Source organism: Simochromis diagramma, unplaced genomic scaffold, assembly GCF_900408965.1.
Source record: "Simochromis diagramma unplaced genomic scaffold, fSimDia1.1 OVJJ01000486.1, whole genome shotgun sequence".
NCBI lineage: Eukaryota > Metazoa > Chordata > Actinopteri > Cichliformes > Cichlidae > Simochromis > Simochromis diagramma.
In genome coordinates this window covers 1478690-1759320 of record NW_024387047.1, presented here as the reverse complement: position 1 = coordinate 1759320, position 280631 = coordinate 1478690, and the positions used below count along the sequence as shown (strand labels likewise).

The 280631-nt window shown below is 40.5% G+C and overlaps 5 protein-coding genes and 1 long non-coding RNA gene across 10 annotated transcripts in view; 4 read left to right on the top strand and 2 right to left on the bottom strand.

Annotated features, from left to right (window-relative positions):
- sertad2b (SERTA domain containing 2b) overlaps positions 1 to 9596 on the top strand; it is a 40872-nt gene extending 31276 nt beyond the window's left edge. For all 3 annotated transcript variants that reach the window (XM_040044702.1, XM_040044703.1, XM_040044701.1), the window contains exon 2: positions 5801 to 9596. In XM_040044702.1, coding sequence (XP_039900636.1) covers positions 5805 to 7064 — 1260 coding nt within the window. In that variant the 5' untranslated portion in view covers positions 5801 to 5804 and the 3' untranslated portion in view covers positions 7065 to 9596. The remainder of the gene's footprint in view (positions 1 to 5800) is intronic.
- Positions 9597 to 12857: 3261 nt separating this feature from the next.
- Positions 12858 to 30122, top strand: slc1a4 (solute carrier family 1 member 4). The gene is made up of 8 exons (XM_040044744.1): positions 12858 to 13542; positions 20177 to 20219; positions 21657 to 21722; positions 24770 to 24936; positions 25081 to 25314; positions 25896 to 26090; positions 26202 to 26336; positions 26662 to 30122. The coding sequence occupies exons 1-8, from the start codon at positions 13028 to 13030 to the stop codon at positions 26888 to 26890; spliced, it is 1584 nt and encodes a 527-aa protein (XP_039900678.1). The 5' UTR covers positions 12858 to 13027; the 3' UTR covers positions 26891 to 30122.
- Positions 16378 to 23419, bottom strand: LOC120741723. The gene is made up of 3 exons (XR_005697670.1): positions 23315 to 23419; positions 20155 to 20163; positions 16378 to 16388 (listed from the first exon to the last, which is right to left on the bottom strand). It is a non-coding gene; the product is annotated as an uncharacterized LOC120741723 (long non-coding RNA).
- An 8525-nt stretch (positions 30123 to 38647) lies between the features above and the next one.
- Positions 38648 to 178707, top strand: LOC120741646 (stromal membrane-associated protein 1-like). Of its 3 annotated transcripts, none has more exons than XM_040044619.1 (11): positions 38648 to 38996; positions 61336 to 61469; positions 63499 to 63584; positions 69727 to 69802; positions 85271 to 85339; positions 90989 to 91051; positions 127906 to 127966; positions 144770 to 144891; positions 166394 to 166586; positions 172822 to 173048; positions 177650 to 178707. In XM_040044619.1, exons 1-11 carry the CDS (start codon positions 38879 to 38881, stop codon positions 177794 to 177796), a joined length of 1296 nt encoding a protein of 431 aa, XP_039900553.1. In that variant the 5' UTR covers positions 38648 to 38878; the 3' UTR covers positions 177797 to 178707. The 3 variants fall into 3 exon arrangements, with proteins under 3 accessions (XP_039900553.1, XP_039900555.1, XP_039900554.1); XM_040044621.1 differs by lacking the exon at positions 177650 to 178707 and adding an exon at positions 177063 to 177623 and having other exon boundaries at positions 38650 to 38996; XM_040044620.1 differs by lacking the exon at positions 85271 to 85339 and having other exon boundaries at positions 38654 to 38996.
- Positions 178708 to 180806: 2099 nt separating this feature from the next.
- b3gat2 (beta-1,3-glucuronyltransferase 2 (glucuronosyltransferase S)) lies at positions 180807 to 242001 on the bottom strand. The gene is made up of 4 exons (XM_040044622.1): positions 240887 to 242001; positions 211403 to 211547; positions 195321 to 195469; positions 180807 to 183183 (listed from the first exon to the last, which is right to left on the bottom strand). Exons 1-4 carry the CDS (start codon positions 241418 to 241420, stop codon positions 183097 to 183099), a joined length of 915 nt encoding a protein of 304 aa, XP_039900556.1. The 5' UTR covers positions 241421 to 242001; the 3' UTR covers positions 180807 to 183096.
- Positions 242002 to 269215: 27214 nt separating this feature from the next.
- On the top strand, positions 269216 to 279261 carry LOC120741733 (opioid growth factor receptor-like protein 1). Its single transcript, XM_040044765.1, has 7 exons — positions 269216 to 269660; positions 271573 to 271659; positions 271779 to 271857; positions 272148 to 272226; positions 273520 to 273586; positions 274409 to 274554; positions 275823 to 279261. Exons 1-7 carry the CDS (start codon positions 269475 to 269477, stop codon positions 276367 to 276369), a joined length of 1191 nt encoding a protein of 396 aa, XP_039900699.1. The 5' UTR covers positions 269216 to 269474; the 3' UTR covers positions 276370 to 279261.
- The last annotated feature ends 1370 nt before the right edge of the window (positions 279262 to 280631 follow it).

Here is a 280631-nt window from a genome sequence, read left to right as displayed (position 1 = left end):
ATTGCACTTGAATTTGCTGGAGGTGAAATCACAAATGGAATGGCCTTCGCTTCTGTAATCAACCTTTTTTCACCTTCTCCACATCTTCTTTTTAAACCACATGTGCAAGGTGAACCTTGGCTTGCTTAATGAAAAGTCTTTTGGGGAATGACATACGTGTGTTTTCTTCTTTTATTAGAGGTCAATGAAAAAGAGAACATTTAAGGGAGAAGAAAAGGCAGCAAGGCGTTGATAAGGATTTTCAATGATTGTCGATGCTTATGAGTAATTGGGGCACGCCTCAGCGCATGTGTGCAAGCACTCAAATATGTCAGAAAACCGGTATTCTTACAGTAGTAGACAGAGCAGGAGCAGTATCAGCTGTAGTAGCTTGTATCGTCATAGTGTAATTGTATCTTAAGTTGTGTGTGGAAGTGTAGAAGCTGGTGAGTGTAGTCAGTCTGGTCAGGCCAGAACTACACCATCTCTTCCTCTGGGTTTTGTCTGGAATGTGTTTACTAGTTCTGCATTGTGTGTGTGTGTGTTTGTGTGTGAGTGTGAGTGAGAGAGGAAAAAAGAGGGAGACACAGAGGAGTGAGTTGGACAGCGTCGTCCTCATGTGCAGAGCTGGGTGCATTACAGTGAGGAAGAACGGGATGGCGCAGTCATGCCTGCAGACTGCTGTCGAACACGCGTCCAACTTTGACTGCTTTCTTGCTCGACCTGCAGCAGTGTAGTGGAGTGTTTGCACTTTGTGCATCTAGAGAACCTGAAATAGCCCGATGTGGAGGTGAGGGGGTGGGAGGGGTGGATGCGCAGCTGAGGCATGGAAACCAGCGTATCCGGTTACAGGATCATAATATCACTGCAGAGTCCATCCACTAGCACTGCACTACTGCACAACACACACTCACTACAGTCAGCTCTCGGAGTACCATGCACAGCCCGCATGTCTGTGCGTTTACAGGCTAACATGCACTTCCACACAGCAGAGCTCACCTCTGCATGTAAAAAAAGCTCTACATGGTCCTTTACTGTGATTTTGGGATTCGATTCACACCATGCTCTTTATTTGTTCATGCAAAGTCATCCCTTCTTATCGGTCATCTTTTGCTCTTCGCTTCATGTGATTGTTTTACTAGAAAGGCCACTTTTCTGAAAGCTTTGTCAGCTTTTAATGTAATCATATCTTTATCACACGCTTAGCTGCAAGCACCTATCAGATTGTAAATTTCACGTTAAGGTGCTATTTGATTGTAGCGTGGTTCTATCAGTTGCAGTAAATCCTTCCTTTATGAAGTAGACGAGCCCAAAGACATTCAGGGGGCCAGCCCAGTGTGTGGTTAGCTCTTGGTTTTGTATCAGGATATTTGGTGATATTTTACGCTGCAGGCAACACCAAAGAAATGCTTCTTTTGACAAATGTTTTTCTCATGAATCTGATGACTCTGATAGGAGTAATTGTTTATGTATTGATTTGGATTTGTTTGGTATATTTTGCAAAGGCAAGGAGAAAAGGATTAAACGCAATAAATAAACAGTTTTTGTTTGCCTTACTTAGATATTGGACTTTGAGTAAAGTTTTGTCTACTTTGTATCGTCTGCCTCTGATATGATGATGGTTGTAACCTTTCACAGAGTATTGTTACTTTTGTAACTACTGATTTTGTTTTGCAACTCTGTATCAAATGTAATGTAGTGAGTACAAGGGGAAAATTAGTTCTATTTTTGACCTTCAGAACTGCAGCTTGTTGTATTTCTACTCAAAGCTTCTTTGCTTTGAAGGTCGGAATATACCTTTTACTATGTTTACCTCATGGGAAAAAGGTAGTTTTAATACCTTACTTTGCAAGACAGCTAACAGTGATTCACGTCGTCACAATGACCTTGAATAAAGATCGCGGCTCCATTTTAGAGCGTAGCACTCCTCCACGGCTATGCTTTATCACTTCGACTCATTTATGACCTGTTTTTCTTCCCCTCGTGCGGTCATATCTAGACATGGCTCATAGAGAGTAGGATGGTGCTGGGCCCGTGAACTTTGACAGCCGTCGGAACGGGGAGGTGGAGGGTATGATGTAAATGCTGAAGGGCGGATGAAAAAGAACGACTGAGAAGAAGTAAAATTCCAGAAAGTGAGCGAAGAAGATGTGGAGTAGAAGGAAAGGGAAGAGGAGGATAATGAAGTGGAATGTAAGGGGTGGGGCACCTCTGGTATGTCAGCCCTGCACTCAGTGTGTGCGAATGTGTGTGTGTGTGAGCCTAAACACCCCACCATGACTCAGTGAGTCAGACATGCGCAGCTGCTTCAGCTCTCAATCACACACCCGCAAAATGCTTTGAAACTATCTCTGTTGCTCTCTCTTTGATTCTCTGTTTCTGTCTCTCTCTGACACTCTCTGATTCGCCATTTCCCTGGAAGATCCACAAGCAGCTGCAGTGGGTGGAGAGGCTGCTTTTTTAAATTAACACACACACACAAATGTTAAAAATCAGTCATTCATTTTTGAATGAACTCCCAACAATTTCTTTACTGCAGTAAAGAAACACATAGTTTAAAAAAATGTGTTGATTTTTCAAACTATTTCTTTGTGGATTAGTGTTGACACACAAAGGCTGTTTAGAAAAGATTCATGTAGCTTCTGGGACTGAAAGGTGAAGACAATGCTGTGGTGCATTAATCCTGCATTCTTTCTATTGGCCAGCAGGGGGCAACTCCTCTGGTTTCAAAGAGTTTTGTTGAATAAGTCTATGGAAAACTGGCCCAACTAACACTCAATCATCACGGTTTCAAAAAAATGGCAACACTGAAAATGCTCAAGTTGAGACACCACAAACTAGCGGATGAAATCTTAGAGGTCCTCTCTCTATCAGCACAGAGCAAGCAAGGCTTAGCCTAACATCTTGAGGATAATTATAATTTAACAAAAAACAGACAGAGTTTAAGAGACTACTTGAGAACACCTGATGCACATCATGAAGCTAATGAAGCATCTGCCCAAACTCAGACTGCTGAAAAGTGTGCCATGCAGATAGATAGAGCAAGCTTTTCCTCCAAGGCTGGCTATCTCTGGACTCTCTCTCACCTGGGGCTGAAGCAGTGGGGTGCTTAGTGGTCTCTCTTTCATCTGATGATGGCTGTCTAAACTATAGCAACCAGCCCAGCCTTTAATCCAGTGTGTCCTCCACAGCTCACAGGATTTTTAAATAGCAATGTTATTTTTCGTAACATGATCAAGAAAAGTCCTCATTTAATTTTTTTGTGAACAGCTTTTGTTTTTGTTTTATTATCAAGGTCACTATGACATATATAACAAAGAAGTCTAAAATTAAAACAAAAGTAAAAATGTAGTTTGTTTTCTTTGCTGTTTTTCAGATTTTTGTCCACATATATGATATACAAACTATAATTTAATAATAAAGACAATCCTACAGTTTTGAAACGTCTTGCTTTTGAGGGGAACAGCTTGATGAGAATAAGTGAATAAGCCAGGACTAGTTCATACAAAATAAAATGTTAATACTTCTGATTCTCCACACTTGAAGAGCTGGCTGTCACAAGAATGGAGGAGATGTGATATCGTTTATAGGTGGAGGAATTCATAGTTTTCATACATGCACTCAAAAAAAATTGAATGAACATGAAACAATTAGGGAAAGGATTTTTTAATGTGATTAAATTGCTGTATTTTCGTTTTATACAATTCTGTTATTCCAACTTAAAGTATTTGAGTTGGACCAACTTAGTTGATTAATGATGAATCAACTTATTTACTGCAGTTGAGTCCAATTTAACAAAGCTTTGTAATGTGCATCTTTTTTTCCCTCCAGTTGAATGGATTTATAACAAATTTCACACAGCAGTCACTCCATACTAAAAAAAGAAGTAGGGAAGTTATGATTTCAAGGCTTGATACAGAATTTTCTTTATGTTTTTGTCCTTGGTGGGTGCATAGCTGCAATTATTTAAAACCAGATATATATGAAAATGTTCGTCGTCAGACTAAGACTTTTAGCAGGTTAAACCACAATAAATAGCAATAGCATGTAGGCTAACATCCTGTAACAACAGCGAAATGTTACCAACAACCTGTGTATGTTCACCCAACAGTCTGAACCAACAGATCTGTAAGGTCTCAATAATGATGCAACTGGGGGTTCAGTGCCTGGCCCAAAAGCAACCGAGCAGCAGTGATTTGCTAGAGGGAGGAGAAAATGTTGCTCATTTCTCTCCCACCGTACCAGAGCAGTCTCACCTCCTCTTCTACTTCCTCTTCTCACTTTTTCCCCTCCTCCTCCTTGTCTTCCTCCTCTTCCTTCCTGCTCCGCCCCCATCCCCCTTCCCTCCCCTTCTCCACCAACACCACCACCTATCCCCCCCCACACCCCCCACCTTCCCTCCAGTTCTTTGTCATCTCTTTGGGTGAATTCCCAGCTGACTCTGTTTGTCATGGCAACCAACCAGTCGTGGTGACTGGGCCTGCAGCTCCTGCTTCCTGTGTGTGTGTGTGTGTGTGTGTGTGTGTGTGTGTGTGTGTGTGTGTGTGTGTGTGTGTGTGTGTGTGTGAGGAATGAAGAGACGCATGCGCAGTGTGTATGTGTGTAGACAGCGGCTGGCTGCATGAGCCTGTCAGCCTGGATTAAAGTCAAACATACTGCAGCAATGCCTTTCTTTCTTTCTTTCTTTCTTTCTTTCTTTCTTTCTTTCTTTTTTGCAGCACAGAAACAATTCAGTGGATACATGTATCTCTTAAAGCTAATATGTTTATTCGGGGAATTTCGTGCAATAATCTCTCTCAGCCGTTTTTCTCCTACTGTCCCCCCACCACCTCCTACTTAGTAACTCGGTGTGCTATTCTAATGTGGCACGAGGAGGGAGAGTGGAGGGGGTGGGCTTTAAATCTGGCCTCTGATCCTGTGGTACAGCAGGGAGCGCTGCTATTACATAACTTCTTGTGTGTGTGTGTGTGTGTGTGTGTGTGTGTGTGTGTGTGTGTGTGTGTGTGTGTGTGTGTGTGTGTGCTGGGCCTTAGTGTGCAGTGGTGAGGCTCCCACTGCAGCTGCTTATGGTTTCAATATATGTGTTTTTTTTAAATCCCCTGTCACAGTAAGCTCGTTGCGTTTAAGCAGCTTCTTGAATCACGCCAGTTAAGCTGCTATGCTTCAGTCTGAAAACTTCACTGTGGAGTATGTCAGTGTTTTAGTGAGATGAGGTTGGGTTTGATGATCATTTTATACTGTAATCCAGTTGGGATGCTGGATTTTGCTCACCATAAGAATATATTCCTCAATTGCAAGATGAGAATTTTCTTTTCTTTTCTTTTTTTTAGAATATCAGAGTTGTTTTGAGGTGTATTGTGGGGAACAAACCAGAACATGACTCTACTTACAGAGCAGGGAAACGTCCACTAGTGAGAGGAAGTAACTAGGACTGTGAAAAACTAGCTATTTATTAAGGAGTGATAGTTTATTAATGACTTTTTAAAAAAAAAAAAAAAGTTGAATAGTCACAAAAGTTCAATAACCTGAAAAGAGAATTGACACTTGTGTCTGGTCAGTGTAATCAGTGATTGTTGAGTAGGCCAAACCACAGTTGCTTATAAAGTGGACCTATTATGCTTTCCCTGTTTTTCGGTCATGTTTGCTGTCACAGTGCTGGATCATCACATTAAAATGGGCAAAGTCTAAACTCTAAACAGACATTTTTTTCTACTCTCAGTTTTGTGTGATGTCAGTAACATCCAGCGATAAGACAGCTAAACCCTAAAGCTATATGCGTCTTCAATAATCTCTCCTCTGTCTCTGCTTATTTGTTTTTCAGATATATGTTCGGTAAAGGTGCGAAGCGAAAGCTGGACGAGGATGAAGAGGGGCTGGAAGGCAAAACGCTGGAGGCGCCGGTGGCGGGAGGGGGGCTAGGCGTCACTCCAGAAGGTCTTTCGAAGGTGTCGTACACCTTGCAGCGGCAGACCATCTTTAACATCTCTCTGATGAAGCTGTACAGCCAACGGCCGCTGGGAGAACCCAGCCTGGAGCGCCGCGTCCTCATCAACAACATGCTCCGCCGCATCCAGGACGAACTCAAGCAAGAGGGCTCCCTGCGGCCACTTCTCCTTCCGCCCTCGCCGCCACCCGACGACCCCATGGACGAAGGCTTCCGTGAGGCGCCGCCGTCTTTCGGCGTTCTGTCAGCGGCAACGAGCACACAGGTATCCCAGCCTTCTGCACTGCTGATGCCAGCGATTGCTCCTCCGCCTTCACCCCACCCAATGGTGCCTCCCAACTGCCAGGTATCCCAGGCCTGCCCCAGCCGTCTGGAGGCCTGTCCTGCCCCTTTGGAGGCCTGCCTCACTCCTGCCTCTTTACTGGAGGAGGATGGTGGAGATTCAGCCTTTTGCGCGGTATCTCCACCCACCCCTCCGCTGTCACCACCCCCAGTGCAGCCTCCCATTTCAGCACCTCTGAGCCAGGCCCCCTCTGTCCCTGTGCCTGTCTTTTCCTCCTCTCTGAGTGACATGGAGTTGGGTCCTCCTACAGCCATAACAAGGACAGCAGCAGCTAATACTACGACCATGACTACCTCCCCAGCTCCCACACCAACCACCCAACCCCTCCCACCTACACCCACCGGCTCACCCAGAGACTGCAGGACTACGGGTGCTAAACCAGAGGCAGCTGCCGTTTTCCTAGTGGAAGGCCGCTGTGCTGAGCTCCGGCCAATGGACACTCTCCCTGCAGTGCCCCCAGGTGGCCTGGTAGACGTTTCCTCCTCTCCTTCTTGTCCCCCGTCCTCTTCCTCGCCCTCGCCCTTTCTCTCAGACTTGGCGTTGGATGATGTCCTGTTCGCCGACATTGACACATCCATGTATGACTTTGACCCTTGCACGACAGCAGGGGGAGCAGGGGGTGGGACAGCAAGCACCGGCGGCCTCGCCAAAGTGTCGCCAGTGGTGACGGCGGACGACCTACTCAAATCGTTGGGGGCACCGTACAGCGGCCCTGCCCCCCAGGTTTCAGCCAATCAGCCTTTCAAAATTGATCTGACAGAATTGGACCACATCATGGAGGTGTTGGTGGGCTCCTGACTCAAGGATGCCCCCCCCATGAGAAACAGTTTAATCAGACTGGAATGAAAACGTGGGATCGATTTTTTTCCTGGTTGTTGTTTTTACATTGTTTTTTTTTTTTAAAACTCTCTTCAAAAGTCGGTAATTGTAAACATCGATGGTGATGTCAGTTAGTACTACTATGACAACTACTACTACTACTACACAACACTGTGCATGCACTGTCCTCGCCTTTCCAAATATGGAAAAGAAGTAACCGGGAAACAAACACATATAACTGTATTTCTATACTTGTGAGGACCTCCTTTGACTTCCTTCATTCCCGAAACCTAATCCTCTTTGTAATCTTTAACTTTAATCTAAGCCTTAACCCTAAGGAGTAACTGTAAATAGAAGCAATGAAATTGTCCTTGTTGTGGACAACTCTATCTACCCTTGTGGGGACACTTACTCCTCACAGGTAAAGAAATACACGCATAAACATGAGACACACACACACACACTGTAATTATGGCTTTTAGCAGATGAGTGCCTTTCAAAATGACCACTTATTCAATTCCTGTTTTAACAGTATTTTTTTTTTCGTTTTAACAGCCTAGAGAGGTCACTCCTTAATGTTTTTTGTTTAATTTATTGTATTGAAACTATCGTTAAGTAAGGTAATTTCTCATGATCAAATAGTAATTATTTAATCTCTATCTTATTACAGATGCTATGTTTTATTTGTAAAGCAAGCATAAAAAGGAATATGTAGTTTTACCAGTGTGCTAGATGACATATTAGCTTGGCTATACGATTACAGTTTGGGAGTGGCTCTGCGATGCCTCGCCGATGTTTTGGTAAACTCTTTTTTTGTACTTCTCCTTATCAGCAAGCACATATAACTGTGCTGGATGCTGTTTTACATGAGTTCGGTCATATGAGCTGGTTATCATGATTCACTTGCAGCAGAATTCAAATGAGCTACACCCACAGGGGAAAGCTCGGCGTGTTTACATTGGAAGCAACAGCAGCAGCAGCAGCAGCACCGACTCATGGCTCCCAGTCGGATGTAGATGATGTGAAAAGTGCAGCCTAAGCAGAGGCTTAGGGATCACTACACGCATGTTAAATTTAGCTGCGCAGGCCTGAAAACAAAACAGCTGTTACCCCATTGCAGGGAAATTCACTGTGGTACCACTGCAACTCTTGGAATTACACAAGAAAAATGTGGGCGGTTAGTAGGACTATTATTTTTTGGGTGAGGTTTAGTTCCCTCTGATTTAGCAACACAGGTGACTGGCAAATTGTAGCAGGACATACAGTATTACACACCCCCTGAGTATGTTTACTTGTGCTTAGAATAGAAGCCCTAAAGTGCAAAATCTCATGGTTCTGCAGGACAATTTTGAGATTGCCTCAAAAAGCTCACGGGCCAGGAGGTCTAAATCTGACTCGTAAATAATAAGAATGCGGGTGAAGTAGGAAACCCAAACCACAGTGTTAACCTGATACTGCAACCATGCAAAGTGTCGTTTCAAAACACTTCCAACCCCCACCCAGCAGAGGTCACCAGTGAATATTTATGGCACTAAAACACAAAACTGGCAGTTAAGTGATTCTGAGTAACAGTTGTCTGTGGGTTTATCACTGCAAGGTACATATTACACAGAATCATCTAGTGAAAGTATAGAAGGGGCACCAGAGAGCACAGCTTTAATGTTAGTCACCATTGTAGCTGCTGTGTGCTGTATTTTCTGATCATACAGCATCTGTCAGAAGAAGCATTTCTGGACACTGCAATGATCCAGAGGGCCGGGGAATGCCACCGGTGGCTATTTTGATTATGGAAGCGTTTTCAGCAAGTCACCGTAAGAACCCCTGAACCCTCGTGTGTTTGCCAGCACAGCTTTGCGGTGGTCTCGCGGTATTGTTTGAGAACATTGTGTTCCAGTGGAAGATCATCAGCTTCCCAGGGTACATTTGACTTCAACTAGCTTGTAAAAGAATGGCATTTTAAACCGAAGCAGAGTGTGAGCCGAGCACATGGCAGCACCAACTAATACCATTTCTAGATGACCGTATCTTGTTGCTTTCACCATATTTAAATTTTGGAGTGCTTGTTTTTCTTTCCTTTTTTTAAATTGTCAATGAAGTTATTTATTCGTATGGATTTTTCCCCCTTTTTTTGTAAATATATTTATTTTTTATGTGAACATTTGGATTGTAAATGTGTGTACAGAATGTGTGGTAGGAATGTACTTCAAAAAGGAATGTATCCGAGTGTGGAACTATGGGGTGGAAGCCATTTTTTTTATATACATAGGTAATTATATTATCTTGTTTATGTTTGTTTTGTTGCATTGTTATTGTTTTTTGTTTTTTTGATTTCTGGGGTGGCGGCCACAACTTTTTACATCTTTTGTACTCTCTTGTTCATCACTTTCCAGTTGAAGGCGAAGAGTTCATGCAGCAATACTCAAAAAGCCCATCTCAAACCTTCAGATGTCAAGTCTCCAAAGCCTGTCAGATGCTCTGATGCCAAAAGTAATGTACATAGTATGAACAACATTCAAGGTTCTGAGTCTTTTTCGATCAGTGTTTGTCACCGAATCGGTTTAAGCGCTGTCCGAGCGTGCGGCAATTTCTAACCGCAGATAAGGACTGACCACAGTCGAGGCTGAGTCCCTCTGCAAAGGCTGTATTTTACACAGACCTCAGAGCTGTGCCTTTTTCTATGCAATAGAACACAAACACACAGAGAGAAACTATCAGCTGATCACTGTATTGGGATCCAAATGTGGACTGTAGATAATATATACATATATATGTATATGTATATTGATATATTGATATATATATATATGTATGTATATGTATATTGATATATTGATATATATATATACATATATATATATATATGTATATATATATATATGTGTGTGTATATATATGTATATATATACACACATATATATATATACATAGTAAATGAAATAAAAGTACAGCTGTCTATGAATTTGAAACAGTCTTACTTTTGTAGTTTTATATTTATATATATATGTATGTATGTATATATATATATATATATAAATATATATAAATATACATATACAATAAACTGTAAAAAGAGCAGGTGTCTGTTGTGTCTCCTTGTCTTTGTTTTTTTGACGTGTACATGATTGAACATGAGTCACTGTCAAAGGTGGAGTGATGACAAGCAGAAGTGGAATACAACTAATAAACTGGTTCTTGGGTTAGTTAAAAAAGACGAGGGAAATCTTACCACAAGTTCAACTTGTGTGTGTAATAAGACTCACATGATGAGAGGGTTATGCACAGTGCCTGTGAAGAAGATGGCCATGAGGTGTAACCGAAAGCTCTGGAAACAAACTTTAAAAAATTAATTAAATTGCAAATCAAATGTATTTATATGGCGCCAAATCACTGTCACCTCAAGGCACTTTATATTGTAAGGTAAATACCCTACAATAACACTGAGGAAAAATATCAACAATCAGATGACCCCTATGAGCAAGAACTTGACAACAGTGGGAAGGAGAAAACCCCGTTTAACAGGAAGAAACCTCAGGCAGAACCAGGCTCAGGGAGAGGCAGCTGTCTGCCATGACCGCTTGACCAGAAAGAGTTCCAGAATTGACGACTTCCACTCGTTTTCTTGAATTTCTTCAATAACCAGGTCTCTTGAGGCTGTTGAGTATCCTTGCTATTAAAATTGTTGACGATCTGAACAATCTGGGTACACTAAACACTACAAGAGGTAGTTGCCTCATCCAGAAGCACAACACCGCCTTACAATGACCATAAAGGTTATGGATAAGTATAATAATAATAATGACTAAAATAGTAAACCTTTACTGCTTTTGGTCAGGTTTGGGCCTCGGTGCCTCCCAAAAGAACCAGCTCTTTCTTGCTTGTCCTTGGGTGACAGCTCAGCAATCTCCAAGAGGAAGCTAAGTATGTGTCTTTCCCTGTTTTCTTCCCCCCCTGCAGTTTACAATGGCAGGGCGCCAATGTTAGCCACTGTTAAACAGCCATGACTCCAGATCCACAAGCCGGTGGTTATTTCCAGCATTCAGGCCACACAGCTGTGAGGGGAAGGGGGACAGTCTGTCTCTATTGGTGGAGACATGCAAAGTTTAACTCAACTTAGCAACAGCAGCACTGGGGTCAGTGAGGACAACCCAGAGGCAGCGAAACAGAGAACTGCCTCTGCGTGTGTCGTCTGAATATTGCCTCTCTCTCCTTTGAATGTATTAGCTGAAGGCTCCGCTGATTTTATTGTCATGCTTTCCTAAAACATTATATTTCACTTAGATTTTTTTCACAGTCATAGAAAATGTGTGAAAGCTGTTGCACCATCTGAAACAGCAACAGGCTGTCAGTTTAGTCATTATAAAGGAGTGAAAATAGCGCTATTCAACGTAAGCAATTCCCATTGAAACAAACTAATCAGACATTACAGTCATGCAAACATCATCGACTATAAAGGTCAAAAATTGAATGAGCGCCTAAAAATGTCTGACATTATCTGATTTTACATATATGATACAATCTTTCAAATGATTCATATGTGGATCCAAGATATTACAAACCATGTTTAAAAATATATTTTATAATAAAAAGAAGGTCAAATGAAATTTTAACACGTTTTTTATACTTACAATTGCTACTCAAACATCAAGAATAATAAAGATAAACATCTTTATTAGACACAAAAGCCAATAAACTGTTTAAGGAAAATGAATATGAAAACCTTTCCAGCAGCAAGGCCGCTCCCTTTATTCGTACTTTCATGGCTTACCTTTGGGCAGCTGCGTCTTTACTAAACCAACTGCTCTCCAATGGGATCACCTTGTGGTCAAACACCAGCAGTGCAACAGAGAGTCTCACTAGTAAACGTGAGCAAACCTAACAGTTCTTATCTTCCAACAGAAGAGACTGTTGAACCTTTAAAATGATGGAAATATTTTTCCCTGTCGCTGCTGTTCCGTCTAAATGTGACGCTTTAAGAAAAGAAAAGGTGAAAGGAGCTGGTGAATAGCGCCCTCTAGGAGCCGCATAGCGCTGACCATGGTGCTGACAGGCCTCTGCTCTCCATCCACTATTCTCATTTTTGCACCCTGATTGGTCGCTTGCTTCAAGAGCAGATCTTGTATTCCACTGACTATTAAAGGCTTGTAAATAAAAATAAAAATAATTATAATAAAAGATTAAAATAAAAATTTTAAATTGCATGCAGAAAGGATTTATGAGTAAAAACGATACTTTAACAGAAAAAAAGTTTAATAAAGCTCCTAAAATATCCATAATATTGCAAACAGTAACAGTTATTTTATTATCAGCATGCAGCAGCACGGGTTTGTGACAGATCACGATTAATCTCATTACCATGCCAAAAAGGCTGAGACAGACACGGCCCACTGCACTATTTCTGCCCGTTAGAGAAACAAATCCGTGTGAAAATGAAGAGAAGACAGCTATTTCACTAAAATACCTATGGGCGTAAATATTTATAGTGAATAACTAAAAGCAGACATGAAATAGGATGCTCTCGTCCTAAGCCCAAGATTCGGGCGGGCTTTCCAAAGAGTGCAGAAAATGAGTGATGTGAAAGGGTGCTTTCATGTGTTTGCATTATTAGGAAGAAGACAAGAAAAGCAGCAGAGCGCGCACTCCGGTGGAATGGCTTTTTGTCTGCTGTTTCAATCATAAAAACCTCAGTTATTTATTCAGTACTGGACCCTGGCAATATCCCACGCTCTTGCATCATTTGCTTTTGGTATAAAGTACCCCCTTTTGTGCGCATGTTCCACTTGGCTTTTTGTGTCGTCGCTCACTCTCCATTGGCTCGCCCTGCCGCTTCTGCGCTCAGAGTTGAACGCCGGACCAGCCTTCACAGAAACGTGTGTCCTACCCACGCTGTCTGAAACCGGACTGGGCTTTCCACGCCGCATCGGAGATAATAGAAAAAATTAAAAATGGAGAAAAAGAGCGAGATAAACGGACACGCCATGCCCGGCTCAGCATCCACAGACCAGATCCTGGAGAAGGGCTCGCAGAAGAGCCTCGGAGAAAAGCTGATGGAGTTTCTGAGAAAGAACCTGCTGGTGATCTTGACGGTGTCGGGCGTGCTGGTGGGCGTCGGGCTCGGGATGATGGTCCGCAGCATGAACCTGACCAAAGCGCAGATGACCTACTTCGCCTTCCCCGGTGAGATGCTCCTCCGGATGCTGAAGATGATCATTTTGCCCCTCGTCGTCTGCAGTCTCGTATCGGGGGCCGCCAGCCTGGACACTCGCTCCCTGGGCAAGCTGGGGGGCATCGCAGTCGCCTACTTTCTGGTGACCACGCTGATCGCCTCGGGGATCGGGGTAGCCCTGGCTTTCATCATCAAACCCGGAGTGGGCGCGGGAGCCCTGAACACCAACAACCTGGGACTGGAGAGCGTCAGCAACAACAAGGAGACCACCGACTCCTTCTTAGATCTGGCCAGGTAAAGAGCCCTCTTTAACCGCCTTAAACAGCGCACACGGTAGCATGTTAGAGGGTAGTGGGGCAAGAAGGGGATTTGTGTGCTGTACTCTAGTGAATCTGATGGGAACTGTGGCACAGCGTGCCTCGGGGCGGTTTGGGAATGCTGGTTAGTTACACACACGAATGGCTCCACGCTCGCAGTCATCCTAGGCATGCGTGCGCACACGCTCAGTAAGGCTACGGCTGCTGTAGTAAGCCTCACATGTGCGCCACTGAAACAACCAAGTCCTCTCTGCCACTGTAGCAGACTTTATCTGCGTACTATCTAAATGAGTGTGATTACAGTTATAGTAAGATTTCAACGGTGGTCCTGTTTGGAAGTGTTTAAGATCAATGTCACAATCCGAGTGACCCCGTGGAGCAGGTCAGTGTATCCTGCAGTGTATCTGTAAACAGTGCTTTATATGTTCAGGTCGAATCTTCCACTGACAGTTCAGTCTGCTGCTCTGATGTGGATGGAGAGCTTTGCCTAACAGTTAAAAGTGTTTTAATGTTCCCACTCAGATTGAGAGTGGGCACACTGCACTCGTCTTAAAGAACTTTACGTTTCAGTGTAGCCTAATAGTTAGTTTTACCTCCATCACCTGTAACCCTCTGCACTTCATTTTCAGAGCTGTATCAGAAAGCAGATGTCAGTTTTACTAAAAGTCTGCTCCACCTTCACTGCAATCCGATGACTGTATCAATGAGTACTTTTACTTAAAGTATTTAAAGCCCTTCTTGCTTTTAAATAGTTGATTGCCGCTTTACAATGCCATGCTGCTACAAATGCTTGTCTAACCTCTGATGTAATTAGAGGAGCTGTAAGTGCCACTTACAGCAGGGAAAGGAGGGTTGCACAGCAGACCTTTGCAGAGTCATGTCACATCTGATCGACACCATGCCATAACATAAGTACCTGTAATTATGGATTATTTTTAACCTAAGTTAGCTGCCACTGTTAAGAGTGTATCTTGACCCCACTGTTACACACAAATGTGCCCGATAGGGGATACTTTATAGAGCCCAGATTGCAGTCTGATGGCTTCCAGGGGACAAATAAGCACAAATAAAAAATCTACTGATGGCTTTTCGCTGATTATGAAGAGACACAGTGTCTTTGGGGCAAACTCTTGATTATACAGGTAGAGGTTCTGTGGTACAATTTTCAACTCAACTCCTTGTAAAGTTGGTTGATTTTTTTTCCAGCATGGCAGTTGTTCATGGAAGCTTTGCTGCTAGCCTATAAATATCAGTGTTCTTCAGCAGCCTTCAGTGGTTAATAATAAGTTCCCACAGTGTGAGGGAAAGCTGACAGCTGTTGAAATAGTAGGATGTATTTTGGGGAAGGCAAAGAGGTGCAGAGCCTGTAGCAGACTGTAGTGCAAACAGCTATCACATCTCCCTTATCATGATAGCAGGTGGACATGCTGCTGTTATTTCTCATACTTTATGCTTTTGCAGGTATTCAGATGGTGTAAATTTCACAGTGGGTTACATCAGAACAGGACAGAACGCAAAAGCTAAGTCCAGTGAAGAGAGTGTTGTTTTCTGCTACATATAGACTAAGGTTCATTTATTTGAGCAAAGCTATTGATTCAGAAAGTAAGAATATTTTGGGAATATTCATTTTAACAAGTTTCTGATTCAGGTACTATTGAAAAAGCTAACATTTAACTTTGCAGGTGGAGCAGGTTGAGGGGGGCTGGTCTTAGTACCAGATAAATCACTGTGCATTTTCTTGATATAGACCGTGTGAAAGATGGTGGCTGTTGTGACGTTGCCCCTGTTGCTTTCTGAAGTCTGTCAAGCCTCAAGATTAGTTTCTGCTGTCTCGACTTCATCTCGGCTTCAAATATGGGATGAGGTGGGGCAGGTCTGACTGTGAAACCACTCACACATTGCCTAACAACTTCTAAATCACAAGCCTTTAGCCAATGAGCATAGCGTAGATATTCCTTCTTTTCGAAACATAGTACAGCCACAATTTACACAACAGACTTCATTGGAAACATTTACTCACAATGCTATTTTCCCATAAACTTCCACAAGACTTTTTGAAACCACAGATACTGTATCAACACCTGGTGGACTGAATGCAGGTTTAAGACACTTCAGCAATGGTTTCATTTTTCCCACCCAAAAGCTTTGTCCATGCTTTCTGCTGTCTATGTTCCATAAACACGTGTCATATCACAGGGTATTACATTATTTCCCCCCCACTCCAGATGGTCTGTTTATTCAGTGCACTACCAGGCACGTGGTGTTTGACTAAAAACCTGAAGGTTCAGCCAGTCAGTTTTATTTGTGTCAAAGTATCAAAACGCTGGTGTTAGCTTTGTGGCTTGCTAGCCTGCCCCTTTTTTAAATAACCTCTCTATATTTTAGCTTTTCTTTGCTAGCTTTTAGGACTAAACGTACAGGGAGTGCAGAATTATTAGGAAAGTTGTATTTTTGAGGAATAATTTTATTATTGAACAACAACCATGTTCTCAATGAACCCAAAAAACTCATTAATATCAAAGCTGAATGTTTTTGGAAGTAGTTTTTAGTTTGTTTTTAGTTTTAGCTATTTTAGGGGGATATCTGTGTGTGCAGGTGACTATTACTGTGCATAATTATTAGGCAACTTAACAAAAAACAAATATATACCCATTTCAATTATTTATTTTTACCAGTGAAACCAATATAACATCTCCACATTCACAAATATACATTTCTGACATTCAAAAACAAAACAAAAACAAATCAGCGACCAATATAGCCACCTTTCTTTGCAAGGACACTCAAAAGCCTGCCATCCATGGATTCTGTCAGTGTTTTGATCTGTTCACCATCAACATTGCGTGCAGCAGCAACCACAGCCTCCCAGACACTGTTCAGAGAGGTGTACTGTTTTCCCTCCTTGTAAATCTCACATTTGATGATGGACCACAGGTTCTCAATGGGGTTCAGATCAGGTGAACAAGGTGGCCATGTCATTAGTTTTTCTTCTTTTATACCCTTTCTTGCCAGCCACGCTGTGGAGTACTTGGACGCGTGTGATGGAGCATTGTCCTGCATGAAAATCATGTTTTTCTTGAAGGATGCAGACTTCTTCCTGTACCACTGCTTGAAGAAGGTGTCTTCCAGAAACTGGCAGTAGGACTGGGAGTTGAGCTTGACTCCATCCTCAACCCGAAAAGGCCCCACAAGCTCATCTTTGATGATACCAGCCCAAACCAGTACTCCACCTCCACCTTGCTGGCGTCTGAGTCGGACTGGAGTTCTCTGCCCTTTACCAATCCAGCCACGGGCCCATCCATCTGGCCCATCAAGACTCACTCTCATTTCATCAGTCCATAAAACCTTAGAAAAACCAGTCTTGAGATATTTCTTGGCCCAGTCTTGACGTTTCAGCTTGTGTGTCTTGTTCAGTGGTGGTCGTCTTTCAGCCTTTCTTACCTTGGCCATGTCTCTGAGTATTGCACACCTTGTGCTTTTGGGCACTCCAGTGATGTTGCAGCTCTGAAATATGGCCAAACTGGTGGCAAGTGGCATCTTGGCAGCTGCACGCTTGACTTTTCTCAGTTCATGGGCAGTTATTTTGCGCCTTGGTTTTTCCACACGCTTCTTGCGACCCTGTTGACTATTTTGAATGAAACGCTTGATTGTTCGATGATCACGCTTCAGAAGCTTTGCAATTTTGAGACTGCTGCATCCCTCTGCAAGATATCTCACTATTTTTGACTTTTCTGAGCCTGTCAAGTCCTTCTTTTGACCCATTTTGCCAAAGGAAAGGACGTTGCCTAATAATTATGCACACCTGATATAGGGTGTTGATGTCATTAGACCACACCCCTTCTCATTACAGAGATGCACATCACCTAATATGCTTAGTTGGTAGTAGGCTTTCGAGCCTATACAGCTTGGAGTAAGACAACATGCATGAAGAGGATGATGTGGACAAAATACTCATTTGCCTAATAATTCTGCACTCCCTGTAGATTTTGGATTGTTTTAACTTGTTTCTGAAACATGCTTACCAATTCCGCTTGATAGCAGCTAACTATTTAAGGCATGGAAAGCTAATGCTCGCTAATTTAAGAAACTAATAAGCATTTTATTTTCATCTTCTTAATAAGGCTGAGGTTTCTGCACTTTGCATTTTGAAGATTTACTGTTAGCATTTTAGCATTTTAGCTAGGACTATATTGGCGTTTACTGCCAAAAGTGAACGTATCTTAACGAGAGGCTAAAGCTAGCAAGTTTGGGAAGTAACCTGCATTCATAAACTGTAGGAGGACAATTCACAGCCACACACATCAGCTATTTAATAGTGAGTTATACATTAATAAAAATTCAAAAATGTTCTCATCAAAGCTGAAGCACAAATTTATACCACTAAATCTACTGGCTGGATGTGTCCATCCAGTAGAAAAACCTGTAAACTGTTGCATTAAGTGCCATCTAAAAACCAGAAGAACCAGCAACAGACAGACGGGTCGTTTCAGATCACATCATTGGATTTGAATTAGGCCTTGAAATGATCATTCATGATACTTGGCTTCGATTAATTAGAAAGTCAAGCTATTATGTAACATCAGTCCACAGAGAGACAGTGGGCCTCTAGGGAGACTCTGGGAAAATCATGCCAGCTCACTTCTGGGTTCCCAGGCTTAATCCAGATTCTCGCTGTGGTCATGTGCTAGGATGAAACCTGACTGCCTTCATATAAAGGAAAAGAATTTAGGGAATCTTGGGTTGCAAAAACATATCACTTGTTTGCAACATCAGGAAAGGAAAGAAAAGACTAAGTGAAAATATTGTGGCTACCTGCCAGCGTGTCCTGGGGAGCTGAGATATTCAACAGCTGAAGCAGCATTTGTCCCTGAACTCAAGGCAGAGTTGACGGGGTCATGGTGCTATGAGCTGAATTGCTTGGCTCTGGTCTGGCCATGGGAATAGATGTGAGCAAAGCCTGTATTTCTTTGCACAATACAGTGTGACCCCAGAGGATAACGTTACAACAAACACACAGCAGTACGTAGAAAGGGCCTGCAGGCTTCTAGTAATCCCTGCATGATTATCTTACAGTAGTGAAAATAAACTCCTTGACACTCTGTCTGTGACAATCTGTCAAGAAAATGTTTGAATGAGGGATTTATAACGACAAAAGGGATAATGAACCAAAGTAGGCTGTTCACTTTGAGGATGAATAATAAACTCCCTGTAATTCTGGTTATTATCCTCTGCATTACTGAGGTTTCCATAAATATCAAAGACAAAAAAATCATCTCAGTGCCAAATTACTCCTATTGTTCCTCACTGTCTTTTAGTAACTGACTATTGTGATTATGTCACATTTCCCATGCTGTTATTACTGTCATGATTCAAATTATGGAAAAAACAAAACAGCAATACTGTGTGTCTATTGCTGATCCAAAATCCAGTATTATGGACTACATACAGGTGTACCTGATCGCTAACCAGCAACGTCACTTATACTCTGTGATATTCAGATTCTGGCAATCTGGTAAATTCAGGTGCAGGATGAATGCCGTGCACTCTTTGACAAGTTGCAAGATGTTGCCATCGGGGACTTTCTGGCATTCAGAAAGTGTGCTTGGCCTGCAGCAGCATTTAGGTGGATGTTACTTGACAAAGTAACTCCCAAAAAGTTGATTCTGTTCATCTGGACGTAGCATTTTCAGTGAGAGACAGTGACAAGTGACTTCTTCAGTCTCGACTGATGAACAGAAAACTTTTAGGGATTTCCTTACCTGGATCATTGAGAATGCATCGAGACATGTCAAAGTAACATCTAAGATAATCTCAGTTGCAATCAGTGTTCTCCTGTGAGTGCTTCTTGTGACCATGTTAGACACAAGATTGTACTGACACTCTTAGTAGTAGTGACACTGTTAGTAGTGCTTCATGTTGGCAAAATATCTCAGTCACTATTGGAACGTGTTGCCAAGAAATTTTGTAGCCTTTTGCTATGGTAATACAGACCTCAAGTAAAGTTTGTCGAGCAGTTGACAAAAGAACAGCAGCCAAATAATGATGAAGAAAGAATAGAAAGGAAATTAATTAAAAGAAAACTTAAGAAAATATGAATCTTCACTACACTGTGCATCAGTTTTGTACCAGAAACTGAGTAGTGTGTGAGACTTGCAGTGCTTGAGTTAGAGTTTGAAAAGTATAAAGCGATTAAATTTAGTCTAATTTTATTTTCCGCATCTGCCTGACTTTGCTTTACCTTTAGTTGACTGGAGAACAGTGAAAGCTCCAGGGAAAGATAACTAACCCTAGGTAAGACCTCGCTAATTTGCTTTACGAAAAGCTGAAACAGACAGCAGGTTCGTGTCCGAACATGTTTTATCAGGGAGTTTGGGCTGCAAACTTTAGGGAGGATCCTGGGAAAAAGGCCAAGATACGACGATGATAAACCAATCCTGTTGAGAATTTACTGTTCGGGTGGGATAGCCACATGATTCTGAAACACTTGTCCAATCTTGTTGTAGATGTTGGCCTTTTACCATTTGTTCAGATAAAGTGGCTCACACTGGAGAACAGGACTGAGATGACTGTAATTTTCTGTGGCGCTAACTTGTTTTTGCTTCCGTTCTCAGGAATTTGTTTCCAGCAAACTTGGTGGCTGCTGCCTTTCGTTCTGTGAGTGCCAGCTCCTTACTTCCTGCCCACCCCCACACATGCAGACACACACACCTTTTATCCTCCTCTTTCTGTCCTCTTTCCTGTATCACCTGTGTCTCGTGCAGATTGTTCATTCAAATTTATTTTCCCAACCACACGGATGCTCCTACAAATCCATTTAGAGTTGCCATAAATCCTGGTTAGAGCACCAAGAGCCTCTTAATGAGGAGACATCCAGAATAGGGTCCGCAGCGCTCCCCTGTTCACCCGAACACCTCTTTTTCTTGTCCCTCACCAGCCGTTACCATGGCGAAACCATTCCATTAAAGCTAGCCTAGCAACCCACCTCGCCTCGGTACTCCTCAACACGGGCCGCTCCATCGCACAACATCCTGGCTGTTACAGCTAAAACAAGGACCTGGAAAATTCAATATTTGGAGATGAAGTGATAGAAATGAACTATACACACATGCACACACAGGGAGAAAGGAAAGCATGTTCACACTCTTTTAATCACGCACAGACACACTTCATCAAACCTTAAACTTCTCCTAAACCACACCTGTAAATTACACACACACACACACAAACACACACACAAATAAGTCAGTTATTTCTCACCGAAAGAGTGAAAAAGTGTTTAAAGTGAAGCCAGGTTACAGAGTTCAGTGTACCCCCACACACTCAGTATATGCTGTGGTAGAGCCCCCCGTGGGAACGGCTCCAACAGTGGATTAGACCAAGAAAGCAGAGGAGAGGGGGGATTTACACAAAATGACAGGCAGCTCGATGTTTAAACAGACGTTTAAACAAATGATGTGTGAGATTTGGATTCTTGGATAGCTGGCTTTTTCATTTGAGACTATACCCATCTACTCTGTGTGCCTACATGCCCAAGATCGTTTAAGAACCAAGACTTTTTTAAGCTCATATAGATCTTTAGGAGATGTTGGAAACCTCTACCCTATAGGGGTGTCTAAAGAAATGCTTTGAGGGAAAGGGGGCATTGTTGCAGTTCTGTTTACTGAAAAGACTGAACATCAGTGGACCGTGTCCAATGGGGTCCCAAGTCTCCTACAAAAAGTACTGACACAGTGAACTACTCATAGCCTGAAAATGTCCAGGATTTTTTAAACCTGCGCAACCAAGAAGAGGCCCATGGGAAATCAGAAAATAAAACCCCCGAGGAAGACTGGTATAAGAAACATCTATCATATTTTAAAAAGGGGGTCAGTGGCAGCTTGTGGGTTCCCTTTTGTGACATCTCTGCTCAGATAGATGCCCTGTTCCTCAGCAATGTCTGTAAAATGTACTATTTAAAACAGTTGCACCTGATTATTCAAAAAGCAACTGTACAGATGTCATATTAGATTAGAATTCAATTTCTAAAAACATTAATTTATTTCAGCAATACAACAAAATAAACAAGCACATGTTTCTTTCTTTATGTTACAGTACGCAACAGACTACAAGATGGTTGCTGTGGGGAATGATACCAATGGGACGACCCTCTACCAAAAGGTAAAAGCTGGGAACGTCTGTTGCGTGAAGTTTTGCAAGTACCAGATTACGAAAGGAAAGTGCTCTCATCAAACAGTTACCTCTGTCAACAGGAGGTTGAGCCATCGTCCATCCTTGAGGTACATGTTTGCTCTGAGCACCTTGTTTGTATGTCAGTCACCCGTGGGTGCAAAACCACTGAATAAGCAGTATGTGCACGTCTAATGAAAGAGCTGGTTTTGGGAAAGAGGGTCAAGGCTGATGGTGAAATGCTGATAGCCATGTGAACAGTACAATCACTACAAATAAGGCTAAAGGCCAGTCGTTTTTATTTATGAGTTTTTAATCTGTCTTTAGCTCACTGGTGCCAAATAATCGTTAGATAAATATTACTTTACTCAATGAGTGCTTCTAGTACTAGTTTTAGTACTCTTAAATTCTAAGTATTGATATATTTCTTATAATTTCTTGATGTCATAATCTGATTTTATAGATAAAAGGTGTTCAAAAAGGGAAAAACAAGTCACTTAGTAACTTTAGAACACAACTGTGTAGACTGACACTATCACTATCTATATCTATCTATCTATCTATCTATCTATCTATCTATCTATCTATCTATCTATCTATCTATCTATCTATCTATCTATCTATGAATTTTTCTATATATTATTCAGCATGTGGATGAAAGTCAGCAGACGTTAGTGTTTCAGGGTTAATATGAAGGAAAAAAAAACAAGGCTTTATCTCTCTTCTCTTAAAAGTGTGGACAAGCGTAAACATGGGAATTGCAAATACCAGAAGAGATCTTATGTGATCTGCAGATTGCAGGGTTTTTTGCATTTACCATCCATCCATGCATTTTCTTCTGCTACTAAAAAGCATGCTGGACTCATATAGTGCAGTTATCTTTATCTAGTGCTCACATGTTTTCCACTTCTCCACACAAGTTATTATTCCATACTGTGACAACACTAGAAAAGAACCGCAGGCTAAATAAATCTAGTAAATACTGAATACTTTTTAATATAAGCTTATATGAAGCTTCAGCAGTCTGAGTTAGCTAAAGGCATCTTTGTCCTGAGCGCTTTTTTTTTTCTTTTTGATCGCCAGGCAACAAAACTATATTACTACAATGGCTTCATAAGCTACAGTGCCAAATCACAACAATAGCTGTCTCGAGGTGCTTTATATATTATATATACAATAAGAGGGAGAAAACCCCAATAATCAGATGACGCCCCCTATAAGCAAGCATTTCAGCAACAGTGGGAAGGGAAAACTCCCTTTTACAAGAAGAAACCTCCAGCAGAACCAGGCTCAGGGAGGGGTGGCCATCCGCAGCGTGAGGGGAGGCAGGACAAAAAGGTGAAAGACAAAAGTGGAGTTTCACACAGTAACTGTTGTAGCAACCAGGCCCTTACGATTACATGCAGGTGTCGGCCACCATGCAGGTCATCTTGACCCAGCAAGATGACCTGCATGCCTGATGTGAGGCAACATGATGTGCTGGTCTTTACTAGGAAGGAAAAACAAAATCCTGACAGAGGACCAGCACCAGATTTCTTGATTGCCACTTGCCTGCTACTCGTAGTGGATGTTGCATCATAGACAAGTGTATGATGGCTTTGCTTATTTGTCAGCAGGAGAGACAGACGATCGGAAGCCGGCTAACAGATGCATAATGGTACACAGACTGCTAAACAAAAGCATTTAGGGAATAGTACAAAAGCCTTTTTAGGCTTGTACCACAGCAGCATCCTGTTAGTTAATACAAGGAAGCACTTTTAAAGGCTTTTAGTAGCACTGCACTCAAGTAGCTTGTTTGTACTCGAGGATCGTTAAAGAGCAAAGAGAAGTTTTATAAGTTACTCTATTTGATTATATAACTTGTTAAATTTTGAGGATAATCTTTAAATCCTAATGCTTCACCCTAGAAGCTGTGGCTTGTCCCCATTGACCCAGTATGGGGGAACAGTGGGGGGAATCTGATTTTGGCATTGGTCCATGGTATTTGTGTGCCGTGGGTCTTGGTGGACTGTCGCCCCCTACACACCCACCCCAGTGCCAGGGGATGAAGCTGGTGTAGCTGTGGGAGAGCTCAGCACAATGGAAAGGGATTGAGCACAGGATTTGTCCTTGTCCCTATTTGTCATCCAGTTCACTGAATACTTCTACTGCCTCCAGACTTTTGCATTCGCACATACACACTCTGCAGCACGCAAAAGGTGTCGTATATACTACTGCAGTCTACACAAGCTCTATTATTTGACAAGTTTATCTTTCCACAATGAAAGGATACACATAAGGTTCCATCCAAGAGTTCAATGTGTGATTATCAGTGTGGAACTCCTATTGTGTGAAGCGTTTCAACTTGTTTTCTTAGCTAAGTTGGATCAAGTTGGATCAACAAGCAATTTTAGCCTTGCAGGCAGTTTGAATTATGGGTCAGTGGACCACCACTTTGGTCCAGTCTGATCAAACTTTTCTACAGAGAGTCATAGTTCTCAGAGGATTAATCTCAAGCATTCACAGTACAACCTCACAGTAGTGAGTGGCTAGTGTTAAGATATGAGCTGACGTAAATATGAGGCGAGCGAGAGCCAAAAAAACTTAATTCTGTGTCATGAAAATTTGTTAGTTGTTATTCTCTCAAACTGTAAATTCTTCTGAAGCAACTCAGGAGAAGAAGTGTATTGTTGCTATTTGTGGGCAGCTGAAACTGTGTGATTCAACTTTGCTTTTATATGGACAGAATGAAAAAAGAAAGGGATTTGGTAAAGTTGCACGGTCAACCACTGCCTAGGTAATGCTGTAGCTCTTCACTTTCCAAGAAAAGATTCTTCCACTCAAGCTCTTTAATGTACTTTCAGTGACACTAAGTCTTAGTAAAACAGATGCTCTTGCCAAGATACATTTGTCAAACCTTCTGCATGGCTGGAGACCCTTTCCTCTTCTGTGTTTTGCTCCCTTTTCACTTAAACCAACTAGGTTTTTGACAGCCCTTCTTAACACCGTCTTGTCAGTATGCTCAGGCTCTTACAGTGTGACTCTGCTTGGTGCCTTAGGTCCCTTATGGTACAGAAACAGATGGCATGAACATTCTGGGTCTGGTGCTGTTTGCCATGGTGTTTGGTGTGGCGCTGAGGAAACTGGGTGACGAGGGAGAGGAACTCATCCGTTTCTTCAATGCTTTCAACGAAGCCACCATGGTGCTGGTGTCCTGGATCATGTGGTAAGTGCTCTTGGATGAAATTTATTGAAATGTGGGGATATTTTATGACATTTATTAGTCAGTTAAAGAAGGATAGACATTGACTGTCTGTGCTGCACTATTTATTGTTGTATTTGACTCTTCCTTTCTCCTGTGTCTCTTTAGGTATATCCCCTTTGGCATCATGTTCCTAGTGGGCAGTAAAATTGTGGAGATGGAAGATGTGGTTCTTCTGGTCACCAGCCTGGGAAAATATATCTTTGCTTCGATTTTGGGCCACGTTATCCATGGAGGCATCGTCCTACCCCTCATCTACTTTGGTTTAACGCGCAAGAACCCCTTCAGTTTCCTGTCTGGCCTAATAACACCCTTCACCACTGCCTTCGCAACCTGCTCCAGGTATACTGGTACATTGCAGAATCACTGATGAGCTGTTACAGGGAACCTGAAAATCAATGAATATAAATGTATGTAAATAAAAAGTTGACATGTAATATTAGTGAAGTCTTACACTTATTCAGTATTTGGCCCTTCCTGATTTCTTATTTTTTGCATATTTGCATATTTATTATGAACATCATCACTGTGGAGGAATTTTCTTCCACTCTTCTTTGTAGAATTGTTTTTATTTAGCCAAATTGGAGAGTTTTTGAGCATGAACGGCCAAAGTATCAGAGTCAGATTTAAATCTAGACTTTTAATGGGCAACTCCAAAAACTTTCAGAGGTGGACTTGATGGTGTGATTTGGATTATTGTCCTTCTGCATAATTAATTTGAGCTTCAGGTAGACACGGAGTTAATGCTTCAGCCCCTAATCATCAAACCACCACGACCATGTTTGACTATTGGTATGGTGTTCTGCTGGTATGTTAGTTTTAGGCCAGATGTAATGGGACACAAACCTTCCAAAAATCAGTGTGACAGATACCAAAAATAAAAAGAAAGATTTTTTTCATTTGCATTTTTCTTCTCTCATTAGTTCAGCAACTCTACCCTCTATGATAAAGTGTGTGGAGGAGAATAATGGTGTGGACAAACGCATCAGCCGCTTCATTCTGCCCATTGGGGCCACGGTTAACATGGATGGCGCTGCCATCTTCCAGTGCATCGCTGCCGTCTTCATCGCTCAGCTCAACAATACCGAGCTGAACGCTGGGCAGATCTTCACAATCCTGTAAGTTAAGGGAATGAGAAAAACTTTTATTAAGCAATAATACCACCAACATTTCCTACTGGCATAAACAGGTGGAAATTTATTGTGTTTCATTGTGAATCACACTTCCAGGGTGACGGCCACAGCCTCCAGTGTTGGTGCAGCAGGCATCCCAGCCGGTGGCATCATCACCATTGCCATCATCCTGGAGGCCATCGGCCTGCCGACCAACGACCTGTCCCTCATGCTAGCTGTTGACTGGATTGTGTGAGTGTCATATTAGAAAACATAGAAGACTACAGATGATCACGTACACCTACACCTCACCTAGCGTATAGTAAGCCAACTAGATCAGCGTTTCCCAACTGTAGGACCAACAGAAACCCCTGCAGTATTTTCCTACAGCAAACACACACATAGGTTAAACAAACAAATGGAAATAGGTCATATTTAAAAAAAAGAGGTTCTTCTTTATGATACTAAGTTCAATTCTTCTTTTGAAAAGCAAAGGCCTTTTGTTAGTACAACCTTCCGTCTGCCTTGATGCCATCATCATCACAAAATTTGTCACAAATGTTCTCTTTGTGAACAGAGATCGTACCACCACTGTAGTGAACGTGGAGGGCGACGCTCTTGGCGCGGGAATCCTCCACCACATAAACCAGCTGGAGATGAAGAAGCATCAACAGGAGGGGGAGCTGTCGGAAGTCCGAGTGGAGGCGGTGGCCAACGTCCAGGCAGAGGAGGAGACATCTCCATTAGTCACGCATCAAGCCAAAGCCTTAGAAGCTATGCCGGAAGCCATTGAGTCAGTGCTGTGATCCCAGCAAGACTTTTTCCTTTCTTGATCTTTTACCTTTGACATCTCTGACATGCTGCTTTTGTGGAAGCATTCTGATTCAGTGTAAGGCCAAAAAAATGCCTGCTAGAGCATGGAAAGTCCACATAGTGTCACTGTTATTTTTAAAATTGGGTTTCCATTCTGGCATCTTAATGCTAAATTGAATATATATGAAATTTTAGAATAATTTACACTGAAATGATTTGCCCAGTCACTTAAGTCAATAGTTTTTGTATTTTACATTTTATTTATTAAAGCATTTTGACATGAACAGTGACAGAAACATACCAAGTCTAAAACATTCCCATAAATGTGACAGTTATGTTCATCTTACTCCAGTCACTGCTCATCGGCAGCTTTGTATAACAGGACATGATGAAGTGCATTTATTTCTTTTTATCTTCAGACTGCAAATACCATGACATGCTTAAACTATAGAGGATTAACAACTCAACAGATGCTGACAAGTAAGAGTGTTTAACCAATCTTGACGATGTCTGTCATTGTTTAAGTACTGGTCAAAGTCTGGGTATGCGCTTTACTTCAATTTGATGTCCCTTACTTGAATAGCTGGATGAAAACAACACATTTTGTAGTGTCAGGTTAGGTTGAAGTGGTAATTGTGGTAACTATTTGGGCCTCAGTTTGAAAGTAATATTTTTCATAATCCAGAGAAAAGTTTACAAGGCCTGTTAAGAGGTTTTAGAACTGAAGAAGCTTCACAGCTGTAAAACATCTTCAAGAAACCCAAAGGAGTCAAGTTGCTTTCTTTCCAAGCTCCTTAGAATATTGGTCTGCATGTATTGCCCTATGTTCTCATGGGGGAAAGGTCAATTGTATGGTCTACTCTCTAAATAAAACAAGACCCTATTTATCTCTGAGAAAACAACCATTCTTCACATCAATATTACTACAGGGAAAAAGCTGACATCAGCATTTTACAAGCAGATGCCAACAATTTTGTAATGAGAGCAGCTTAAAAGTCGTTTTTGCTCTTTAAAGTTCAATGTACATCAGCCTTTTTGAGTTAGGTTAAGGTTGTACATACTGGCATATTTCTTAGCTTTTTGTGACAACATACTTGTTTGATGTTTAGCTACACTGATTTTAGCTATTTTATTAAAAAGAAAATATAGCTAAGAGCATTATTGCTATGCTACCAAGGAGTCTGAAACATAGCTAGTTTGGTTTCTTTTTTGTTTGCTAACTAGCTAAAGCTGTGTTAACACTATGCTAACAGTAAGCTATGCTAGAATTTTTAAACTTATCACTTTACTTCTTTTCTTAGCTAAGTATCATGTCAGGTGTTTAGACTAAGTCCAGGGAAGCCCACTTGACACTAATAACAACTGTGGCTAACTAGACAAATATAATAATGATATAGATATAAAATTATTGAAGGATGTTTATTTTCTAGCTTGCTATTCTTATTCTGGGAGTCAAAAACAGGTTTGGATGATTTACTGTCCATAAATGTCTCATTTATGTTAGCCCTATGCTACCCCATTCTGCAGCACCTCAGTTTATACTTTGTCTGAAATAAGCCATTTTATTGTGTCTTTAAGAGCCCCATTCTTAAAGCCCCCTTTGTTCTGATTGGCTACATTCTGGAAGCCAGCAGAGGAGAAGCACCCTGTTCTTGTAAGCTATATGACCTTTACTTTATGAAAGTCGAAAACGTTTGGAGACTTGGTATTCTGGGCAGTCAGAAGCTGTTTGAGCTTTTGCCTCACAGTGATTATATTTACATATGCTAAATGTAAATGTGGCAAACTTTAACTATGTTTAATATGAACGTTCAACAGAAAATGGGGAAAAGATATTAAAAAATGGTTTAAAAAGTTGAATACTTCACACACAGCTGCCAGAGTGTGTGTATTTGAAGGACTAATATAAGCCGTTGATACTGTTAAAGCTAACAGTTAGCTTGTGAGTACTGTAACCACACTTCTTTGACACTCCAGGTCTGCTTTTATTGAAGATCACATGTGAAACTTGAAGTTGTCAGTAAGGTCAGTAGTTGACAGTGGTGTGTCTGAGAAATCACAGCAAATTCATAAGTCATTCATTCAAAAATCTAAATCCTCATCAAATGTTTACACTCAAATACTGGACCAAATTGCAGTTCATATCACGCTGCACGTTATTTTGTTGCAAATCCATCCTTTGATTATCGGGGTGATTTTTCTCAGTGATGTCCGACTCTTGCGCCATGACATTATGACACCAGAGTGGAAATTATAAGATGTTTATTAATATTTATATTTTATTGTTTTTAAGAGGTGCATCCTAAGCTGTGTCAGAGCATCTGAATCCTACTCTTCTCGCTTACTACATAATTTTATATTCACAAATGAGCTCACTGACTGATATGAGTCTAGATGGTGCCCCTCAATACTTTGTGGTAACCTGGGATGCGATTTTCATATCTGATGTCCTGCTGATTTATGGTTTTGCCTGACTACAAGACTGCCAAATCTCTGCAGGTTGAGCAGCAGGATGAGGCTTTGCTGCCCTCTGCTGGCAGTTATGTGAAAGTACTAAGCTGCTTGCATCTCTTTCTGCATCTGTCTGAAACTGCATGACAGTGGTGATATCTGCTATTTATTTGATCTGTCATTTAACAGCTGGTGATGAGACTGCTTTGCTCTTGTGACATGATTCTGTATTTTCAAATGAAGAATACTCAGAAGTGAGGGATTCTTTTTTGTTTTGTTTTTTCACGTGTGAAATGAAGTCATTCATGTCGCTGTCCCCTTACTTGTGAGACGCTCGTTATGATGTGGTGGTGCTACTTTAGTTGTCTCCTTTAAAGAGGATGTAAACTAGTTTGTTTCAGGACTTATTACTCAATGGTACAGATTTCACACCTGATTTTTATAAGCTAACAATTTCTCTCTTAACTTAAAGCTTAGTAAACTGTATCTTGTACAATCACATGTAATTACACATGATGTGGTACATGTGTGATATATATTTTAATTTATTGCAATTAGTTTGACTTTTTTGTATTATTTGTATGTTATCCTTTTAACAGTTTCAAATATATTTGTCCTTATTGTACATTTTTTAACTAAACTTCACCTGCCAGTGTTTCTGATGACCTCCTCCTCTTTTCTTTTAGGAATAGCTGCTACATTTCTGTGCCGTCTGTACAGCTGTCACTTTCCTGTTATTTTTGCTGTCTGTCAACATTAAAAGTTATTAAAGTTTTTTTGTTGTCATGCAACCCAAATGATCTGTTTTGATTCCTGGTTGTGTCAATCTAAGCCACCCAAAAGGGGCAGTTATTTCTGTGTTACACTCTCACAGCTCGAACAATGCCAATTTGCTTTCTTTGCTGTGCAAAGTTCTTTTTGTAGACATTTTTCTTGTTTTTTAAATTTGCTGTATAATATAGTGAAAGGTGAAATATTATAATCAAGCCATATTTTTTAAGTATATTGGAAACAGTCACCAGACAAGTAGATTTAATATCTGAAGCATCCAACTGCTGGAAAAAAAATTTTCTGGGAGTCAGTACATATCCAAAGAGTAAAGGGCTCATTTTTGCACCACTTCTAGATTTTAAGGGTGAATATTAGGAGCCAAGAAATTAGGTCAAAGAGCTAGATTCACTCAGAGATGGAGAAAGATGTAATAACTGCTCAGTGACACTTAATATACTGCAGATTTAAAGATTACATGAAATGTCTTCATTTTAATCACATATTGGATCTGTATATGATGTGTGAACATAAATGCAAACAAATGTTGCATGAACAGCAGGATAAACAGGTTAGCTTGCAGTAATGTGGTGAATTCACGCGTTGGACTGATACACACAGTGGCTGTAGTTTATTATTATTATAGATTATTTTACAGGTAATGATGCTTAGATCCACTGACTGAATTCAGTAATTAAACCAACTTTATACTGTCAGTGTAAAGACAATATACAGCCTACAGTTAGTGTAGGTAATGGGACACAGCCGAGATTGCTGTGAAACATCTGCTTACATCCTGTTGAATTCAGTTGGGCACTTCCACAACGAGCAGCAGGTCAGCTGATTACAACCTGTACAATATGAAAATCTACGGGAGCTTATATTAGAAGTTATTGTGAGCTTTTAGTATTTTCCCCATGCTGAGCCACTACAACAGATCTTAGTGTTCCTCCACCTGAATCTCCGTTTAGGTGTGGAGGCAAAGTCACCCTCTGTTTCTTTCTCTTTTATTGCTTATGTCCTAAACAGTAACAGTATCAAGCTGAGTACATTCATTAGAATTAGAATTTAGATTTAAATAACATTTGTATTCTCGTGTACTAATATTTTTGTATTACATTAATATAGGAGACGGTTTAGTTACCTGTGCACAAAAATAGATGGTAGAATTGTCCTACTTTATGCTTTCTGACTTTTTTTGACTGTACTTTTTCACTTTTATTTGATTCAAACCTGCCTTTGTTCTCTCCGTGTCTTGTAGTTGTATGTGAAAATGTAAGCTGGATAAAGCTCCACCAGAAAAATCCTTTCAGTCCATCTCCAAGTATTTGAATAATTAATTGGTGCTTTGTTGTAATGCACAAAAGGTCTGTATTACAGACACTAACAATTAAAAGACTTATCTTCAAGATACAAAAGTAAAACAGCAGTTCTTTTGTCACGACCCAACTAAACCCAGATACAAGACACAAGTTTACTTACCTGGATAGTAAGGTACAGCAGACAGTTTGGATGGATCTACCTTTAGCTGAGTATATTTGTAATGTGTTGCACAAGTTAGACCCAAGTGGAGACTTCTTAAACAAAAGACACACCTTTGGTAGAAAGTCCAGAAACCAATTAATCCAAAAGAAACAACAGAATCCAGGCAAGAACTCTCACAAGGAAGAGTAGAGAAATCTAAAGCTGCAAATTTACAGTCATGACTTAGAAAAGGTAAAACAACTGAAGTTTTTCGGTATACTATAAAAGACACATCTCCTGGATGCAATGGTACGCATCTTCAGTGATGTATCCTGGGGTCATCAGGTGTTTCGGGTCTCACAACATCATACACCCTCGCCCAGGCGACCCAGCCGGGGGTGATCAGGCCCCGACTTGCGTACCAGTAGCTACCCACGGATCAGCCCTCTTGATCCACAGCCACCTTGTGGCTTTCTCTGCCACTTCACTCACAGCCTGGATGGCCCTCTTCTTGGCTGCCCCAGCCACGCCCAGCCGGCCTAGGACTTTGCAGAGTGATCGTCCTGCAAAGCCCCTACAACCCACTTCTATGGGCTCATGCACTCCTGCACTAGCTCCTGGTACTTTCCTCGTTTCCTTTCATTGGCCTCCTCGATCCGCTCTTCCCAGGGCACTGTGAGTTCCAGCATGATCAGCTGTTTTGAGGCCTCAGAAATAATTATCATGTCTGGCCGGAGGGATGTTTTTGCAATGTTCTGAGGGAACTTTAGCTGTTTAACCAGGTCAGCCTGTAGCTGCCAATCAGAGGCTGTGTTGAGGAGGCCAGTTGTCAAATGTGGGCGCACCTGGGGTTTCTCTCCAGCCTTAATGAAAGAGATTGCCTTCCTCGGAGCATGATGATGCTTGCTGGTGCTTATTGCTGAGGCAGTCTTTTCAGCAACTACTCTGAGCACCTGGTCGTGCCGCCAACGATACCGACCATCGGCCAGAGCCCTTGGGCAGCTGCTAAGGAGGTGTTCTAGGGTCCCTCTTCCAGAGCACAGGGGACAGACAGGTGTCTCGCTCTTCCCCCACAGATGGAGGTTTGCTGGGCTTGGCAGAGTGTCGTATACTGCCTGCACTAGGAATCGGATCCGGTGGAAGTCTGCCTGCATGATGTTTGCCCAGGACAAACATACAGTTGGATGGAAAACGTGGAAAGTACGAAGTCAGGAAATAATAGATAAACGTAAAAGAGTTTAAAATGTTATGAGCTGTCTGGTTGGGAGTGAGTGGGGAGCTGAGCAGAAAGCACTAAAGTCAGTATACACAGGTTTAATAAGGTCAGTATTTGATTATGGCAGTATAGCATTTGGTTCAGCATCAGTTTCAATATTCAAAAAACTTCAGTAAATCCAGATTAACACTTGTGATCCAAATCAGGGGATCCTCAGAGATCTTAACTGAAAACTAGTACAAAAAGAAATGAATAGAAAGATAAAGTGGTGTCACTAAACAAACAGGACTCATGTGAAATAACCAAGACTCCATCTCAACAGGCGTGAATTTTAGGGTAAGGGTTAACAAAGGGCACAGAATTTTACATGCTAAATGTTTTACTGTTGTGCAGTGTTAGTTGTCCCAAGTTGTTAAAGAAACAAAAACAAAAGCGTACACACCAAAATACTGTTTGTAGATCTCACAAATGGGGAAAATAAACCCACTTTCCACCGTCCACAGCTGTATCCTTTCTCACGCCGTTTGCTTTTCTGTTGGAGCACACACAAAGGGACTCTCCTATACATGCAGTTGCCACATAAACATACACAAATCAATAAACTTCAACATAATGAATATCTTTCAAATTAAGAGACTCCTTTATATGAATGCATTCAGCAGTAATTTCACACCAGTGCTGAATAAAATCTTCTAATTACTAATACTCCTCCTTGAATCGCTACCTTATCGTGGTGGAGGGGTTTGTGTGTCCCAGGGAACCCAGGGGCTATGTGTCTGGGGGCTTTGCCCCTGGTAGTGTCTCCCAGAAAATGGTTGGTGAGGGACCAGACAAAGATCATTAGACAACCCCATAAGAGATTCGAGAGAACTCCTTTACCCTGCCGGTGTGGGTTCCGGGGCCCGCCCTGGAGCAGACCCGGGGAGGTGCCCGAGGGCGAGCGTCTGGTGGCCGGGCCTTAGTCCATGGGCCGGCCGGCCAACCGAAGAGGAGACATGGGCCCATCCTCCCGCAGGCCCACCACCCGCAGGAGGCGCCATAGGGGTCGGGTGCATTGTGAGCCGGGTGGCGGCCAGGAGCGGAGGCCCTGGCGGACCGACCCCCGGCTGCCAAGACTGGCAATAGGGACATGGAATGTCACCTCTCTGGTGGGGAAGGAGCCTGAGTTGGTGCGTGAGGTTGAGAGGTACCGGCTAGATATAGTTGGGCTCACCTCTACGCATTGTCTGGGCTCTGGAACCAGTCTCCTGGAGAGGGGCTGGACTCTGTCTCAGTCTGGAGTTGCCCCTGGTGAGAGGCGGCGGGCTGGGGTGGGTATTCTTATATCCCCTCGGCTTGCTGCCGGTACGTTGGGGTTTTTCCCGGTGGACGAGAGGGTTTGCTCCCTGCGCCTTAGGGTCGGGGAACGGGTCCTGACTGTCATCTGCGCTTATGCGCCGGGTGGCAGTTCGGAGTACCCAGCCTTCTTAGAGTCCCTGGGGGGGGTGCTGGAAGGTGCTCCACCTGGAGACTCTGTTGTCCTGCTGGGAGACTTCAATGCTCACGTGGGTAACGACAGCGAGACCTGGAGGGGCGTGATTGGGAGGAACGGCCTCCCTGATCTGAACCCGAGCGGTGCTTTGTTATTGGACTTCTGTGCTAATCACAGTTTGGCCATAACGAACACCCTGTTCGAACATAAGAGTGTTCATAAGTGCACGTGGCACCAGGATGCTCTAGGCCGTAGGTCGATGATCGATTTTGTAATCGTATCACCAGACCTGCGACCATATGTTCTGGACACTCGGGTAAAGAGAGGGGCTGAGCTGTCAACTGATCACCACCTGGTGGTGAGTTGGATCAGGTGGCGGGGGAGGACGCTGGACAGACCTGGTGCACCTAAACGCGTAGTGAGGGTGTGCTGGGAACGTCTAGCAGAGGCCCCAGTCCGCGAGATCTTCAACGCACACCTCCGGCAGAGCTTCAACAGCATTCCGAGGGAGACTGGGGACATTGAGTCCAAATGGACCATGTTCAGCGTCTCCATTGCCGAAGCTGCTGCATTGAGCTGCGGCCGCAAGGTGGTTGGTGCCTGCCGTGGTGGTAATCCCCGAACCAAATGGTGGACACCAGAGGTGAAGGGAGCCACCAGGCTGAAGAAGGAGGCCTATCGGGCTTGGTTAGCCTGTGGGACTCCGGAGGCAGCCGACAGGTATCGACAGGCCAAGCGGAATGCGGCTCGGGCAGTGGCTGAAGCAAAAACTCGGGTGTGGGAGGAGTTCGGAAAGGCCATGGAAAAAGACTTTCGGACTGCCTCGAAGAGATTCTGGCAAACCGTCAGGCGTCTCAGGAGGGGAAAGCGGTGCTCTACCTGCGCTGTGTATAGTGCTGGCGGAGCGCTGTTGACGTCGACTGAGAAAATTGTCGGGCGGTGGAAGGAATACTTCGAGGACCTCCTTAATCCCACTGACACGTCTTCCGAGGAGGAAGCAGAGTCTGGGGATGAGGGGTATGACCCGCCAATTTCCGGGGGCGAGGTCACTGAGGCAGTTAAACAACTCCTTGGTGGCAGAGCCCCTGGTGTTGATGAGGTCCGCCCCGAGTTCCTGAAGGCGCTGGACGTTGTAGGGCTGTCTTGGTTGACACGTCTCTGCAATGTTGCGTGGAGATCAGGGGCAGTGCCTGTGGACTGGCAGACCGGGGTGGTGGTCCCCATCTTTAAGAAGGGGGACCGGAGGGTGTGTTCCAACTACAGGGGGATCACACTCCTCAGCCTCCCTGGGAAAGTCTATGCCAGGGTGCTGGAGAGGAGAGTTCGTCCGCTAGTCGAACCTCGGATACAGGAGGAACAATGCGGTTTTCGTCCTGGTCGCGGAACACTGGACCAGCTCTTTATCCTCTCCAGGATACTTGAGGGTGCATGGGAGTTTGCCCAACCAGTCTACATGTGTTTTGTGGACCTGGAGAAGGCATTCGACCGTGTCCCTCGGGGTGTCCTGTGGGAGGTGTTGCGGGAGTATGGGGTGTCTGGCCCATTGCTACGGGCCATTCAATCCCTATACAACCGTTGCAAGAGCTTGGTTCGCATTGCCGGCAATAAGTCGGACTCGTTCCCGGTGGGTGATGGGCTCCGCCAGGGCTGCCCTTTGTCTCCGGTTCTGTTCATAATTTTTATGGACAGGATTTCTAGGCGCAGCCAAGTGGCGGAGGGCTTTCGCTTTGGTGGCCTCAGAATCTCATCTCTGATTTTTGCGGATGATGTGGTTCTGTTGGCTTCATCGGGTGAGGGCCTCCAGCTCGCACTGGAGCGGTTCGCAGCCGAGTGTGACGCAGCGGGAATGAGGATCAGCACCTCCAAATCTGAGGCCATGGTTCTCAGCCGGAAAAGGGTGGAGTGCCCACTCCGGGTCGGGGATGAGTTCCTGCCCCAAGTGGAGGAGTTCAAGTATCTCGGGGTCTTGTTCGCGAGTGATGGGAGAAGGGAGCCGGAGATCGACAGACGGATTGGGGCTGCGGCTGCAGTAATGCGGACGCTGCACCGGTCAGTCGTGGTGAAGAGGGAGCTGAGTGTAAAAGCGAAGCTCTCAATTTACCGGTCGATCTACGTCCCTACCCTCACCTATGGCCACGAGCTGTGGGTAGTGACCGAAAGAACGAGATCGCGGATACAAGCGGCGGAAATGAGCTTCCTCCGAAGGGTGGCTGGCCTCTCCCTTAGAGATAGGGTGAGAAGTTCGGCCATCCGGGAGGGGCTCAGAGTAGAGCAGCTGCTGCTCCACATCGAAAGGAGCCAGCTGAGGTGGTTCGGGCATCTGGCAAGGATGCCCCCCTGGGCGCCTCCTGGGCGAGGTGTTCCAGGCATGTCCCACCGGGAGGAGGCCCCGGGGCAGACCCAGGACACGCTGGAGAGATTATATCTCTCGGCTGGCCTGGGAACGCCTTGGTATTCCCCCGGACAAGCTGGAGGAGGTGGCTGGGGAGAGGGAGGTCTGGACCTCTTTGCTTAGGCTGCTACCCCCGCGACCCGACCTCGGATAAGCGGATGAAGATGGATGGATGGATGGATGGATAATTACTAATGTTCAAAACTTTGTTTTGTGGCAACTTCTTTTACCCAGAATTGAGTTACACTGATGGAAAAATGTCTGTCACAGCAGGCGATATATGATATTTGAGTGAAGATGAGGCTAAAATCTCTTAAAGACGCAACGCTAAAGGTTTGACAAGTTTATTGCAGGCTTGAAGGGCAACAGCGAGTTATGCAAGGTAGTTATTTCAGAGTTGAGGGGTAGAGGGGGCATGCAGGATTTCAGCAGGTTTGACTACACAAGGAGAAACTTTAGAGATTGTTACAGAATTGTCTCTCAGGACTGGAGGCGCATGCACAAACAATAACAGCATAAACCACAAACATCGGCACTACAGTGCAAAGTGCAACAACTGAGGGAGCTTAGTAGGAGGAAGGTCACGCGCTGCAGCACACAGGTGAGTTAATTTCCAACAGCTTCCAGGTGTGAAGTATAGAGAACCCCCACTTATGAAACAAATTAGCAGAACTAGTACACAGATACTCACACAGATATGAAACATTAAGCACTAAATGGAACACCTGTGCTAAGGTGTTTCATGTTTTTCACACGCAATATTTTTCTTTTTAAAACATTTTTACTTGTTTAATTTTAATTAAGCATTTTGTGGGTTATGGTGTATTGAAAAGCTGTGAAGTAAGGGCACAGGAAAAAAAGAAACTTGCCACAAGGGGTCGCCACAGCGGGTGGCTCTGCATGTTTGTTGGTGTTTTATGCAGGATGATCTGTTGATGCGACCCCAAAATGGGTTTGTGTTTTAAACGGAAATAATAATGATAATAAAAATATTATTATTATTATTATTTAAAGTACAAGCAGCAAAGATAAGGACCTGACTACTACTAATCAGAAGGTTTGTGGTGCCTGGTTGTTCCAGCCTACATATCAAATATTCTTGGGCAAGATACTAACCCCAAGTTGCTCTCTGATGCATCCATCCGAGTGTGAATATGTGTGAATGTATATTAGATAGAAGGTTCTGAGATGTAGAAAAAGTCCTTGTTATGGGCACGCCCTATGACATCAACGAGGTCTTTAGATTGAACTAACCAAATATCATGTTGGTCCGATTAAATCATCAAGGCTTGAAAATAGCTAAAAATGTCCAAACTTACTCCCCTTTTGTGTACAGTATTTGAATAACTTTAATGTTAAAACATTGAAATTCGCCTCAGGAACACCATCTGACAAAAACTCAGAGTTCTAAAAATAAAGTAACACCAACGAAGTCTTTCCTGAACAAATTTTAGATTACACCAGTCAACCAGTTGGAATTGGTGTCCCAAAGAGTAAAACACAATTTTCTGTTGCTGCTAGGTGGTGCTACGAATGATTAATACTGACTGATAATGATTAATACATATTGCCATCAAGATGCATTCAGGGACCTTATCAAACACGAACAGTTTCGAGCAGATGTCTTGAGACGTTAAACGCATGTACCAAATTTCATACAAGTAGCTCAAACTATGTTTTAACTTCATTAAAATACTAAAGCTGGTTTTTTCAAATTTTTTTAATTAGTTCTCCAGGATTCCTCTTCAAGGACATTTAAAGCTCTTCTTTCAGTGTCAGTTGTCTTTTGTTTTCTGTTGTTTCTCTCGCAAGATGATCCCACGCAGCTTTAATAATGTTGATGCCCGGGGTGTGGGGAAGGACAGTCGATGAATGATAGTGGGTATGTGTTTTCAATTTACTGCATTGCTGGTGTGTTCAGGATTACTGTCAAGCTGACAAATGAAGCCGTTACCAATAACGCGAAATTCCTTGTGTGTCCCATACCACTTGTGTGATTCTGATTCACGCGCCGCTGCAAAAATTCCCATAGTCGTGAAAGCAGCAGAGATGATGCTGCCACAGATCCGTATTACCTCGCTAGCAGGTTGTAAGCTAACTGAATAGAGGCAGCAAAGTGCGAGCAGAAGGTGATGTCCCACCCTTTTTAACACAGGCTGAGCACTCCGTGGTTTTCATCGACTCTTCACAGGCAGGTCTAACTTCCGAACTTTGGCGACATGACGACGCGGTCGGAGAGAGAAAAAGCCCAGAAACTGAATGAGCAGCATCAGGCCATTCTGTCCAAACTGCTGAGAGAAGAGGATAACAAGTACTGTGCTGACTGTGAAGCTAAAGGTAAGCCCGGCAGCCTCTGCGGCTAACCTTGGTGTCACAGGTGTGTGCATGACAAGATGTAACGAGGAGGGCACCTGTCCGTTAAAAGGCACAGCTAGCATCATATGTATCATACAGCTAGCATCATATTGTAAGGTTATTCTGATGGGAGTCACTTGTGTGCAGCAATGCTTGCATCCAGCAATGCTTGCATCCGACCTTTAGGTTTGATGCTTCATATGAACTGTGTAAACCTGACGTGTCATCCCCGTTCATATCCATGTTATGAACAATGAGTCATGCTACGCTACTGGTTTCTTAATTACATTTAAGCCAAGTATAAATATTATTGAGCGACAGTTAATTAAAAATAACTGAACAACACACAACTTCCGCTTTGTTTTTTTCTTTTAAAGTAAAGTCGTTATCCAGCGCTTTTATTATTTGTTTCTTTCCATAATAATAATAATAATCCTAAGATAAAATAAGAAAAGAAAATATATACAATATACAATAACACATACTCTAATACAAATACTTTAATGCAATTCAGTTGATTTGTAGTGAGAATATATATGTTAGTATTGAGATTCAGCTACAAGCCAAGTTGTGATTTTGCAGTTTCACAAAAGGGGCATCGCTAATAATTTTCTCTATTTTCCCTTTTCAATTTGTATTTCAGTTTTTGAAGTTTAGAAATCCACGTTTGGGCTTTTATTTTGAAGTCGAGTGGTTAATAGTTCCGGTCTTGTGTTGTGTAAGTGTGGCTACCTTGAGGCGGTTTTCGCCCGCAGGTATCGATGTCACGTCCTTGACTGGTTTATTTATGAGCGGAAAACGCGTGTCGCCCGTGTAGACTCCACTGACTTAGAGGTGTCGTTTGCTCGCTGAATGCCGAGGAGAAAAGCACGTGAGCTCGGATACTGCTGCAGCGCACACCTTGCTTCTGGCTAGTCATGCCTTCCTGCGAGGGAAGCCCCCTCTCCAAACTCCATTCAGAAAATTGAAAGCTTAAAATTCCCTGGAGTCGAGTGTAAAATAGAGTGTGATGGAAGAGGTTTCATTAAACCTTAAGAGTCGCTCTTTAATTCGGCATAAACAACAACTGTAATGTATGATGTCAAAATTGCATGCATTTAGTATATATTATTAACAAAAAACGTATAATTCTCACAGGACAGCATTTCCCATAGGCTTTCACTGTTACCTAAACACCCTAAGAGAAAGTCCAGCCCATATTTGCCAGTCAGTAAATGTCCAAGAATGGAAATTTCCAGCCTTTTCAGTGGTGATTGAACGGCTCTTGTTGGGGCTTCCTATGACTGAGATTAGATGCCTTTTGCGTCATCATGGTTCTTCTACCATCTGACATTTGTAATCCGTAGTAGCAGACCTCAGTGAGTCAGTCTCACTGATCCTATTGCTGCTCCTTTGTTTCGTCATATCCTCCTCATCCTTCATGTTGAGCTAAATCTATTTCATGATTCTTCAATGGTGATCTCAGTAGTTGCCATCAGTGCACTATGGAAGGGAAATGTACCTTAACCTTAATTACCTCTGTTTGTGTAAGTGGACTAGTATGCAGTATTATTATTTTCTGTGATCATCCTTCCTCTGTGGAATAAGTTTTGGAAAGGTTTTATTTTGGGAAACCTCTGACCGAGGCATCTCACATCAGACTGGAAACAAACTGTGTAAGTGCTGGCGTTTATTAAAGTGGGCCACAGGGATCTGGTCATGATGCTCTTTCGTAACTCTTGCCAAATTTGACCTTTATACTGGGCTAGAGGTTGGAAAGCAGCCATAATGTTTCTTGTAACGTGGGCCTATATATTATAGAATGTGAGGCCAGAAAACTTCAGTCAGTACTGGTCTCCCAGTTCATGAAGCAAACCAATGTACTGGAGTTTACAACAGAAGTGCTTATCTTACTTGTTTCTAATGCACTTATTCCCCTCCATTCCACCTGCTGAATCTCATTTTAACCCCTGCTTATGGAGGGACCAATATCCAAAATTAATAAACAATTGAAAATGTGACTCAAAAATATGTAAAATGTATTAAAGGGGAAAAAAAAAAAAAACTTCACACAGTATCTTACCGATTTATGTTTTTGCATCTTTGGTCACGTGGCGGACCTGATTTTACTGCACCTGGCAAAAACAAAATAATAATTAAATAAATAACTGACTAAGAACTAAGACAAAACAAATGAGTCTGTAAAAGGATTTTAAAAGTGTAAAAGTTTTGTGTCTTATTTATTTATGTATTTATTGATGATTTGAGCAGTTTCAGTCCTCCACAGATTCTGGTCTATTACAGATATGTTTATCGGCTGTATGCTGTTTGATATATGGCCACATGATTTTCTTTCTTTCTTTCTTTTTTTCTAAATTGCAGAACAAAATAAACCCTGTGAGTAATGGAGAAATGGTGCCAAAACAGGGTTTGTCCATTTATGGTTCTTCCAACTAAAATAAATAAATTTTTCCTCTTTGTGGGATATTTTTAGCAAGGGAAAGGGATGTGCCTGAATGCACCTGACAAGTAAATAGCAGGGTGTCGAAGTCAGCTGTGAGCTCTCCAGATGGATTACCATTTTTGCAGCTGCTTAGCCTGAGTTCTGCTGTGCAGCCTCTGTGAACCTGGTATAGCAGCATACGAAACAGTCCTCTAGCTGCTGCAGAACAAAATAAGGACTACCGTGACAGTGATTGGACAGTGAAAGCCAGTACAAATAAAGCTGCTGTGGTACCTGGAAGCAATGGAGAATGGCCTTGTTTGCAGTTCTGTGTTGTTTAATGTCAGCTAGTTTGTTTTGCACAGGATTTTTGGTGTTAATGTGTGTTTCCCATGTGAGTTGACTTATTTCGTTGTTCTTGTAAATCCAGCTTAAGCGTTTGTGTGTGTGTGTGTGTGAGAGAGAGAGAGAGAGAGAGAGAGGGAGACTGGGCTGCTGAATGCAGATTAATGAATTCAGCAGGCATTCATTATTTATAGTGTGGGTGTACTCTAACTTTTTTATTTTTGTCTGTGTCACTCCTACAAATCCCTATCCTTAGGTTTCTTAAATGCAAAGTGCTTATAAATCCAGGTCTTTGTTCTGAAATGCAGCGATTCTGTATACAGTGTGCTAAGAGGATGGGGTGAAGGCTTTGTTTTTATATTAAAGTACCTGTTTTATTTTTGCATGTTTAACTGGCAGAATTAATCAGAACATGACAAGTAGACCAGTGTTCCAGTGGGTCACTACTGAGTCCAAAAAAAAAAATCTGAAATTAAACCAGTTGAGGTGGTTGGGGCATCTGAGCAGGATGCCACGTTGGTGAGGTGTACTGGACGTGGTCTATCAGGAGGACACGCTGGATACAAATACACTGTATTGCCAAAAGTATTCACTCGCCCATCTAAATCATTGAATTCAGATGTTCCAAACACTTCCATGGACACAGGTGTATAAAATCAAGCGATTGTGACAGCAACTCAACCATGAAGTGCTAGAGCACCTTAAACCACAGAGTGGGTTAGCTGATGCTGAGGCACATGTTGCACAGAGGTCTCCAACTTTCTGCAGAGTCAATCGCTACAGACCTCCAGACTTCATGGGGCCTTCAGATTAGTGTGTAGTGAGCTTCATGGAATGGGTTTCCATGGCTGAGCAGCTGCATCCAAACCTTACGTCACCAAGCACAAAGGATCGGATGCAGTGGTGTAAAGCACGTTCCTAAAGTGACCAATTATACTTTACCAACCAGCAATCCGATGGACATGTCTGGGTTTGGTGGTGTCCAGGAGAGTGGTACTTATGGTTGTTGTGCTTAGTCTCTTAGTGTGAGGATCTCTTAATGTTTCAGCACACCAAGACATTTTGGACAACTTCATGCTACCAACTTTGTGGGAACAGTTTTGGGAAGGCTCCTTCCTGTTCCAGCATGGCTGTGCACCAGTGCACAAAGCCAGGTCCATAAAGACAAGGATGAGCCAGTTTGGTATAGAAGAATTTGACTGGCCTGCACAGAGTCCTCATCTCAACCTGACAGAACACCTTAGGGATGAATTTGAGTAGAGACTGCAAGCCAGGACTTTTCGTCCAATATCAGTGTCTGACCTCACGAATGTGCTTGTGGAATGGTAAAAAACTCCCATAAACACACCCCTAAAGCTTGTGGAAATTCTTCCAAGAGGCGTTGAAGCTATTATAGCTGCAAAGGGTGGGCTGACATCATATTAAACCCTATGGATTAAGAATGGGATGTCACTCAAATTCATATGTGTATGAAGACAGATGAGCAAATAATTTTGGCAATATAGTGTGTCGCCCAGCTGCCTTTCGACTTAGTCTACTTCCCCTGTGACCCAGACTTGGATAAGAATATAGATGGAAGGATTTATAAATGAGTGAATGGTAGTAGAAAGTTTCTCACGTCCCACATGAAGACACAGTAGGCAACACTACCTAGAAAACTGTCCACTTTCAACAGTAACTGATTCAGCCTGCAGTAACTACAGCACAGAACTGGCACCTGACTATAAAACTATATAAAGTCATAACATTTGACTGGTTCCTAGTGTGATAAGTCTTTCAGGTCACTATGTTTACTATATTGAGTGTTGAAACTTTAAATGGCACATAAACTATAAGTCAACACACATTCCTATTATAATGAACAAAACCCACACAGACTCATCATGTACAGGGAGTGCAGAATTATTAGGCAAATGAGTATTTTGTCCACATCATCCTCTTCATGCATGTTGTCTTACTCCAAGCTGTATAGGCTTGAAAGCCTACTACCAATTAAGCATATTAGATGTTGTGCATCTCTGTAATGAGAAGGGGTGTGGTCTAATGACATCAACACCCTATATCAGGTGTGCATAATTATTAGGCAACGTCCTTTTCTTTGGCAAAATGGGTCAAAAGAAGGACTTGACAGGCTCAGAAAAGTCAAAAATAGTGAGATATCTTGCAGAGGGATGCAGCAGTCTCAAAATAGCAAAGCTTCTGAAGCGTGATCATCGAACAATCAAGCGTTTCATTCAAAATAGTCAACAGGGTCGCAAGAAGCGTGTGGAAAAACCAAGGTGCAAAATAACTGCCCATGAACTGAGAAAAGTCAAGCGTGCAGCTGCCAAGATGCCACTTGCCACCAGTTTGGCCATATTTCAGAGCTGCAACATCACTGGAGTGCCCAAAAGCACAAGGTGTGCAATACTCAGAGACATGGCCAAGGTAAGAAAGGCTGAAAGACGACCACCACTGAACAAGACACACAAGCTGAAACGTCAAGACTGGGCCAAGAAATATCTCAAGACTGGTTTTTCTAAGGTTTTATGGACTGATGAAATGAGAGTGAGTCTTGATGGGCCCGTGGCTGGATTGGTAAAGGGCAGAGAGCTCCAGTCCGACTCAGACGCCAGCAAGGTGGAGGTGGAGTACTGGTTTGGACTGGTATCATCAAAGATGAGCTTGTGGGGCCGTTTCGGGTTGAGGATGGAGTCAAGCTCAACTCCCAGTCCTACTGCCAGTTTCTGGAAGACACCTTCTTCAAGCAGTGGTACAGGAAGAAGTCTGCATCCTTCAAGAAAAACATGATTTTCATGCAGGACAATGCTCCATCACACGCGTCCAAGTACTCCACAGCGTGGCTAGCAAGAAAGGGTATAAAAGAAGAAAAACTAATGACATGGCCTCCTTGTTCACCTGATCTGAACCCCATTGAGAACCTGTGGTCCATCATCAAATGTGAGATTTACAAGGAGGGAAAACAGTACACCTCTCTGAACAGTGTCTGGGAGGCTGTGGTTGCTGCTGCACGCAATGTTGATGATGAACAGATCAAAACACTGACAGAATCCATGGATGGCAGGCTTTTGAGTGTCCTTGCAAAGAAAGGTGGCTATATTGGTCGCTGATTTGTTTTTGTTTTGTTTTTGAATGTCAGAAATGTATATTTGTGAATGTGGAGATGTTATATTGGTTTCACTGGTAAAAATAAATAATTGAAATGGGTATATATTTGTTTTTTGTTAAGTTGCCTAATAATTATGCACAGTAATAGTCACCTGCACACACAGATATCCCCCTAAAATAGCTAAAACTAAAAACAAACTAAAAACTACTTCCAAAAACATTCAGCTTTGATATTAATGAGTTTTTGGGTTCATTGAGAACATGGTTGTTGTTCAATAATAAAATTATTCCTCAAAAATACAACTTGCCTAATAATTCTGCACTCCCTGTAGATAAAAACCAAATGTAGTTTATTTGTATGTTTCCCGCATACAAAATAAATGTGGTACACAAAAATCCTGGGGTCCGTCTCTGGTTGTTTCACTCTGCTTTTCTCATTAAGCCACTGACTGCCCTTAAGTGTTCATTAAGCTTCATTATGTATGAGCAGCGGCCCTGCAGGGACATGCATGCAGCTCAACATGTATTACAGAGAAAGGAAATGAGTCATCCTAACATAGAGTGGACCTTACAGCGATAAGCAGTGTTAGTTAGGTTCCTGTAGTCTGTTATTGAGATACATCATCGAGGTAATAGCAAAGTCCTGGATGTGGAGGGTCATGTGAGGCCACAGGTATAAACTCCTGGGCAGTAAATAATGTCTTTTGACTGGATGTCTTTAAAATACTCCTTTCGGTCAACCAACAGTCCAAAACCCCAATTTCTTTGCAATACTTCACATAGAGTCATGCTAGTAACTGAGGCGTTGTTGTTGCATTTTGAGCAAAGAGAGCTGTGGCTTGCTTTTGAATATAAAGCATCATTTCAATGTTGTTTGCTAGTAATTTGCAGTATTATGCAGTATAATGTAAAAATGTTTTTTCTTTTTAACGATTTATGCTATATGACATTATTTATCTTATTTATGTTACCAATTTTCTGCATTGGTGAGACTTTATAAAGGTTTAAACTGGCTCCTTCTCTCAGTAGTGTATATACAGTGGGGCAAAAAAGTATTTAGTCAGCCACCGATTGTGCAAGTTCCCCCACCTAAAATGATGACAGAGGTCAGTAATTTGCACCAGAGGTACACTTCAACTGTGAGAGACAGAATGTGAAAAAAAAATCCATGAATCCACATGGTAGGATTTGTAAAGAATTTATTCGTAAATTAAGGTGGAAAATAAGTATTTGGTCACCTCAAACAAGGAAAATCTCTGGCTCTCACAGACCTGTAACGTCTTCTGTAAGAAGCTTTTCTGTCCCCCACTCGTTACCTGTATGAATGGCACCTGTTTGAACTCATCATTCATGGATGGAATTCATGGATTTTTTTTTTTCACATTCTGTCTCTCACAGTTGAAGTGTACCTCTGGTGCAAATTACTGACCTCTGTGCAAGTTCCCCCACTTAAAATGATGACAATCAGTGGCTGACTAAATACTTTTTTGCCCCACTGTATTGTAGTTCTTGTTAAAAATTAAATGTCTGGTTCTCTCTCTCTCTCTCTCTCTCCCCCCCCCCCCCCCCCCTTTTTTTCTTTTTTTTTTTTTTTTTAACCCAAGTCAGCATATGGCTCATTAGTATTAAATCTGTGAAGTGTGACTTTGGGAGAGCTTCCATTTAGTCTTCCAAACTTTGTGGCACAGATGATTCTTTGATGAGTAAAAACACATTTGGGCTCAGCTGATGAGGAGCCAGGTGAGCTAACACACTATCCTCGTCCCACCTGGTTTCCTGTGGCTGAGTGTGGAGGAGCTGCCCGAGACTTGGCTGGAGATTTAAAACCGAAAAACTTCCGATCATTCAATAGGAAGGGTGTACCATTTATGCAGGCCTCATCTCAGTACGCTCCACGGTAAAATAATACTTTAAAATCTTTTGATAATCCACAGTGGGCTTTTTGTCCGTACAGGACTAATTGAGGTCTGAAAAGCACGGAAGTTGATTTTTAAAGCGACCTTGACTGATTCTATTCACAACAAGTAAGTATTATAGTTTTAGCTATTCTTGATAAGAAAACGTGCTAAACAAACAAAACTAGAGTAATGGCTTAAAGCTCTTATTTATTTCCAGCCTTACTGTGACTCAGTTCCACTACTGGTTCATATTCAGACTTGAAATGATCCCAGTGGCCCCAAAACCTGATCTATTGATTTGTTGTTTCCTCTGCAGCCTGTGGCATGTTTTATGTAGGTTATTTAGAAAGCGGCAGCATCCAGTCGGACCCTGTGAATCATACTGTCACAGCTATTTTTATCCAAACACACTGTGGATAAAAAGCTTTAGAAAGCTGAACATTTAGACACTTGAATGATTCTAGATTCCAAACTGTTTTTAAATTGTACTTAGATCTCACACTATCAGTTACCAAGTGCAAAATCAGCCAGCTGCCATTGCAGACTGTAGATGAAAGATGGATGTAGCCTAGGGCTGGGCCATAATTTTGGGCAACAATAGAAAAATGAAATATCGCGATAGAATATGGGTAAAACGCGCATGCGCAGTGCCTTTGTTTTCATACGCACACGTCGGAAAAAGCATGGCAGCGAAAGCAAATCGTTGAATGAAACGGATGAACCAGAAGTGGTTTGTAAAAATGCTGCAACTTCAGTGGTGTGGAACTGGTTTAGCTTTCGTCCGTCAGATACACAACAAAGCACTATTTTTGGTAGAGCATGCTAGCAGGCCGTCGTTATTACCGTGTTTTTTTTTAAAATTTTTTTAATTTTTTGGAAAATACGGCACGCTTAAAATCAATCCTTTGATTTTTCTGAAAATCGACAGAGCCGCTTATAATCCCGTGTGCCTTATGTATGAATTCTGGTTGTGTTTACTGACCTCGAAACAATTTTATGTACACGGCGCTCGAAAATCTGTCAAATGTTTTAGTACGACTTTGCTAAGCTACGAACCCGGACTGCTTGATGGATTGTCGGAGCATTACGGCTGTCGTAGTCAGGAGCCTGCTAACACATTTGGATGTGAGGCTGAAGTGCCTAGTTACACAGCTGATCTGTTACCCTGTGGCAACCTCTGGTCGCTAGGAAAAACGGATATTCTGAGCAGTAGTGAAACTTAAGTGTAATGCAGAAACGAAGGCCACCTTCAGAGTAAAAGTTGCACCTCTTATTAAGAAAGCACAGCTTTTACAATGAAGTAAATGTTCTCCATTTCCAGTTTGTGTCATGCTTTTGACAGTGTTGCTACCTCTTAGTAAGTAGTTGGAGAGGATGTGCAGACAAGTTAGCACCTTCCATGCAAACTATGGACGACCATGGCTATATGCTAACAACCAAAGACACTGCAAGGAGCTTTTCCTTGAACCGTAAACATGTTTACAACCAGCTTCCTCCAGCAACATTGCAACCACTCACAACAGTTTAGGAAACACACATTTTTCTGTAGCACTCAGTAGTTGTCAGGATTCTTGGACCAAGGCAAGCTCACTTGGTAAGCTGCATTCACAAACTGCATGCATCCACAGACTGAGTTACCAGTTAGCAGTAACAGGATAGTGAAATATCCAACTTGTATAAATACTCATCAGACTTCTTGGATATTTTTACGACACACCAAGCCACAATATTTGTCAGAAAACTCCTGTAAAAATGCCCCAAAATAGCTAAAAATATCACAAAGAGGTCCAGTGCCTCTGATTAGCAGAGAAGGGTCCTAACAGACAGGAGCTGTGTACACCTGTCAGTAAAAGCAGCCATGTTTCTAACTTTTCAACCTCAATAGAATCCAAACAGAGGAGTTATAAAAAACTCGCCTCTTATGCAGTTTTTACAGATGGGAAGAGTATAGATAAAAGTCAAAGTGTTTTTGAACCAGGCGGTAACCGTTCAAGTTGAAGGTAAATGAGTGTGGTGCATCAATACATTTTTTTCTTATGTGTTACGTTTACATGTTCTTCTTGTGCTCTGTTTTCTCACACCACCAGAAAACACACTAGGTTAATGCTCTCCTTCCTGGAACAGGGTTAACTTCCTGGTAATTGACTGGCAAAGTGTTCATAGCAGAAGAATAACCTTTACTTTGGGCCAAAGACAGTCCTCTGAATCAGATTTTAACACATTTGACTTAATAATCTTTTATTTATGGATCCCTCTGAATGAAAGCATGCTTTGGGAAGCACTTTTGTGCTGTGATTTTCTTTGAAAAACTGTTTTTCCCCTCTGTTTTTGTCGCGTTTGTGTTTCTTGATTAAGACCACTGGGATCTCCAGTAATGAGTGAAAATGAGCAGAACAAAAAGACTCGGATCCTAATCTTTCCTATCATTACCTTCACTTTCAGTTTATGTAACAACAGCAGGAACACAAGGAAGTGTCAGTTCAGCACATATGGGACCATGTGTTGTTCCCAACTGTGACAGCAAAGTGTTTTGATTTTGCTACCAATCTGATTTGTACGTGTTGCCAGCTCGTTTCTATAGCAACTATCTGTAGCAGCTGACTCATTATACCATGGGAAAATGACCAACCCAACTTGATGTTGAAAAATTAAAGATGAAATAATCAAAAGTGCTGCCCGTCACATGAACCTCTGTGGTCATTGTTATCCATGTATCCTGTGTCTCTATATTAAGTAGCACTGGGGAAAACCATTTCTAGTAGAAACTGACATGGGCGGGAATGAGAATTATTTATATTTAACCTTTAATTTGAACTTTGAGCTAGATCTAAAAAAAGAAAGGGAAAAAAAAAACCATTACATTTTTGTCTGTGGTCAGACAGAAATTCCTAATATTTCTTTGTTTGTGAGGAGTTTTTGCTCTTTGCCGGATATAAAAGTCGATTGATTTTTGGCTGCTAATTGTTGAATAGGAAACGTGACATCTGGAAATGCTGACATGTGATTATTTGATGGAAAAGGATTGCACTTTTCTGGCACCCTTGCTACTCCTGGCGGCACATTTGTGTTTGTGCAAATATGACTTGCATGTAGTTACTGTTTAGGGTTTGATTTCTTCTTCAGTGTAAAATATGAAAAATTGGTTTCACTGCATTATTGAAGGATGTAATCAATCATTTAGTGGTGGATCTGAAGATGAAATTGTAAAATGTTTTTTGAGCTTTAATGTTTAATAAGATAAGATGAGATAACTCTTTATTGTCATTGCACATTGTACAGTAGTACAATGAAATTGGAAAACTGTCCTACGTTGGCACTACATATAACACGACACGATATGACACATCACAACGCAACAAACAACACAACACAGTATATTAACTTAGTATAAAAAAGAAGAATAAGTGTATGTGTATTGCACACTGTTATTATTGCACATTAATTATAATGCAGTGCACTGCAACAGAGCTCCACCCATTTATCAGTGGGCAGATATTAGCAATTTGCTTATCTACTGGTATCAGTATTTGTAACAGTTGATAAATGAAAAACATAATAAGGACAAGGGAGAAACACCCTTCAACCATGTTATAAGTGTTGATGTTGCACAGTTTGTCCAGCAGATGGCACTTTGCAACTTTGCTGTTTGGAGTGCTACAAAAACGAGTGCAATAACTCCAAATAACAAATGTTAGGGAAATCTGTTTATGTTGTGTGTTTCTCAAAGGAAAAAAGATGGCGACTGACATTTTGGAATGTCAGATTTTTAATTCACCAAATATTGATATCTGTCCTAAAAATCTCACATTAGTCGGGCTCTGCTCCGCACCAAGAGCAGAGGCAGTGTATTAGAGTTTATTGATGTGGAAAACAAGCTTTCACTCTGTAGCTGATTGACCACTCGGAACGAAGAGCTCCGGTTTCATTCATCAGTTTGTTTTAAGGCTTTGGTGTGATCGGGTGCCATCCATCCTCCGTGCTGCCTGCTGCAGTCAGCGTATGTTGGGTGTGGCAGCCATTCTGTGACCACTGCAGAGCGGTGACTCACCTTAGCCTCTCAGCTGTAATTCCACCCTCAGACCTGCCTGCTGTCTACGCACGCTGCCCTACATCTGTGTGTGTGTGTGTTGAGACAGTGGTGCACACCTTATTGATTGTATTTCATTTGCCTGTTTGGCCTGGCATGTCAGTCTATCTACTGCTTAGTGGATTATAGACTATAATTTTAATTTTCTGTTTTAACACAATCCTTTCATCAGTGTAAGCAGAATCTACACACACCACGTGCACACACACACACACACACGCTGCCTGACTACGCGTCAGTATTATGATTTGTGGCAGGCGGTGCTCTGAGCTGGCACATGCTCTCTTGTGCTGGCGCAGCGGATCTTGGCAAGCGCCCGTGGGGTACTCAGCACTTTGACGACCTGTCCTTGGTACTGCTCCCCTGTCATGCACATCAAATACTATGACACATACACACACTCACTCAGCTGGGCTCAGAATCTGGTGCCCACACACCTGTACTTGTACACATTTTAAAGGTGTGAAGGGCAGACTAGTTTTGTAGTGTCCTGTCAAGGAGACAGCCTTTGGTAGGCTGCAGCGAGGTGGTACAGCATCACAAAGCAAATGTAAATTTAATCTTAGACACGTGAGGAAGAAAAGTGCAAGTTTGGTGTTATTTTTGTGTCTGTGTGAACAGCTTCAAAGTGAGAAAGGGGGACACAGTGTTACTGCTGTTTAGGAATCTGCAGATGCTGCTTATAAACCTGTTCCTAAAAACTAAATCGGGTTTGTCTAACTGCTCTTTCTTACAAGCCAGCAAAGTCTTTTGACTAAAACACTAATTTTATTTTGCAAAACCCAGAATTTGTCTGGTGCTTCTCTAGATTAGTTATGTGAGTTACTTTGTGGTGCATTGCGTTTTTGTGTATTTTAATAGATTAGTTCACACAACCAGCAACTCCAGGTATTTGCAGGCCAAAATCTGTGAGGTGGTTTTAAAGTGTGTAAAATCAACAAAGGTAATGCATACCGTCAACTTCCAATTAGAGTTGCTGAATCAGAGTCGTGCTTCACTTTCCCTGAAGCAGAACTTTGTCAGCTTAAACTGCAGACGGAGAGTCGGGGTGGCCCCGGCAAATCTTTCTATTTGTGAGGATTTGCAGCACTGATGGCATGAGCCAGTAGGTTGAAGATTCTCCTGTCAGTGTGATTTCTAAAGTTTGCTGTCTTGAAATGTAAATGTGTAAAAATGTGTGTGCCATTTTTGTACAGAGTCAGAGCTAGGGATCCAATTAACCTTCAGATAGCTGAGCTGTAACTAGATTTTTAGCCAAAAATGAGAATTTTGATGTAATGTAAGACAAATATAACACATGTAGCTAGCAGGGATTGACACTATTGCCTCACAGCAGGAGCGTCCTGGGCCTAACTGTGTGGAGTTTGCTTCCTTCCCCAGTCTAAACGCATGCATGTTGGGTTAATAGGTGGACCCACAGTGACCATAGGTTTGATTGTGAGTGTGAGTGGATGTCTGCCTCTGAATTTGAAAAATGGATTGCTATTTAGTTTTAAAGATATTAATGTGGTGACTTCCATAAATGAATGAGAAAAAGACATTTTTCCTGTGGGCCTCTGTGGGTCACCTGTGCTCCTGGGTGACTGAGGTACAGGAGCAGCAGTGGGAGGTGCGAACGTGTGGCTTTGCACATAATCCTGCATCTTCAGATTTGGTGCTCTGTATTGCACATTAACAGCAGATGTATGTGTGACTGTCCTTATAAAATACGTCCATGTTGCAAAGATTGTTGTCAGTAGTTTTTGATAACATGGAGCTCTGCTGTAACGTCGTACACAGGTCTGGCCTGTACTGTCTCTAATGAGAACAATAGGAAATGGGCTCTGCTGTAGTCTCCTACACTACCTTCTGTCACCAGCAGATGGAATACTGTCTTCACTTTATGCTTTTATTCATTAAGTGTATAAAATAAATAGTCATGTATTGCTCAGGACTGTCATTGCTCTCATTTATCCATTTCATGTTGAAAACATAATGAGACCGTCCACATGCCAGACTTGTGGACCTGTTATTGTGTTTGTGTCCCCTGTGTGTACGCCTCTGTCGGTCTCACTCTTTATAACCTGCGATGATGCTTTTTATGGTTTATCCATCTGTCCTGATTTATTGACTGTCTGCACTCTAATGTTCCACCATTAGTTTGAGGACAGGGAATAAGAGCAGATGATGGCTTTTTATTAGATTTTGCTCTTGTTGTTATGAAGAGGAAATACTGTTGGAGGGGAGCTCGGTTCTCCTTGAGGATGCACTCCTTCCTTCTTCCTCTTCACTGCTGACACAGAGTCGCACTAATGGGCCAGCAGGGAGCAGCACAGCGCTTCTTTATTTTCCCCCTCAGCCTCCAGTCTCTTATTCTCCACTCCAATACTGTACTGAAGATTCTGGAAGTCTTTCAATGATTTACTAAGAGGGCATTTTATTAATTAGAAAATGGGGGTTGTTAACCTTCTTTAAATGAGACTGCTGCTGAATTTCAGCACAAGGATGGTGCGTTTTCTCGCCTCGGGCGCCATTCAGCCTCTGTGCACTAACATTAGCATTTGTTTTTGGTTCCTAGAAAAGAAAAGAGAGCAACTAAAGTAGATCCATGCATCCATACATAATTAAAGGAGCCATGAATATTCTGTAACGATTTGAGCTTTCGAGGTGTTAATAGGGCATTAAGACAAAGGAAAGCAGAGTGAAAGATAAATGAAAAGGTAATTCAAATAAGAAGGAGATACAAGGGTGGTTGTGACTGTGACAGGCAGATTTCTGCAGGTCAGGTCCACAGAGGCTGCCTCTTTGCAGCCACTAAAGCGTTAAACTACAATTTCCAGTGCTTCCCTAAAGGAAAAGGAGCACTGGATTGATCTCCACGGAATACACCTGTGGCCACCCTGCCTGTCACACACAGCGTTTACGCACACTTGTCACTCGTCGTCCTGACTGTCCTCAGGTTGACAGTTGGGGCTTTAATTTCATGCTCGGCTGACTGCCCACCTCCCCTTGCAGTTGGGAAGTTCCTCTGTCACTCATCAGGGCTCCTCTGCGTTGTGTGCGCGTGTGTGTGTGTCACAGTGGAATATTTGCCTCTGCATCTTTCTGTCTACACATGCTGCTAATAATGTGTTAATCTGTACATATTAGTGTGCGTACTTGCTGGAGTGGCTGTCTGTGATTGCTTGTGTGTAGGTGTATCACTTAGCTTTTATGCATGTGCAGCTGTGTGTGTCTTTTGTGCAGGAGTGTTTTTGTGTCTATTCAGGTCAGCAGTCTACAAATTGTGTGCGCTTGTTTGGGGGAGGGGGTGCAGGAAACTCCTTTTAGCTGTCTATTTTTGTCCAAACTTCACTGCAAATATAAAGTTTGTCAAGATGAATCTACACGAGACAGGGGAACAGATACTAATGCTGTGGCTCATTCATGTACTGATCACTTCCCAGACATTATATCCATCAGCAGAGGTAAAGATTGGAATTAAAAATAGGACAGCACATTAGTGGTCAGTAGGTTAATGGACACTGACCAATGTAGAAGGTCGGAGCTCATATATCAGAGTGGCCTTTAGTCTGCAGGGCCAAAGCTCTACTTTTAGATTGCTAAACCAGCCGGTTTTACATTACACCAAAGCATTTTTCTTCTTCCTTCCCCCCCCTTTTTTGAAGCACAGTACCTGTGAGATTGAGCTTTCCCTCTTTTGCAGTTAAACGTGCATAATTGATGTTTTTGCCCACTAGGGGGCAGAGGAGGAGCTTTTGGAGATAAAACTGACACAGGATTTCCAACAGAAACCTTCTTAGCCACACTGGCTTCAACCAGCATAGGAGTGCAGCAAATTCATTTTGCACTCAAATATTACCAAGCTATCATACAGTTGCTGACAAGAGTGACGCACAGCAGGGAGCTTATTTTCTACTTCACCACCAACTTACTTGCTACCCACTGCCTCCTATAATTTAGTGGACTGGTATCATAAAAAATTGCTAAAGCAGTATAAAGTTATAACTTGCTTGTTTGTAAAACTTGTTTGCCATTATTGGACAACAGGATGATTATAGAAGCTTAATGAGATTCATTAGCTAAGTTAATAGTGGTAGCTTTTGAAGGGGTAAATGGGCAGATTCTGCGCTTTAAACATGAGGCGTGTCTTCTGTTAGCTTCAGATGTCAGAATGCCTCGTTGATGAATGACAGTTTCAGCTTAGAGGCTCATATTTTGCTACTGCTGGTCCAGATTTAATCAGTTTGTGGGCTGCATTTTCCCTTTTTGTGTTTAAGATCTGTTTGTAAAAATGCTGTAGCCAATTATAGTTCAGATTTAAACTGAGTTAACCTTGCTTTTCAGCTGGGTTGCACACCTGTTGTAGGACTCAGCAGTTTGTTTGACACCAACAACCTTGTATTGTACATTTTAACTAGGTTAAGACAGACTCCATGTGGGTCCTTTTTCAACTCGCACAAAAGACTGAATTTCTAGGATACATTTAGATAAAGCAGTAAACCTGATAAGATATGCACAAATAGGCAAAGCCCCAATTTAAATAAAGTTGGTCAGCAGTCAGATTTTGCTGCTGCTCTGGAGCATATTGTTAAAGAAAGACTGGCAAATTATAAAAGAGGAAAAAAACATGGTAACATCCCAAGTTTTGTGCATGAATCCTGAAAAAAGACCTGCTATACAGATGAGAAAGTCAACTTGGTGTTATACTTATTAAGCCAAACATTATAAACACTGATAATCTGTGAATTACCCCTTAGTCATATCTCCTGTCAAGGTTTAGGTTATATTTAGCGCTGTATACACTGAAAGAGACACGAGATCATGTAGTACTGGGAGGAAAAAAGTGTGGGTTGTCCAGAGTTAATTGAAGTTGCCACTAATAGGAGCAGAGGATACAGTTGATTGACAAATGACAAGGTGGTAAATGCAGAGTTACCTAGGTAACCGCAGCTGTCCACTAATAAACAGCTGTCGTCTACAAAGTGATGAATAATGAGTGAAACACTTCATATATGGACGTGACTTTAGACAAACAATCAGACAGTCAGTTGTGTGAAATGAAAGTCGAAGGGGTAAAGATGTGAAAGAGTGAGAAGTCTGAGACGCAGAGACTCCTGCTCACAAGTCGGAGCATCAAGAAACATCAGTGCAAGCCACTCGTCATTGCATGGATGAATGTTATTGGCTTCTAGAAGTAGTGCAACACAGTTAAGCATTCGGGGTATAATTTGTATGAGTTTTACTTTTTGACTAAGCACAACCAGAATCTAAAGCTCTGTGGATTTTCAATTTAGAAATACTCACTTTTCAATTTAGAAGTCCTTCCTCTTCACTCCGAATTCCTTCTGTGAAGAAAGCGTGAGTGTATCTGGATGCTTTGCACTGCACTGAAAATTCATTTCCAGCCTCTTCAAGCACTGTGTTTTCTGTTGTGTGTAATTAGACCTCAGGTGAGGCTGTCGCACATTTTGTACTGGAATATTTTTGAGAGAGGTTATCTGAGAGCAGACCAAAGTGAAGCCCAATAGATATTGATAGATATCCAGCAGATAGAGCCCAGCTTACAATAGCTGAGCTGCTTGATTTGGGCTTAACACTCAGTCATCCCTGCTTTAATGCTCTTTTAGGCCGTCTAGTGCATTAGTGCCACTGCATTAACACACTGATGCTCTTAGCCGAGACAGTCAATCCTACTGCACTGTGTGCTGCTGCCGCCATCCAACCAGCGCTGCCGCACCACCATAATGTAGCCTAGACCCAAAGAAGTTGCACCTTTGTGCGTGCTGTGTTCAATGCCATTTTCAGTCCTTGGATTGACAGATAGTAAGCTTCATGGTCTGGAGAAGGATGGAGCCAAAGATGACGCTGCGGGACTGTAGCCACTAGCCCATTAAAATGATTTGACTGTCATTTCCATGCCATCTCCGATTCATCTCCATGGAGATTTGGCTGAGCTTGGGTTGCTTTGTGCCATGATGGATGATGCATTTGCACAGATTTCTGTGGGAAGCTCTTACCCTGAGTTTACTCAAAAAAGATATTTTAGAGAACTGACTAGTATGCACAATTATATTAGTATTTGGGGTTTCAGAGGGCTTGATGTTCTACGGACTGCTGTATATGAACCTTTTGTCTGAATTTTCTTAATTTTCCTGAGAAGAAAATTGGTGTGAAAGTAAGGCAGAGCTTAAAAAAAACACTGCTGTAATTCTTTTCAGTGTTAACAGACTCTTCAAATTTGTGTGCCGAGCATCTTGGCTCCCAGACTACAAAGAAGCCTCTGTTCTTCCCCTTGAATGTGGTCGTTCTGGGCAAGTGCAAAATCTTTTATCTTAACACATTGTTGAACTGTGCATGCTGCATTGTTCGGAGCATGTGGAGGATGCCCTTAGTATTCTGCCTTAACTACATTGTTCAAATTGTGCCTATAGTACAATCAAGCAACGTTAGATGATACAACTATTCATCGTATTTTTTTATTTTATTTTTTAAACAATAGGTCGTTGATTTAAAACGGAGGTTCTTATTGTTATCTGACATTATGCTTAAAAGGGATATTGTACTTATTTCTCAACTCATATAAATAAAGAAACGTTATGCAAAAGTAATGCTCATTATTTGAAACTGAGGCTTCAGATTGTTCTGAAAAACAGGTTTCCAAATTTTTTTTAATCTGATTTTGAGCCGTCACAGACTGTGATTATAATTATGTGATGGGCAGAGATGGGCAGTAACGCGTTAAAATAAATGCGTTACTGTAGTCCGATTACTTTTAAAGTAAGGGGTTACCATTGCAAAAAAGTAATTGGATTACTGTTACTTTCCCGTAAGCATGCTGCCTTACTGCGTTATTACACCGACACTTTGTGAGAGTGTCTCATGACAATGACGTACGAGTTTTCGACGTTCGTGGCAGCAGCAGACGTGTGTAGATCAACAATGGAAAACAGGGAGTGTGGGCGAGAGTACGACGCAGCATTTAAAGCTCGGAGGTACTGACATTAGTTTTGAGTTTGATTCTGTAAAAAGATATTCGTTTAAAATTTTGATAGAACAGTAGCAGAATAATGTCCGCGTAAGTGGATATCAGGCCCTTGTAGAGCAAAATTAAGTATTTTGGTCTAAATAACCCAAAATGTGATGTCCACATATGTGGACGCCAGGTCCTAGGAGGTTAAAGAGCGACAAGACTTAGTGCCGCTTAAGCTTTGATTTTATTTATTATTTGCTGTGTTTTACTTGCATCTATTTGAAAGAGTGAGTGTAAACACAAAAAATTATTTTATATGCGGAATATGCAGAAAATAGGTTTAAATGTTAAACACATTTCTTCAAGTCAAAGACTGTTGTACATAATTTCATTTTCACTTGATGCAATGTGCATAAAGTTAAAAGATTAAAACTTATAAAACAAGTTTTAAAAAGACACTTTCTCATTTCATTCAATTTTATATGATGGATTATCCAGAAAAAATAGAATTGGGCTAAAAGGTATTCAGGTTGTGTATCATGTTTTTTAAAAGTAACTAAGTAATAAAGTAACTAATTACTTTTGAAAATACAAGAATAAATCTTGGATACAAGAATAAAGTTACGTTGAAACCAAGCACACCATTGTTTTTCTTGTGACATTACCAATAAGTTTGTTGTGTCACATGACCCTCTTCCTATTGAAAAAAACAAAAGTTGTATCCAAGATGGCCGACTTCTAAATGGCCACCATGGTCACCACCCATCTTGAGGAGTTTCCCCCCCTCACATATACTAATGTGCCACAAACAGGACTTTAATATCACCAACCATTCCCATGTTATTACGCTGTATCCATATAAATGGCCCACCCTGTAGTTCTATAGTTCTTATCGATAGTTGCTGCAAAATGGCTCCACAGTGGCCCCTAGAATATTTCACAAGAGCAGTCCCTGTGCTTTGTTTCATCTATGGGTCTGAAATCATGGAGCTATAACCTAAATCCAACAGGAAGTCAGCCACTTTGAGTTGAAAGTGTAATTATGGGGTCATTTTCAGGCCATATAATTTAACGAACTCCTCCTTGGGACTTTATCAGATCCACATGGCCTACGGTGAGTGGATTCTAAAGGCCTCAGTCATCTTGAGAAGCGTTTGAGGTTTCATGAAACACCGCCGTCATGGCTGCACGTCAAGTTTCAATCATTCGCCGTGAAGAAGGAAACTGCTATAATTTTGACCCTGGAAAGGTTTTCAAAACCACTTTTCTAAACTCCAAGCTGCTTCCATTGTGTTAAACACTGTTTTCATGATTTCCTTTCATACTTTCAAGTAGGTTCTAAATTTAATTTAATAAATTTAATTAAAACTTGAATCACTAAATTGAAGTGAGAATGCATGCAATAAAAATTCAAGACTTTTTTTTTTTTTGTCTTTAAAAGACAGACACTGACACAACCCTAAACGCCTAGGATTGTATCTTTCACTTTCAGATTAACTGCAGCCACTCTATTGACACATACATTCACATTTAATTGGCTTTTATATGTAATAAACTGCATGGGCTCTAATCAAACGATATCCATAAATGAAAACCACATGCCTTCATGCTTTTCCTTCAAGATTTAGGGATTCAGAATATTACTTCCTGCACCGTTTTGATAAGAATGTCTTTAGAATGTCTCAGAATATTATAAATGGCATTTAGCACATTCTGAAAGCAAAACAAGGCTTTGATTCTTGGTGCTTGGATTTCATGTTTTTATGTTTTTTTTATTTCTGCTGAAACCTGATGGTGTGTGTACTTTACACAACTACAACACTTTGTCAAAGACTTTGTTCAAATTGTTTCTTGTGAGTTTGAATTTGTGTTGATTTGACTTTGTTAAAGCTGTTCACAACCTGCTGTTCTTTGTTCACTAGCAAACTTCTTCCAAAGCACGTCAATAATCACATAAACTATAGTGGCAGAAATATTCACTCAACAATCCAAATCATTGAATTATGGTGTACCATTCACTTCCATGGCTACAGGTCTATAAAACCAAGAACCTAGATATGCAGAATGCTTCCGCAAACATTTGTGTTCAAGTGAAATGTTAATGCTTCAGCTTACCAAGATATTTTGGAAAATTTTATGCTCCCAACTTTGGGAAGATGTGTGTGTATATATAGATACAAACAGTGAGTTGATACCATATTAACTCCTATTGATCAGGGAAACAAAGTTCATATTCTTGTGAAAGTAGACAAATACTTTTGAAGTAGTGTAACTAACCACTACAAAAACCAGAATTTTAATTCAGTTGAATATTTTTTTTCATATAGCGTCAAATCACAACAACATTTTGAAGGCACTTTATATTGTAAAGTAAATACAGTAATTCAGAGAAAACCTCATCAAACAGACAACCCTACCAAGCATTTGGCAACAGAGGGGAGGAAAAACTCCTTTTTAACAGGAAGAAACCTCCAGCAGAACTGGGCTAAGGGAGGGCCAGTTATCTTGTATCCACGGCTTGAAGTTGCCTCCCACCCTATCTCTAGGGCTGAAGAGAGGTACCTCATTTATCCTCAAGGTTATTCTTCCAAAGAACAAACCTCATGGCTTTTGGTGTTTTTTAGAACGTTGATTGACTGGTAAATGAAAGCTTTACCTTTGGGCTCGACACTCTTGTCACTCCAATGGTGCGGTACAGCACCAAGCTCCTCCTTCCCATCCTTCCCATCTCTTGTTCTGTCGCATCTTGAAAGTGTTCAACTTGATCCAGATCTGGCGCTACTAGGGAGGATGCTAAAGTCCACTAAGTCCACTGAACCTGTGTTTATTAAAGCAATTGGGCAGACCTTATGCACACAGTTAGTAAATAGACTCGGAGGTGGTGCCAATTAAATCATCACTGATTCCTTTAAGTGGCTACCAAGACAATTCCTCACTTGATATAAGGCTGGTTAAGACCACTGGTCGATCCATTGTCCATTGTTGCTATATTCTGAGCCTAAAATTGGTAGCTTTATCTGACATTCATTTCAGAGTGATTATCCTTAACTGAAAATTCCAGGAGAGCAGTAGCTTAAAAACTGTTCAAACCAGTGGATAGCAGTGATTTAAGGGCAATACTGGAGCCTAGAAAATCTAAAAAATAAATAATTTCACAGTATGTAGCAGCAAGTGCCAGGTACAGGTACCTTTTCATACTTGAAAGCATAGTTTTGTAGGATGGTGGTGGGGTAAAGAGCTTCAAAGAGAAGAGTACTCCTGGCTTGCTTTTTCATTTCACAGTTGTATTTCATTGATTCTTTACTTCCTGCTGTTCTTTCACTTCCACAGTTTTGAGTTTATTTGGGTTTTTGAATTCCTTTGCAGTCTAAATTGTTGAAAATGATTGGGATCAACTCGCATGCAGCAGCAAGTCACTTAAACTAACAACACAGCAGGAGTTTTACAATAAAACTGCAACCGGAGTAATTCATAGTGGAAATATCCTCTTTTCTTCTTTTCCATTTCAGGGCCTCGGTGGGCGTCATGGAACCTCGGGGTGTTCATGTGTATCCGCTGTGCCGGCATCCACCGCAACCTGGGTGTCCACATCTCCAGAGTCAAATCTGTCAATTTGGATCAGTGGACACCTGAGCAGATCCAGGTATGCAAATGATGCTCCCCGTACTAGTACTGCTCTTAAGGCTTCTTAATGCATTGATATAACTTGTACCCCGTAATCTGTTATTGTTTAATTCTTTTAATGATCTCTGCCACTTGCAAACAAAAGCTCACTGTATTTCTTTATGTAGGTTTTAAATCTATGTAGTAAAGATCACAAATAATAGCAAAAACCATAAGACTCATTGTTTTCACTTGTTGCTCGTGTGCAGCGCCTGCATATGTATCTAGAATCACCTGTTCTGCTTTCAAGGATGATTTACATTTGAAATTAGAGCATTTGGAACAAGGCAAATGGTCAAAATAGTAAAAACAACAGGAGGAAAGATTTATTATTTAGGTTTTTGAGTCTTTTTTTTTTTTCTTTCTTCTCATTTTTCATTCAGGCAAAGGCAAGAAACCCACCTCCAAATTATACGAAACATGATCCTTATGATTTTTTTTAATTACAGTTATCAAACAGTGATCTGGTTCATTTATGTTTCAAACATAAACAGGAGCTGCTGGTGCTTAATAGGGGTGGGAATAGAGAACTAGTTGGCAATAATACACCCTCAGTCTTTTCCTTTTATATGTACTGGCATGTTTCTTTTTTTTTTATACTTAAGCATACTTAAGGTTGCTAAACACACCTGAGTTGCCTCCGAGCATTTCAGAGACAATATAACAGCTGTCTTTTAAAGTTTGTCAAAAATCAAGAACAGACGCAATAAAGTATGGGCTCTATCAGAAAAATTAATAATAACATTTAAAATGAATAATGTCTTGCCAACATGCATCACTAAGGCCTAATGCAGCGTTCTGTTTTCATAGTGGATTCTACAGTCCTCATATAGTGTCCTAGCTCACTGACATTCTCATTTCTTTCTGTACACACATTTGCTGTGTGTTTAAAAACCTTTAATTGTTTTGTTTTTTATATTTTATTGTGTATAATCCATTTTTCATAAACAACTATTATCCTTCTGGGCAAAGGACATTAAAGATGTCAGGAAAGGAGGAATGGAGACCGCAGAGAAGGTGGTGAAGGAGGAGGTTGGTGTGAGAGTGGAGGATGCTCGGAGGCAGATAATCTGCTGTGGCGACCCCTGAAGAGAGCAGCAAAAAGAAAAAGATGTATTATACTATTATATGTATTGTATTGTATGTATTGTATTTAGAGCTGGCTGAGCCAAAAAAAGAATAAATAAACGGCCCTAAGACATGTTGGCATGAGCAAATGCAAAAAACCCAGATGGTACCCCTCCCCAAAAAGTGCATTTTAAGGGTTACCTTGATAGGTGAAGTTATGCATATACTGCAAGGTCACTCTGTATGCACTGACACAGTCTCAGAAATCCACTGTTTAGAATGCATTCAGTGTTTTTACACACACACACACGCAGCCATGTGCAGTACATGCACAGCAGCATGTGTGCAAATGCACATGCAGAGGGAATACAGAGAGCCTAATGCTAATTTGTAAGTGCGGAGCTGTGTTTTGTGGATAACTAGCATGTCACATTGATTTTATTTCACACTCTGTGTTTGTGTGTGTCTGTGTACATCTGTGAAGCTCACACAGCAGTACTCGCTTGGTGTGTAGCAGGGGAAAGGTGTGCGCCTGTGCGTTTCTCCCGTGCTGTGCCGATCCATCAGCTGAGTGCGAGTGGAACGGGGCTCAGTCTGAATGTTAATCACTGTTTTCAATGACTAATTAATTCTGGATGGCTGATTATTCCGACTCCGTCTCCTCCACTTCTCCTATCATCACCCCATTCATCACCCTCCTCTTAATTTAGCCCTGACACATACGGCCAGTGTGTCTTTCACTTGGCATGTGCGTGTTTGTGTGCGAGTGGGAAGGAATCTGCAGCAAATTGAGTTGAATGCAAATGTGAAGTATGAAAGAACTCGCTGTGTGTGTTTGACAAGGTCTTAAATGTGTTTTACCGACTGCCTTTTCTGTATTAATGACACAGTTCTTCCGTCTTTTCTCTCTCGGCTCTTTTTCCTTCCTCCCCTCCTCGTAGAGTATGGTGGACATGGGCAACACCAGGGCCAGACAGCTGTATGAAGCCCACCTACCGGAGAACTTCAGGCGACCACAGACGGACCAGTATCCTCCTCCTGCTGTCTCCCTCACTCTTTATTTATTAGTCTCAGCCTCTATTGTCGTAAAAACAGATGCACTGAAATAAAGCATCGCTCTCACAGAACACTGTAATCACTGCTTTCATATTACAAATGCATTAAAACTGCCAACTTCAGTACACACAGATATAAAAGCCTCTGTTTCGCCACACATGTTGGGATATCTACATGCAAATATAAAAGCTCCTGTCATCATGTAGCTACATATAAACTCTAAATGTCACCATAAATAAGTAGTTTATGCATTATACCACCATACAGGTCAAAGGTTTGGACATATCGCATTATATTAAGCACAAAACTTTAAATATTTCAGTCTTTGGTTTCATAACTGCTTTGTAAACTCTCCATTCATCAGCCAGCTTCATGAAGTCATCACCTGGAGCTCTTCCAGCAGTCTCAAAGGAGTTCCCATATATGCCGAGCACTTGTTGGCTGCTTTTCCTTCACTCTGCGCTTCCACTCATCACAAACCGCATCACTTGGATTTGAGGTGATGGGGCAAGTGACCTGACGCAACACTCCATCACTCGGCTTCTTTATCAAATGGGCCTTTAAAGAACCTGTGGGGCTGTGTTCAGGCTGCACAGTGGAGACACTGGGCCATTAGGTCTCAAATCAACACAAGTCTTCTGCCCTCCAATATGCATAAAACTTTTATGGTATAAAGTTTGAATATATAATGGTTGCCGGGAAATTTTAGCTTCATATATCAAATCGTTTTAAAGAAATATTTTTTTGGAAGGTGGTCCATCAAACCACTTTGAGCCTTTTTTCTCCCGCACGTTAAAATCTATGACAGTGTTTACACATTAAATTTTTCCCTGGCCTTTATCGTCAGAATCTGTAATTTGGGACAAATGCAAAAAAAAAAAAATGTTTGAGTATTGGTTTGTTTAAAATTTGGAGCTGGACTCGGCTTTTTCATATTTTAACCAGCCGATACTCATTTTTTGATGTATGTGAGATGCAGAAAAAAATAACTGGATTTGAATTGAAAATGCAGAATTTACAGCACATTTTAATTTGCAGTTGTTGTTTTTTTTGTTTTTTTACTGTACAGTAAATTCCTTATGTCCCAATAAGGAAAAAATTTTAAAAAAAAAAGTGGTTTTTATAATTAGTAAGTAATTGACTGTGCCAGTTACCTGTTCAATTTATTTTTACTACAAATCCCTAAAATGTTTAAATATATTGTAAGTGATTTTATTTTTTGTGTTTCTGCAAATACTGATAAATAATCAAAAGTCAGAAAGCTTTACAGCAACAAGATAAAGATGCAGAGTGCTTTTTCATTATGACGTTACAATCTCAAATCGAACTCATTGTGGTTATCAGGCTTGAGCTTCAGCTGCACACACATCGCCACACATCATTTCCACACAGAGGCTTGCCACTTCTGCATCTTTCCGCACATTTAACCAGGACATATCGAGCAGTTTGTGTTTATACGCAGAGCTGTAACAGCGCTTTCCAGCTTGCCCTTTTCCAAGATACAAGACAAGACAGCTGTGTGGTTAACACACCAGCATATGTTCATATTTCCACCAGCAGACCAAAATAAATAATCTCCCTGTTTGAAATGTTCCTCTAATACCCTATCTTGTATCTGGCAGGCCCATTTGTGCGGGTGGTCATCATTCTTCACTCTTTTGAAGTCCATTAGTTGCTCTGACAGCATCGCCGCTGGCTGAAAGCAGCAGATAACAGACCCAGGATTAGAGGAGCTCGCGCCTGAATGTGGCTGTTTCTGTGTGTACTCCTCTGTTTATACTCACGCAGCTTCTCAGCCCTGCTGTTTACTGTGCTTATGTATGTAAATGACGAAATGGACTTTGAGTCCTGTCTCTGTATTTTGTGTGTGTGTGTGTGTGAGTTTGAATGCATTGATATTCATAGATGCAGGCGTGTTTTACACAAGTATGGACTAAAATGGGATTTGAGATTAATGTTGTCTTAGAAAATGTTTTAAATACTGTTTTAAATAAAAATACCAGTAATGCAGCAGTATTTTATCAAGTTAGTCACATTTGAACATGTGCTTTTACTTTAAATGTTTTAATCTTAGACCAGCTTTTTTTTGTTAGTTATCAATGTGGAAAAAAACTGAATTATATGAAACTAACAGGTGCATCAAATGTGCAATTTGTGGTGATTTTTGTAGTATTAAGTTTTGAAATTGAAAATAGAAATTGAAACAGCATGTGGGTAGCGCAGATGAGGTCTTTCTGTTGATACTTGGTAAAATAGTCCCCAGTATTACAGTGTTATAAATATGAAATGAGTTTAATTGTGACCCAGACTTTGATTTTATGTCAAAGAACAGCAGTCGCCCTTATGTCAGAATCCCTGCCCCCTTTGGTGTGTTTTATCGGTCTTTCATGAGATTTGTGGTCACGTGTGCCTAACCACCGTGTCACCAGGCCACACATTTATCCACTACAGCCGTGGGTGCCATGGTTGGTATCTCAGTGCAGCATCCTAGTTCTGCTCTGCAGTGTGTTTGAGATGCAACCACAGCAGGCCTCCTCTTCCAGCCTATCTAGCAGCTCCACTCGTGCGGGTGGTCATCATTTTTCAATCTTCTAAAGTCTTTTACTTGATCCGACAGAAGCGTCACTGCTGAAATAGGCAGATAAGAACGTCAGGATTTGCGGCACAGCAGCACGCAGTTGTGTTGGTTTGTGCGTTTAGGGAAAGAGAGTGAGAGAGTGGGGTTGATTGTTTGTGTATCCTCACTTATCTCACTGTCGTGTGCGTGTTTTTCCTTTGACATTGTTGGGGTTCTTAGTGTAAATGTGCTCTCCTGTTACCTCAGTTGTTCGTGTGCCCCCCTTTTTATCTGGGAAAAGTTTGCTGATCCATCAAATGGAGTGAACATTATAAGTCATGTCACTCGCAGCGCGTGGCAGAGAATCAAAATCCATGTCTAGACCGAGCGTCTTTTATTAAACTTCCTGGTGATCATGAAATGGAGAGACGAGCATCGCACACTTGGAAATCAGACATGTTAATAGTTTGTTTTTGTTTTCTTTTATATAATTTTTTTTGCCCTTTTTAAAAGAGAAACATTATAACTATGCCCAAAAGTGATACATTCTAGCAAATTGGAAAAGTGGAAGAAAATGGATGGATGGATAAATTGTATATACATTTAAATACTGTATGTGTTTCAAACGTAATATTCAGTACTGTGCAAAAGTCTCGAGTCAACCCTTAATTCTTTTTATAGTTTGCTTCTAATGAGCTGACCTTTTAAGGTGGTGTTGAGGCATCTTTTTCAGGCTGTTTTTTTTCCCCACTCATTTTCAGTCCAGTCTGTGTACCTGACAATGTTCAAATAAACGTTTTTTTGTTAGTTTGTTTGTTAAGCCACTTAAAAGTGACCTGTTAATCATTCGAGCATAAAACTGGACCCAGGATGAACCACTGTTGTATCTACACAGAACAGACAACCTGGCAGAGAAGCGATTTTACATGTCTGTCACCAAAATGCAAAATTTGTTCCCATTTCTTTGGCTGATTTTATGAAAACTGTTAAAGACAACATTTAGACAGAGGAAATCAGGAGAGAGACCAACAGCTGTCTGATTCATTCAGGTGTCCGACTCCAATTAACTGAAATCCTCTGCAGTATTACGCTGTCTATTATTCTCCTGACATACAGCCTTCTGTTCATGGCCCAAACGTTTAACTGCCGATTGTCAGCAAAGGGGACTTTTCAAATGTCTTAGCCCAAACCTTGTGTTCCTGCCCCAGAAGTGGTTAAAGACTTGTCATCTGAGGCCACTACTAGAAAGCCTTCTTGACGTAACTTTTACTGATTTGGAGTCTTGTGTTCTTTATTTAGAAAACACTTTTTTGATGAATTTGCTTCCCTTCAGCTCTCAGTCAACAAATGTTCAGGCATCGATCTTCTAATGGTGCGCTCACTTTAGATCTGCCTCATCGTGTTTACGATACAATTGATCCAGTTTCTGCCGGGCCCTTTTACAAACACTCAGTCTAATCAGGATTTAAAGCTGACAAAGCCCCTCTTCACTCTTTCTGACACTTTCACTTAGTTGTGATGCTGTAATTTCTCGTCAGGTTACTCGCTGAGCAAATTTCTGCTGCAGACTTTAGCGAACGCATCATTTCAAACAGGTGAGCAGTGCAGTAAATATGAAATCCTTTGATTTACATCAACAATCCTCTGATAGATTGATTAAATCAAGCAATTGCATAATTGTTTTTACCTTTACACAAAGTGTTCGACATAGTTACTGCTGCTAATCTCCCAATGTGATGTCAGATTTAGGGATAATGGTCAATATAAAAGAATAAGTGATCAGTATTATTATTCTGAGATGTGACGCTTCTGTTACCTGGCCTCTCATCTCACATATTTCTAAGGGGCAAAAGTGTACAAACCTTTGGTTTCAATGTAAGTTGTAGCAAAAACTGCAGCTAGTGTTTCTGCTAATAAAATCCTCTGTACAGAACACCTTGAACTCTTTTCTTGAGGTGATGATTTTGAGTGGAATCTTCCAGAACATTAACTTTAGTCTTCTTTTACCTTTTTTGCATGACTCACTTTCTCTTAAGATTCACCTCACAGATATGCGTCTCGCTGTTTTCCTTTAGAACTTGCTGATATAGTTAAAAAATTAACTGTTCCTTCCCCGATGACTAGCTGTCCCTGCACGAATACAGCTCACAGGTTGAATCTGTTATACTTCTGTCGCCTCTGAGTTTTATAACATAGATAAGGTTCTTATGCTGCAATGAAGTGTTTTCTGTAACTCTAACGATTGTCGAATGAATCAAAAAGTTGTGTTTTGGTCAAAAACCCTTCTAACAGCCTCCTTGTGATTTTCACTGTCTTGTTGTTTCGTGTTATCCCAATGGTGGTCCCATGAGCATTGTACAGCTTGACTTTTACTTGCTCTTGGAGGGAGCAAGTCTTGCTTGTAGCTTAGTTTTGTACACTTTAGAGATGATTCCTGAACCTATAAAGATGGTTCTGTGTCCCGGTATACCCAGTGTGCCCAGGTCAGTTGTTGCTTAACCTTCAGATTGTTGTAGAAATGTTTTTGTAGCATCATGAGCAACATCAGCTCTTTTTCTGAAGCCAATGTAGCCTCGTTTCTTCAGGCAAAGAGTCTTTCTGAAATATATGTTGTGAAGACCAGATTTAAGAGATTGCTGTTCAACAAGTAAAGTACAGCCGATCATCATCCCACTAATTGAAAACAGCAGACATAATTACATCTTATTATTATCGATTGCTCATCACTGAGGTTGACATTTTCCCAGTACATAAATTCTGCCAAATATTTCATTTTAATTTATCTAACAGGATTCTGTTTTTCTTTTAGCACATTGGGATGATCCGAATGTAGAAAATCTAAACGTTTCCTCCCTCACTGAAACGTTGAATCTTGTGCTTCTGACAAATATAGACACAATTGTCTGTAGCATGCATTGGCACTGGCATCAGTACTGATGCTAGTCTATGTTAAGAGTTTTTTTAATTGCTCACTCCTACAATCATCCACTTAACCTTGTTTCAAGGCTCTACATCAGCGTCTGCTTTTGATCCTGACACACATGCTGTAATTCTAGCAGCCTCTTGAGGTCATTGTCAATTAAAGATAAACATAAAGCTTTTGAACAGACAGGAACGTTCGTCACCACACATTATCTACATCTCTAATCTCAGTGTATTCAAGTTGACGACTATTCCACAGAATACATATCATAAAGCTTATGAGTGCACGTTGTGAAAGTTTTTCTAGAAGCAAGTTTAACCAACTATCTTGAAATATCCTTGGATCCTTATTTTGGGGGATTATTAAATATTATTTAACAAAATCTCAGTTTCAGTAGTTGCTGGAACATAAAACATGTATGCATACGATTTAAAAAAACAAAACAAAAACAAGGATTGAAAAGACTTTTTCTTCCCCTGCAAGTTTTACTACTACTCCCACCTTTGCTGCGCAGAATTCCCGTGTACACTCGGTGCGTGCTGTTTCTCTATGATGCGTCTCATGTGGCGTGTGTAAGTATTGTCCACTTGGATACCTTTGTGCACGGCTTCAGTCCTTAACCCCGACCTTCAGAGCAGTGGAAGTCTTTATCCGGGACAAGTATGAGAGGAAAAAGTACTACAACAAAGAGGCTTCGGCCACAGCTCAAGTGAGTATCAACAACACTGTTTGTGTTTTACAGTTTGTGAGTGTATGTTATTGTTGTGGTTCCATGCAGCGCTGCCACGGTTGGAGGCGATTTCATGTAACCTCAGTGTGAGTGGTTGCTTGGTGGCTCTTTGATTGATGTGCTTAAGACAGAAAGCAACATAAATGTAAAATGACGGCTTTTCTGTCCCTTGAGCTTTGCTTTTTTTTTTTGGGGAAACCTACCTTTTTTCCCTCTTTAATAAAAAAAAAAAAAAAAGAAGCTTTAACAGCAGCAAACACTGCATGCCAAAGTTTTCTTTAATCATGAAATAGGATTTTTTCCCCATCCCTTTCCTTTTCCTGAGAAACCAATGATTTCTGAAAGGCTAAAACCTGCAACAAATAGTGTTTGGCAGCTGCCGTGTTTAAAGTTAAAATGTGTTACTCATCATGTTTGGCATCTCTTCCTCGCACAAGACTTGTGAATGCCTTCCAGTAGGAACTTTTCATGCCAGAACCTCAGTTTCTTTCAGTGCACTTATCTTTCACTCAGCCTGAAAAATTAGTTGGGTTTTTTTTTTTTTTTTTTTTTATTAAACTGCCACTGACCTTTTGTGCACTTTAATCTGTTGTAAAAAGGATGTTTGCTAAGCAAAAAATCTTTTTCAACCCAAACAATAGTCTTGCTGGATCCAATACAAAGAGTTGCTGAACACAGTTGGAGAATAACCTTTCAAAAACACTGTTATCTTCTCATACAGGTCTTTATCAGTAAGTAGATAACTGTGTTTATGTGTATGTGTGTGTGTGTCAGTGTCACGACTGAAGCTCTGTGTGGGTGAAGGGAGAAAAAGGACATGATGGTGTAGGTGTGTTTGTGGGCGGATGAGTGCACATATCCTTGTCTTGTTTCCACAGAGATATCAGAGGTGCGTGCATCTCTGCATGTTTCAGTGAGTGGGCTGTTTCTGTACTGTGAGTTACTCCGTGAAGGGCGGTGTGAAACTCCACAGAAATTGGTGTGATGCAGTCAGACTGTGTGTCTGTGTTCACATATGTATCACCTTGTATACTCCCAAAAAAAGGACAAAAAAAGGAGCGAACTGGCAGTTGTTATTATCCATAAACAACAACAGCACAAAATGTCTACATGCTTTCTGCAAAGTTACATTCACTTCTACAAATAAAACTCCAGTATTGGACATACGAATTGTTAGGCTAACTTGTAACTAGCCATCTTTAGCAATTTAGCAACAGAAATAATCTCATAACTTTTGGACAGATTTGAATTAGCTAGTTAACGCTAGCTTACATGTCATGGTTTAGTGAAACACTAAAATTGGACTTTTCTTAACATCAATGCTTTTCATAGGCTCATGTTTTATGTTAGAATCTGACCAAAGTTGGATTTTAAGCAGAAATACCTGCCAAATTGTCAAAGTGTGCTAGAGTTTATTTTAAAGTTTCAAATGGTGGTGTCATAATGTATTACCTTTGATATACTGTATTTAACACACTGGGTAACTTTCATCGCTCTGCCTTTTCAAAGGCTATCCTCCTCCTGATGTATTTTGGTACTGAAGTAAGTATAATCTCAAATAACTTTAATTTCACTGGCTATTCAAAACAGCCCTAGAGGATGATGCTACCACTACCATGCTCAACAGTGGATATAGTGTTCTTAGGTTTGAAAACACACAATGAGTTGTATGTTTGTTTGAACTGATGATTTTGGAATCTGCAGTTGCTCAAAGAGACCCTCCCACCTTGTGTAAATCTACAATTCTCCTTCTTAGATTCTCACTGAGTTCCTTGGAGTTTGCCATTGTTCTGAGTATTGGTCAGTTAAATTAGTGCTGTCAAACAAATCCTGTCTATGTCGGCAAAGAGAAATGCCCGTTTGTTGTCAGTTACAATTACTAACAAGAAGCTAATAAATCTGTTTCCTTGTCAAGTTAAAGACATTGTAGAACCCTCAGCACCACTTATTCAAAGACTGTGCAAAAGTCAGTGTATGTTTTTATTTGACCTTTGTGGATTAGAGAAAATCCAGTTCAAACTGTACAATCAATCTGCACTGAAAAAGAAATCATCAACAGCTCCATGACAATTTGTGCTGGTAAGTGTATGCATGTAAACTTTGGACCACAACGGAATACTGTATATAATCTATATTCAATACTGATGCTCATTTGGGTAACGCAAAGACATTAGATACTTTTCAAACGTCAGCAACTTCCACCAGTGTGCTATGTATGAGGTGTTTGTGTCGATATTCTGTGTTTGGTTGTCTTCAGCGGTGTTGCTTTGCATTATGGCCAAATATCTACACTTTAGTCTCGTCTGTCCAAAGGATTATCGGGTTGTAAACAAACCAAATGAGTATATGTTGTTGTTTTTTTTAGGTTTGGCTTGGAGTTGTGCGGGAAGAGTGTTGAAAGAATTTGGTCCAAGTGTTGTATCACTTCTGAAGGTTTCCTGCACTATTCTCACACTGGCACAGACATTACGTGCACTTTGTAGTAGAGAGCTCAGAAGGTTAAACTACCTGATCCAATGAACGACTTTAAAACTTTAGATCAGATTAAATCTGACATTTGCTGGTTCACATGCAGCGCTGTCAGGGAATGTCTAGAAAAATTCAGGCGTGCTGAGCCTATGTGATGAAAGCTTTACAGCTGAGGCCGCTGAACTATTACTGCGTGAGCTTTTTTTGTTAAATTTTTAAGCCAATAGGTGAGAGGTGTAAAACAATGAAAGATGGAATATTAGACTAATAGATGCAGTCTGTCAAGGAAGTAAACTACCTAACTGAAGAACTACCACCTGGTTTTTGGATAAGCTCCATTTTTAAGGATCTGAATGATTTTTTGCAACAAAATAGTTTCTTTATTACATCAGCTAATTCATTTTTTTTGTTCTACAACTCCTTTAGAGTAGATTTACATGATTCACATTTTTGAGTAATCCTTTTTTAACTTATGCCGGACCTTGATACCTTCAGTTTAGAGTGCCCCCTTACTGATTTCCCATTTTTGTGTTTACATGTGTTATTTTTGTCTAATATTTACATTTGTTTGACAATCTGAAGCATTTAAGTCTGTCAAACATACAAAAATGGGAAATCAAGAAGGGGGCTTTTTCACACCACTGTATCTATTAAACGTGCTTTTTTAGCTCCTTTCCTGCCTCCTTTTAAGCCAACTTTCTTTTGATTGACTGCCTGTTTGAACAGCAGATGGGCGGGGCTTCTGAGCTCATAGTCAGAGCTGTGCGCCTGACATGACCATATTAGTTAAATCATTGACAGTAGACAAAGTCTGTGAAACTGTAAGATCGATTAGATCAGTCTGATCTAATCGATCTTAACTCTGAGCTTTGCCTCACACGCAGTACTTGCAGATATGCTCACCTCTTTATTTAAAATTGAGTCCTGTCTGAAACAAAATAGATAAAAACAGAGACTCTGATGCAACAATTGTGGTGGACTGTGTGGAATTCAGAAGGATGCAATCTTTGCTGCAACAGCATCACATCCATCACCTGCACCTCCAGCATGCTGTTTAAAATACATAGATAAATAAAAACAATAATAATAATACAGTGTGATGATGCAACTGCAGTGACAGAATGACACAAAATGTTTCTGGGTGCTGTGTGTCCAATCCATAAATCAAACCAGTGGATGCCTTAAAGTCATTCCAATGCACGAGCACACGTGTGCATACGCCAACTGTAGCTCAGGGTTACTGTAGCCCGCCCTCTCCTCTTCGTTCTCCATCTGCGCGAAACTGCTTAAAGTGATAATGAGTTGTTTTTAATAATTAATTTGCATATAAAAGCCAAGCCGTCTGCGTGGGTGGCAGAAACAGATCCTAGATCACAGTCTGGCTGCTGGCAATGCTTCAGAGAAAGCCAGAGACAACACAGAGTGTGTGAGAGAGGCAAGAGGCGAGTGGGACAAAGGGGGGAAAAATGCATAAACTGAGAAACAGAAGCGAATGAGGGAAACTTAGACATTGCAATGGAATAAATATGCACCAGAGGAAGCCTGCTGTGAACAAGCCAGTGTGAATTAAAGCACTGCTTGGTTTTTATATTTCAGAGTGTTTCCTTTGTGCTGAAACTTTTTGTTGTTCATTTTGTCTGCCTGCTGTCAGATTGTAGCCTCGCTAGTTTGAGTGAAGAGCGTTTTTGTAACGATTGAAATTGCTTTGTGTCATTTCTGTAATGTTATTATTACATCACAGTATTGACTCGAGGGCTTTGTATTTACAGATAAACACACTGTGAAGACGAAGGTTGCTTTTCTCTGACAAATGTAAGGCTCATGTTGGCAGACATGAGGGTGAGCAGCTGATGCTGTTCCACTTGTTTATGTGCCTTCTATCAGGCAAGGGACAAACTCAGGCTCAATACAGAACAAGCCAGCCATGATTTTTATTTATTTTTTTGTATATTAAAGGAGGTTGCTGTCCCGTTTCCAGATATGTAAGCATATAAGCTATGCTGCCGCAGAAGGAGGAGGCTTTCCCCAGGCAGCCCTTCCAAACAAGCCGTTCCTGATTGTACTGTCATGAACTTTTAACATTTAACATGCTGACTGAATCAGAGATGTGACTCTCGAGTTTTTTGCAATTTGTCTGAGAACGCATGATCTGACCTTGGGGTGAATTGTCTGGGAAGATTGTGGCATTGTGTTGACACATACCTGGATATTGCAGACCAGCAAAGTGCCAGATTTTCTGCTTTTATTGAGGTGGTCACACTTGTTCCTGATCATCTATTCATGTTAGCTGCAGTTCGCTTATACTTATATACTTATATTGGCTTATAGTGCACACACATACACTGTGTGCACAATTATTAAAGTTGTATTTTTGAGCATTAATTTCATTATGGATCAAGGACAGTCAGTCCAAAATGTTAATGAACCTAAACCCGAATGTTTAAGAATGTAAAAGTGAATTATGCAATTAATTTTAAAAATGAACATTTTCCCATCTCACTAGTTTGTTTGCAAATGTTAAAGTGAGAATAATAAAACAACTCTCAGCCTCCCAGACACTGTTCAGAGACGTGTACTGTTTCCCTACACTGTAAATCTCCCGTTTAAGCAAGGCCCACAGGTTCTCACGGGTTTAGGCCTCCTTCCTGACCTAGGCCATGTCATTATCTTTTCATCCTGAAGGCGTTTACCGGCTACCCATGTACTGGAGTACTTCGATGCATGCGATGGAGCATTGTACTGCATAAAAATCATGGTCTTCTTAAAAGATGCAGACTTTTTCCTGTACCACTGCTTGTAGAAAGTGTCTTCTAAAAACTGGCAGTAGGTTTTGGAGTTGATTTTCGAGCCATCTTCACCCCGAAAAGGTCCAACCAGCTCATCTTTAACAATACCAGCCCATACCGGTACCCCACCTCCACCTTGCTGGTGTCCGAGTCGAAGTGGAGCTCTGTGTCCATTATTGATGCAGCCACAGGCCCATCCATCTGGTCCATCAAGAGTCACTCTCATCTCATCAGTCTATAAAACCTTTGAAAAATCTGTCTTCAAATATTTCTTGGCCCAGTCTTCAGGTTTCAACTTGTGTGTTTTAACTGTTTACTCAGTGGAATCTGGTGGCTTTGAGACCAAGAAAGTGACTTCAGTAGTTGTGATAAAGGGCTGTCTGGTGTGTGTTTTTGCTGACCCTATCCACAGCTTTAGCTCCAACCTTCCTGTTAGCAGCGTGCTGTGGCTCTGTCCTTCACATTAAGTTGTGAGCAGTGCAATTGTAGCTTAATGCTTAATAGTTATTTATTTGTAACATCTCAAGTGGAGAAAATTCTGACTTGTGAACTTGGAAGGTGGTCTGTTCTTCCAGGAGGCTAAAGGAATAGTAAGTGATAGTAAGTGACTTGACTTTACAGAACTTTACAAACATGTTTGACATCAAAAGTACAAAAACCTTTGTCCTTGAGTTCAATATTAAAGTCTCCTGCTTGAACAACTGCGTTTCCATATTTGAAGCCAGATCTTCTGTTAGCAAGAGATGTGATACAACAGCTTCCTACCATTTCTGAAAGTCTGAGAGGGGGAAAAAGAGATTGTGTAATGTCAAACAGCCTTGTTGATGCTTGCAAATCCTACTGCTCGAAGTTCTGTTTTTTTTTTAACTTCTTTAGAAAGCCAGTAAAAAGAGAACTTGATAGAGTGCAGTGGTCTTTTGTCATCTCTGAATGCATGCATGCTTTTCCCCCTGCCTGTGTAGCATGCTCTCGTTGTTCTGCTGTGAGTAAATTAGTTGGATTGTGTTTGTGTATAAACCACAAATGATTTCAGTGTTACTGGAATCAACAATCCATCAAAGTGCATCTTGCAAACCCTCGGTGATGAGCCCAGTGATTGGCCTAAAAATGTCACAAGAGAGCAGCGCGGTCGCCTTGGAGGAAGGCTGCTGATTTTTAACCTTATTTGCCTGTGTTAGTCATGAGTGTCCTCCCTGCAGTGTCCACAGTACTTACCAATGTTGTACATGTTCTAGCAGCCAGCTGTGGCAACCTAGTTAACTTCTGCCATGCTCTGACATGTTATTTTCTGACGTCAGTGAGCAGATGAGCTACGGGGAAGGTTAGACAGAGGTCGCTTTAAGTTTGTTTGTTTTTTTTTGGTTCAGGAGAACAACACAGATTTCTCATTTTGTGAAAAGGATGGGTTGACAATTACATTTGATTGCGGCTTACATTGCAGCTACTTGTTGTGCAATTTAAATAAGTCACTTTTACCTTTTCATTTAGCCAGCATACAGTAGACATTAAATCCACCTGAGGCAGAGATTGACCCGCTATTAAGGGTTTGCTATAGATGTGGCTGTTAGTAACATCAGAAATATGTAGAAGGTGACATTCAAAGTAGTCCCAAGGGTCCCAGTGGTCATAGCAGCAGTAGGAACTGCAACCCCCAAACAGGAAGAGTGGCTCCAGCATGACATCTGGAGTCTGTGTCCGGTAGCGTAGAGCAGAACTAATATGGGAATTTTTTTAAAAGACAGTTTTTTTCCTATTTATGTTTTTCACACTTAATTGTTTCAGATGATCAAGGAGTTGTAAATATTAGACAAAGATAACACACGTAAACACAAAATGCAGTTTCTAAATGAATGTTTATTATTAAGGTGGACAAATCCAAACCTACATGGCCCTGTATTTTATTTCAGCATTAAACTATGGTTATGGTAGTGTGATGGTCTGGGGCTGTTTTGCTGCCTTAGCACCTGGGAGACCTGCTGTGGTGAATGGAGCCATAATTTCTGCTGTCTATCAAAACATCCTGAAGGGAGAATGTCCGAACATCTGTTTGAGCTCAAACACACTTGGATTCTGCAGCAGGACAATGATCCAAAACACACCAGCAAGTCACCTCTGATTGGATTAAGAAAAACAAAATGAAGACTTTGAAGTGGCCACATCAGAGTCGTGACCTGAATCCGATTAAGATCTTAAAAAGGTGGTTCATGCTCAAACCCTCCAATGTGGCTGAATTGTAACAATTCTGCAAAGATGAGGCGCCAAAATTCCTCCACAGCACTGCGAAAGATTCATTGCCATTTATCACAAATGCTTGGTTGCAGTTGTTGCTGCAAAGTGCGACCGAACCAGTTATTAGTTTTAGGGGGTAATCACTTTTTCACACAGGACCGTGTAGATTTCGATTTTTTTTTTTTTTCCCCCTTAGTGATAAACACTCCAATTTAGAAACTGCATTTTGTGTCTGAAGCATTTAATTGAAATCAGGAAGGGGACAAACACTTTTTCACAAAACTGTAGATACTTTTTATTTGGTGATTTAAAACCAAATCTGTCCGTCCATCCATCAATCCATGTATCTTCCACTTATCTGGGACCAGGTTGCAGGGGCAGCAGCCTGAGCAGTTGGGTCCTGTGTTGGGTCTGCCCTGGGGCCTCATCCCAGTAGGACATAACCAGAGCACCTCACCTAGGAAAGATCCTAGTCAGATACCTGCTCCACCTTAACTGGCTTCTTTAGCGTGGAGTGGCAGCAGTTCTTCTCTGAGCCCCTCTCGAAAGACTGAATTATTCACTCAGTCTCTAAGGGAGACGCCACAAACCTGGCTTTAGAATCTAATATTCCAGTATATTGGTCCAGTACACTTGGATCAGCTGGTTGTTGTGTTTTGTGACATTCCAAGCATGTGCGTTGCCCGCAGGGAAGTTGCAAAAGGACCTGGTGGACAGACTATGCAACATCAACACTCATAACATGGCTGAAGGATGTTTCTCATGTTTCTTCTTTACTTTTTACATTTTTATTTATCAGTATTTCTAAATGCAGACAGTTATATATTGAGAAATGGCTAATATCAGCCAACAATACTGGACTGCAGGTAGCTCTGTTGAGCTCCATATGATACTGCATAAACTCAGTTTCCTCAGATTTTGTTGTCACAACTCTTTTCTGTTTATTTCATGTTAACATGATTTAATTGAACAAAAATCGTGTGATTCTTGAATCTTGAAAAATTGCACCACACTCAGGATCTATTTTTGCTACTGGATTAATTGTCGACTGTCAGACTTTTAATTCTCACTCTGAAAATGCTACATACAGATGAATAAAATCAACTTTCTGTAATTTAGTTCTTTTAGTTCCAAAGTGGGAGTTTTCTCACTGTAAAGACTTGAGTTCATTTTTGACTGTGTGCTCTGTGTTCTTGAACTTCACCTGAATTGTTCAGTTTTTGGTAGTATTTCCACTATTTATTTTCTACAAAAAACAATTGGTTTATACGTCTACTGTATAGAATTTATGGGAGTGTCGTGGTCAAAATTGAGTATAATATTTTAATATTAGTGATTACATCCACTAATTAAATTACTTAAAAACAGGTCACTCCCTTACAGCTTTCTAGCCTTTTCTCCGTTGTCCGACCTCAGTAACCCCTACCAAAAATAGTTTTCTAGTTGGTATTCAGATCTTACTTCTAGGTGCTTGGTTCTTTAAATACTAATTAGCAAAATTAACAGGATGGCGAACCTGTGTAACTTTATTCAGTATTACATCAGGTTTCAATATGATATAGGGATGCAATGATGGTTGCATTCTCCAAGCCATGATCCAAAGAAATTACTGTCTATTTATTCAAATCATGGAAATTTAAAAAAAGAAAAAACCCACATCAGCTCTTATCATCAGCAGTACCAAGCTAGCAGTGTTAGCCTTGAAAGCTGGGTATCTGCTGCTTTATTTATTTATTAATTTATTTTTTCTTCATCTGTTTCGTCACATGATTTAATGAGCCTTCCTGCTCCAAGAACCTGCAACGTCTCTGCTCATGAAAGCATGATTCAGTTCATGGTTATAAATAATCATCCTGATATTTGCCTGCTTGATGTTAGCCAGGTTCAAGATCGTCTGTGAATCTATGAACCAGACTGTAGTTTCAAGACATTTATCATCTCAACCTTTTAAACCCACAGTCTGGTTCAAGACACCGTTCTCAGACCAGTTAAATACTGAAGCTTGTCACTTGCATTACTTCAGCTCTTTTTGCTGAGAGAAAACACAATTCAATGCAACACTTTAAAAACACTTGAGGACCCTAATGGTGAGTTGAGTCTCGTGTTATGCTTCTTGAATGTGTGTGACAGATAATTGCAGCACTTAAAAAAACAGCATGTACACTCAAGCCACTAAATGGCTCAGTATAAAAAAATGACACGTTAGGCGGCGCTCGAATATCGACCGTTGCAAAGATTTGCCAAGCACTTCAAAAGTGAACAGTTAGGTAACACTCTCGTTCATATGATTTGATGTCCACAACTTTTGTCTAGTCTGAAAGCTGTTATCTCTTTGAGCTAGAACACCTGTTTATTCTCAGTGCACTGGTTATTATAAGGCAAAGTCTCTAAAATGAGAGAAAGAAAATCCCAACTGAGTTCATGCTGAACTCTGAGCAAGTATTTGGTGACTGGGGGGAGGAAAAACTCCCTGCAGAGCCAAGCTCAGAACACTTTCTAGTTTCTTTCAGGTTAGTTTCAGAATATTGACTAAAATGCAGAAAAAACACATCCCTATACCTCATGTTTGAAGCTAGTGAAGAAGAGAGGTGACCATCAGTGAGCAGCAGTTTGGCTTCGTGCAGGGAAGATTACTACAGGTGATGTTTGCTTTGAGAGATGGAGAAGGTCAGAAGGAGTGTTACTGTTTTCCTCGTTCTTCTTTGATCCTTTGCTCATACTGAGGCTGCTGGTTATCCACTTTATCTTTGTTACTGTGTTTAAAATTTCCATATTCATCTGCGTGATTGTGGTGGTGATTTAAGTTTCCTATGTTTGTTGGTACTAACCCCCTATTAGTTTACTTTGATGAACCTGGTCTGCGGTGAGAGGTTTCTACGTTAGTGACACTTGTGAGTGTGCACGCAACTGTTTTCCTGAATAATTGTGTGTGTTGCTCATGCGTGAAACGGACCGGCTCATTACTGGACATATGTGAGACTCACTGCCCGTTCACTTGTCAGGGCCAAGAGGGGGCCTGGCCCATCAATCAGTGCATCTCTAACCACAACACATAGCTCAAGGTCACTTAACAGACTGCTTTGTGAGAACACTGTGGAAGTGGATTAGAGCTCAAACAGCTAACACTATCCCTCGGCCTCCATAATTCTTGTTTTATTAGTCTCTGTGTAACTGTTCCACTTCTCTGCGGTAAGTGTTCTCTGTAAGAGTACAAATGAAGCTGTTAAAGGTCTGGCCAGCAGACAAATTTCAGTAAAGATGTTAAGCATTTTTCTCTCTCACTATCAGCACTCACCACACTAGAGAGCCAGACACTTCCATCGCTAAGTCCTAATATTTATTCAACCTCTGTTCATCCTCTTTCACCCAGTGCGTACTAGTCTTGTTATCTATCCTTTTTATATCCCCCCTCGCCCTCCCCTCCCTCTGCATCCCTTTAGCCTCACCCTCTTACCCTCCAGCCTCCTTTCTCTTTATCTTCATCATCAGTCCACCTGTGCCTGTTTAGTATTGACATCTCCAGCAGCATCAAAGTCAGAAGATGAGGAAGTTTTGAGAGAAATGTATAAAAAACAGCCTTAAAAGACATCAACAGAATGAGTTAGGGGGGTAGAAAATGCTCTGAATTCACATCTCAGCTGCGCTGCTTTCACCACCACAGGCAACAAGAGCAGTAGAAGGGGGAGGGAGGAGAAGAGAAATGTAGAAAGATGAAAAATAGAGAAAACAGTTCTCTGTTCTGGCCTCAGAAAGACATACTGTAGTCAGCGTTACTTTCCACCCTGAGGTGGTTTAGGGAGCGGAGGAGGGGAGGATGGCACTGAGAAAGGAAGGAAGGTGGGTTGATGTTAGTGATGCAGTGTAACATCTTTTCTTGAAATGTATTTTTCCCAGGGAGTTAAATACTAAAGAGTGTTTTGGCGTGCATCACTTTAGCCTCATTTTAGCTTCCAACAAAACAAACAGTGTTGTGTGCAGGAGCTTAACAACAGTGTGCTGCTGGAACTTTGTAGCTTGGTTTGAGACAACAGGACTGACACCCACAGCTTTCTTTTCTTTCTTTCTGTTTTTTTAAAACTTGCTACTACGATTGAACCATGGAAGGTTTGTCTGATCATCAAGGTAGGATCACTTGAGCTCTGACCAAGAATTGGATTCAGGTCAGCTGTTCCTGGTAGCGTGAGTCAATTCACTCGCTTAATTAACAAAAATGGACAATTCTAAATATACATTCAGCCAACCATCATTTTATAGTTCCACCTGTGATCCAGTACACTCCCAGGCATTGTGAGACATATAATCCCACAAGTTCTGGATCTTATTCTGTGCCTTCTCCCTGCTGGATGCGCCTAGAAAATTTCCAAAGGAAGGCCTCGAGCTTGCATGCAATCACATGCCCAAACCACCTTAACGGTCTCCTTTTGATGCAAAGAAACAGCTGCTCTACTCTGAACTCCACTGACACATACAAACTCTTCTTTCTGTTTGAATTCAGGTACACACTTTGCTATTTTGGATTCTCCAAGACAAAAAGAATAAAATATAAAAAAAGAGTTGCGACATTATCTCTTTTTTTTTCTTCCTTCATATCTTTGGTGCTTCATCTCACAGTGAGACAAGTTTCAAGCTGTCCTCGTAACAACAGGAATAAAATTCTGACAGTATCTCGATGTCTGTCAATGTGACTGTGCTACAGTCCTAATCAATTAATAGGAATGCAAAAGATGGAAGCACTGTGTAAAACAAACTGAAGGTTGGTTGAAGTAACAGAAAGCTCAGTGTTTAGTTGGAAACATCACAAATTGTTTGGATGTGAATGCAAACTGTAAATTACAATCCAAACCTCCACCACAGCAGTCGGCCCACCTTTAATCCGCATGATCACAAGGTACTATTTTTACTTTGTAACAACAAATATGCACAGATGCCTGTGAAAATACAAAAATATGTAATAGTTGTAGTAGGATTCACATCTGAACCACCTGCAGCATCACATGGCATGCAGGATATTAAAAAAAGCAATGCAGTTATTTATACATGTGGAAAAGCAGCAGTATTTGGTTGAATAGTTTATTATTTACCCTGAAATGAGACGATGCATAATTATCCACAGACTCCCCAATGTAATGTTTATGAAAAAAAGCTCTATATTATTCTGGGGTCTCCAGAAATACATGTCCAAAATTTACTCTTTGTTTTTTTTTGCAATTTTGAAATGAAGTGGCCACATCCTTGTTTTTTGAATTCTGGTCATTTTCTATCAGTGCGTCTGAAAGGCCTGCTGATTTAAATGGGAAAGAAAGTTAGTCTTTCAGATATAGTAATGTGTGATAGGAAAATGAGACTTACAAACATCCACGTGTCTGTGAAGGTTCTCAGTCATCCAGGTCATCGGAGTCTTTCTTGGAAAGAAAAGAGTCTGGACTTCTTTAAGTTTCTTGAAGACATTTCACCTCTCACCTGAGAAGCTTCTTTAGTTCTAAGAGCAACTGGTGGAGAGTCCCCTGTTGATCCTCTACCTAATCACACGAGCCAAGGTGTGAAAACGGGTGTGGGTTTGGACAGAGAAGACAGATGGTTTGAAAGAGGAGTGAAAGAAGCCATCTATGTCCACTGTGAACAACCATCTTTGAACAGAGGCGGTGGCTTACGACACCCTCTGCCATCTATAATCCAGTTTTGAGATCCCTTCCCAGACACCTTAATACCCACTCACCTCCTGGGCCATTTGACCTTAGGAAATCACATGATAGGGTGAGGCTAGGTGATTAGGTAGAGGATCAATACAGGCCCATGACCCTCTTTGGGGACACTCCCTTAGGGCTTAAAATCTTTGACTCTCCACCAGTTGCTCTTAAAACTGAAGAAGCTTTTCGGGTGAGAAGTGAAACGTCTTCAAGAAACCTAAAGCAGTCCAGACGCTTTTTCCCCCCAAGCTCCTTAGACTACAAACATCCATGGAAGTTCAGTTTAGAAGTTCAGTTCTAACGATTTTGAAAGTCAATATTTTGTATGGCTTCCTTTTATTCTTCAGCACAGCCTGAACTCTGTGAGGCAACTTCAGGAATAGCTCTCCAGGCTTTATGAAGAGCATTCAAAGCTTTTTTTGGTTGCTGCTTTTTGTTCTGCATCAAGATGAGATTACAATGCTTCAGTAATGTTGAGGGGGTTGTATCTTGCTAACATTAAGGAGTTAAAATTTAGACCCAGGAGTTCTCTAATTTTCCTCCAGTATGTGTGAATTGTAGTTTTATCACGAGAGCATGATTAAAGTAATTTCAGACCCTAACATTTCTCGCTTTTTATGGTTTTCATTTATACTGGTCCTGGGCAAAATCTTGTTAAACATTTCCCTGTTGCTCCACGCAGCTCAGGCGGTGCACTGTGTCATTTTCACCCACGTAACAGACTGCAAAAGAAATGTATATATTTTTAGTGCTTTTATGACCTCATTACTTTTGCTGCTTTTAGGAATAATTACTCTGTTCAGCTGTTGTGTGGAGAGGCAGTAAGTGGAGACGATGTGCAAATCTTGAGGGAGGTAGCTGGAGCCGTGGCGCATGTAGAAAGGCAGCAAACAGACAGATGGCAAAAAATAAACAAGGAACAGATAAAGACAAAGGCAAGGTAGCATCACAACTGTTTACTTAAATCTGCTAACTGACATGTCTCATTACAGCCAGGAAGGTTTTAGACTGTTATGTGATGAAGTGGCTGATGGGATTGGATTGGTATGAATTTTGAAGACGGACTGAAAATGGCAGTAATTACTGTAGAAATTGTGTTTTCATTCCTTGGTGTTGGGCTGCCTTTCGCGATAGATTTTCTTTGCAGAATGCAAACGTGTAAAATCAACAAAATATAAGGTTTGAATTCTGTGCCAAAAACACGAAATCTGTAATATATTATGCATGCAGATGTTTGCAGCGATGGAAATGAACCTTTGTGGACCATATCCTTTTCAAATTTCCCTGCTAACAGCTATCTGTTATTTGATTGATCGTGCAGCCTTACAGCTCATATACTGTATGTCAGCAGAAGTCGGATCAACACAGTATTGGGCACATGGTCATCATGTTATGCCCGATCGCTGTAAATAAGAAGAAAACTTAATGCAGCTCAAACTCCCTCTAAATTTGTGCTTGTTAAATGTTATGTTAAATTACTAAACATGACTAAATAAGAATTAATCAGCTCTAAAGTCATTTATTTGGAAATGATTTAATCGATATTTTAAATCAGTGAGTAGAAAGCACTGATCTATGTCAGGTGAAATCACCAAATATTTCACTCATCTCTTTGAGGAAAAAGCATACAGAGAAAATAGTCTCATTCTTCAGCCCTTGGCACGAAGTAAAAACCTATTTCATGAATTTATTGCTCCTGAAAAAGTCTGGTATCTGTGGCAGTCCTTGGGGGATGTCTGCTACTAGACAATACAAACAACCTTTCAACTTCTCCACAATTGTAATGTCAGAGGAGGATGTGGCTACTGTCATGCGGCCTGATAGCTGATTCCTATTCTATGAAACGATGTGATGGACAGAAAAACAACTATTTACCGTAGCTGGTTGGCTGCAGAGTTCAATGCAAACCCAGCTGTCGGTCTGTCTCGAAGGTCAACGGCAGGTTAATAGAGGTCGTCCCTACACTCAGTAACTGTGGGTTTGTGTGTGATGTGAGTCTCTATTTAGAGACTATTCATCCTGTGCAGCTGCGGGGCTGAATATAACCTTGGTTTGCTGCATCTCCTGAAGCAAAGACTACTCTGCTGTAGTGGAGAAAATCCTTCGTTCCCTCTAATTAAGTCACTCCTGTCTCTGCTTCACTCTCCTCCCCCTCCGTCTCGCTCTCTCTCCATACTGTGCCCTCCTTGTTCTTCTCGTCGCTCTTGATTTTTTTTTCTTTTCCCCCTTCTCCTCGTCTTCATGTCTAACCCTCTGTCTGAAATTCTGTCTTTCAGCCGAAGTCGTCTGAAGCGACTCCTCCCACCACTTCGCCGTCCTCGCAGACTGACAAGAGCAGACAGGAGGTGCACATCTCCTCTTTCACCCTTTGGTGTGGTGGTGCCTTGCTGTGCTTGTGTTCTGGTGCCGTGTAGTCTTCTAGATTTATGTCTGAGTGCCGTGTTAGTGTCATGTTGAGACAAGTGAGACGAGCTTCTTTAATTCTCTTTCTGATAATTGGCCAACCAGCTGGGTCCAATCCTGGGTCTTTCCATCCTGCCCTCAGAAGATTCAGCCTTAGAAAGATTTCAGATGTGTTTTGTTTTTTTGCAGTATGGGAGAGTCCTCGATCACACTAGGTGCTTCTTCATCCAGTTGCCTCTGTGTGTACTGTGCATCTGGAAAGTATGTTGTTGATTATGTCATTTTACAGCCTTATCCTAAAATGGATTAAATTCCTTTCACAAAATTCTACACACAATACAAACCCAATGACAAATTGAAAACATTTGTTTGGAATATTTGCAAATTTATTAAAAATACCCCCCCCCCCCCCCCCCCCCCCCCACACACACACACACACACACACACACACACACACAAATATAACATGTACATATATAGTCACTGCCTTTGCTCAGCACTTAATTGAAGCATCTTTGGCAACATTTGGAGCCTTGGAGTCTTTTTGAGTACGATGCTGTAGGCTTGGCACACACATTTTTGGGCAGTTTCCCATTCTTCTGTGCAGAACCTCTAAGCAACATCCGATTGGATGGGGAGCATTGGTGCCTGGCCATTTTCAGATCTTTGCAGAGATGTTTACTCGGGTTCAGATCTGGGCTCTGGCTGGGCCACTCAAAGACATTCAGAGTGATCCTGAAGCCACTCCTTTGTTATCTTGTCTTGTGTGCTTAGGGTCATTGTCCTCCAATTTTAAGTGTCATGGAAAAAGTTGTGAATACTTACATACATGTTATAAACATTTTGAAACAAATTTGGTAATTCTAAGGAGCTCACTGAATTGGAGTGTGGTATCATAATAGGATGTCACTGCTGCATTGAGCCCTGAAACTTTTCCCCCCTTTTCACAATCCACTGTAAGTGGTATTACTGCAAAGTGGAGGGACCACAGCAGCTCAGCCATGCAGTGGGAGACCATGTAATGTTACAGAGTGGGTGTCAAAATCACCAGTGCTGTGCTGACTCAGTAACTGCAGAGTTCCAAACTTCCTGCATTTTCACTAATGAAAGAACTGTGTATTTGCTGGGATGATCATAAATTGTAGCTGAACTGATAAACTACACAAAGGATACTTCTTTGCTCAGAAGGCAGGAAGACGTTTCCTTATTTGGTCTGTACCGGTTTGAACTGGGAAAACTGACACACGAACCTTTTTCTCTCTATATAAACTGTTGTGTATCAAATAAACCTTTGAGTCGATTGGGAAGGCAATCTGAAGCAGTCTCTGTTTTCTTGTTCTCCCAAGCTGCTCCCGAGCTCGTACTAACACGCTGAATGGCATACCTGAGTGTTACTTTAAATAATTAGGAATCTTAGAAGGAAAGGACAGAACTCTGCTTATCGGTGCTCGTGCCTTGGAGGGAAAACCGGGATGGACATTTTTTCCTTCAATTTGGCATTAACATCAGCACAAAAACTGTGTGCCAGGAGCTTCGTGGTATGGTAGTAGGTTGCCTATTTGCAAAAGTTTGTTTGGTTATTTCTTACAACAAAAACGTTAATCTGAATATTCTGCCTGTTACACATTAATCCTAACACTGTTAGCCAGTGAGCAACATTTACTTCTGACATTACTTCATCTTTGCTTTGTGTTCATAACGTACGAAGAGAAAGATCTTATGTGTGTCCTCATTAGAATAGAGATTTGTGTTGGTGTGTGGGTCTGTAGCCTATAGGTAATATTGTTAAGTGGTAATTCTGAGACTGTGTGTTTCGGGTCTTTTTATGGGAAAATGCAAAGGTAATGTAACAAGTAGTCTAGTAAAGACAGCACTGATGGCTCCAACATGCACAAACATTTGACCACACAGCGTGCAAGTAATTTGCACAAATGTCTTTGATATGCTGCCTGGTGATGGTGGTGACTCTCAAAGCGGATCCAATGAGAACCCAGTGAGAATCTGTATTATTTTGGCTTACCCTGGTCAACCAGAGGGAAACTGGTTTAAAAAGCAAACAAAACAAAAAATCAAGTTAGGATCATAGCCAGCATAATAGCAGGCAAAGGATCCCAGCTGCAATTTATTGTGTTTTATTAGTGATGATCAGATGGGACTATAATACTCTGTTAATGCCTCTGAAGCAATGCTAGCCTCATTAGCTCATAGATGATAGAGTTAGAAGTTTGCCGCCTGCCAGAGCCTCATGATAATATACTCTAACTTGGTGATTGATATGAAAACAATAAGGGAAGATGCAGCCAATGTCTTGTAAATGAACAGCCAAGAAGCAGCTGAAGCAGAACTGAGACCAGTATCTGTTATGCTGCTCGTGTATAAACAGCAGCTATTGTCGCTTCCCCTGAGAGACACAAAGGATTCGGAATTAAAATTCAAGAGCAAATTTTTCCCCTGTGACAGTACTTGACATTGGACATTTCTTTTTATAATATATTTGCTTTTTAATATTTCATACCACTATTCTAAAGTTCAAAAACAAAACAATCAAACAAAGAAGAACCGCTGACTTCATATGCTCACAAAAGATACAATGTCCATAATAACAGCAGATGCCCTCAGTGCTCGTTCTGATTTTCACCATTGTAAATACTGATGATCATGAAGCTATTGTTTCTGATGTTCAAGTAATTGCAGCGAGAGGAGAGCCGGCGAGGGAGAGAATGAGGCGGTTATTGTTGTCATGATGGCTAGATTGTAGGCTTTACCTGCTAAACTAAAGCTTTCCTCTTTGGCGTCCTGACAGTCATTAGCTAAAGCCTGTTGGCATCGGTGCTGACTCATTTACATATAACAAAGCAAGACAGCAGCATTAACCTGAAAACATTACAGCGACTCTGCGCGCTAATAATGTCTGCACATTAAGTCTGCATTGTGGGCGCATTATAATCACATTAAGGAAAGGGATGTAATTGTTTCCGACGTGCTATGAGGTACAGCAAATTTTACCAGTCCAACTTATGCGTTCTCCTATAGAGCACTATCAGGTGAAGAAAAGTGGCTTGTTTCTCGATTCCTGAGCAGTGTTACGTGTTAATTATAGTATCACAGGACAGCAAAGTGTCAGTTCAGTGTATCAGGAAAATATTGTAATTATCAGTTTGATTTGCTCTGTTGCACCTGAATTGCTGAGTGTAGAATTGTAAATCTGTTAATAACTGCTACAAATTGTATGCATGTATGGCCAAGCCCACTGTGTGTAAACATGCATTATTATAGTTAATGTTACCTGGAGTTTTTAACTTCTGCTGATGTAAATATTGTCCTGAGCTAAGCAGAGAAAATTAAGGAGGTTTAATTGAATTATTTATTATTGCTATGTTAGTTATTGCTATCAGCAATATCCCAGTTAGCATAGAAACACGCAACTCTCCCAGATAATGTCACGATGGTTTATGGTTTTTACCAATTTCAAATTTTTTTTTAATGTAATTCTGTGCTGATGAGCTTCAGCCTGATGTCATGGAGGAGAACAGGGTTAGGGGTAGGAATGAACTTTGGTGCTCTAAAGCTGCTCAGTTCTGCCAAATTCATCTAATTAATTAATTAGTAACACTTAATAATCTCACCTGCAAATAGGGGCATAATTCCCCTGTAACTAAATTGAATTTCAAGGTATTTGAAATTACAGTGTAATTATATTTACCTCCAAATACTTAAAGGCAGGCACAATAGAATAAGGAAGTAACACATCAGGTTGTTACAGAAAACAAAGACATAATTAAATTAATTATTTAATACTTACTGTGTAAATTATTTTAAGTAGTGCATTTACAGGAAACAAGAATTTACATTATAAGTAAATGTAAGTAGTGCATAAGAAATTTAAGGTAGTGCCAAAATTCTGGGTATTTTACAGGAAAAGAGACACAAATTACACTGTAAATAATTTTATTTTATTTTTTTTGTGTAAATCAGCCTCATTATCTCCTTATGTGGTGAACTTTAAATATTATAGGTAAATGTAATTTCGCTTAAATTTCAAATAAAATACAGGGTGTATCTAAATCAGTGTTTCCTACGGAACCCCGCAAGGGACATGGGAGAAAAAAAATTACGATGAACTTTTGCGACATCTCGCAAAAGTTGAATTCCAACAATTCCAACAATTACTACTTAGTTGTAATATTACTCTTTCTGGGTCACAAAATAAACTTTTAAGATATTTTGAGGCGTGAATGTAGTTGTGTAAACGTCAGATATCTGCTCGGTTTACAAGACATCACATATTTGCAAAAGTGCTCCAACGTTTTCGGAGATCTGACACCCACCATCTTGAAGCTAACGGGAGGTCGAGACCTACTACGGCCGGGAGGAACACTGTTTTCCCGGCACATCGTGCCTCGACCTCCCGGTCGGCTTCGAGCTGGCGTAATAGCAATGGATAAATATTTGAAAAGAAAAAGCAGTCAATCTGATCGGTCCCAGATGAAAGCAAAAACTGTGTACTGGGGACAAACCGAGCCAATTCTGCTATACCTTCTGCATGGGGAAACATGATCAATATGCTTTTTGTGACATTTTTTTATGGTGGTGTGCCGTGTGATTTTTCTCATGTTAAATATGTGCCAAAAGTTGGGGAAACACTGGTCTAAATCATCTGATTGAAGTTTGAGGTGAATTTTAAAATACGTTACTGAATGTAGTTTCACAAACACAACTTACACTTGTTGCGAGCATGTCTGGGGTCGAGTCTAGCAGCACGTGTTTTGATGGTACCGGTGAACAGCTCTGTAATTAAAGCACTGTGATTCTTCTTGATACACACTGAAATTTATTCTATTACAGGGGACTTGCAAGCCTTAGTCATGGGCCGTAATATAAAGTTACCAATTCATTTTAAGAAATTGCAGTTTCCAAAATTAAGTTTTTCAGATTCCATTGGTAGCTTGTCATTTTGTACTGTGGCTTTCATCAGTTTCATGTCTATTTGAGCCAAAAAGAGCTCCAGTTGTCACCCTGCATGTAAATATCAATGTGAAGAAGAAGAAGAAGAAGAAGGGACTTGTATAACCAGAATTCCAGTCAAAAAACCACACTGACCCAGGCTTAGTATGGACTTATTATGCTTTTCCTTATTTTCTGTCATATTGTGGACATTACACTTGGCCAGAGTTTCATATAATGAGGTGACTGTGTAATCCCTGTGGGCCAAAACTCAGGCTGCTGATAGTTTTTCTAGTCTTTCGATAAATGCGCTCCACTCAGACACAGAACCCCACCCACCTGCAGTTTACCTTCTATTTGCATGTGACAGCCAATCAGAATTAAGTTGGCTTTAAAAGAGAGGAGCTATAACAACTGGTTTCACATAGAGGATGAACTGATGGGCTGCAGGGTCCAGCATGCTTGCATAAGAACAATTTCAACTAGGAATCAAAGCTAGTCTAGTAGAGTCAAAGAATAAAAATGTGGAGCTGAAAATGAGCACAACAGGTCCACATAAATGTGTGTACATGAGTTAAATGGATATGTGTGTTGGTGGCACCAACTATCCGCCACTGTCTCACACTATCTTTTCATTTTGTTCACAGAAGGAGCGGGAGAAGAAGAAAGAGAAGGATGGTGACAAAGTAGAGAGACACAACAACTCAAAGGTAGAAACACCGCTCATAAATCATGGATTACAGGTGTAATCTGAAAAACGAGAGATGTGATTTAGGTTCATATGGTTCTGGAATGGATTCAGTTATTGAGTTGAGCCTACGATAAAACACAAGTAAGCTTAGGTTTTAACCATGACTGCACTGTACTGTCAGCCAACTTAATGGAGTGCTGTGGTATATTTGCGGTTTTGATTTTCAAGCTTCAGAAAAGCCAGAAAATCAGAACCACAGCAAGCAGCAGTTTTAGTAAAAAAAACAATCTTTACAGCCTACTCGGCACTTAACAAACACTGTAAGTTGGCAGCTAAACGGTGAACAGGAGTGGAGCATTCTGGGGTGTTTTTACATGGAACCATCTGGAAAGTTATCCCTTGAAACTTTGTTGATTGGTGCAGGCACTTAAAAAAACACGTTGAATGAACATCTGTCTGTCTCTTCAACAAATTAGATCAATGAACCACCACCACCAGAATCAGTTACAGTTATTGAAACTCATCTTTCACTGATGAAGCGCACTCCAGTTTTTGAGAGACCTAAATATACGGCTCTAGTAACCCATAAATGATGCAGATTAATCTGACCAATTGGGAGTTGTCTTAAATCTGAGCTCAAGTAGCTCAAGAATCCAGCTACCTCGCTAGTTAACACCTGCAAGAAAATCTATAACCATATCTCCCAAAAAGTTGGGGTGCTGTGTAAAATGTATATAACAACATAATGCAATGGTTTACAAACCTGTTTTTATTCACAGTAGGATATTGGAGCAAATTGAATGTTTAAAGCAAGAAAATGTACAATTTAAAGAGTTAATAAAGTCATTTTCAATTTGATGGCAGTAAAATAGAATAGAATGCCTTTATTGACACTGTATAGATATGCAATGAGATACAGAGCATCTCCTACTCAGTGCAAACATGTGGGAAAAGAAAAGGGGGTGAGGTGCACAATTTCTGCAGCACTATTTTTCATATATATATATATATGAACAGTATTCAGAAAAAATATAAAATGTAAAAAATAAATAGTGTTATGTATTTACAGTGTGGGTTATTGCACGTAAAATTAAGTATTGCACAGTGGATGGAACTGTGTTGACAGTGCATGTGTGAGTTCAAAACATCGCAAAACATCTCAGGAAGCTGTTTACCACTTTTGGCATCCCCTCTTATTTTACAACAGTCAAGACATTTGTGAACTGATCAGATCAGCTGCTGGACATTTAGCAGAGGAATGTTCCATTTTTGTCTGATATAGGGTTCTAGCTGCTCAACAGTCTGGGGTTTTGTTTGGTGAAAGGTCTGGACTGTGGGCCAGTTCAGCACCTGACCTCTTCTACTACAAGCCATGCTGTTAAATGCATCCTGAGAGAGTGCTCATAAAAAGTTGGATGGTCCTGCTCCTTTTGAATGAAGAATGTGGTCTCCGTATTTTCCAATTCAGTTTATATTTCAGTTTGACTGAGCACAGAACAGCTTTCCACTTCGCACAGAACAATGTTCCTCAAGCTTTTTTGTTGGTTTTTTCACGCCTACTTCGTGTCAGCCTTTTTGAGACCTGTTGGATCCATTAAATTCAGTAAACTTAGTTTAAACATATGATATATTTTCTGTCTTGCAGTTTGAATAAAATATGGGTTTATGTGATTTGCTGATCCTGTTTTTATATACATTTTACACAGCATCCCAGCTTTTTCAGAATTGGGTTTGAATGGAAAAAGGGCAGAAATGGAAAAATAATCTTTTTTTTTTTCTCTTTTTTTTTAAAAGAAAAAGAGAAATAATGTAAGCAACCAATGACAGTTTAAAACTCATAATTTTTAATATGGGTACAGAATTCATAGAAGCTTTTCTGCTGCTATCTTTATGATGGCATCAGCTTAGGGGAAAAAACCTGCTGCTCTTGGGATGAATTTTTTGCTGTGGGGTTAATCCACTGTGCTGCCCTACTCAGCACTTGGCAAGCAGAATCCAGGATCTTGGCTGGAGTCTTGCAGTGCTCTAGCATGTATCTGCTGTCGGTGTGTAGCTCAGTCTTATTATTTACTGCTACTGTACATACACTTTATTCTGGCTCTGTCACCAGAACCTTCCTAATCCAGTCTCTCAGACACAGCCTATCACCACCCAGCGTGGTTCACCTTTAGCTTCTACAGTGCTCGTATAGCTCACATGATCGTGGATAGTATAGTTGGATATATTTGAAACAACAAGAAGTAAAAGAATTTGGCACACAGACCTGAGGCTCAAAGCTGTCAAACTACAGTTAATCGGGCTGAACTATAGCTAGTATAATTAGGAACTGGTCCAACTCAGGCTGGACATGAACCCCTAAAGACTTCTGTTGCATATGCAAATATAAAACTGCATTTTGATTAGAGCCTGCAGGGCTTTGTTTCTTGGCACATTCAAACTGGTTTAAGTAACCATGTGTAGTGTACAGTACTGTTTGCTGTTGTATGGTGTGCAGTGTTCGTCAGGCAGATCCAACCTCAGTAGGTCACATTTGTATTATTATTTTTCTTCTAATTGTTTAGGCAGTTTTTATATGTGTAAGTTACACTTAAACAAACAAAAAGGTAATTAATCTAGCTTAACAGTTGTAGCTTCTGTCAAAAAATAACTTTGAAATTGTGTGCGTGTGTGTGTAAATTTTGTCAGGATTAGTGACTAAATCTTTATTTTATATACAGTCTTTGCAACAACAGAGTCAAACCACTGACAGCCTAAATGTAAAACATTGATTATTGCGTTTCAATGCAGTGTTCTTCTGGGAATCATTGATTCCTGGCATGTGCTGTCATTATGGTTGGCAATAGCAACCACAGACATTAGTGCCCACCCCCAAACATCTCACTACAGTCCAAAGAAATGCTCTGGAACAGCTAAAGAAACATGACAAACATCCTAAGCCGGTAACTCAGCCTCCAAACTAAGCTACCCAATCCAATCAAGCATCTGTGCTGGAACAAGCCTGATCCAAGGAGGCCGTACCCCCAACCCTTAGGACAATCTGTTGTTTCAATCTTGGTGCCAGATACCAGAGCACGCCACCAGAGTTCCTGTGTGCCACAGCTGTTGCGGTGGAACTTGGAGGGCTAACATAACATGGTAGCTGTGGCTGATTAGTATGTAAGCAAGAATTTTAAAAGCTGATGTGCTGAAGAGAAATACAGGGAACATTAAAAGAAAACAACCCATAAAAACCCTCAAAGTGAACCTACAGTAACCAGAAGGAGAACTCAGGCCAGTAGCAGTGATCATGTTTTATGTACAAGGCTGTAGCAGCACTGTGAAAGCCTGAGTTATGACAAGGTGAAGTGCAGCTTTTCTTTGCGTGTGCCCGTGCGACTTATTGAATCCACAATGTGCGACAACAGTGAAAGCCTAGAGCCTGTGAAGCCCTCCACCTGAATCCTGAGCCCATCCTCTAGGGGAAACCCCTCATGAACATTCATGTTGTTCACATATGCTTTAATATTGCTGCGTCCATCGGTGTGGATTATTTCTTATTCACACACAGGGGCATATAGAGGGGAACTGTATCTGGAAGGACGATAATATCATCAGTGTGTGCAATGAATAATATATAAGTGGAACCTCAGCTGGAACAGGTTCCTAATATAATGGTGTAATATCTGTCCAGAAGAAGCCTTCTGTCATTCAGAGGAAGTAAAGAAAATGTGGCAAATGTAGCTTTTTAAAAAATGTCGATAGACTGTTAATGCACTAGAGTGCACCAGAAAAAAGATCCTCTCCCATCCCGAAAGACAACTTGCATAATGTTGCGTTTTTAAATTAAAATCTGGTAAGTTGCTGCTGTCAGTCGAGATAAGTGATTTTGACCGCAAAGAATGACGCGAGTCTGACTAGAATGTAATTCCAGATCAGGCCGGCCTCGCGATGAGCTGCAAATAACTGATGTGTGGAGGTGAGGGTCAGCGAACGTGTGTGTGATGCAGGCATAATGCGAGTTGGCCTTTGCTGTTACCCACGTGTATGTGCGCCAGAGCTGTGCTATGCTTTCATGCATATCTATAGTGTGTGCACGCACTTATGTTTGCTTGAGAGAGCACGAGAGAAGAGCGAAAGGGGTGAGTGCGTGTGTTTCTGGGTCATGGTTAGTAAATTCAGAGTTTCCATGGCCTGTGAAGCAGTGAGGGAATAATATAGCTCTCAGCTGTGTGTGTGTGTGTGTGTGTGTGTGTGTGTGTGTGTGTTCATTCTGCAGAGAACAAAAATGTAGGCTATGGGGAACTGTACCAACTAAGACTGAGCCCTGTACTCTCTGGTGTTTTCCTCTGATACATTCGCATATTCAAGATGAATCTACTTTTTTCTTTATTGTGTCCCATTTTATTTTCTATCAATATTTCTGCCCTGACATATTTACTCACTCATTTTATTTACATCCAAATAACTACTGAAAACTATTTCTTTTTCCATGAACATGACCATGCTTTACAACATGTGTGTGTAAGGCAACCCTGTGAAAGCACAGTGAATATACTGAAATGTGATGTAACAGGTCACACTGAATTTGCTTGTTTGTGTTTTAGTCTTCCAGAGATTTCTCAATTCATAACACAACTGATGCAATCCTGCAATCTCTCCTCTTGATTGCAAGGCTGTAGAATTTTATTTTTGCCATTATGCACATGTCCCAAATAAAATCCAGTGACTGCTGCATTGTTCTTGGTAATGATGGTAAACGCTGTTGATATCCCCGGTTTGAACTGGATTCTTGGAGCTGAGCATTCATTGCGATGCCCTTCTCGCGGTCTTGGAGGCTGTTCTCAGACTGCAGCTTGCAGAGACGGAGGCTTGTCGACAGCTCATCTGGGCCTCCCAGGCCATAAAAGCAGGTCTGGATGAACTGCTCTGCTCTTCATCTCCTGTCTTTGACGTTGACAAGAAATTTTTTCATCTCTAATACATTAATATCATGTTGGGAAACTACATCCACCTTAATAGAGGGTTTTCTCTATCCTGTCTGCTCTGACTAAATGCAGTTTATAGTTTCCACTCCAGTTAACCTCCATGTCTGCGGAAGAAAAATACCCAGGATGCCACTTTCACACACAGAGGCTATGTGAACTTAATGCTGGGAAGCTGTAAGGAGAGAAAACACCAGAGAAGCACAGAGAATAAAACAAAACTAATGACACGGCTGTTATGGTCATATGCTTGTAGTTTGTACATACAGTACTGACTGGGTGGGGGCTTACTGTGTGTGTGTGTGTGTGTGTGTGTGTGTGTGTGTGTGTGTGTGTGAAAGCATTTGACTGAACTGAGTCCCATTAAATGGGAAGAAATAAGCTAAATGAGTAAAACATGAATGAATAATTCTAATAAATAGGATCTCTGATGGACTGAAGGGAGTGTCCATTCAACGCCCGCATTAGTTTTTGGTTGGACTTCTGATGGTATATACAATATTGTGGTGGTTTTGCAGTTTGTACTGTAATTTAATCTTCTTTTAACCTTTCTTGTTGTGCCATTTTTCTCAGGTTATTCCTGTGTAAATGTATCCAAAGCTGGTCTAAGAGCGCAGCGTTGCTGTGAATGAAGAAGAAAAGCAGTGTTGAAAATAGAGCTTGTATTCTATTTTAATGGCATCAAAAACAATCGGCATATGATTAAGCCCTATCGACGAAGATTAAATTGACTCCAGGCTTTGTGTGTAGTTGCACTCTCTCCCCACTGCTTTCAGAGCTACTAGTAACTGTGCGGTGTGTGTGTGTGTGTGTGTGTGTGTGTGTGTGTGTGTGTGTGTGTGTGTGTACTTGTAAAATGTACACAACAGCATTTTAAGTCAGCTGGCCACAGAAGGTGTGCAGAGGGTTTCTGCAGAATTTGCACTATGATTTGTGTCTTATTAAGAATGTTGAAATAACTTTGCCCCCCCCCCCCCCCAAAAAAAATCCCCCAAAAACATACAAACAAACAAAACATAACATAAAAACATGCATGTTAGTTTAAGTGGTTTTAACTGATTCCGCTAACTATAGTAATAACTGTAATTTAGACACCAATTAGCTGATAAGTTGATGCTGAAGGAAACTAATCAGCAAAACTCAGTACTTTAGTCCATGCAGTGGCGTGCAGAGTGAATATTTCATGTTCACTCTGCAAATCATTTCATTTCTTACTTAGTAATAATTTTGAATTATTACTATTGTTATGTTCCCCTAAAATGGTCCAGAGGATGAGGGAAAGTAACAAAAGGTGTCCAGGTTGGAAAAAAAGGAGACAGGGAGGCAAAATAGTTAGTTTTATTGTTTGTTTATTGTTTCTATTTTGAACTAAACTAAAAGAGTTGTACACGCTGCTATCACCTTTTAAAGAAGTCAAAAACAAAAGCTAGGTGTTGGTAAATAAACTGAAAAGTAAGCTAAAAAGAGAGAGAGCTAAAAAGAGTCACCCAAACACACTCCTCTCCACAGAGCAGGAGCAATCAACCACCATATGCACACAGCTCACTAGCTGCAACCCAACAAGGCTCTCTGGTAGTAGAGATCAGCTTTCCCTGGCCTTAAGAATACTTAATTGCTGATGGGAGTCAGCTGTACAAAAAAGGTGGCACCTAAGGCAGGACACACCCACACAAGGTCAGATTCAAAGGAGGCCCTATTAGGGCCATAACAATTTTTATTATTTCTTATTTTAATTTTTTAACAAAGAATTATTAATTTGCCTTTTACATCTTTGGTGATGTAGCTATGATTTGGATTATGTAACCTGATGCTTCCTGAAATGCGCAGATTTTTTTTTTGCACCACACCCAACAGGTGGCGTCAGCCCTCCTTTGGCATGTTTTCACTGCAATTTTCTTCTGTCCAGTATCTGTGATTTATTGCCCATCTTCATTGGCAGTGTATGAAATGCTCTGTTTTTGACAGTTTCCCAAATCAAAGTTGTCTTTATTAGAAAAAGAATAATAATAGTTTTAGATGAAAGTTCTATTTTTTAGCATTTGCTGTAATGGCACAGTAAACAGTGGACAGGAAGGCTGGGGGAAAACGTGCAGTGACTATACCGGGGCAGACTCAGATCTAGGCCTCTTCTGTAAACTCACTGGGTCATCAGCTCAGCTCACTGAGCTGTTTATTGGTTTTTTGGTTTTTTTAGACACTCTTCTGGTTAAATTTTTTGCTAATTTCTTAACTCAAATTTTCAGCTGTGCTAGCAGAGCTGGCTGATTTGTTAAGATAATCAGTTGAAAATAATAATCAGATCACAGTTGATCATTAACTGGTAATGACATAAGTTCCAAGAAACGCGTGTGTGTTCTTCTTTTAAAAAAAAAATATTTTTTTGTAGTGCTACCTCCTGAGAGTGAGGTAGTAAATCACTTATCCTTGAGACCTAAAGAATGCTATAGAATCTGTGCTAAGAGCATCTTTCATAATTCATCTTATGGTCCATATACACTTTGCAGATATGAAATGGGCTCTAATAGGCTTAGGCTGCTTCCCATGATGCACTGAGTGTGTTTAAAAACCACTCTACATTTAATCATTAGTTCTTATTCATCTCTGGCACTCTTCCACAGTGTCTTTTGTCCTGTCTTCTTCCCATCACAGCAGATGGCTGCCCCTCTAAGGCCTGGTTCTGCTGGAAGTTTCTTCCTGTTAAAAGCAGTTTTTCCTTTCCGCTCTTGCCAGGTGCTTGCTCATAGGGGTTGTTTGGTTGTTGGGGTTTTGTCTTTGTTACCTTGTTTAAGAGTCTTTACCTTATAGTATGTTGTTGGGATTTGACACTATACAAATAAAATTGAGTTGAAATGAATGAACATGTTTACACAGATAAAAGTTCAAATTTCTTAAACGTGTGAGAATCTACTTTCATTGAGTTTAGAGCATTTAAACAAGATTGGATTATAATGTGAACAATAAGTAAATATAAGTTCTGGTAGTCACAGAACTTAGCCAACATGGACTTAGATATCAAAACTCATCCGTTTATATATGTGTGTGTGTGTGTGTGTGTGTTTGCATAAATTGTGCAACAGATGTTGTCTGTTTGCAAGAATGGCTGTCTTTGTGCACGTGTCTGTGTGTGTATACTTGCAGAGATATGTGATGTTGTACATCTCCTTTTTGTCCTTTTCCTCCGTCTCAGCTGTACTTCAGCTGTCTCTGAAGCCCAGTGTCAGGGAGATAGTTGAACGTGTGTGTGTGTGTGTGTGTGTGTGTGTGTGTGTGTGTGTGTGTGTGTGTAGGGACACAGAGCGAGAGACTTGTTAGTCCAAGTGTGTGTTGACACACTGAAAGCTGTTTAATCTTCAGTTTACCGGGAAACATGCTGACAGCCAGCCCCCCCCCCCACAACATCCCCGTCTTCCACACTTTGGCTTCTCTTGCACTCTCCCATTCTCTCTCTCTCTTCTTCACTGAACGCTCTCACCCTTTAGCCTGCTGTGCACCTTTTACCGTGGCACAGCATGTCTCTCTTTAGCATCTTTGCGTACAGATGATATGCTGTACACGTTTGTGGAGGACATTCATACATGTTGCAGGGTTGTTACACCATCATGATGACAAAAACTGTCAGACAGACACAGTGCCCGAGGACTTTGTGAGGTTTTTTTTTTTGCTACAGTTTGATCACATTTGGCCATAACACGCGCGCGCGCACACACACACACACACACACACACACACACACACACACACACACACGTACTAATTACATATGATTATATAAATACTAAAAGGTAAAATACTTTTTTTTTTTTTTTTTTTAAGAAAATACTTATACAGAATTTACCACTGCCTGATTGAGGTGGTAATGCACCAAGAAGCTGAAGAAAAAGAACATGATACTAACTAGCAGGTTAGTATCTAAACCGCTCGAGCATCCGTGGCAAAATGAGATTAGATTCTGCTTTACAAACAGAATAAATATGCAATGTCAAAAACTACAACAACTGTCAAGAAGATTTGTATGACACTCCTTCAAAAAAATGGAAATTGGGTCCAGTGCTTCAAGGCCTCAGTCACCCAGGCCTAGAAGGCAGTTGGCAACCTCCTTGCAATTTCCAGTGACTGGGGGAAAAAGTATTTTCCAGTGGGTTGCTGGTGGTTGTTGGCTTTATTATAGATGACACTGGTCATCCAGAGAAGAAGAAGGAGACTTAAAGGTTAGACTCTTTTCTTAAGGATTTATCAACTTTTCCCTTTATACAGGGAGTGCAGAATTATTAGGCAACTTCCTTTCCTTTGGCAAAATGGGTCAAAAGAAGGACTTGACAGGCTCAGAAAAGTCAAAAATAGTGAGATATCTTGCAGAGGGATGCAGCAGTCTCAAAATTGCAAAGCTTCTGAAGCGTGATCATCGAACAATCAAGCGTTTCATTCAAAATAGTCAACAGGGTCGCAAGAAGTGTGTGGAAAAACCAAGGCGCAAAATAACTGCCCATGAACTGAGAAAAGTCAAGCGTGCAGCTGCCAAGATGCCACTTGCCACCAGTTTGGCCATATTTCAGAGCTGCAACATCACTGGAGTGCCCAAAAGCACAAGGTGTGCAATACTCAGAGACATGGCCAAGGTAAGAAAGGCTGAAAGACGACCACCACTGAACAAGACACACAAGCTGAAACGTCAAGACTGGGCCAAGAAATATCTCAAGACTGGTTTTTCTAAGGTTTTATGGACTGATGAAATGAGAGTGAGTCTTGATGGGCCAGATGGATGGGCCCGTGGCTGGATTGGTAAAGGGCAGAGAGCTCCAGTCCGACTCAGACGCCAGCAAGGTGGAGGTGGAGTACTGGTTTGGGCTGGTATCATCAAAGATGAGCTTGTGGGGCCTTTTCGGGTTGAGGATGGAGTCAAGCTCAACTCCCAGTCCTACTGCCAGTTTCTGGAAGACACCTTCTTGAAGCAGTGGTACAGGAAGAAGTCTGCATCCTTCAAGAAAAACATGATTTTCATGCAGGACAATGCTCCATCACACGCGTCCAAGTACTCCACAGCGTGGCTGGCAAGAAAGGGTATAAAAGAAGAAAAACTAATGACATGGCCTCCTTGTTCACCTGATCTGAACCCCATTGAGAACCTGTGGTCCATCATCAAATGTGAGATTTACAAGGAGGGAAAACAGTACACCTCTCTGAACAGTGTCTGGGAGGCTGTGGTTGCTGCTGCACGCAATGTTGATGGTGAACAGATCAAAACACTGACAGAATCCATGGATGGCAGGCTTTTGAGTGTCCTTGCAAAGAAAGGTGGCTATATTGGTCGCTGATTTGTTTTTGTTTTGTTTTTGAATGTCAGAAATGTATATTTGTGAATGTGGAGATGTTATATTGGTTTCACTGGTAAAAATAAATAATTGAAATGGGTATATATTTGTTTTTTGTTAAGTTGCCTAATAATTATGCACAGTAATAGTCACCTGCACACACAGATATCCCCCTAAAATAGCTAAAACTAAAAACAAACTAAAAACTACTTCCAAAAACATTCAGCTTTGATATTAATGAGTTTTTTGGGTTCATTGAGAACATGGTTGTTGTTCAATAATAAAATTATTCCTCAAAAATACAACTTGCCTAATAATTCTGCACTCCCTGTAGTATCTCTCATTCAAAAGCAAGTGAAGAAAAATGAGATGCTGGTTTTAGATTTTGACCCTTTTGATGTCCCCAGTTGGATGTTGATATATATACATATTCTAACTGTATTCTTTATTCTGGAGAATAAAGCGTCATTTCAAAATATGAAAAATATCCCTTCTTGATTACAGAGAATGTGGGTGATTTATTTTGTTTCCTTAAACCTCTCACGTTACCTTCTAATATTTCCTTCCCATTCCTCATATTTATTTACCAAAAATATCTGAGCTACTGAGACTTTCCTTATTGGTACATGCTAATGGGCTCTAATTAACTTTAGCAAAAAGTGAGTTCAAAGATGTGTATGGTGGAGACGGGTCAAACGTACATGCTATATCTGCATATTTTTCAGCCAGTCGTCTCTAACTAATTAAATTCTGCTGATGGGTTGCTTGCAGTTTGAGCGAGGTCTGGTTAATTGTCTGAACAATCAGCGACCTCCACACGGGCTATCAGAGACATTTCCAGCATATTTTAAGCTGGGCGGACTATTTTACATGCTGTGGATAAAAATGTATTAATGCTTCTGTAAAGGGAACTTAACTTTGCTGCAGAGGAATTAAACTTCATTGCATACTTTACTCTGGGCTTTCTTTATGAGCTATTACCAGAATGGTGTTGCTATGGTTTTTGAACAGGGTCATATATTTTAATAGCTGTAATTTTGCTACCATAGCTATCAAACCTGCAGTCCAGAGCTTTTCTGTCTCTCAGAAAGCGCGTAAGCACTGAGCGTAATTAGGCAGTTCAGCACTTTTGATGTGTGCTTATCAAGAGGAAAAGCAACACCAATGAAGATCCAGGCTTTCCTCAGCATTGGTTGCTTTCTTAGTTTGTAATAAGGAAATTCTTCTCGGCCACTTATACTGTAGTCTACTCTGTCTCCATAGATAATGTAAAATATGGACTTCAAAAACCCACATGTTGAAGGTTCAATCATCGCCATCTTGGTTGCAAAAACATTATGTTACAAGAAGGGTGGGTCTTGTGATTGACAAGTCATTAGCCAAAGACGGAAGTTTCATACCACACATAATACTTCATTTTGAAAATAGGAAGACCAAGGTTTACAAAATAGATGCAGTATTTTTTCCAGTATTAACCAAAATGTGTGACTGAGCCCATAAACTCAGCCTGTTATACTGTCTTTGGTCTCCATCACTACAGTTATGCCCCTCTTAAGCTCTAGTAATTGCTTTGCTATTGTTAGAAGATTTAATGTAACTGAGTTTGACTGATAGACTTAATGTTTTCGACTTTGACTTGAATGTAACACACATTAATTTAACTGCTTTCAAAAACTTCAGTCGAACAACATAGGTTCTAGAGTTTTATCTGAACTGCGGGTGCCTTTGGTTTCGTTCTTTAATACTGGATTTATTTTTCTACGAAGGTTTGAACTTTGAGGGTGTTTAAACAAAAGAGAAAAGTGTGAAAATGTTCATGCCTGTCTGAGAAAAGTGTATAAAGTGTGTAGTGACGGGTTTTACAGCCTTAAAACATCTACAATAATTGTAAAAAAATAAAGTTGGCTACTTTGCGGATTTCACCTATCGTGGGTTATTTTTAGAACGTAACTCCTGCGATAAGCGAGGGACCACTGTATGCCCAAAATGCTTACTTTAAGTAATTTGATTACATGTTAATTTTCCATGTAACTTTGCTACAGAAGTGCATTTTAAAATGTTAAATTTAATAGAATCTGGTCAAATGAAATTTACTTGATTGGGATACAGTCAGATTATACCAGGCATGTTGTCCTTAACGATTAATCTTTTGAATAAATACATCTTTGATTTTATATATAACACCAGAATTTTACTCAAAATTATTGCTACAGGTTTAGGAGTTCATCAAATGGCTTCAAAATCAAACACAAATGGACCCACAGTACATGGTAGGAATTTCATAGCATTTTTGTGTGAAACTCTTGGCGACCTTGTTGATATCGCCTTTCAGTCAGGATCAGTAGCACTTAAACGTAAACATTAAAACCTTTTTCCTTCTTTTCCCCTCCTTTTTTTTTTTTTTTAAAAACCATGAAGGCATCATATATCAGGTAAAGTTACACAGTAGAGTGTAACATGGGTATAATTATCAATATGTTTGCCAGTTAGATTGCACATTACTCTGAAGAATATTTGCTGAAACATGTTGATTTTATAATTGATGCCATCTTCTTTACTACTTTAATCAAGCACACTAAAGTGTGGATTTCTCCCCTGGTGTGCCATAACACAGGTGTTCAGACAGATGTTTGCGCCTTCACTGCACGTCACTCCAATGTGACTGTCTCATGCTGTACCTTACCTCAGCAGCTCACTCCTGTAGCATTACATTAATGATAACAAAGCTCCTCTTACTCTCATGGTGTCGGCCATGTTGGATCTACCTTTCTAGACAGTAGTAGCTCACCAGTCGCACTGTAAGACAAACGTGAGGTCACATGATGTTGAGGCAGGGTATGACCTAAATGCCTAAATGTTTACATTTGGATGAGATCGTGTCTCACATGTGAAATCTAAACGTTTAAAAAAGGGCTTCTGTCTCAGGAGTTGCATATTCCATTTATGCACCTGCTGATTGATATTCACTGTCAGCATCCAGTGCAAATGCAGGAATACAGTAAATGCTTTACTCATTGTTCATGGAGGAGAGCTCCTGCATGTTATAGCTTTATTTTTATTTTCTATTCAACAGTCTAACATTTTCTTGTCCACTGAGCAGTAGGTCAAACGCTTTCTGGCCCTGTGTATGTTTTTGCCAAACTGCTGAAAAGATAAAAACTATTAATAGAAAAATTAATAATAAAATTTGTTTATGATTTATATTTTAAACCTTTAAACCTGAAATTTTCTTAAAGACTAAATCTTCAAAAATGCCACCAATAGTGGCCGAGCTTCAGACTTCTTTGGGAGTCATGTGACCAATAACCTACCAGAATTATATGATTTAAATAAAAAACAAACAAACAAACATAAAATAAACTGCAACTTTGAGGTAATATTCATTAAAACCTTTTTCATGTTTAAAGGACTGTTAGTAATCATTAGTCATATATAAACTCAGTCCTCATTGTTTTTTCTCATGACCTTGTTCTGGTTTGTTGTTTTTGCTCATCAGCTAAGCGTCTTGAACACTATCTTGACCTTCCAAACCCACTCAAATTTTCTCCTCAGACTAAATTAATTCTTCTGTGTTTGCAGCTGAAGGGCAGGTGGCTGATGTATCTTTTAATTGACAGGAGGAATTCTGGGATATGTTGAGCATTTTAAATGAAAAAATTAACTACACACGTTGACTTCTCTGCCCAGCCATTTTAAATTAAATGGTGATAACATAATCACCTGCTGCTTTTAGACAAGCGATGATCTGAATTCAGATTTCAGATTGAATGGCGGCATGTATTTCGGACAGTCTTGCAGATAACATGGAAGAAACCATACAGGGAGTGCAGAATTATTAGGCAAGTTGTATTCTTGAGGAATAATTTTATTATTGAACAACAACCATGTTCTCAATGAACCCAAAAAACTCATTAATATCAAAGCTGAATGTTTTTGGAAGTAGTTTTTAGTTTGTTTTTAGTTTTAGCTATTTTAGGGGGATATCTGTGTGTGCAGGTGACTATTACTGTGCATAATTATTAGGCAACTTAACAAAAAACAAATATATACCCATTTCAATTATTTATTTTTACCAGTGAAACCAATATAACATCTCCACATTCACAAATATACATTTCTGACATTCAAAAACAAAACAAAACCAAATCAGCGACCAATATAGCCACCTTTCTTTGCAAGGACACTCAAAAGCCTGCCATCCATGGATTCTGTCAGTGTTTTGATCTGTTCACCATCAACATTGCGTGCAGCAGCAACCACAGCCTCCCAGACACTGTTCAGAGAGGTGTACTGTTTTCCCTCCTTGTAAATCTCACATTTGATGATGGACCACAGGTTCTCAATGGGGTTCAGATCAGGTGAACAAGGTGGCCATGTCATTAGTTTTTCTTCTTTTATACCCTTTCTTGCCAGCCACGCTGTGGAGTACTTGGACGCGTGTGATGGAGCATTGTCCTGCATGAAAATCATGTTTTTCTTGAAGGATGCAGACTTCTTCCTGTACCACTGCTTGAAGAAGGTATCTTCCAGAAACTGGCAGTAGGACTGGGAGTTGAGCTTGACTCCATCCTCAACCCGAAACGGCCCCACAAGCTCATCTTTGATGATACCAGCCCAAACCAGTACTCCACCTCCACCTTGCTGGCGTCTGAGTGGGACTGGAGCTCTCTGCCCTTTACCAATCCAACCACGGGCCCATCCATCTGGCCCATCAAGACTCACTCTCATTTCATCAGTCCATAAAACCTTAGAAAAACCAGTCTTGAGATATTTCTTGGCCCAGTCTTGTACGTTTCAGCTTGTGTGTCTTGTTCAGTGGTGGTCGTCTTTCAGCCTTTCTTACCTTGGCCATGTCTCTAGAGTATTGCACACCTTGTGCTTTTGGGCACTCCAGTGATGTTGCAGCTCTGAAATATGGCCAAACTGGTGGCAAGTGGCATGTTGGCAGCTGCACGCTTGACTTTTCTCAGTTCATGGGCAGTTATTTTGCGCCTTGGTTTTTCCACACGCTTCTTGCGACCCTGTTGACTATTTTGAATGAAACGCTTGATTGTTCGATGATCACGCTTCAGAAGCTTTGCAATTTTGAGACTGCTGCATCCCTCTGCAAGATATCTCACTATTTTTGACTTTTCTGAGCCTGTCAAGTCCTTCTTTTGACCCATTTTACCAAAGGAAAGGACGTTGCCTAATAATTATGCACACCTGATATAGGGTGTTGATGTCATTAGACCACACCCCTTCTCATTACAGAGATGCACATCACCTAATATGCTTAATTGGTAGTAGGCTTTCGAGCCTATACAGCTTGGAGTAAGACAACATGCATGAAGAGGATGATGTGGACAAAATACTCATTTGCCTAATAATTCTGCACTCCCTGTAGTGTGTTAATGGAAATATAGACAGTCATGCATACATGCATTTTGTTTCACATACTAGAATTTTAAAGAGTCTTTTGTTAAAATATTGACTCTTTCTGTTTGTCTGAATTTATACGACCCATTTTTATACAGCTTGATTGGGGTTGTCAAAGCCCAACTCAGTCTGTACTTTCTATCCTGCCTGTAGGCGCTAATTAAACTTCAGCACTGATTGGAAGCTGGTCTCAGCATGTTATCCACTTGTCGTCACACAGATCGAAGGTTGAAGAAACACAGTAAAAATATGATTCTTGGCTGATGAGAATTAGAATAATGTATAGGTGGTGATAAGGGCAAAAGATGGTCTGAAGACTGGTTTCATGTTTTTTTTCCATGGTTCAATGGTTTATCAGTGGACTGTCACATTACTGATGTCTTTGAAACTAGGATTAGTTGATTGTTTCAGCTAATCACAGTCAAATAACTGACATTGTGTTCTGCAAAACCTCTCAGGGGGGCGGTTCGGACATTTATCTGTCTAATTGTAATTGAATGCAAACTATTAGTCACCTTTCACTTTACGCTTATGTACTCTTCTTTTTTTTTAATTAATAAAGTCCTGCTTATATAGTAGACTCATCCAGTTGGTGTTGCTTTCTAAAAAAGCAACCTTGGTTGGTAATATAAAATATGGTAAAATCAACCTACTTCATTTACAATGATACAGGGAGAAACGTTAGTGTCTGCTACCACTATGATGTTGAGATGAGCCAAGTGGTTTCAGCTGGGATGATACCTTAAAGCAGTGTTTCCCAACCACTGTGCCGTAGGACAAAGGTGTGCCATGAGAAATGATCAGGTGTGCCGTGGAAGATTATCTGGTTTCACCTGATTGGTACTCTAAGCCAGTGTTTCCCAACCATATTTCACATTAGGTAGTTGTACTGCCCTCTATTGGAAGAGAATGTAATTGTTCTGCCTGTTACTCATGCGGATCGCTTATAGTACTAGTCAGGTGGAACCAGATAATCTTCCACGACACACCTGATCATTTCTCATGGCACACCTATGTCCCGCGGTACAGTAGTTGGAAAACACTGCTCTAAGCGATGAGGGTGAGTAACGGGCAGAACAATTACAATTAAAGGTTGGGAAACACTGGCTTAAAGAATAACATTTAGGTTAATTTCAGAATTTTTGTTTACAGATTATTAAAAGCTCATCTGTTTGCTTTGGATGTGTCTATTTTCTGTGCCTTTTTCCTACATGTAACTGTGCTGCGTATATATCAGCCTAAAAATATCTTTGTAGCTTTCCACACATTGAAATAACAACACTTTAAATCAACATGCAATCAGAACATGCTTGGATAGAGAGTCTGTAAAGCTTTGCTTGAAACTTGCTGGCTTAAATCTTATTTGAAATTGGATTTATAAAGTAAAGTTTCTATCACGCTTACTGTGATGCTGTTGTTTGACACATTACGATTTATTCAAAAGCATGAAGTCTCACTATTTCAACTGTAAACCGCATCAGTGTCATGAATCCTTGGTACACATCCAGCAAAGATAAAAGCACTGCAAATACTCTTTTGTTAACCACAGCTGTTAAGTAACTCATTTAGGCCACAGCGCTGATTTCATGTTAGAAACAAGACACAATACAGAGCTCAACTCACCCAGTCTGACACCAAGAGGTCCTAACACGTTGCCTGAACAGTTTTGTTCATAAATAACCGGACGGTGGAGGAGGCAGTGTTATGGGCATGCGTGGCTGCTAATGAGCTGTTCTGTTGGCAGTAGCCACCATGTATGAGATGATGTGGTTTGCTTCTGATCATGAGCCATTTATTTCCATCAACCTGTTAGGAGTTATTCTGGGTTTCATCTGGAAAAATATATATTTTTTTTTCCCCCCAGAACTGGGCAGGTTCTTTAAGACGACTCTCTGGCCTCGTTGTTCTTGAGCATTACCAGTAGTTTGGATCTTGCTGTAAACTTTCTATATTTCAAATCATGACGGCTTCTATTGAATATTGCAAAAGCAACCCAAGAGCTTCTCAGGGCAAAGAAAAGGAGCATGTTCAATGGCGTAGTCAGTGACCTGATCTCAACCCACTAGAACGTGCTTTTCAGTTACTGAAGATAAAACTGAATACAAAGTAACACACAAACAAACAGCAACTCAAAGCAGCTGCAGTAAAGGCCTGGCAGAGCATCTCAAAGGAGCAAACGCAACATTTGGTTCTGAACTTTCAGACGGTCTTTGACTGAAAAGGATTTTCTTGAAAACAATGCTTCCATTTAACGTTATCTTAGTTTGTCCAATTAGTTGGACATCTGAAAATCAGAGACTATGTATAAAAATGACTGTAAAAAAAGAAAAAACTTCCTACACAGTTAATGCAATAGTTTTGTTAAACAACTTTAATTGAAGCTGAAAGTCGACACTTCAGTCACATCTTGATTGTTTGATCTAAAATCCACTGTGGTGGTGTTCAGAGTCAACATTATGGATCTAACTGGATGTGCAAGATGAGAGTGAGGCTGGTCTTTGGTGTCTTTTGGTGTTGTGTTAAGTCTTAAATGCCAAAGGACACCTTGTGTGCATCTCTGAGACAGCCAGCATCTTTGACAAAAACAATATTTGATGCCCTTGCAGGGAGGACAGGCTCTGTCAGGCACTAAAGAGAAAGGACGTAGTGTGTGCCGCTTGCACAGTCTCCTAAACACAAAGTGGTTTTTAAGCAAGGAGTGACTCCATTACCTCCTCAGTTGTTTTGACACACTCCTCCCCTCCATTCATCTCCATCTCTCCTTCATTTGTCCCCCTTTGTCTTTCCTCTCTTCTCTCTCTCTCTCTCTCTGTCTCTCTCTCTCTCTGTCTCTCTCTCTGTCTCTCTCTCTCTCTCTCTCTCTCTCTCTCTCTCTCTCTCTCTCTCTCTCTCTCTCTCTCTCTCTCTCTCTCTCTCTGTCTCTCTCTCTCTCTCTCTCTCTCTCTCTCTCTCTCTCTCTCTCTCTCTCTCTCTCTCTCTGTTTTTTGCTCTCTACAAACACTAAATCACTGTCGTCCCGTTGGACCGCTGGTGTATGTTGTCTCTTTCTTTCAGCCCATGAATAAATTATCAAGGAGAACAAGGGACTGCTTTCCTTCATGGAAAACACTGGCGCTTGCCTTTGCGTGTGTGTGTGTTGATGTATATGTGTGTATCTTTGTTCATTCAGTGGAGGGATTTGGGGAGTGTGTTATCGCTAGGTGCTCAGTACATCTGGACTGAGTTGGACTCTCAAAGGTTCCTGAGATTGAATGTGACACACACACACACACACACACACACACACACACACACACACACACACACACACACACACACACAGTCAGCAGCAATTGCAGCAGCTAAAGCATATCTGTGGTCGATTGGAGTTAGTTTGAGCGGATGGTGTGAAGGGCAGCCAAAGGAGCAGCCTTCTGTGACTAATAACATGACGCACACTCTCTCTCACTCACACACACACACACACACACACACACACACACACACACACACACACACACACAAACACAAACCGTGCACCACACACATAGAACGCATTCTCTCTGAAGTCAAAGGATCGATAGCGTAGCCGCAAGGAGGCTAATCAATAGGCCGGATTTGCGCTGCTGGAGGAAGAGAATCAAGTCTGTTTTCCCAAGAAAACTCACGCACATGGGACAGATGCAGTTATAAGCGCACATTCTCCCTCCTCCACGATAAATGCATAGATGCACCGATACACCAACGAGCTTCTCCTCCAATTCCTCACATGTACGGCCACACACGCTAACGCATCTCCCCTGGTGTGGTGCCGCACAGCTTATGCACCACTGAGACAGTTGTAACGCTGTCTACCTGTAAACAGAGAGAGCCATGTCCGCTGAGCTGGTTGGCATTTACAGATCCTACGGCTTTGTCAGATATATCATACACCAGATTTATTTTCAGCCAGAGATTTGTGTAAATGCCTTGTGGACGTGTGCGATGGAGATTGCACATAACCTCTTCATTTTTGACAAAAAAAGAAAAAAAAATTAGAGGAACAAGTGACTGAGAAGTTTGCATGTGGCTGCCTTTAAATATGAGTAGTATCATTTTTCTTGTTATTAGCAGCACAATAATCAAATTCAGTTAGGTTTTTTTTTAAAGTTAAATATCTTGAATTAAGAGTTGTTCCTCTAATAGTATTAGGAAAATAAAATAGTATTTTGTATTATGATGTTTATATTGCTCAGTCCTAAAGTTTATTCTTTGAGGTTGGAGTCTGTTTTGGCTGATGTACAGGCAGGTGATTACATATAAAGCCATGTGAAGCCTCTTACTATCTGCTGCTGGCAGAATATAGTCTAACATTTAGAAAGCTAGATCTGTCTAAATGCTCTGAAGCAGTGTCCTAATTGCTCTCCATATGTGGTACAGACATATAGGTGAAAATGTTGTAGTTACCTTCTATACTTTATTCTCTATGAATAGCTCTACCTGTAAATGTTCAGTTTTATTCATGTGCAGGAAGTATGACTTTTCCTGGATGATTGAAGTTCAACCACGGTTTTGCATTATTCAGGTATTTGAAAACGCTTCTGAATATTAAGGCGAATGTTTCTGCAAGTGTGCATCAGGGGGAAAATATGCACACACTTACAGAAGGCAGACATACTTCAAGGAATAGCGTACACAGATACATCAGGACTGTTTTTCAGGGGATCTGAGGATGCGCTCGGTAGCCTCAGACTTTATCGTACAAAGAGCACTTTACTCATATTTATGGAAACATGTTGGATGGTATTTAAGTGTTTCATCAGTGGAGAGATGCGATAGATTCAACAGACGAGCTTTTGAAAACTCGTAGTTGGGTGACGATTATAATTTTTTTCATTCAGTACAATATCAATAATAATCGCAAAACATAGAGACTCTGGGTTTATACGACATTCACACAAATAAACTTCATCAGTATTTCAACCGCGTCATTCATGCAGATGCACACAATGACAGTGCCGTTTATAATGAATTCACAAATCTGACAGTCGGAGACAAAGGCTGTTTAAAACGTCAGTTTTATCACAAAGAAATGTATCCTCTAACATAATAGTAGCAAATGCAGACAGTGTTTTTTTTTTTACTTAGTTTTTAGCTTTAATTTGTCAACCTGCTTCATTAAACAGACAAGAATTGTGTTTGTGTTCTTATTGATGAAGTCACCAACGACAGTGTTCGAAAAACACAGTACGGTAAAATATGTGTTGAACGTGTCACCAAAGTAAATATAATTCTAAAGATGCCGCTGACATGAAATTCTCACCATATGTCAATATCAACCCATCCAATCCACACGCGCAAAAAAAAAAAATAATCAAAGCATAGATGTCCATAAATGAATTAATAATGAGAAATGAAGTATTGAACACATGAAGAAAGGGAGGTGCAAAAAGTCATGGAAAGTAGTGACACCAGCTGAAATCTGCCAGTAATTAGAAAGCAGTCCTGCCACTTAGTGCACATTAATATCAGCTGTTTCAGTCCCAACAGATGGCCTATAAAAAAGATGTCTTGATACCAACGTATGACACAAGAAACATCTCATGATGGGTAAAACCAGTGAGCTCTCTTAAGAACATCACAAACTTATTGTTGCAAAAAATACTGATGGCATTGGTTACAGAACCATTTCTAAACCACTAAAGGTTCCGGCGAGCACTGTTGGGGAAGTGGAAAGAATTATTAGAAGAGTTCTGAGAGCCAAGGATCACTTGTTGAGAGCTACAGAAAGACCTGGAATCAGCAAGTACAGTTGTTTCAAAGAAAATACTAACCACCATGGCCTGTATGTACGCTCACCAGGCAAGACTCCAGTGCTGAAGAGAAAGCATGTTGAAGCTCCATGGTGTGGGAATGTTTTTCCAGCATATGACACTGACACACTTCATATAACCGAAGGAGAGATAAATGGAAAATCTGCTGCCATGGATAATGAAGACGAAATGAGGGTGGACCTTTGAATAAGATAATTACCCCAAACACACAGTCAGGAAAACTCTGAGATAGTTTCAGAGAAAGAGAATAAAGCTGCTAGAAAGGCCCAGCCAATCACATCACCAGAATCCAACTAAAAATCTATGGAAGAAACAAAAGATCGAAGTTCATAGAAGGGACCCATGTAACCTTAAGGACTTGCATTCAGTTCAATTCAATTTTATTTATATAGCACCAAATCACAACAACAGTCGCCTCAAGGCTCCTTATATTGTAATGTAGACCCTAATAATACACACAGAGAAAAACTCAACAATCATATAACCTTTGATGAGCAAGTATTTTGGCGACAGTGGGAAGGAAAAACTCCCTTTTAACAGGGAAGAAACCTCCTGCAGAACCAGGCTTGTGGGAATGGGGGGGGGTCCTGCCACTCGTTTTGTCTTCCCTTTCACAGGGGAGGAAGATGGGACCAAAAGCATGCCATGTGACTAGTTCTAGTCCTGTGACTGGAAGCATCTTGAAGCTGTCATCACCAACAAAGAAATACATTTCATTAAGAGTGTTCAAGACTTTTTCCCTGTGTCATTTCTCATTATGACACATAACTTATGGACATCTATGATTTGATGTCTTTGCATGTGTGGACTGGATGGGTTGCTACCGACATCTGGTGAGAATTGCATGTCAATAGCACCTTTAGAAATATATTTACTTTTACTCATGAAATCGGTGATGTGTTCAATAGTTATTTTACCTGCTGTAAATCCAATTATTTACTGCAAATGAGGCAAGTGCGGCCTTGTTTTTTCACTGTAGGAGTCAGATATTAGAGGGAAGAGGCAGGAGAATGACTGAAAAACCCTAACAGACAGACAGATACTTTCACTCATCCTTGATGTCTGTGGTTAAAAACACTGGACAAAAATGGGGGCAGTAGATGTCTGGAGCAGTGTTCCACATGAACGGCAGCTTGCTAATCCAAACCCTGCCTCTCCGTGCTTCCACAAATCCTTGTGTGTGAGAGTTTGTGTTTGTGTGTGCAAACAGAAATCCAACCCATCAAGTTTGTGCTTAAAAAAACAGCTGGGCACTGGGACTGTGTGCCCAGTTGTTGAATGTGTGTGTGTGTGTGTGTGTGTTCCCTAAATCTAACAGAATCTAACTTGATGCTGGCTGTCACTTTCTCAAAACCACAGCCTAACAAGATTCTCGATGCTCTGGAAGCTCTCCTGTTTAGTGACAAATCAGATTCACTTCTCCAAATACCTGAAGATACCTTGTTTAAATTGGACTTTCTCTGTGTGTGTGTGTGTGTGTGTGTGTGTGTGGGTGCGTGTGTGTGTGTTTGTTGCCAGGGTTGTGGTTTGATTAGGTATTCTTTCCCTGAACAGCGCCGTCATGCATCAACCGTCAGACCACACCGTGACCTTCCTCAAGCGCTCCAGTGTGTGTTGTTTTGTTTGTGTCTCTGTGGATGCATATATTTTGAGTGTGTGTGTGCCCTGGGCTTGGTTTGTGTGAGTTTTGCGTGCTTGCACATCAGTATGCATTACTTGAATTTGTTTGTTTTTGCCTTTATCTATAAGAGTGTGTGTTTGTGTGTTTAATCACGTGTGTGTGTTAAAATGCAATGGTATCTCCATGACTGTCAGATAAATGTAACTGGGTGGAAGAGGTGCGTGTGTGGCAGCTTAAGATCTTCACTCTGTGACAAAACCTTTTAGTGTGTGTGTGTGTGTGAGAGAGAGAGTGTGAGTGTGCGCCTTCGTGCGTGTGTGTGCCACCAGCTGAGTGACAGATCGTGTCGAATGGTGCGGAACTGCAGCAGCCGAGCACACTTCACAGCCACTGACTTACTGCGGTGCCACTCAGACACAGTCTCTCTCTCTCTCTCTCACACTCTCTCTCTCTCTCACACACACACACACACACACACACACACACACACACACACACACACACACACACACAAATGGACTTTGTTATGTGTCTCCGGGTAGAGATAGCAGACTGCTGACTTTATGATATGGATGCCTCCGTCTGTGTTGATAATGCATTTTCAACACACTTCTCCTCACTCCACTTCTAAGCACATAATTCACGCACACATCTGGCCCTCCTCCTCCACCTCACTACATCTCCTCTTCCTCTTCCTCCCCCAACTGTCCATCCTTTGTTTCTTCCATTACTTTACTCGTCATCAGTCTTCATGTCATCTTTCTCCTCCATCCCCATGCTTCCTTTGTCATCCTCTCTTCCTATCATTTATCTTCCCTTTATATCTTTTTCCCCCTCCAACTTCTCATCCTCTTCATCCTTCCCCACCCTTCACATCCAGTACTCACCTTTCTCCTACTAATTGGCCGTTGCTCCACTCTGCCTGCACGCCTCCCTGTTTTTTCCTGCTCCGCTCTAACCCAATTGACCTCTCTGTCCTCCCTTTCTTCCCTCCTCTGTCATCTCTGGATCTCCTTTCCCCCCCTTTCTTTCCTCCTCTCTTTAATGCAGCTGTCTGTCTTGGGCGTCACTTGTTCATCCCGTCATGGCAGCTTTATTATTCTCTTTCATAGCGTTAATAAGGCAGCTGTCAGCCACAAGAAGACAATCCACTCTCAGCAGCATAACTACAGCTACTAATGTTCTCTGCTGCTCCTGATGGTGACATGGCAGTTTCCACCACTAATACAATAAAAGCCACTGTTCAAATTAGTACTTTTCAACATTGTGATTAGAGCTGCCACAAACGATTATTTTGATAGTCGACTAGTCACCGATTATTTTTGCGATTAGTCGACTATCAGATCATCATCCATTAGACGTAAAACGTACAGCTTATTGCACCAGCAGCATCTGCTCTTATATAACTATCATTAGCTTACAGCTTTAAGTGTTTAAGGTATGTGCTAACTAAAAATACAAGATGATAGTTTATTTGCAGATTGTTTCGGTGAAGTTTAATAAACTCCTTGCTATCTAAGATATAACAGGACACCGGAGTATATTCTCGAGGATCTCACACTTCTGATAATCAGTTGTCTGCTTGACGTTTATTCAGCTGTGTAAAAACTATAACTTTAATCTCAGCCAAACCGATTTACTCAGGAACAAATAAAATACTAAAAAAAAGCCAAACAATAACATTTGTAAGTTATCTAAGTGACTTATATATGTTTAACCTGTGTAGCGAAAGACGGCGGTGGGTTTGAAAACGATTTCCCGGGAGTCCGGTGTTCTCACGGCTCTAGTGAGCCTTGCCCCCGGCTAGCTATCGAGCTAGTGGGTAACAGACGTCTCCGAAAACGTCGGAGTGCTTTTGAAAATATGTGGTGTCTTGATAAACTGAGCAGATATTTGAGGTTTACACAGCTACTTTCTCACCTGAAAATATGTTAAACGTTTATTTTGTGACCCAGAAAGAATAATAAGAGTAACATTAAAACTAACTAGCTGCCGCCATTGTTGGAAACTGAGCAGGGCCGCGCTATGAATTCTGGGACACAGCTTCTTCTTCTTCGGGGTTTAATGGCAGCTGGCATCCTTGTACATGCAGTGCTGCCATCTTCTGTTTCAGTCCGTTATTACACTCTTAAATCCTGCTACTTATTCCTGCGTCTTTTGTGATCTTACAAAGCTTCAAACGACGCGTCGACTATTAAATCAGTCGTCGACGATTTTGATAGTCGACGTAATCGTGACTAGTCGACTAATCGTGGCAGCCCTAATTATGATGCAGTACAATACTCACTACTCTGCCATCTTGGGTTTTCTTTTTCTTTTTTGTCCCCTTGAATCGTTCATTTGCACATAGAAAGTCGTTCTTGACCTTGCTGCTGGTGACTTCATACCAAGCACTATAGAATAGTGATTGGGTTAAATTTGTAAATAAAATTCTTTCAAAATTCAGGGCCTGCATCCTGTGTAGTTGCATCTTTGCTTTCACTGCTTCTTGCCGGCTATGCTGCATACTGCCGTGTCGTACGCCTCCCTTTGTCGTCCTCGTGTTTATTCTTCCTCGTTCTGTTATTCGTCCTCTGTTTCTCATCCCTTGGATTTGTCTTCTTTATTTCTCCTTCACTTGCTCGCTTCCACTCCCGCTTTCCCCACCAACCGATTTCCCGCCTTCATCTCGTCCCACTCGTCTCCTTCCACACTATTTGCTTTTCCTCTCGCTCTCTTTAGTGCTGTTTTGTTCTTTGTTTGCTCCATCACCTCACTCTGCCTCTTCTCTTAGGATAAGACATTTGTTTCATCTGCTTCTCCTACGTGTGAAAGAGGACAGTAGACTGTCTGCTGTAAAGTGGCTGAATGCACTCTCAGCGGGTCATTGGCCTGTGTGGAGTCTCAAATTCATGTTTATATACGATGAGTTTATTCGGAAGTTACAGCAACTGAATTAGTTTTTTTTACCCTTCAGCCTGAAATGTTGGTTCACTTTGTGAATATGAAAATTTGAGAAAGATGTCACCTAGGGGTTTCAAATTGATACCACATGTGCATCTTTTAAAAATCTCAGACATCTTTTAATATCATTTACTTTGACCTCAAGGTCAAGGTCAGGGGCCTAGTTTTGAACATGATAAGTCGAGAAAGATGACGTGTAGTGTGACAAATATGCAAAAGAAATCAGGCAAATACTTTTTCGTTGCACTGTATGTAAAGAATAGTTTGTGTTAGATATTTAGGACCACAATCCATGGGCAGACATATGGATGCACTGTTTCAAGGAGTGGCTGTTGCCCATGAGAGTAGCAGGTCATCTACCAACCTGAAGGTCGTCGGTTTGATCTCTGGCTGCTCCTGTCATGTTAAAGTGACCTCGGGCAAGATATTAGCCCCAAGTTGCTCTCGGATGTGTTCATCTGAGTATGAATATTTGATAGAAAACACTTTGATGTAGGAAAAGAAAGTGCTTGTATGAATGGGGGCTCAAGTAGAGTAGACGAGTGCTACACAAGAATGAGTCCACTCATTTTTTTTTTAAAGTAAAATAAATAAAATAAAGGAAGAAAAGATTTGCTCCCAAAAATCCACTGACAGCAAACATATGCTCACTTACATGCACACTAGTAAACATTTACAGCTGACCTGTGTTTGTGCTCTTACACAGATGGGTTCAGTAGGTTTAAAATGCTGCTTGGAGCCAAACACCCTCCACATGAGTAGTAGAGTTTTGAGCCGTGCTCCTCGAGCAGTTAAACCAGTGTAGGCAAAGGGTGTGTTTTGCATATTTAATTGTCTGCACTTATTTCCCAATATTCATTTAATCTGTTCCAAAATATGTAGTAGTTCTGATGAAACTTGATGATTTAACTTTCTGTTTAAGGCATTGTTCAGTGGGATAGTAATCTCTATAGCATTTTAATTTCAAACTAAACGAAACTATATCGTGTGCCCTTTTAATATAATTGCGAACACCACATTATTCGCACATTATTGCATTGTTATTCAGCGGCCCTGACAGCAGCGCCCTTTTTTCTGTATTGCACGTTGTTTGACCTGTTGTGCTGAAGATGGTAGACATCCATAAATACTAAAGGTCATGCCTCTGTGTGCATGTACAATCTGCTGTTTTCCCTTTGAGATGTCAGCCTGTGCTGTCCACTTAATATAAGCTCAGCGTAGAAGCGGAAATGCCAGGTATGCTTTCCAACTCCTGCTTATCGCCTCATCAAGCACTTTCTATAACAGCATTATTTCACGCTTTGATGTAATTTGAACGCGGCATGTACCTGGAGAATGTTAACTCCAGTTTCAGGCAACGAGTGAATGAATATTCATACACAGTCTCAGGCAGCTCATTCCCAGATCATGTCCAGGTCTTTGCCTTATACATCCCTTTTTGTCTCCTTTCACACTTGCTGTCATTGGTGTTTATATAATATATATATTATAAAAATATTATAAAGTATAATATATCTATATTTTATATTTGAAATTATATACATATGCACTATATTATATTAAATAAGATATATGTTACAGTGAAGTAGTGAGCCAACCTTCATTTCTTTATATTTTGTTAGATATGGTTCTGGAATGATTCTCCGACTCTTCTTGGGATGTTTCTGCCTTTTGTTCTGTTGTCGTCAAAATGAATCCACACTGCTTCAATAATGTTGACGTCAGGCTTTGAGGAGCATTAGCAGTGTGTTGTAGACATAACTGCTGGAAAAATCAAGCTTTTGCCAATCAGATGCTTTCCAAATCGTATTGCACGGTAGCTCAAAATCTGGTGGCACTGTTCTGCGTTCATAATTAATAATAGTTTTGAGCAGGTTCCCACACCACTGACTGTCTCCCCAAACCATGACAGAGCCTCCAGCATGCTTTCACAGACGGGTGTGTAGACTCTTACTGTTGTACCTCTCTCCTGACCACCTTCATACATATTTAAAGGTTTGTGTGAAAAATTTTACATTTTGGATTCATTCATAACCTGTTACCACTGAGCTTCAGTCCAGTTCTTGTGTAATTTGGCATACCTCAGCCTTTTTTGTAGCTTTAACTGAAGAAATGGGAAAAAATTATGTGTTTTTGGCAACAACTGCTAGTAACAGAGTGCCTAAAGATACAGTTCAAAGTGGGTTCTCGGCTACGTTTTCTGTTATGTGTAGACGCAACACTTCACTGGGTCAATGTTGAGTGGCTCACAGTAAATAAATTAATAATAATAATAATAATTCTTCTCAAATGGACTGGACTGAAAATTAAAAAAAAACGTTTTTGGTCTTTAATAATTGTTCAAAACCACTTGAAAAAATTACAAGAAATTCTGGTTGTTTGGATACTTAATACAGTCCCGATAAAAGTTTAAGACCATTTAAAAAAATGGCAAAAATATCATATTTTGCATGGTTGGATCTTAACAATGTTCCAAGTAGACCTTCAACATGCAACAAGAAGAAATGGGAGTGAGACAAAACATTTTTTGAGCGTGCAATTTATTGAAAACAACGCTTAAACTGAAACAGTACCTCATGCCTTTGAAAGGTCAAATCTGTGCAAAAATGTGGATTCATTGTCATTATCTGTCAGGTGGTCACACTGTCATGACAATCTGATGGCAAAGGCAAAAAAACATTTCCTTTTTTGAACGTGGTCAGGTTGTTGAACTGCATAAGCAGGGTCTCTCACAGCGCGACATCACTGCTGAGGTGGGACGCAGTAAGACAGTCATTTGGAATATTTTAAATGATTCTGAGGGTTATGGAACAAAAAGTCAAGTGGAAGACCCAAAAGAATTTCACCAATTGGCTGTCCATCAAGACACTGGACGATCCTCGACCCAAATTGAGGCCGTTACTGGTGCCGACTGCAGCCCCACAACCATCAGACGGCATCTGACACTCAAGGGCTTCAAAAACAAAAACATCTTCAAAGGCCTCGTCGCCTTGAACGCCACAGAACTGACCGTTTGGACTTTAAGCACCAAACATGGGGCATTGAAAGGTGGAAGAAAGTTTTCTTCTCTGATGAGAAAAAACTTAACCTTAATGGTCCTGATGGTTCCCAACGTTACTGGCATGACAAGCAGATCCCACCTGAGACGTTCTCTACGCGCCACAGTGGAGGGGGCGCCATAATGATTTGGGGTGCTTTTTCCTTCGGTGGAACAATGGAGCGTCGTTAAACAGCTGCAGGCTATGTCCAGATGTTGCAGAGAGTGTCCATTATGACTGAGGGTCCTCATCTGTGTGGCAACAACTGGGTTTTTCAACAGGACAGCGCTACAGTACACAATGCTCACAGGACAAAGGACCTCTTCCAGGAGAATAACAGCACTCTTTTGTTGTGTGGCTTCATTTTGGCTGTTTAACATCGCTCAGCTTGATCGAAAGTTGCAACAAAGCCGCTAAACTGGACCTTGCGCTGACATGTTGTGTCTGTTTTTACTCAGCAACTTCTTGTTAAAGGGAGGTAGATTAGACTGAGCAGGCAGTGCTTCACTGTCACTTGGCTTGTCTGTTGAGTACATCAGGGAGGAACTTACAGCAGGCTGCGCCCCAGCGCAGACGTTCCGTGTGACAGCCGTCAGATGGTGGCTTTGACTGGTGTGTATTTGACAGGTGATCTGATTTGACAGCAGCCATAAGAGAGTTTAGTTTGCTTGGTGCATTTCATTCAAACTGCCATCGCCATCAAGTAAAGACTCTATTCACCTGTTTGGGGGGCTGGTTATCGATTGGCGTCTCCCTTCCAATTCCACATTCTCTCTTCAAACGCAGCTGACCCTGACAGCCAGTCACAGTCTGTCGCTGGCCGTCTGTCAGCTGCATCACTTTGTGTCACCTCAGATAACTAATTACAAGGGATACTCGTTTCTCCATAACCAGATTGTGGGCAGGAATGCTCTGCGTGACTGTCAAGCGTTAGGCCACAAATTTTGGCAGCATGTCTTTCCAAATCCTTCCGAATATACAGAAGAAAATTTAAGCTTTTCACCCACAGTGATATTTAGGATTTCCTTATTTATTTCTTCTCTGTTTCACAGCTGCTGTGTGGGATGTAGCATTGAAAGGCTATGTAGTCTCAATTTTGTCACACTCTGCATGCTCTGAAATCAAATGGACAGGCATACAGTAACACGCTCACTTGTTGCTGTCTTCTTGCAAAGGCCCGTGATGGACTTAAGAGAATTTAAGACTAAAGTTTGATCTGTTTTTCTGTGTAAATTTGATAATATACAGCTTTGATGACAAATATTTTAGATCATATTAGATCTTGACTGAATCTACAACATACTGATGCTGTTAAGCCCGGGGTCAGCAACCTTTAAGACCCAAAGAGCCATTTGGACCCGGTTTGCACGGAAAAGAAAACACTGGGAGCCGCAAATACTTTTTGACATCTAAAATGAAGATAACACTACACACATTGTTTTTTACCTTTATGCTTTGTATAAACAACTATAGTGTGTTGCTTATGAAATCCATGAAAGGCTACAAAGTAAATGCAATTTTATTTATTTAATGAACACATTTTGAACTCTTAAAAAATTATAACAAAAAATAAAAACATCCAGTTGAAGGTCTCTCTTAAATGAATTAAAAAGCTGAACTTAAATTATCCATGTCGCAAACAAAAACGGATCCTTATATCGCCTTTGGGCTTTCGGAGCATGTAGAGCCTTGACCTGAATTTTAAAAATAATCGGAAAAAAGTGAATAATAAATATTTGCAAAATATCTGCATAAATATTTATTTTACCTGGTTAATGTGTATGGCGGGGCGTGGCCTGCAGTGCCGCTGCAGGAGAGGTGGTCGCACCTGAGCGTCATCCGCAATCAGGCTTCGCCGCCTTAAAGTCTGCGCTCTCTCTGCTGTTGTGTTATGTGTCGGGCTGTGTGCTGGAAAGCTAAAGCCAGCTGCATGTGTACAGCAACCGTGTGTGAAAAGTGGTTAATAAAGAGAAGCTGTAAAGCATGTTCATGCAAACGTTGTCGGGTCTGCCGTGGTATGTTTACAATGGGACTCCTGCTCCTAACCTCTGCACACAGCTTCTGCAGACCGGGGCTGTACGAAGTCACTTTCATCTTTACGCAGGACTGTAAGCTGCCGTCTGTGAGGTGTGAGCGGGTTTTTTTTATATTTGTATTTTATCATTATCTCTTTTATTGAGAAAGCAATTGAACATAACAGTGGTATGGCTTTTTACACTCTTTGCTTTCACATTTTTTAACTTATAATTGAAAAGAAAAAAGAGAAAAAAAGAGAAAAAAGATTAGAGAAAAGACAAAAGAAAAGGAAAAAAAGACTTGCGTTAGGAGGTAGCAGGGCAGGTAAGTTCGCATAATACTCAGGGCTTTAACGTAAAAAAAAAAAAAAAAAAGCATGGTTCATAAAAAAATCACACCTCACAGGCTTAACATGTCCATTTAGACCATATTCTGCAAAAGGTATCCCTCTGAAGTTTAAGAGAAAATGACAATTGTTCCATCGTATAGATCTCTTGTACAGAATGTATCCAATCTTCCATCGTTGGTGGTTCAGGCTTAAGCCCTCTCCTCGTAAGGGGCTTCTTACTTGCAGCCAGTAGGATATACAAGAGTCTTCTATCATTGGAATTCAGTTTATCCACTGGTACATTGCACAAAAATATGGTCTCAAAGGTTAAAGGAAAAACAAATGAAAAAACATTTTGTAGATGTTCATGGATTAGAGACCAATACTGGCGAATAACTTTGCAATCCCAAAAGATATGGAAACCATCTCCCCCACATCTCCAACATTTGTCACCAGTTCCCCGATATCTTTGTTGAGCAGGTGTGATGAAAAATTTCCTGATGCTTTCTTCAGCAAAATTCACGCCAAACATTAGACCCAGTGGTAGCCCACTGTATCTTGCATGCGTGGCCCCAACACTCCTCTGTAATTGACAAATTACCTTCTTTTTCCCCACATTGCTTTAATATACATAGTGCGGTTAATACGGAAAAATAATACTCTTTGACAACTAGAGGGTTCATCGTTAGCAATCCTAAAAGCACACAAAACAAGCATTTTATCAACACAAGAAAAATCCTGAGAACCTTCCAGTTGCATTTTCAAACTAAATTGAATAAGCTTTTAATCAAGTATGGTACACTTTGTTAAAAAATGCTGAATCCCAGTTGCCTCACCATTTGCTGTTGCAGAGCAAAATCTGACATAAGGGTCTTCTTTATATTAAGTTCTATGAATAAATAAATAAATAAATAAACCAATTAACAAATTTGCAAAAGTGATGAGAATTTAATTAATGGTGGCCTTGAGAGGTCAAACTGCAATTTAAGAAAATGCCACATGAGAAGAAAGAAAAGCTCTGCAAAAGCACACGAAACACAACAGAAGGTGAATAAAAAGTATTGGAAATTATAAAAATCTGCACCAAAAACACAATAGACTGAGTGTTTTGGGTCCAAAACAGCTGCGAAAGTGACAAGCTAGCAATAAACGGCTAATAGCAAACATGTAGCTACAGTACCGTGTGACTCATGCAATTAAAACATACATTACCTGCATCTTTTTCTGTCACAACACCAATGGCTCGTTTCAGTGAATCCTTCTCATGTTGTAGTTTCTGTCACATTACCGTTGCCCCAGAAACACTCCTGTTGTGCTTTATTTCTGTTTTGTTAGCTTTTGCAGGTGTTTTCTTAAGTTGCAGTGCCCTTGACCTCTCAGGGCCACCGTAGATTTTGGTTTGAATTGTTTTTTCTTTTTTCACTCCATTATTTACAGTGTTTTCTCTGTTTACTCTGTCACCATTTGCTGCCTCCCACCTCCCCAATCCCCTTTTTATTCTTTTATATTGATTTAAGATTTATCTCATAAGATAAACTGGGAGGATTTTTTAATAGAAATTTTTCAACATTTCTAACTGTACAGAAATTTATCATGCAGTTATTGGCCACTAACTTAAGTGAATTTTACTAATAAGTATTCCTCAACCTTAGTTTCATTATTGCTTTTCCTTAAAAATTCCCTAGAATGGTCCTTGACTGTTTCCCAATAAGAATGCATTGCACAGTCCAACCTCTGGCTGCTGTACAGAGATGCTCCTTCCTTCTGCAGTTCATGCGCTGCTGTTCACACTTTGCTGCAGTCCCAACACACATCAATTTACAGCCAATGCATTCCTGATTAGGCATGGACACGGTAATTGTTTTCATTGCCTTGGATTGGAACAACATAGAATCGAATGTGCTCCATCGATCTTTTGTTGGGGGGCCAATTGGGTTTGTTACCAGTGTTGTAGATCTCTCTTGGCCCACGTATTACCCTTTTAGACTCTCTCTCTCTCTCACCACTTCTTTTTCTCCGATGTTCCACTGTCTGTCTCCACACCCCTTCACTCTCGTGTCTTCCCTGAACATTAATCCCCATCTTTCTCTTCCTTGCTGTCGTTCTTTCATTAGCCGCTTTCCTTGTCTTCTTCTCCTACCTGCACTACTTTCCGATTCTGCTCAACTTATCAGGTTTAAAGCTAAATTAGCACGATTACAATATCAGTAACCAATATCACCAAGGTAGTATATCCCTGATAAACTTCTAAAATATGACAGTCTGATTGAATAGAGGCCATGAAAGAGCTTAAGGAATGATGATGCGAGAAACATTATGCCAAAAATGATGCTGTGCATCTTGTGGACATGGCCACCATCACGGCCAATAGAACTTGTGTTAAAATTCGTCTTCTCTGTTCTGGGGTTTTATATGTCAGGACATAACAAATATCTAGTTTTTTTTACAAGCTCTTAAAATAAAGCGAATAAAACCTGAAATGAACAACATATAACATGTTACACTGTTAGTATTGATTTAACAAAAACTAAGCCAGAATGCAGAAACGAGCATGAAAATCTAATAACAGCCCATAATTATATAGCTTAGATAGAACTTGACTGCATGCTGAGGTGGCAGTTCAGCCACCTCAGCCATTTGATTCATGTTACAGCAGCTCATGAGTGAATGAACATGGTGTAATAAAAGTACTTTAAGAAGTACATTTTTCCAAACACTTACATTTACTTAGATTTACTTGAGTAGGGTTAGGGGTTGCCACTTTAGCATGCAGTCAAGTTCTATACTCTTGCTAAGGACCTACTAATTTTATTCAGGTGTTGCAACAGGGACACATGGAAAGGTTTCAGGATACCGGGCCTCGAGGACTGGAGTTTGAGACCCCTGGCTTAGACTTTCCAACGCCTTGATTCTTTTTTTTCTTTTGTTGTAGAATTGCTGCTGTGGGAGATAATCGTAACTGGCCTGGTTCTTACACAGTGCTTTTCTATTCTACTCGACTACTCAAAGTGCTTTATACAGCATCCCTCATTCACCCATTGACGTCTATTCATACCAGCACTTTCTTCTACGTCCAATTGCTGTCTAACATTCACCCACTCATACTCTGATGTGCGCATCAGAGAGCAACTTGGGGTTCAGTATGTTGCCCAAGGGCACTTTGGCATACACACTGGAGCAGCCAGGGGATTGGACCAAGAGCCTTTCAGATAGTGTATAACCTGTATTTCCTGAGCCTTGGTGCCAAGAATCTTTCTTTGTATTCCAGAATGTTGATTCTTTAGTGGGAGAAACATTTTTGTCTCTCATTCAAGTCACTCCCTCAGTCTCCATATTGGAATTTCTTTACTTGGATGACCGACATACCATTGTACTGTATCACCCCAATCATGCCTGGGATCTTTGTCCTGTTTACAATGACCCAACTTTGGCCAGGCTTTAGAAGTCGGAAAGATGGCCTCGCATGACACTAGAATACTTACTTACGCTGCGTGCCATTCTACTTTTAAGTACCCCTACAAGTAAGCCAGCAGACTGAGAGCAAAGTGCTCTATTGGGGTGATACAGTACAATGGTATGTAAGATAAGATGGGGGCTAATTATTTAAGACCTTATATATATGAGGAGAATGATTTTAAATTTGATTCTGGATTTCACAGGGAGCCAATGAAGAGAAACCAATATCGGGGAAATATGTAATTTCTTTCTAGTATCTGTCAGTACACTCTAGAGCATTTTGGATGAATTGAAGGCTTTTAAAGGAAATATTTAGGACATTATTTGAAAGGTAACATCCTCTAGTTTCTGAATATTTAACATCTGTCTAAACCAAAACCCAACAGCTAACAAAACCTGACTCTGCTGCCACAGATACCAAGTAATTCTGTAGGAAAATGTGTTCTGACAGTTGTTTCTGTTACGGCCGAGAGGGCCAGGCTGTGGGTGTGGACTCAAATGCAGACACAGAGGGAGGCAAAACGGGCGTGAACACAGTGCTTTATTTACAGTACCTAGTTAAATTACAAAGCAGGAAACTATGAATGCTATGAACTGTGGAAGCTATGAACTGAGAACTGTGAGGCCAAACTATGAACATGAAACTCTGACTGAGTGCTATGACTAGGTGCAAGATTTCATAGACGGATCCTGGGAATGGAAAAAGGGGCAGTGGCTTGGGTGGAGGTACACAGTCACTATAATGAGAAGAGACAGGCAGTCAGTGGCGGTCTAGTGAATCGTAGCCGAAGGATTAGACTGTGGTGGTTTGGGCTTACGCGTTGCAGGTGAAAGTGTCATGTGAGGAGGGGGTGTCCAAGGGGGTCTGGGTGAGGAGTGTCCAGAGAGGGTCCAGAATATACTTGGAGCAAGGGACCTGGCAGGGAGGCAGGCAGGTGGAGTCTTATGATGATAAGGAAGCAACCAGATGACAGAGAACCAGCGTCCAGGCGGAGATGTGTGTAGTTCAGCTTGTGAAGCGTGACGGCCAGGTGGGTCCTATGACAAAGAAAACACGGTGAGGAGAAATGCAATTGTTAAGAGGCTCTCACAAGGGCTTGGCGGCGTAGCCGTAACGTGAGTTAGCAGTAGATCTGGCAGAGGTCTGTTGTGAGTGCTGGTCTTATATGCTGGTGACTTGATTGGAATCAGGTGTGAAAGCTGATTGGAGTCTCTGCCTGAAGGTGGAGCCCAGCAGAGTGGAAAAACCCCGCACTCACCCGGACCAGGACAGTTTCTCTCCAATTAAGTTCAGTGACTGTAGGATAAATTCCTAAAACATATCTCAATATAATACATATTGAGCTGCACCACAAACCTTATTCTCTTAAGTTGGGATTAATTCCTTTCTTTTGCTGATTCACTGCTTCACTTTGTGAAACACAACATTTAGCAACTGATCCTGCCAGCAGGAATGTACATTACATCACCCCGTGCATATATGCAGGCTAGTAAGTCATTAAAGCATCAAACACTTCATGTAGTGTCGTAGCAGTCAAAATTGCCTCAGGATCCATAGATGAAATCATACTCTCCACTGAAATCAAATGTAATAGAATTGTTGAGGTGAGTCAAAATGCCAACTTCTTGGTTCTGCTGTGGAAGTCACAGAATGTACTCGATGGCCCATATAATGAGGATATGATTAACTAAAAGTCATCCTGACAAACTTGCAGTAGAAAAGGTTTGCAGACTATAGCTGCATTAAAAGGAGATTACTCATCTTAGGGCCAGTTGCTCTCATTGATGATCCAATCTAGTATCTTTAATAAGGATCAATATTGGATTGTTATACAGAATCGTGAAAGGTCTAGTCTCTATGGATGTAATTACCATCTACAGTCTAGTAATGTTATAATTTTGATCAAATACCCTGCTTGAACAAATCAAATATTATATTTTATATCAATATTATATATATATTTCTCTTTTCTCTTTGTTCTCCTCAACAGGCAGAGTACAGAGGCAGTCCTAAGAAAGGCACAGAGTCAGCCGTGGACCTGCTGGGTCTGGGTAAGCCATAAACAGCCTTCTTACAGCTCACAGGATAATAAACCTTAGGCTATATGCTGACTTGCCAAACTGTATTTAAATGTCTGCCTAATGCCTCTGACATGTTTGTTAAACCACTTAAGTTGGAAGATGTTATAATATTTTTTGATTGATATAGCAATGACTGGAGGTTAAGTAATGTCTGACGTTATCAGAGGGAGGTTTCATGCCGTCAGGCTTTATTTGGATCATGCAGAGAGGGCTTTCATTACATTTTGATGACTTAGTATACCATCTGGCTGTTAATGCATCAGTGACTTCAGCCATGTAAGCCTACAGGTAAAACCATCGAACAGTCTACACACTGATGTACCCGATGCAGATATCAAGCATGTAAGACAAAGTAAAATGAAGCAGGTTTTACTGGATATTTTGTGATGTGAGTGGTAACCACAGGAAATAGATATCCTCGACTGAGTCATCAGCTGAATACAGGGGTTAAAATTCTCGAGCATTCTGGTGTTTTAGATCATTATAGGACAATATATGACTATGTATAATTATGCCTGTGGTAAATATTCTTGCTTGTCTTTTTTAACTCTCCCATAGAAAACATCTGCTCGTATATGTGTGAATGCAGCCTGGAACCACATTTCATTTGGAAAAAAAAAAAGATTTTTGAAAAAAGTGTATGTTGTGGTGTAAAAAAGTTTGCAGTAATTTGAAAAATGCACTGAAGCAGGGATCTTGTCTTTGTTTTCACATCATCATCATCGTGATCTAATGGGCTAGTTAGTCGATTGTTTCACATCAGTAGACTCATTACATTGCATATTGCTGTTAAGAAACCACACGCGTCAAAGACAAGCATCAAAGAGTAAAGCTTCTTTGAAGCTTTGAAAGTTGTGTTTGACTTGAAATCCGGCAGCCTAATTGTATCAGGCTGAGGAACCAGCGAGTGATGCATTTTCTGTGGACGGTCCTTTCATGTAATGTAAATGCGAGGATTTACATTTGGCAACGATCGCATTGTGTTTCTGAAATGGGTCATGATTTCTGGGATGGCCATGATTCATTGTGCTTGTGTTACCAGTTTAGCATCTTATACAGAAATAATAATAATAATAATAATAATAATAATAATAATAATAATGGATTGCATTTATATAGCGCTTTTCGGGACCCCTCAAAGCGCTTTACAATACCACTATTCATTCACTCTCACATTCATACACTGGTGAAGGCAGGCTACAGTTGTAGCCACAGCTGCCCTGGGGCAGACTGACAATACATCGAAGAAGTGGGGACATGTTGCCCTTAGTGGTGCAGCATCCCTTCCCCTTTTACATGCAGATTCATAACCATGGAAGAGAGAGATGGCAGAAGGATCAGCAGATACAACATTACAATATTTGATTTCTGAGTCCCACATAAGTTTTGTTGCTTGGTGTCTAACTAATCTTAAGGCCCTCGCATGTCCTTCAAGATTTCTCTCATTCTTAGTCACGCAATGAAGACTCTTCAAAATCACGCCAAACACAGAGACGTCTAAAGTTCTGGACATGAACAGAAATCTCGCTGAACTCCAGAAGTGGATAAATTATTGAAAAAAAATCAATTTACTATGACACAAAGGCCACACGCGCATGATTAAACTTGTTCAAATAAGCGACGTGTTGGCTCAGCTGGGATTATATCATGAGAAAATGTATCCTACAGAAAAATAAATATTTGTGTCATCCTTCCTGCATTCTGCTTCACTTTCTCTTTCTTTTATGTAAATAGAGACATTTCCACTATCTGTTGATGCAGAAAAGATACAAATTGAAGCATAAACATTTAGCAAGAGACAGAAAACTGATTCTGAAAATCCTCTACATGTCTCTTCCATTGGTGTTTTGTTTGTTGTCTAATCACAAGCAGTTTCAATTCATGTCCAAAATATATTTGGGGCACAGAATTTGTCCCTGCTTTAAGCCCTGATATTGGCAAAGAACAAACACGTATCGACTCTAAAGCGCTCGGGGTCTGACAAACAATCGGTCTGACTTTAATGCCTACTGTGGGCAGCAATCTACTAACACATGTGGTGTAGTATAAAACCAACAGAGAAAATGATAAATTCACAAATGATACAAGTGTTAACAAAAAAGCCAGTTATGATTTAACAAGTAAAACAAGTAAATGTTAAAAATAGTAGATACTATATAGCTACTATATTTACACATGTTTTAAAGACCAGGGAAGTTGTGATATTCCAGTAATGTTTAGCAACTGGGAAGGTTTTATATAAAGCACTCAACAACAACATGTAAAAGCCACAAAGCTATAGTTTGAATTTAGAAGGGGGGATAATCTAGACACATTTTTGGACTGTTACATTTTAGGCCATAACATTAAAAAATGTTCAAGGGCATTAAAGGCTTCACAGCCACAGAAGAATAAGGATGTGAAGTCCTGGCTGAAAAAAGTAAACTACAAGAAGAACACTCAGGAGCTCCTAATGGAAGCAAATAACCACTTTCCAGACTAGAAGTGAACATCAGAGATGCACTGAAATGTACAAGTGGACTCGCAGCGTATCCAAAAAGTATTCACAGCGCTCCAGTTGTTCCACAGACGTCTTCCAAAATGGATTAGATTTATTTTTCACAATACCCAATAGTGAAAAAGTTCAGAAGTGTTTGCATGAAATTCTTACAAATTTGTTAAAACAAAGGAAAAAAAAATGATGTAGTGTGTACATAAGTGTTCACGGCTTATAATATGCTGTTAGCCTGGTTAGTATAGTGGTATCAGTACCACAATACAGTGGGAGTAATTCATTGCAAGTAAAACTTCTGTGTTGTTGGTATTTTGTGATCAGTCTTTACAGATCCTTCGCTTTGAGATCTGTCTCAGAGAAATTGTGGTTGTGTCCCTGTTTTTAGTTCAGCAACTGTCTGCTTGTGTTTCTTTGCTTTGTGTCTCTGCTGGTGGTTTGGTGGTGACGTCCTTGGGCTCTAGACTTTAGGCAGTCATTGACTACAAAAGAGCTTCATCCGTATATTACAAAGAGTCCTTATATTTAAAATTATATTATTCGGTCCATTTATGGTTTAGCCTCTGAAAATGGGGAAGTATGTATAACAGTGGATGTAATTCCTAATGCTTTCATTAAAGCCCTTGAAAGTCAGCACTCATGTCAGACTTTCAAGGGCTGATATGACTCCGCTGTGGTGGTGAAAAGGCTGGAGTGCCCACTCTGGGTGAGGGATGAGTTGCTGCCCCAAGTGGAGGAGTTTGAGTGTCTCTGGGTCTTGTTCACAAGTGAGGGGAGAGTGGACCATGAGATCGAGTGATGGATTGGGTGGTCAGAAACTCTGGGTAGTGACAGACAGAATGAGGTCACAGAGACAAGCGGTTGAAATGAGTTTATAGATGGGGTGAGGAGTTCGGTCATTTGAGAGGGGCTCGGAGTAGAGCCGCAGGACCTCCACATCGAAAGGAGCCAGTTGAGGTGGTTCAGGCACTTGACTAGGATGCCTCCTTGATGTCTCCTAGGTATTCCTAGCATGTCCTACTGGGAGGATGCCCTAGGGCTGACCCAGGACTCAATAGAGAGATTATATCTGTCAGCTGGCTTGGGAACATTTCTGTGTCCTCCTGGATGAGCTGCAGGAGGTGACTGGGGTAAGGAAAGTCTGGGTTTCTTAGCTTGGACTGTTGTCTCCGTGACCCAAATCCCAAAGTGTCAAAAATGGGTGGATGGATGTGGGGATAACATTTCATAAACTGTGGTATTCTCAAAAAACTGAAGTATAGTTGTCAGGTTAAGTTCAGTAGTTCACTGCATTGGGTTTTTGGACCAGTTTCTGGAGGATTACAAGATAATTCTGGGAAGTCATGAAATGATTAAGAAAAGTGAGAGTGCATCCAGGCTAATTTCTTTCATTATTTTTTTTGTGACGTCAAAGAGTTGTAAAAATGTTGTGAAAAATGGGGAAAGTTTTTAAAGTAATTTAATATTTTAAAATATTTCTATAAAAGTAGCAGTTTGAGTAATAGGATAAGGATCAGTGAAATCAGCTGGTGACCAACAGTTGAACAGGAAAAGGAACAAAACCACCACATGATTGGGATCAGATCTTCAAAAAACTTTACAATATAAGGCGCCTTGAGGCTCATTGCTGTTGTATTTTGGTGCACTATAAATAAAATTACATTGAATATATAAACCTAAAATATTGTTCAAAGTCTACTTTTAAAGCAAGTATGAGCTATAGCTATTATAAAAAGTCCAATATTCCCTTCTCAAAAACTCACATTTTACTTATTTAATTGAGTCCGTTTACCCACCTTTACTGCTATCTGCTTTACTGTGTTGGGTCCTGCAGTTTTTTTGATTGATACTATTTCTTGACCCAAATGCTCTATGCCAAAGCCTGTGGGTAAAACTGCCAGGCAAAATCCAGACAACTGACTTGTTTCTGCCTTTACGGATTCCACATCTATTACGGCTATATATTAGAACATGGGATTTGGTGCCCTTTAATTCACTCCAGTTGCCCCGTCCAGCTTCCACTGGGCAAATCACCCAGGAACTAATATAAAACGCCTCCAAATCTCCTGACCTATATCAGAACTTCTTATATCTGATATAATTTGCCATCAGATCATGTGCTCAAATGCACCACATTCTCTCTGGAATTTTTTACTATCAGTCTTACAAATACTCAGACTTGCAGCTTCAAGGTGGTCGAGAGGTATTGTGTATATCCAGCATGAAAGCATTTTAATGACATGTGTGCTTTGCTGACAAACACAACAGCACAATGGCCAGAAAGATTGAATGCATCGAGGATATGACATTCAAAAAAGGTCACAAGCTGGATTCAAACCTGTGACATTTTGGGTAGACAGTGTGCGTCTTGGCCCATTAACCGCCAGACTTTTTGCTCCATGCTTGTTGACCTTAATCCTGAACAGCAACAAGGCAGAAGAGGCAGCCCGGGTCGCTTTAGGGTTTTCACCATAAATTTGTAATGTGCAATCACCCTGTGTTTCCCCGATCTCGGACCATATTATGTCGAACCGAGGTGAGGGTAAGCTGCACTGCCAGAAAGAGAGTCGGTGAAAATGGCATTGATCAGAAAATTTCCCGACGGCAGTGTGGAAACGTGAGAGTAGTCACCCTGCTATAAATAACTAATGCTGCACACCTTACAGCCATGTAGAGTGGATGAGATTTCACACATAATCAATAAGTCAAACATGTGGCTGTGTGCCTTCAGCATCCCCCCGCCTCTTGTGTTTATCTTTCCCTCTATGTCTCTGGTTACATTACTCTGCAACCTTCAAAGAACCTCCTTTGGTTTATGTGTCTGTTTTCGTCAGTTCAGTTTGATTCTGTTTGGTATATAAACTGTGTTAGAGATCAGATGAGTGTCCTTTTTCTTCTTTATTTTTATTTAGTATGTGTTGTATACATTAAGAAAATGTTACCTAATTCATTTTATCAACTACTGTCTGAAGACATTGTAAGGCAACTTAAAATGAGGCATTCCCTGACCTTCTCAAGTGTCTAACAGCTAGTGGAGTGAAAAAAGTCATGGCATATTTTCTGCAAAACTTCAAAGGACGTGATCCTCACGCTCAAGTGCGTCTCGCCTCAGTGCCTCTTTTCTACTTCCAGCATCAAAAATGAGCAGCACTGGCGAACACTGCCTTAGAAATGGAGTCCACTAATCATTAACATCAACAAAGGACAACAAAACTCCACGTAAAAACAACGAAACAAACAAATATGGCATGAGATAAAATTTGTTAGTGAATGGCTTTAGTGGTTTTTACATATTCAGTAATATTGGAGTGTACTCTGAACTCAGCTGAAGGAGGAATGGTGAGACAGTAGTTCAGACAGCAGTGCCATGTGGAGCTGATACGAAGCTTTCAGTGTTTGGATGCTTTTTGCCTTGCTGGGTAGTCTTTGGCAAAGTGCACAGCTTTTTGTTTTCGGTTGTGTGTGTGTGTATGTGCATCATACGGGCAAATTAAAGACTGCTAGCAGATTATTCACCTTTTTGCTGATTGAACCCACAGGTAGCAGGATTGTGCAACAGGTGTCAAGCAAGTTAGTAATAATTATTTTGTAATATCTAATAATATCTATAAGTTATACCTAAGTAAATCCATCTGGCCAAACAGGACCTTTGCCTGGAAATGGACAACAACACTTAATATCTAATGTTAGCTATTTTATCCAAACTCCTGAGGCTGGTAACTGAGCTGACCATTACTTTATCAGCTAACATGACAATTTGTCGCTGGTAGCTAAGCTACACCCAGCTGACTAACGTTGTCTTGTTTGCTAACGTTATCACTTAATCATCCAAGTGATCCTTGATATAAGTATAGTATGCATAATGCAAAATTACCAGTGCTGTCAGCGTTAATCTCGTTAAAATGACGTTAATGCCATAACCGCATTAACGCAGCAAATCTCCGTTAGCACTGTAAGGGCACTAAACAAAGAAGTATAACTAACCTTTGCATTGCATAGTGATAGCTAACATGTTGGCAATTACCCAGCTGTAACCATCTATATCTGACATACATATCTTGTTTTGTCTTATTGTTGAGCAGCTGAATAATGACTGCAATTTTTTGTTCATCGCTTTCATTTGTGGAAACACTTTGAAACCCATCAGCCAATTGTGTTACCACCAGATGTTTTTTATTTTTTTTTTTTTTATGGGGGGGGGGGATTCATGAAGATGCTGCTCTTCTGGCCTTTTTACTTTCACAGTACTAGGAGTTGATAGATCAGAGTGAAAGATCAGAGCACAATGTCCAGATTGGTTGGAGTTGACAGAAAGATTATTCTAACTTAGATATCTACCCTTTTCTACCGTGCTCAGCAGAAAAACCTTCTAACACTCAAAATTATATTCAGCCTTAAGGTGGATCGGTTGCACCAGCAGAAGACCACAATGGGTTCCACTCCTGTGAACCATGAAAATATATCTGAGGCTGTGATGGGCTTAGGGTAACTGGAAAAATATAGTCTGGTCTGATGAATTTCCATTTTCGCTGAGGTTGCAGATGGTAGACTCAGCGTGTGCAATCAGCAGCATGAATGCATCGACTAGCCTGCCGTGCATCAACGCTCTGGTCTGGAGGTGGCCATTTAGTGGTGTGAGGAATGTTTCTTCCATCTTCCCTTAATCCCAGTCATTGTGGTTTGGCGAGATGATTGCTCTGAGTATTGTATCTTTTTATGCCTACGGTATCTTGTCTTCCATTGGCAGCATAACATGATATTATACTGTGAATGGACCTGTGGGGTAGAGCATGACATTCAGAGCTTTGTGATCATGGAAGAGAATCTCAATGGAAAGCTTCCGACATTTAACGAAATTGATAAAACCAAGGGCCGAGGCTGTTTGACAGATTAGTATGTAGAATTACATTACACGCCATCAGCTCAAAAGTCTGACTGGGCTGCTGGGGCAACACCACAGGACCCTGCAAGAAGGAGGGGCCAGTGAAAATCACTGTCAAACCTCGTCATGTAATGGGTGCTCATGTTCACAGCATGAAGTGGACAAGGTGTAAAAGTTCCACTGTGTATTTAATTCGTGATTCTATATACATTTTCTTAGATGAAGTTTAGCTCAGAAGTTATTTTCTTTGTGATTTTAAATTTAACTGACTAAAAGAGCCTTCAACACTTTTGCCTTAAAAACTTTAGGTGCATTCTGGGAAATTTGCACTTCCTGACCTTGCTGACCTGACCTCCCTGTCATGTGTGCAAAGTGCCTGCATACTTGTTGATGCTAACAGTGCAGCAGTTAGTTTTTTGGTGAGTTTGAGAGTGCAGGCATTTTACATTATGTTTAGCAAGCAAAGCAAAAGAGTACTTAAAGGAGGGAGGATAACAGGATGAAGACTGGATTTGAGATGACGATCTGATGAGTGAGGGGTTTGTTTTTGTGAAGGATTGAAACATTGATGCCACTTTAATGTTGAAAATCTGCATTCATGCTGTATGTGTGAGTGCTAAATGTAGAAGCTGGTACTCTTGAAACAATTGCTGAGTGAGAATTTCTATAAATGAGTGTGGTTGTTATACAGTCACCCATCCAGTCAGTCTCTGAGGACCTGTGGTTAATGGGCTTCTCTCATTTGTTTGGTGCTTTGCAACATTACAAGTGTCTTTATGTTACTTTAGCGAAGCTAAATCTGTTTTATGCTTGGTGTAGCTTGGTTGAATAAGATAGTATGAGTAATATTATATAATACCATGATGGTGTTATAGCATATGCTTATGCTAGATAGATTTGTCCATTCCCCCAACCTCAGACTGCGGTTATTGTCCATGGTGCTATTTAAAACATTACTAATAATTCCAATATGCTATTGTTTTTTACCCTTACAGTGTGTGTGTGTGTGTGTGTGTGTGTGTGTGTGTGTGTGTGTGTGTGTGTGTGTGTGTGTGTGTGTGTGTGTGTTTGCTCTGGTTCGATGTGGCAGTAAGGGCCCAAAAGAATATCTGCCCCCAGGGCCTGTCACAGACTTGTTACACCTGGCCATCAGCTATGAGCTCAATAAGAAAGCAGCATGATCATCTTTTTGACAGTCGAAAAACAAAAGTAAAAATTTGTGGAACCAGGATTTATTGCAGTGGTGTGTAAGCCATGCAACCCCAAACCAACCAACTTGGGGTTTTTTTCTTTTCTTTTTTTCACACAATAGTGGAATTATTAAATTCATTTTCATTTAATCCAATTTTAATTTATTTATTTATTTTTTTACTATTCTCGGCTCTGTATGGAGTCAGTAAGATGGGAGCGCTCTAGGCTCATAGGTGTGGCTTGTTTATATTATAGTAGTAGCAGTCCAAGATGTTAAATATGTAGTTGGAAATGTGGGTCTATTTAATGACATCCCCTACTTTTGGCACAGTAGAAAATAAAATGAACGTTTAGAGCCGTCTGAGGTGCTTAAGCTCACATGGATTGCTTGTGCAAGCACTGCACTGAAAATGGGTGAAAACCTTAAACTTATACTATTGAATGCTTACTTCTCAAGAGCATTTCTAAAAAGGACAAGGATGAAAACATGGAAAAAAAATTGAGGTGTGGCTCAAGACTTTTGCACATTACATAAATGTGACTGGGGGAAAATAGGAACCCAGAGATAGTGGTGCACTGGTTACTCTGAGTCCTTTGACTGCAGCACATCCTCACTTTGCACATTGATAAATATTCTTTGGAGAAGTTGCTTCACAACACCAGCATCAGCAGGTAATAAATATTTTCTCTTCAGCCTTTGACATCAGTGGAGACATGGGAGGAGGTGGTTTCTCACTCTTCCTTTATCTTCTAACAAACACATTGCAACTGCAGTCGCTCCTTCCATGTCCGTTTTCCACTCTCGCCTCTCTGTAATGACTCTTCCTAACAGCAGCTAATGGCTGTGGTCACCAGCCGGGCTCGTGCTCTCTTTTCTGGACTCCCAGAGTCACTTAAAGGGGAAGTGGGGAAAACTTAATTTCATGCCCTAGTTGGGACTTGTGTTTTGAGGAAGAAAGTGGGTTGAATTTGCATATCTCTGCCTTCATGGCTGCATTAAGATGTTGGTGAATAACTAACAATTGCAAAGAAGTAAAGTCATCTGGTCTTTTGACCAATGGGGTAAAACCATCAGAGCGTTTTGTCATAAATATGTCTCATCAGGTTATTGCATTAAAAGTAAATTCGAAGCTTAATCAAGTCAGATATTTTACCACATGTGGTGCTGACCTTAATGTGACAGCTCTCCCGTGCTGAATGAGACTGTGTGTGAGAGAGAGTGAGAGCAAAGGGGTCCCGAGTGATTATGAAACACACCCCCTGCCTAAACTATTGGTCTGTTTCCATGGTGAAGTTGAGAGTGCTCTCAAGAAGCGGCTCCATCCCATAATAAGGGATGGCGGGCGCAGTGCCTGACATGGCAGTGATGATGAGCCCTATTCTCCCTGCAGCTCATTTCCATGGCAATGGCTGAATGAAATTTTGGTAATGGAGGGGTGGGCTCAGACTGGTAGGAGGGTCACATCTTTATTTTTCTCCCTTCTGCCTCAGTGTCTGACTTGTATCTGTCACTCTCATCAGACCATAAAGCAGTTATCATAATTATGATCGATGTTATTCTTTATGCAAATTCATCTTTCTTTTTTCTTTTTTTAAAGTAAGTTGGAAGTGATTTAACAGTGAAAGCCAAAGCCAAGCCAAGGCCAATGACACGCAAGGATCGTAAAATGCATAAAGGGCAAAATCGCTAGCTTAAATATTGGGACGTCACAAAGCATTAATTTGAAAATGAGGTTTAATAAGTGGCTTCAAAAGGATGTCGAACACATCTTTCTGGCCTTCTTGCAGTAAATGCTTTTCCTTGTACTGTGCTGTCTGGCTAAAAGAGCTCAGACTTGTTCACACTTTAAAAGGGCTAAATTATAGATGTCTCATCACTGTGGTTATATAAATGACCTCCGCTGCGAGCTCTCTCTCTTACACACACACACACACACACACACACACACACACACACACACACACACACACACACACACACACACACACACACACAGACTCCCTCTTTTCTATTTATCACGCTCTCTCTCTCTCTCTCTTTCTCTCTCCCTCCCTCTCCCTCTTGTCTGTTAAATGACAGCAGTACATAGTGTACTTTTTTTCTCCCTGCAGCACCATGGGAACTGCTCATTCTGGATGTTTTTTCTGCAATGATACTGTCTTCAACAAAACTCCAAGATAAACTTAGAATATAATCTAAATGCACCAAATGCTTGAAGTTCTGTGGCGGTTCAGCTTTGAAGGTGGATAATCGAGGATCTGTGTTTGCTTATTTTTGACAACTGTCCTGTAACAAGTGTGAATGCATTCGGGAAACCTGCATTTTGTATGAATGCAGCAGACCTATGACAAACGGAGGAACCAAAAATAAAAGTTTGTTTACTCTGTGCTCATCGTGATAGTTTGTTTTCAGATCCTGAATTTTTGATGAATTTGTCAAATGTTTGATACCAGGGTTCAGAACAGTCATACTCAATGTTCTTTATGTCTGGAAAGTTGTGTTTGACTTGAATCCAATTAGGCTACCGGTCTTCAGTCTCTGACTGAAGAAATGGTGAGTGATGTATTTTCAGTGGATCAACCTGTCACGATAATGGGAGGATTCATATTTAGTGGTGATTATATTCTTGGCTTTCCAAAACTTTCCGAAACCATAGCTGTCATCCATCTGGCTTGTGGCAGCTTTCTGGGCTCTGGGTTTTTTTGTTGTGTGTTTTTTTTTGTTTGTTTGTTTTTTTGGGGGGGGGGGGTTGCATCATATACCACCAAAGTTGGAGACAAGCAGAGACAAGACCTCCCGAATAATTAGAACACATGCTGCTACAGTACGTGCAGGAGCAGGTGGGCTGACAGTAGGGCTGCCACGATTAGTCGACTAGTCACGATTACGTCGACAATCAAAATCGTCGACGACTGATTTAAAAGACGCAGGAATAAGTAGTAGGATTTAAGAGTGTAATAACGGACAGAAACAGAAGATGGCAGCACTGCATGTACAAGGATGCCAGCTGCCGTTAAACCCCGAAGAAGAAGAAACTGTGTCCCAGAATTCATAGCGCAGCCCAGCTTAGTTTCCAACAATGGCGGCAGCTAGTTAGTTTTAATATTACTCTTATTATTCTTTCTGGGTCACAAAATAAACGTTTAGCATATTTTCAGGCGAGAAAGTAGCTGTGTAAACCTCAAATATCTGCTCAGTTTATCAAGACACCACATATTTTCAAAAGCACTCTGACGTTTTCGGAGACGTCTGTTACCCACTAGCTCAATAGCTAGCCGGGGTTCAAGGCTCCCTAGAGCCCGTGAGAACACCGGACACCTGACAAATCGTTTTCAAACCCACCGCCGTCTTTTGCTACTGTTCCTGAGTAAATCTGTTTGGCTGAGATTAAAGTTATAGTTTTTACACAGCTGAATAAACATCAAGCAGACAGCTGATTATCAGAAGTGTGAGACGCTCGAGAATATACTCCGGTGTCCCATTATATTTTAGATAGCAAGGAGTTTATTAAACTTCACCGAAACAATCTGCAAATTTCATTAAAATTTAATAAACTATCATCTTGTCTTTATTTTTAGTTAGCACATACCTTAAACACTTAAAGCTGTAAGCTAATGATAGTTATATAAGAGCAGATGCTGCTGGTGCAATAAGCTGTACGTTTTACGTCTAATGGATGATGATCTGATTAGTCGACTAATCGCAAAAATAATCGGTGACTAGTCGACTATCAAAATAATCGTTTGTGGCAGCTCTAGCTGACAGCAATGGAGCCATAAGGAAAGAGCCATTTTGACATCCAGTATCTGTACTCGAGTAAGCCAGTTGGTGTCTGTGTAGGTTCTCAGTCATCCTGGTCATGGTAGTTTAAGGAGCTTGGAAAGAAAGCGACTGGACTTCTTTAAGTCTCTTGAAGACGTTTCACCTCTCATCCAAGATGCTTCTTCAGTTCTAAAACTAAATGCTGTATAGTCCTGTATTTTAATCTTAGTGGGAGTTGTCCCTTAAGAAGGTCGTTCACCCACTATTGATCATATGCCTCATCACATGAGCCAAGGTGTGACGAAAGACGTGGGTCATTATCAGCAGAGCTTTAGGGTGAAACCATTGTGAGACCTTGCCTCACCCCATCTTGTGACCTATTGATATCACCTGATGCAAGACATGAGTGGGGGTTGAGGTGCTGGGACGGGATCTCAAAACTGGATTATAGATGGCAGGCAGTTGGTGTGTTATACCACCCCCTCTGTTCAAAGATGGCCGTTCACAGAGGACGTAGATGACCTTTTTCACTCTTCTCTCAAACCGCCTGCCCGAAATGTAGACCAAGCCAATGGGTGGGTTTTTGTTGTTGTTGTTGTTGTTGTTGTTGTTGTTGTTTTTTAAGTTTTCATGGTAGTTTTACAAATGTCTAAATCTGTATAAATCAGTTTTATTTACTTAGCTCCATCATTCCACAACAATAGTAGCTATAAGATGCTTTATACTCTAGGTTAGAGACTCTATAATATACCCCAACAAGTAAACAACCCCCTACAACAAGACCTTGGCATCAGTGGAAGGAAAAACTCCCTTTTAAGAGGAAGAAAGCTCTGGTAAAACCAGGCTAAAGCAGAGATGGCCATTAGCTGTGATTGGTTGAGGGTGAGGGGAAAGGATCGAGTAGAGGGAGATGGGATGAAAGAAATTTTCCAAGACATAAATACTCCGAACATAATTTGATTCAGAAAAAGTACAAATTGGTGTTAAAATTTCACCAGAATGCAGAAAATTTAGTGTCTGGAGCTCAAATTGTTCTGTTTTCCCCTCGACCTTACTAGAGTCATTCTTGATTTGTGTTTTGTTTGTACAGTAGGTGTCCTGTCACAGCTAGGGCTGCTACAAACAATTATTTTGATAGTCGACTAATCAGATCATGCGTCCATTGGACGTAAAATGTACAGCTTATTGCACCAGCAGCATCTGAACTTATATAACTATCATTAGCTTACTGCTTTAAGTGTTTAAGGTATGTGCTAACTAAAAATAAAGACAAGATGATAGTTTATTAAATTGTAATGAAATTTGCAGATTGTTTCGTTGGAGTTTATTAAACTCAGCTGTCTGCTCCTTGCTATTTAAAATATAACGGGACACTGGAGTATATTCTCGAGCGTCTCACACTTAGTTGTCTACTTGATGTTTATTCAGCTGTGTAAAAACTATAACTTTAATCTCAGCCAAACCGATTTACTCAGGAACAAATAAAATACTAAAAAAAGCCAAACAATAACATTTTTAAGTTATCTAAGTGACTTATATATCATGTTTAACCTGAGTAGCGAAAGACAGTGGTGGGTTTGAAAACGATTTGCGTGAGCCTTGCCCCCGGCTAGCTATCGAGCTAGTGGGTAACAGACGTCTCCGAAAACGTCGGAGCGCTTTTGAAAATACGTGGTGTCTTGATAAACTGAGTAGATATTTGAAGTTTACACAGCTACTTTCTCACCTGAAAATATGTTAAACATTTATTTTGTGACCCAGAAAGAATAATAAGAGTAATATTAAAACTAACTAGCTGCCGCCATTGTTGGAAACTAAGCAGGGCTGCGCTATGAATTCTGGGATAGGTTGGGCCACGAAGTATACACTCGACCCATCCTTCATATCTGAGGAAACAAAGGGCGCGTTTGCTGGCTGCATTTGTCGGAGTCTTCGAATGTGGACAGTCTTCGTCGTGTCGCTGTAACGTAATTGGCCTAAAAATGCGGGCACAGGAGGATGCGGTTCCTGAATTTGGACACAGCCACGATACCGGACACTGCTTCTTCTTCTTCGGGGTTTAACGGCAGCTGGCATCCTTGTACATGCAGTGCTGCCATCTTCTGTTTCAGTCCGTTATTACACTCTTAAATCCTACTACTTATTCCTGCGTCTTTTGGGATCTTACAAAGCTTCAAACGACGTGTTGACTATTAAATTAGTCGTCGATGATTTTGATAGTCGACGTAATCGTGACTAGTCGACTAATCGTAGCAGCCCTAGTCACAGCTAAGTCAGTCATTGTCATATACACACAATGCTGATAAACATTGTCAGAGTCTGGTTTTGATCATTAATTTGTACTCTTTACTTTTGTTAATCTAACTAAACATTAATAAAAACAGAAGGTCAAAAATATTTGCACTTACAGGAAATTGATTTTCTAGTAGTGCTCCAAGGGCAAAAGAAGAATTTTTGCCACAGAGCTAGCTACTGAAGAATTGTGTTTATCAAAGTTGTCTTGAGCATGTTCAAATGGAGATTTGGAAATGTGTGTGAGTGCGTGAGAGGTTTCTACACTGCTCAGAAAAATGAAAGGAACACTTAGAGAGCACATGGAAAACAAATTCATGCTAGATATCTATATGGACTGGATCGTTTGTTAGGAGCATAAGGATCGTTTGATGGGAATAAAAAGTATCAACCTACGGAGGGCTGATTTCAAGGACACCCTGAAAATCAGATTAAACAATTGAGGCATCAGGCTAGTCCATTCTGCCAGACTTTCATTGTAGTAATTCAGCAACTGAGGTACAACCTGGCAGCTGGACCGAAACATGATGACCCTGAGGTGTTCTTTTGGATTGAGATCAGGCAAGTGTGGGGCACAGTCAGTGGTATCAATTCCTTCAGCCTCTAGAAACTGTCGACATACTCTTGCCAAATTAGGCTGGCCATTGTCGTGCACCAGGAGGACAAGCATGCACCGCACAAGCATGGCGTCATGTTGGGTTTGAGGATTTCATCCCAATACCCAATGCCAGTCAGGGTGCTGATGCCTAGCCTCGAGAGATCTCTGCATCCCTCCGTGGATATGCCACCCCAGACCACCAAACAGCAATCATGCTGAACAATGTTACCTAACAGCATCATTTTCTCCACATCTTCTTCAGACCCTTTCAGGGCAAAAGAAGAATAATTTTGCGACATAGCTAGCTACTGAAGGAGCTAGCTCAGGAAGACCTTTTCACATCTGTCACTTGTGGTCAGGGTTAACCTGCTCTCATCCGTGAAAAGCACAAGCCATTAGTGGTGGACCTGCTTATTCTGATATTCTATGGCAAATGCCAATCAGGGTAGAGGATGTCGGGCCCTCAGACCACCCTCATGAAGTCTCTTTCTGATTGTTTGGTTAGAGACATTCACACCAGTGGCCTGCTGGAGGTCATTTTGTAGCTCTGGTAGTGCGTATCCTGTTCCTCCTTGCACAAAGGAGCAGATACCAGTTAAGAGCCTTCTATACCTCTTAATCCATCAACAGGGTTAAGAACCATAACAGGAGGGTGAGCTTGAACAATAGGCAAGCACCATTTGTTTGTGCAGAGAACAGAACCTGACCTACAGCCAGTAGGATATGTGACTATGAGCAAAAAGACCAGTTTTTGTTTCAGCCTGTAAACAACTTCATTCTGTTGTGAAGTTGTGAGAATTTAACAAGTTGTTAATGTTAAAAATCATGTTGCAGTTTTTAACTGTGTCTTATTAGCTTCATTTTCAGACCCAGAGATTACTGGTTAAGGTGAATTTGTATTTACTGATGGCATCAAAACCTGCAGAGTGTGAATGCAAGCAACTCCTAGTTCAAGCAGCAAGGTGGATGTCTCAGCCAGATAATGATGTCAACCATGTTAGCCAAAAGATGCTTTTACAGAAGGCAGTTAATTCAAAGCAAAGATGCTAAAGGACATGAGACTAAACAGTAAAACACAATCGTTTCAGACTGAAAACTGTCCTTGGATGCAGCTTTCTGTCCTACTAGAGACAAATATATATATCTTTGTGTATTTGTGTTAATTATGTGCCACATATCAAACTATTTAGTGAAATTTTTACTTGACAAGTGTGCTTGTGGTGTCCTCATTAAAAAAAAAAGATGCCATTTTGTTTTGGCATTTTGTTATTTAATACAGTTCATTTAATGTCAGCATACTCTAAAAATAGCCTGTGCATATGTAGATTGTTGCTCCACATTCTTTCTTTATAAATACCAATTTATGTGAGGATTTTTAAAGCAAAAAAACAAGCATATGCATGATTGTTGTGTATATACCTCACTTAGACATCCAGCCCGAAGTTTTATTAGTTTTTAGAAGTTGTTAGAGTTGCTTTTATTCTTGATCTGTTTGCTTCTGTCAAATATTTTTGGGAGATACTGTACATCTCTTTCTATCTCTGTTTCTCTCTTAGATGCTCCAGAGGGGGGTGGGAAGGGCTCAGGGGGTGCTGCACCAATTGGTGATGAACTGGATATCTTTGGACCAATGGTCTCCAACCCACTCCCCTCATCCAACAACACACAGCAGGCTCAGGTAATGCACTCTCTCTCTGTCTTTCATCAGCTGCTTATCACTGCAGGCAGGCTGCAACACACAGAGTCTGCAGAGAAAACACACACAGCAAACACACCATCCGCCTTGTACGTGGCGACACACACTCTCTGAGGATCATATCAAAGCAAACCCCGTAGACTCTCTTTTATTGAATTAATTTGACCAGTGTCCTTCAAAGGAGAGTGTGTGTTTGTCTGACAGGGAGCAATAACGGCGAGCTGCTACAGTGAAGACAACAGCTGGGAGTGATGGAACGCAAGCGAACGCCATCCCTGAATTTGTTGTCTTCTTCTTTAAGATGGTATCTAATTAATGGCGATGAAAGACACTAAATAATTCAAATGTAGAATGACTCAAAAATGTATAACACTACTTTTTACCTGTTGTTTGAATCTGTGACTGACCACAACCATATTGGTCAAAGATATGCCTGATAGGGAATAATAAAGATTGAAAGTACTTAGATTTAGTCCGGTCTCTCAAAAACTGGCATTTTAAAAGACCATTTTTCAGATTTTAATGATATCTGTCATAATTCAGAATACTAACAAATACTGTTTGAGGTTGAAAACGTCAGTTTCATAGCCTGGATCTGTCACCAGGTGCTACATGTTTATGTGAGCTACACAGTCTGAACTGTTCATGTGAGCTGTGTGTTCATCACTCTAGCCTTTTAATGTTTGGTAAACACATGTGATTGTTATGAGTGTTTGGAAAGTTGACTTCACATTCAGCTATTATAAATAGTACATTTAGCAAAAAATGAGCAGTACAGTTGTGAAAAAGAGTTTTTACAGCAATGTGAAAAACTAGTGAAAAAGTACACTTTTGGTGTGTCCGTAGGAATTGAGAAGGTAAGTACAGGGTTCGCAATATCCCTGGTAGCCCTTCGGGCAGGCACTCTTCATTTTTGGTAGCCCAGAATAAATTTAAGTAGCCTGAGTAAAAAAAGAGAACAATTTTTTGATTGATGTTTTGTTTCCTTTACAATATTATACATTAAAGTATAATATTCCCAGTAACAAAGGCGCTTGTCGACTCAGACATCGAGGGAAACTCACAATACAGCTCGTCATATTCCAGCCACAGAAATTCGTTTGTTTATGAAACCAAAAAAAGCTGCGCTTTCTTTTTGCCTCATAGTCTGATTTGTCATAACTTTTCCATTTTGTGGTAAGCTTTTCTTTGGCTGTCCCTTCTTCACCCTGACCTTTATTATTTCGCTCTGCAGAACTAAAATACCTGCGTAAATTCATCTGTCTTTCCACACGCACACATAACGGTCAGCGATTTTCTGCGCAATCAACCTCTATCACATGTTTAAGCTTGTTGCCAGAGATTTCACTTGTCACGTTTGAATAGTAAGCTAATGAGTGATAAGACGATGTCAGAGGAATTGGTGCGCAATTAATCTGTCACCCTCTGCCACTCCCTATACACAGTTTGCACGATCGCAAAGTGAAAGCAAAAAACAAGCGCAAATTCAAACGCGATCTCAATATGTCACATATTGACAGTGGCTCATCAATGCCAATGACATAATTACCCAGCTACATTTGCGAAAGAATGCAAAGCATTGACATATATTTTCCTTCCTATGACAGCAGGGCTGAGTTAGATTTTGGCAGCCCGACTGGAAGAATCGCTAGCCCGGGACGTCAGGCTAGCGATTTTGCGAGCCCTGAAGTAGAAGCCATGTGTTACTTATCAAATAGTCTTGGTTATTTGTAAGTGTGAAAACATCTATAAAAGAAGAGTTGTGACAGTTTGATGGTTTGTGGCATCATGTTAATGCACCTGGATGTGCCAAACTTCCCAGGACTGGACATCCCAGCAAATTCACCTCAAGGTCAAATCCTGTTATGCTCAAATTGCAAAAAACCCAAGAGCGACACCTCTGACTCTCCATGGCTCGGTTAGCATGTTAAATGTTAAAGTCTATGACAGTAAAATTAGAAAAAGACTTAATGAATATGGCTTGTTGGGAAGGGTTGCCAGGAGAAAGCCTCCTCACTCTAAAATGAGCACGACAGCACAGCTTAGGTCTGCTGAGTTGCATCTGAACAAACCACAAGCTTTCTAGAGCAATTTCTTTTAGACAGGCGAGATCAGAACGGAGTTGTTTGGTCATAATGCAGAGCCCCACCAAACACAGCATGTCTGCACAAACACCTCAGATCAACTGTCAACTCTGTGGTGCACGCTTGTTTTGCATCCTCAGCACCTTTGTACCTTGCAGGCTTTGGCTCAAACATCAAAGTATCACCTATTGCAGAAAGAGACGCATCACTGAATGGAAAGATTCATAGAGCCTCCGAAAAAAATCTCCCCTTCTGAATTCTTTTAACTCTATTTGGTTGTTTGCTGTTTTTCAAAATCTTTATAGGCTGTAGTAAACATACATTTAATTTAGTTAACCAAACTAATAACTAAAACTAGATATGAAAAAACATTTTAGGTAATAAAACAATCAAAACTAGACCTTTAAAAAAATTTACCTAGCCGAAAAGATTTTGTGAACTTGGAAAACAACCAAAAATTAAATTCAATTATAGAAGAAATGCTGTTTTCTTTTAGTTTGTATTAATTAGGTCAAATTTGTTATCACAAACTGAGGAGGATGGTGATGTTGGGTTAGGGTTATAAAACAAACCTGCACAAACTAACTGAAACTAAACTGAATTAAAAACAAAAAGTTCAAACAAAATAAAAATAAAAAACTAATAAAAAAACAAAACAGAATTATAATAACTCAAATAAGTTAATAGTCTCATTACATTTTCGTTACCAAGAAATCATGTGTGCCACCATGCACAGTCAACCCCAAAGATCTGAGCCTGTGAAAAGCCTGAAATATGCTCCATGAATACTCACCGGGGTTTAAAGAAAATAATTACCTTTTCAATCACGATGACAATATTGGTTAGAGATGTTGAAATGAAATATTTATGTGCTGTTTTTCTCAAATCATTAAGAGCATTTTTACATATTTCTGCAAAATAATTGAAACTTGGGAAGATGATTAAGGACAAGGAGAGAGCAAAAAAATAAAGTAAATGAAGGATGAAGAGCAGAGATGAAGCTGTTGTCCAGTGGGTGTCTGCAGCCATATTGGGATTTTTCATTTTCTGGGTAAACAAACAGGATGTTCATCAGAATGAGAACAAAAGAAAATTGGAAAAGAGGTTGATGCTTGACTTCATTTTTCCTCCTTTCCTCTGCTACTTTGTCAGCGACTGCTCTCATGAGGATGGGGAAGTTGTGTTGAATTAAACATTTTCAAGGAACTGTTCAGTTTAAAATGCAGTAGGCGTCTTTCAAGTGTGACCTTTGACCTTTGATTCACATGGAAATGAGAACTCACACTGTCAGGCAGAACCACATAATGTCTATTTATATAAATGGACAGTGTCTGCATACTTGCAGCAGCACAGTGCTACATGTCAAATATACGGTAAACACACAGGTATGTCATGAACTGTAACCTTGGAACACCCACATACATTGAACCATCATAGTCAATCACGGTCAGGGTGGATTTCACTCTCTGACCTGTTCTTAGGATTCAAATTGTACACCTCACTCTCTCACACACACGCACACCGCCGTGCCTCCTGGGGCAAGACCAGGCAGTGGCTCACAGGAAACCCAGGCATGAAGAACAATTATGGGCTTCTGTAACTGCAAGCTCTCCCTTTGCCACTACCAGCCTCCCACTTGCCCTATAATCTCCCCTCCATGCTCACCTCCTCTGTGACTCCATCTACTGCACTGGTGCTTCTGCCTCACACGTTGGCTTATTTCCATATATTCATGAATCACAGTTTGGTTTTTTGGGGTTTTTTTGCTCGGTCAGTGAAGCTCTGGTGTGGTTGCATGTAAAGCAGTGGATGCAGCTCTCCTTCAGGTCAAACAGGAAGAAAGGTGTCAGAGAGGACATGAAGACCATTAATGAGCTGATGTAAAGTAAACATAGCATTAGTGTTTGTGTAGGTCCTCAGGCATCCAGGTGGTGGTAGTCTCAGAAGCCTGAATAGAAGGCTACTCGACTTCTTTAAGGTTTTTTTCAGGATGATAAGAGGTGAAATGTCTGTTTAGAAAAAAAAAACAAAGAAGTCCTGTCTTATTCTTTTCTTTTGCATGTTTCTTTTGCATTTCCCAGTTTGGTATCAAGCTTCTGCAACTTTGTTAGAGGCAATTTCTGGCAGTGTTTCTCACTTGGGAGAACAGCTTCAGCTCAGTGGGCCTTTATACTTTATAGGCATCAAAGTTTCCATAAACAATATTGCCAAAGCTATAACAGTAGTTTATAGATTAATATCTAGTTTATATAAAGTATAATCTGTCCATATATGTAGGGGGCTCACAAAAATAATGATATTAGCAGTAATGTAGCAGTTAGAAAGCTATAGAAGTTTTTAAATTTCATCAAGTGTTTTAGGAAGAAATGAATTCCTGCCTTAACCCGGCTGTCAAACAGTCACCACATATTGTGTTTACTTTTGTTTGCCTTGCTTCTTTAAACAGAGGAGCAGGCGTTTCTTCCTTGGTTCCCATTTTGTCGTTGCTGAGCCTGAATCTGTCTCTGCTTTCTATTCCTGATGCAGAAAATATCTAGACTCTGGAAAGTGCTTGAGTTGGCAGATATTGCAAAATATTTTCTTTATTATTTTTTTTCACATAGTTTTTTTTCACGATTGTGTTTAGAAGACATCGAATGCTGCAGTAACAGCTGCAGATATCAACAGTTTCGTTTTTATCATTAACCCCTCTAGGACATTATCTGCTCTGACAACAGCTGTAACTAACTATCCAATCAGATCAGAGAACAGAATGATATTCGGTAACTTAAAGTGACGATAGGTGAGAGAAAGGTAGCACAAAGTCGGCCGTGCAAACATCATAATCCATGGAGACTTCTGCCTAACCTCGTCTGTCAGCCTGTCTGTTATTACTGCAAACATGAAGGGGCTCAGAGCCAGTCTCTGATGCAACCCCACCCCACCTTAAACCCATCTGTCACTCCTACCACACATTTCACCACTATCTCACTCTCATCATACACGTCACATACTTTTCTGCTGCTCCTGACTTCCTCATGCAGTACCACAGTTCCTCTCGTTGCTTTCTCTCGAATGTGTCTATAGAGACACGCCAGACCTTCTGTGCACTCCTCCATCAACACTCTCTCAGCAAACATCACATCTGTAGTGCTCTTTCTCAGCATGAAGCCATACTGCTGCTCACTGATCGTCACCTCTCTTCTTAACCTAGCGTCAACCTCTCTCCCATATCAACTTTACCTCTCTGCACATCACCCTTCATCACTACCAGTACACTTCTTCTCAATTCCTCAGGCGTCCTCTCGCTCTCCAGGGTTGTATTAACAAACTGGTTAAAAGGTCCACTGCTGTCTCTCCTATACATCTCCTAGCATCCTGGTACTCCTGTCTAATTTCTTCTTCTTCAGGACAATCGCACTTTTTCATTTTCCTTAAATTTTTTCTCTGTACTTCCTCATTCCTCCATTTAGTGTCCTTGTCTTCTTTCCTCTGTTCAGAGGATACACAACATACCTTCCCTGTATTCTCCCTCGTTTTAGTTGTACTTTCCCAGACAACTAGCAACTCTTCCCTATGACCTGAAGCTTGTCTCAACTTCTTCCTGAACTCTTTACAACCTTCTTCCTCATATCCTTATGTCTATTATTTGTTTTTGACTAGTTGGAGTTTGAATTAATAATAATTGACAACTTTACAGCCACTATTATAAAAATCAATTATCTAAAATTCAATTTCATCCTTGCTACTTCAAACGTACACTGTAGATATCTGTTCACACATTGCTTTGGAAATAGATTTCTGTCAAGTAATGTAATTATGATAAGTAATTATGATAAGAAAAATGTAATTATTGATAAGTCTTGCTTAAATAATAACAATTCAATTTTATCTATCTAAAACTGCATTTTAGATATGCTCACTGAGTATTCGCCGGATTCTGCTCTGCATGGATTCGTCGTGTCTTCTGTGTATGCATAAAATAGCATACACAGAAGACACAAATGCAGTCAAGATTGCTGGAGTTTAATGGTTAGATGCCATCTGTGTCTTTACTTCCCAGTCGTAGCTTAGCAAAACTAAGAAGGCAGGTGGTGGATGTGTAGTTGGTGCCTGTGTAGTTTGGAGGGATGTGTCTTTATTTAGTCTTTTACAGAATCAAACATGTAAGAGCAACAGTGATAAACAGTGTGTTTATCCAGTCTAATGTAAGCGAATGATGTTAGCTTTCTGCCTGTTAATCAGGCATTTACTCCACGGCCAAGAAATGGCTTTGAAATTACTTTTGAATATTGACTATTTTTTCAAGGCATACACATGTATTGTGAAAAACTGGATGTTTTATATGTTGCATGTAGTTTAGTGTGGTGTTAATAACGTTGCTTTGCGTTGGTATTTGGAGAAAATTACTTTGATGTTCTTTAGGATGACATTGGCAAAGTCAGTGCTGCTTTATCCTTTTCAGACTTTCTCTCATTTATAAGGGAACATGCAAACAGGGTGACCTCCATGTTATCTCTCTACCCAACCAGGATCGCAGACTTCATCTTGAACCTTGTGCTCTCACTCTGCCCCAACATATCTGATGTATTAGGAAGCCTCAAGGCCCCCTCCCAGGGCCAGTTGACCCAAATTACTTGAGCTGATTATTTCCTCAAAAGCCTCGAGTAGCTGTGCAGGTTATCCATACAGCTACACCCAACCCCACATCTGATTGCAACTCTTAATTTAAAGCTGACAGTCAGACAAAGTTAAAAGATGTCTGCCTTTGTTCATCAGCCAGGACCAACAGGATTGATGGTTTTCTAGTTTCCTTAATAGTCTCAGTTTTTTTTCTTGAATAGCATCTCTAATTAAACAGTTAATAGAGAAGACATGAACAACTTATTCATTATTCCAGAAAACAATGTCCCAGTGACATTCCTGGAGACTGGTGGCACTCTGTAATGCTACTCTGTAAATTTAAGAATTTATTTTCTGTACAAATGCAATTAATGAAAGCCATTAACAGAGCAGTGAAAGCTACATGAGTCAGTTATTTGACACACTGTAGCTGTCGTATTTATCTGTAACTGAAACAGTCATTGACTCAGTGTGTGAGATTTACATAAGATATAAGTCAATAAGTGTTATACAAGTGATGCAGTCGTATTTTAGTTTCTTCTCTACACTGTTTTCCCACTTCTGCCCTCTGTTTGCCTACACCTTAGACCTTTTTCCCCCAACTGATTTTATGCTCTCTCCGTATGTCTCCCATCACCCCTGTACTTCCATTTTCTTCTCTTTCCGCAGGTGCTCACCATTCATTCACTCACAAGAATATATTTTCCTTGAATCTGCACACACAGCACTGTTTCTATTTATCCTTCCTCTTCATCCTTCAAAGGTCTCTTTCCTGCTGTGGTTTACGCTCCTTTTCTTCCCGGTACATCACTATACTGCTTACAGTATATTTTGTTACCTTGATGCAACATATTGAAAGTAAACAGGACTCAGTTTTGTTTGGCATTTTTATCTCATGTTTTTAGTTTCTTTTTCGCTAAAATAATGCATACAGTGCTACGCTGAGTTGTATCTGTAGGTTTTTCTTTCAGTCTGCATACATACCATATATAACTGAACAGCCACTGAGTGCTACTCATATTGACTCGTATGGACTTTAGACTGTATAATTTAGTTTTAAAAATTGTCGATGTATAAGTATTAATGATCTAATTATCAAGCATTGTGGATCAATAAATCTTAACACCACATAGTGGGTAGGTCCATCTCTTGGACTGGTTCACTTCATTGCTTGCTGATAGAACACTTTTGGTCTCAGTGGTCAATCTTTGGTCAGATGTGGCTGCGTCGTGTTGCGTTCCAGGATCTGGTTGAAGTTTCTTGTTTTTTTTTTCATTTCATTAGTAGTTTTAAAACCATTTCTTATCATTTGTGCACTGACAACATTTAACTGTACCTCTCATTTAAACCTTACAAATTGGATAAATTATTAACAATGAATTGATTGATTTAATGCAGTCGATGGTTGGATTGCAAATAACCTTTTCCAGCTTAACACAGACAACACAAAATCTCTACTTATCACGTCACACACCATTATTCCCTAAATTAGACAATGTCTGGGGTCTTTCACATTTACTGTGAAAGCTAATGTATAGGATCTTTGGTTCAATTTGGATTTTTTTTTTTTTTTTGTACTTTTAACGCCCAAATCAAGTCTCTTCCTTTTTCCATTTAAGAATTGCTAAACTCAGGATTGTTGTCTCAAAACATGAACTGCAGGTGCTCAGTCTTGCCTTTATCTCATTCTGCTTGGATTTTTGTAATAGTCTATTTTCTTGTCTGTCTAAAATGTCTGTTAATCTCCTCTATTTGTCCAGAATGTTGCTTTAAGGCTTTTAAGTCTCATTCATAATAGGGGCGGCTGTAGCTCAGGAGGTCGAGCGGGGCATCTACTAATCGTCTGCACTGGCTTCCCAGGTCAGATTTAGGGTCAGTTTAAAACCTTGGTTTTTACCTTTATTCCCTATGAGGTGAAGCCCCCACTTATTTTGTTAATCTACTCCACCCCTATTCACCAAGTCGGATCCTTAGGTCGATAGATAAAGGTGTTCTGTTATCCCGTGTAACCATCTGATAACAAGGGGAATTGTGCAGTCCAAACTTCAGGGCTCTTTGCTCCCTTGACTCTGGACTCTGTTTCATCCTTTAAGAAACTACTTAAACCTGCAAAAATAATAATAATAATTATTATTATTATTTATGCCTCTAAAGCACATCGTAACTGCTGTCTTATCTTGAAAAGCACTATAGAAGTAAATTCTTACTTACTGGAAGTACTACTATTAATGTTGATGTTTTTGTTTTATCATTAGTGTTAATATTAGATTTATATGACACTTAATCGGTCTCGCTTGTTATACTTTGGCATCTCTGGGTTTAGCTGGCACATACACCCACATACGTCACGTCACGGATGTGTTGGACAAACTCATTTTGTCTCAAAAATGTCCTGATTTCAATAAGGTTGCTTTTTGTACTGTAGCATTGACTTTAGCTGTATTACTGTTGTACTTTTTAATGCTGTTTGGCAGATTAAATCAGCTGCAATATCTTTCAAGGGCTTTGAATACTTCATAGACTACAAGTGAGTGTTGGATACTGGCTGTTTGAACCAACAGGCTGCTGTCCCATGGCCCTCTGCCTACGGCACTAGACTCTCTTTTTTGACTATTATTTCAACACTTGTGTTTTGTTGCTGTAACAGTTTTCTGTTCAGAAGATGGATCTTTTATATATTAACATGTTTTTCATTGTTCTCTCTTCAGATTTAATTAAAACTTGGGGTTTTTTTTTCTACCAAGAAATGTTCTGTTTGTCTCAGACATGTTCACTGATGTTGCCTGCAACATTTAAAGAAAAATGCTGTTACCTCACAGTATGTGGGCAATAATTGAGTCTGCTTTTGGAGTGTGGAGTGGTTAGTCCTGAGATAGACTGGTGAATTGTCCGGGCTGTTCCCCTTCTCTTGTCCTTTGACAGCTTTGATTGGTTCCGGCCCAACCGTGACTTTAATGTAGCAGAAAGATGGACGGATGGAAGAAAGTAGGTCATCTGTGAGTGAAACAAGCAAATTCAAGAAGCAAAAATAAAATTGCTTAAGCTGGATGTGTCAACCTTCCGCCAGCACCACTCTATGTATCTGCAAATATTTAGGCAAATCAACAGAACAGTGAATAACACTGAGGTTATTGAATATTTTTCCCAATAAAATTTCCCCATAATATGCAAAGGCCTAAAAAGTAATTATATTCCTATTATAACCAATAGAAGACCAGCTGGTAATGTTTGAAATGGCAGTTAAAGTTGATGTGTATTTGCTGCTTTTATAGCTCAAGGCGCAGCTCATTTTGATGTTAATAGCTGAAACTAATGGTCTGCCTTAGTACAGTATCAAAACTGACACTGCTTTTGTTTTTCTCTGTTTGACCTTTGAGTTACTGTTGAAGTTTTACTAAAGGCACTGACTCACTGTAACACACGTCCAAAGATTCCCACTCCATTTGATATTATTTATATTGTGTTTCACTCTTTCCTTTGTTCACAGTTCAAGGTTACTTTATTTGTCACAGTACAACAGACGTGAAGCTTCTTGCACAACGCCTTAAAAAATGGTTCTCCTTGAAAAGTATAAAAGAGTAAAAGTAATAACAGAATAAATGAGAAAAGAAAAAATGGAACAAAACAAACTTTTCTCACAGTCAGTAATTTCAGTGTGCTAACATGTGCTGTGAACATAAAGTGAATGTAATTCTTAAGTCATTGTTTAGGTGAGCTCACAGCAGCCTTTAAAGTGGTGATGGTCTTTGTGTGAAAACTGTTCACAAGTCTAGCGGTGTGTTTTTTAATGTCCTGTATCGTCTGCCAGAGGACAGATATTCAAAGAGAGAGTGCGCAGGGTGTGATGACTTCTTTATGAAGTTTATTGCGTTGTGTTCCCAGTAAAGATGGTCCTGAAGCATCTAACAACTAAGACAGCGAGCAACTACCTGCCTGCACAGAGATTAGCTCTGCACAGACCCATTGAGTCAGGGTTTTGCATTTCTAGCTTGTGCTTGTGCTTCAAATTTGTGTATGTGTGTGTTTGTGTGTGTGCGTTTCATAGAAGTTCAACCTCTTAATGGGGACATTAGGGGGAAGCGTGATTCTTAGGACTCTCAAGCCTAAAATTAGCTAGCTAACATAATATTAGCTTGTAACCAGCTGTTATTGCTTCACTGTCTTGTTGTCAGCTGTCCAGAGACAGCAAGTTCATCTGTCTGCTGACGATATGTAATTGCAACAATATCAGGAATAAATAAGCTTGAACAGAAGCCCTGAACAGAAGTCAGGGCTGCAGATCAGGAGAATACAGTGGGGCAAAAAAGTATTTAGTCAGCCACCGATTGTGCAAGTTCCCCCACTTAAAATGATGACAGAGGTCAGTAATTTGCACCAGAGGTACACTTCAACTGTGAGAGACAGAATGTGAAAAAAAAAATCCATGAATCCACATGGTAGGATTTGTAAAGAATTTATTCGTAAATCAGGGTGGAAAATAAGTATTTGGTCACCTCAAACAAGGAAAATCTCTGGCTCTCACAGACCTGTAACGTCTTCTGTAAGAAGCTTTTCTGTCCCCCACTCGTTACCTGTATGAATGGCACCTGTTTGAACTCATCATCTGTATAAAAGACACCTGTCCACAGCCTCAAACAGTCAGACTCCAAACTCCGCCATGGCCAAGACCAAAGAGCTTTCGAAGGACACCAGGAAAAGTATTGTAGACCTGCACCAGACTGGGAAGAGTGAATCTACAATAGGCAAGCAGCTTGGTGTGAAAAATCAACTGTAGGAGCAATCATCAGAAAATGGAAGACATGCAAGACCACTGATAATCTCCCTCGATCTGGGGCTCCACGCAAGATCTCATCCCGTGGGGTCAAAATGATCATGAGAACGGTGAGCAAAGATCCCAGAACCACACGGGGGGACCTGGTGAATGACCTGCAGAGAGCTGGGACCAAAGTAACAAAGGTCACCATCAGTAACACACTACAACGGCAGGGAATCAAATCCCGCAGTGCCAGACGTGTTCCGCTGCTGAAGCCAGTGCATGTCCAGGCCCGTCTGAAGTTTGCCAGAGAGCACATGGATGATACAGCAGAGGACTGGGAGAATGTCATGTGGTCAGATGAAACCAAAGTAGAACTTTTTGGTATAAACTCAACTCGTCGTGTTTGGAGGAAGAAGAATACTGAGTTGCATCCCAAGAACACCATACCTACTGTGAAGCATGGGGGTGGAAACATCATGCTATGGGGCTGTTTTTCTGCCAAGGGGACAGGACGACTGATCCGTGTTAAGGACAGAATGAATGGGGCCATGTATCGTGAGATTTTGAGCCAAAACCTCCTTCCATCAGTGAGAACTTTGAAGATGAAACGAGGCTGGGTCTTCCAACATGACAATGATCCAAAACACACCGCCCGGGCAACAAAGGAGTGGCTCCGTAAGAAGCATTTGAAAGTCCTGGAGTGGCCTAGCCAGTCTCCAGACCTCAACCCCATAGAAAATCTGTGGCGGGAGTTGAAAGTCCGTGTTGCTCGGCGACAGCCCCAAAACATCACTGCTCTCGAGAAGATCTGCATGGAGGAATGGGCCAAAATACCAGCTACTGTGTGTGCAAACCTGGTAAAGACCTATAGTAAACGTTTGACCTCTGTTATTGCCAACAAAGGTTATGTTACAAAGTATTGAGTTGTATTTTTGTTATTGACCAAATACTTATTTTCCACCCTGATTTACTAATAAATTCTTTACAAATCCTACCATGTGGATTCATGGATTTTTTTTTCACATTCTGTCTCTCACAGTTGAAGTGTACCTCTGGTGCAAATTACTGACCTCTGTCATCATTTTAAGTGGGGGAACTTGCACAATCGGTGGCTGACTAAATACTTTTTTGCCCCACTGTATGTTTTGAGTTGAGGAGGAAGATGAGCTGCAAATAAGGAGGAGAGAGAGCAGTGGTGGTGTAGGTGAAAGACTTGATGAGAAAGAGATGATGAAATATGTTAAATGGTCAAATATAGTTGGAACTATTTGTGCTCTTTAAATTTAAACTAACCTATGAAGCATAGTGTATGTGGTGCCAGTCTGTAGCCACGTATATAAAATGATTAGGCAAAGAGTCTATTGTGTCTATTTTGATCACTGTGGCAGATTTGTGTTTTTAATAGATTAATTTTAAGTTTATGATAATGTATCGATTTGTTACCGTACCCATAAAATGCTTGTAAATAAAACACTCAAACTAACACTGACGCTTGAAAAATGGAAACATGGGTTATAGGGCTGGGCCATATCATACCTTTCACGGTAATACCGGTATAATGTTGGGCAACGATAAGAAAATGAAATATTGCGATAGAATATGAGTAAAACGCACAGGGCCTTTGTTTTCATACGCACATGGCAAAAAAAGCATGGCGGCGATGGAGAATGAGGAGGGCGAAAGCGGATCGTTGAATGAAACGGAACTGGTTTGTAAAAATGCTGCAACTTCAGTGTGGAACTGGTTTAGCTTTCGTCCGTCAGATACACAACAAAGCACTATTTTTGGTAGAGCATGCTAGCTGACCGTCGTTATTACCGTGTTTTTTGGAAAATACGGCGCACGCTTAAAATCAATCCTTTGATTTTTCTGAAAATCGAGCGTGCCCCTTATAATCCCGTGTGCCTTATGTATGAACTCTGGTTGTGTTTACTGACCTCGAAACGATTTTATGTACACAGCGCTCGAAAATCTGTCAAATGTTTTAGTACGACTTTGCTAAGCTACGAAGCCGCACCGCTTGATGGATTGTCGGAGCATTACGGCTATCGTAGGCAGGAGCCTCGCGGAGTGATACGTACTGTGCTTCAACATAATATTACCGTATTGTGTGTGTATAACCTCTTTTAAGTTTTGTGGATATTATACGTGGTTATGCTGAGGATATGTCGGCCAGTTTCCACTGGAAATGCCTTTTGATTAAACTGTCAGCAAGAAATTTGCACTGTTAAAATTTTATATAACTTTAATGCGGATAAAAAACAGCTGCTTGTTTAGGTGGAAATACATTGATGGGTTGGGTTTTTTTTGGCACTGATAAAGTTGTGGAGTTGTAAAGTATTTTGTCTCATGTCAATTATATCGTCAGTTATATCATTATCGCAAATTTTCAAATGTATATCGTGATAAATATTTTTGGTCATATCGCCCTGCTCTAATGGGTTGGTTGAAGGGCTTGGTGATGGTTGAGTAACGACGTTTGTTTCTTTGTCAGCGACAAATCTGCAAAACTAATGTCCTACGAATGTTCCAGCCTCAAACAGAAACACATGGGATTTAGATGACCTTGTGACATTACCTGTTATTGCACACTTCTAGATCTATAATGAGTATATATATTATCATATGCTTCCTCACTCACATCAGTCTTCTATAAACAGGTTCAGACTCCCGAGAGAAAACCCCACAAACCAACATGCAGCGCCACCTCTCACACGTCGGCTCATTTCCGTTCCTCTCCTATACATATGAGCCATACACACAATAACACAGTTTTCACAGTCAGTACACATCCCCTGATTTTTACACATGCACACAGACATACTGAGGAATGAATTTTGGATTCGGCAGGCGGATATTGCTTTACAGCTGTGATTAGTCGGGCCCATGAAGAAAGAGGAAGCCGGCAGCCTGCTGATTTGGGCAGCTATTAACCGGCATCGGGGCGCGCTGGCCTATCTGTGCATATGTCAATTATAAAAATGCGATTACAGCCTTGTAGGAGGGGGAGGATTTGTGTTATCCGCAGCTTCTTGCGCTCGCTCTCCCTTTCACACAAACACACTTTCTCTCCTCGTCCTGTCCTCTGTCTCTCATTCACCTCTGCCTGAGTCTGAAAAATGCAGTTATGAGATATTTTTTACTTGGAAAACTCAAAGTAATGTGGTGGGGAGTGAAAGGGGGATAGAGCAAGGAGAGAAAAAGATTTCTCTGAGTTATTTTTGTTTCCCATTAAAACTGTTTTCCCCACATAATAGTAATAACATGAAAGTGCCTAAAAGCTAAAATGTATTATAGCCTCTTGTAATTCTTGGAGTAAACAGTTTTCTCAGGCGAAATCAAACCACGTTTGCTTCGTTGGCTTTGATTTTCTGAGTATAGCATCTCATAGAAATTCCACCTCTGAACTATGGCAGCTGAGCTCTGGCGGTGTGATGCGTTAAGCTCGGTCCAGGATCTGACTGCATAATGAGCTGCTTTCTTAATAAAACAGATATGGAAGGCACCCAAGTTGAAGCTGAAAAGCAGTAAAAATGACAGCAAAACATTTGTTTATCAAATAGTTTTAGTAAATCTGATCTTCAGCCTTTAAAAGCACAGTTTAACTTTTATAGGGACAGTTATGTCCAGGTTTAAGAAAATCCACATATTTAGCCCTTTATTGTCATTGTGCATGTTCAACGAAAATTGTGGGTGCTGCACACCAACTGTGCAGGAATAAAATATAAAAAGTTGTCAGCAGGAATCAATAACAAACAGGAGAAAACAAGAGAAGAGCCTGTTAAATAAAGTTACTGATGTTGATGAAGCAGGCAGGTTGTTTTGATTCAATTTCAATTCAATTTTATTTATGTAGCGCCAAATAACAACAACATTTCTAGCAACAGGTCCGTTTACAGCATCCTGCCATGCAATTAGGAACCCAACGTTAACGCTTATCAAGTGGAAAAAGGTTAGCATTCACCCTCCAGCTTAGATAATTTTTAGCTTAGTGTTCAAAATAAAGCCAATCAGCTACTCCTGTAAAGCTTTGAATTGATGAGATTCTTGGCTAGTAACCTCTGCTGCCTTTAAACTGCAGAATTACTGCAGTGTAAGTCAGGAGGTCAAACATGGATGCGCTCTCCAGGAAAACATGGGCATTCAGTTAAGACCAAGGCTACTGAATTGGAACGAGGTGACAGAGCTTTATTATGAATATGTGTCGTTGCTCTTCAAAGGTAGCAATAAAAGGCATTTTCATGCATTAAATTCCCATAATTCACTGCAAAAACATCACGTTCTCCTCTGTTTTCTTTGTATGAGGAAATGATTGCCATGACTCACTTAAAGCTATTCATACAGCCCATTAATGTTAAATGTGCATCAAAGTATGCGTCGCCTGAATATTTTTGTGACACCTCAACCAGATATGGAACATTGTGGCTTTAATGGGAACTTTGTGGGTTTCATGATTACATCCAAGGAAGAAATGGAGGTCTGGGTCTGAAGTAAATAACAGAAGGCAATGTAGTTGATTGCTGAGGAAGGGATGAAGTGCGAGACAGGCAAACGGATGAACTGCATTTTGTTGAGAGTACAACAAAGAGGGTGAGAAGGCAGAGAGCAGTGAGGTAATGAAGCAGTGACCAGCGATCTCGATTTTTGCCTTTGTTTCGTTCTCTGCTTGTTTTTCTTTTCCTTTCTGGCACACTCGTAGGCTAATTCAGATTTACTCCAAGGCAAGCTTTGCTTTTGTTTTTAGTAAATTAACACACACACACACACACACACACACACACACACACACACACACACACACACAGCCTATTACGGTTTTAAAGCCACAGATGGTCTATCAGAGGGGAGTGTATGAGTATTTCAAGCAGTGATGGAAAACCGTAGTGAGCACGAGTGTGTGTGTGTGTTTGGCTGTAGAGGTCTATGAATAGTGACAGTGAGGAAAAGGCTGTCAGAGCAGTAATTCAGAGCTCTGGCTGCTCTCATCAACACCAACATTGCAAAAAAAAAAAAGAAAGAAAGAAAGAAAGAAAGGAGTCTTGTTGAAGAGGCTTTCTATTACACAATATGCTGCTAGGAGCCCTGCAGCACCTCACACACTATGAGCATGGTGTGTGTGTGTGTATTTGATGTATCTGCGTATGTAGAACTGCCACTGTGAACGACGATACACATGTGACATTTCCTGCATGAATTTCTTTTGCATTTAAAGAGAGCAAGAATGGTGCATCTCTTACATTGTGTGCCACCTGTCTAGCTCTGGCAAAAAAAAAACCTTCTGGACTGCTTTGCTGTTCTTTCAGTGCAAATAGAGCAAATTCTCCTGGAGTGTCTGGCAGTCACAGATGGTGGAACGAGTGAAAGGCCAGTGGAAGCTGTTTTGTTCTAAGCCAAAAGAGGCAGCAATTTAAAGAAACATCTTTGAGTTAAAGGATGCTCACTCTTATTTGCATCACCTCATCCCAAACACATCTCTTGACAGTAATATGATGTTTTGAAAGACTGCAACCTATCAGCCTGCCTGGGACTCTAATACATTTAAGGGAGTGGGTCTGTAAATATCAGCCATCTTTACTTCATCATTTAAGGCCATCTTCCCCTGCACGTCTGCATAGTGGCTGCTATTTTTGATCACTGCGTGGAATTCTGTACTCGTGCCTCTGTGGCACATGCCTGTTCTCCTCCACTGTTTCAAACTGTGTTAAACTGTGATCTGGCAAGTGTTCTAGGTGATAGGATTTTTTGAAAGTGCAGTGTTATTTGTACTGTACTGATTCATCACTGGCTTCTATTTGATGGTGTGTGCAGTTACACATGCAGACTGTGCAGCTTGGCATGTTTACCTGCCTGTTGGCCAGATATAATTGCTAGATCCCGATGCACACTCCCTTTCCTGATCCTCATTATGAGTTTTCATTTGTTTTGTTTTGTTGTTGTTTTTTTATTCTAAAAGATATGTAATATTGTATAACAGATTAACCCTCCAGTTGTGTGCACCCACCCCCTGACTTTAGTGTTCCGGTCACAAGTGACCATTCTCTTTTAACAACTCTTAAATTAACATTAGAAATATTTTTCACCACCAAATTCAGTTCAGTGGTCATTCAGTGGGCCATTCAGGGGGTCAGAGGTCAAAGTCGGGTGGGGTGGGGGGGTGGATTCCCATTCATTTTCTATGTCACTTTTGACCGAGAACACCACAGATGTAACAAAGTTGATTAAAACACTCAAAATTCAACGAAAGAGGTGCTCATCACTTTTATATGTTCAAGTGCAGAGTGTGGAGGACTCATAAGGCCTTGAGGTAAACCGGATGTAAAACACAATATTTGTGAGTTTTTAAATTTGTAAATCAGTCAGATTTGACCCGAACACGACAGGAACGTGGGACAGCAGCGCATATTCCAAACAGAGCTCTCAAACCAACCCAGACATTCTGTCCATTAACAAGCTGTTATTATTATTGCAATACAGCCATTAGTAATGTCATTTGTCTTTGTGGTTCTAGTACCCTCTGGAAGTGATGGTCACTGAAGGTATGAAGAGAGAAATCACTTCCAAATAAAATACTCTAAAGAGGACACATTTCCAGCTCCATGTGTTTATTCTTGGAAATCGGGCTACTAGAGTAACCCTGTTTGTCTTGGTGCAGCTCCTCACGTCGTCCTTTGTGTTAAGCAGGCAGTTTTAGCCCCTCTGCCTTCAGGCAACTTTCCTCTGATTGTCTGCTTCCCAAAAACAGGAGATTGGGAGGCTCGCAGCCAAAGAGATGTGATCATATTATTGTTCTGTTTTACTCACATAAGCGTGTGAAGCCTGAGCTCTTGGTTATGAGGGATTACTCATGCATACGCTAATCTCATCCTCTGAAACTGTGGCCATGTTTAATATGTGCATCCACAATTTGCACAGGACCCTGACCTTAAAAGTACATTAGAAAAGGACTCCTTATTTGTTATTGTCAATAGGAATGATTACAGGAAGCACACCCCGTTTCAGTATTTAAATTGCTTGTGAGTTTTAATTTTGACTTGATTATGCTAAAAACTTTTTTTTTTAAATTGATGCATTTGAAAACTTTATGGTGGTCAGTCTACTGTCGTTGTGACTCCTAAAACAAATAGACAAATCGTCAGAAGGCGTTATTATAGCTCTGCATCAACAAGTAGACATCAGAAGCTAGTTACCCAATGTTAGTGCCAGCTTGGTAAAGCTCACCCCACCTGCCAGCTGCTTTAATTGGCTCACATCCCACATGCTCCACATGTTATAGCTCCCTTCCCAAATCATCCCGGATGATGGTCTTATCTCAGCGGTTCAGAGCCTGCAGACTCTGTCTGAGTCATGCCGTCGCTTCCATAGCACTTTCCCGAAGAAGGAAGCTGAATGGCTGACGATTACTGCAGCCTGGAGATTTTGAAGTCTATTAAATGTATTCTTTTTAACTTTGCAAAGAAACCCCAAAAAAGCTTAGCAGGAAACAGACTTAGCTTCCGTGACTGAGTTATGTTATATAGCTCGCTGACATGAGGCAGATCAGGTGTTCTCACCTTCCTTCATGCTAATGTTCTATGACTATTAATAGGAAGCTCCTCCTGCCCCCTTCAATACCTGACTCACCTTAACTGGCTTCACTTGAAAGAAAATGGACTGTGTGTGTGTGTGTGTGTGTGTGTGTGTGTGTGTGTGTGTGTGTGTGTGTGTGTTTATGTCTCTCGGTATGACTAGCCATCCATCTTACCTCCTCTGCTCTTGTTATTCCTCCATCCTCACCTGCCGCTTTTCATTTCAGCTCACCCGTGTTCACTTTGTTTTTCTCTCCTCTTTCCACCCCTACCTTTACTTTCACCTACACTCTTTTTGCTTTTCCCCTTCCTTTTTCCTATCTTGCTCCCCCTGCCCCACATTTTCTTCTCCATTCCCCCCTCCACCTCATCTCCGCCTTCCCTCCTCCAGTTGGATGAAGTCTGCAGGGAGAGACGGAGGAGCGCAGTGCTGCCTGCTAAGCAGCAGAGGACAACACATGTGCTTGCATTTCTGTGTGTGTGTGTTTTATGTGTTGTGTGTGGGTGGTGTGCAACTTTGTGTAATATATGATGTGTGCTTGTGACACTGACTGCAGCGTGCTTATTCACTGCAGAGCGGCTTGCAGGAGCTGCTGTTTATCACACTGTCTCTCCTTATCTTCTTCATGCTGTCTGTCGCCTTCCCCCTTTCTATTTTCAGTCTTTGTCCCATCTCTTCACATGTGTGCACACACACACACACACACACATTCCCACAAACACCTGAGCAGAGCTTTTAAGCAGGTGTTGTTTTTTTGTCAGCTCCATCCATTAAACATAATGGGTGTGTGCATGAAAGCTGTTTTTGTTTTGTTTTTTTCTTTATAATGAAAAGGTGTATGTGAGCGGAACAGCGTGCGTGTGTCCTGTCTCCAACAGTTCACGTCTTCCTCTCTTTGCAGCGGCCTAATTAATGTCATCCGTCTCACTTACACTGACAATGCTCCTCTCTTCTCTCTCCTATGTTGTCTCCTCCGTTCTTTTCTCCCCTGTCTTGTCCTTTATTTAACTCTTGCTTTTCGGCCCTTTGTTTAGACCCTTTTTTTTTCTTCCATCTTCACATCAGTCTTTTTCCTGTCTTGGCCATCTTTTCTCTCTGTGGCACATTGAGTAGCCAAAGGTATGACTAAATATATTTCCAAGTCTGCTGTGTATTCAGTGACACAAACCTGTTGGATTTATTTTATAATTATGAGTACAAGCAAGAGAATATGTCCAAATCTGCCAAACACACAGTTTGACAGACAGAAAATGTTACATTCAGATTTTTTAAATTTGTTTTTTGTTTTGTTTATTCAGTAAAAGTTATTTTATGGCTGCTCATGTTTATTTGAGAACTTGCTCTCTTGTCTTCACTTCCTTCAGGTTCTGTCTTTCTAATCATTTCCTATTTTGTTGGCAATTAATTTGTGAAATGTGAGTAATTGGCATTTATGCAAAGCAGTTTAGCAACAGTGAAAAGAGCAGCAAAGCAGGCGACACTCGGACTTACTCAAGTACTTTGACATGATATAAAATCGTATTCCTCTTTGTTTTGGCCTTGGCCCTTTTCCCTTCCTTTAAGCCAAGTTTCTTCTGATTGGCTGCCCCTCATTAGCAGAGGATTTTACACAATAGTTGGGAAAGGCTTCTCTGCTCACGGCCAAGAGTAGAAAATATCGAATCCTGAGTTTTTGGCTCACAGGGATCACTTAGTGACTGAAAGTGGAAGTCACTGTGAAAAAGATAAAGCTCCACTCACACAAGGAATAAAGACTAGCTGGTAACTCCCAGAAAACTTAAAGTCACCAAAGAAAAATGCATATTCCCCGACTGGTTAGCAAATGGTTGCTGAAGGTTGCCAGCAATCACTGGGTAAAATCTGTCAGGTTTAAAAACTCGTGAGTGCTTTGGATGCTGGTAGATTGCCCAGCTGCCCGTAGTTTGCATGGAAGATGTCGACTTGTCTGCAAAGACTTGCCAACACACAAGCGGCAGTAACCGCGACGGAAAACTGAAAACGTTCTCCTTCAAATTAAAAGTTGTGCCTTCCTGCAGGTGCAGCTCTTAATATGAAGGCAAATATTCTCCCTTTGCTGTTTGTGTCACACTCGTAACACTTCCCCTACAGCTCAGAGAGTAAATGGCAAGTTGGCTGGTTGGTGTTGGTGGTGTTGTGTTTCTGCCAGTGTGACTGGGGTCTAACACAAACGTTGGCATTATCATCTGAAACTATGACCATGTTTATTCTCATGTACGTTAAAGATTAAAATAGGTAAGACAGAAACAGGTGAGAAAACAAATCTAAGCTCCTCTGCCTTGTTTCTCTGGTCTGGTTCTTTCTGCTGATTAGGTGAGATTTACATTACATGTATATTTTTAGGGTATGGTGACAATAGCAACTACATGATTGTAGTGTATGAGAAATAATCTGTCTGGATGAAAGTCTATATATTCATGACGTTTCTCTCCTTGCCCTGTGTCTTTCTGTCTGACAGTCTGGTTCCAGTATAACAACTCCACAGGTGGACCCCTCCACCTCCTCCTCTTCTTCCTCCTCTACCTCCACCACTACCACAGCGAAAGCAGAGGAGAAGAAGCTTTTATCTAAAGACTCGATCCTGTCCCTGTACGCAAGCAGCTCAGTGGGCAGTCAGCCACAAAGCCAGCAACAGCCTGCTCCAGGACAAGGTAACACACATGCTCTCATACAGCCAGCAGTTATTATTAACCCTTTGTTAATCAAATCAAAGCAGCTTGGTCAATTGACTCAAACTCACATTTTCAATTCAAGCAGAGTCACTCAAGTTTGTAGGTCTTTTTAAAGGATACAGTTTGCAGGAGGTGTTTCTAAGACTGGTAGAGGGGAAAAAATAAAGATTGACAGTTTGTTGCTAAGGAGTTGTGATTTCATGCCACTTTCTCTTTTGGGTCAGGCTCATTTGTTTACTGAGCTTGAGTGTCTTTTGTCAACTGAACTATACCGACACAAAAGCTTAAAAATTTGTTTTAAAAAATCACATTTATTATCGGTTTTATATTAGCCGTTCCACGAAAGATCGAGCATGGTGTTAGTTCAGACAGGAGACAAAGCTCAATCCTGGCAGAAAAGCTGATCTTCAATACTCAGCTGATATTCTCCCACTAGGGCTGCACATGTGCCAGCCACTTGGCAACCCACCTCAAATCAAGGCTCAATAAAGGTTCTGGCTTTCAGTTCTGTTCAGTGCTGGGGGGTCTTCCTGCTTCCAAATCTAAATTACAGCTGTAAAAACTTCAGTGGTCTTGGCTAAACTGTTTACAACTACACACCGCACTCAAACATGGGGTTGGACGTTACCCACAAAGATGGTGTAGCAGTGAGCTTGGCATTGATTCTCGACCTCTTAATCTTCTCAAGAGCCGCCGAACAAAACTAATCCTCACTTTATTTTCGCTATTTAACTTCATTTAATTGCATGCATTGCATTGCACCATTGTTTCTGTGGCCATGAGCTGAAACCTACTCCCCAAGAAGGCCGGGAGGATTGAACGAGGACCCTTCTTGTTATGAGGTGACAGTCTGCACCTCTTCACCACTGTGCCGCCTCAAAACTCGAAATAAATTACACTTTTGTTTTGTGTTTGACCTATAAAGTGTCAAATTATTGCTAACATCTTCATCATATCAACGTTTTAAGAGGACTAAAAGCCTGATGATCCGTTTATAGCTTGGAAAATGATCCGCAAGTGGCTGGAAATCTGCAAATGAAGGCAGCAGTGTGTCTGCTTGTGCGAAGAGAACATTTTAGCCTGGCCAAAAGGCTGTGTTTATTTTTGGTCTACATTTCAGAGATGGAAAAAAGGAGACTGGTGGAAAACAACATAAACAAGTGGAGTTGTGGCTGACTTTGGAGAGCAGTCAGAGGCTGAGAGCTCACTCACACCCTGCTGACATTGTGTATGTGTGTGTTTGTCTGGTAAAGCTGATCTATTAATCAAGAGAATTCTTACTTGCTCATAGCCTGACACCTTTACAGATGCACACAAAATGAAAACTTATGGCATTAAGAGCTTTTGGACCTTGAGAACCTTTTGATACATTCTATAACTCTTAATGGAACGGCAGCTTTTTTGTATCTTCACTCTGCAGAAACTAGAAAGTATCTTTTTTTTTTTTCTTCTTTTTTTTTTTAGCTCCTGACACTGACTTCATCAGTACAATAATTTAATAATTAAGATCATGATTTGATCAGGTTAAACAAAAGATGCAAGATTTCGTAATCCTGGATGTTTGAAGTATTTTTTTTGGAAGCTACAAAACAATTTATGGTACCCATACACGTTCCACAAAAATTTGCTGTACATTATGCTTTTCTTAGCTTTGTTCTTATCTCTGGACACTCACATGAACCTTGTGACCTCTTTGGAGAATCACCCCCAGAATGGGAGCCTACATTTTTAATGACTACGTGCTGCCACTGCAGAAAATAGTTACTGTTAAGGCAAGAGGTGTGGGAGCTGTTATCGTAGCAAAAGTACCGGCAAGTGCATTTGGAGAGTTGTGTAACTGTATCTTAATGTGTCTGTATGTAATCAGATCTGAAAATGTGTAAAGGAATCTTTAAATGCATTTTGAGCAATCTGATTACACACAGACACACTGAGATCCAGTTACACACTCAGCAGAAAATATTACTGCTACAGTAATAGCCCCACACAAAGAACCTCGGCAGTTACGATTTATATGCATTACTGGACTCGTGGATCAGAGGACTGAAATTCAATTTACATTCAATTCAATTATATTTATATAGTCCCATTTCACAACAGCAGTCATCTCAAAACACTATATGGTAAAGGCATCACAGTGTCAGAGAGAGAGCAATCAATGAAGTTCTCTCATTTGATTGCTAAAACAGAGACCTCCTGAATGAGGCTCGAACATCAGAACATATAGAAGACAAGAAGGAAACAGACGAACAAAGAGCTTAAAAAATAAACAAGATTAGACGCAGATTGCGGGAGAAAGTAGACAGAAGTTACTGACATGTACTAGTGGCATGTAAAACGCTCAGTGGATCATGGGATCAAGGGAAGTCCCACATCAGCCTTTGATTGAAGCAGAAAACTGGGGGTTGTTTTAATTAATCAAACTTAATCTTAAAGATTGATTAATAATTTTAAAAATGGATGGTGTTTGACTCTGAACCCAAACTGGGAGCTGTTCCAAGCCTGACAGCTGAAGACGCTGCCTCCCATTTTACTTTTAGAAACTTTAGGAAGTTGAAGTGCAGCTGCAGTCTGAGAGTGGCGTGCTGAAGTGGGACGATCTATGAGATCTTTAAAATATCAAGTGGTGCAATGATTCAGAACTTTGTATGTGAAGAGAACCCCATGCTTTTTTTCCAAGGCTAGAATTAGCTAGTGAAGCCAATGAACCTAATGTGGGAGTAATATGCACTTTTAAAGAAGCTTCTCGGATGAGAGGTGAAACATGTTCAAGGAAACATAAAGAACTCCAGAGCATGCAGCAGAAGGCCTGGGGCTGCTGCATTTAGCCTGGCTGAATACAGCTGCCTGCTCAATCTGTAACTTAAACCGGCACTCAAGGATGTTCTTAATGTAATTAATTTTTTTAATGTGCAAGCTGAAGGACATGTGTTCAAAAAGGACTTAAAGATTCCTCGCAGTAGAAATGTCTTGTGAATGTAGCGCGTAAACAAACATTACACATACACGGCGTCTCGTAAGCTGGCAAAGACGTGCAGGTTATAAATACAAGGCTGCAGACTCAGACCTAGGTGTTTACACACAAACAGATGCACACCTAGGCAATGTTGTACACACACATGCATGTTAGAGGGAAGATGCATCATAAAAACGTAGGAGAGTAAAGATGAAAGGTCAGCGTGCTGAAAAGCAGGAACGTCTAGTTCACACTGCATTTACTAGGGTCCCAGTGCAGCAGTAAAAATAGCGAAGTGTCTGCAGGTTCGCTTTCATCTCACAGTTATTATGTGTAAAGACTGAAGTGTCAGGAGAGTGTGCATGAGCGCCTGTACGAGGATGTATAGGTAGGCGGATGTTCACACATACATCATCCATCAGCCTGTGTGGGAAAGCATTAGTGCTGCATGTTTTCTGCTTGGTGGGAGAAAACAGGCAGCAGGTTTTTACAGCAGGCACATGCATTGATTATAGTGTTCCATGTTTACACTGATGTATCAAGGATTAGGAATGGAATGAAGGGCTTTCTGCGTATTGTCCTCTCTGAATCCAAATAAATGCAGATTGAGATCAAAGCCAAAAGAACCTTGCCAGGCTAATGCTCAAAAATCAGACTTTCATCCTGCATGCACTGTATGTGTGCGCGGGACTGTGTGCACTTATCCATGCTGCAATGGAAAGGCTCTAAGTGCAGCCAACAATGAGGTGATCAGAATGTCAGAATATACAGAAGGCCAAAAAACATTGCTTCGTCAGTGATCTGTGGATTAGCTATTTGTCCATGGATCTGTACTGATGTTTTTGGCTTTATAACAGCTAAAGACTAAAACCTGTGAGGCATTATGACTTGTGCTAAAGAGGATATATTATAATATGAGAGGAGAGTCTCTCATTTTGTACATTCACAGAGCAAAGCAGGGAGGCAGGAAAAAATAGTTTGTTTTTGCCTGCCTGATGGTATCAAGCTAACTCTGCAGATGTCCTTCTCCCCAACAACCTGTTCTGTTTCTTCTTGTGAGGTTATGAAGTGTTCCCATACCGGGTGAACTATGTAACTGGTAAGGGGTCAGGATCTCTTTTCCTGGAAAACATCCAGTGGAAGTCACACAGGAAACTTGAGCCTCATCACCTGGTTTAAATGAGCTAACTGTGGATGTCATATCTTGTATCCAAGGATTGTTTCAGCCAAAAGTCCATTTGATACACATGAAAATTCCAACACCAGCCAAATCTCCGGTGAGGCCTGGGGGTCTCCTCTTCGTAGGACATGCCCAAAACATCTCACCTAGGAGACATAATCACTGTGGATCACCAGCAGCTCTACTTTTGAATGACCAAGCTACTCACCCTATCATGCATCAGACATTGGTTCAATCTGTCTGTCAATCTCCCACTCCACTCTTCCCTGACCAACTACAAGATCTACTTGGTAGTGCAAGATCCTGAGATACTTAAACTACTCCAATTGGGGCAGCAACTCAAAACCTGTAGTGTGCACTTCCCTGTTTTCTGGCAGAGAATCAAGGTGATTCTCTTTCCAGTTTCTTCACACCTGGCTGCAAACCATTCCAGTGCGAGGAACGGAACACAACCTAATGAAGGCAACAAAATAGAACATCATCTTTAAAAAGCAAAGATGAAATGTTGAAGCCACCAAAGTGTAGACGCTCCAACACCTGGCTACACCTAGATATTCTGTTCATAAAAACTATGAACAGAATCGGTGATTAAAGGCAGCCTTGGCAGAATCAAACACCCACTGTAAATGAGCCACATTAAATGCTGGCAATTTAGACTAGGCTCTTGCTGTTGTTGCACAGGTACCAAATTGCCATGTACAATGGACCAAATACCCCATTTTCCCAAAGAACCCCCCAATTGAAGCCTTTGAAGTAAACAAAACACATGTAGACCAGTACCGCATTATTCCTCCTGGATCTGAAGTTCAAGTAATGGAAGGATTCTCCATTCCAGTACTCTGGCATAGACTTTCCCAGGGAGATTAAAGAATGTGATCAACCTATAGTTGGAACATAACTTTCGGTCCCCAGTTTTGAGAAAGAGAGAGTCCAGCCCTGAGAAAGAGTCCAGCCACAGTAGGGAGGAAACTCATCTGTCGAACATGGTAGAACCAAGGTTCTATTTATTAATGATGTAAACGACAGAAGTAGAAGGATGAACTCATGAGCTCAGATTGAGCCAAATGCTTCAAAACTGATTGGATACAGCTTCATAGCACAAATGGAAATTGTTTTTGTACTTGCACAGTAACCAGTTTGTGTGATTTCCCACCATACAGGCATACAGGACTTTATTCTATATACCGCAAGTACCTTGCAGTGAGGTGACAAAGCCAACCACTTCACTGAAAATGACCCAAAACATATTGCTATAGCAACTCTACAATTTTTCAAGGAAAGAAAGTGTATATTCGTTAATACAATGCAGTCATCTGATGTCAGTCCATAAGAGCATACTTTCAGTTACCGAAGGCAGAGAGACCCACAGAAAAACCACTGAAGGTGGCTGCAGTAAAAGCCTGGCAACTTAGTGCCAGCCTGCAGGAAGCAATTCAATGTTTTTAGGAAAGACACTGTATCTTTAGACTATGAAATGCTGACATTACAGCTATTTCAACCACTGCTGAAAACCTCCTTAGTACCAACTGAAGGTCATTGTCTCACAAAGCCAATTTAACAACATTGTCTTCAAAAAACAGACAAAATTCCAAGGTCCTCAAACTACACATCTCATCTGCCTCAAGTTGCACCAGAGCTTTTTATCACTTTTTCACAGTGACCCAGTGCATTGCTGATGGCATTTGGGCAATACAAGAGCAGCTAGTGGCTCTTTGGCTCTGAGAAGGTTCATCAGGTCATCATTTTTAATAAAAGTGTCAAGAATCTGCCTTTCCCTATTATCATCCGTCTTCTTGCCACACACTGAATGCAGCACTCTTTGGTGACCTGTAAGAGATGTCACTCTTCAATGAAATCCCAGTCAAAGGATATCACCTGCAGCTCTTCACCTCACTGTTCTTTGTGCATTCCCCGTTTGTTTTTATGATTTTACTGTTTCTCAACATCTTTACAGGATGAGTGCTAGTACGTTTGTTTGTTTTATTGATTGTAATTTGGGATGTTTGACTTCCTGAAGATTCTTATATTTGAATTTGAAGGCAAAGTTTGAAGGCATATTCTGTTGTCTTGTATTGCAGGCAGTGTGTACATGGGCCAGCCTCAGATGCAGTTCACTCCGCAGGGCTACGCCACAGCAGTGGCTGGAAGTATCCCACCCACCACCACCATGATGGGGTCTGGGGCCATGGTGTCTGGGATGGCACTGCCAAATGGGGGCTACATGAGCATGCAGCAGGGTGCGATGCCTGCCAACCAAGGACAGAACATGTACAGCATGCAGCAAGGACAGTGGAATATGGGCCAGGTAACAGGAAGAAATATAAATCTCTGTATTAAAGTGCAGTCAGAATGATGATTAACATTTAGCTTTTTGCCCACTCCAGTTGCTGTGAATATATAGATTCACACTTAGATCTGTTCCCCAATTCTGTGCAGAGCTCGGTGCAGTAATAACCTCACCAATGTAGTAAAAGCCCAAGAGGTGCAGCTTTAATCAGCTATTCAATCTTTTTTATAACCAGGGTTACTGTATAATAATATGAGGGGTTTTTTTCTTTTATTCTGTCACATGCCTTTATTCCTTTGTTCCTAATTCTGCCCAGAACAGTACATTACTTAGTATATAACCTTTGATTTAGGATCTTTTAATACCACTTAGAATGCAGAATGAAATTTGATGATTTGTGTGACTTGATCATTGGTTATAACTGTTTTCCAGCCAATTTGGAATGAAATTACATAATAATACCATAGACTGTATATAACAGATGGTCATAGCCACCATGATGCCATGCACTGGTTTCTTGGCTTCCCAATTTGAAGCCTCAATGATAGGTGTCTTTCTTGGAGCTGCAATCAACCTTATTTGGACAAGAAGGTGAAAAGTTAAGACTCACTATCTAACCTCCTGAGAACCAAGGAAAAAAGTATCTTTCAGATTTTCCCACGGCAGAGGACATAGTGAATGTGCTGGGTCTCAGGAGGGTGAGGCTAACAAAGCTTTGTTGCATAAACTGTATGGGTGCAACACATTGTTCTGTTGATGTTGTCCACAACTGTGATTATCTCATTTGGAACCATCATTTTATCATTTTCATCCTGTTTGTTTTGTAAGAATCTCATAACATGAATTCACATGCATCACGGGTTACAGCTCTTTAAGGTCCAGCCACAGCATTTTAATCAGGCGAGGGTCTGGACTTTGACTGGGCCACTGCAACACCTTCAGTCTATACTTTTTCAGTGATTCTGGTGTAGATTTGCTGCTGTTTGGGGATCTTTCACCTGATGCATGACCCAATTTGGGCCTCACATTTTGACTCTAGAATACTTTGGTATACAGAGGAGTTCGTGGTCAACTCAATCGCTGCGAGGTTCCCAAGTCCCGTGACTCAAATCATTACCCCTCCACCACCTTCCTTGGCAGTTGATGTGGTTTTGCCTAAAGTGTTTCAAAACTGTATTTTTCACATGCCTGTATATTGTAGAATCCTTCATTAATGTTGCAGTGGCCCACTTCATGGCCATTCATAGAGCTAATGTTACTGAAGGAGCATCTGCTGTAGGATTTCCTTTTGGTGACGTAAGTGCTTCCAAGATTAGTCCAACATTCAGAGAGTTTCGGTGACTTCTAATCACATCCCTGACAGAAATGCTCTTAGATTATTAAACTCGTACTTAACTGGTGCAGGTGATTGCAGTCTATAATGTGGAAGCATAGTAACAGTTCATCTGATAGAACAAAATTAAATTGGACGTGAAAAATTGTCTGTCCAGGGAAAGATGTGAAACAGACACCAGCAGCAATCCCCCTTTATGTGTTTAGATACACTTGTGCTTTTGCCGTAACTGCATTACTGTGTCTACATTAATCTTTTCTTCCCATGGTCTCTTAAATGCATCTTTCTTTCTTTATATTAGTTATTTATTAGAGCAATCTGGTTTTCTAAATCGAAAGAGGAAATATTCCGTTTTACACAGAAATCATACCCCCGTGAACCATTACCAGGAAAAGACGCGTCTTTACAGAGCCTGAAGTTCGTCTATTGAATACTTTCTGTGGTCACAACCTAAAAGGATGTATTTACTACAGTTGCATAATGTTTTACTTCACTGGTACTTCAGATTGTATCAGTGAAATCCCCAATGTATATTTCTGTCCAATGTTCAGAGCAGGCAGTCATGAAATACAGTGGACTGTCTAAAAAGAACAGCTCAGTCCACAAAGACATTCATTCTTTTGTCTCGTCCAGAAAGGATTCAAGAGAACTTGGAGCATTCACCAGCTTTCATGTGAATGAGTTTTCAGGGCCTGACAGATGAGTCATGAAGCGATTCAGGTTTATTCACATCTCAATGGCTAAATCTGAATGAATTTTTAAATATGACACAGAAGTTACAAAAATAGAATTTCAGATCAGCTCAGTTCACTGTTAATATTTTCTTCACTGTATCCTCATTGCATGATTTTTCAGTTTTTCTGCACAGCATTCCCATATGAAAAAGAAATAGTAAAAACTTATAAGACTTGCATAAGATGTGGCTTACTTCATATAGTGAATCATATCAGGCTTATATGATTTACTCATGAAAGTGGCCACTTTCTCATTACTTTCATATATTGTTTTAGTAAGTATCCAAAATATACAAGTTTCATTATATAATTTTTCAAGGTATCTTATATCTGTTTTCACTCTTGTATGCTTTTCATACAAGTTTCACACAAGACAGATACAAACTTTATAAGATTTATGTATATATCTTTTCCATATGGGTTGGCAGCATGTAGGGATTTACATTGACTTTTTTTTCGGGGGGTTTTTGGCACAGAAATGTTTCATGATGGTGCAACAACACCTGTTCTCCCTCTTAATGTCTTCAGGACTGCCACATCCCCCACAGCAATCCTCTCATCGCTTCGCTCTGTTTTTCTAAACATGTTTTTGAGCGTTTTATTGATGTCAAACTGTTCCCTTCTTGCCTTCTTCCCATGCCACTGTTGCTAGCTACTTATTGGTTAACAAAAATGGGAGAGCATTAATAATTACAAGTTCTCATTATCAGTCCTTATCATTTAATTCAAAATATATAAACTGTAATAATACAAAAGACAAAGTTCATGTGGTGCAACTGAAATTAAATAAAATGAAAAAATAAAATGTGCAATTACCAAAAACTACAGTTCATGTAATGGCCACTCGAGGCTCCAAATTGAGTCAGTTCCCATAGAGTCGCATGTTAAAATGCCTAAGCTGAGCCATGAAATGGAAATGTTTACAGCCTGTTTTTGGCCTCATGAATAGATTCACCCTTTTTTAAAAAGTGTCTTAGGGTTTAAAGCTGGGAGTGCAGGGCACCACAGTAGCTTATCTAGTAGAGTATATGCCCAGAAGAAGCCTGAAGGCCAAAAATAAATATGTAAAAATATGCAAAAATAATCCCAACAGATGTGCTTAAAAATGTTTTTAAAAAAAAATAGAAACAAAGAAAAAGGAATTCAATTAATCAAATTCTAAATCCAAAAATATGAAATGAAGTCCTTCTTACATTTGAATTTGAAAACAGTGGCCAGCAGTGTGTTGAATACGTGCAGAGGGTGGTCAGGATCCATTATTTAGCCATTTATCCAGCCACTGTGCGTTTGGATCACATCAGCTGATGGAGGAATCCAGACAGTTTGTTGATTGAAAAGCAATCATCCCGTCAGTAAGTTGTGGTCCTAAAGGGGTGGGCCAGCAACAATACTCAAGTAATCTGTGGTTGGTAGTAAACACAGATGTGTTCATGTTTTTACATCAAATTCTCACCCAAACATCTGATTGTTGCAGCAGAAGTCATAACTCATATATTTAGAAGTGTTTTTCTGAATATATACAGGGGTAAAATAAGTATTGAACACATCACTAATTTTCTAAGTAAATATATTATTGACATGAAATTCTCAGCAGATGTTTGTAACAACCCATCCAATCCACACATGCAAAGAAATCAAACCATAGATGTCCAAGTTATGTGTAAGGATGAAAAATAACTTAGAGAAAAGGTGTTGAACATATGGACAGTCATCACACCATCATATCATATGATATTATATAAAAAACGAAAAATAAAGCATGTCCATAGTGTCCAACTCCAGTGGTATTAAGAGGTGTTAAAGTGTTATATCTGAATCTTCTTATGCTCTCTGAACCCTGGTGTATGAGGTTACATTTTACAACTGAGATTATTCAGCGAACATAAATTGCCTCTGAGATGCTTTGGGTTTGTTGGTTTTATATAGTTGTCTTTTATTAACCTATTACATTCACTCCTTTCTTAGTACCCCTAACAAAGTCCAAACATGAAGCTGACTGAAAGTCTGAACCCTACCTTTGAAGTTCTGCCTAAAATGTGATGACCAAAGTGCCCTCACCCCAGTGTATGGAAGTCAGTAGTCCGCACTAACGCAGCTGTACAGTGCATGAAAGTGTGTGTGTGTGTGTGTGTGTGCACACGCGCATTTTGTGCAGAAGATGGAACGGTGAGCTGATGAGTGCTTGGTTAGCTGACACACATGCATTACTACGCACACAGTACCTACACACACGCTCTCAGCTCTCTGATGACCAGATAAGTGAGCAGCACTGCACCAAAGCACATTCATAATAGATAAGACCGAATGGAGGGAAGAAGGGGAGTGAGTTAGGGATGTGGAAGAGGGTGAGGGATTGTGAAAAGAGAGGAGAGAGGGCAGGGAGCATTTATGAACAGAGGGGATGTTAAAGAGGGTTGGAAATAAGCCAGGAAGTGGAGTTAAAGGATGGAGAAACCCCAACACTCACCTCCAGGCTCTGAAATGACAGAATAACTCTGTGTTTGCTCTGATGAACTCAAACAGTAACTTTTCTCCTCTGTTTTCTATCTCAGATGACCCAGCAGATGTCAGGCATGGCTCTGAGTGGTGGAGGGCCTGCGCCAGCTGCTTCCAGCCAATCAGGCACCCCTGGGGCCGGTTGGCCCGCAGCTCCATCGCCGGCTTCAGGCCAGACCCTCAGCACTCAGCTGTGGAAGTGACGAGTATGGGGTCCAGAGGATGTGGTGGTGGGGTGGGGAGTGGAGGGCAGCGACATGGCAAGAAAACACCCATATTTTCCAACCAATCCATGTCCCTACAGCTCTGATTATATACAGCAAGGACAGTCCGTGTGCCCCAACACACCTTCACCGCAGTTCCTTTAGAGGGCCAAGATGACATCACAATGGATTGGAGCAGTAAAAAACAAAACGAAAAAAACCCGGCAACCGCTATGTTGCGTCTATAGTTGACTTCCTTTTCTTTTCTGGTTTCCTTTTTGTTGTTGTCGGAAAAAGACAAAGAAAACAAAAGAGATGTAACAAAGCTGCTGGAGCAAAAACTCCAAGTGTCTGTAATACTAAGATGATATCATTACCAAACTGGATAGTTAGTCTCTCAGTATCTGCAGTAGATATGGCTGTCTTGTGGTTGGTCTATGCTACCTGTCCTCTCCCTTCTCTCTGCACTGTATATTGTGATGGTCCCTCTTCCTTCCCTTCCTGCTCCTTTAGGGCAAGCACAGCCTCGTAGCAGATAATCGTCCAAGCAGTACTGTATTTATGTGAAAAAAAAGTGAATCTCCTGGGTTTTTTCAGGGGAGGGAGGTCAATGCTTCAGCTCAGAAAAACTTTGGTCGAAGGTTTTTTAGCCTCTGCTAAAAAAAAATGAGGTCTCGCTGACCTGCTAATACAGTAGGTGTTACTTTTATTTTTGCACTAATGATCAAACAGTTCAACCATTTTCCCTTTGAAACGTGTGAAGTCAAGCTGTCTTGTTTCAGTCTCTGCGGGTTCAGCTTATTCCCACAGCAGACAGTGTACTGATGACTTACACCAGTGGTTTTCAGTTGTGGGGAAACCACTTGCCCAAGGTATATAATAAATCTCTGTGTTTATGGTAGACTTTTTTTTTTTAAATAAACAATTAAATAGCCTAAATTGTTCCATTTTCTTTTCTATTTTATGGTTTTTGTTTTGATAGTAATACTTTTTTTATAAAGTATTATATAATTATATAATAATATTTTAAAGTTAGAGAAATAAAATGTGTTATGCTTGGGCTTGCTGACATATAATCTAAAACTACTGTTTTCCCCACACATACACAGGTTTAAATATATAAGTACATATTTTCTTGAAAAAAGAAGAAGAAAAAACTTAATTTTTGCTGTAAAACTTGAAGCTAGCAGTTAGATGCAGTTAGCTTAATTTAGCAGACGATATGCGGATATGCTAATCTGGTACTGTTCAAAATGATCCAAAAACAACAACCAAAACAAACAAACTGAAGTCTCTCTAAAGTTAAGCAAAATCTCCAATGTATCGCAATTCAAACAATTCACACTGTAAATGTAAATATATTATCACAGGTTTCCTGATTTCTAGACTTTGCGTTATTGTATGTTGTTAGCTGCTCGGCAATTGATTCACAATTAAGGTGCCAGAGTTACTCGACCCTTAGCTTATCCTTATTACATATCCGCTTATATGTCAGACAAACATCAATGTGTGTAGTCAATGTGTAGTTTTCAGTTTTTATTTTTATTTTTGACTTTTTAAAACTGTTTCAAATCTTTCCGTTCAGCTAGTTGCTACATAGCGCTAGGGCAATGCTTAACCTACAGGTGCTAGCTAAAAGAATTTTCTGGAACTGGTCACCGACTCATCTGCTTAGTTATCTAGCGACATGACAGGGACAGACTGCAATAACTGCACTCTTTCATCTTGAGTACCATGAACATACATCTCTTTAACAAACAGAAGCCATTAGCACAGTTAGCGTAGTTATTTAAAAGAGCTAATGCTTAACAAAGCCGATGCTTTGTTTGACATGTCTTTTATCGTTATATGTATTTATACACACAAACACACATACGTGTGTAGAGACACATCTCATTATCCAGTATACTTTGTCAACCGAAAGTAAACTTGTCCATGTTACTCAAATTGATGGCTGCATTAAAAAAACAACACAAACCTTCAAATGTCAAATATTCCCTTTAAGTCTCAGTAATTGCTGGGCGGTCCCGCAGTCCCCTGGGTGCCTTTGGTGGCCTCGCTGTGATGTTTTGAAGTGTTTTAAAACCAAACGCGTTAGGTTTAGTGCAGACTGGGCTCCAACCCAGTTAAAATATTCCTTGTTGTTGAAGTGTGCACCCTCTCCCATGCTCCTTGAGGGAAATTAAATCACCACTGGAATCCTGGGATCACAACAGTATGTCTTAACTAAACTTTAAATAGCAGAGCAGGTACTGTATCAGTGGTTGATTGTGATTCTGCGTCTCAGATTTTTGTTGAGTGGTAAATATAGAAGAACTGGCAGTTTGGTCCCAACTACTGAGTTGGAAATCTGTCTTTTTATTTGAAATTCTGGACCAGTGTGACACCCAAAATGCTTGTCCTTCCATGTATGATGCTGTAACCGTATGTTCCGCCATTCGCTGTGTGATGTTTTGTTGTGTGTAGTACAAGAAAAGCACAGTTAGTCTGCAGCAAATAAACCTGGATGACCAATCAGAGGGCTAGATTGGCAGCGGGAATGGGACTGAACAGTGGAAGATTAAAGTGGACCTGTATGAAAATCCTTGATGGGTTCATCATTACATCATCATTACTCTTCAGTTCTTCAGATCACACTGCCGAGCGCCGATGCAGAGATTCATGTCTGTACAGGGTCCCTCTGCCATGCAATAACTGTAGCACTCTGTGGGAGAACGTTTATAACAACATATTCTTAATAACTTAATGTCATCCAGGTTTATTTCCAGTGTGTTTACATTTTCTGGTGCCTAGTACAGGGAAAAAGATGTGTTTTATGCATTAAAACTGTAAATATGCAGGAAATTTTCTGTGATCATCTTTGTTTAATGACTCTAAAAATATGGTTTTATCTTTTTGAGATCTTTTACTTTCTTTTCTCCTTTTTTTTTTCTGATACCTGTTTTACAAGTGAGTCATTTGAAATAAAAGCTGTTGAATCCTGGATAATAAGGCTTGTTTTTATTTCTTGTGTGTACATCAAACACAACTGTACATACAGTCCCCTCTAAACTCCAGTGCTCAGGACAATACTGCTGTCAGGAAAAGAGCTCTTTGCACGTTAGAACAGTGAAAGTGGCCGCCTGTGTTGTACCGCTTATATACCAGCTTCTCCATTTCTTTTTCCTTCTCTGCTGACAGATTGGTTTCCTTTGTTGTCAGCTCACAGATGCTACATTATTGATGGCTGCTTGTCAGGAGTGTTGTTACTTGATGTGGGCCACTTCCAAACTTCATTACATTCCTCATATACACGGAGGAGAAAACGCATGTTGTCACTTCATTAGGTTTATATGATCAGCTCATTCTAATAATTAAATAGTATTTAGGCATCAATCAACCTTAACAGCATTAACTTTGAGACATTCATGTGATTTAATTTAAACAAAGAAGACCAGGGGCGGGTGTTCCTGACAGAATCTGATTGGCATTTCACAGCCAGCAGTCGAACTGACATTACTGTGAAATCTGAGCTAAAACTTTGATGAAAAGGATTCAAACTGTTTTTTTGTTTTTTTTTAAAACACACCCAAATTTTTCGGGGGAATTATGGGAAGAATAGTAATGTCCCAGTAATTTAGGAAATGCACTTTCTTCAGTTTCCAAGAGTGAGGTTGGAAAAAATGTTTTATTAATTACAGAGTTGGAGCCTAGCTTAGCATAAAAACTACCAGAGAAGGAAAGCTAATTGCCTGCCCCTAATTAAAGTTCAAAGATGCCTCTACAAACACATTTGAAGCTAGTTACTACATTATCTCTAGAATTTTTTTAAAATTAAATTGTAGTGGGTTATGTTGCATTTTATAGCAAAGACTGTAATCTTGCTAGAACGCTAGCAAGATATTAGGCCAGATTCCTTAAAGGATCAGGATAGCCGTTTCTGCTCTGTTTAGCTAACAATGAGCAAAAATTCAACACAGGATGTGTGGAGGGGTTTAGAGTCATTACTGGGGTTATTTTTTTAAACAATTATATTTTACCTTCCAGTCTTCACGCTAAGCTAATTTTATGTTGAAAGCCTTCTGATGCCAGTTTTTGGCATGGGTGTGAAATTGGTACCAGTAAACAATCATGTTTCCAAAACTGTAGGGATCCAGAAATACCTTCTTTTTTCAATCAAACTTACATTAGGGTACTTGCCAATACTAAGAACAGAGATACTTAATTACAGAATTCAAATAAATATTTCCTGTAACATGAATGCTCAGTTGGCTCTGTATCATCAAACTGATGTTCCTTTAAGGCCATCTAATATCATTTGGATTTGCAGACTTTGGGCAGTGACTGGGTATGTTGTCTTGCTGCCTCTGTTGCTGTTTCTAATTGAGTCTTCAATAGACTACCAAGGGTGTCCTCTTCCTCTCGCCCTGTGGCAGCCTAGAAAGGCCTTAATCCACAGTAACAACGTTCCTGATGAGTTTATGATCTCAATCACACATTTTAAATCCTAATGAACACAACACAATTCTTATTTTGCAAATTTTAGTCCCAATAAGTGTCCACAAGAACAATAAAGTAGAATATACTTTAGGGTCGGCTTACTTGCGGACTGAAAAGCAGCTACCCTATAAACATGTAGTGTCCTTCAGTTTCACAGCTGTGCTTGTGATGTCTGGTTTCAAAAATGCTGATGACAGTCATAACACCGAACTCAAAGTTTTGGGAACAGGACTTCACAAACTAGTGGGAGAGCCAACTCCTAGAGGAGAGGTTAGCATTGTGTGACAGCTGTTATCAGAGTAGCTACATGAACACAGTATCAAATGGGTAAACAATACTGGTGTTGGTATCAGTGCATCCCTACAAAAATGTTAAACATTCCTTTCACACTAGGAAACCTTAGCAGTATGCCTCACATCCGGCACACAAGCCTTTTCTTCTTTTAGCAATTCTATCACAATTTCATGGTTTTAATTAGGACACAGAATTGTTAATTAAAAAAAACATATCAATGATTCGATGCGTCTCACATGGCACTTTTCAGTTCAGCAACACGATATGTTACATTTCTAGTAACATTTACTTTTTACATCAGCAGGCTGTGGATGCGAGGAAATGAACAGTCTAGGTCATTCCAGTTTGTAAAAGGTATTTGGTGCTATCCAGTTCTCACAGAGCATGTTTGAAAGACAGCAAGGAGTCTTGAATCATGCAGCTCCTCAGAGACTCTGTCCATCACCAGCAGATTGTATTAACCCGAAAGGCAGAGGAAAGCAGAGTGCTGCTGGAAGTCTCAGCCAAGAGATGACGGGCAGCCCCGATCACACCTCGATGGCGACGATGTCCTTTCGATGTTTGGGCTCGTTTGCGAGATGTGGTTTCTCTGTGCGAGTGTGCCAAACCAGCACCTGAAAAAGAGAAGAGGAAGAATCAGAAAATCTGCCGGCAAAGAAAGCGTAATGCACTAAAAAAAGAGTAGAAGAAAGGCAGTCGTGTGAAACACACTCCCGTTGATGGTTTCATGCAACAACAATAACAAAGAAAAGGAATACACCAGCAAACCATCAAACAGATATAAAAACATATGAGGGTGGGGGATTGGTTTTACAATAAATATCAGGGTACATTAAACTCATTTTATTGTTGAGATATAGAAATGCAACATCACCAGGAAAACAAGTCTATCAGAACAAACGTAATAACTATACATGTAATGTATCATATTACTTTCCATTACACATATAAAAAAATAAAGAACCAGCAGATGATACTGATACTGTTTCACTCTTTGTTTGATAACTGTCCGCTATTGTCAACTAATAATAGTAGGCTAAATCTGTCATGAGTATGGGAACGGCTCTACTCGGGGGGCTCTGTCCCTCCTCTCTCCTCCTGTATAACTGCACAATGGTGGTCTGATAATGTGCCTCACTGTTCATTTTCTTACAAGCTTTCTTATGTTTCCAGAAAAAGCCTTCACAGAACCTGACTTGGACTTGATTCGAAACATATATTTTAAACTTAATAGGCCGTCCAACTAAAAAAATTATACTGGTCATTTGTTCAGATCATCTGAAACATTCTGATGTGCAGGCGTGTTAAAGTCCAGTGTTAAGCGGCAAATGAGGTGACAGTGGCAGACGGTGTAGCATTTGCAGTTCCTCTAATGGCCACTTGGGACTGAAACGAAAAGTGAGTCAATCCCTGTGGGCTCCCATTTTAAAAAGCATGTTTACAGCCTTGCACACAAATCCGTTTGGTGTTTTGGATACTGATGAGACTTAAAGTTAGGGGTGGGGCTGCTTTGACTGACAGGTGTGTCCACACAGGGGGTTGTAGCTGTGTGCTAGCTTGGAGATGGCGGAGTGTTCGTTTCCTCTGTATTTGTGCAGTTGATGGTTTTTGAAATACATCTGATTGAATTATCCAGATTTAGTGACAGAAATTGTTATTAATCACTTATTTAGCACAAATTGAAAGCCTTGTGTGATACCCTGGAACTAAAAGGTTGTTAGGTGTTGGAAAAAACAGAGTTTAAGTTAACATGCATGCGGCATGGTGCTTTGATCTTTACTGAGATGGAAGGTGTGTCCTTTTAACTGCACAAATCACTGTCCTTTTATTCTTCTATGAAAGTATAAACTATTAGGATTTTAATACAAAAATTTGAGGTACAATATTTACTGACACAGATCAGTGGTGATTTCTACTCAGTGGCTTCTTGGTGTCAGTATGAAACCAATATACTGGTCTAAATCTAGTGTGCAGTTGTATTTCCACTCATTGCAGATGCATTTTGAACCTTCAGTCCTCAATGATCTGCATATGAAATGCCCCATGGAGTAAAAAACAAGTCTGTGTTCTCTGCAGCAGAGATAACATTGTATCCTCCTGCTGTTGGATTTGATGGTGCTGGTGTGCTGCGAGGGATTCCACTTGCAGGAAACAGTCTGACACCTCGAAATGGTTTGAATCAAAAGCAGCACGCACCTCACTGCAGCTGTTTGTCTTGTGTTTTCAGTCAATTTCACAGCAATATATTGGTGAGAAAACAGTACAATGGATGCAACGATTGATATTTTCCTGGAGAGGAGAACAAATTCCATTCCATGTAGTTTCAAATGAGTTTTTTGGGGGGGGGAGTTTATAACTAATGAGCCCATAATTCAAGTGTGTCTGAAACTGCACACACAGTGACTCACAAAGGCATGATTTATTGCTGGCTGTGGACACTGACGTTGTTTTTGCGCTTCTTCAGGTGGAACGTGTCACTTCCTGCACACTGAGCTGCTAATTGGCCCGCTTTGCATATCTAACGAGGCTAATGTAGCAGCCGCTCCAGAGCTGTGGGGGAAATGGTATCTGTGCGTGCGCGTGCCAATTATGCAGCCAGAGTGCGCTCCCTGTTCCCCGTACACTCTTCTCTTCCCCCCAGTTTGCTCTCTGTTTTCCACATTCATCAAGTCCACTTTCTCTCCCATGGCCTTACTGCTGGTTTTACCTCAGTCCTATTTCCTGCTCTAGCTTTCGTTTCCACCCTCAGGCAACTCGGAGACAAAAAAAGCTTTTTCAGGTTAGAGAGCTCTGTGCTTTTTTTCCCTTAATAGCATATGGTGGGGGAAGGCCTGTTTCTACCTATGAGCAAGAGGAACTTATATAGCAGAACTTTTACCTTAAAGGGGCCTATTATGTTTTTGGCTTTTTCCTTTCAGAGCTCTTCAGATCACAATTGGAGCAAAGCGGAGGCTGTGATGTCACCCATTGGTTTTGGATTTAACAGTAGTGTTTGGCTGCCATCATGTTCGATGGAGTTTGATTAAAAGTTGGATGCTAACTTATCATACTTAAGTAGCATGCTGCATAAATAAAATGCACAGGTGCATCATGCAGACACACAAACCTTCTTGTCTTTAGCCTTCTGAATTTTCCTTTAACTCTTTAAATCTATTTTAAATCTATTCAGTTATGTTTTATTGAGCTTGATATTTGTATTTAGCTCATCTCACTTTTGTACTTTGACGTTGTGTTTTAGATTGCTCTTCAAGTTTTTGTATTCAGGTTTATTTGTTGTGTCTTTTTTCTTGAGCTCTTCGTTTTTATTAGTATTGGGTTGTGGTTTGATTCTACTTTGTATCCTTTTATGTCATTTTAGAGTTTTTGGTTCTTGTTGTCAGCCTTGCAGATAGCCTGGGCTGCTGGAGGCTTCCCGTGATGCATTGAGTGCTTCTTCTTCACTCACTTCTTTTCACTCTGTGTGTGTTTATACACCACTTTGCATTTAATCATTAGTTATTATTCATCTCTGGCTCTCTTTTGTCCTGTCTTCCTCCTCTTGCCCTGAACCGGTTACTTCATTCAGAAATTATTTTGGTGTTTCCCAGTTTCTTGAATTTATAGATTGGTGTCATTGTCCCTCCTCTATCTCATTCTGTGTTTGTTTTATTTTTTTTGTACTTTTTTTATTTCTGTGTCCTGTCCTGTACATGTGCATCTCATTTACCCCCTGCATTCAATTCCCTTTCAGTTTTTGTATAAATAGTCATTCCTTCATTCACTGTTTCATCATCCACACGTGCTGCGTATCCCCTACAACGTTTTAGTTTCATATTCCAAGTGATTTTCAGGCTTTTAAATTCCCTGCTAATTTTTGTCTTGATGCACGCTCAATCTTCCAGGTAATAAAGTTCTGAAAGTCAGAAAGGAAGCTATATCCACGTAGATGAGTGACAATATGTCTTCTCCCAAGGCGAGGGCCAGCATGGCGAGCCAGATGGCTGGCTTACTGTTCCTCCCATTTACATGAATTAAGAGTTAGCACTTTGTGTGTCTTCCAATCAGCACTGGGCCCTACACTCTGGTCCTTAAAAAGAACTGCTCCACATAGAAGATTGCTAAGTAATGGACTAATAATGCACTGGAATTTCAAACTTCTTGGATTGCTCATACCACAAAAGGCACCAACACAGTGGAAAGGTCCAGTTCAATGACTATTTAGTGGATGTGAGCTGCCTCTATTCAGACAAAGGGGCCAAGCCCCTAAATCCAACATCCAGTTAAATAAACACACATTTCTTTAAGTGCCATCTCCTGATGTCTTATGTGCTAATTATTGCTCCTTCAAACAGGAGCTTTTGCTCTTGGTATCGAAACAGTGACACAGATTTTTAAGAAAAAGGGTTCCAGCAACCAACAGCACTTTTAAATACCTCTGTGATGTCAGTGGTTTTGAACAAAACAGTATTTCAGAACCTGCTGTACAGAAAGGACACAGCTTTGATTTACCTAATATAAAACAGACCAATTTAGGTGTTATTATTATTATTATTATTTTTTTTTTACTGGGTCACTTCCGCTAACAATGATTTTAAATTTCCTTCAGACTCCCTGTGACAAAAGTCTAGGAAGGGAGCACTAGAGTGAAGTAGAGTCAGATTGAAAAGATAATCATGGCACAGCAAGGAAAAAGTGAGAACTCATTTTGGATTCAGCACCATACTGCAGATGGATTAAAGTAAGGCTGCTTTTTATAAAAGTCACTATGAATAAAAAGAAGCATGTCAGTTTTGCAACTCAATTTGCAACTTAGCAACATGGAGTGTATTCAAATGAATCTGAAATTATGTTTTATTTCTCTCTTCTCTGTAATATGCACACTGCTGGCCAAAATGGCCAAGAAATTTCAAATAATCATGTCAGCCTATGTAAATATAATCCAGACCCAGAGCGAAGAACTCAGACTTCAGGCTGCTCTAAAGGCTCAGTTTCTGACATGTTTTTTGCACTTTAAGCTCTGTGTGATGCCAACGACAAGGGATATCGCTAACGGGGTCATCTCATAAAGCCCCACGTACCTGCTGTTTAAACGTCCAATAAGAAGAGCCCTGGCTAAAAGAGAGATGGTGTTCAATTTTAAGTCTAAGAATAAAATATGTGAAGATGGAAATGAGCGTCATCAGTTTCGTCTAATGGTTTAAACTTCATTTAAACTGAAATCAAATCTGCTTAGCAGTGATTCCAAATCTTTGGAGAGAATTTACCTGATTGTCACGACTTGGGATTTTATTTATTAAGACCTTTCCTCACTTGCTGCTTCCAGTGTCTATAAGCTTCTCCAGGCTCGGTTCTTACATTCAATTGAATCTGAAATATCTCTCACTCGACAGAAAGGGAAAATGCATTCCTAATTTGTAAATGCACTCAAGATGCTTTAAGGATTGTGTCACCAAAAACCAGACCAAGAAGTGGTCAGAGATGTGTTTAACCACATTAATGCCACTAAAATTAAGTTTGGCAGAAAGCTGAGAGCCATTTGTAATGAAATAGACAGCAGTGCAGTCTTTCACCCCAGAGCTCCCTGGGTCCCTGTCATTCTGTCTTCTTTCTTTTTTTAAATCTTCCTCAATCAATCTATGTATCCTCTTTTCTCTGCATAGGCTTTTACCCTCCTCATCCTTTCTCTCTCCTCGAGCTCCTTTCCCTCCTGTGCTATCATCTGTCTCCATCTGTTCCCGCCATCCCCCCTCCTTTCTTGTCCTGTCACTGCTGTCTGTTGCCGTTACTCTCTCGATCTAACTACATTACAGCTCCTGACAGTCGTCTCCAGATACTGACCCAGCCGTCAGATGAGCGTTTCTGGCCTACATTGTCAAGGTCGACGTTCAGGTTCTATGGTCTGATCCCAGATACCGTCCTCAAAGTGCCCAGAGCTGGAGTTAGGGTGTGTCTGCTGGTAAAAGTATTAATATCTTCCAGTAATATGAATAATAATAAACCAGTTCAGACCAGTCTTAACCAATAAAACCAAGAACAAGGTGTAGACCCAAAATGATTACAGTTCATACTAAAAACAGGCCCTGAAATAGGGTGTGCTTCTCACTCAGATGCATTATTTCCTCACAAAGCCAAACTGAATTTTTAAACACTGAGATACTGACAGATACCATTTACAGTCTGAGTAATTTCAGAGTTTATCTGTGGAAAAGCTGAAGCTACGGGTTGCCACACAGCAGCCAAGAAGCATAAAGGATTTAGTTTGTAAAGAGAGGTGGTCAAAGTCTCTCCTGAGACGTGTGCAAACCCAATAAGAAAAACACGGGTTTTTCCAACTGTAAAACCATTCCTGTTTTGGGGTTGTCACCCCGCAAAGACACCAAACCAGCTGAAACTGATTAACAGCCCCCTCTGCTACTTAATGTTGACACTCGCTGTGGCTCTATGTGTCTGTGAGATTTCATGTGCAGGTAGATACATTTGTCAAACTTGCTACAGAGCCAAACTAATTGTCTCCAGTATTTGTGCGAAGCCAACAGGTCATTCCTGCTATATTTTTACCTTTAACTCCTCATGTAACTCTACAAGGCAAAAAAACAGCTAGCTGCTGTTTAAACCTCTATTTACGAGGAGTAGCCAATTAAACGAAACCTAAAGAGAGACGGACCTTTCAGAATCATGCAAAGTTGCTTAAGTAACATCTAATGAGCAGAACAGGAACTTAATTTGTGTGATAAAGTGACAGATCCTGATAAAAATCGTGACCGAAACTGAAGCAAAATTGAAAGCTACACTGCTCAATAGTGAAGAGTAGTGTAGCTACTGTGTAACTGATTGTTATGACTTGGAATTTTATTCCATAAGACCTTTCGGCATTTGCTGTTTCCACAGTTTCACCTCAAGCTAAAAAAGGCAACATTTTCTTTATATTACACTTGTGTGCTTAATATTCAACTTTTTAAGAGGTAGCAGTGTAAAAAGTTTATGCAAAGATTTATGTCAGTCTAGTTTTTTTTTGTTTTGTTTTTTAAAGTCAAACTGCATGTTTACAAATACTTTTGATTAGAAACTGTATTACCCAGTAAGCTTTTACCTTTTACTTTTTGATTTTTAGCTCCTAGGCATGATTTATATACTTAAACTAAACATGATTTAGATTCCACAGTCTTTGTTGTTGCCTTGTCATTTGTTACTGATGTGTCTATATGACAGATGTGACAGTGTGTGAGACGCGCTGCGTTCTGCACTGCCTGAGCGATGTTTCGCGTTTTAGCCTCACATGAGTGACTTTATGAGTGATGATGTCACATCCCTTTGCTATTGTAACGCTGACGTGATAAATGCTGATACCACATCGTCCTTTCTGGGCTGCTCTGGCTGATGACTGATGATGTCACGGGCTGCTAATAACCTGTATTAATATCAGCGGCAGGGCGCCTCCATTAGTGTAATGGGGTTGATAATGATGATGATAGTTTCAACACAGAGCTGTCTGCAGCAGCCGCAGCCATCAGTAAATGATGATCCAGCAGCTCCAGGGGATCTTTATCCTATTCCCTGCAGGAAACATTTACCCATAACCCATCAGGGACTTGGACCCAACACTGTGATCTGCACACACATATCCTGAACCACAATGATTAAATTCTGTATTTGCTTATTTCGGATAAAACAGCAGCTTTTGGTATTTTTTTCTGAAAATAAAAAGTACTTGAATGCAAGCCTTAAAGAAAGTGAAGTTAAAGTACTCCACTGGTAAACAAGTCTTTGAGTTGAACCATCATCGGTTTGTAGCAGGAAAATCTGGGCACTGTTGTGTGTAACAAGCTGTAATGGTGAAGTGAAATAATATTAATAGAGTAAAGTGCACTAAAAGCTTACCAACAAGAGTCCCACCAAACATAATGAGAGTGAGAGTGGGTGAGAGGAAAGCCAACAGGGAGGCATCATCATCATCTGAGCTTTAGTTGTGTAACACTTGTGACCAAAGTTTGTCATCAAATCAAAAACTATTTCAGCATTCATGAAGAGATGTTATCATTGCTGGTGTGAAACTCCAAAATGCTGAGACCCCTGTGCTGTGATTCCTCCGTGTACTCTCACTAACACCTGTGTGCTAATGTGTGGCGTAATTAACAAAGAAAACTGTTATTTAAACTGATCGGATAATGTGACAATAGAGATCAGTTGACTACATCATCCTATTGTCATAATATCAGATTGACTGATTATTAATTTATTTATGTTTGAGTCTGTATCGGACCGATAGCCAGTCCACACATCGGTGCATCAGTATCTCTCTCTCCAGCAGGCTTCTTACGCCAAGCTTTTTAAAAGTAATGCAACAGTCGACGTAAATACCTCCTGTAAAAAGTAATTTACAATTTTTTTTCCTCAAAATTATGTGCTTTTACACTTAACTGCAGGTTAAAAATCCTAACCTGAGTGTGTGCATATTTCCTCTAGCAGTGGGATTATTCATATCCCGAGTAACCTGGGATACAATAGAAACACAATATGTTGCCCACAATAACAAAGTTGTTTTTTTTTAATAACAATAATAATAATGATGTCGATATTATGAGATACTTGATACACTGCAAGGCAATCATCAGTGATTAGGGATGGGAACTGAGAACCGGTTCTCGTAGATTGGTTCCCAGTAGTCAATTCCTTGGAATTGTTAGTCTGCCTGCCTTTCGATCCTGCACTCAAACTATAATCAGCTGATTTCAGGAGGAAAATAGCTACAGTCTAGAGCAGGGCTGGGGGACTCCAGGCCTTGAGTGTCGCTGTCCTGCAGGTTTGTCCTTGATCCAACACAGCTGATTTAAATGGCTAAATTACCTCCTCAACATGTCTTGAAGTTTCAGGTGTGATTCAGGTGTGTTGACCCAGTGCGACATCTTGAGGCCTGGAGTTCCCCAGCCCTGGTCTAGAGGATGGATATGGGCATTTATTTTTATTGCACAAAAGGACGAGATAAATGGTAAAGTGGAAAACTGCATCCAGGACAGAAACAACCGGATTATGCTGCTAACACAACTTCACTTCTTTGCAAGCATCTGTGGAGATACCAGGCTAATGCTAAGCTAGCCAAGACCCCAGGGTGAACGCTGAGTGGATGCCGACCCCAGCAGCCAGACCCTGAGGCTGCAGCCTCTATTTCTACCTGTTCACGTTTATAAAGCAGAATCGCTCTGGTTTGAATTCTACAATGAGAACCCAATGACAACTGATAAGAGAATCAATAAGGAATCGAATCGCTAACTGATATCAATAATGGAATCAGAATTGCTAAATTCTTATCAATTCCCATCCTTATCAGCGCGATAACTGAAAAAGATAAAGCACTATTGTTTTTCCGCCCCTCATCCCCGCCCACAAATGTTACAGACCCATCTGTGGTTTTTGTCCCATTTTCTGAATAAACTCAGTTGAGCTTGTACAAAACATGTTAGAGATGTTTTTAATTTAGTTTCTTTGTTTTGCTTATTTTTATTCAGCATTTTTCAGGTAATTGCAACACTTATGTAGTACAACATCAATATTAAGTTATTAACTCTAATATAGTCATTGAACTTAATAATGTGTTACTTACCTTTACATTCTCTATAAAACTTTTTTAAGTCAGTGATAATTACAACATGTTTTCCATCAGATTGCTTAGTTTTACTCTCCTCTTTCATTTTCTGCAACAGCCTCACTGTCTTCAGCTTCAACAGCAGCAGAAACTAATGAACTAATTATGTTTGTTGGGCCACACTGTGGATCCTTTTGAGGCTCCGCTGTTGACAAAAAAATAAAATAAAATCTGGCAACAGCAATGATGTCCTCACGACGCAACTAAAAGAAACATTTTAAAACAACGAAGCTTCACAAGGTAAAACTCACTGAAAATGTGATGGAGTTCAGCAAATGTCTAATTAATCATTTTAGGAATTTAGTAAAGAATAAGAATAGGCAACTCGATACATTTAAGAAATCAATTTAAACCTGAAGGTGTCGGGAGGACAAAGATCACAGGGCCACCAGAATCCTTTAAAACCCTCTCTCTGGGAAACCATAAACACCCCAACCCATTTTTACAGAACAGCCAGTAGCTTTTGATGTATTGGGTACGGATGAAATGTCCCAGTGGGCATTATCAGGATGTATTTCTCAGAAGAAATGATCAATAAACTTGAGTAAAATTGATAGAGCTATAGAAGTTATTGCAAATAAATAACTCTTGAATCTGAGGATTTCTGTCACTGATCCTCAAATTCATCCACTGAAAAAACAACAAACACTGGTGTGATGGATAACCAGTGGTCACTGCTGACTGGTCTGGAGCTAAAAAAGTCAAACTGGCTCTAAGGCGTTAATAAGAAAAGCACCCAAAAAACAAAACAAAGAGAGCATGTAAATGCCACTTGCAGACTTGGTACTTTTTGGAACAGCTGTAGGCATCGCACGTTGAGCTCAAGCTCATGTATTCCTTGAAAGGTAAAAACATAATAGGATCCATTTGTCACAAAAAGTCCTTTAAGGCGCCTCTGTGATGGTTGTCAAGAGGATGAGTGGCTTCATAAAACCGGGTGCCAACAGGGGCTGTGGCGATTTGAGATGAGCTGCATCGATCTAAGCTGTCTAAGCACACAACTAGAATTGATAGCGCTATAACGCACTTTCTATTCAATTCAGGCTGTGTGTGTCTAAGTTTAGACTGTGCCACTAGCTTAAAGCATGACTCATGCTGTCAATAGCAGAGGGGGAGGGGGATACCCCATGGTTACTGCTGTGATGGTCACTATTATTATGGCTGTATTTGTGCCCCAGACACACAAACGTGCACATGCTAGATTAAAACTGATAAATTGGATAAATAAATTGGGCTTTTATTAAGCACTAGCCTGTGTGATTCACCTCCAGTGTGCAGGTCACTGCAGTTTGATAACTCTGGCTGAATGTGGCCTATTTACAAACTGCATATTGAGATATACCAGTGTTTGCTCCTGACATGTTGGCCTGTCATTCAGTTTCACAAAATGTGCACAGCTGCTTAATGTTTGGACTTTAAACATTTATATTGGAGTAAAAATAAAAGTTGCTTTCCATCTGTAGTGGAGAAGAATGTAATGCATTGTGTGAGTTAGAATCCAAGTTTGCTCAGTGACCTTGAGCCTGTGTGCATATAAGAAAAAAAAAGTAAAACATTAGAATTTTTTTTACTTAGGACGGAAAGAGAAAACAGCCAGTGGGCTCCCTAAAAGTGATTGTGATTCCACCTTCTTCAAGGTGTAGAGACACACAGATACAGTTGTGCAACACCAAATGCTTCATTTTTTCTTTAGCCTCTTGTGTCATTGGTGAGAACTGCATCTCTCCAGCCTTTAACAAGTACAATGTCCTCTCACAGGATGTTAAAAACACTTCTAACCAATGATTATTTGGCCCCGTTAAATTGAAATCTGCATTAAATAAATGTTAAAATTAAACAGATACAGATACTGACACACCACAGCTATATCAAATATATAGCACTGTTATTATTTGGACATTGTAGATCAGGTCCAACGTAGATTGTTGTAGATCAGGTCCAGTCTATCATCATTCTAGCAGTTTAGTAAAGATTAAGACTAGACACCTGGTTTTTGAGACATATTTCAGGGAACAATTTGAACTTGAAGGTGACGGGCCAAAAAATAAGGGTCAATATTAGGATTAATGTCTTGACTAGAAGAACTAAGAGAGGTCTTCACTGACATAAGCAAAACTTGCAGCCTTAAGTGGATAAATCCAGTTTCCCTCTCTTAGTGATATCATTTTACTTACGATGGGAGTGTGAGCTAATGGTTATGGCAGGATTTGAACTGGTCGAAAACAGCTGCGTAACTAGGTAACTACGTTGAACTGCCTTATCTAACTGAATGGACTTTTTTGGGGACCAGGAAGTTGTATAAAGAGGTTTCTTTAATACATAATCATTTGATGAATCATTTTCAATTTTTGCACGTTCTTTCAAGGCAGTGCCTAACATCAGCTCATTAACTTAAAATTGCACAAGGGGCCAGGTTTCAGGATTAAATATAACACCTATGTATAATCAGCTAAGCTTCATCCTACACTGCACAACTCATTTTGTAAAAATGTCTGAATATGGAATTCAAATTTCATCTGAACTGCATTTTCTGCATTTCATTTAAAATGTGTCTGATCAGGTTACATGTAAGTGTCTACGCATACAATATAGCAGCAAATTAGCAGGAGTAGGAGGCATCTCAGGCTTGGCAGTGCTTGGAGCCCAATACACTTTTACTGGCGTTATGCAAAACAAGAGAAATACACCTTAAGGGTAAAAATGAGTGAGTAAAGTGAGCAACTGTACTGCAGCAGGCAGCTGGACTGACATAGGAACGTCTCCATTCTGTGAGAAGAAAATGTAAAATAGCAATGAAGAAAGTGTATAAAAATGTTTCTGTGTGAAACCGTCTACCTGTGTGTGTATTATAAAGCTCACTGCAGTCGCCAACTTCAACATGTCTACAGTTGTTGAGTTCTGGTCAAAAGTCTGATGGGACAATCGTTAGTCTTAAAAAGAACATCTTTGCTTTAAATTTGAGTATAAAGGAAATTTTCCATTTCTAGGAAAGTCCTCTTCAGCATATTTGAACATGTTTTTACTGGGTGTTTCAGGTCCCAGTAGAAGGTGTTAAATTCTGTCACATCACCTCGCCTTAATGAAATTCTTTTCATTTTGTTGCAGCAGACACTGACATGCCCGGTTACTGACCCGTGTGCAGTTGTTCGCCTTGGGCTCCAAGTCGGTGACCTTGGTGATCTGCTTGAGGAAGTCGGATTCCTGCATCCCCGGCTGGGAGCCTCGCCGTTTGAACTGTGCCCGCGGGTTCGCCAGGATCACCTGAAGATTCACTGCAAAACCTGAGGAGCAGGAGGAAGAAGAGAAGACTAAGGTGAAGGGATGAAGACACTAGCCAGCATGGATAAAAGGGACATTACGAGGCTGTTGTAATCACAGCAGAAAATGACCAAGTTGATTAGTGCATCTAATGACTGTGATATGGCTGATATGAAATTCATTTACCACAGGGGTCTGCGTTCTCTGGTGATAATTGTACTGTAGATGAGAAGGAAAATAAGTGAATGTCAGAGGGAAGAATGCTCAGGATGCCAGTGTGCTGGAGCAGAAGCAGGGATTAATGCTTGGCTTGAAACCAGATTTAATCAATCTGATTAGAAAAACTTGGTAACTGTGGGGAGAAACCGGCTGTGTGACTCCATGTAATTACAGCAGCGGGGGGAAAAAGTATTAGCTGCCCTACAGCCAGAAATACATTTGAAGGTTCGGAAGTATTTCACATTGTGAGACAAGTTTTATATAATCTTTTCCATAACTCCACAAAATTTTATTTTGAACTCAAATCAAACATGACAAACTAAACAGGAAAGCTAATCCCTGCAGCTGCTGCAGTTAACCTTGTGCAGCATGTGTGTGGAGAACACGTCATTCACACATCTGATGTGTTGTTGACCCTGTAGCCACAGGTCTGAAGGTGACACGTGATGAGTCTGTTTTGCATAATTGTTGCCTGCTTTGAGCTTCCACTGTCAGAAGAAAGTGTCATCTGCAGTTAGTGTGTCAGCTCTCGTTACTGCCACATTAGGTACCGTTGAGTTTTTAATAACTGATGCTCTTGGAATTCATGGCTGTGGCCTCTGTGGATTTTTATTTTGAAAAACCGCATTTGTTGACTGTAAAACAGATCTGCGCCAAAGTTACAGAACGCTGGTATTTGGCCCTCAGCTCAGTATTTCATTTTAATGCAGGAATTTTTCCTTGTCTTCAGGGCTAGGTGTATCACTAGACAATGACTTAAGATATTTACACCTTAATTTAATCTTGACCTAATAGGTCTGTCAGTAAGCTCGAAATATCTATGGTTATGTATTAAATGGACAAAAACACAGGACCAAAACTGACCTCTGTGCTACAGTTTAATTCAGTGATTGGGTCTGGTCCAAAGCAGTGGGTTAGCTATAACACATGCAAACCACTCTGTTGTTGTGAGTGCTGTAAATACTGAATATTAATTCCCAGATGAAATCCTATAACGCAAGTAGTATGGTCTCAATTTCAATCTAATTTTCTAAGCTGTGTGTTGCTTCTGGCAAATGTTTTCTTAACTTTCCACAGAAGATGAATGCGTTCTACTACTTCCTGTCTTCGATGTTATTTCCCTTTACGATGCCACCATGCAGCCTAAAGCTACCTCTACTGTGCTGGTTAAAAAAAATCATTTTCTTTCTATCTGTTGTAGTAGACAGAAACAGCAATAGAAGACTGAGTGACTAAGCTAAAGTTGTTTACTTACACACGCGGACATGAAAATAGGAGCCTATTTTAAAATTCATTACTTATGAACATACGAGTTAAAGAGACATCATTGGCTTGATTGCCCGTCCACTGCCACTTCCTAACTCATTTACTCCATGAAGATGAACTAAGGATGTATAACACACTGACAGTTGCTCAATTCAATTCAATTCAGTTGCCTCAAGGTGCTTTATATTGTAAGGTAGACCCTACAATAATACATAAATGGTAAATGGCCTGTATTTGTATAGTGCTTTACTAGTCCCTAAGGACCCCAAAGCACTTTACACATCCAGTCATCCACACATTCACACACACATTCACACACATACATTCATGTATTGAGAAAAAAAACCCAACAATCATATGACCTCCTATGAGCAAGCACTTTGGCGACAACGGGAAGGAAAGACTCTCTTTTAACAGGAAGAAACCTCCGGCAGAACCAGGCTCAGGGAGGGGCGGGGCCATCTGCTGCGACCGTAACTGGACACTGGAGCGAATAAAACAAACAACAAACTGCAAGATAGCAACAGTACCTCAGTGCTTAACATCTAACCAGGTGAAGAATACTCTCAACGAGGTAGGTGTACCATCATCCACAATCAAGAGACATCTTTAGCAATAAGGGTGCAAAACTGAAGGCAGAGAGACCCACAAATATGCAGCAGCTGAAGGCACCTGCAGTAAAGGCCTGGCAGGGCATCTCAACAGAGGAAACTCAGCAGTTGATGATGTCCATGGGTTCTTGACTTCAGGCAGTCATTGACCACAAAGGATTTTCATGTCTGAATCAAGTCTTAAAAATTATGTTTAACATGTTTGAAACTCTAAAAATAGGTGAAATGTCTGTAATTTCTAAGCAGTTCATCGTAATTTTCATAAACCCTTCATTTGATGCTGAAAGGCTGTATAATTAAAATACACTGTGGTGATGTACAGAGGTAAAATCTACAAAGATTCTATCAGTGTCTACGTACAGATCTAACTATACGTGTCTCTCCCAAACTCAGCTACTTATCACAGACGCAGTATCTCCAAAATGAAATAAACAAGCAGAAGATCTGTTGGAGCTAAATAAAGAAGCCAGACTGATGCTAGCAGACAGGCCACACATGGAATGCCATAACCAAGTAGCTGCCAGAACATCCGTGCTGATTATGGTCTAGAAATTCCAAGGTCAAAATGGGATCACTGAGATAAGATCCTGTGGACCTTCCAGATACAGACAGACAAACTGCTGATGGCTAACCAATTGCACAGAGTTGTGCTGGACAAGCAGAGGAAGACAGCTGTAGTGATTGATGTAGCTATACCAAGTACCAAGCAACACCAGGAAGATGGAACAAGGGAAGCTTGAGAAATACCAAAGCCTGAGAGAGGAGCTAAAGAAGGAGTGCAGGGTGAAGGCAGCGGTGGTCCTCGTGGTAAACGGGCCACTCGGGGCAGTGAGTGGCTCCAGCAGATCCCAGGAGTGACATCCAACATCTCTCTCTCACTAATATATATATATATATATATATATATATATATACACACAGACAGACAGACAGACAGACAGACAGATAGATAGATATGAAACTCACATTCACTCTCCATAGAGAATATTGCCACTTTGTCTGCATTGTTTTATTTATTTATTTTGTTATATCAAAGAAAAAAAGTTTATTCTTTTCCCAAATGTGTGTGTGATTGTGAGAAGAGTTCTCTGAGCATTAATTATTGCTTCAGGACTCATCTGGGAACTGTTACTGAACGGCTAGAGGGAGAGAAGTGGTGCTGCCGAGAGGCGCTGACAGGAGGAGAGGAGGAGATCGTCAGGGAACAACAGGTGTCTGTTTTATCCTCAGAAAAAACATACGAAAGGCTCTGGCTGCTTCAATTTCCATTCAATATCACCATAAAGCTTTTAGTGACTCTGTGACTGGGGTGGGGCAGTTAGGTAGGGTGTTCTCCATATTTTGTGCACCTGTATGTACACATTCCTGTGTGCCACGTTTCCTTACTGAAGAAAAAAAACACCTGATCCCCAACACCAGCCACAATGTTAAGACCTATCCTTGTTGAGCCTGTTTTCCAGCCCACAACTTTACTGTTTTATTTTACTCCCAGCACTCTTTTTTGGCGTGTCATCAATTTGCTGTAAATCACGAGTAATAACATGAATTTGGCAAATTATTCATCTGACTTTGAGAAATACCAAAACATAGCATTTTTTTTATTGGAAAAGAACAGACGTTCACAGGTTTCAGACGTTAGATCTTCGCGCTGACGCCTGAGGTGAACCAGAAGCCTTTTAAATATTTTATGGCTTTACTTTTTACAGGTGTAGTGTGAAGTAAAAAGACTCAGAAAGTGAAGGAAAACACAATGAAAAAAAAATCTAAACACTGTAGTACAGTTTAAAGTAATTTATAGCCATCCTTAAACGCCTGTCAGGACAGGAAAGAGCTCGAGTGTGGGTTATGTTTTAAGCATTTCTCACACAGAGGTTTCTAGTTCCACGTGTGACAGGAAGATATTTGCAGAAACTTCTTCTGTGCACAAGGTCTCAACATAATTACTGAATATTTATTTATGCAAATCATCAGTGGGTGGCACGCCTTTGCAATCAGTGTGGCAATTTGCCCCTGGTAATTCACCATCCTCGCCTCTATTTTCCCCTCACATCCGCCACCTCTAGCTGAACAGAATATTCTAGGCTGCAGTTATCCAGACGCGGTGATACATGGCCAGCAGACAAGACAGCAGTCCTCTGAGGTAAGTTAGTGTCAGAGTGGGTCACACAGAGAAAGAAACAGCAGACATGCAAGTGAGTTTGGTATGTATTATCTCTCTGTAAGTTTAGTGTACTTTAGACCAAGTGAAAAGCACATCCACACTGATGTACACAGTTAGATAAATGTGTCCATACAGGACTTATATAGTATATAGTATAAAGAGAGCATATTTCTCCCATATTGCCTTATTTTTATTGGATCCCTGATAAATCCAGAATCAAGTTTAAAATCCTTCTCACATACAAGGTCTTCAATAATCAAGCCCCATCTTATCTTAATAACCTCATAGTGCATTATCACCACAATAGAGCACTTTGCTCTCGGACTGCTGCTTTACTTGTGCTTGCTGGGATATATATAACTATGTGTTTACACACAACTTTGCATTTAATCATTAGTTTTCATTAGTCCTTTTTCCTGCCTCCCTCACCCACATCCATCTCCCAGATAGCTGCCTCTCCCTCAGCCTGGCTCAGCTGGAGGTTCCTTCCTGTTAAAAAGGCGTTTTCCCTTCCCACTATCGCCACATGCTTGCCCAAAGGGTTTCTCTCTGTATTACTGTAGGGTCTTTAGCTTACAATATAAAGCACCTTGAGGCGACTGTAATTGTGATTTGGTGCTATATAAATAAAACTGAATTGAAATACTGAAAGCAGCTATTTTTTTTTAATTTGACAGTCTTTTCTTTTTATGATGTTCAACCTTTGGACATCCACTAGTTAATTGAGAAACCATCGGAGGTTAGGGTTAACGACTGGGTCCACTTAATGGCGACCCCTTTTTATCAAGTTGGTGCCTCTGTGGAACACACAAATGAAAAAGAAGATTTTAGCAGAAAAACTGAAATGTAACATTTTCTAATTAAAAAAAAAAGACTGAAGTAAAACAAAACTCATCTTTAACACTCAGAAGACTTATCACTCTAAAGCCACTGGCAAATTCCCTTTTTCAAATTAGCTACACAAAGGCACACACAGGAAAGTGCTGCAACACCTCCACAGTTATTAGGTTATGTTGGTGTCATGCTCATTACTGCTCCATGTGCAATACTGCAGGCTAATCACAGAGATAAATGGCGCTCAGGTGGAGTAGATAAGCTATTAGAGCTATTACATGATAGGCGTCTCCTAAACCTGCTGCCAGCCACTGGACGTCACAGCTTATCTGAGCCATTTTTGCCCAAGAGGAGGTTGTCCAGACTCTGTGCTAACTTTGTCCCACTTTATACCTGACCCACTCCAGCTGACCTATATGACTGTGTATCTATTGCAAGTAAAGCCCATCAGCAAAGGGTATATAAGCGTGTTTGGAGAGAGAAAAATGTTGACTGTAGTTCATCATTATTTGGGCCCTGCATATAAAGCAAGTTAGAACTGTTTTCTTTTGCATGTATAGACATTTTTTTGCTCAGCGTAAGCTTTTAAAGACATTACATTTGTTTTTACTGAAGGATCAAGAGTCTAAATTAGTACAACTCCCCTGTTGGGGTTGTACTTTCTGACTTCTCAGGAGCTCTTAAGGCAGAGTTCTAGTAGCAGTGCTGAACATCACTCGCTGGTCAAACAGTTTCATAAAACTTTTGTACAACTGGACTCACACTGTAGCACTCGGTGCCACTAGGATCGATATTTCTTATAATGTTGACTCGTCTCAGGTACCCTGCTGTATTTGAACATTTGTTATGTTTTGCTTGATCCCGTGATGATGAAGAACACAAGTGGGTAAACAAAAAAATTTAAAATGTAAAAACTGGGTTTCCCAATCATGTTGAAGAAAAGGTCTCACTGATTCTGTCAGCTGATCACCCGACCTTTTAAGGACGCACAAAATGCAGCCTGGTGAGTAAACAAGCATTCATTCTTTACAATAAAGCTCCACAGGGCACCTTTAACAACAAAATTACATACTCAGCCACCTGATGAGCCTAAAAAGCAGAAGACAAAGAATGCATCAGCACGCAGCGGACAGGGGAGCTACCAAGAAAGCTCATAAACAAGAAAAAGTAAACAAGAAAAAAAACCATTTGCTGTTTGATTTATTGTGGTTACATACAAACTTATTCTGGAAACAGTGAAGGAGGGTACGTCTGCGAGTCTCCTGTGCATTCATTTATTACATCTATTCATCATAGTCAAACCACACTACATACAAAAAATAACACATTGTTTCCCTTATGTGTCAAACTGATACACAATCGCTCTTTGTTTGAACTTTTCTTAAAAATTGTATTTTTATAGAAAATTGCAAAAATAATTAATTCCTAATTCAGCTTCACTTGCACCTTTGTATTTGGGACTTCTTGTTCAAAAAGGAGCATTAGAGCATGACCACAGCAATGATTTCATTTAAAAGGAAAAAATATTTTTTGGGGATCCAATGGATTCAAGTTAGCGCCACCAGCTCTTTCCTCACTACAGGGACATTTCAGAGAGAAACAGCAGGTCAGGCCAAGGTTTCTCAGCCGTGCCAGTCCCATATCATCAGGCTAATACTCTTATGACAATCTATTTCTGAGTCCCACGAAGAGGCAATACTAGCAATACAAACACTGCCAAACACTAATGGAGCAACGCGCTGCACTCGCGTGCGCATCAAAGCTCCATCTACTGATTTCATTCAATGCATAAAGTGTAAAAATTTCCATTTCACCAACGTTTAAATAATCTGTCATTCCAACTGCCACATATTCAGTGCTGTGGACAGGAGGAACCCACAGCTTATTCATTTTAAATAACAGCACAGTAGGAAAGTGTTTGGAGGCAGGAGCTGTGAGAAGCAGATGGCTCGTTGCTCAGTCTTTTGGGATATTTAAGTTCTTAAATCTAAACACTTGGTTTTGTTTGTGGTAACATATTTCATAACATTTTAGGTGACTACAGATATAATGAATACTAATAATAAAAACTTTATTTGTATAGCACTTTTCAAAACACAGAGTTACAAAGTGCTTCACAGCAGGAATAAAAGCCACATGCTGAAGATAAGTATGTTAAAATAGACAGACAGTTTTTAGACCCTGGTTAGAGGTTCAGACAAAAGCCTAATTTTTGCCTAGCGACTAAAGCTGCAACCTGTCTCAATACTTGTGAGAAAAAGGCCTTAAATACTACCTTAGCCAGCTGACTCCAATCAGAAATTAGGCAAGCAGACTCCCAAAGCTTGTGAGAGCTACCTGGTACCCTGTCCTAGACTTTTGTTTTGTGGCCAGTTATTGTTATTGTTTTCCTTTTGATAATGATAGTGGCTTGTCCTTCGTGTTACCAAGTCTTATGCTTGTTGCTGTCATTCACTGCATCCAGCTGAACCAGCCGGTTGTGGATAACCTGGCCATTCGGGTATGCAGGGCGTGGGTATGCAGACCACTTTGAAAGGCCTTGAGATCACCATTGTTGGCGCTGTGTAAATAGAATGCACGTTTTTTTTTCTTGAATAAAATTTGTAGTGATTGAATATTTGGGTAATATCCCTCTTAGAGATGTTTTCCAAATAATTGCCATGTCTCACAGCTTCGGCTGACAGATAAAGTGGTCCATGTCTTCCATTTGATTCCTTTTTCTTCCGGTCCATTATTCTCTTATTGCCTCAACTTTAATGTCGAATCATTTCCTTTTTACCTGAGCCGGAGTCAGTGCTGCGGGGGGATACAACAGTAACCACATGGCTTATTGGAGCCCACGCATCATTTTTCTCTACTGTTGTTACTCCTGAGGAAACACTTTTGAAAAGTGTGCCTTCTCCGAATTCCACCTTGGAAATGGCTTGAATTTCTTCAGCAGTAAAATTATTATTGCCTTAGCTCTCTCAAACTTTACCACTTACTCCATGCATTCTCACTTACTATGTGTTAACAGACCTCTCTGCATTGGATCATATTTGTTAATAATCTCTGTCTCTCTTCCACAGCATGTCTTTTGTCCTGTCTTCCCTCCCCCTCCCTGAGCCTGGTTCTGTTGGAGGTTTCTTCCTGTTAAAAGGGAGTTTTTCCTTCCCACTGTCACCGAAGTGCTTTCTCATAGGGGTCATATAATTGTTAGGTTGTTGTCTGCACCTCAAATGTTTTAACATTTAATAATAAAGGAGGCAAGTCCAAACAACACGACCACACAAAAAAGTATTAATAATTATTGATATAAATTATTAATAACAAGGATTCAATGTCTAAAAACATTAAATTCAGGGGTTCAAAAACCCAGGACCATGACAGGGTGCCTTTGGATATGTTAGTCAGTCTCACCATCTAGTATCAAAGCTAGACAGTTTCCTTTACTAACAGTATTATATTATATGCTGTTCTTCATCACTAGCTATAAGTTTAGCTGTACATGCTATGGTTATAGCTGGGCTGACCTTTATAATAACACTAGTAGAAATATTGCATGATGAGGCAAAACACATTTAAAATCCTTCTGATATCTGGAGCAGATTGCAGTCTTTGACGGTGAGAGGGGAGAATGAGTGTTCAGTTGAATGAGCGGACGTTCTGTCCATGGATGACCCAACTGAGACATGATAGGAGGAAATGTGTACTGTCATAATGTTCCAGAGCACTTTTACAAAATATGCTTCACAATAAAATCCTTCTTGAGAAATGAAGCACTGATTTTGTGCTAACAGCATGATGCAGAAACATTAAGAGGACAAAGGAGCGCATCATGTGGAGGTTATATATGTATACTTATCAAACACAGGGAATTAAATAGGGACTGCATCTTTTTTAAGCCTATCTTAAAAGATAAGGTTCTTAGAATTAAAACTAAAATCTGTACACACCAACCAACCCCAAACGGCTTCATTTTAGCTGTCTTACTATGACTTTTGAGCTGTCTGACTGAACTGTGTAGCATCTTTCTGTGATTTTAGCTGTGGTTTAAACCTTCTTTTTGTATCCTTAGCTTTATAGCTTGCTGCCAGTCTGAGTCTTTAGGTATGTAATTAACTTTTCTCACCTACAGGCATGGATTTAGCTGTTAGCTTACTATGATTACTAGGTTATTGTGACCCAGTAAGTAAATTCATCTTTGTAGTTAGCTACCATTCTGTTTCACTGTGCAGTACAACTGCCTGCTACAGCAGAGAGCACACACATAACTAAGTAAAATGAGGAAATAGAAAGCAAGTTGAAATGTGAATAGAACATAAAATGAAAACGAGAGCAATGTCTGGCACAGCCTTATGGACTTTATTGATTAATATTAGCATGGTGTAATGTGAGGCTTTGATAGCCTGAGGGAACTGTGTGATCGCACTGTTACGCTATAGGTTAGCATGCAATGCTAACCTATAGCTATAGTTCAGGAAACTGTGTACTGTACTGTAAGTCCTAACTTCTCAAGACAACGTTAGCACATTACATCCTACTCATAAGCAAGTGTGACTAATTATTGCATCTTTGCTTTGAAGTATGATTATTTTCATGTGCGTTTGCTTGGCTGAAAGGCAGCTGAAAGCTGGGTAATAATTTTCACATAGAAATTCTCTTTTTTTTTATTATCAAAAAGTACTCATGTGTTTTTTCCTGAACTTTTAATAGACAAACTCAGACTACCTTTACTTGTGTTTATACTTACGCATAATTTAGGAGCAAGTAAATCTGGATTCCAGGACAACATTTTAAAAAACAATAAAAAAAAAAAAAGAACCCCCCACAGATTAGCAAACTGAGCCAGAGGATTTGTTCATTTCCTTCTCCATTTTTGAGCTGAACTGAATTACAGCGTAAGCAATCATATGTAAGTTATCAGCAGTGCTATATTTATTAGGATGGCCTGATTCTCTGGTTCTGACACCTTTATCGCTGGCTATTTAAATCTGAAAGTGTGCACTTCGGTCCTGACTGTTGGATTTAAAATGCACTATGGTGGTATACAGTGGCAAAATTACACAAATTGTGTTACTTGTCAGACTTGCTCCCGGGCGCCACATTAGCAGAGCCATACTGCCAAATTAAAATGGATTTTACTTTTACATTAAATTTGAACCTGTCCAAATTGATATGTATATGTGTCCCCAAGCACTTTCAGTCTGTTACACTATATTTTCCTCGTGTGCCACAAATTTTATTGTCTGTTGAGTTCAGCTTCTTACTCGGGTCCACTGGGGTTATTAGGGGGTTAAACATTTTCATGTCCCGATCTCAGGAAGCACTCCAAAGCGTAAGCATCACTTGAACGACAGAGAGACAGTCTTTGTGTTGCCATGTCTGTGCATGCTTGTGTTTCTGTATTTGCTCTGTGAGCCCATATGAACGCATTTGCTCTGTTCTGCAGCTGTGATGCACTTTAGGAAAATTGCATGCATGAATATGTGCGTGTCATGGAACATGAACGCCTGTCTACTTGTATCAATTCAAGTGCCTGCAGGTGTGTGTTTGCCTGTGTTTTTTCCCCAATAGATACATGATGTAATTGTATCTGTGTGTCTGTGGGCACATGTGCATATTCACACACACACACACACACACATACTGAGGTGAATAGTACTCCACACCATCATTGTCCAGGATCCATTGTGTCTGGCTAAATGAGACCGAGCAGTAGATGGGAAGCTTTAGTGGTCTGCTAACAATACAGCACTGTATAACACAATACTATTAGGACACGCACTGGCACTCACTCAGCACTCTGCAGACACCCTATTGTAAATCCCATGAATAATAATTTAAGAGTGAACAAAGTTTGGGTCGCTCTCCCGGCTCAGCCATTGTTGTCCTTACAGAATTTAAAGCAAAAAAAATGCTTTGTGTTCAGGGCTCGGCAGTAAATCTTAGCGTTGCAAATTGACAGCGTAATTATATAGTGCGGTGTAAAAGTAGGGCTGATAATTACAGTGTGTGTGTGTCAGTGTATGTGCTGTGTGTGATTAGGTGATGGTTTGAGGGAAAATGGAGGGATGAGATCTTGGCCCGCTCCTGTTATCGTGATTTAATTAAAACCAATCCCAGGGGCCGACCTGCGCACGTGTGCTGAGTGTGTCCTCATTGGGGTTTGGAACGATACAAGCCTGCAATCGCTATAGCCTGCTATTGTGTCACTTTCTCTAAACATTTAACAAACAGCATCTTGCGCAGAGGGTCTAAATACAGTGTATGTGCGGGTGAAGTGGGATAATGACTGGGGACTGGCAGGGTGGTATTATTTGGTCAGTGTGATGAATTATTTGCTCTCGGGTCAAATGGAGCTCGGAGGCTGATCACTGGTCTGATTGGATTTTTACACAGGAGATATGAAGATGTAAACAGATTGATGGGGATGTCTGCTTTGCTCTCCATTAAGTGGATTATAAATATAAGGACCAATGTGGAATGAAGTGCTCTCTTCAGAACTCACACACCTCGCACACGCTTTTTCATTCATGCCGTCAAAGTTGTGGAGTAACATCGGTTCACTCTGTGCTAAAGTTTGGTCACGACTTAAAGGCTTTCTTTCTGTTGCCAACACAAAGTTGACAAAACAAGGTTAATGTGTGTTGCATCAACAGCATGAAGTGATCAATGAAACCAATAAACCTGATGACATAAACAGGACACCTGTCATTGCCAGTAACTGTCTGCTCCAATTATAACAATCTGAAATCCCTAAAACCAAAAATCTGGCTACAGTTTAGGATTTAACGCTGATTTCATATATTAATAACAGAAAAACATGGAAGTAGCTTCCGTCTGAGAATTAAAGCCAATCCAGAAAGTATCCGGCAGCCATGCAGCTGTGGACTATTACTGCAGAGTGAACATTATCTTTGAAGAACATTACTTTTGAACCAAGTGTACTAATACAGCTAACATCAGTGCTGCTTGTTAGGCTAGTATAGCTAATATTCTCATTAAATCAATTAGATGCCTTATTCCCATTCTCTATTTTTTGTTTCCCATTTTTTGAACTATTCAATTACAATATGATCACGTGACACTTGAACATTGAGCTTTCCATACTTAAATAAGACTGTTTGTTCAAACCTCCATTAGAGCTGCAACTAGGGGGCAGTGGAGCCGGCTGTAAATATTGTAAACAAGGCAAAACATTCAAACGGAAAACTTTAGCAAACAGTTACTTATTGAAACATCCAGTATGGGGTCATGTATGTGTCCACCTGACAGTATAGGTCCAAAAATCAGCTTCCTTTTAGCTTTGTTTTGGTTTCGAGAGACTCATGAGAGAAATGCTCCACTAGCTTCAGTATGTAAATGTTTACTTGATGTTTATTGCTGGCAGGTGTTGCAGTTATTAATAGGACTTTTTCACCTCTGACAGCAACTGCCTGCTGCAAGTCAAGCAGAATGATGAGAATGAACTAAGTCAGTAGACTTCAACAAGCTAAAAGACACTAAAAAATCTGCAGACAAGCCAAGAAGTCTGATAATTCTCTTAAGATCAAATGAAAACGACCAGTTTGGGGTCAGACACAGTGGCTTTAGTTTTTGTTTAAAGCGGACACCTTAAGTGTTAAATCAATAAAACCAAAGCAAGGGCCAAAAACGTCTTTTCTACAATGGCCATTTGAGGCCAATAGCAAGTCAGTCCCCACAGATGTTAAAATATCCAAATGTACAATAGATGTACATTTGGATACTTTTATGCTGGCTGTACATGGGACACACTGGGCAACACCTTTTAACCTTTGGATTCAAGGGTTTTCAGTTCCATTGCCACAGTGTATAAATTCAAGCACATATTAGTGCAGTCTGCCATTAAAACATTTTCTGGCATAAATGTCCTGTATCTACTACTACTACTACTACTACTACTACTACTACTAATAATAATAATAATAATAATAATAATAATAATAATAATAATAATAATAATAATTATTATTATTATTATTATTATAATTATTATTATTACACTCTTATCCTTTTGTCCTTGTAAGTGTTGAATTCCTCCAAAATGAGCTCAGCAGTTAGATTGGGCACTCAGGCTGCTATTTATTCTTTGGAAAAATATAATAGAAGTCATAGTAAGGTAGTCCTGCATAACATAGTCAATCACTAAACTGGTTTGTGCAATGAATGAATTCAGACATCTATTTATTTATACACTACATAGACAAAAATAAGGGTCCCAAAAGGGCCACACGTCTTAATCTTTGAATTCCACAGGTTTATTCTTTTCATTTATTTATGCCACAGGTGCATAAAATCGAGCACCTATTCACGCAGTCTGTTTTTACAAACATTTTGGAAAGGATGAGTTGTTGTAAAGAGCTCACTGTATTCGAGTGTCGTGTGCCATGATTGCAACAAGTGAGCTTGTGAAATTGCTTTCTTCCCAGATATTCCATGATCAGCTGTAAGTGCTCAGGAACCAGAGAAATTCAGCCATGAAGTGGGGAAAGTGGGGATGCCAACTATTGAGGTGCACAGTGTGTAAAAGTCACCAGTGCTCTGCTGACTGAGTAACTGCAGTTTCAAACCTCCTCTGGCATTAACATCAGCACAAAAACTGAGCACTGGGAGCTTCAGGGCATGGGTTTCCATTCTGTAGGTGTAATGTGTAGATGGCAGCAGCTGCTGCTTTGACTGATAGGTGTGCCGGCACAGGTAGGTGTAACCAGCAGCTGCCATCTGAGGAGTGTTTCTAGAATCTGCTTTATTTAAAAAACATCAGCTGCCCAGTTTCCTGGCGCCTCCGACTTTTTTTTTCACCCCTCTGGCTTCTTTAAATTCAAATTCCTCCCAGTCTGTTGCTGTTCAGCACTGTTTTACAGCGCTCTACAATCCCATGTGGTGATTTCTCCGGAACAAACAATCAGCCAAAGTAGCACAGCAGGTCCTATGTGGAGGTCTTACAATCAGAACATTAAATTGGAAGGATCGGATCTCATTTTATGGCAAATTAATACATGAAAAAACAGAAGCTCAACAGAAAAGCTGTCTGATCTAAGCAGGTAAATTCAGGACACAAGGAACACGGAGTAATATTTTCTGTTTGGTTTCCTGCTTTGATGAAAGCCAGCAGGCCGAAACACTCCAACTGGCTTTAACTGTTTTGTAATCAATGAACTCGTCAATAAAACCTTTTGAAGCTTCCAGAAAGAAGTTAAAAAAGCAACCAAAGTTGCATAGTCACCTCTATTACCTGACTCAGCACACCCACAGATTCAGAGTGAGTGCAGTGGCATTTCTGCAAACCTGTTTTACAGTTTCATAGCCCCACATGTAATGGCCAATTTCCTATTCAAATAACTCTGCTGTGTAATCCACAATTTGGCAACGAGTGGTAAGAGTTAAACCAACAGATGGATGACACGTGACCTGAATTCTAAAGCCTCACAGTGACTGATACAGTATCTATCAACTGTAATGATACATTTAACCAGCTGATTTGATTTTAAAGCGCTTGATGATCACGCCCGGTGCAGATCTCTTTTAAAACTATGACTAAGATACAGACAGAATGAGACACTTGCACAATCTACTTCTCATAGCTCCATTGGTCACACTGTAAAGGTAATGCTGAGTCAGACTGGCTGCAAACATGATTTAGCTTTTCTACACTGCAATTTCTTGTTACTGATTGCCTGACATATACACCGATTAGTTGCGACAGGTCATTTGGAAAAAGTCGTGCAAGTTCTACTCGCTGGCAGCAAATAAATCTGTGGTTCGAGTAATAGTGAGTCAGTAATAAAATTGTATAAATCTGGATAAATTAATGACAAACATACTGGCTGGCTACAAGCAACCTTACTGAATAAACCACATATATGTAATATGTATGCAACATTATTGCCTTAAGAAAATTAAGTGAAGTCAGCACAAGAGAAGTGGGTTATACCTGTTATCTTGAGGGGGCACTACGGCGCTTAGGCTAAGTCACATGAACTTAATGTAATATACCAAAGGAGCAATGTTATAAATGTTAAGCCACCTCACAAAATGTCACTATGAATGTTTAGATGCTTTGTATACATTTTGGAATAATTATGCTCAGTATGAATGTTTTCTATTGCGTGACAAGGAACTTCCATGTGCCCCATACACCGCACAGCCACAGGAACACTGGTTTTACTAAGAGTTTAATAAACAAGAATGCTGATACTGTTCTCGGCAACACAAAAACTAGAAAATGCCCATAAGAAACGCAAATCTAAACACCAAATATCTGGGAAAAAACTGATCCCAACAACTTTAAAGTTTAAACATAAGAATAACATTTTTTTTAATTATATAACTTATAGTTTTTCTTTTCAACCCCCCCATAAAGAAGTCACTGACAGAGAAGACATATGAACCTGTCTGCATATCTGTGTAGCTCAAAAGATATCCTTGATTTCTTTCTATAGTTAAGTACAGCATCTTGCTTTAATGGCCAGACATTTTGCTAGTAATAAGGGAGCCACAGACATTTGGTTAATATAATAAAATGTGTTAGATTTTTATTGTGAAATGTCTACTTGAACTCTTTGCCATGTCAGCTGACTGTCCACATAGGACACATTCAGTTTAACAATTCATCTTTTAGATTTTGGAACTTGAGCTGTCTGCGTCCTCCCTTTGGACCATTTGACCTTAAACCAACTTATTCATGCCAAATTCATTAAATGGATCTAAACCTTTAGCTACTTTTCTTTAAAAAAATATAAAACACTAATCCGGATCCATATATCTCTCTGGATGTGGGGACATGGATGGTAGAAGCTCGTTATATTTATGTCCGACCAAGTAATCCTTGCACTTTAGCTGATGTACAGATTGCCTCTTACCTGCCATGTCGGTGGCAAAAGGTCGGTCTGGCCTCCAGCCAGTGTACCAGCCCACAACTTTACCCCCAGACACCAGGGGGCGCTCATATGCTCTGCCACCCACAAATCCCACAGGCCAAATGGATACACCTCGAGTACTACGCATCTGCAAAAAAAAGAGAAGGGAATGGGATTTAGTGATGACTTCCTGCATGCGACCATTATCACAGAATGTGTGAAATGTAACTATTTGAGAGTTATTTAAAAACAGCAGGAGCAATGCTCCAATGTTAAAAGTCCATTTAATGTAGTTGTAACGACTCTGACCCCATAGAAGACCACATTTTTTTATCTGCACAATTGCTTCGCTTGCTAATCACAATACTTGTTCTGCAATAGGAAATCAGACGCAGTGTCGGAGCCTACAGGCGACATCCACCCTGAGGAGACGTCAAAGGCCCCAGAAAGTTAGAGACTGGGCGTGTGGTGTTGACTCTGAAATTAATTACTTTTGTGTCAGTTTGCATAAGCGATTAGACATCTTTAATTTCAACTGAAATGTGGGTGAGAGCAGCATGCAGAGAGTCTGTGGCTAACTGAATGAGACTAAATGAAAGTGTGCAGCGCGGAGCTGCCTTCCATTTTCACAGTGAATGAATTTGCACACAGCCCGAAGCAGTGCAACAAGAAATGAGACGAGGAGAGAGAGATAAAAGACTGGCGGTGTGTGTGTGTGTGTGTGTGTGTGTGTGTGTGTGTGTGTGTGTGTGTGTGGTGGGGGAGAGGTTGGACTGTGCAAGGACCACTGAGTTTTTGTGTTCAAGTATGAAACATCTGTATCTTGTCTTTGTGTATGGATGCATATGTGTCTGCGTGACATTCCATTTTCCACCCCTGGCCACCCTGAAGCCGTTCATTGAGACAGCGCTCCTCATCGCTCACCCAAACAGCCTCCAGCCAGTCGCTCATGAGAAAGCAACAGAACAAAACCAAATCAGTAAGCAGCACTGCATTACTGCAGCCAGACATCACACAGAGTTCTAGCTTTTAAAGCCACGGGAAGCCAAGTGTATATATAGCACAATATAGAGAGGATTTACAGCTCTTTGCAAACTTCTAAGCAGGAGGAGACTTGGCACTGTGCAAAGAATAGCTGAGAGCGTATGGGCAGTAGACAAATAAAAAATACTCTGAAAAGTTCATGTTCACTAAGGTATTTCATATAGAATAATTCTGAATAAAGTGAATATTTCTACCTTGTTTTAACCTTCTGAGGTCATCATAGGTAGTAACCATAATCCTAACATCTGGAGAAGAGGGGAACCTACTTATTATAAATTATTATTTTCTTTGTTCCTTAATTACTAGGAGTTGGGAGAACAATTGCATAAAAACTAAATTATATTTCCTACTTGCTTAAATTTAGGGTTAGGGTTGGTGGGGTCATCACCAGTGACGGTTTCACACTTAGAGATTTTCCATGGAGTTCCACAGAGGGGAAAATTCTTTGTACCTGTCCCTGGTACTAAGCCCATACTGGTCACTACTCACCTGATGGATGGAGGTGAATCAGCACAAGTAAAACTAACTGATAGCCTATTAAATTTGTGTTAACAGTTAATATTGATGTTTTAGTTGAGGGGTGGAGGGGCTGTCAATCTGCTACTGACAGCCTAATTAAAGAATGTCCTCCTCAGGCAAAACACATATTGAGCTCAGTGACTGGAGTTCTGAAACTGAATGAACTGAACAAACTGTAAGCTGCTACTGATGACACCATAAAATGTTGGATAAGATTTTAGCACAGTTCTCAAATGTTGTGCATGTAAATGTTGTAATATTAAAGTCAGTTTATCACAAAACTGATTTTTCTGCTCAGATCTCAGGGTTCATTCAACCCATTAAATTAACCTTGCATAACTAGCATAGTAACAGACGTCCCAGGATGCACTGTTTGAGGCACTCTTCTTTAACAGAAATAAACAGGTGTGTGTGTTTCTATATGTGTTTTTTGTGTTTAATACATAGAAAGATAAGTCCTGCTGCACGTGTGCACAATAATAAAAGGTGATGAAGCTTTGTATTGAATTCACTACTGAAATGAGTTAACCACTTCAAACTAAAAGCCCATTTTAATTAAGCTTCAGTGGATTTGCAAGTTCAAACAAGTAGCAACCTGAGCAGTTCAATAAATTACAAATCTCAATCAAGCAAACAAAGAGTATACAGAAGGCATGACATCTAACAAAGACAGCATTCATTTTCATGTAGCTTTATCACTTCATACATATCACTACGTATATATATAATATAACCTCAACTGACTTGTATCGATGGCATCCTATTACAGCACCACACTCAGTGAGCTCTTTACAACAACCCTTCCTTTCCCAAATGTTTGTAAAAGCAGACTGAATCACTAGGTCTTGATTTGATACACCTTTTGCAAAGGGACTGGAAACACCTCTTAATTTGAAATAAGAGGAAAAAAATGGTGACCATGCAAAATATGATTTTTTTTACCATTTTTCAAGTGGTCTTAAACTTTTGATCGGGACTGTATCTTAGCACTTTATCCTCTGCTCCAAAAAACAACAACAACAACAACACAGCACCTAAAACACTAATTCAATTTTATTTTATTTATATAGCCCAAATCACAACAACAGTCACCTCAAGATGCTTTATACTGTAAGCATCTTGCTTATCTACAATAATACAGAGAAAGCCCCAGATGACCTCTTACAGGCAAGCACTCAGCCACAGTGGGAAGGAAAAACTCCCTTGGCCAGGCTCAGGGAGGGGCAGCTGTCTGCCACGATTTGTTGGGGAAGATGGGAGAAAGACAGGACAAAAGAAACGCTGTGGAAGAGAGCCAGAGATTAATAATAACTAATGATTAAATGCAGAGTGCTGTGTAGACACAAAGTGAGTGAAAAGACTATTATAAGCTTGTTCAGTCAGGGCGGCCACGTCCATCTGTTATCTGCTGTCTAATGCAAACTTCCCGTGATCCACTCAAAGATTTCAGAGCAGCAAGAACAAAAGTTTTAATGGGCTGGAAATCTTTGTTGTGTTCCAGCATAGCGACAGAAGCAGAAAACATGGAATGTGACATTTAGTTATACAGTAGTGTCAAAGATAATAAGTGTACCTTATTCTTCTTCCAGTAAGCACGCCTAGACCTAAGATTCCACAGCATGAGAGGAAGAGGATAAGCTGAACATTTAGTTAGTGGCTGACCTCACTCTGACAGAAAAGAGAAAAGTGTCTTCTCGCTTCCCTTCCTCTTCCTTCCCTTTCATTTCTCTTCTTTCCATCATTTTCCACCCCGCACCCTAACACCTCATCTCCTGCTTGGGGCCCCTGTGCATCACCAACAGCTTTGAAGCCCTTTCCCCATTAATACTGTGGCCCCTTGAGTTTGCCTGTGCGACGCTAAAACCCTTCCCCCTTGTTCCTCTTTTGCTGCTGTCTGCCTTTCTCTCTCAGGTCATTTTTCAAAGACTCGGCTCCTCTGCTTTGTGAAAACACAGATGAAAAGAAAAGGAGAGGAGGGAGAGAGCGAGGCAGGCTCGGTGTGTTCGTCGTTCCCAGATAGTTCCTGGAGTACGATCGTTAATATGGCTTAGCAGTTAAGTCCTAGTTTGACTGCTAAGGATCTACTGGTTGTGAATGCAGCACTTCAAAGCTCAGTACAGTTTGACACATTATTAGAGAGCGCTGGATTGAACTTCATGCAAACATATTTAGAATCTGCAGCTGGATTTGCAGCAAGCCCAGTGTTTTTTCTTCTAACAATAACACTTTGAAGACCAACATTTGATTTTCTTTTAGAACACACGTTTAGCTTTAGCCTGCCTTTACTAACCAGATTTCCACCACAAAATGATAAGAACACTTCTTATTTCTTGCACGAACACACGAGTCTCTTTTCTATCTTTAGGTTTTTAAGTGTTCACAGGGGGCTTTACAAGTCACAATCAGTCATTTTCAGACACTTTCAAAGTGCATTCTCATTGTTTTTCTTTACAAGCTTCTTGCTGTTTTCTTAAGTATCATGCAAATGCCGTGGAGAAAACACAAAACCGCTTCATTTGTGTCCTCAAGAAAGGTCACGTCTCCTAGATTATTATTTCTGCGTGAGAAACAGCTCCCAAAGAAAATCCATGCAATGCTCCATATCAGAAGAATTTCACCAAACTGTAACTTTCTAATGAATATTTATCACATCAGCTGGAACAGAGCTACAAATAGCAAGGTTAGAAATCACTATAGTAGAAAACTGTATTAAACCTAACCTTATGTGATAGCAAACCAGTTACAGCCCTACAGTAAATTTTGCCATGGACTATGTCCTTGGCACAAGTCATTGTCAACCATTCAATCAGTTGGCATTTCTGCACGATAAATTTGTTTACCCATCGTTTGATTAGTGAGTTTCTCAGTCACTACATGTGATACAACACACACCTACTGGGTTCACTCAGAACGTGTTTTCAGCCAGTCACAGACCAAGGCATTGTCTCCCACACACAGACTTTACTTGGGCAGTCTGCCTGTGCAGAATAATGGCTGTTCAAGCATTATTTACAACATCTTTTTTTTTTAAATGAATCAGTATGCAAATCTTCAGAGGCTGCTAACCAACTTCTCTGGTACTTACAGTCTCATTTTGCCCTATTGGCTAGTTGATCAGGTCACTGTTTTCATGTTCTTTGACAGCATCAAGCTGCTTCTGTAGAAGATCATTAGTCTAGCGATCAGATGAAGTCCAACTCCAGTGTCGACTACTTCAGCGCGGACTTCCTATCAGGGAATCCTGGAATTTTCCAGTGGGTCTTACTTTTGCTTCCTGACTGTGGTATGAACTTGTGTAGCTGACAGGAAAGGTCATTATATCAGCTTCAGTGACCTGGTCAGCCAGCCAAAGTGGAAACACAAGATGGGCAGCACCAGTGGGGTCATTCCATCTCAAACCTGCCAGTTTTTACAACATTTCCTGCTTGAACTTCTAGAATTTGAGCTTGTAGTGGTGGCAAAAATGAAAAATATGCCAACAAAATACAATCTGCATGTTTTTAATGAACTTCTCCTCAGAATATTGTTGGAGCCATTTGGGAGCATAAGTGGTGGCAAAAATGAAAACTACAATTATCGCCCAACACCAATCTGCCTGTCTCATGTTTTTTTAAATAAATATTACCGTATTTTCACGACCATAAGGCGCACTTAAAAGTCTTAGATTTTCTTCAAAAAGTGCGGCGCGCCCTATAGCGCGGTGCGCCCTATGTGTTGTAAGGAGGACGTAGTAGAGAACACCATGAGAACGTTAAAGGGTGAAGTGTGGGCGTTGATCGTATATACCGGGACAATCGCACATACCTGTATAAAAGAACAGGTATGTGCATTATGCACGACATCGTTGTTTTAACAACCCTGAAAATGGCAAAGAGACATGCTTACGAAGCACAGTTTAAACTGAAGGCCATCAGCTACGCGGAGGAACATGGAAATCGAGCAGCGGCGAGAGAATTTAAGATTAACGAATCGATGGTTCGCAAATGGAGGAAGCTGGAAAACAAGCTCCGGCAGGTCAAGAAAACGCAGCTGAGTTTCCGCGGACATAAGGCGAGGTGGCCCGAGTTGGAGGAAAGACTCGAGCGGTGGATCATCGAGCAAAGAGCGAGCGGGAGAAGCGTTTCGACGGTCACCATTCGGCTAAAAGCAGTTTCACTAGCTGAAGAGATGAACATTGAACATTTCCAAGGAGGTCCGTCTTGGTGCTTTCGTTTTATGAAACGGTACCATTTTTCCATCCGGACCAGGACTACGGTAGCGCAGCAACTTCCAGCGGATTATAAGGAAAAGCTGGCCATCTTCCGCTCCTACTGCAGCAAACACATCGGCGACAAAAACATCCAGCCCAGCCACATCACAAACATGGACGAGGTCCCGCTCACTTTTGACATCCCGGTGAGTCACACTGTGGAGAAGAAGGGGACCAGCAGGGTAGCGATACGCACAACGGGGTATGAAAAGTCTTCTTTTACTGTTGTGCTTGGCTGCCATGCTAATGGACAGAAACTGCCGCCTATGGTGATTTTTAAGCGAAAGACTTTGCCTAAAGAGAAGTTTCCAGCAGAAATCATCATTAAGGCAAATGAAAAGGGCTGGATGGATGAGGAAATGATGAAAGAGTGGCTGAGGGAGGTGTATGTAAGGAGACCAGGTGGTTTTTTCCACGCATCACCATCGCTGTTGATCTGTGACTCTATGCGTGCCCATCTCACAGCCGATGTGAAAAAACTTGTGAAGCAAATGAACTGTGAGCTTGCTGTCATTCCGGGAGGCCTGACAAAGGAACTCCAACCGCTGGACATCGGTGTGAACCGCCCGTTCAAAGTAAGGCTGCGAGCGGCCTGGGAGCGATGGATGACCGGTGGAGACCACAGTTTCACTAAGAGTGGAAGGCAGCGCCGGGCGAGTTACGCCACAATTTGCCAATGGATTGTAGATGCTTGGGCTAACATGTCTGCTGGCACTGTTGTTCGAGCTTTCGCAAAAGCCGGCATCGTTTCCGAGGAGCCGCACGGCACGGAAAGTGACTCTGACGGTGAAGACGGTGAACCTGGCATGTTTGATGGAGATTTAGCGCAGCTGTTCAATTCAGACACAGAGGATGAGGACTTTGATGGGTTTGATTGATGATAAAAATGTGAGTACCAAACTTTGTTTTGCTCCTGCTTTATTTTTAAATATGCACACTTGTATGCTTGTGTGTTGTTGATGATGACGATTACCGGCAATAGAAATGTGAGTAAGGTACCGAATTCAGGTTTGCTCCCGCTTTATTTTTAAATACGCATACGGTACTTGTATGCGCCCTATGGTCCAGTGCGCCTTATGTGTGTGTTAAATACAGTAAGGGCACACATAACTGAGACTGCGCCTTTTAGCACAGTGCACCTTATGGTCGTGAAAATACGGTATAATGCAAATTTGCAAAAAAGCAGCATATGCATCAAAATAAACTATTTCCAGCAGTGCAATATGAGTCCTAAGCATCCCACAAACGACACAGAAAGTCATAAAGTCAAAGATAACTTTTAAAAACACAATTATAGGCTCATGAGGCCCTGATGGTAAAAAAAAAAACAAAACACTACATTTCTGCGAAAACGACGTCACTTCCGGTTTCGGCAGTATGGCGGACATGTGAAAGTTCGCGCTGCAGTCTATCCAACATAGGAAGTGTAATGAACAGCTGATCAGACGGCAAAGCGTTGTTTCTGGAATATTATGTTTTTGTCCTGCAAGTGGTTTTTATGCAGTTTTTGCAACAGCTATATGTGAAGGCAACCGTGACCGAGGACAAGTGATGCATAAGATGTAAGTACAACTCCCCGGTTTCATATGCAAAAAACTTTTTTTGCGCTAGCTTACGTGGGTTGCAGTGCTACCGGGATTTAAAAATAGTTACGCAAAACAGAGCGTTCCCGCTCCGATCGGCTTTAAAGGGTTAATGAATGTGTGCTCACATATGAGGCTTTTCAGGAGTGCTGGATATTTTTTCTTTCACATTTTAATCCATCAATACTCTGATATTTTTTTGATGTTCTTTATCTGTCCCAAATGACAGAGTCTGATTTATTTTGATAAGAAAAATCTGTGAAAATTTCAGGCTTTTGTATTTAATAGACTTTGAGATCAAAACATTGCCTCAGATTTCAACGTGCAACAAAAAGGCCTGAAGATGGCTCAGCTGGGCATTTTTCAAAAAAATCTGCCTTGAAAAGTATTTGATACATGAAGCTAAAATTTCACAGTAATCCTTATAAATGTTCACATTTTCTACCATATAAATTTTATGGAAATCAGAGATGGTCGAGCAGAAGGCTTGTTTGATTTGAAACACAAACAAACCAAACTTCAGTGGATCGCTGAAACCAAAATACACATTACATCACACTTAACTCATTCACTGCCATTGACGTCTATAGCCGTCAATGGCAGTGAATGAGTCAATGGGTTTAACTCATTCACTGCCAATGGCTGGCAGTGAATGAGTTAAGTTATTATTATACGTGCATGGTGGAATTGTTCTAAATTAATACCAAAAATGTACTTGGCTGTATAAATTTATATCTTTAAGCATGTTAAAACGTTACTGAACATTTCCTAAATTCAAACACCAGCATCAGATCGGTACTCGATATCTGCAGATCCCATGCCAGGGTTTCCTCATCATATTGGAACAGGAAAAAAAATGCTTTGCACTCAACCTAACACCTCTGTTCTGCAGAATTTTGTTATTAAATTGTCAATTTTGCCTAAAATTGGTTTTAAAAGTGTCTGTGTTGGTTTAGAGAAAAATAAATTCACATCTGCTGCTTGTTTAGTCAAAAACTCAACAGCTGAGCGAAATATGAGTATGACCAAGTTCATATTGATGTTGGATAAAAAGGAGTAAGAAGTCAATAATCCATTATACAGCCTAGTCAAAATACATCTGTCTAATATGAATGCTGGTTGAACCTCTGCATACAGAAGTAAATGTTCTTGATGTCGGTTTATAGCTTTCATTCGTCAGGTCGAAGTGGAACCGTGTCCAGACTGTGGACTTACGTGTTACAGGGAATCTGTTGATCTAGAGGGGCATAATGAATTGATTCAGAATAAACACGTGACCTTCAAGATTTCAAGCAGGAATCAAAATCAAGTTTTTTACATGATATTATATGTGTATGATAAAAAAGATCACAGCAGCTCTGGATCCCTGAAATGCAGTATTTTGGTTGGCGAAGGAAACAGCCAAGTACAGATGCTGTCTCAATTTTCATTTTCAGCACGGCGCAGTGCTTCCTATCAACAACAGTTCAATGTCAAAATGTTTGCTGGGAGCCAAACAAAGCTGTGGGGTGACAGTGTTTCAACAGATGGTACATTATTCTGCTCAGTGGAAACTGCTTTAGCGCATGCTGGGTTTTCATGCCATCGTCTGCAGACTGCTGCTGCCATGGAAAAAAGTTTGCAGCACAAACTTAAACCTTTATTTACACAGAGAAGGCTGGCTGAGTGCACAGGACACACTGTCATTCCCCGATGCCCTTTCGGCAGATGAATCAAATAATGTGACAAAAACAGGCACAAACAGAATAGCAAACAGAAGGGAGGCTTAGAAAAAGGCAGGTACAGCACAAGTCTGGTGTTTTGAGCTTAACGTGAACTTTCAGGTCACTGCACACGTCCACTTGCAAAGTGAAGTTTCTTTTCTGTTTCCCAGTGTGCCCCTGACTAGTCTCAGCAGATGGCTGCATATGCCTGAGCCTGCTTCTGCCAGAGGCTTTTTCCTCTTAAAAGGGAGTTCTTCCTTCCCACTGTCGCCAAGTGCTGCTCATAGGGGGATCATCTAAATGTAGGGCTTTTCTCTATAATATGATAGGATTGTGTTGTTGTGAATTTAGGCTACTGTAAATAAATAAAACTGAGTTTAAACTGAAATTGAGTGAATTAAAAGCATTTTTTTCTAAAGCATCAATGAATCCTACACCTTTTTAAGTTCACCAGAGTACCATCAGCATGTAAAGGAGAGATGACAGTTCCCAGACAAGGCCTTTTCAGACAGATACAAACGGTGTCTTACATCTCCGGTAATGAACCAAAAAGCAGAATAAAGGAAAGAATAAAAGCAGAGGCAGCAGCATGTCTATGGTGACCTCCAAAAATAATTCTCCTTTCACATCTCAAAGAAAAGCTGAATTCTAACCACAAATGCAAAAGCAAACTTTTTAGTGTGTGTGTGACCCTGTCACAGTGCAAATATGCAAATTACTATAATCTGCGTTGCTGGATTTTTGGAACAGCATTAGGAAACAATTTGATGCATGGCATTAAAGGATACTTGTAATTTAATGAGTGTAATTTAATGGCCTCAGCCACATGGTATAAGGCACATCACCCCTCTAAATGTAAATTTAATATCTTATATCATGTAAGATGCAAATTCCAGTTATTTAAGAACTTGATGCACTCATCAGATTAGTTAGGTCAAATAATTATGAGAAGTGGTCCTGGCGTGCTACACAAGTCAGGGTGTCTTGCATAAATCATGTAAGTTATTGTAACAAAAAACATCCAGCTTCGTTACAATACATCATCACGATTGACCAAATTAATCTCTTTGACTTCCATCACCTCTTCACATCTACAGTAAGTTAAGAGGAAGATCATTATTAGTGTGTACCTAAACTGCTTCCTCCTTTCTGTTGCTGTCTACTAGAAGAGTAAACACTGCTGCTCCCACTGGTTAGCATCAGAAATATTGGTTAAATGCATATTGCATGACATGACATGAATACATTGTGCACAGGTGTGCACAATAATCTGCAGGGAAACAGACTGCTGGTGCTGGCCGTGCTTACATTAGCAACAGTCAGCAAACTAAACTGATGCCGTGAGTCTGCGGTCTTTTAAAAGTTTTAGCAACATTACAAATACTCTTTGAGCAGTAGTAGTATCAGCAGTACTTGTGTACTTGTTCAACCTCGACCATTAGACTGGGCTCAATGTGACTGCAAGGCCATCTTACTTTTAGAATAGTCTATTTTAAAACTATTTTTAGGTAGTAATAATAATAAAGTCACCAGGACCATCATGATATCGTACACTGAACAGTATATTATTGACAATTATTGTATATTTCAACTATTTGCTCCAGGTTGATTTCTTTCTTAATGTGAGTTGCCGATATAAGAGTAGGATTTGATAAATGTGTGTATGTGCTAGGAGGCTGAGGGATCGCTCAGTATTTTTTACTTTCAATTTAAATCACTACTCAGTTTGGTTTAGTTGCTGAAACATTCTTGGTTAGATTCAAAACTACTTGGTTAGGTTTACGAAGATGTGTTTTTTCTGGGTTAATGTGCTTCTTGTCAGCAGTCGCTCTGCTCGTGGACAGCACAAGTGCTAAAAACCAGTGCGTCAGAAACCAGATGTCAAAGGAAAGTGTGTCTGTAAATGAGCCACAGCGGCAGATTTGACGGCGCTAATTGACGCTCCAGGGAGACAGCGGGCTGGAGAACGAGCTGGACCTTGTTGAGGGTCAGTCAGTAAACTAAAGCACCTGCAAGTGCCCCATTGGCAAAGACAAATCCTGCCATATGGATGGAAAAACACAAAATTGCACGCAACTATGCATCTGTTATGACAAAACACCAAGCCAGTAGTTTATTCGCAGTCAGCACTTGTATGCTTATGTGGTCATTTTCCATAACAAAATCGAAATGACAAGAACAAAAAGTGAGTATTTTTTTAACTCTGATGTGGAGTACTGAAACATCAAGACACACAGCAGTAATAATAATAATAATAATAATGGATTGTATCAAAGCACTATTCATTCACTCTCACATTCACACACTGGTGGAGCCAGCTACGGTTGTAGCCACAGCTGGCCTGGGGCAGACTGACAGAAGCGAGGCTGCCATATCGCGCCATCGGCCCCTCTGACCAAAGTGCAGCATAATGAACAAAAAACATACACAGCAGCTGATGCAGCAAACGTTTGGGCACAGAAAAAGTGTCAGCAGGCTCGATATGGGGCAGTCCAGTGTGCCTTCAACACATCTGACCACATCTTCTGAAATTAACGATGAACAACTGTTAGACTTCATATACAGTCTGTCATACAGGAACTTCTTAGGTGTCTCACTTGGCAGCTCTAACTGCAGCTCTGCATTCAGTCCTTTATTGCCTAAATGCATCAAGCTTACTGCCAATTTAGGAGTAAACCAGAGAAAGCTCATTCCATCTTTTATGAAACAGTTTTCTGTCATCTCTTAATTTTTAATACTAACAAAAGCACTTTGTTCCTATTTCGAGCTCTTATTGTTCGGAGATATCATATATTTATCTGGGAAAATTCTTGTGCTGAAGTCCTGTTTCACTCAACGGCTTAAAGACTCACCAACAGTGCAGCAATCCTTTGAGAGCATTGACTCAAAGAAAAATATCTATAAAACACTGAATGTAATCCTCTGCACAGAAGGCTTCTATTTTAGGGAGTGTAGAGAATGTGTATATGAGTGAGTACGCATGCTTTTTAATGTGTGTTTTCCACTGGAAGGTGAGTAAATCCATATTGTCAAAGCAATGTGCAAATAGTTTGTACACTAGGAAGGAAAGAATACACACGTTCTGGCATTCGGCTTTATGAAATCAATAAAGTCTATTCATTACAGCAGACCACAGCAAAATGATGATGTTGGATGACAACAAACAGAAGAATTACAAAGGCTGGTTTTAGTCTTGTACTGTGTCACTCCCAGAGTGAGCTATCCTGTGAGAACCGGAGAACACAAACAACTCTGTCAGAAAGCCAGAAACCGCAGACCTCACCCTTATGATCAGGTTTGAAATCACGAACAAGCTCCACACGTCCCCCACAGGGACTGAAGAGGGGAAGGAAAACAATGAAAAGGAAAACAACAAGTTTGCTACAAGAGCATACAGCGGAGCTTGTGGACACAAAATAATTTTTTTTCTAGATAAGAACGGCAAACCTTCAGCTGGAACATCTCTGTGTGGACCGTACATGCTCTCTGTCCACACCTGTACTTAAAGAAAGACTAAGAGTTTTTCTTTCCAGTGCTGGGCAAATCACTTTCTTTCACCTGAACAGATTTTAAATAATGGGGGATCCCAGTATAGTACTATATTACAGTATAGTATAGCACAATATATTGAATATTGATGTTGATACTGTATATTTGTACACAGAAGCCAGCACACATTATCAAAACCTTTTAAAAATCACAAGCTTGTATATGAATAAAAAGGTGCCTCCCAGGACCATCCAGTCCGAATAATAGACACCTTGCTGTCTTCTGTAATAATGAAATGTGAGGCCAATCTCTGCACCAGCGCCAAACATCGATGTGCTTGGTCAAGATTCCTTTGCTTTACATTTGAACGCTGTGGGAACATCTTTGGCCCTGACGAGTCACGCGTTCAACAGTCGTATCTAACAGCGTCTCTCTGCTTCTCTACATTAGTATGAGGCAAAGGATGATGGAAGGAAAGGTGGAGGAGAGGGTGAGAATAAAGACGAGTGAAATGCTGAAAAAGAAGTGGAGCCAAGGAGCAATTCAATCAAAAACACAAACACTTGTTTGCCAGTTTGTATCGTTTGTATTTGATACCTTTGCTGTCTCACTCTTTCTCTGTCAAGAGGGGTAATCTCACTGTGGTGAGCTCAGATTAGGTACAACTGACTGCTAGTTCCAAATTTGTGGCATTTATATTCTGGGTGATTTCATCTTAGACCAACATGGCAAACACAGTTTGTCTTTTGCAGGTTTCTAAATGCCTCCTACCAATGAAGAAAACTATGACAATTAACAATTAAAGTATTTAAAGCAAAACATCTAACATCCTAAAAAAGATGTCATTGTACTTATTGTACAGATTTTGTATTAATTTTGTTGACCAGTGATTTTTATCACAGTTTTTCTCAGTGACCTTTTCTTTCTGGCCGAGAAGATGAGGTCCAATCAGAACTATTTAAGTTGTGCTGAAAGGGGGACGAGCTTAGTTAGACATGCTAGCTCCCATGCTCCCTGTTTCTCATGAAAACACCATAAAAGCTGTGATTCTTGTGTTTTGATTCTAAACCGTGTGAAGCAACTCTCAAACTTTTACACTCTTCATTTTAGTAAACTTTAGACCGAGTCAACGATCACCTTAAACACTGCACAGTGAAAATCTCATTTTGTGACAATCCTAAATAACACACAAATTTAGCCATGTGTTGGTTTGTGGGAACAGAGTGACCTTAGATGGAGTCAAATCTCCTCCCTGTGTTATTGTTTCAGTCGGTCTTGAGACAGTACACACTGAAAAACATCCATGCTTTTCCTAAAACCTATCAGAACAATTGTTGAACCTTACTGAGGGAATTCAGCTGTATGTATCGTCCTAACTTAACTTGTTCAACAGCTTTGCACCAGCCCTAAAGGAGGCTCCATTTCAAATCCATTCAACCACAACAATCTCCTTTATTTGCCAGGAATTCTCTCACCTCTACGATGGCATTGAACACTTCCCCCTCACAAACACAAACAAATCATTTTGAGTTGGTATTTCATAACAACATCAACTTTTCTGGATCTGTAATGGAAGTTCCCAGAGGAATGAAAAACACAGTTTGTGTTTCAGCACCATGGACAGCTCACGGGAAGGCTCACAGCTGAAAATGTACATTGAGAGGCTGTAACTGCCAGTGGAGGAGGCAGTAACATGTTAACAGTGGCTGGCTGCCCACTGTGAGCAGTGGTTCATTTCCCAGTGACATGAGGGTTGACTTGACTTGAAAATAAGAAGCAGGAATAAGGCAACAGATTTCTCACAGCTCTCGGACAGATGCTTTTTCTTTCTTCATTTTTATATTTTATGTGTTGTTGGCTTCTGTGGCATATTTAAAGAGGCTTTTCTTAAGGAGGACAAAGTTCAAAAGCAGGTCAGGAAACTGGAGCTATTCCAGCAGCCTACAGGGGAGGTTGTGTGTATCCCTGAGAGACAGTGGCTCTGACAAAACAGGAACATTTGACCTGTGGAAATGAGAACTGGTTGCAAATACAGATGTTTCTGTCAAAGCTGACAGGTGAGCACAGACTAAGAAGAGAAGGGGGAACTCACTTTGTAAAAAACAAACAAGAAATGCTGGATAGATGGATTTGTCCTGTGAAATAAAGTCTGTCTAACTATATTTTCTACTTTAATAGTGTATGCCACTGCCTTGCAAGCTATTATATGGGGATAAAAGTCACAAAATATTTTTTATAAACAATTGAGAGGTGCAGCGCATCTTCACACAAGAATCAAACTTTAAAGTCATTTAAAACTTTCAATGGAATATAATGTAATGCAGGTGGTTTTAGTATGTTCAGTATGTGTGTGGCAGTCACTTTTGAAATGAAGTCCTTTTCAGTATCATAAGTTTTCTCTTAAAGGTTTATTTTTTTCATTTGCTGTTCCAAGAAGATTAAAAAGAATAAAAAGACACCAACCAAAAGTTTGGTTTTAGAATAAAAGGTAAATGGTCTTCTCTTCCTTGTTCCCTGATTTTCATGACTTGGGGAAAAAATCGAGTTTTTAAAAATTGACTTATTCTGACTGCCTAGTGTCTGGGTTATGGGGTTATGGTTGGGTCAATGATTACTCGGACCTCAAATGGATAAGAAATGGATGGGTAAGATAACCCAAGTTCTAAATCTAATCTTAGAGAGGTCGGTTGCCTTGGTTGGTTGATTCTTGAGAAATATTGTCTGGCTAAATGACCTAAGGGTCATGCAGCAAAGGGTTTCTTCCTCAGCTGACTGTGGAAAGCAGCCACTGCTGGAATACTTCCAGTTTCTTGACACACGCTTTCTTTGAGGTGCAGTTGTCTTTCTGGACCAATTTTGACTCTAAGCAGAAACAAAGTGATAAGACTACCCCACAATCAACAAGCCCTCAGGATAATAACCACTGTGTTTGGGATTCTAGATGAGGCAGTGGACCTCAGCCAAGTGGGTCCAGCCATGAATCGCTGGTATTATTATTGAGTTGGTTGTCACCTGACTTTTAGTTCAGGCCTGCAGGAGCAGGAGCAATCGAATGCTCTAATGGAGAAAAATAAATCTATGTGTACAAATACAGATATGGGCGTAGAATTGAGAAAAAAAGCAAATGACTCAAGGAAAATGACATTTCGTCCCCTCCATCTGATAACACTTGGTGACAAGCTCTGACTCTCCACACTCTCTTTGCTTCACTGATAGATCTGTGAAGGCCTTCGTTCTATATCCTGCATCAGTTCAGGACGTATAGTGGAGCCCGCAGGCGGACACTGTCATGCGTTAAGAAAGCTCCCGTCTCATTATCAACATGAATATCTTCACCAGAGGGCAGACGCCGCGCTGGGATAACAAATAATTCATCACATGAAAAATAATTTCAGATGCAGCCGAGCGCTCGACAACCTGTAAGTCCTGACAAATTACAGCGGCGCCAGCTCAGTCAGTAAACGCATGCTATTTACAAGTAAACAAAAGAAAAGCTGGGGGTAAAACATCCAGTGCTGAGAAGAATCACATTTCATTTGACTTGCAGCCAGGACACTCTGTCTGGGAGCACCAGAGCTTGGTTGGGTAATCAACTCTGACTCCCCTTTCTGCAAACAAATAGGTGAGAAGTGAATTGTGTGTACACACAAAGAGACTCTGGATGATGAAGTATATGAAATCCATTATGGATGTTCTCGTTTCCTGCCTCCTGGCCCAGAGGGAGCAAGCCATCATTGTGTTGTTTACGCGCAGCGACGAGTGCCGGGGTGGCTGGGCCGGCTGCGATTTTAATCAAGCGTATTTTTATCTGCGTGTTATTAATATGCACGGCAGAGGCAATCGGAGAAAAGGGAGGGGGAGAAATGAGGTAGGAGAAAATGAATGACTCGAATTAGAGGGGCTGAGTATGGGCTATGAAACTGATGCAATGGTGCATGATATGTGTGCATGTTCAAGGCTTTATGGGTTTATGTGGCAAAAACTGATGAGCTGAAGGTGCGTGCGCGTAAAGGAGAATATTTGCACCTCTCTACATCTGCTGTCAAATGCGAATGCATCAGTGTAAGTGTATATTTACTGTATACACATCATAATTCTGTGTACAAGGAAAATATGGTAAATCCAGTGGTTTTATTCTCCCCCAAAGGGAGGAACTATGTCATCAATGCTGTTTGCTTGTTGGTTTGTCTGTTAGCAGTCTAGCATCCACAGGATTCAAGATATCATTTTCAAATTTTGTATGATAGTAGATACCAATAACAGCTCGAGCTGATTTAATTTTGGTGAAATTCTGGTCCAGATCACACCAAATATGTGTGTATCTGACCTTGACCTTCATTGTTAGCACCCAAGGTCAAAGTTGACAGGAAAAAAAATTCCAAGAAACTATATCGAGCAATATATCATCCGAAAGAGCTCGGAGAGAGCTGTGCAACACACTTTTTTTCTATATGATGTCCTACGATGTTACACTGATGCTATAACAGGCTGACGTAGCATGTTGTAATAAAGTATTGAGCTCTTTGAGTGTACTTGTTTTAATTTGTATTGATATAACTTAGCAATTGTTTATAATTAATCTGGGACAAAGCTTCCTCCTCAGTTGACTGTGAATACCAGTAAGTCCTTGAATGCTTCCTGTTTCCTAATCTGCATTATATCTCATTGACTTTCTGGATCATCCTGTCCTTCCCAGTTAATGTTCAGTTAACAATCCGTCACATCTGTAATGAATGGAATATTTGTGTTTATGAAATTGTTCATCCTGGTTAAATCCATCCAGAAACAAAGACAACATTATCAGCCCACACAACAAAAACTATTTATGTTTTTAAGACCATTTTGTCCCTGAATGAGAGCTTTTTTTTAAGCCGATCTAACATTGCTGGACTCGGATCCTTAGCAAATTAACTCTCATACACTCAGACACCCGAGCCTAATATTACCTGGCGTAATGTAACCTTATAACCAGCTGTTGTTGTTGTTTAGCTGTCTCATTGTCTCAGCTGTCCAGAGGGGTCGCATGTTTAATCAGTTTAATCTGCTGATGATAAAGCCTTTGAATGAAAACAAACGCTGTTGTGACAGTGATGTACACAGTTTTGATGGTAAATATGTATCAATCTATCAATCGTTTGTTGTTAGATTCAGATAATTATTTTTTAAAAGCTAGATATTTTAGACCCGCCCCTGCACAGTTACCAGCTGTCAGCTACGTAGAAAAAGGATCCTGGTGTTATTTGTCTCTCAGGAACAGTTCATAACTTCAACTCATTCATGTCACCTAAAAGGTAAACCTGTTTCTCCATCACCTGTTCAGCTCTGATGATTCAGTAAGGACATCTCCTGGTTTCATCTTCATGTTTCCCTCTCACCAGATAAACAAATCGACATCATGACCAGCAGGTTTACAGCTGTGGCTCCAGCAAACATCAGCTGATACTAGAAATTAATATCAAATAAATTCTAACAACAGCTGATCAAGCTTAAACGTGCTGCTGTTGTTTAGCGCGACCTCCGCTGGTTCCCTCTTTCTGGCGCAAAGTGGGCGATAAATAAACAAGAGAGAAAAACCAATCAGCTGATCATTGATCAGCTTCATGATTGAAGTAGAAACAGGAGAGGGAGGGGGAGAGAATGAGAGAAGAAGAGGCAGCTGTGCAGCTCCAGCTTTGTGTCTTTTTCCATTCTAGCTGATGTACGGGACAAACTGCGTTCCTTTTCACCTCAATACAAAACGCCTAATATTTTAGAATTAGAATACAATAGAATTCAACTTTATTGTCATTGCACATGCACAGGTACAGGGCAACGAAATGCAGTTTGCATCCATCCAGAAGTGCTTTAGTGATATAGATATATTACAATATATATTAGCAATAATATAGATATTTAAGTATATTACAGAAATGGGTCTATTATGGTATGTTATAATGTACACGGTATGAAGTATGTTATGAATATTCTATAACTATAGGTATGTACAGGCTGTAGTGAGTACAAGCTGTGTACAGGCTATAAATATGAAATAAAAAACTATACAGAAATCTGAGATATACAGTTATACAGAAATGGGAACTATGCAAGTTATAAACAGTTGTAGGATTAAAAATTATTGTATGTACAGAATGATTATTTACACAGAACTATACAGTAATGCAGTTAAGATAAGTGAGATATGTGGATAATTTCTACAGAGGCTGTATAAAGTGCTAGTGGTTGTGAGTGGTGGTTCAGTCCGTGTTATTATTGTGTGTTTGAGGGTACAGTTGTCCATTGTGTGTGTGTGTAGGTGGTTGTGGGTGTGTGTATGTTCAGTCCATGAGTTTAACGTGGGTCAGATGTCAGGAGGCAGAGTTCAGGAGTCTGACAGCTGTGGGGAAGAAGCTGTTCCGGTACCTGGTGGTCTTAGTCCGGAGGCTCCTGTAGCGCCTCCCAGAGGGCAGGAGGGTGAAGAGTCCATGTGATGGGTGACTGGGGTCTTTGACGATTTTCCCAGCCCTTTTCAGACATCGCTTCCTGTAGATGTCCTTTATGGCAGGAAGTGGTGCTCCGGCGATGCGCTGGGCAGTTTTCACGACCCTCTGCAACGTCTTCCGGTCCGAGGCAGAGCAGTTCCCGTACCAGACTGTTATACAGTTGGTCAGGATGCTCTCGGTGGTGCAGCGATAGAAGTTCACCGGGATGTCTGAGGACAGGTGGTTCTTCCTCAGAGTCCTCAAGAAGAAGAGGCGCTGGTGAGCCTTCTTGACTAGCTTGGAGCAGTTGGTCGTCCTCGGAGATGTGGACTCCCAGGAACTTGAAGCTGCTCACACGCTCCACAGCTGTCCCCTTAATGTGGATGGGTGGATGTGGGTCAGCATTCCTCCTGTAGTCCACGATGAGCTCCTTGGTCTTCTCGGTGTTAAGCAGCAGGTTGTTTCTGTCGCACCACTCAGCCAGACGATCCACCTCCTCCCTGTAGGCGGCCTCATCGTTGTCACTGATGAGGCCAATCACCGTGGTGTCATCTGCAAACTTAATGATGGTGTTGGAACCATCAGCAGGTCTGCAGTCGTGGGTGAAGAGGGAGTAGAGGAAAGGGCTCATCACACAACCTTGTGGTACACCGGTGTTCATTGTGATGGTAGATGAGCAGTGGTTATCCAGCCGGACGTGTTGGGGGCGGTTGGTCAGGAAGTCCAGTAACCATTTGCAGATGAGGGAACTGATGCCCAGGTCTGTCAGTTTCCTGATGAGTTGTGAGGGGTGGATTGTATTGAACGCTGAACTGAAGTCTATAAACAGCATTCTGGCGTAGGTGTTGTTGTTGTCCAGGTGTGAGAGGACAGAGTGCAGTGCGATGGAGACTGCATCCTCTGTGCTCCTGTTCTGGCGGTATGCGAATTGGTGGGGTCCAGGGTGGGGGGGAGACAGGATTTGAAGTGTGCTAGGACCAGCTGCTCTAAGCACTTAGTGATGATGGGGGTGAGTGCTACTGGGCGGTAATCATTGAGGCAAGATGGGTTGGAGTTTTTGGGTATCGGGACGATGGAGGTGGATTTGAAGCAGGCCGGTACCACACCGTGGGCCAAGGACAGGTTGAATATGTCTGTGAGCACTCCTGCAAGCTCCCCAGAACACGCTCTGAGAACATGCCCGGGGATGCCATCAGGACCTGCAGCCTTGTGGACATTGATCCTGCTCAGCACCGCTCCTACATCGGTGGGGGAGAGAGTCAGAGGTTGGTGGTCTGGCGTCATGTCTGTTTTGGTTGTGGTTGTGGGGTTCCCTCGCTCAAAACGAGCATAAAAGTTGTTGAGCTCGTTGAGGAAGGAGACATCAGAGGATGCGGGGGAGGGTTTGGTGGTCCTGTAGTCTGTAATGGTCTGGAGTCCTTGCCACATGCGTCGGGGGTTGGAGTTGGAGAAGTGTTCTTTGTTCTAATATTTTCTCTGAATACGAGACGATTCTGTTTTTTACGGGACGGTTGGCAACTCTACTAACTAACCTTATGAACAAAATAAAGTTCAACATCAGTAACATCATAGCACCACCCAGCTGTATAGAAACTCCGTCATGCTAGCTAGTACGCAGTACGGAAAAAGTCAGCATAACGAAAATAAACTCCACCTAAACTTGGTTCATATCTGACCCAGACTGCAGGTCATAACTTCTTACCTGAAGTTCAGTTCACCTGACACTCGGACCAGCGGCCGCCTCGGGTCTCTCCTCCTCCTGCCTCCCCTTTCCCTCCTCCACCTGCTGACCTCCACCACTTGCTAATGTTACTGAATCTGTGGAAGCTCCGCGATAGCCACCACACGAAGTAACGAGTAACGACCCTTTCTAAATCCCAGTAACGACTAACGCGTTCCTGATTTTGGCATAATAACTAGTTACCGTGCTCGTTACCACAATAATAACGTAGTTACTATAACGCGTTAGTCCCAACACTGGTGTTAACACAAATAAATCAGACGGATGTTTCTCTGAAAGAATGCAAATAAGCCTACTTTCCAAAAGCTTGGACTATGTCCTTCAACGCTCCTTCTAATGTTGAACACATCCTGAGGGAAGGACACCAGCCAGTGATCAATATGTTGAATTAGCAGATAAAATTATCCACGAACCTCCATGACTGCAACAATGCAACGCATCATCAAACATCCCACTGTTACCAACATCCTCACACACAGGTGCTAAAAAAACCATCACATCAATCTTTGCTAACCAAAATTCAATTTCAATATTTCTGTGACATTATACAAGATTACCAGTAGATATATTCTAAACTATGATGAAACTATGAAATCATAGAAAAATATTTATCTCCAAATAAAACAGCTTCTGTTCAGCGTGGATGCATCCCAGTCATTGTTACACACCCTGGTGAATAAGAGAATGCAGGAGATTTGATGAGGGAGTAGAGAGCACGGGGAGGGTGTTTCGTCAAACTGACAATTCAGATAAAAAAGGCAGTGGAAATAAGCAGAGAGCTGGTGCATAACACTTTTTTTACACTTACATTGGCCCTTAAAAGCCTTCAGCTTTTCCACCACCTTCCTCCCTCCACCCTCCTTATCCTCTCACCGACCCTACCACGGACAATTTCTCTCTGCAGGGTTTGTCTCCTTTCTGCTTCACTTCCCTGACATTACAACCCTGCCACCCCTCGCTTCTCCCACTACACTATGTAATTATGATAATTGCTCATATGGGTTAGAGGAAATTGAATTTCCCATTTCCCTCTGGTTCCTTTATCCCACCAGTTTCTCTTTGTGCTGCCTCCTCATCAGCTTGCCGCTCGCAGGCTGGAGTCTGCTGTGTGATGTGATCAGATATATTGGATGTTTATATATGTGTGTCTTTGGGATGTTTCCAGTGAAAACATCATTACTGACCATCAAACTGACTCCCCAGTGGGATGTAAAACATGTGAGAGAAGGAAAAACAAATACCACATCAAAGTATAAAGAAAATCTGGAATCATTTAAAGATGAGCTTTCAAATAAATTAAAAGTATTTAGAGAATGAACCATCTGATTGAAAATTCAAAAAATCTTCCATCCACAGAACTACTAAACCCGGGTATGGAACCATCCAAGAAAGGTGTTCCTGAGTCACACTTCAGCACTGTTTCCTACAGTAGCTGCTCCAGAAAATAGTTGCTGTGAATGCTATGGAGCTCTCGAGGCCAGGGAAGTTCAATTATTCAAAACAGGTCTGACGAAAGTCTTGCTTGGCTGACAGGTTGCTGCAGCTGAATCAAACAGCTCTGCCATACTGCCGTCAGCTGAAAAAGCCTCCATCCCCAGAGTCAGCTTTTCAGGAATGGAGAGTGGAGGAAAAAAAATAAATGGCACAGCTTAATTTTCCTGATTGCTTGTTACGCAGCTAATGCTGACGGTCTGTGCACCAAGAAACTCACCCAGAGAAAGAAGGGGTTAGGCTTGAAATACTGGATTTATTGGTGAGTATGTTTAAATGAACAATTTACATATTAATATTACGAGCATGCTTTTAAAGGATAATACAGATTTGGTAAACCTCAACACCTTTTTAAAACAAAAGTTCTTTCTGTTGTCGACTAAAACACAGGGTTTGGGTTTATATCATCAACAAGGCTTGATCATATTATCTTGATTTCTGGCCTGTGCCTCTGCCAGTTTTATTTCCAAGGCTCTAGATAAATCCTACAAAACGCAAAAAGCCTATCGCAGAGGAAGCATTTAACATTAAACTGATTACTTTATGAGTCAAGAGGAAATTTCCAAAGAACAACGTAGGACTTAAAACCAAGCTGATTCTATGATTGGACATCCTTTTAGCAATGTCAATGCAATCCCAGATCTCACATATCAATTTGTTGAGTGCAGTACAGTGCTACTTCTCATTAATGGATAGCCAAATTAAAATCCCCTTGGCCCCTCTTGATTTTCCCTCAACCAGAGAGATCCTACCATTGTGCAATGGGACATACTAGTTTCCTAAAATAACTCCCAAACCATCAACGAATCCTCATTTACTGCCCCTTACAGATTTTCAGACCCTGTAACAATTCCATTACGGTGGGTATAAATGAAGTTTACGTGCAATTTACAAGCTTGTCTGTCCTCACGAGAAGTTACCTGAAAGTTCTGATATTTTTAAAGACAAAAATCTGTGCGATTCAAACTAAAGAAATATGGTCTGGAAAGAGGACGTTCCCATGACGACAGCACACTGATTTCTAAGGGCAAAAATACAAAATCACATGAAGAAACCAACAGGCTTCTGTGTTAAGGGCCAATCAAGCCATAATTGTATGGGAGGCATTAAATGCAGAGTCTTGCATTTTCTGCCAGTCTATTGAGTGCTGGGAGGCGACTGAGCCGGAACGTGTCATGTGCAATAATAAACCGTGCCAAACTGAGGCCTGACTAATGTGCAGAAATGAAGAATACACCCTTTAGCTCTCGACTTAATGGTATGCTTTTCCACCTGACTTGTCGCTTTGACTGTGATGCCGGAGAAAGATGGGAAACACTTTGGAGGCCTGTTAAACATTTGCTTGGGACCAATGTATTTTTCATAAGGGGGGAGGAGAACAGGTTTGGGGTAACACATTTCGCTCAGTACTCTGCAACAGTTTGTAGCCTGCTTTTTTAGGATAACAGCCTGGACGTTATTTTCATGTAATCAGCACCCAATGCGGCTGATTTTCCTCCAGCAGTTGTTCACTGCACAACTGTAGGGTCAGAAATGCCATACTTTTTGCCTCTTAAATCAAGTTGTCATCAGTGACAACCCCAACACTAACTCCTAATTCATATTTACACATTTATAGACCAGAGGCATAAAATCCATGCAAATATTTTGTGGGGATTAAGCAGAATAAGGAGGAAGAATTTGCGCCATTTCTTTTTTTTTTGATCAAGTTGATTTTGTAGATGTTTCAGGTGTGTATAAGCACATCTCATCAACCACACAACCACAGAGTTCAGCATGGAAGAACATTTGTTGTGTCACAATCGCCTCTCTGAAATGATTTCTCTCTTCCTCAGATGTGGTCCCAACTCTTTCAACAAGCACTCAAACTGCCGTACTGACATTCTCAAATATGTACGAAAGCAGCCGTGATACAGCTTCAACTCCTGGATTAAACCATGAAATTCTCCCTGCAGCTGTCTTCTATTGAGAACGGGATGAACCCAGAATCTCAGTTTCTCCTGTTTTTGGTTTAGTAAAATCAGGACTAGCTCACCATCGCTTGATATCGACTCCATTTTGTTCACAGTGTGTTTTTGAGGGACAAATTTTTCGCAATTATTCAGTGTCTATATAGGTTACCTGGCATGTTCACATCTGGAAAATTCTGAATTTCATGGCGTTTTTACGCAACACATTCAGTGCGTAATGGCCTGAACCTTGATTATGTGAATATCTATTTTTGTGTTTGTATGTCTGTTTCAGCTTCTCTGAAGCAGTGTTTCCCAACCTTTTGGAGCCACGGCACATACTTCACTTTAGAAAAATCACGCGGCACACCACCAAACAAAAATGTCGTTTTGAGCACTACTCATGCTAGGGCCTTCATCTGGGTTGGAATTTTCAGACTGACTACTTTTTCTTTTCAGATATTTATCTATTGCTATTAGGCGCTGCATCGTGACTATTATCTCACTGCTTCTTCATCTTCTTCTTCTGTTTTACTGGCAGTTGGCAACCCATTTAATTAGAGCAAGTAGTTGCACTGCCCTCTAGTGGAAGAGAATGTAATTGTTCTGCCCGTTACTCACGCCAGGTGCTTAGAGTACTAATCAGGTGGAACCAGATAATCTTCCACTGCACACCGGATCATTTCCTTATGGCATGCCTATGTGCCGTGACACAGTGGTTGGGAAACGCTGCTCTAAAGAGCTGGCATGGAAAGTTTACGGAGGTTTGGAGGGTTTGTTTTAGCCACATGCAAAATGGTCAGGTTTAGAGGCTAATCTCAAAATACTGAATGAGGTTTATATATTCAGCCTGAATATACCAGCAGTAACCATACATTATATAAATGATCAGTTACATAATTGTTCTGTAGCTTACAGCTTGAAGGATTTGGAAAAGTACACATCTCCATGTTAAAATTACCCCTACTCTGTGGAGCTGGTGCATAAGTGGGTGGGTTAATACACAAAGTCATACAATGAAAATCATTATTTGCTTTTAAAATGTCATTTTTAGCAGAGGCTGTTAAATTTGAATTCTTAAAGAAAGACACGAGAACAGCAATACTTTTACTTTTTTTCTCACTTTTCAGTCTAGTTTTGTTCATTCAAAAATGCATTAAGTTTGGATTTTCTTCACTCTAAGTATAGTACATTAATTCCATGGCTTATCTATAATATTTACTTATCTATAATGAAAGATAACTGCTCACTGTAATCACTCAGCCACTGCTGTTAAGTAGCTCAGCTAATAAAACGCCTATATTCGTCAGGCCAAATATTAGCTTATTCCAGACATGTGCCCATTACATAGTTTGTCCTCCAGGAAAGATAAACATAACATAAAGTGACGTCCTAATCAATGTGTATGTCTTGATAATATTTGTCCAACAACAATGAGAAATGTAGCATAGACACGCTTGGAAGTAGGGATAAAATAAAAAGGGCCAGTTGTTACCAGTCAAAAAACCTGTTTGCCTTTTGAAAGATGGAGAAAGAAGTTAGTCCCAATGTCTCACAGCAAAGGATGGGTTTAAATTATCCTTTCCTTCTGTTACCAGTGAGGACAGATAGAGATTTGAAACAGTTCATTTCCAACTGTGTGCATGAATAATGATATACAATATGTCAATAGGCACCCTGTATCTAATTTAGTATTTAATTATGTATTTAATTTAATGTATTTAATTTTTAACCCTGTGAGGTGTTAGTCATCATTGCTGATGCCCCTAACACTTTGCTGTCAGAACATACCATTTTTGTTTTTGTGTTGTTCACCTACGTTCTGACGAATGGCACACATCAGAAACTATTTACAGCATTTTCTAAATTGTAGAAAATTGCAAAGGATACAGCAGCTGTACATTAGGGCCCAGTGACAAGCAGCTGTACCTCTAACACTACAAGATACACCCTGACTGCCCATTTTCTATCTATCCCTATGAGGCAGGTGTGTAAAATTAACTATTGATGATGACGAGTGATCAAGGATCCAGTTTTAGTATTAGCATACATAACTGCGGCGGAAATAAAACAAGATGAAGACTATAACTTTTGTGTAGTCACACTACGAAGACATTGCTTTCTAGCCACAAGGTTGTCTTGTATAATGAAAGGCTTAAGACCATCTAAATTCACCCTTTAATACCTAGATTTACAAAAGCATGCCTGCCATGATATTAAAATCTCACAGTGGATATATTTTTCTGAAGGTTTATAGTGAAATAATGTTTTTTAGTTGCATGAATCATTTTTGTTCTTGAAATGATGTAAGGTTTCCTAATGTGAAATTGCCACCCACTGAGCAAAGTTACTGTCATCAGTCTAAAGCTGCGGACAGTTTCTGCAGGTTATTACTGTTGTATGACAGCCTATTATCTCTCTATGACAGGCCATTAACTGCACAGAGGACTGGGAAATGAAACAGGAAGGAGGACAGAGAGAAGACAATGTGCTATCAACAAATCAAATGGACGGCCTTTACACTCCGCCAAAGTCAGCGAATACAGCACTGAGACTCAGAGGAGGCTGTACTTTGGTACTCTGGGCTCAGGATGGTGTGGATTTTTGCCCAAGTGCACCATTGAGTAAGCAACAGAGGGGAGTGCTTTCTAAAGTCAGCATGTTATTGTTGTTATATTAGAATTTCTATGCTCTTAATTGATGTAAATAATTACTTCTGCTGTATTGGCTTTATTGGCCCTTTGAACATTCCAATAATGTTTATGTTTAGTGTTTAATGTTTATGTCTTGGATGGTGAACTTATTTGGACAATCGTCTAAAGAAGGAAGCCTAATCACGTCACTGCTCTTCTGAAACAAGTCTGTACCTGAACCTTTGCATACCTGCTGGTTAGGTCCATCAGTTTGAAGACTGTGTTGGCACTGTGAGTGTCCAATAGATCAATAAGTCAACCACTCACTCTTGTCCTTGTTCCTCTAATCTACAATGTTAGCCTTTCAGCTTTTTCAGTGCTGCTCTGTATGCAAATATGTGCACTTTGAATCAGTAGTTTAACTGTAACTTCTGATTTACAGATGTTAGCTGCTCTACTTTATCGGCATTTGAACGATTTCAATAAATAAAGATTAAAAAATAAATAATGAAGAAAAAACATTGCATATTCTGTCCACTAGGGGACACTCTACCAGGTCCCTGTTCGGAAAACACAGTTGGATTCCCACAGACAACAATCAGTTGTTCCAAGAGAGATGGGCAGAGCAAGTGAACAAGTGAATAAGTATACATAACAAATATTAGGGAAATCTGTTTGTTTCCTGTCTATGAAAGAACACACACATGTGTGTGTGTGTGTCATGTGGCACATTGGATTTTTAAATCACCATATTTTGGCATCGGTATTAGTCAGGTTCAAATTTCAATTAAATAGGACTGACTTCTGCACTTATAACAATATATTGTTTAGAAATGAGGATATTTCTCGACGTGTTTGCAGTTCTAGTTTTTTTCCTGTGTATTTATTTTATTTAAATTCTGTATGGTGTAAATAATGAGCACAAATTACAGAAAATTACTCTACAAATATTTTTACTAATTTATTAACCTTCACTAAGTAATTTATTGAGCAAAAATTAACTGTTGCTTGGATCTGAAATGTGAATATTTGTTTGTTTTTAATAGATTTTACATCATTGCAAATTGTGTGCTTTTGGAGCTTGGACTGTTTGCCACAGAAAAAAGCAATTTAGAACTACATGAAGGGCTTTAGGAAATTGTGACGGGCAGTGGTAGTGATGGATACAGGAAAAGCCTTTCTAAGTAAACATACATTTGTTTTTTAAATTCTGCAGCGTGCCAGGAAATGTTCAGATAGAGAAAATCAATATACAAACGCATATGTGTATATAGAGTTGCACTATTCTGAATTTACTTCACAATGCTCTGCCTTCTAAAATTTCATTACTGGTACAAACTAAAGTAATTTTAGATTTGCAGTCAGTTATCAGTGATGGGCAGTAATCAGCGAGAGGGGCAATTAGAGGCATTCTTCCAGACTCATTTATGAGAGGACTGTTTTGTTGCTTATTATGCTTCTGTTGTTTTTGTCTTCATTACCTACGCACTTTGCTAAAGGAATACACCCAGGCTTCACTTTAAGCATGCCTGTTAAAAGAAACTCCCAAAGATACAAACAACAGTCATGCATCAGCACACTCTGGGATGTAGATGTTGCTCTGTATGGAGGTATCACTTTACTAGTCGAGAAGGTCAATACTGGCATATCATTAGGTCTGCTTCACAGTCCACATCTAGTCAAGGCAGTTCGATTTTCAGTGCCTCTTATTAGGGGAAATATTGCCTCAGAGCATTTTACATGAGATTATATGAAATATTTAATGTTGATATCCATCTAAGTAATTAAAAAAGTACACCTTCCTGAAATTCAAAATAACTCTCAAAGAGCTCCAAAAAAATCCAGAGCTAACTAAATTAATTCAGGGCTAACAGACAGAAGACTGCAGCACCACAGTCTCCATTCATTCTTCTCAACTCTCCGTCTTCCCATCCTTGTCTTTACTCCTTTCTTTTCATCTCATTGATTTTCATCATTTGGTAAAGTCTCTCTCATTTTGGACACAATCGCTTAAAACCAGAGCAGTTTTACCATTTTATCTAAGACTGAGGAAGGCTGGGGTCTGAAGCCCAGGCAGTGGGATCCTGTCAACATGAAGAACTGGAGGATTTAAAGAGCTTGGAAAGAAAAGCGACTGGACTTCTTTAAGTTTTCTGAAGGTGTTTCACCTCTCATCCGAGAAGCTTCTTCACTGAAGTTGCTTTTCTTTCCAAGGATGACTGAGAACCTACACAGACAACTGGGGGACTTCTATTTGTGAAGGCTTGAATTCCTTTGCAGTAACACCACTAGGGGGAATTCCTGTGACCTTTCAGGGCTTGGCGCAAAGACAGTCGGATTTTTACCCTGAGAGTGAAGATGTACTGAGTAAAGGAGCTCACATCAAACTTAGGTAATACACAGATATCAGGTGACAAAGCAACGCAGTAGTTACGTAGTATTTAAAAGTTTATATTACGGAGATAGAGCTGTGTGGATGTTGTTGTCATGCAAACGTAAAACGACAGATTTTAGTGGAGAAAAGTCAGAGATGCTACTCCACACTTCTGCAGACCCACTCCACACTCACGATACTCGTGTGATGAAAGATAACTATGACGCAAAGTGACAACAAAGGCAAGGCATTACCTCCTCAAACAGCTCCAGGCTGTACGTGTTGTCATCATCCGCGAAGAAAACCACACCGGAGTCCCGCCTGCTCCGGTGCTGCCGGAGCCAAGTCAGAGCCGCATTCCTCTGTTCGGTGGCGCGTGGCATCCCGGCGCGCTTGAACCTCCGGGGGGTGAACACATGTAGGTGGGTATACGGCACTCCGCACCGGGCCAAGAACCGCGCAACCAGCTCCGTGCGCGCAGTCGAGTCCTCCACTACGATCCAGTGGAAGCGGGGCACCTGACGGAAGGCGTGGGACAGTCGGGTGAGCTCCGCTTTCTGCACAGGACGGCTGTAAGTGGGAGTGATGGCGTAGATAATCGGCAGGGCGGACTGGTTCTGAGAGCCACCAATCCCCGGTGCGCCGGTTCGGACGGCTCGCTGCGTCTTGCCGGTCCGACCGGCTGCTGGAGCCCGGATCGTTCTTTTACTGTCGATATCAATCATAATGATGACGATGAGGACCCAGGGCAGCAGGATGAAGAAACGGCTGAAAAACACAGATTTCATGGCTGGTATGAAGTTGCCGTGCGCGCGGTCTTTCTCACTCCATCGCAAACGGAAAGGCGAAGAACGACCGACCGCAACTCCAAGAAGCTCTCCCCTTACATCCACTGAGCTGATTCCCAACAACCCGCCCGCACACAGCAGCGTGCTGAGTCCATTGCAAACTATGTAAAGCACACAATCCTCCGCCGCTCTCCCCCCTGTCCCGGCGGGACCGTCTCTCCGGTGCCCCACTACTCCTCCTCTTCCCCCTCCTCTTCTCTCGGATGGGACTTGCGTGCTTCTTCGTCCTCCTACCCTCCACCAGCTCTCTTGCTCTCTCACGGAAAACCTGGTTAAATTTCCATCACTCGTTCTTCAGTGCTTGTTTTCAGTAGAGAAAAGAAAAAACAAAACGAGCCGGAGCAGCCGTACCTGGAGCGCGCTGTGATAAACCAGTGATGTAGGTGATGCGGGCAGACGAGGAGCATCACTTGGCGAGGACGAAGGAGCGCTGCTCCGAGTCTGAGGATAATAAGGCAGGAGGGGAGGAGCAGGTGCAGAGGAGGGGAAACGGGATAGAGGAGGGAACCTCGGGAGGGAGAGAAAAAGAGAGAGAGCGGGAGGGAGAGCGAGAGAGACCTTGTGCGCGTCAGTGTCCGCTGAGAATTAACCCAGCTCACACTGAGACACCCGGAGAAGAGACAGCGCAGGTTGTGTTTCTCATGCTGTGCTTGTCAAGCCCAGTTTCTCCAAGATAAAATAGAAGGACTTGATATGTGGACCCGTGGGACACCATGAAGGAGTTAAAGAGACAAAATCTTTTTACAAATCGACATAATGAACATTTTGAGGCTTCATAAAATTATTTCGATCTACCACCTATTTTCTTTAACTGGCCGTTTAGTGCGTAAAAATGTGCATGTCAAATAAAAATAAAGAAGAAAAAAACAGACTTCATCTCTTATCTTTTTGTAACCGCTAAAAAACAAAAACAACCCGTCAGAATAGTAATAGTATGAATAGTGTAATAGTAAAATCTTAGAAGCTAGAAGCGCGCTGACAGTTCATAATCTGTCATGAAATATTTCCTGATTGATATTCTGTCAGTGGATTTGTCATCTAATCGCTTCAGTATCGGTTGATGCTTGGGAAGTAATAGATCTGCTATTCATTGCGACCGTCATTAGAGGCCCAGTGATCATATTTCACCACAGGACACCCAGAAGGTTAATCTAATGATGCTTCCAGCCTCTACACTGTGATGATCTGTTGATGTTCCTTTCCCTTTGGCACCAAGGAATAATAGTCATTCCGTTTAATAAAAATGGAGATCATTTGTACAGGAGTAGATTTTCTGCTCTGCCACTTTTCAAACCAAAGACTTTTTGCAGAATCTTGTTATTGTCATAGAAAAATATTATTTATTGACTGGTATGGCTTTGGAGAAAATAGGACCACCTGGCAGTGAAGTGTCAAATGCAAAGGAGTGCAGGGATTTTAAAAAATGCATGAACTCCAGTCTACTTCTGAACACTGGAAACATGGAGGATTGAGGGGCTGTAACACACAATCCATGCTAAATTAGAGGCTACAAGGATTTGTGCTATATCTGCCCTCAGATTTGCAGAGTAATATCAAACGTTATTATTTTGTATTTAAAAAAAAAACTCAAATAAATCATGTTTCCTATTTGGGCTTTGCTCAGTCTACCAACTTAACATGACACTGTTCTGATATTTTAAAGCTGCTTACCTCACAGGTCAATAAGACCTCAGCGCGAGGCGCCACAACAGCAGCCAGATAGAGTCCCAGCCTGAGTGACATGGGGAGCTGGGGTGGAAAACTACTATTGGCCTCAGCAAATGAATACACATTAAACAGGATAACTTTGTCTTGTTTGATGTTCTCATAAGCACAAAAACATTATTAATCTTTTCCTTCTAAAACAGCTACAAACCACCGATCAGAAATGTTCATTTGGTCTGACCATAAAACCTGTTTCTGTGAGCTGCTGCAACTTTAAGTCAAGCTTAAAGGTGTCCGTTTTGGAGCAGGGGCTTCTTTCTTGGTTGGCACCGTCACAGTCTGTGGTCATGTGAAACTTTTTGACGCTGGTGTTCCAGCTGTTTGCAGTTCATGGCAGGCTTAATCCTTAGTGATTCCTGGGTTGTTCCTGAACATCCTAACCAGTCATCTGTCATCCGAGGGGGCAGTTTGGGTCTTCTTCCAGATCTCAGCAAACTGGTGAAATAATCTGAATATTTTCTTCCTCATGTTCAGTTTTTTAAATGGATAATTCTGGAATTTGCAGTTGTTTAGAAATGGTCCATTAAGTTTCTGGAATGGCCTTCCCAAAGCACTGACCTCAACCCTATTGAAAATTTGTGGACTATGTTTAAGAGCCAGGTCCCTGCCAGGAAACCAGCTAATATTAGTAAATCCTGCTAATTCCACCAAGAAGAGTGGTCAAACATCCAAAATTATGCCAGGAGCTTGTAAATGAAAGTGTCTGTCATACGTGCAACTTGCTAACCAAATAATTATATGTACACATTGAATCCTGTGTGGATTACAGAAAATCCTAAATAAATTCACCTTTATGCTCCCACTTCTTGTTTTCCGAGGATATTAAAGATATATGCGGTACAATCTAAGGAGCTTGGAATGACATGGATGACTGAGAACCTACACAGACATATGAAGTACAATCGTTCCATCCTGGGAAACAAACAGTCCAAGGAAATCATTAAGAGCCCAAATTTACTCCTTCAACTTTTCCAGGGTGCCACAAAGGTGTTCCCAAGTCAGCCAAGAGTCATAATCAAAGTGACCAATGCTGGGCACAGTCACTACTCAGAGGAATGTCATTTCCTCCACCTGAATTTGCATTCTTCTACTTTAGGTCATTACACACAACTCGTGCCCACAGGTGACGGTGTAAACACAGACAGGCTGGTAAATCGAGTGCTTCATTTTCATGCTCTGCACTCTCTTCACAACAGACTGTTTGTGTTTGATGCCGTCCAACACAAACGCCTAAAGCCAGAAGGCCAAAGATGTTGTGCTGGGAACAACCAATCAAGATATTCATTACAAACTCTCACCTCTCTAGTGTTATTACCACCTATCTGATTTTACAAGGGCAAAGTTAACTACAGTGGAACATCTCACATCAAGTTTATCTAAGAAGAGCTGGATTATGAGTCAGTGGTTTATTGCAGATCCATTTGAAGGTCCTTGAAGCACATTTAGTCCAGCGGCTTTCCAGCTAACTGGTGTTCTCCACTTCAGTTGAGAAGCTAATCATTGATGGTTAATTAATGCACACACCATGGATCAAGAGATCTGTCGGAAAGAAAAGAAAGGAGAAACCACTGAGCCACGTTAATTGAGTTGGTTCACACCAAAGTAATTGCAGGCAAACAAGCTTATATGTTCACAGGATGAAAGCACCTTTGATTGTTTGGACTAGATAGCAACACTGGAGCGCTCATGTTTAAGGAGGGGCAGTGAAACCCAGGGATACTTGATAGCACTGTGCGCTATTGGATATTACATTGTTCTCAAACAAAATTACTTTTGGAGGCTTAATCAATCTCATGCTCGGTGATTTGAGTGAAAACCAAGTGATGGGCTTACTCAATGACAAATCACTTTTAAGACACTGATGTGGTGATAGCAAGTTGTTTAATAGGCTCTATTCCAGAATTAAATTGTCATGCTTTATCAACTTTGATTGCATGTTCTTCCATCTGTTCACACACAATAAGCAATTTGGACACGAGGACGATGCATCAAGCAGGATGTCATTTTAAATGGGATCACTTTGATTGCTTCAGATGTTATTAGTAGCCAACAAAGAGGAAAGACAGGACTTTGAAATCAGATGGACGACCCATCTCAGGCGTTTGTTCTGGGGATTGTAAATGTAAATCTTGGATTATCTTCCCTGGAACAATTATCAAATTTGTGCAATTGTACAAAATAATCATACTTGTTGTCTTTTAAAAGCTGCTGTCATAGATTGCACTCAGCATGACATTCAAGTCTCAACTCCCATTTTGAATCGGCCCTCGCCCCCCTTTCCTGTTGTCACGCTGTTGTATCTGTCAATCACTCGTCTGACTGGCTTGAATGCCGTCTCTCTCCACATCATAAATCCTGTTTTATTCATAGGAAGAGTCTGCCCCTGACTGTGCAAGTTATGTAAACGACAGGACAACTGAAAGGACAGCCGATCCAAAAATAGACACATTTAATTATACATTACTGCAACCAATCCTGCAGCAAGTACAGTAAATATCGGGCACCCTTAGTTTTAAAGCAACTGCCACCGAACAACAGCTTTCAAACAAATTAGCCCAGCATGTTGTTAATTCACACAGCTGAGGAATGATTTTCTAAATTAAATGACGATTTACAATAACAAAAGCTTTGCCAGATGATAGTATGCAGATTTTCTCTTTTCCAGTGCTCTGGAGACATAATTAAGCCTCAATAGGCAGAAAATAGTGTGTAAATTTAGGCATAAGCCCAATGATGAGCAAAAGATAAAAGAAGAGCTAGCTGATATAATGAAAACCTAGTCTCATGCTACCAGATAAAAAGAGTATGTAGACATAGTTAGCTTGCTTTCAGTTAGTTAACCTCCCATTTTCACAGCTATAGACTGTATACAAAGATGGAGCACATGACAGCAGCCTCAGAAGGGAAATCTTTATTTCAATTTACTTTACTGCGAGGTGAAAAAGTGTTTGATTTCTTAGTTTTTTTGCACAAATGTTTCAGACCATCCAACAAATTGTATTATTAGACAAAGATAAGAAGTAAACACAAAATGCACTTTTTAAATGATGATCTCATCTATTAAGATGTTGTACCAAACACATTTTGCTTTTCCAACATCAGCTCTACTAATTCTCTATAGGCTCCTCTTGTTTATTGATGTCTACAGTCATTTTTAAGGCTTTGGGACTCCAGTGAATTATTGTGAGTGCCATTACACACAAATGGAGAAAACCTGGACCAGGAGTGGCCGGCTAACCACAATCACTCCAAGAGTGCATCAACGACTCATCCAGCGAATCATAAAGGAAACCAGAACAACAATTAAAGAACGTCAGAGCTCACTTGCCTCATCAAAGTCAGTATTAATAATTCAATATTAACAACAAAGAGTCTGGGCTGAAATGGCATTCATGATAGACATAAAATTTATGGTTATGGTTTTTCTACTGTTTGTGTATAAAAACATTTTTGTACACAGTATATTTGAAGATGTTTATATGAACACCTATGAGCCTTTGGCATACTACATATACATAAAACAGGATTAGGCAGAATAGCGATGTCCGTGTTGCCCACTGTACTCAGGATGCACGGGCAATATGTTGGCTTCCACAATTAAGTTTATGAAAGTGCATGTTTGTCATAACATGTAATTTCACACTAATTAATACATATTTATGAGTACAACATTCTTTTTCTATTAAATAAACAAAACTGTTGTCTAAAACTGTCTACGTGTGCAGGCGGTACACAAATTATTTGAGCTGCTCAGGATATCGCGCACAAACTGGCTACATAATCACAGACAGTCGCTGTTGTTCTTCCTCAGCTGTAGGTCAGTAGGTCACGCACTCATGACATTTCTCATGGACTCACACACAAACCTCGAGGGTTTTTTTCAACCGTCCACTTAGAGAGAAAGCTCTTTCTTGCGACTTGGTTCATTTGCATCCACATCATAAGGATGTGTGGACTTTGTTTTCATTCAACACTGTGTGTTCTTGTGACTTCATATTAATTTAAAAACATTTCTGACTTTGCCTTTAATGAATGAAAATGTTGACAAATCAATATTATGTACAGAAAATGTCTCCGTGGTATCTTGTGGTATATGTTTTAAATCAGAGTAGCTTGCTTTTTTAGAACCTAATGATTGTCTATTTTTACTTATGTTTGACTGGCTGTGTTGATATAAAATGTTTCAATTTCATAACAGTGACAAGGCTAAGGCAAACGCTGCTGTTACCTGGCTGTTACTAATACAAGCAGATCAGTGATGTGATGCTGGAGGATAGCTCACAGCCATCCACAGCTGACAAGGAGTCCAAGGAGGGGCTCGGGTTCATGTGTTCTAGCTAAACTATAAAAATACAAAAAGCATGCCATGCTTTTCATTTGGATATGATGCCATGGATCAAATATAAAATGAAAAATTCTAAAACTATAAAACTGAAACTGAAAAAAACCCTGTCTTGCAAAAAAGATGCTTACTGTAAAAAGTAAGCAGCCAAAAGCGCCGGTGCTTGAGCACCACATGTGTTTATATCTTTGAATATGCTCTGCCAGGCCTGCTGCGAATCTTCAAATCATTTATTAGGACTTAGTGAGTTTAACAAAATTTAATCCTGGATACACAATTTGGTGACTGTTAACTTATACATGAGCTACATATACACAACGTGAAACCGAAACATTGCATTCGCAAAGGGGGATGATTAAATCCAAAATCGAAAGAATTTGAATTTACAATAAATCTTTAAAAAAATCATATCGATTTAAATATTTGCTGTATACGTGAAGTTTCGGACAAATGGTAGAACTGCAATTATGGAAAATATTAGTGTTTTACTCATTTCTTGGAGTAAAAACAAATACTGTTGTTTGCAAGTTTGCAAGTGCAAATCAGTCATCACTCACTAATTTTAGCAATCTGTAGAGTAGCTACAGAGATACCCACAGTACTTGGTACCTATACAGTTAATTAGACAGATTTTATATACTGACCATTTTATATAGCAATCCTATGTATTTTTAATGGGTTAATTCTAAGTATTGGCTCCATACCGGTGTATGTGTCAGTCATTTCTTTCTCCATGCAGTATTGTAGTATTAGCCATGGAGTCATTTTAGAAGAAAGCATATAGACGGCACTATTAGTCCAGAGCAGCTCTGACAAATGTTTGTACAGCTAAAACTCCAGTCTGCTCAGCATTACCTGAGCACTTTGTCAAAGTGTGATAGCAGTAGCTGCAGCGCCACAAACAAAACCAAACAAAAACACAGCCCATTATTTTTTTTACACTCTCACTCTGGAAGAACCCATCCTTGTCAAGCTCACAAGATTACATGCATCCCCAGTAAGCACACTGGTCCCAGTAATGTCAGCCCTCGTGATGTATATCCTCAAAATGATTTGAGTCAGCTGCCTGTAACCTGCACAAGGTTGGAGATGCTGATGTTTTGAGGCCTTGCAATTATGTGGCATCATGTCAAATGTCAGGAGTCTGCGTGACTGAGGCCAGTCAGGGACAGGCAGTGTGGTGACACAGAATCACATGGATGCCTGAGGCCTCGCCTGCAACGCGCACAGTAGAGTCTACAGAGGAGACTACGGACCAGATCATGCTCAGACCAGTGGACACACACTGAGAGACTGCACAGCTGAACAGTAATCCACCTCTCACATTTATAGTCTGTTGCAGTCTTTTGTTGGTTTGCTTGGTTTGTGTTAGGAACGTTTGAGAGTTCTTCTTTTAGTTTGATTTTTTTTTTTAAACTGAAAGCCTATATTGATAATTCCTGGTATGTGTAGGCATATTCAGACAGTATAGCATCAACATTATATGCAGGATTGATGCATTGGAACTTATAGATGGAGAGAAGGAGACAGAATGTGCCAAATGCTGGGATAAAGAAAAGAAAATGACTGAGAAGAGCAGATGTGAGTTTGGGTTTGTGTGCCGGTGTGTGTGTGTGTTCTGTGAAGGAGAGCTACTGGATAACCCTGAGGGTACCTCACTGTCATCCCCTTCAAATACTACTGAGATAGAAAATGGAAGATGGAAAGTACAAAGGAGAAAATGAAAGCATCAGAGGAAAGTGGAAGAAAAAAAAGGCCGTCAATAAATGAATGAATAAAAACAAGTAAAAGATGAAGAGAAAGTAAGAAAAAAAATGACTGAAAAAAGAAACGAGCTGAGAAAAGTAGGGAGAATACATGAAGTGTGTGTGTGGAGGGGGGTGAAGACTGATGTTTGCAAGTGGAGAAACATCCTGCAGTGTTTGAGTCAGACCAGCCGCACAAACGCCACGACCAACTAACTGGAGCGCACCAGCCTCAACGTGCAGATAAATCACAGCTGAAAATGCAATTATATGATAATTCACACTACAATTCAATTCAGGGCGACAATTCAGGTCCGCTCAAAAATGGCAACCCCATCGCAACACATTTGTCAACACCATTAGCATAGAAATAAGTTTCTGTCCCGCACTCCTGCAGATTGGTGGCGGACTTGATGTGTTTTGCGCCCGGATGAGAAGTCATCCAGAGGCGCCGCTTGACATTTGATGGCATCAGCAATAAAAAAAGTCAAGAGTGTAATACTCGGTTAGATGTTAAATTGGCTGCTCTTCTGACATTCTCTTAAATATGGAAGGAAAATATTTATATCATATATAATGTGAGTGATTAAAATCACAATGGCTGCTGAAAAAACCTGTTTGGACTCTGAATTGCTTTTAAATGGTTTATATTCCAACAAATGCAGATATGCAATGTCTTTAAATTTAACTCTGCATCAACGAAACAAAAAATATAAAAAACTGCATAACTCCTACTACTATTAGCTACTCCGCCCTGCAAGCTAATTGTCCACACTATATGTCCATACTCCATTAGCAGCAATACGGTGATAGTTCAACCATTAGAGTAAAAGTAGGATAACTACTTACTTACTACTTGGAAAAATCTGTGGTTGCCTGGTAATCCATTGATTTTTTTGTATTTGGCAAATGATTGCAAGTTGCAGGAGCAAACTGTTTCCCCAGAGGTTTGGGGGGGGTGTCACACGGAGGGAGGCAATTTGTCTCCAAACAATCAAGTTCTGACTCACACTGACTGCAGACACATTGCAATTATTCTGAGTCAGTCAGCGCTGATGAGTACAACCGTCAGTGACACATCTCTTTACATTATTAGACTCTTTACACTATTAGACTTGTTGCCAACTGTTTGTATTTGGTTGTATTTTTATGATCCTTTTACAGTTAAATGACTGCAGCAATTATGTCACTACTTCTAAATAACTGTTTTAAATGTATAATGTTCCAGTTGGACTCTGTATGTAAGTAGTTAATATAAATTTATGTTTAAATGTGAATTTCTGTGTAAGTAGGCAGCAACAGATTTAATCACTGTCATTGCCAGCTTGAATAACCTGACTCCAGGTTATTGTCATTTTATCACCACCTGGGTTAGCTGGCTGAGGACAGCATTTCTTGCTAACTTTCTGGCTGATCTTTTTACACGTTATCTGTAGCAGGGTGTGAATCTGGTATCTGATTTAGAACCAGAGTTCATGAAAAACTGGTTTGAGCTTCCTTTTCATGTTTGGCTTATGGGCAGGGTCCTAAGAGGAGCATCTGTTTTAAAAACCTGGGGTATATTTGTCACTTGGAGTCATGTAGTTTCAACCCCTCCTTACAGCTGTCAAGCTGGCTGAATAGCTCAGTCAGTGATTGTCAGTTGGCTCAAAGACGATGAGCCAGATTAGTGTGTAAGTGAGCCAAAAACCCTGGATAAACCTGTCAAATCTGACAAGAAAAACAGTCATGGTTAGCATTTTTAAAGCTGGGACCACCATTTCATAAATTGTCCATATATACTCACATCTAGTCCAAAAATAATGTTAAAATAATTATAATTCTTAAAAAAGGCACAAACTAGATGTTCAGCCTCAACAATAGACATTCATCACAACAGGAACAGGAATGTTGTTACTAAATGTCTTCTGAAACCAGGATTGGGCAATTTCATTTTCTAGGGGGCTCCACTGTCCAACATGAAGTTTAATCACCTCAATGTCCACCAGGGTGCAAGTCCCCTATCATCACAATTTGCAGCTTTTACACTTTCTTACTTTATTAATCACATATGTAATAGTTTTATGTATTTGTCTACTTGTTTTCGGTTGCTACCCTTTGCCATCTTTAGGGTAACATTGATCCACTTTGCTGGGTTTGTCTACGTTAGCATTAATGTGTTGCAGTTTACATAAAAGCATTTGAATGTGTTTAATCAAGCGCACAGTCAAAATTTGTCTCAGTTGTTTTAATTATTTTTTTATGTTCCTTTTACATATTCTTTGGGGGGGTTTAGACATACTTCACACTGATTACCACAGGACATGCTGAGCATTTGCTGGTTTTTATATCAGTGAACTAAACCATGTGGAGGCGGGGTTTGTAGTAATGTAATTCTGTTGTTTGTTGCTGTATACATACAGCACAGTGCAATTCATAATCCTTGAAGCTGAAGCACTTTCATATTCATGCAGCTAATATTTGGTTCTTGTGCTTGCCAGGTATGTTAAATAGAGCTCTTTATTGAGATGCTTTATGAATTAAGGAATAATTTAAGATTATTTGTCTTAATGCGGAGCCATTTCAATGTGTAAATGAGCTGGTGATGAGTCAGAGAGTGTTATTTGATTTTCTGTCTCCTTCACCACAGATGGCCGCTCCTCCCTGATTCTGGTTCTTCTTCCAGTTAAATAGGAGTGTTTCTTTAGCGCTGTTGACAAGTGATTGTTGGGGTTTTCTCACTGTTATTGTAAATAAAATTGCATTGAATTGAACTGTTATCAGTGTTCACTTTGGTACTGCCTAAACTACAGGGATGAATGGAGGAGAAATAATTTGTCAGGGAAAGACACAAGTTTTGTAGTTCCTTGTAAATGTACATGTACTAAGAAGAGGAAAAGTTCATCATCCTAACTAATGTTGTATTTAAGGCTCAGCTCACTTAATATGTTTGGCTCATTGCTCGTTTGCCCATTCTCATTTTTGTGCAAATGAACAACAGATATATTCTTTTATGCCACAGATACCTTAAGGAAACAACAACAAACAAACAAAAATACACATGGGCACTCAACTATGATGCTGTCACTATCAAAGGTGCTCTCTGTTTGTGCAACGACTCAGTGGGCTAATATGACTCCGGGAAGCTGTTTGAAAACATGACTGGCTCTTCATCAGGATGTTTATGGGGCAAAAATGTTATAGCCACAGTGACCTTTGCTTTTTGAGCATTAATATCTAATCAGTTCATCCTTGTAGTTCAAGTGAACAACGGTGCAAAATTTCAAGAAATCCCCTCAAGGGCTTTCAGAGATATTACAGACATAAGGACAACCCTGCGCCTCGGGCCATGGCTGCCGAAGGTTTAGAGGTATAACAAGAAAAAGCACGCTGCCTGCAGACAGATGGTTCCATCGCGAGTCTTTATGAATAATTACAGTGAGAAGAGGATCAGAGACGCCACTAATAAAGGCTGAAAAATGGGTAGTCAAACACTTCACCATTACAAGGCACGCTATTTGTTAATAACGTGCATGCAACATCAGTAGCTTCTCTTTCACATCAGCTTTTAGATTTGCATGATTTGCATCAGCCACTTGCTGATGCTTAGCATTGATAAATTTTTATTAATCGCCAAACTCGAAAATCACAGGTCAATTTCAAGTAAAAGGCCACTCGAAACATGAGACTCTCGCTCTTGGAGAAGACGCTTGGCTTGGTGAAAGTGATTTTCTTGTTTGCCTGCTTTTCCCCAAAGTCTCTGATGCACTGTAGCTCCAAATGTCCCCCCACACAATCAGAAACCCACTGCCACAGCCTCGTTTTTATAAAATATTATCTCTTATACTCACTGATCAAAAATATAGTAATATATCGTGGCGCCAGTACAATGGCCCTGTATAACAAAGTCTTTCTGTGAAGATTTTTAGCATTCTTTGCCATTTACAGAAATATTAATGTATAAAGATGTTAAATGAGGTTATATTGTATTGAGGAAAACTGGACAGCTACAGCTACAGCTTATAATGTGCGCCAAGTTAGATTATCTTTGAACACTGACAGAGGCAGAATGTGTAACAGGGCTGCTTGACTGTAGTGCATTACAGTGTACACATGTTTCAGTTTTTATTATTATTTGATAACATTTATTAACATGTGGCTGTGTGTCAGCTAGAGGAGCGCTTGTACATACCGTACAGTGCAATTCACAATTCTTGAAGCTGAAGCACTTTCATGTTCATGCAGCTGTTATTTGATTCTTGTGCTTGCCAGGTATGTTAATGACAGCTCTTTATTGTGATGCTTTTTACTGCCTAATCCAATTCTCATATGTGATACAATATGGGCACTGGCTGCAGACAATGATGCATGCTTCTGTAATCTGCGTGGGCTGGTACACCATTAACTTTTTTTAAATTGTATTTATATATTTATTTTTGACAAACACATAATGGCAGAAAGAAAGAACACGGACAAACGTGCAGCAAGAACAATACCAGCGTCATCAGTGCTGGGGCGTAGGAGCTCCACTTAGCAAAGCTGTTAGCTGAACTATATTTCCCAGTAGTGGCTGGGTAACTTAGCTATTATCAAAATTAGTTTGCACAGTTCCAGTGGGAAGCTAAGCAGCAACTAGGGTGACTCAGCATCACACTGCTAGAATTTAGTCTAGCAATGTAATGTTTGCTAGATTGTACAGTTCTTGCTGTGATTACACCAGTTGCTAAGCTAAAGTGAAAGCGTTTGAAGACAGGTGGTCTGAAATGTGAACGCCAAAAGACACCAAAAGAAAAGAAGGCTGACATCTCACCCTAACCATACATGTTTGGGAGTATGAAAATAAAACGTTTGTGTTTTAAAAGAAACGCAAATAGTTTTCTGTGTGTCAGAGCGATATTCTTGTCCCTTGGTTGTCAAACCTTGGGGGAAGGTCAGAAATGACACATTCTGATTGGTTGTCTTTAGGGTTTTCTTCGATTATTTAGACTTTAGACTTAGATCCACACAGAATCAAAAACAGTTTAGCCATTTAAAAAATATGTCATGTGACATGCTTCTTTTCAAATCAGGTGGTGACTCTACATCACCCTTGTTTACTGATCATTTTAACAGAATACCAGATTTTCTAGATTTGATCAAACTACTCATTACAAACAGTTACTTCTGTCAAAAAACAAACAAAGAAAAAAAACAGAAATATTTTAAATTCGTAGCTGGTCTGAGTGCTCTGGACTTTCTGGACTGGTGGGGATTTCTGGCTGTTATGATATGCTTTTGTGAAAATGTCTTTTGATTTATATTTTCGTGTGTGTGTGTGTGTGTGTGTGTGTGTGTGTGTGTGTGTGTGTGTGTGTGTGTGTGTGTGTGTGTGTGTGTGCTCATGCTACAGTTTTTCATCTTATTATTGCACTTTATTTGTCTGCTTGTGGTCTTTAAAAAATCATTCTACACATCATTCTGTAAACTGCATTCATTTTTGATCACCTCTTTACTTTTGTTTGTTTTTTCTTATTTGTTTTTTCTGGTTGATTTTTGGAACTTTTCCCTTTTCAGTTGATTGACCTTTCCAAAGGTTAACAGTTGCTTCAAACAGAGGCAGTACAGCAGGGGCCCACGAGCACTTGGTCACCTGGGACTGTATTTAGCCAGGCCGGCCAATCCTTGCTAAATACCGCCGTTATGCTGCTGAGACTGAAAACAAGAAAAAACACACACACACAAAAACAAAGAACAAATTTGCTTTCAGTAATCACAATGTGTCCAGTTAATTCACTCCCAAGCAGCAGAACAATGTTGGATTTAAATGTCACTATTCATGGAGACCTCCTTCACAGGGTTCAACCAAAAAACAAACACCTGATTCAGTGATGCCTGAACAAAAACTGAAACAAACTATTTTTCAGATTTTGCCACCAAAACCAAAGTACATTTATGGAATTGACGCCGTCAAGTTTGTGGCTATAATAACAACATATTTGCGCATCTTCTTGAAATCAGAACAATATGAGACCTTGTGAGGAAGACCATAAAGGGTAAAATTGCCTCTCATGTGTTCCTGGCAGAAGCTGCTGGTGTACTAAACTCACTGTGCTTCTAAAATCAAATCTTCAAAAGAATAATTCTGTTTTTCTGCTTCTTTTCTTACCATGCAGACAGGGTGAAAATGCAATAAAGATTTTCTGTGACGGTCTTCCCTGTTTATCATTTTCTCTTTCTCACTCACTGCCTTTGTCTCTTCTTTCCTCCTGTGGCTTTTTTGGCCCCACCCCCCCTTCATCGTATTCTCTCCTTTCTTCTTTCATTTGATATTAATCTCTATTTCTCACTCCCGTTTCAAGAGCGCTGAGGTAATCTAAGCTGATTTGTTTGAGAAAAGACACACACACACACACACACACAACAGTAGGTTGAGATTCATCCTCAAGGAGTCCGTCTGCTGCTGTGAGGACACTGATTTTTTAGCAAGTGAAACTGACAAAATGTTTGTCAGGACCCTTTAAAGTGTACATGTCTAAGCCCTGCGTATGCATACGGCAGTGCCAAATCCCACTTTCGCTCAGATTGTCTCATTGCAGGCAGCTATGCACTTCGTACTTTTCCATGCGATTCTCTGCTGGCTCGCTGCCCGGCTCCTTCTTTGTGTACAACACAGGGCTGGACTGGGAAACAAATGCTGTACCTCGCACTGTCTGTGCAGTGACATTGATGGCTGTAGCTCTGCCAGCACGCTGTCGAACCAGGACAGGAAAGTCTCTCGAGCGTGCCCAGCAACCAAACAAACTGCTGTTTGACTAATCTTGAATTACTGGTGATATCTAGGCCTATTAGCATAACAGAGGGGAGCTTCCCTTTAGAAACACAACATAAATGTAAACTTTGTGCACTGTGCACGCATGTGATTTTAACACTCCATTTGGGTTCGGCTGAGTAAATACAGAAATGCATGCCGACAGCACTTCAACTAGAACTGGGCTGTTTTTATTTCTTAACATCTACCAGGTCACCAGAGACCTGTTTAGGGTTAGGGTCAGGGAGTTAGGGCATGGTTAGGGTTAGGTTACTCAATGTAAAAATGCATCATTTTAAATGATTACTATGATGAAGACTGTCTGTCTGCGACAGTAAACATGCTGGTTGTCCTCTAGTGTGTCAAACAGCGACCCTTTCACACAAATGGGAAATCGATCAAATTAAACATTTCTGCACGTCTTTAAATATAAGTTTGTTTTAAGCTTCAGTAGGTCGAAATCTGGAAAGGTCAAAGCAACAACAGTCAAGCATACAGGTGTGAAAATGCAGACCTTGTGCTGCACCTCTCTGTCTCAACACAACAAAACACACACATGTTCTAATATTACTTAATATATTAATCCATATGAGATTTGTGTTGTACAGTTATTTCATTTTTAACCTTAATTTATATTTTATTCCTTCCTAGTTAAATTTACCCTTTTTAATTTTTCATATTTATTTCCTATCTTATTCATAGCCTTTCCTTTTTTTGTTTTCTTTAGGTCACGAGCAGTTGTCCAAGCATTTCACTACATATCGTACTGTGTATGACTGTGTACGTGACAAATAAAATTTGAATTTGAAAAATTTTGAATTTGAATTTGAGATATTAGTCCTTTCAATCATTGTTAAGTTGAGGTTCAATTTCATATGACCTTCTTTTCTTTGTAAACCTGCAGGCTTATAAATCTGAGCTTCTAGCTGCATAAACTTCTAACTGAATTAGTCACATTCACAGATATTCATGGTTGGCAGGATGCTAAATTCTAACTACTATTTAAAATAAGATGAGATAAGATAACCTTTACTAGTCCCACGTGTGGGAACTTTGCTTTCATGGTAATTCTATGAGTACAATCCAGTAACTGTATCAAAGCCTCTTCTCGTTTTGCCTAATGACAGCTGGGATAGATTCCAGGGCCCTTACAATGCTGAATTAGATAAGTGGTGAAGAAACTTGATGGATGGATGAAACCTGATCACAGTGTATTTGGCTGACAGGCCAAACAGACAGTTAATAGCAAAGGGGCCAAGTGTTGTTGGACAGTGTCTACACTTTTCAAATTTAGGGATGAATGGAGGAGAAATTCAAAAGACAAAACCTTAAAGTCTTAACGATTAGTTAGCACAAGTTTGGTGTATGTTTTAACGTTTCCTTCTTTGGATTCATCCAACTCACCCCGTCTCCCGCATCCTACTCTGTCACACCAACCTTCTGCATGTCCTCCTTCTTCAAGAATCTTCTCTGTGGTCTTCCTCCTCAGCTAAATATTTATATTTGTCCAATACATCCACTATTCCACCTCTTTACATGACCAAACCATCTCGTCATTGCCTTCCTAATTTTGTCTCCAACCTGCCTTATCTGAGCTATCGCCCTCATGTACTCATTTCCCTACAAAAACCTTTCATCTTCGGCTTGGCCACCTCGAGCTCTGCCTCCTGTTTTTTCTGTCAGAGCCACCGTCTCCATACCACGGTCTCACTACCATCTTGTCTTCCCCTTCACTCCTGTAGCTGTCCTTCTGTCACAAATCACACCTGATATTCATCTTCACCTGGTCCACCCTGCGTGCACTCTGTTGTTTTGGGTGGTTGTTCCCAGGTATTTGAACTCATTCACCTTCAATACTTCAACTCCTTCAATCTTCAACTTTCCATTTAACTCTTTCTCAAAAACACCTCTTTTATGTTTACCTGGCCAAAGATGAAGAACATGGGGAACTAGTTACAAGTCATCTAGGTGTTAGACTAGCTGGAGGAAGTGTATATTCAAATATCTGATTTAGCTTCAGACAGTAAGAATTCAATAGGGTCTCATTTTTTTCTATACCTGATACCCAGAATAGCCCCACTTGGGACGGCCTGATTCTTTCAGGCAGAGAATAAACAGCGCATTTTAAACTGGAGTCCTATATATTACCTTATAGCACCAGTGCACTGCAGCTGGGAGTAATCCATCTTCACTGTGGCACCTGCCATTCTTTCCCTCTGCCTGCTCATCTATCACTTTAGCTTTCTAATTCAAACTGGAAACCAGAATGTTATTTTTACTTTTCAAAAATACAAATATGCAATGCCTCAAGCACTGAACTGGATATTATCTATCACAGTACTGCTTGCAATCACTGGCATAGGCAAACTGGAAATAAATTAGTGAGCTGATGGAGCTCTTCAGTTAAGCACTGATGTTCATTTTACTGTTTTATGAATAACAGAAGACTGCTTCTCAACTGGTGCTGTGCACATTGTATTTATTTGAGGGTAGATTTGAAGAAACATGAATTAATTAAATGTGTTCTACATTTGATTAAATACTAAGGATCAATAAGTGGTTGATGTATTGATTTAATGTAATTGTGGGCTGGAGGTTGGTGTTTATTTGCCACCAGTTCATTTTCGCGCTGTGAATGATTTATCACAGGCTACATTCATGCCTGTAGCTTTTAGTGTCTGTAAACAGGTCAGGGTAGACAGCACCCCCATCTGTTACGCTGACACTTAGTCGTTAGCCATGAGCCTGACTGTCGGGCTGAGAGATTAGCTGCTAGCGCAGCGCTACTTAAAAGCTGCAGGGGGATAGAAAATGGAGGGGAAATTCGACAAAATGTGTTTGGGTGCAACATCAAGTGGTTAGAAGTGAATTTGTAGTGGGGTCTGACAGATTTAGTAACCAGTATTTATTGAGAGAAACTTTACCCAGCATAGTTTTCCAGTTGTTTCTCTCAGTCTGTCACTTGCTATGTCTCTCACTCACTCTCTCACACATGCACACACACCAACACACACCTGACTCAAGATCAGCTAGAGGTCCTAATTACCAGAGCGGAGAGATTGTGGTTTTTTTCCCCGTGAGCTGTAATCTGTGCTGATTGCTGATTGTTAATCCTAAATGACTCGATACGGCTCTCTCAGATTGTCGTGCTCATTTGTGAATCTTCTCCATGATGATAATGGTGCAGGTGTTTTTCCACCAGAGTAAAGACTTTTCTTTCCTCCTTAGCCCCAAAGCTATAATTCCCCTGACTGTCAGAAACACAGATGTATATATGCATAAATATATAGCACGGACGTATACAGTTCGTGCTGGACACGAAGCAGCAGAGCTAAGCATGTTTACAGCCTGGTCTCTGATCGTGGCAGATGGCCTGGTTCTGCTGGTTTCTTCCTGTTAAAAGGGAGTTTTTCCTTCCCACTGTTGCCAAAGTGCTTGCTCATAGGGGGTCATATCATTTTGGGGTTTTTCTCTGTATGTAGGGTCTACCATACAATATAAAGCGATTGTTGTTGTGATTTGGCGCTGTATAAATACAATTGAATTGAATTATACTCTCTCTCGCTAACTTACCCATCTGTATGCAAGATGAATCATTTACTCATCTCATAGAGTTATCATTCTTATGGGTGTGTCAACTTTGATTGACAGGCTGTAGTCCACACTGTTGACTGTAGCCATTAGCTGCCTGCAAGGTTACACGTGCCTTTTTGAGCTCTATTAATAGAATGCCTAAAAATGACACAGCTTGTTGGGCAGTTAATTGCACTAACAGCCTACCAAGATTCATGTACTTCAGTTCTGGTGCGTGTAATGCTACTATTCTGTTAGTCTCTTAGCAATAAATTAGCAGCTATGCATCTGTGCATTTTATCTGTAGTGAGGAAGTAGTTTACTAACTAAGCTTGCTAGCATTAGGTGACAACTAATGCTAAAATGTGATCATTTTATCGTGGCTACATTCATTTTTTTATATACAGACCATACTGAGTTCTCTTTAATACTGAGCCCACTGAGGGGCACAAATATAAGTGCGTTTCATTAGTCTTTGTCTCTGAGAGACTCACAAGTGGACATTTAATTGAGTTTGTATATGATTTACTTCAAAACGCACTGTATTGATCTGCCTATAAGCACACTGTAAGGTGACCTTGAGGGTCTGAAAGGCACCTATAAATAAAATGTATTATTATTATTATTATTAATATTATATTCCATTACTTCTCCAAAGAAAATCAAATCTTTAAAGTTCCCTTGGGTTAAATGTAGACAACCTTCCACTGACAGCATCTGAGATGCTCACTGACTTCTGCCCTATTGCCATGTCATGTGCACAATGTCACATTGATAACAGGGGTCGTGAGGTTTGCTGTAGGACAGGTCTAACACATGAAATAAAAACGCATTTCAAAATCCATTTTTCAAGCTTGGTAAACTGAAATACATTTGGCTTATGAATGAGGGGGCGGGGGAACAAAGCAACTAGCTGAGCTCTAGAAGAGCTGCTGTCCACCCATGGTGGGAGGTTGATTTATTTCAAACAGCATGCTGACTGCAGACTGTGGCAAGTCTGGAGGATGAGTTTGCTGTTCCATCATTTTCACCCACTACTAATAGGATCCTCTGAACACCTGTCATCTGCCTGTAAAAGATTTATACAGGATTTATAAAAACTAAAACTAAAATTCACTTTCTCCTTCACACCCCTCCATAACAGCACATTTGTCATACAATTGAAATGAGAGACACTTGCTGCCATGAGCACTGTCTTCTCTGTGGGTAAATCCCCAGGTTCAGAGCTATAGCAGGACAAACAGCAGCACCATAGCACCCATTGAATCCAGTCAAAAGGGCACTGTTAAATTAGCCCAGCCACAGACATAAACACATGGGTCTCTGAGACGTCAATACTCTTCCTTTATCTCTTAGTTTGAGCCACTTGAGAACATCCATTGACCTAATTAAATAACATTATTGCTTCAGAACAGAGATTCAAGATTCAAGATTCAAAGCGTTTATTGTCATGTGTGCAAAGAAAAGCATTTCTCTGTCCATACACAGATGCCGGTTAATATGTACAAATAGAACTAGAACAGGTAAAATACAAATAGTATGAATAAATAAACGGAGATTAAATTTGAAGTATTAAATAGATTTGTGTGCAAAAGAGCTATGAGCTTAATTATTATTACTGCTAAAATAGGTCAGCTGAGCAGTGAGTTTCATCCTGGTCTTTATCTGCTTTAATCGAAAAGAGAGTAAAATAAATAAAATAAGCATAAAATGCAACATTTCCTGAATAAAAAGTTACTGTTTGACTGGGAAAAACGTCCCATCTAATCTGTGACTACTTATCTCTGGTTAAAAATATTGGCTGATATTGAAGAATATTTGGCTAAACTTCAAGCTTTATTATCGACGGCATTAGTAACTCACATTTTCACACATACTGAAAGTGCTTTGTAGGTTTCCTATTAAAACGAAGAGAATGCAGCATAATGAAAGTTGTATATGCTATAGGTGTGACTTTGAGTGGGTGCATTCATGACTGACCCTTCTTTTTTCAGAAGCAATCCCAAGAAAGGAGCAGCTCTCGCACACATTCCACCATAATAAAATCAAAGGTTACTGGTGCCACACTGGCAGACTCGACACACCATTTGATTGGCAGGTGACCTCTGGAAGCCTGGCAACAAAGGCACACTGGTAATGAGGTCTTGACCCAAAAGATTGCTGGAAAAAAACTCCTAAGAGATGATCAGTTTAAAGAGAGGGACCTGGGCTCAATCTCATTAAGAGGTACATCAACTAAAAAAGAGTGTGTCTGTCTTTTAGACGCTCATCCACCTTCCCCTCATTTTACTGAGACTTTCTTAAGGTCATTATGGTAGATCGCTGCCTTTCTATCTCAGGTAGCCAACATAATGTAATGGCAAGCCAATCTCTGGGGAAACCGATTGGCTTTTAAGACTTGTACGAGCACAAACACCCACTCACACACACACACTATGTGAGTGTGCCTAATTCCCCTGCAGAGATCTGCCTATAAGCACAATCACATACATGCAGCGCGTGAATACACTCAAGCAGACTGGTGAGACGCCTGTAATGAGACAAGCTGGCAGCATTCTTTGGGAAACACTGCCCCCTGGTGGTACTTTTACTGTCAGTAAGGAGGGAAAAAAAAGGAACTAATCACTCAGAGCAGACAGAGAGGCTGAATCTCATATTACCTCCTACAAGTTTGGCCCTGGCTTGCCATCTGTATTTTTATTTGTAGGCGTGCGTTCAGCCAATCTAAAACACATATGTTTCCTCTGTCATTATCGTTGCCACAAAAACTACACTCCTTTCCCTTTTTTTTTTTATCTCATCCAAATTTTCTCGGCATTTATCTTTGTGTTTTTGTGGTGTTTCACAGAGAACGTGAATCTGATTATTATCACATACGAGTATCATGTAATCTCCCGCATCGTGGAGAGGAAGCAACACCAATGTTTGTTGCAACATTAAAGCCGCAGTAGTATATTGTCTTTGTTTGTTTGTTTGTTTGTTTGGGATGTTATTTAATTACTTATACACATATATATTTGATGTTTATGGAATTAAAATGAACTAAAACACTGCATGTTTTAGTTCATTTACACCATGGAGCTCTAAGCCCCTCTGAAAACTGTCATAAATATAACATTGTCTATGAAGCTGGAACTTAAGAATGCGTGTTTAACGATTTTAGACCATATTTAACACCATTTTGTGCCAGTACACAATATGACGTCACGGGGACGGTTCGTTGTTCGTTAATTTATTTTAGCTAACTAGTAAAAGAACAACTGACTCAGAAGAAAAAGAAACTAAAACTATTTTAATCCGTTCTTGGGGTTTTCAATTAGGTAGTAGTACACGGTACTTTATTAGTACCTATTCTGCTGTCGTACCAAACAAGCTGTGTCGAGCCAAAAATGTGACATCAACAGACTGCATGACCCTGGTTGGCCAGGGAATGACATCACTGGATGAGTCATGAGAGTTACTTCTTCACAAATCAACACCGTGGTCCAGATGTTTACCATCACAAGCACACGACTTGAGTTACTTTAAAGATTAGGTTAGCTAGTCGACCGCTGGCCACATCTTTCTTTCAACTTTGCAACAAATTCAGAACGATATGTCAGAAGAAGCCAACAAGACAAAGGAACATTGACAAACCATCCAAGATACAATGAACCTCTTAAGAAAACTTTGATGAGGACAGTTTCTGGTCCATCATAAAAAGTAACACTCTGCATTTTTCCTTCCCACTGTCACCAAGTGCTTGCTCAGAGGTGAAAACCTGATTGATGAGATTTCTCTTTTATATTGTAAAGTCATGAATTTACATATAAAGGTCTTTGAGGTTATTGTTATTGTGTTTGGCACAATACAAATAAAACTGGATTGAATTAGACTGAATAAAATTGAACTGCACTGGAAAACTTGTTTGAACTTATTTTACCTGTATGTACTTTTTTCTGTTGTGTATCAATGCTGGTATGACGACTGTTCATGTGGTGTTCAGTTTGCAAAAGGACATAGGACAATCACCTTGTATTCATTAATCATTTATTAATCAGTGTGTTTAGTAGACTATGTTTAAACCTCAGTTATACCAAAGCAAGCATTGGAAAGTCATTCGCACGGGAGTGTTTAAAGTTGTCTCAGGTTTTATTTTATTTTAGTTCTCATGTAATGCCTCAAACATTTTAGAAGTTGCATTTTATTTTTCAGCAAATAGGCTGATCTGAGCATGAGTGATCAGTATATTAACGATTACGTATTCACCTAAGTCACGTACTGTGTGTATCACATGTATTGTGGTTCTTTTTTGTTTTTGTCTTTGAGCGTAGTTTTAAGACGGGTGCCACCTGCGTCCCTCTGGATCCCTGTTTATGGACGGCTAACGGCTCAGATTGTCTTCTACTGTGTTCCAGTTTGTTTGTCTACAGCTTAACCCCCTGGGGGCGCTTTTTGTCTACTTTTCATCTATGCTTTATTGAGTTTATTGAAACTGTTATTCAGTACACTGTTTTTTGGAACTTGAGGCTGCATCTCCAGTGAGTTTTGTGCGATTTTTCACTATAGTAGCATTAGCTTGACAGGGAGCACTAGTACTGCCAAAACACATCATTCTGACACCATCCTGCAACAACAGCAAAGTACTTGCCAAGTAAGTTGGTCATTTTAATTTGAATTTTTATTAATATATGAATGATTTAGATAATTCATTAAAGATCATAAAGTTAAAATACACATTAGAATAAACTAATAAACACAGGGTACAACAAACACAGCAGCCAATACATATAAAAACTATAATTATTACAGACCAAGAAGTTTGTGAAAATTTAGAAATGAATTTATTGTAACGTTTGGCATTCATTGCACTAAAATAGAGATGGTATAAAAACAGCGGACTCACAGTGAAACACCTCATTGATCTCACGACTAGCTACAGAAATGTAAGAAACATATTTAATTTAAATTTAAATTTCAAAACTTAAATTTTAACTACTGATTTTATCTACTGTTCTGATTGTATCTACTGTTTTTTTAATCAATTTTAAATCATGCTTTTTATTTGTTTTTGTTTTTAATGTCTCTGTAAAGCACTTTGAATCACCTTGTTGTTGAATTGTGCTATATAAATAAACTTGCCTTGCCTTAATTAACTATTGTAGAAGTAAAACTTTGACAGTTTATCATCTCAGTCACGGTCAGCCAGTCAGAATTCAGTTTTTTTTCCCCTCAGAATTCTGGAAAAAAAAAAGAAAGAAAAGACATCCCCACTTTTTTTCCAGGGGCCCTAATCCTCCGCCATAGTTCTCAGTAGAAGTGGTCAAAATTGTTTTTTTTTTGATCCCACACACCCCCAAAATAATATTTTTAGGCAAAGTCATGAAATATGAAATGATGGGGTATTAACAGAGTGACAGGATGTTTAAACTGATTGAAAAGTTCCATTTGAAATTACCTGGCACTTATTTCTGTTTTTGTTCTCGCCCCTTGTCTTTGATGCCAGCTTGTTACTGAGTAACTATCTTGATGCACACAACTGGAAGGAAAGTCAGGCTGCAGCACACTGAAAAATGAATTCACTCGACAGTAAATGCATTAACCTGCCTATCGGTTTTAATTGCATGTTAACTGGAGGTGTTGGAATATCATACTGGATCGTTCCAGCCCACTTTAACCTCTGAGTACATGGATGTATATAATGTAATGAGCCTGAGAGGATGATACTGCAGTCTGCCAAACCCACAGCAAATTATGTTGGCGGGAATATTCAAGTGCAGAGGTGTTTTACTATTCTGGAGATTTATGCTGTATACCAGCACTGAATCCAGACTACAGGCTATGGTGAATCTAACCAATGTAATATTACACATAAATTTTACACATAAATAATTATTATTACTTTTTTTTTTATTTGCCTGCTTAGCATGTGGTTAAAAAATCCTTATCTTGGACAGTTTGAAAAGTATACACAACATCGAGAGAGTTTTCTTGTTTTCACAGCCCTTTAAATACATCCTCTTAGTGAATTTTGCTTGGGTAAGATAGTTCTAAACTTAATTCCTCATTTTGTAAATGTAAATTCCACTGCTTCCGCAGTTGTCAGTAAAATAGAGGACCAATGCAGTGTGCTAACTGCCACAGAAACAACAGCACCTGGATGAAAACATGTTTGTATTTGTCAGATAATTAAACCATTTTAATGTAACATGAGTCACTTGAAAAGGCAGTTGTTTGACCTTCATTTTGACTGTGAAAATTTGTAATTTTTCACTTCTTTTTAACATGTTAGCAACCAAAAACAATCAGCTACCCTGGTCCTGGATTTCCACTATAGACAACAATGGTTTTATAGCTGTAAGAATTCTTTAAATACATTTCCACAGCTTTGGTACAACATTACGTTTTTATAGAGAAATGAATACCAAAATAAACTACACAGGTTAACATGAAGGAGCTGACTAACTGCAGCTATTTCAGATATTAATTTCAGATAAAATTTTCTATAATGTTAAATTTGAGTCATATACCATATATACCAAATTCAGTTTCTGTGTTTGATGCGCTGACAGGAAACACTGATGATACTCTCTCGATTGCCTCACTGTAGTTTCACTGTAGTTCCACATTGCGCAGTTTTCTCTTGACCAACAAATGACTCTATCCTCACCTCACTGACACGTTTCACCCAGGCCACCACAAATCCCAGTTTAAGGGCTGGAAGTTCAGAGTCACATCAGTGTCATTCACTCTGCCAGGAACTGCAGACTCCCCTCTGATGAATCATCTTCCTAGTCTAACAGAAGCCAAAGCACAGGCTTAAGCAAATCAAAAACACCCACTCGATCTGGACTTGTATGTGCTTTCGGAGGTCAAAGCTGACTTTATGACATTTGCTTTAAAAATTTCTTTTAAATTTTTAAACGATAATCACTTTTAGAAATAGGGCATTTGCTTTAACTACACTTTGCTCGAGTTAGATACAAAGGAGGATGCACTGATCTTTATCTGTTTACACCAAATTCTGACTCTACCATCCAACTGTCAAAGCAGAAATGAAGTCAGGCAACATTTTTCCAAATGTTTTGTTGTGCAGTTTGAATAAGTCAATGCAAACTGTAGCTTCAGTTTTCTGCTCTTAGCTACCACGAGCGACACATGGTGTGGTCTTCTGCTGCTATCCATAGTTTTCATATGACGTGACGTACTGTGGTCCTTTACCCGCCAGCCATCCTTCGAGCATCTTTAATTTTAACTTAGCCGAAATGCTAGATAGTTGCTGTGCTATTGGATAATCAGCTAATCACTGCACTAATCAACATTTATTTACAGCTACCAGAATAGCCTAGCGTGTGGCACCAACTTGTGAGCAGACCTGCCCCAACTCTGGCGGGCCAAATTGCAGCAATCCAGGCTGTCAATGGAATAGTTTACCTGAAATTGGTAAAACACTGAGTGAACTGTACTCTTATGATACGACATTTGAGATAGGTGAAAAAAACAACACTTTTGTCCTGCAGTACTACCGACTGTTCTGCGTTGGCCGTCATGATGAAGCAATATTTTACCCGTCAGAGTAGCAAGTTGGTCACCTGACTGAAAGTCCGGATTTAACAGGTGGTCAACAAGGAACGGACTCATTATCTGCACGCATGTAGGATTAGTTTCTGCAATGTGATTAGCTTGTTAGATATTTGCATTAATGATTAACGATTGATTAATTCATTATTTAATATGTATACATATACAGTCAAACCCTGCAATAAACCTTCTTTCACCAACAACCCAGGCTGTCAGTGGTGAACCTATATGAAAGCTTAGCATGACACTGTAAATAGATTTTTGTCCTCAAGGACTAAAATCTATGAATGATAGCTAAAATCGGCCGAACTGCAAAATTTTTTTTAACATTTTTTTTTTCTTGAATTTAGAGCTTTTTTGTTGCAAGATCCACTAAAGGAAAATGAGGAAAGAAAATAGTTTCATAGAAAGCCTGAAACGGAACAGCAAGAAGAAGAACAATGAACAGTCCTTTACAGGAATTTTCATGACAAGATAATTTAAGCAACTTTGTGAGTCATGAGAAACAAACAGATGCTTGATTGAAAGCTGCCACAAGCCACACGATAGGGAATTCCCTTTATTAAATCTGTAAGTGGTATCTTGGCAATTTATCACAAGATGTATGCACTTACAAACATTATAAGCTTTTATCCCGAGAAAAAGAGTGGCATGATGTAAACATTTACATGAGCTCTTGTTACACCATAAGGATGTAATTCTTTTCTGTTTATATCCATACTTTAAAAGTTTTTTAAGTTTTATAAATTGGGTTAAAAACAAAACGGCAAATACAATAACACTTTTAAGAAATCCACTTTAAAATCAATAAGATCACATGGACTTTCCAAAGGAACAACCAACACAGTTTCACTTTCCTCCTGGAGAGACATAATCGCTGTTCTTGTGTCACGTGATGCACTTCTGGTCCTGATGCTGTTGTTGTAATGATATGTATAGAAGGTGATTAATGCCACAGAGCAATAGAATACAGCAAATAAGAAACATTGTATCTGCCAGTAATGATGATAGACTCCTTAAAATACTTACAAAGACTCATAAAGAGCAACATAAAGGTATTTGATTTGGAGCTCTGTTGGAAATGTGCTGTAAATATCATATTTGCATCATGTTTACATATTCACAGTTAATGTATAGTATATAAAATTGAATAAAAGTTTTGTGGCATTATTTTTGTAATTAATTCCTGAAAAACCTCCCAGGATTCAGTCAGTAACCATGACTGCAAAGGGAACAACTTGGGACTCTTTGAACATTCTTACTGTTTTAATCAGAGTAGTTGCAGAGGGACAGACAGTGGCACATGCTTAAGCTACTGTAAATAGCCTACATGTTCCAAAAGAAAAATCCTGGGACATATTTTGTGATTGCAGAAAGCCTTGTATCAATAGCATACAACACAAATTATGTATTTAACAACACTGTACATTGTTAAGTTCTTAAATTAGTTAACATTTGGCATTAACCTTAACTACAAATGTGTATTTTGATGATACAACATTCACTTTTTCTTATGAGAGTTGTTTTAATTTCACCTTTTCAATCATAATTTGTGTTTCATTAAAGAACATATGATTCTTTGTATTCAGTTATTAAAATTCCAAACTGGGTTTGCTCATTTAAGTTTAGCTTTTATTAGTGTTTGTTTTAGTGTTACGCTTTCGTAGTCCCAATAAACATGTAAGCATAAGTGTCCTCAAGCTGATTGTATTGATGTTAAAAACAAAAATCCATTTTTGCTAGTTATCCCAGATAGCAAACAATAATTGAAACTGTGCTAATTTAATCTTTTACTGTCAACTTTAATTTGACTGAATCAATATTAAATTCTGACATTGATTCTTGATCATTTTTGCACCTTTTCAACATCACTGGCAGCGTAGACTACATGTATACTTACACATAAATTAGTAATCTACCCTTTTTTATTTTATTTTGTTGTTATTTTAGGGGTTTTTTTATTTGGAGGTTTTCCACTCATAGTTTTAGTCTCTAGCTTAGCTTTACTCAACTGTAACCTTGTTTCATACAATTCACAGGTGTAAGACCGCCTCTTGCCTCTGCGGCACTAATGGCCTCTCATACAGAAACACGCATCATCCTTCCAGTGTGGAAATCCCCCTTTTCTGCCATTTAAAAGCTCCGCACTGAGCGCAGTGCAAACCCACCGCTCTGCAAACCGAAAAACGAGGCTGGGGGCAAAATTATGTAGTATTTATACCTTTAAAAAAAAAGCGATAATTAAAAAGAAGAAGAAGAAGGCGGGTATTGCATGTTTTTTAGATGGGAAACCTGGTGGGCAGCTGGCGTTTCAAGGAGCCGAGCACGATTGAGGAATGTGACTCGACGTGGGGATCGGACTCGGAGAGCGACGAGCCGGCGGCTGAAGATGATAGCGGCATCTCCGACTCCGTCAGCCCGGCGGAGAGCGAGAGGGCCGCGGGGCACGCCGGAGACAGCACACCGCAGGTACGTTTCACGCCGGGGAGCCGGGACATGTGGGCCACCGGCAAAAAGGCCGGGACACAGTAAGGACAACCGGGCTACGGTGATGTCTGCACCCGAGACACAGCTCACACCAAACTTTCATTCAGAAATACGTCAAGTTCATGTACCGTGAAGACGTGCTGTACACGCATGCTGTGGAAAACGGCTGTACATTTACGCGGGGACAAATTATAGGGGACAGGTTCTCCTCGTAATTTAGAGCAAGATTAAAATGGATTAAAATCATAGCGACAATCCTTCTGCCATACTGCCATTATTTCAATATGAGTTATGAGTTCACATTACCACTAAATTATCTGTCGGGAACAAACGATCAGCAGCAGCTCAGCCTCCTCTGGGACCGTGTACAGGCAGGTTAATGACCACACACACGGCAGCCAGGCAGGATAAGGACGAGGTCGCCCTTTATTGCGATGTTTTATTTTTAAATGGACTCAACCAAATAAGTTTGGTTTTTTTTGTTTTGTTTTGTTTTTTTGTGGAAGTTTAGATGCATTTAGCAGGTTACTGCCGCAAAATTATAACCTATTCAAACTCCCAAGTGTAATTTTGAGAGTAAACCGTGTCTGTACATGTGCTGATTCAGCACAGATAATGTTAAATACGGCAAAGATAGAAATAACTAATAAATTCTGAATGCTAGAGAGCGTTAGTGCAATAAATTCTAGTATTTAAAATACTGCGTATTTATCCCCCCAGCCCTACCATGCTGTGATCTTACTCTAGGCATCAGCACGCCAGGTGGGACTGTGCAAGCTAGGTGTCAAAATCATGCCAAATTTGAGAAGAAATGGATTCAGTCTTGGGTTTCTTACTGTACACTACTGTCATACATGTTATGGGCTACATCCTGTTCACGTGATGTTTGTTAATTATCAAAGTAATCTAAGGAACCATAAATCCAAGGTTTACAAAGAAAGTGAAAACGTTTTATTCTTTTTAGGCTACAGGCACATAAACTGTGTGCCATAACGTTCAGAGTAGCTGACGGGATTGTTGTTATTAGGCTATTTCACACTGTTTTATAATACAGGAACCAGCAGGTTATAACAGTCGAACAGGAGCAATCTTTCATAGATTATTTCTTAAAAGTTAAACCAGACTTATGGTTTTGCTCTGTTTTTATAAGTTGGACTTGTTTTAAAGTCAGGAGGGAGATAGTTTATGGATTATAGTAAATGACCTAAGAAGTAAGTAAGTAAGTAAAATTTATTTATATAGCGCTTTTCACAGATAAAAATCACAAAGTGCTTTACAACACAGAAAATGGGAATATAAAAACAATATAACAGTAAATAAAACAATGTAAAACAATAAAACTATAAAAACAGCATAAGAAGAAATTAATCAAATGCTTTTCTAAATAAAAATGTCTTCAGCTGTTTCTTAAAAGAATCAATGGAGTCCGTGCAGCGAAGAGACAGTGGGAGAGAATTCCACAACCGTGGTGCCACAGTCTGAAAGGCCCGATCACCACGAGTTTTAAAACGAGTGCGCGGTACCACCAGCAGTCTCTGATCTAATGACCTTAAAGCCCGAGAAGATGTATGTGGTTTCAGCAGGTCAGATAAATATTGAGGAGCCTGACCATGCAGGGCCCTAAAGGTTAGAAAGACCAAAGAAACACATTTCACTTTAAATTTTATGAAAAAAATGACCCCGATTAGACAGAGGTGTCTGGTTGGTGGTGGTTCACATTAGTGCTGATGTAAATTGTCCATTTTTATGAGAAAAACATAGATATTAATGTTCCAAGCAACTAAATGTTTTTAATTCAGCTAAATGGCATCAAAGGGCAACACACCATCTGTTTTCTTTTTTCCATTCTTAAGAGTCATTTTTTTCTGTCTTTCCTTCTTTCTTCCTCTTTCAGTTGACTGACTCCCCGGAGTCTGTTCCAAAGATGAAGAGGAGTTTCTATGCCGCCAGGGACCTCTACAAATATCGGCACAGCTACCCGGTACATGAACACACACATGTGTACCCTACAATGAGAATAGACAGGCTTCATCACACACATACACTCACACTAATGCAGACACCCTTTGTGATATATTTTATCTGTGTGTTCATGTGAAGAACTTCAGAAGGTCCCGGCAGCCCAATGAGTACCGCAACCTGCGCTTCTACCTGAACAAGATCCCTCTAGTGCCTGATGGTGAGATATCACATACACACACACACACACACACACAGAAAAAAGTGCACTCTCCATGCAGATCTGTTAACACGGGAGAGAAGTGATGTTAGTGCTGGCCTTAGTGAGTTTTGTTTGGCTAAAGGTCATGTTTGACAGGGAAAGCCCAGCAGATTAGTGGACTGATCCACTGTTTAAACACACGTACACACACACACACACACACACACACACACACACACACACACACAAGCGCACACACATGCAATACAGATCTATTTTGCAGCTATTTAGCTCCTCTTTCTTCTCAGGTATCTACATAGAGGAGATTCTCTCTAAGTGGAGAGGCGACTATGACAAACTGGAGCACAATCACACCTATATTCAGTGGTGAGACATTCCCTCCATTTGTTTTAATATTCATGCAGCTTGTGTGTTCGTGCATCAAGTTGTTCTTAGCCTGCATGAAGGCACGGTAACATGACATGTCAAAGCTTCCTTTTTCTATCCTGTTACAGATTAAAGTTCAATAAAAAACAGGAATATTTTAATGACCGCTCACTTAGTTTAACCTGTCCAGTCAGGTTTCAGAACTGATTTTAGTGGCTTAAACCAGTGGTCCCCAACCCCTGGGACATGGACCGGTACCAGTCCGTGAGTCGTTTGGTACCAAGCCGCGAGAGTTGAGGCTCGGGTGTGAAATTTATGGTTTTCGGAGTTTTTATTGTTAACTTTTATCGTTTCTCTGGGTCTTTTCCTGTGTTGTAGTTGTGTGTCTTATTTTGAAAGAAATGTTTATGCGTTACCATAGAGACCAGAGCGCATTAAAGGGCAGAGAAGACACGTGACTCTCAATGTTGTTGAGTCGTTTTATTAGCAGGAGGACACTGCTAATAAAGTTACACAATTAAACAGTGAATTCGCGTTTATTATTATATTTACAAAATACCACAGTTTTTGCCTTGGTCGTATCATTTTATTTTGTTGTATTTGTCCGCGACACCTTTATCCGCGACACAACGCGACTACCACCGTGAAAATGTTGTTTGATATTAAATCGGTCCGTGGCGCAAAAAAGATTGGGGACCGTTGGCTTAAACGGTGATTGTCACATCAAGCTTGACAGCTGTAGTTAGCTTGATATGGCTTCCATGTTTGATATGTAACATGGAAGTGTTACAATGCACAACAAGTGTTAAAGGGGAACGACTTGCTTTTGGGGCCAGCCTCATGTGGCCATTGAAGGAACTGCAGTTATTTGGCACATCCATGCTAGCTTCATTGTTAAGCAGGCAAACACTCCTATTCAGTACTATTTTACTTGTGTTTTTGGTCTTCATGTACATACACAGCAACTTCCAGGCTCTATGTGCAGGCTGCCTTTTTTGCTGCTGACCTTTACATGTTTGATATAGTGAATGTAGCGATTCACGTAGTTCTGGTAGGGTTGCCAGGTTAACATTCGGTGGGAAGGTTTTAGCAGTCACTTTACTAGCCTAGAAGAAAGAGGTGGACAGCCTTTACATACCATGCACAGTGAGCAAACAGTAGCACCTGCTGAGAAATTACATTGAGTAATTATCTTCATTATTTGGTAGGCAGATGTATTTCTTGACCATCACATCCCGGTAGTTATTGTGTTGTATGTTTTTACAGTGTTTTTACTCCATTTCTGTACCCCAGGCTGTTCCCATTAAGAGAACAAGGGCTCAACTTCTACGCACATGAACTGACTCAGGACGAAATCAAAGTGAGTTTCGTACACATATTCTGTCTCTACTAGTCTGTGATGGTCCGCTTTATTAATGCTGTGCTTCATTAAACTGTGATGACATGTGTTTGATCTCCAGCTGTGCTCCTGCGGTCCCTCTTCTTTTTATAGTTTCTACCTAAATATCTGTTGTTTGGTGTTAGATTTCACTTCTGCTTTCCTACATTAGCATATTAGATCGTTTTTTTTACTTAAATGTGGTTATATTCAGACATATAACACTGAAAGCTTTCCACCTGTGAACCGATTTTGATGCTTTCATTGCAAAGAACTATGAGTTGCTCACAGTTAGTGGAGTGTCGCTGGCAGCTCAGGTGCATTATAATGCGCTTTCAGTGCAGGGGGAAAACACAGCTCAGTGTCACGGTTTTGCTAATGTTTTGCATCACTGCTTTAGTTGTGGCTTTTCATCGCACAAGTGTTTCCCATGGTTGAGTCTTTACATTTCACTACCGAAATAATTTAGCACAAGGGCAAATTTTGAATCGAGTGAAGTTTTAAGAATGCCGATACACTCTCGTTTAAATAAGTCGCTCAAATGTGACAAAGCAAACAACCGTTCTGGGAAATACTCATTCAGCTTTGGCTCTGACTAAATTAGACATCTGTTTGAACAACACAGCTGGTTTGCATGTGCATGCTCCCATTAAAAGTAGGTAGAAATGTGTCCCTCATGAAATTTCAGATTCAGTGTTTGCATACAGCTTTCTCTTCTGCTTCTTCTGATCACCTAAAGAGAAAAGCTGCTTTTGTACACAACCTGTCTGTTTGTTTCTGATTTGTTGTGTTGAATCACATCAGGAATTCCAAAGCACTCGGGAAGCAAAGCGGAGATTCCTGGCGGCCTATTCCCTCATGTTGGACTTCTACGGCGTCAAGCTGCTGGATAAGAGTGGCAATGTTGCTCGGGCTCCGAACTGGCAGGAGCGCTTCCAACACCTTAATGAGTAAGTACACACACACACACACACACACTTGTGAACGTTATATATTTAAATGCACTGTGCAGTAGCTTGGGGGGGATAAAATTGCAGCTACAATTTGTGTGAAGTTATCGCATAGTTGCCAGTAGCTGCTTTTCAGTCCTTTAGCAAGGCAATCATTCTAAATCCTTTGCAACTTAATTGCTCCTCTAACAGCAGCTGAATGTGAAAGAGCATGTTTTGAATGGACAAACAGATGGTTAAAGGGCAATTTAAAAGAACAATTGTTGTTGTTTTTTTTGTTTCACATCCCGTTTTGATGTTTTCATTGCTTGAGATAAGGTACGGTGTTTCCTCCTGCCAAAGGACCACCTGAATGCCGCACTTTGCAGTTTACATTAAAGCGTGTGCTTGTCCTTGTACCTAGAACCTTTTAGAAGGGAAAGCATTACTTTCCCTTTTATTACCACAATCTCCTCCAGTCACAAACCTTCCTTAAACCATTTGAATCTAATTGTTGCGTTAATCTCTAAACACATGGAAAACAAAGCTGACAACAGTGTATTTTCTTTCCATTCTCTTGCCATTAAAATGCACAAAGATGTCTGAATCTGGTTTCTAGATTTCTCATGGGCCAAGTAGCCACACCAAACAGTAAATAATAATTATATTGCCAGAGACATCAGACTGTACATCATGGTTGTATTGAAGGCCATCACCTTTACTTCAATCTAGACCACAGAATGAACAGTGGTTGGGTTGTTCCATAAAACTGCCCATCGATGTGCGATTGTGTAGGGACGTGTGTGTCAGCTGTGGAACAGGCTTGTGATCTGTCCATCTTTTAACCTATACGTGTGATAAGTGGTATAGGTAGAGCAATAAATGGGTACTTTTAACCGCCCGTGTCCACAGAGAGGTGATGGTTATCGGGAGGACATTATACCAACACAGGGTTATCTGATGCTAGTGGATATGGACGTGCAAATCGTGCAGGAAAAAAGCTGTTACACCAGAAACATTATAAAAGAGACACTGAAGGAATGGGGTCTGAAGATGGTGATACAAGAATAACTTCCAGGAGGAAATAAAGTTTCTAAAAAACAGAAATGATTGGTACGTGCAGTCTTGCAGTCCAGTGACCGTTGAAATTAAAGTTAATTTGATTATGTTTCAAAATAAGTGTCCAAATAAGTCCCCAGAGGAGGTCCTAGATGGCTATTTCAGAAAAGCTATTTCAAACTATTCTAATCAATCAAAATTCTCTTTCTCAACCGCCTTGTTTATCGAAGGTCCCACCACAACTACCTGCGGATCACCCGCATCCTGAAGTCCCTGGGTGAGCTCGGCTATGAGGCCTTTAAGGCCCCGCTGGTTCGCTTCTTCCTGGAGGAGTCGCTGTGCCACGGCACCCTGTCCAACATGCAGCACAGCATCCTGGAATACTTTGTCTACACCATCCGCCTGCCAGCCACCCGCCGACGCTTGCTCCGCTATGCCCGCCAACACTACAGGCCTGCCCACGCGTTCCTCTGGGGACCACCACCTAAAAAGCGGGGAGGTGGTGCTGGTGCTGGAGGTAGCGTGGGTGCTGGTAGTAGTGGGATTAGGGCGCCTGCTCCAACACCAGAGCAACAGAGGAGGGGGATGGAGAGCACCATATTCACACCTGCAGGTAGTGGAAATATTGTGTCTTCCCACAATGCCACAATGTGCCATGAGCTGGCTGAAGGAGGACTCAAGGGCTGCATGGGACTTGGTCCCAACATGGGAGGAGCGCTGATGATGGTGGGAGCTCGAGCAGAGAGGAATGAGTTCAATGAGATGATTCCTTTGTAGGGAAAAGTTTTGAAAGCAGAAAACAAAAAACAAAATGAACCACTTAAATTGTAAAGAAATAAACTTGCTTTGTGGAAGGACATGCAAACCAGGGCAGTAAAACACAGGTACAGATGTTTGAGCTGTTAATGAACACATCATTAGAATCTGTTTAGGTTAAGGGCTGACTATAAACTCAAACAGTACTTTATTTATTGCAAGTGAATTATCTTAACTGAATTTGGGATTATAATCTAAAGATGGGTTATTTTTTGTTTGTTTGTGCTTTTGGTGGGGTTTGTATCCTGAGCTAAGATAGCCGAATCCCAAAATTATCTAAACTAGTAGAGAAAGTTTGACAGAAGCCTTATTTAAAGTTTTGGCCTGGAATGCTGAATGTTTGCTGGTGTTGGGATGGTGAGATTATTGAAATGCTGTAGCTGGAGCTCCACCAAACAACACCCTGGATTGAGCTCCTTTTGTACAGGGTCTGTACAGCAAATGTGAAAAGGGAGATCAGGAAGAATTTGTCTTATTTCCATGTCATGTAAAAAGCATATGAAAGAAGACTAATTTGTCAGCAATACTTATAGATTTTTTTAACTTGACTGACTTGAAATTTTCACTTTGTATTTAATCTTAGGCACAGCTCAGTTATGTATCCGCGCTGCGATTTTACTCTCTACATGTTAAAGGTAGCCAATTCCGCTGAAAATTGTACAGAACTATATAGCAAAAAATAAAACGTGTTGGTAAGCTGATATCTTTAAGAAATACGTAAGAAAAGAAAGGCTTTAGGTGACATTATTACCTGTGAACTCTGCAGAAAATTGTGAAATCTAAAACTGTGCAATAAATATTTTGCTATAAAACAACCCAGGGCTGCTTAAAGCCAATTATCCAATGGCAGTGACTACACTGATTAAAATAATGCACTTTGTATTTCAGTCTAAAAGATGAAGGGAAAATACAAAGTGTGTCAGATAGGTTTGTCGCAGTTCATTTTTTTCTGGTCTTGTAGGCAAGAATTCAGAAAATATTATTAATCCTTCAGCAAAGAGTAGAAATGCTAGTACCAATGTTACCGGAAATTTCCACCAGTTACAAGCTAAAGATGGTGTTTGTATCAGTACTAGCAAACAGGCATAATTAAACTGGTTAAATTATGAATAAATAAAAATATACAAATCATATTCCAAAGTAGGCATTACTGTAATCACATTATATTATAATATACTATATATATCAAGTTTTAGTGACGTGAAAAACAGCTGTGAGCTAGCTTGGCTGCCACACCTCCACAGTGTGTTATGCCACCTAAAAGCCTTCTTCCATTCTTAACTGGAAGTTATGGATTGAAGTTAATGTGATCAGACTGGTGGTGTGCAGTGTGTTCTCATAGACAGTATAAAAGATGGATGTAGCTACCATAGTGTTACCCAAAATGTATGGATATGAGAAGGAGGGGTGGGTCTTGTGATTGACAAGTTGTTAGCTAATGAGCATTTTGTACCACAAATAATCTTCCATTTGGAAAAATTGTATGACCAAGATTTACAACAATAGACTTAATCTTTTTATTATTCAGTAACTAAGCCCATAAACTCATCAGATAGGGGTTTAGAAATGTCAAGACCAAATAAAAATTGAATTCCACGGGCTTCTATAGCACTGGAAGCCTTTTTGCATCCTAAAATCCATCTGGTGGACTTTAGGTAAAAAGCAGGGTTCAGGCAAATCCGGATTGGCTTCATTTTAATTCAAAGCTATGTCAGACTTTGATACTGTCTATGTGTGTGTTGCACTTTTTGGACAATCTGTGTCTTCCTGTTAAAAGCGCTGTAGGTTTTAAAAGGCTGTGCATCATAGTCATGATATAGTGACGATACTGTCTAACCTTGCAATAATGTGATTTGCTGAAATGAGAAGTTAAACACCCTTGTTAGGTTTCAACCATAGCTTAGCCCATGTTTTTGAGAGTTCAAATGTTTATAGGGCTAAGTTTGCAGTACTGCTGATATTTCTGCCAGAATCTTTTAAGATGAATTTGCTTGCCACTCAAAACAACAAAAAACAAATCTGGAATAATTTATTTCAGGTTAATGTCAACTCATCGCCCCCAGCATTTCCTTGGTCATGTTTAGTTTTCAATAAAAGGCAAATATTAGATATCAGGAAGTGTGCATTGATCTATCCAGTCAACTTAAACTAAAAGCTAAGTTTTTTAATTATAGGTGTTATCTTAATAGTTATTTGTATGCTTCTAGTAGCAATAGATTAAAAGCCATGTTAAGTATAAGAAAGATTGAAGTTTAAAACTTCTTTAGTTGGCTGTTCTTCCTGTAGGAGGCGGCCATGCATATGTTAGCTAACAAAGTTTTGACATTGCTTTCCAGCCAAGTGTATCTGATATAATTGTAAAAATAACTTTTCAGGTGAATTATATGATAACATGGGCTCAAGTATTCTGATTTCTAGTATACTCCACATGTACATATGTGAGTATGTGTATGTCTGTGTGATATTCTTAAGTGCCTCTTTTGTATTTTTAATTTTTATCTGGATGCTGTATGGAGTGTCTTTCCTGTACATCCTGTTTTTTGTACAGCGTTTTGATATCTACATCATTGTCCACAATATAGTCATGTACACTATGAGTATATGAGTATGGGCAGGAATACATTAGAAGAACTGATATAGAGGAAAAGTTAATACTATATAACACTTGAAATTGTTTGTATTGTTTCTTTGAATAAATTGTGATTGCTACATTGATAAATGTTCACTATGCTTGCTGAACACAGTTTTGTTTTGGGGGGTTTTCAGAACTGACAGGCCACAATAAGTGGACATAAACCCTGAAATGTGAATTTTGCCACATGTAACTCTAATAAAAATGGGGTTGTGGATTAACAGTGTTCGTTTCATTTGTCATCTCATTTTGATGCAAGTAGTACTAACTAAATTCAAGCAGGTACAGTGTTATGAATGAATATTTTCCCCCTTCCTGATGTATTTTTAGCCATTTTTCTGCATTAAAATGTTTCAGATCGTTAAATTTTAATATTGGCTAAAGATTTTTTGGAAAAATCTTTGTGGTTGAGGTCAATTTCACTAGCCACAAACAGGCCTGACTACTGCCAGACTTCTTGAGTCAAGAAATCAATCAAAACAACCTGTTTGACAAAGTGAAGAAGTGAAGCGAAGATCTCAAAAAGCAACACATCATGCTATGATTAAAAAAAAAACTCAAAATGAGACAAAACAAATTAATTTAAATCTTTTAGTCTGGAGAGGGCCTCCCTGGAGAGGGAGGCAAAATCCAATCACCACCTCCTCGCGGTGCCTCCTGGATAACCAACCAACGGTGATGGTCTTCGATGTCAGGCGGTGTGACAAGTCGATCGAAACTTCAAATTGTCACATCAAATGGCAATGGAACGTCAAAATTTGGGAAATGCTAGGGCGTCCCCCGCAGGCAACGCGTGCCGTTCTCAACGGAACGACATGGGAAATCAGCAAGGGCTACCCACTCATGGACGGATTGGGCTAAAGAGACGACTCCATCTTTGTTTTGGAACAATCAATATCGGAACCATGACTGGAAACAACCAAAGTCTGGAAGTTTCTCGGGCGACCGGGAACGGCCATCCTGACAGAACTGTTTAACAACATTGTCAGCACAGGGGAAGTCCCGAAGGCCTGGACGACCAGCATTACCATACCCATATGGAAGAACAAAGGGGCTGTAGCCGAATGCTCAAATTATCGTCCTATTTGCCTACTATGTCACACGATGAAAATTTTCGAAAAAGTCATCGATGCACATCTTCGGGAAATTGTCAACGTCACCCCCAACCAATGTGGTTTCGTAAAGGGATGCGGAACAACTGACGCCATACACGCCGCCCGCCCGCCTCCTGCTGGAGAAGAATAGGGAAAAGAACAAGACAGTACATATGGCCTTCCTAGACCTTGATAAGGCTTTCGACAGGGTACCCCCATGACCTCATATGGCACTCCCTAAGATCGCATGGTGTCCCTGAGGCGTATGTCAAATGGATACAGCTCCTCTACGACAACGTCACCAGTTCAGCCCGATGCGCCGCTGGACTATCACCTCCCTTCCCAGTTAGTGTTGGTGTCCACCAAGGATCAGCTCTGTCACCCCTCCTCTTCATTCTATGTATGGACACCATCACGGCCAACCTCCAGTTACCTCATCCATGGTCTCTCCTCTTTGCTGATGACGTAATCCTCGCCAGCAAAGACAGAGAAGAGAC

Coding starts and splice junctions, on each gene's coding strand:
- slc1a4 (XM_040044744.1), top strand. CDS start 13,028: ATGGAGAAAAAGAGCGAGATAAACGGACACGCCATGCCCGGCTCAGCA. Junction 20,220..21,656: donor TGGCTGCTGCCTTTCGTTCT/GTGAGTGCCAGC, acceptor TTTATGTTACAG/TACGCAACAGACTACAAGAT. Junction 26,337..26,661: donor CTAGCTGTTGACTGGATTGT/GTGAGTGTCATA, acceptor CTTTGTGAACAG/AGATCGTACCACCACTGTAG.
- b3gat2 (XM_040044622.1), bottom strand. CDS start 241,420: ATGAAATCTGTGTTTTTCAGCCGTTTCTTCATCCTGCTGCCCTGGGTC. Junction 211,548..240,886: donor GCCTGGAGCTGTTTGAGGAG/GTAATGCCTTGC, acceptor TTTTTTTTGCAG/ATGCGTAGTACTCGAGGTGT. Junction 195,470..211,402: donor TTTTGCCACCGACATGGCAG/GTAAGAGGCAAT, acceptor CCTGCTCCTCAG/GTTTTGCAGTGAATCTTCAG.
- LOC120741646 (XM_040044619.1), top strand. CDS start 38,879: ATGACGACGCGGTCGGAGAGAGAAAAAGCCCAGAAACTGAATGAGCAG. Junction 38,997..61,335: donor TGCTGACTGTGAAGCTAAAG/GTAAGCCCGGCA, acceptor TTTCCATTTCAG/GGCCTCGGTGGGCGTCATGG. Junction 127,967..144,769: donor CGTGGACCTGCTGGGTCTGG/GTAAGCCATAAA, acceptor TTTCTCTCTTAG/ATGCTCCAGAGGGGGGTGGG.
- LOC120741733 (XM_040044765.1), top strand. CDS start 269,475: ATGGGAAACCTGGTGGGCAGCTGGCGTTTCAAGGAGCCGAGCACGATT. Junction 269,661..271,572: donor CCGGAGACAGCACACCGCAG/GTACGTTTCACG, acceptor TTCCTCTTTCAG/TTGACTGACTCCCCGGAGTC. Junction 272,227..273,519: donor AATCACACCTATATTCAGTG/GTGAGACATTCC, acceptor TCTGTACCCCAG/GCTGTTCCCATTAAGAGAAC.